This window comes from Triturus cristatus, chromosome 1_2 (assembly GCF_964204655.1).
Source record: "Triturus cristatus chromosome 1_2, aTriCri1.1, whole genome shotgun sequence".
Taxonomy (NCBI): Eukaryota; Metazoa; Chordata; class Amphibia; order Caudata; family Salamandridae; genus Triturus; species Triturus cristatus.
Genome location: NC_140580.1, coordinates 1,067,405,765 through 1,067,694,122, shown reverse-complemented (window position 1 = coordinate 1,067,694,122; position 288,358 = coordinate 1,067,405,765). Strand labels below are relative to the sequence as shown.

At 45.1% G+C, this 288,358-nt stretch overlaps 1 protein-coding gene across 2 annotated transcripts; it reads right to left on the bottom strand.

Annotated features, from left to right (window-relative positions):
• Positions 1–45,495: 45,495 nt before the first annotated feature.
• Positions 45,496–252,730, bottom strand: LOC146868666 (noelin). 2 transcript variants are annotated; one of them, XM_085612813.1, is made up of 6 exons: positions 252,249–252,730; positions 181,610–181,759; positions 154,108–154,263; positions 146,403–146,622; positions 86,389–86,495; positions 45,496–47,274 (listed from the first exon to the last, which is right to left on the bottom strand). In XM_085612813.1, the coding sequence occupies exons 1-6, from the start codon at positions 252,312–252,314 to the stop codon at positions 46,600–46,602; spliced, it is 1,374 nt and encodes a 457-aa protein (XP_085468939.1). In that variant the 5' UTR covers positions 252,315–252,730; the 3' UTR covers positions 45,496–46,599. The 2 variants fall into 2 exon arrangements, with proteins under 2 accessions (XP_085468939.1, XP_085468949.1); XM_085612823.1 differs by lacking the exon at positions 252,249–252,730 and adding an exon at positions 196,637–196,966.
• Positions 252,731–288,358: the final 35,628 nt, after the last annotated feature.

The window sequence follows — 288,358 nt, the reverse complement described above, 5'->3', positions numbered from 1 at the left end:
GGATGGATGAGTGTCTTCGTCGATGGAATCATCTTTGTATGTTAAGTTCTGAGCAACACCTGTTGGCACTGCAATTGTAGTTACGCTTGCTCACTTCACAGACTGTTTCCCACATGTGAAGTGCAGGCTCTGAAAAGCTCTAAAGTGTGAATGCCTAATTTCTGTACAGTTCACGTGTACAAATGCTATGCATGTGTCTTCAGATTAAGTAATTGTATGTAGCAAATGGATGTGTAGAAATGGGTGTTCCAGAGCAAGTGCAGTGCAGAACAGAGGAAGAAAGTAGTACCTGTTGGTGCCTGAAGTTTGTGGATGTGTACTGCTGGAAGGCTAGGACAAAGCACAGCTTCCACTGAGACCCTACTACTGTGCCAGACTGCCTTGCCTAATACTAGGCCTGGGTGAAATCTAAGTTACGCTGAAATAATTTGCATAATTTCAAGAATTTTATGTTATACCTGTTAGGCAAATCCCTGCATGTACACCATTATACCACTTCACATAATTAAAAGTATGAGCCATTCACAGTAAATATTGACAGCAAACATGCCATTGATGATATATATTCACCAGAAATGCACGGGAACAACAGAATATGAGTTGCTTGCAGTGCTTTTGTGAAACATATCATCGCTCATTCATTTAATGCTAAAACATAGCGGAAAAATGATGGATTTGCATTGAGCGATACTATGCAGAATTTCGCGTATGTTTACCGACATTTTTCATAGTTTCAGTACATTTTCCTGCATACAGACACCCACAGGCTTGCCAAACGGTTGAGAGGAAGGAACCCCAACCAGATTATCTAAACACTTCCAAGAGATGCTTAACAAATTAAAGGTGGAGAGTAAAGATGGAAATACCCCAAGGATAGGTAGGACACCTGTTCAAATTAGACTCTGAAATCCTGTGTCAGGGATAATGAAGGTATAATATGAAATGGCAGAACAGACATAGAAATCGGGTCGGTGTCTCCCATAAATCAACCTCAAAGGTCACATTGAACTTTCCACATTCTGAAGGAGGGCTGAGCTGGTAACATGAGACCAGTCCAATCTAGAGCACTAGCCCAAAAATGATAAATGAAGGGAAGGAGACCATAAAACAGGAACAGACAGAGTAGAAAAACATAAAGTGAAATTTATTTTGAAGTATAAGCACAATGTGCATTCTACAGGAGCAGTGACTGTCCCTGCTGCGCTCACTGCCCTGAACCAGCAACATCAGACTTGTGAATTTGTGCTGCCCACATGACTAAACATAAATGGAACAGACCAGTAGGGTTGACATTACTGCAAAAGAGAATGCTGCACACGTGAGTGAGTGTAGACCACAGGGGGCAACCAAGAATGTAAGGAAGAGGCAGAGGAGGACATTGGAAATTGTGGTGTAGCACAGAGTGAGATGGACAGTGAAGGGTGGACAAAGGCATGACACAGAAATACGCAGTATAGCAGGGGGTAGGTGTGCATACATAGTGGAAGTGCTGTATGGCTTATACTTTCTCAGTAAAAACTGTGCGTTTGTCACACAACATAAACGTCAAACCTGTGCAAGACAGATTCTATGCACACCATCAAGATATGTTGGCCTGAGTCCTGTTACCTTATAGTGCACCGTCGGTACCGCTAACCAGCAAAAGGTAACAAGTGGAATATGCAACCTCATAACATGACAAACCTGACTCATCAAGGAAATCATGGTAACAGATCTAGAATCTTTTTGTTTGGTTACTCATTGATACCCAAAGAGATACACAAGAAATAAACAACATAATGTTTCAATATTTATTGAAGCGTTATGATTCTTGCATAAAAAACAATGCAACAGTAATCAATAGAAGGAAACAGAATAGTGTGATCATCAATACAAGAATAGTGGAGAAAACAAATAATTCAACTACTGTGCTGTTTACAGAGAATACATTCTTGCATATAAGCATTGTAATATAGTACGCCTACAATGCGCTACCTATCCTAGTGTGCCTAGTGTGGATGAATCTGCCAAATGCCTGTAGGGTGATCTAACTCCCCCGTTACCTGGGGATAAGTGTCATCTGGAAGCCCGTCTTGATGGAGAGCTGGGCCTCATCCCTCGCATGAGGTAAACAGGAATCACCTGGGCTGAAATTCCAGCAAGTGGCAATCTTTTAGTGCCAGCAAAATGCTCTTCTCACTAAACAAGGGAGTGTTGCTATTTATATAATAAACATCACCCATGTTGCCATTGTTGATTCTATTCCCTGGCCCATCATCACCCCCCTGGCATCTGTCGCAACCGCAGCGGAGGCCGCTCCTTTTCCTACATCGCCGCCGAGACCTGGAATGACCTGCCCCTCCATCTGCGAACAGCACCCTCCCTGAAGGACTTCAGAAAGAGACACAAGACCTGGTTTTTCGATGGAGGCATCGCACCCACAGCACCCAGATACCCCTAGGGGTGACAGTGCTGCATTATACAAATGTTGTTTGATTGATTGATATTGTGATAGGTCAGTTGCTGAACAGAACATAACAAACAACAACATTGCGCAGTGAACTTAGCCCTTGTGCAGTATGTTCAAGGTATTTGATAATATGCCTATGCCTACAAAGTGGAAATGCAAGCAAAGCTGTGTCAGAGAATATTATCCTTCACAGGCATGCAAGTAAATGTGTGTCAGATGTCATCGTGTTCAAGAAAAGAAAACAACTTAAAGACGTGAGCATGTAAAGGGGTGGTGTTTCTACTTGGGTCTATTATGTCACCAAATGACAGAGCTACATTGCATAAAAAGAAGAGGCGGGGTAAGGGCAGCATGGCAGTTGGCAGTTGAGGTAATGGTTTGCAGGGCTAGTATAAATTGAAGAATGCATGGGATAGAAAGAAGGCCAGGAATCTGGGAAGAGGCAGAGGTAAGAGGGGTGCAAGGTGAACAAGTGAGGGATCAGAGTTGGAGCAGAAGATATAGAGCTGGATCCTGTGGTACTTTAACTCGCAGCCCAATGTCTAAGGGGCCATTGGTCTAAGGTTTTGGCCAGACTATCAAGCGAAGATTCTGTTGGAGGAAATCTGATGGTTTGCCTGACTCTAAATAGAGCAGGTAAACCAGCAAATTGGCAGTCATGCTACCATACTATGCTACTGACTGAGTATATCTTTGCCGAACGCTATTTGGGGATTGGAGAACCAGGGAAATAAAACATTTGCTCAAAATCACACAGTTTGTTTAAGTGTGAAAGCTAGGATTCGAACTCTGGGTTCATAGTTGCACAGTAGACGAGCTAGTGTAGTCAGGTTTCCATATTGCTAACAGATGACAGCTCCATACTAATCTACATTCTCTCCCAATCGCTGCTATTGATTCACGTATCCTCTCTGTTTGAATTTTTCTATTGGACAGCACATGTGGCTATGCACCTTCATCCTTCACACCCACAGCTGAAAACCTACTTCTTGAAGAAAGATTCCTCTAGCAATCCCTGGATGGACTCTCCCCAGGCATTGATTGATGAGATGTCTGCTCAAGTCACAACAGGGCTGAGCCTAGCTCTTTCTCCAAAGGATAATGGATGATGGGTAACTTTACTGTTGTCATAATAAATCATCATAATATCAGAGGCAAGCACGAGCAGGAAAAGGTTTTCTAGGTAATGTTTTGTTGTGGTTTTACCTCAATCCCTCTCACTAAAACTATTTATTTTCAGAAGCCTTTCACAAGTGCAAGCCCAATTGTTTCAATTTGCTTTATGGGAAATTAATTTGATATTATCTTATCAGGTTGGAGTTTCCAGATGTTATTGTATTATATTGTATTGTAGCCTTTATAGAGAGCTTACTACCCTCATCAGTAAGTACTATATTTGCATCAGGTTCCTGAACGCCCTTTCAAAGTGCATTTTTAAAAAGGGTGTTGGATGTATGTTGGCATGCATGAGAGGAGCTGGGTGATGTGCGTGAGGTTTGGAAATCCGCTCTAAACATTGTGCAGTGATGTTACTGCGGATACATGTGAAGTATTACAAAGATGGTGAGAACAGACTCAGTCGTACATCAGATACTCATCATCTTTGGGAGCGGCGTGATTACACAGGAGCAATGTAGTCCAATATTTGACAGAAGTGATCTGTAGACATTTCTTGATAAATAAATACAGCGGGAGCCAACATTAAGAACACGAGACTTAGATAAGTACATGGAAGCGTAATCATCTCTATGATAAAAGTATTGTGACAAATAGTGAATGAATACATGTTCACAAGCATTGTTAAGCAGCCTATGAACCCATCATATTGAGCCCACCCAGGAGCTACAGAAGTCCAGCCACTGGAAGCACGCTTCAACAACGAGTGAATAAAGTATGCGGGTCTCTGTCACTCCTTGGTGACTCCAGGTAGTACATTCTCTGGTGGTTACTAACCAAGCATATGAGTGCCAGTGAAAGGAAGCAATGTAGAGCCTCAATCTTAATCATTATCCAATTGACCTATCTGCCCTTTCTCAACAACACTCCATAGATGCTCCACAACAGACTAACACCCTTGTCTCCACTCAAAGACAGCCTAAACTAGAATGACATGGGGAGCAAAAAAATAATGGATTTAGGCTCAGAACTCTGTACTGGGGTGAGTGTTTGACATTTTTCAACATTCTGTCCATCACATGTTCTTTTTACAAAGACAGCCAGGCCTGTAGCCTCTCACAGCCTGATTGTACTCCACAACAAAAGTTCACAGTGCCTACTCCCGAAGGCACTACAACAGGACCACTCCATCAGACGTCCGCGGAGGCTCTACCTCCAGGGTCCATAACAAATCCACTCTCCTCTGGGAAATGTCCTTCTACCTAAACTACATTACAGAATTCATCCGGAGCAAAAACACACTCAATTTTGAATCTCATGTCCAACAAAATATATATAAAGCAGCAGCTCTGATCTTCTTAAAAACTCAGTACACATTAGACGCTTTCGACAAAAGGAATGGGACAGATTCTTTCAGTCTCCAATTAAATTAGACATGGTCCTATTTGCCAACATGCACAAATATGCCTTCTGAGTTAGATAACAATATTCCTCTCTCACCCTGCATGTGAGCGCACCCATGTATACAGAACCTTCTCAGAGTCCTTTACCTAAGCTTTGCACATCAATTGACATTTTTTCCAAAAGTTGGCACTGGAGGTTGCAGCTCAAATCCATTTTAACATAGCATTACCATGAGTGAGACTCTTATAGGAGTTCCATTGCCACAGCAAAGGTACAAAACATGGTAAAAAGCAAGAAAACAAGGGTTTCCATGGGTAGAACTTAGAAGAGTAAATGACATCACATATATATATTTTTTTTAAACTTTTTATTATATATTTTTCAGTGTTGAAGAACATCAACGACTGTGCAGGCAAAGTCATACAATTGTCATCAAGATAAATATAGGATGTGTTTCCAAGGAGATCAAACATGTCTTGGACATTAACAGCAAAACGGTTTAAGACATTTATAAGAGGAATGGAGAAGAAGAACCTCCCTCTCAACCTCACACCCATGCCCCTATGTTTAGTCCACGGGAAATAGTTTCTGCCATTGTTCCCATACCTTGGTAACAGTGTGCCTCGTAGATGGGTCAAAAAGGCATTAATTTATTAGTTTAACTCATCCATGAAGCGAGGGAGGATTGTCTGCCCTCCAAACTTCTTTGATGCCGATTTTGGCTACGATATACCCAGGTGATCCAAAGCCTAGGGGTATCTATTGGTGTCTACATTTTCAATGACATGGAGATGAGTCAACTTGGGGGAGGGTGTCAGTGGCCATCTCAACACCCTTGACAGTTAACCAATCACTTCCCTCCAGAAGGTCTTGATGGTAGGGCATTTGCATGTCATATAGAAGAATTTGTCACCCTCTCATCGGCATCTGAAGCAGGTAGGGGAAGAGTCCTGGCCCATACTCTATGATCTTTTCCCTTGTGTGATAGACTCTATGGAAATACTGGAACTGAATCAAGCAATATCAGGTCATGATGGCCGTAATAGACTCTATGGAAATACCGGAACTGAATCAAGCACGATCGGGTAGTGACTGCCACCTTACTGAGATCCATAAGAGCATCTCTCCAATGATCATTTCTGACCCACTAAATTTCTCCTCCTAGACTCATGTCAGGTTTGGGAAGGTTCCTAAGTAATTAAGGAAAAAGGATATATATAGATTGAGGATCATTTTGCCCCTAGAGTTTCCAATATGATCTGGCCTTCAAGAGGGTTAAAATCGGCTACATCTCTCACTTTCCTCAGATATTGCATAAGGGAATGACTCACTTGTAAGTAGCAAATACTTGGGACCTATGTGAATCAAAATTCTGCTGCAAGTCTGAAAAGGACTTCATGGGTAACTGTGAGATCATGTCCTTTAGTTGACTGATACCGATTAAATGACATCTCATGAAGTCTTTATGAGAAGACACCTGGGTCAAGTGGGTGCCGACCCACAGAGAGTTTTCACCTATGAGTTTATCTGCCCTTTGTATAGTGCATATGGCTTCCATTCATAGAAGTAATATCAGTCTCCTGTCAGGGTCATTCCTGATGGGAAGCGACCCCCATGAACATAAAGAAGGGGGGGAATTGTTCCTCATGACCCACATTTTGGTAAAGTTGGCTGGATCATTGCATGGAACACATATCCAGAACCAAAACATGTGAGGCATGGTAGTATAAATCCTTACAGCATTTGGAGAGTTCAACATAAGGGGAATCTACTGCCCAAAGTAGTTAATCTTCTTAAAGAAAGAAAGAAAGAACATATGAGCAACCAAGCAGTGACAAAGGATGGTTGGACCAATGGTCCAAATCCATTAGAAGATTTGCAATCATGGCAATAGTATTGTGAGAATTGCACAGCCAATGGAGGAACAAAAACACCTAGAATCCGTCCCACTCCATGGGAAGGTTGAGGAACCATAGCTCTGCATCTTGGAAGCCACCAACCGGGAACAAGATACATTTTAGTCCGGTTCAAACTGTGGGCTGAAATCTCACTAAAGTATTTGTGGACTTCCATCATGTTTTTTTTTTTAATGCAGATTTATATAGCGCGAACTCGACCCAAAGGTATTGGAGCGCTTTACATGAGCACCGGTTACATTACACAAGGACACATTCAGGCACGGGGAGATTAAGTGATTTGCCCAGAATCACAGGATGTGGATGCGACCCGAGGCTCAAACCTTGGTTCCCAGCACCAAAGTCGGCAGTCTAGCTGACGGACCACATATTTGGCTTGCTCAAGTAAAGCATCGTCATTAGCATATAGAGAAAACTGGTCCACCACACTATCAAATCACCAGCAGCCACTTTCGTTCTTGTTTACATGAAGCCTTTGTGCCAAGGGCTCGAACAAAAGAGGCGACAGCAAATGCCTTGCTGGGTGCCCCCTTTCCAATGGGAAGGTGGGTGTAAGGACTGCATTAGCTCAGACCCTAGCCTCTGGTAGCATGTATAAGAGGCGGATAGATATGGCTAGAACTGAATATGTCAAGGAGTGCAATCATGTATTTCAATCCCACTGAAGCAAAGACCTTCTCAAAATCTACTTATAGAGTAGACAACAAGGCCTTTAGATGGTAACAAGTGTTAAGGCACTGTGAATTCACCTGAGATTAAGCCTGGCAGATCTACTTGGATAGTGACACGTTTGTATGTATGTATGACTGCAAAGATTTAGTCCTACATGACAAGCATCATTTTTTCTCAGAGTTCCCCTGTTTTAGGAGGCCCGTCCTCACGGCCTCACTTAAAGCTGGGAGGAGACTCCCATCATCAGTCAAGTTTTAAAGCATGATAGCCATGTGCAAAGAAAGATTACTAAAGAGCTGCACTATGGCTACCTCAGTCTCCTTGAAATTTGAAGATCTAGCAGATTGAAAGGGTAATGTTCTCTAGTAGTTAGTTAATATCTTTATTCGGAGGTATAAAAACATCCATAAAAGCATCACACAGATCAAACATCGTTATACAGTACTTAGCCTAACACAGAGAGCATCAATTAGTCAAAATACACACAAGCATTATTAGATCTTAAAATGGTAATTTGTTCGCGTATATTATAATTATATGCACATCCTACTTGAGTGTAAAAGATGACCCGCTGTACAGGGACACCTTCAATGGCAAACATTCCTGGAGATAATGTATAAATTGCATACATATTAAATTCCAATTCATCATATACTGGGTGAAATAAAAAATCAAAAAGTGATCCCTCATACAGTACCTGTAATTTGAACATACGATTGGACATGACCCATATAAATGATGGAACAAAATATCAAAGGGCCTGTTCCACCCGACTCTCCGGCTAATATAATCCACACATACACTAATCTGATCGGGTTAAAATACAAGGATACAAAATATTGCACAAATCCAGTCAAATTAAAAATATGTAAATGTAGTATATTGCACAGTATTAATCAGGACCTAGTTTCCACCAGTCGCTTATTTCAAGGTTCCTAGATCTATAAAGGGGTTACAGTATGTGACCTAATCTAATCATAAGGTTAATGCCATGTTCTTTCTAATATAAAATGACGACCATAAAAATGACGACATTCTACAACAAATCTCTAAAGTAGACAATATGTTCTCTAGTAAGGAATTTAGTTCCCATTCTTCTGGTTTGTCACTTTGTTTACACAGGGTCTTGCAATAGGAGACAAACATTGTCACCACTTCCCTGCAGCTAACCAAAGAACATACATAATTTCTCCCACATATCTGGTGGGATCATCACATTTGGCCAAGCAGTAGACTAAAGTAGTCTAACTCCATAGCTTTCTCTCCTTAGTCATAGATTCTGTTGTACAATGCTAGCCATATATTCCTGGCATGATTTGTTAGGTGTTGCCTCAAGGATATAGTGAACTCTTTGATGGCCGTAAAGGTTTCCTAGTCTTAGGATCTCCTATATTTTATTTACAAGTCTAGAAGCTCGGCCAGAAAAGTACTACTGTGTGACTTTTGTCCTTTCTCATCCTTGTAATGCAGCCCGTGGCTCTCCCACAAAGTACATATTTAAACGCTTTCCGGAGAGTAACAGGGAGTCAACACACCCCTTGCTTACAAAGAAGTATTCATCTGTTGCCTCAATCTGGTGTGTGAGGATTTCCCTACTTGTTATCCCCAGGCACTGAGTCTCCACTGCCCACTACATTTTGTACTATTCTGATCTAATGTGAGGAGAATTGGTGAGTGGTCAGTGATGCCCTTCAATACAATAGCATTTCAGCCAGCAAAGTGATATCTGAAGTAGGATGAAAAAAGAAATCAAGTCTTGAAAAGGACTTTTGTGTCACAGAGAAACGAGCGAGTCTCCACTTATGTGGATATATGGTATGCATGCATCAATCAGACCGATAGAATGCACAAAGTCAGACATTACAGTAGGACTGGGGTTGCACAACAATCTGACAGTGTACCTATCATGGTCCCAATTCATGACTCCTTTGAAGCCTACATCTATCACAAAGATGCATGGAGGAGCCCCTAAAAGTACATTACTAAAAAAAAAAGAGGAAGGCTGCAGTGGCCGTCGGTGGCGCCATAGAAGTTAAGACCTGTGAAGTTCTTCTTCCTTATGGGTCAAGTCAATTTTTTTATGCTACAAAGGGAGATTTTTGGGGGAGACTTTATGGTGACCCTTAGCAACCTTTGGGAAAAGCCCGCATGTTAAACTGTACCAAAGCCATATCTGCATAAGAAGGAGCACTGAGATCTTGAAGAAGGACAACATTGGAAAAATGTTGCTTGAACGCTCTCCATACAACCCCCTCTTTACCTTCTCTTGAGGCCATTAGCCTTCCAAGATCATTTATGATCACCACTGATGAGAGCAGGTAGATTCTGCTGTCTCATTAGGGGGTCTTCACCATGTCCCCTAGATTAAAATGCCAATGTGCAGGGACTTTGCATATAGATTACATATGTAAACAAGAACAATATTAAAACGTCAAAATTCGACCGCACCCTCTATACTTTCAATGATCTGTCACTCAATCCTGAGATGAGAAGGAAGAGATGCAGAGCTGCAATTCACCGCCACCACATTATCAGCAATTATGTGAAACTAATCCCTAATAAAAACAATCCTACTAACTATACCTATAACTGGGTGAGCACCTTAATACTTGGGGTCACCCCTGGAACCAAACCATAGAGGCATCTTGAATGTAACTATCTGAACAGCACTGAATAGGTCAGTGTCCGGGGCAATGAGAGGATGTCTCCACAGAAGCAATAAAGTATATGTTGATGCATCAATGATTTGGTAGGACACCATATTCAAATAACATTGTACAGGTAGCCAGAGTAAGGACAATCCCCAATGGTGACCATGAAGTTGCACTAGGCCAGTTTTATCTATTAGTCCAGACTACACACTGTCTCTGGATCGAGCATGACCTCAGCCAGTGGGCATGGGCATCTCATCACAGGGCCTAACCTTGAGCATTGGACATGGTCATTTTACTACCGACCATCTGTATCCTCTGCTTGGGCACAGGGTCATCTGACAGGTCCTCCTACACCACGTTCGTCTTGCCCTGCTGCTTCTACAAGGCTGTTGGATATGTGAGCCACTAGCAGGTAGGTGATTGATTCTTTCCTTTCCTTAGCACAATCCCAAGCTAACTTGGGTGTCTTGAACAAGGATCTCCACTGAAACAGCACTTTCAGTTTGATAGGGTTTAGTAACAGCATATCAAATGTTCATTGACATTGCACTGTGCCGTGCTTGGATAATCCGGGAAGATCTTTATTCAATAAGATTCAAATTGAATGAACAGGGCCTCCTAGTCATCCTCAGGGTTTTGTCCCTGTCTTTGTAATTTTGCAGTATTGCAACCATTGATAGTGGCAAGGTGCTGAGCAGTGGCATAGCAAGGTCAAGTGGTACCCGGGGCAGAAATTTTCTTGTCACCCCCGGGTTGACAAAATGGCAAAAATATGTGTTTAAACACATATTTTTGCCATTTTGTCATCCCCCTCAGTGATGATACCCGGGGCGGCCCGCACCTACCGCACCCCCCTTCCTACGCCACTGGTGCTGAGTGGGTGGGGAGGCAGTGAGGGTAGGAGACCTTTGGGGTACAGCTGATTCTTCTCTATGATGAAGCTGGGGGAAAGGCACTCCTGTGATTGAGGCATAGAGGCAGTGTTCAAGGAAGGCCTCTGGGTGAGCTCTCTCTGCCCCTTCAGGGAATTCAGTGCCTCTGCCTCTTCCACCCTATCCTTGAGAATCTTTGATGTTGCTGTCTGAGGAGAGGTGTGGCGCAGCAGCCAGAGTGGCTGACTCTGAGCTCGGCCCGCAGTCTGATCCCTGGCGCTGGCGGCAGCTCAGCTCAGCATCATGTGACTCTGCGCAATAGCTCACTTAATCTCCACAACGGCCCCTAGTGCCTTGAAACCCTTGAGTGGTGATATGTTCGCACTTTACAAACATACAAATTAAATTACATCTGTCTGGGATGTGTTGTAGGATTGTAGTTGATTGACAGTATTCTCTAGTTCAGATATGCAGCATTTCCCTCGGTGAAAATATCGAAATGTTTCTGAGGTCCTGTCGAAGAAGTTTATCATCCGGGCTCCTTCTTGTTAATTTTAGTTTCAAGGGCTTTTAGTGAGGCCTGTATAACTTGCAGGATAATATTGGTTGAGTAGACTGGCTAACCAAAGGGTGAGCTTGCATCTACAATACTCACTCAACAGAACAGAGAGTAAAAGTCTATTGAACTTGTTCTCGTGGCAAATACAGATAATCATTCATTCTGTGAAGCTAAACATTCACAAGCTGTGTCGCAAGATGAAGGCTGCGAGGTGTAACTCATTCAATATGGCCTCGGTATTAGGTGCCTGAACCTGTGAAATATGTCATTTTAGAGAGAGCACTCTTGTTATTTAATAGCTGCATCGTATTTTATGTTCTTGTATTTCCATAGCAGCATTATATAAAGAAAATGGGTACCGAGAGGAACGGTTTTCTAATAGACTGATGGAAATCCTGTTACTGTTTTATAGAAACGCGGTTCGCTTTGTTTAAGGAACACAAATTGATTATGTGTTTGACTGATGTTTTTTCATGGTACCTGCTGAACAGTCTCCATGCTCATTAACAGCCCTGCTTGTAGATGCTCTGTTATGTTGGGTGCTGTTCAGGAGGAGGTTTTCGACATATTTTGGAATGAAAGGTAGAATTGAACTCCTAGGGTGGAGAGGCGCCTGCAACTCTGTTAGTGAAGTTGACTAGTTTAATCATGGGGAAGTGAGCATCGAGGTTGTATGACGTAACAACGCATTCCGTTGCAACGCATGCCTTTACAACGCATGCGTTACAACGCGAATGCCATTGCTACGCATAACCTTTACCATAAAAATGTCTTTACCGCGCATACCTTTACATTGTAAAACCATGCGTGGTAATGGCATTTTCTTGCTATAGGTGTTCTCTGATCCCCACCCTTATTCCTTTCACTGCTCCTCTGTGCCCTCCCCCCTCCCGCTCTCTTTTTTTTATATATATTACCCCTTCCCTGTACCCTTGTGCGACCTTCTGCCCCAACCCACAAACCCTTCTATTAAATATCCCCTGCGCTACATCACTCCCTCATTCCTTTATTACTTTTGAATTTAATTCCCCTTACCTCTCCACGTCCTCTTTTCTTCAGGCTCTTTTGGTGGTGCGTCGCACGTCGTAAAGAGGAAGCGGAAGTGTCTTTCCGTTTCCTCTTAACGACGCCGATTGCCAACAGAAACAGGTGCGTTTTTTTGGGGGGGATACCCCCTGAAACCCCCTTTTTTTAACACATGCTTTATTTTTTCATGGGGGGAGACCTCCCAAGCCCCCTTTTTTTATGTTTAGCCTTTATCACACATTCCTTGACTACGTATCTCGTAGTAAAGGAATGCGTGGTAAAGGCTATATGTGGTAACCATGCATGCGTTGTTATGCATGCGTTGTTATGCATGCGTTGTTATGCATGCGTTGTTATGCATGCGTGGTTAAGGTTAAGCGTTGAAACAACCGCGTTGTAGTGGCCGTTTCCCGAGCATGGAACGAGCCTAGTGGTGAGGGGGAGAACCTGTGCAAAATATAACAACTTGCACTTGTTGCATATCCCGTATGTAACAAACGCACTTAGAAGGCACGAGCATCAATCTTGTATGATAGTGAATACCTTCAGCCTTCATCTCTTAAATATAAAAATAAGGCTCAGAGTTGCTACACGTTTGCATGGGTGTTCACCTGCTGCAAAACGAACAAAAGCGGTACAAACACAAACGGTCAACTTAAACATGTAAAAGCAATTGTGTGGCAAAACGTGACCCTCCCGCCACAGACTGCGCGAATCCCCTTTTAAATGTATGCGAGGAGGACATGTCTGGGTGCGACAGATCAAAAACCATAGATTTGGGTACATAGCCAGGTCTCTTAAATGAGTGTGATGTGACTATGTGTGAAATCCTAATGCAATGGAAAACAGCTTCAATTAAAGTGTCAAAGTATATTTTCTTACACACTACGGGGCAACTTACGAGTCTGACAGTACGAGGACTGCCAGACCCGTGGTGGCACAGCTGTGGCAGTCCAGCCAGCGTTGCAATGACAGTCGATCCACCCAATTACGGCTTGGGCGGTCTGACCGTATCGGACCGCCCACTCCACCAGGGAACTGCTGATCCCTGGCAGTGGCACGGCGGCCAGGTGCAATGTAATATGCAGGTGGTGTTGCTGTGGCACCGCAATGCTTATTACAAGATTCAGGACAGCCAGCAGTTTCATGGTGGCCTTTCCTCAATGAAAAGGCTGGCGATGCTGAAACAAAGGGGGCCCTAGAGGGCTCAGACTGGCGATGCATGCAGGGGGGCACAACATGTGCCCCCCCCCCCTCGTGTGCATGCACCCAGTTTCCTGCACAGCATGGACTTTCGAGTCCATGCATGTGCAGAAACCCTGTGTAGCATTCCAATTGCGCTGCAGCAGGACCGCCACGCCGCTCGCCCGCCAGACCACAAAAGTGATCGTAATCTGGCAGGTGGGTGCCACCGCTCTGCCAAAAGTCATAATTAGGCTTTAAATGTAATGTGTGCTTCACACGAAAGCACAGGTTTTGCATGCCTGACCCTTGTGCGCTGATCTACACGTAAGTATTTAGTACAAATCCTGTGCCAAATGATGTTGGCTCACCTTTGTGCCATAGCGCAAGGATGAGCATCATGCAGAAGAGCCATTTTAGTGTCATCAATCTTGCTAAATCAAGTGCTCCACTATTTCTTGTCCTTCGCACTACTCCGAGCCGCAATTTTCCATGCAGAGCTCCCTTGCAAGAAGGACAATAAATCTGGGCCTAAGTCACTAAAGACCAGCAGACAGTCTCCTAAGTAGTCATTGTTAAATGGTATCAAAGGGTACTCACTATCCATATCAACTAGCCATACGTAGCTACTCAAATGTACCATATGATTGTATATATGTACATCTGTGTAGAGCATCTGTCTGAGAAGTGCTACTCAATAAATACATATAAGACAAGGTGGACCACGAGGACCAGCTCACACATCCTGCAGGATGACATGAATGTTTGTGATGGGAGTGTGGAAGGGAGGTAGGAATTGGCCAGCAGAAAGCCCATGTGTAAGTGGGTGTCTCACACCCAAGATAGGCCTGTGCCACGGCAGCCCTTAGAGTTGCAGGTTGTGGGGATAAGACATGTTTTTACTGTATGAGGGACATTTAAAATTAGAGCGACGTACTCGGTGAGTAAAGGGGTTTGCAGCCACGAGTATGTTAGGAATGCATGGGTACCACCCACTGCGGGCCGTGGGTCAGGGAATAAGGAACTGGAGTAGGATCAAGGACAGAAAGGGCTGATGAGAACTAGAAGATCCCGCAACAGGGTGTTAGGCCATTATTAGAGTACCCTGGGGCTATTGACGCTATTTATCGAACCCAACAAAATCCGACTGCCCAGGGTTCATAATATATTCGGTGTTATTAATTGCTTCTTTTCTGTTTTTTGGGGGAATAACATGGATTTTGGAGCTTACTACACCAAAATCCGCTTTTCATGGTATATGCCATACTCTTGTGCTCTGTTCAATTTGGTTATGTTTGACCTGCTGAAATGTAATGAAGGGTGCAGACTTAATTAGTACTTTCCAGGTTAAGTAAAATGTGCAAAACTCAGAATTCTGACCCCTGTGCAAGCAGTTGTGGGAAAACACAGGCCCACTCATAATCAGGGCCTTATTGATAGGAGGACCTTGGACAAATAAAGTTGCACAATTCACAAATTTCCTTTAATGGCTAGATCAAAAATCCGGTAAGTGTTCTAGACGTTGTCCTCCTCTGATTCCTACCTCTCAATTAGAGGGTTTCAAGCTTTTTAAGAGACAGGCATGGGCAGGCAGAATTCTATTAGAGTGAAAGGTTCATATACTAAAGGTCTTTAGTTCAAAGAACTACCTTGGTTTTTGAAGCCTCTGGAACTCCCTGCTGCATAAGCTCCAAGGATCAACAAGATGGAGAGAGTTTGCTTACCCGGTGCTTTGAGGCATTGGGGTGGGCAGAGTGAAAGTCAGGTAAGCATTTTGTTACACAGCAAGCTTTAATTGAGAGCCGGGCAATGTATTCAGACCTGGGATGCATAATCAAGGAGATGTTTGGAAGGGTGGGCGGAACCAGCCGCAATGCCCTAAGGATGCAAGCGATGGAGTACGGCGGCCGCTGGCTCCCTGCTTCCACGGGGGGGCACTCTGCTTTACTGGGCACCTAGGGGATCCATACCACTGCTCTGGGGGTGGCACAGCTGTGGGGCCACCAAAACCTCTCGTATGCAGCTCCAACTCCTTCCTCAAGCTCCGCTTTGTTCACTGAGACCGCACTGTTCTTGGCTGTGGCAGTGATTCCTTGTGGCTGGGGGGGCTCCCACACCATCTGTGGACACCCGTGAGGGGGGCGGCGGGCCTGGGAACCTCCCATTGCCCCCATCCTGCAATTTATGGCTACCTGCGCCCAAGCTTGGACCGGTGGCCCCTCCCGATTTTCCGAGGCTGTTCTCTGGGCTTCCCCTGGCCCCAGCAGAGTGTGTTTTTTTGTGGGGCTGGAGCCTCCTGCGCCATTCCTGCTGGGGGAGGACTGTGGACTAATTGCCCCCTCCATCCCCCCAGGAGCCCCAGAGATCCAGTATCTGCCTGCTGGCCCCCTCCCTCTTAGCCATTGGTAGAGTGCTGGACTGGGGACATCGAGGCCCTATGCTCTGGACATGAGGCCAGTGCATACTACAGCTTATACTGTAGAGGACTCTGCAAGCATCCGGATACATTCCCTACCTGCCGCTGTTACTCTGCTTGGAGGTGGATGATTGAAATGCCCTCTTGCAGGGAATCTACCTCAATTACTGAATCTGGGTTCTCCTGCTCTCCTTTTCGATGCCCTAGACTTTTGTTGATTTGTTCCCCTTTGTACTGCTGGGGGAATTGGTTAATATCCTTGCGTCTCTGCCCTTTGTGCTTTCTGGAGGTCTGTGCCATATCTTGCAGCCAACATGGGGCTCACCCACGCCCTTAGGACGGTGCGGCAGTGAACGCCCACTACAGGGGATCAAGCAGGGGATTGGTGGAAGAGACACAGATTATATGGGCAAGTTAGATAAACTTCTGGCCGCCATTGACGTTTCTGGGGAACGCATGGAGGGCAAACACGACTCCCTTTCTGTCAAACTGGGTCTGGTCCATGAGGATTCACAGAAGATTTCTGATCGGGTTACTGCTCTGGAGAACTCAGTGCAGACCCTAGCTCCTGTGGCTCAGTTGGCAGATCATTGTATCACTGCTCTTGATGCACAGACTTGGCGCCTGGCAGTCCACTTGGACGACCAGGAGGGCCCAGGTAGGCATGATAATATCCGTGTTGTGGGGCTGCCTGAGCATGCTGAGGGGGACTTCCTGCTGGCTTTCCTTGAGACTTAGCTCCAGAAGGTCATGCCCTCCCAAAGTTCTCGCCAACGTCTATGCCTTAGAATGCGTGCACCGGCTGCCAGCATGAGAACTTCGTCCTAGGGGCTGCCGCGTTCCATGGTGGCCTGACTCCTGAATTTTCAGATGATCTCCTGCAGCAGCCCCATGTGTGGTGGACAATGCCAAAGTGACTCTATTCCCTGACTTCACTCTTCAGGTTTGCATGCAGCGGGCATCCTTTATAGTGGTGAAGAAGAATCTACGCAAAATGGGCCTTGCTTTTCCCTGATCACCTGTCCGAGGATAAGGTGGATTTTCCCGCAGATCCGTCTGCACCATGGGGTTGGATCAAACTCTATGAAAATGGTGCAGTGGGGCCTGCTTCATCTGGACCTTACCAATCAATATGTCCAAGCGCCAACATTCTTTACGATGAGGGGTGGCACGCCCCTCTAAGATGCAGGTGGCACTGGAACAGTCGAGGGTGGTTGAGATTTCGCTACTTTGGTATCTAGTGGGGACCTTGTGTGGCCCCCGTCATCAGTGAGCCACTCCTCTGCATCAGACTCTGAGTATTCCACCTTTCCTGGTCTTGAGAACATTCTGTGCACAAATTGTTTTGATATACTCTATTGGATCTGCCCTAAGGGTTTTGCCATGTTTCTGCACAGTGTTTCTGGGGCAGGATGGTTTGTTGGCTGTGTACTATTGTTTCATTTCTACTTTTACCTCAGGGGTTTGGGGGGTGTGGGCAGGGGGGTGGCTTGTTGGCCACATTCTATTGCCTTACTGTCTTCCTTGAGTGTTGGTTTCCACCTTTTGCTGGTGGCTTCCTTCCCATGTTTACTCTTCCATTATGAATCTTGTTGGCCTTCTTGCCTTTAGTTGGTTCCTTTTGGGACCTGTGTGTGAGGTTGTTTATTTGTTTGTTTGCCGGCCGTGGTACATATGAGACTGTGGCGCTCTATGCTTTGTGAAGTGGAGCCCGCTGGTTTTGTGAGTTTCTTTTCCCAGTGGGTCCTCTGGCTGGTTCTTTTTCTTTTTGGTTTGTTATGCATGGCTACGCAAATTAAATTACTTACATGGAATCCCCCTCTAAATGTTATAATTTCTTGTCCTCTTTGAAATGCCAGGGGGTCTATGTTATGTTTTTTTCAGGAGACCCGCCTAACTGAAGCTGAGGGCCACACTCTTTGGGGACGCTGGCATGGCCAGCACCGTGCTACTTCTTATTCTGTCTTTTCTCAGGGTGCTCTTATTTGGATCAGATCTGGTGTCCCCTTTCACATGCATAGGGTGGTTATGGACCTGGAGGGTTGTTTTGTCCTGGTATTGGGGAGTCTGAATGGCAGGGATAATGCATTCTTAAATATTTATGCACTGAAAGTGATCAGTCAACATTCCTTACCAGCTTGACTCCATTTCTTTCTCTTATGGTCCCCAATTGTAGGGTGGTAGGACAGGATGTTAACTGTATTGAGGACCTAAGCCTGGATTGATCACATCTGCCCCTACGTGGTGTGCCTACTGAATGGCTGGCAGCGGCATCCTATTTGTGGTCTGGACAGTGGGATCTGGTGGATTTCTGGCGGGTCCATCACCTGGAAGATCGTGTGTAATTCTACAGCCATGGACCATATATCTTGTGGTTTGCCTTGACAGGCTCTAAACGTATAGGACACTTTGTGGCTGAGTGGTGGGCTGGAATATCAGGCAAAAACATATTCTGACCACTTCCCCATGCTGGGCACATTCAAATTGTTCTCCTCTAGGCCTAGTGTGCCTCCCTAGCACTTCCATGCAACTCTTTTAGATGATCAGGACTTCAGTATTTCACTGGGGTAGCACATTCCTCGGTACTGGACTCATAACGTTGGTTTAGCCTCATCAGCTGGAGTGGAGTGGAGTGGAAGGCTAAAAAGGTGGTGATTCAGGGATATTGTATTTCTAGCAAAGTGGGGTTTGGCACTCAATTCCTATCCAACATTCCATGGAAGGAGGCGTTTTTTGATGACTTTCCAGGTGGGCTGGCGAGGACCCTAGATGGTGCCTGCAGGTGGAGAGGGAGAAGCTATTTGAGCTTGTGGGATAGCTTCGCTGATTTGATTTTAAGGGGTATATGGCTAGGGCACATGTAGAGCAGAATACTGTACTTTCCTTTCTCTGTACACTGACATGTTGCTGTATTTTAGGGGAAGTGGCGTCGACCTACTGGCAGTGGTGGAGGTGCTGTAGAACTTTGGAGCTCACTCTGGACTTTGGGTTAATTGGGGCAAGTCATGTGTTTATGCCTGGGGGGGGGCTGCCCCTGACCATGGTCTCATTCCCACGCCACCATCGTTGAGATGGGAGCAGGACACGGTTTGGTATCGTGGAGTGTCTGTTTAACGCTCCCCGGATTTGCTGTATGAAGGGAATTTGGGGCATGTTTTGGCTGGGCTGCATCGCTCCATTGCCTTCTGGACTACATTGCCTCTATTGGTAGGTGGCTGCATGGCTGTTTACAAAATGATTATACTACGTTGACTTCTTTACTTGTTTGCAGCACTTTGTTGGAGTTGCCACAACGTTTCTTTCGGGCGCTTCTTGGCCTGCTTCTCTCTCTTTATTGGGGCACTTTGTGCCGCTGTGTAGCCCTCTTGAAGTTACAGTTGCCCATAACCGAGGGGGGAACTCGCTGCACTCAACTTGGAATTATATTCCCTAGTGGCAAAGCTCTAGTGGGTGGCGCGTCAAATGGCCTTTTAATGGGATGGTGTGGAAACTGCTGAGTGTAGCTCTCCTTCCAGGGATTGACTGTTGGGTTTCCTTCTGAAGCCCATTCCTGCTTCCAGAGTACGGCCCTCTAACATCCTGATTCGGACTACGCAGTATGTTTGGGCTCGTGCCTTACGGCGGACTGGTACATCAACCTTGTACTCCTGTGAGCTTCCTCTTGCAGAAATCCGGCATTGGGGTCATTCAGGGGGTGATCAGGTCTCCATGAGAGGTCAGTGGCAGAGATTGATGTTGTGGGTGGTCTTTTTGTGTGTGGGGGGAATTGTGTCCTTTTTCAGACCTCTGGGAATCTTATGATATATCAGTTGGCCATTTAATCCTCCATGGCGCTTTGGCGCATAAGATTCAGGAGTGGTGGTGTACCCGCATTGCAGAACCTCTGGAACATGACTACCTGCATCATCTCTTCCTTATTATGGGTCAAATGAAAGCAGTCACATTACTTTATAGGACTTTGTTGGAGGGGGCACATCCATCACTTGTGTCTCCCTGATCACTTTGGGACGCAGATCTGGGGTCTCCTCTCACTGATTCCTCCTGGAGGTGGATCCTGGGAGCCAGTTCTAAAATATCTAGAAATTTCCGCTTCAAACTCATTCAGTTCTTTTATCTACACCGAGCCTATTTAACTCCCTTAATGTACATACTATGTTTCCTACTGCAACCACGGAGTGTCCCCCTGTCAACATTGAGTACGCAGTCTCTTCATCATGGTCTGATCTTGCCTGATCTTGCCTGATCTTACTGTCCTATTCGATGATGGTCCTCCAAGCGGTTCGTGGGGCCGCGGACTGAAAAAAAATTCTGAGTCCTTCTCTGGGCTTGCTAGGCCTTCATGAATGTTTGGCAACTAGAAAGGCTGCTAATTTTTCGATCTGGCCTTGATCCTTGCCCGCAGGCAACTGACTATGTGTTGGAAGTCAGTCCAGGGTCCTGATGTTTATTGTTGGTGGTTAGAGTTGACAAAGTGGGCAGACTGTGAAAGGGAGGTGATCCTTAGGTAAGAGGCTCGAGGGGTTCGGAAAGTTTTCCTTTTGTCTTCATGGTATGCCATCTTGTTAGCTTGCCCAAGCATGGATTGTGGGGGCCAGGTGCTTGTTGATGGTTCCACTCCTGATGGCTCTGCGCTGGCCTTGGATGCTGGAGCAGAGAGACCGGCCCCAGCTGTCTCTTCTCAGTGGCCTATTCCTCTGTCTGTTTCACTTCTTTACTTCTTCCCACTTGTTATGAATGGGAGAACCAGGGGGCCGTGCATTTTTGATGCATGAGGAGGGCGGTTTTGCTTGGGTACTTTTTTATGTGTACATTCATATATGTGGGCCTCTTTGCCACTGTCTTTTAACTATAAAGCTGCTCTTCCTCTCTTAGGCAAGGCGCGGTTACCATCGCTGCTAGCTATACCTGTGTTATGTTATCTGCCTACTGCTACTTTGTCTCTGTGTTAAGCCTACCGGCTTTTATGTTTTTATTTTTTTATCTGTTGAGATGTGTTGAAAAACCTTAATAAAAACTTTTTTTTTTTTTAAAGAGATGTTTGGGAACTTGATTGCATTCAAAATTAAAAGTTATAAAAATACTGCGCAGCCCCTACTTTAGAGAGAGATTAACAATTGCATGGTTACCTAATGGTCATTTTAAGTAATAACAGGACAGGTGTTAGTGACGTGAGGGCAGAAACCGAGCCATTTTGGGGCATCATCACTAATTCTTAAAAGAACTCCAAAAACAACACTGTTTTGCGAGATGCTCAGGGGGCACTCCTGAGGTTTGCGAGCTTGCTACAGTAAGTGATGGCACGACTCCAGGATGCTTAAACTCTTGTCTACTCTTGCCCAGCCTTTTACATGCCTCCCTCTGGCCCATCAGGAAACCCTCACATAGGGCCAGATTTATCAAGGTTTTGCGCTGCCCTTGTGCCACGCAACTGGGCACAAGGGCGACGCAAAACCTAAGTGAGATTTATCAAGCCACACAAGGCCACCTTGAGTGACCCTGCATGGCTTGATATATCTGGAGTAACGCAAGGCAGCGTGAATCGCTTCACTGCGTTACTTTGCCCCAGGGAGGTGTTTCATGGGTGGAGCGTGGGTGTTCTCATGGATTTTGGCGCATTCCCGGATTTATCATTAGTGGTAGACCTGGGGAATGCATCAAAATGCTACAGCTCCCCAGGTGAGGCGTAATGAGGAGAAATGTATTTATTTCTCCCTGTTTTCTCCTCTTTCTACAAGTGTACTACATTCTGTAGCACACATAGAGGAAAATGCCTCTGAGGATTGATTTTCTGCAGGGAGGTGTTCCTTCCTGCACAATAACAATCCTGTCTGCACCAAGCTGCGAGGGTGCCTGCATTGGCGCTAGGCAGCCAAAGGTGCGCCAGTGCTAGGAAGGGACAGAAATGGGCAGTATAATGTTAAATATGGCACATACCTGCCCTTTCACGCAGCGCTTTTATTTTTGGTAGCTGAAGATGTGAACGGATCACTGAAACCTTACTCACTGAGAAAGAAAGTGAAGAACACCTCTGTTATACTTTTTGTAACCGATTTGTGAACATGCGCAGCCTAGCGTTGTCTCACAGGGTTGAGAGAGGGGTTAGAACATAGTCAAGGACAGGTTGACCCACTGACATTCTAGGCTTTGGACCAGGTTGCCCACTTGGTAAGCCGGTGTTGGGTGTGGTCAGAATCGGGCACAGCTACCCACTTCCTGTCAATTAATCTGCGTAGACAAAGGCTGTGATTGGGGACATGTAGAGATATGTTGAATTACTCCTATCTTCAAAATCAATGTACATGACTGTAAATACGCCATTTGCATATTTCGGTGCTCTCACAAGTCATGCGCATATCAAATATGGTGGCGTTTGTCGTTAGAACATCACAATGCCCCGAATCGGCCAGTGGCGTATCCAATGTGTCATGGGCCGTAGTGCAAGGAAGGAAATGGCCCCCTAGCCCCTATTTGAAACGCGACGTACAGCAATGAACAGGGTTCAAAGGGTCCCTCAGTCTTCTAGGCTCCGGTGCCACTGCACCTGCCGCACCTGGAATCGACGAGGCTTTGGCTCCCACGCCAATGTAAAGGTTCCGATCTGTTCCTGCGTCAGCGTCAGCGTCTGCGTCAGCGTCACTGTGTTTGTTAGCCAGCTCGGCCGGCTCTTCAACGCGTTTAACCTCCTGTCACCACCCGCGATCACACAGGCCGGTCTCTACAAGGGCCGGCATCGATCTGCGGGCCCTTGATGAAGCGGTGACCGCATCTCGAAGTCTCAAAGAAATGCAGAAGTCAATACTTTTGAAAGGCAACAGAGACAATTTCTTCACTCGTCGTCAGTGGCCCGCTCAAATCAGATTACAGGTTTTCTGTGCGTACTTTTTAAAGATTTGTGAACTTCAAACCAGTGCAGTAAATCAATATGTACGAAGGACTGAGCGACCTACAAGACAAGTTTGTTAAAACCAACCAATATCTTAACAACGTAGGCAAAATCTAGGAAAAAATAAAACTTGTTTTACCATGCCAACAGTTCAGAAACAACACACTCGTGACCTCTTTATGAATGGCCCGGTGTTGGGTGCGTTATGTATCGTACCGACAAAATCTGACTCGGAGGAGCTAGAAATTGTCCCTTGCCATTAATAGCACCTATTACACATTTTTAAGGAATGACATGCATTTACAGGCACGGAAATTTGCATATTCTAACAATTACCATCATGTTTCCGGTGGACATTTTCTCAGGTTTGACCTGCTGAAATGTAGCTGCGGAAAATTGCAGCTAAACTTAAATTTTCGGTATGTGGAGTTTCGTTTTATAATAGTTTGGAAATCTCCTCACTGACTAGAAATGTGTCTGAAAAAATCAAGGGGCATATTTACAAGCTGGCGATAAAAAATTACCGGCGCTTTTGCGGCCGTTTTCGGCCAAAAAGCGGCGATAATTTTATCGCCTAATTAGCAAGGCCACGCTAACGCCTGAAACCTTGCTTAAGTGGGCGTTCCTGACCTAACATGACAGGAGAAATGTCGCTAAGCGACATTTCTCCTATCATCAAGCCCCACGCTATGAAGCATAGCATCAGGAAAAGTAACCCCTGTTATCGCTACTTTCCTTACGCCTGCTTCAGGACTGACTTAGCCATGATATCCTATGGAAGGTGGATATCATGGCTAAGTTTGTGAGTCCCTATCAGCAAGCTAATGCCACACTACGTGAGATTATCGCTGGGTTTCCAGCGATAATCTCACGTTAGGCAGTTAGCGCTAGGATTTATATCGCTGAGCAGATAAGCGTTGCTAATAGCACGCTATCTCAGCGATAAAAATCCACACTAGCAGGCGATAATTATCCTAGCGCTAAGTGAGCTTAGCGATAATTAATGCCGGTTGTTGCTGATATGCCCCAAGATGAGTTTGAAAATAATTGTTTTTAGCGGAGTGTTGTATAATTTTGCGTGAAAGCCCTGCAATGTTTGAAAAACCAACAATGGACAGCTAATTGTGGAAGAGGGAAAAGTTGGACTTATTCCTATATGAAAAGAAGTGCATTGCATTACGTGCCTCTGATTTAAACATTTAAGGGAAATGCCTTAAAAAACTACTTCTCTCTGGACAGATTGCAGATTTGAAGCGATTGAAGTTATATTGTCCTCTCGGAATAAAACTGGGGCCAGCTTTCTTTGGCATTCTTCCCGTATGCTGATCCCTCCCCCTAAAGGCTCCGGAAGAACATGTGAGCCCAAAACTCTTCGTAAACACGATTGTCCTTTGTCTTTAGGCATGAAGAATGTGACGTATACGGACATCCTTTTTATGACTCTTTCACCAATAAAAGGCCTCGGTTTGGCTGTAGTGCCAGTTTTGAGTCTACAATCTCAATAAGCCCCTTTCTCATTGTTGTGACATTGTCATTGCGAATTTAGAATGACCAATGATGTAGGTAGCCCCCCTTTGTATGATTGATTTTCACATTTAAGAAACGTTGATTAATAATTGTCATGACATTCAATGGTAAATAAAATTTTTGGCATTAACAAGAAACAGCAAAACACACAAGATGATGGACGGAATGTTGCACATTGGCAAAACATTCACCCCCAGTCACAGATCTGGGTTTAATCCATCGTTATTTTGCTCACCACGCCACCCCAGTTCAGACATGGCCATATGCAAATCAGTCTTGACCCTGTGCCTCATGAGAACAGTCCAGCCCGAACTGCTAAGCCTTGTCTTCCCTGGACCGGAATCAAGCATCCTAGGACCGGTTTCGGGGTTTCACCCCTCTTCAGCCAGGATAGCTTGACTCCAGTGGCATAGTGAGCACGGGACCCTTGTCTGGGCATACCCTTCCCACATAGGGAGAACAGCAAAACACACAAGATGATGGACGGAATGTTGAATATTGGCAAAACATTCACCCCCAGTCACAGATCTGGGTTTAATCCATCGTTATTTTGCTCACCACGCCACCCCAGTTCAGACATGGCCATATGCAAATCTGTCTTGACCCTGTGCCTCATGGGAACAGTTCAGCCTGAACTGCTAAGCCATGTCTTCTTGTACTGGGGTGAATGTATGACAATGTTCTGCATTCTGTCCATCAATTGTTGTTTTTGCATTTGTCACCCCGAGTGGGGAGGGTATGCCCAGACGTGGGTCCCGTGCTCTCCATGCCACTGGAATCAAGCTATCCTGGCTGAAGAGGGGTGAAACACCAAAACCGGACCTAGGATGCTTGTTTCCAGTCCAGGGAGGACCTGGCGTGGCAGTTCGGGCTGGACTGTTCCCATGAGGCACAGGGTCAAGACTGATTTGCATATGGCTGGGTTCAAACTGGAACCGCATGGTGAGCAAAAAACACAATGGATTTAGGCCCAGATCTCTGTACTGGGGTGAAAGTATGACATTATTCTGCATTCTGTCCATCAATTGTTGTTTTTGCATTTATCAGCCCGAGTGGGAAGGGTATGCCCAGACGTGGGTCCCGTGCTCTCCATGTCACTGGAATCAAGCTATCCTGGCTGAAGAGGGGTGAAACCCCGAAACCGGTCCTAGGTTGCTTGTTTCCAGTCTAGGGAGGACCTGGCTTGGCAGTTTGGCCTGGACTGTTCCAATGAGGCACAGGGTCAAGACTGATTTGCATATGGCTGGGTTCAAACTGGAACGGCATGGTGAGCAAAAAAACGATGGATTTAGGCCCAGATCTCTGTACTGGGGTGAAAGTTTGACATTGTTCTGCATTCTGTCCATCAACTGTTGTTTTTGCATTAACAAGAAACACCTCACTGATGGTTCTGAAAGAAATATTCAAGGCTCATGACCCAATGAGTCAGGGTCTGATGTTATGGACACGGTCCCACCTTGGTCTTTGAAAAGGCATTTTTTGAATGGAGTGTTGTCCCAACTTGATCCCCATATTTTTTCCTGTTCGCCAGGACCCCCTCTAGTCTTACACTCTAGTCTTCCTTCAGGTGAAAAGCTGAGAACAGTGGTCCAGCCCCAGGTGAGAATGGTTGCCCAACTCTTCCAAAGGAAACCTGTGGTCAATTCTTCTAAGCCACCTGTCTACCAATGGGCTTCAGGTGAACATCCCTGTCTCACTTGCTCTCTTTTTGCCAATGACCCAGCCCAATCAAAGAACGTTAGACTCTAAAGCCCCTCTGTTCCTCAAAGATTCTCAAGAGCCCACTTATCCGATCAAATTCTACCCATCAGCGCACAACTGTGATCAGAGTTCACTGAAAGATCTCCCAATCTGAACACATTGCCGGGATGTCCCAAACCATGTGAAACAAACCATCCACTGCTGCACATTGTCCGTAAGCTGGTGAGTGACTTAGTAGATAGCCCTTTTCATATATTGTAATCACTATGAGAAGTCTAGAATATGGAGCCCTCCTTTGATTGTTCGGCCAAATCAAACTCAGTAGGAAGGAGACCAAGATTGCCCAACAGTGCATCTGAACAGCATGACCATGCCCTTTCTATAATGTTTTTCAGATCGTTTTTGTGTTTTAAGAAAAGGGTGGGACGTTTAGAATCCTTGGAATGACAATAACATTATATTCAACTGAAGAGTGGGTACATGCTTGTATTGCAGCCTTTTGTCAAGGGACACATATTCCTGCATCAGCTACATGGGACATGAGAGTATATTCTGAAGAGTCTGGGTTCTAGACCAGTGAGGAATCCGAAAAGGTTCTCCGTTTCCATCCAAAATTTGAAAACAGGGTGTTTTTGTTTGATACGATGAGACAACAATTTGATGACCTTCTAGATTTTTTCTTGCTGGATCCAAACTCATTGACATTATTATCAGCATGCATGTCTACTTCATTATCACGCGTACAGGATTCTCAAACCAATTACCTACCAACGTCATGTTGTATCTTTGAATTGTCCGTTCTGATACCTCTAGAAAGGAAGGTTTCTGTAATGGCTGAACCATTGCCATGCAATAGCAGAATACCATCAGTCATTCTTCCATTCGCTGAAGCCTCAGCACAACCATAACACAAAGGATTAACTATTTTTGAGTTTGCAAGTATGTTTGAATGGTGTTACCTATTACGGTACATCAGCTCTCCGACATGGGTAGTACGATTTTAGCAGGATGGTCTGAGGGAGAAAACTGCCTCCTTCCCCAACCAGCTGGAGGAGCCTAAGAATATATGACCTTCAATAGACTGACGGGGGGTCTCTAAATATGGTAGACAATCATCTGCCATGGACGCAGAAGCCAGGGATCTGTTTACTTGGTGGTCTAGAGCTGCCACGAAGGGTCTAAATGACCCGCAGACATAGAGGAGGCTTAACTTGGCTCCTCAGCTTTTCACAAACTCATATGGGGAGCTTTAGCCTGACACAGCATTTATCCTAACTCTTTCATAATCTTGGCCAAACATGCAACTTCATATATGTACATGCAGGTACGACTGAGTAAACAAAATCTATCAGTGTTACCATGTCCAATTGCCAAACCGTACTTACAAAATTCCTAATACTGTTCGCTGCCATGAAATCCCCGGCTCAGCATTTACTCATAATGACGTGTCAGGTGATGCATTTAATCATCCTAAAGAAGACAGGTAGCCTTTTGGTGACAGGTACATCCTCGTGGGTTCCAGACACAACTTTGTATTTGATGAAGGGTTGACTTCAGACCATTTTAATCGCCCATTCTGCCTCCTCCCAACACATGATGATATGATAATGTTACAAGACGACTTAAGCATATTTTCTTTCAGGAACTCAATGAAAAGATCGAGTTATAGAAAGATAATGGAAGACATTTACTAGACTTTCAACACAACTGGCTTTCAGATTGCTAGGGTGCAAGCTCAAAGGCAAGAATGGCCTGCTGCAGCCCACAGAGGTCTCTCTTGGTTTACCAAGCTGGACAGATTTGGCCGGTATGTAGCATTTACTCCTCAGCTGTCACTCTGCATGACCCTTAATCCGCTGTCTGTACAACGCACGTAAGTATATTAAATAGGTTGTACTTTTAAAACGCATCTTTTATCAGACAGTACTTTACTCCACAGGTAGTTATAGATATTTTTAAATTATGACATTATTTTAGTGTTTTCTAAAAAAAAGTGAAAAGGCCAAGCAGAGGCAAAAGGAAGTCAGCGGAGATTTTAGGGTACAGGGGGTGAGTAGAGGTAAAGGGGTTTGGGTGAATCTAGTTTTAAGTGGTGGGTAGAGATAAAAAGGAGCTAAAGGTGATTTTAGGGTTTAGGGATGTGTAGAGGCAAATGGTAAGGCTGATTTTATGATTTAGTGGTGGGTAGAGGTAGACGGGGTAAGGGTGTATTTAGGGTAACGAGATGTGTAGAGGTAAAGGGAGGTAAGGGTGCTTTCAGGCCTAATGGGTGGGTAGAGGTAAATGAAGGTAAGGGTGGATTTAGTGTTAAGGTATGGGAGGAGGTAAAGGAAGGTGAGGGTTATTTTTAGGATAAAGGTGGGTACTGGTAAAGTGAGGTAAGGAGAGTCAATTCAAAGAAGTTGTTTTGGGGGGACTACCCTCAAATAAAGAAAAAAAGGTGGTTGTGTGATCAACCTCCTAATAAATGTATAGACATACATAGATATTTACGTTTGCATTCATATATAAATATAGATAGATAGATAGATAGATAGATAGATAGATAGATAGATAGATAGATAGATAGATAGATAGATAGATAGATAGATAGATAGATAGATAGATAGATAGATAGATAGATAGACATATATATATATCCATAACTTATTGAGCTTGAATGATGTCAGAATTCTCAGTGTAATTGTCCTTCTCATGTATGAATCAGTCTGTCTTGTGTTATCTACTGTCACTCTTTTATTTGCTAGAATCCAGTGCCACATCAATTGTAATTCCCAGCATTCAAGTGTCTCTTACCTTCCCCCATATTTCGCAAGAAGTTCTTTTTTTGCAGGCTTATACCTAGTATTGCTGGGTAAAAATGCTGTACCTATGATGTGAGTCACTAGGAGATGCTGGGTATACTTGGAACCTGCCACCATCACGGAGAAAGGGTTGACCATTCTGATAAAATTGTATATTGGAATTCAGGTGTGACTCCGGTGGGATTATCATTTCTGAGCTCTTGCAATGTTATACCAGCACAGATGAAGGAGCATGAGATAGCTGATAATCCTAGCTGGTGCCAACGGTGCATATTGTGACACACTGTATATGTTGACATAAGTCCCTCTAAAGACAAAGTTTTATTGCAACAGCACATCCATGATAGATATAATGGTAAAAGCCTGAATGTCTATATTGTTCATCTAAAGACGCCTCCTACTCTTATGCCTATAAGCATGGTGGAAGATGAATTTAGTTGTCTAAGTCACCTGAATCACTGATGGTAAAACAATGATTAGCCGAATCACTGTTTACGCAGTTCATCTAAGTTGGGAATGGAGAATACAGAGCATACTAATATAGCAAAATTCATGCCAAGTCTTCCACATCACCATAACACACAATGAATAGCTGCAGCATCGGGGGCGTGGATTGACGCCCGCGGTGAATCGCGGCGTCTGGGTGAGGCACTCTGGCGGGACCGCGAGTTTCCGCGTTAAACAGTATTGTCGGGCGAAACCAGGATGCGCACAGAACTTCGGAAAGTGCGCTGAACATTGTGAGCTCTCCAGCGCTACCACAATCATTATGGAAATACCTTTATTCTACAAGTGAGTCTTAAGAGTGATAACGCGATATCGCGGCCGCCATTTTGCGATGTTTGCGACCGGCAGATCTCCTCAAACTCATCGCGCTGCTGCCTCATTTGCCGCTTAGAACTTCCTAACTGCTTTCCTTGGCATATTTCATGTAAAGGCATCTCTGGCAGATGTTATGGAGCATTTTGAATAAGTGGCTGTTTTTTCAACCTTTATGACGGAAAGATATTTTTGGCGGCCATTTTGCATGTTTCCATGATTCCCTATGGCGCAATTACTTCAGTTTATTGGAACTATTTGACATTCATAGGATATGACCCATGCGCTGCCCCAATTTTCAATGTATGAGGTACATTAATTATATCTTTCATGCTTATGTTTCACTGGACGCTTTAAATTTGATTTGGATGACATATATGCATTCTTGGTTGCTCCTCTCACAGTTCCCTTCCTTCCCTTAAACTTTACATTACAGCAACAAATTTTTGCACCTATTTTTGTTCGGTGCCTGTGCTGGTGTCTCTATGGGAAGAACGAAGGGTGCTCTATCTACAAAAACACGTTCTCATAAAAAAATTCTAGGATTTTTACTACATACTATAAGCTGGAAGATTCTCTGCAGTCTACACTAAATTCCCTGGAGGCCGACATGGATTCCGGACCTACACTAACTGGGAAGACACTCACCAAGCGCCTAAAGCATAATACCCCTTCTCCTCCTAAGGTAGCTTCTCCGGTCTCCATGGAGATGCTGTTGGACGAGATAAGACCCCTCCGGCCCTTTATGGAGGAAACCAACTCTAAGCTACAAATCCTTATGGATAATTGGTCTCAACTCAACACAAGAGTCACTGCAGTTGAACAAAGTATTTCCACCTTTAGTGATACATGTGCGAATGTCTCCCAGCTTCAGTCTCAAGTATTGACGCTCCAAAAGCAGATTGAAGACCTTGAAAATCGCAGTAGGAGAAATATTCTCTGTATTTATGGTCTGGCGGAGGGAGTTGAGGGGTCAGACCCCCTCACCTTCTTCACTTCTTTTCTTCCCAAGGTGCGGCACCTTGCAGAAGGCACATCACTCAATAGCCAAAGAGCACACAGACTAGGTCGTCTATCCTCCAACATGCCACCCTCACAAAGACCTAGAGGAGTAATTATATACTTTCTGGAGTATACGGATCTGTTGTTGGTGTTATCTGCGGTCAAATCTGCTCAAAGCATTACTTGGTCTGGTTCAACTTTGTTTTTCGCACAGGACTATGCCAAGGCTACTGCTTACAGGCAAAAAGCTTTTCTCAACTTGAGGCCAGCTCTCCGATCACTGGGTGCCCCCTATGGCCTCTTTCATCCTTGCCTCTTTAAGGTTACATATAACAATAGAACAATAACTTACAAAGACCCAGCAAGGCTACAAAGCTTTATTAATTCATGTAACCCAAATGCTATGGACACTCAGCGGCCTTCTTCATCGGATAATTCTTGACATTGTGAACTACTTGAAGCTACATAGTCCCTAACCCCTCATGGGCTAAGTGTTTAATCTCCCCTGTGTTCCAATATTCATTTATTGTTGGTTCCTTACACATTGTCCCCAAGTTATTCAGGTTTTAATCTTTCCTGTATGGAGTTGTACACATAAGTAGCTTCCTCAGTTTGCCTAGACTATGTTTCCTATTTTCTCTTTGACCTGAATTTTGATCGATTTATTGGTTTGTTATGTTCTCATTGGTCTCTTGTTCTCTTGTTCATTTTACACTCTATCATCTTCCCCTTTAATTGTTGCCCTTCATTTTCACAGTTTGCATGCTGATGATTCACTCAGCCTAGTTTATCTGTTTATTGTTGGCATTTCTGTTATTGACTGTTTCAACATATATCCTAGTTTTATGTTTCAATACTTATTCTAACCCTCATTATTCATCGTCCCCACAGATTTCTCATTCCTGTATCGTGGATTCTCCTGGATCCCCCCGTTTAGCTGACCCCAGACGTGCCGCCTACTCCATGTGGTTCCATCCCCCCTCACATATTTCCCTGAGTTTCCCTTTTTGTAGGTAAGTTATTTGTTGGTATGTTATCTGTTTTGTCTTTCGTTTTATGTTTTGCAACACATTCCTCTATCTCTTTTCTTAACCATCTAACTTATGCACTAACTCTTTCTCATGTGACTTTTATTTCTCTTCATCCTTGGCTTTGCCCTTACATTTTCTATAACTTGCATTGTTCTAAGCGCACTCTATTCCTCGTATTTTCTCATTTCCCTTTTAACACTCTACAATGTTTTTATACGGTTCTGGACTTCAGTATCAGAAGTTCGGACTCCTTTATTGTTGTTCATTCCACTTTATTGAATTGGACTGTGGTTTTAAATTGCTATTTGCATTTTGGTTTCATTTGTGATGTAACATAAGTTGGTCTCTTGGAACATTAGGGGATAAAATTCTCCTATTAAGAGACAGAGAGTTTTAACAAGCTAAGTTAAATGCTGAGATTGTCTTTTTACAAGAAACACACCTTACGGATACTGAGTCTATGAAATTAAAAAGGGGTTGGGTAGGTGAGGCTTACTTTTCTCCTGGAGATAGGAAACAAAACGGAGTGGTGTTATTATGCCGCAAATCTCTCCAGTCAAATTATTGTCGCAAAAAACAGATGTTGAAGGGAGATGGCTTATCGTTAAATTATCGCTAAAAGGTGTTCCAGTTACTCTTCTTAATATCTATGCACGTACAGGTGGAGATACCTCCTTTTGGCCTGCCTCAGCCACACGCATATCCACTTGCATTGAGGAGAATTTTATTATGGCTGGAGATTGTAATCAAGTGTTAGATCCCTTTGTAGATGTGAATTCTAAAGTGCCTTTCATCCCCAATAAGTTACACAAATCTTTTACTCACACTATATCTCAACATAAATTACTTGATGCCTGGCGCCTCTGTAATCCAACCTCTAGAGAATACTCCTTTTATTCCTCAATGCATCATACCCAATCAAGAATTGATTATGTCTTTGTTACCCATAACATCTCACAATCCCTCACATTTGCAGATATTGGTCCCATTCTATTATCAGATCATGCTCCCATCTCCATCGGCTTTGATATATTGTCCAGGAACAATGCTCCTAGAAAAAGGCGTTTTAACAACGCTCTCCTCTTAGACCCCACATTCTCAGCATCATTTACTTCCTTCTTTACTGATTACTTTGAGAGAAACCATACAGAATCGTTATCACTTGCAACTATTTGGGATGCCTTTAAGGCATCAGCAAGAGACTTCATTATAAACTTTGTGGCAAAGAAACGAAAATCTGCACGTAAGATTACAACAGACCTCCTCCAAGATATTAGGGCACTTGAACATTCATATTATACATCTCATTCGGAGGAATACTTAAAAGCCCTTATCAACGCTAAATTGGAATTTAATAAAAAGTTAACAGAAGAGGCTTCACTTTACTTTTTAAAATCCAGTGTAAAATTCTATGGGGGTAAAAATAAAGCAGGGAAAATACTAGCCAACTATTTAAAGATTCGTCAAAACAAATTAAATATTGATTCTTTCTTTGATGAACATTTATTATTAAAGTTTAAAGATGCCGAAATATTAAATGAATTCTCTCTTTTCTATAAATCCTTATATTCTTCAGAAACTCAACCAACGGATCACTCATTAGCACAATTGTTTTCTGATATCCAAAAGCCTCAGCAGGTACCTCTGGATTTATCTCAATTAGAATCTGATCTCTCCCAGCAGGAACTCCTTATTGCTCTCCAAAATCCTAAAAAAGACAAAGCCCCTGGTCCGGATGGCTTTACTGTTGAATTTTATACTCATTTTTCTAAGCTTTTGATCCCCAAGCTACAATCACTTATAAGTTTTTTTTTCTCTTCCAATAATTCCTCCGGTTCTTTTTCGGAAGCCCACATTTGTCTTATCCCTAAGGAAGGTAAGGAATCCAAGAACTGCAAAAACTATAGACCTATCTTACTTGTTAATAATGATTATAAATTTCTTTCTAAAGCCTTAGCCATACGTCTAGATTCCTATTTATAGAATTTACTAGGGAAAGAGCAATCTGGCTTTGTTAAGGATCGAGTCATTACTGATAATACACAACTCTTTTTCGATATTTTATCCAAATCGTCCAATCTTGATCATTCTTTGGCGGCAATAGCGCTAGATGCCGAAAAGGCTTTTGACAGAGTTGAATGGACATTTTTATTTTATACTCTAAAATGGTTTGGATTTGGCCCATATTGTATACATTTATTATCTCTTCTCTACTCTAATCCTCGCGCAGCAATATGTGCTAATGGCTTAATTTCCCCTTTTTTTAATTAAGGCAGAGGAGTGCATCAAGGATGTCCTCTTTCGCCTTTCCTCTTTAATTTAGCCCGTGAGCCATTTTTATCCAAATTACGCCCAAACCCCAATATTTGTGGGTTTCAAACATCGAATGTTCACATCAAACTCGCGGCATACGCCGATGACATTTTGCTCTTTATATCCAAACCAGAAGAATCAATTCCTGCTTTTTTAGCGGAGGTGGAAGCTTACTCTTCTGTTTCTGGATACAAGTTGACCAATGATAAGTGCAAAATATTGCCTTTAACAAAATATACTTTTAGTTCAGAATTTCAAACCTCTCACTTGAAATGGAGTCCGAACAATATTAAATATCTAGGTCTACACTTTACATCTTCAGTCTCAGAAACAGTAACCTTATGTATGAATAAATGTAGTCAAAAGATCTCAGAATTGACTGCTAAATGGCATCCTCTTTATTTGTCTTGGTGGGGTCGTTTAGACACCATAAAGATGATGTTATCGCCCACAGTATTATACACTATTTCGAACATCCTGGTCCCAATTACAACTAAACTATTTTAAAAAGTTTATTCCATTTTATCCTCTTTTTTGTGGTATAACAAAAAACCTAGAATGTCCTTGCTAAAATTAATTCGCCCCAAATCAGAAGGAGGAGTCAATTTCCCAGATTTTCATGCTTACCAGAAAGTTTTCCTATTACGTCAGGCTTCTCTTTGGTTGTTTGACTCTACAGATGATTGTGCTCTCTGGACTTCAACGGAGCGCCTCTTTCTAGCTCCTTACTCATTCTATGAATATCTTTCAGTTTCTCGCAAACCACAATCCATTTCAACTCCCATAATAAAGCACACCTCCAAATTACTCGAGCTACCTTCACACTCTACTCATGATTCTAAAGAATCCTTCCTAAACTCGACGATTTGGCATAATAAAAAGTTGTTGATCCAAAACAAACCCTTTTACTGGAAGACTTGGAGACAAAAAGGCTTAATATGGATTTATCAATTATTCTCAGAATCACAATGTATACCTTTTGATGAGCTCAAGCAGTTATTCAATTTACTGACCTCCTTTATCAATAAATATAACTTACTTAAAACAACTGTGCTGGAATCTCTTTCCCACCTTTCCACTAGACTAAACACTTCTAACAACTCAGAACCCCCTACCAGTCTTCAGTCCTTGCTAATGACCACACCCAAGGCTTCTATTATTTACAAATACCTACAAGGTAATGACACCAATAGACAGAAGACAAAAACTGAAGAAGCTTGGGAACGAGACATTACTACATGCTGGCCACTATCACTATGGAAAGGTATATGGACCAAATTACATAAGGCCTCTAGAGCAGCAAACATTACCCAAACATTATTCTTTGTCTATAATAGACTGTTATTCACACCAGCAACTCTATCTAAACACTTCTCTTCTATTCCAGATACATGTTGGACATGTTCTTCTCCCAATGCTGACTTATTCCACATGTTATTCAACTGCTCACAAGTACACAGCTTCTGGATACAAGTATGGTCTCAAATTGACTTAATTTACGATACTAAGATTTCTTTTTCTTTTGCTCACATCTTTTTAGGTAGTCTTTCACCCATTTGGGATGAAACTCTTCTTAATGTCAAGATTATTGATTTATTATTGGCGGTTGCTTTTCAACAAATTACTGTCAATTGGAAAGATTCATCGAAAATTTCTTATAGGGCTTAGTGGTACACTGTCTGCCATAATCGTAGGTTAGATACTGCCTTTGTATACCCTCCTCGCATGGCCACTAAACGTGCTGACTTATGGTCGCCTGTCACAATATTTATTGATACAAGTGCTAAACAACATTCATTACCACAACCCTCTCAACAGGACGTTCCTAAACAGCCCTAGATTCCCTAGTAATTCCATAAGTTTCTTTTATGTACCGAGATGACATATATATTTCATTTACTTTGCATTTTTCTGTTTCAATTTTACATTATTAGTCCGATTCCTTTATTCTGTACGTAATGAGCTTGGAATGTGAAGATGTACAATTTATACTGTATATTGTGTTCTGTCACTTCAAATTCTTTTCAATAAACATTATTTGAACTTAAAAAAGAGCTGCAGCATCCATATTGATTTAAAAAGCTTATAAATTCTGTTGTCATGGACATCTTCGGACCCATAAACTGATCTAAAGTGGCTACCGCATGGCTGACTGATTTGGTCTTGAGCTCTTGTGGTCATGCACCACAATAACTAGTCTCCAGACACATTATAGTGATGCCTTTAGAGAAGAGACCCATATGAGTTTCTGGATGTTGAAATTCAGAAACTGCTAGGATCTTAGTGTTTCCAAATATGACCGGACTCCTGATAAGACAGCCAAACTATATCGTCCATACAACGTTGTAAGTCATATTTAGTCCTGGGCAAAATTTGCTTAATTTCCTTTGTGGAAATTGAATGAAATTCCCATAAAAATGACATTTAATGAAGTATCATGTCGGGAAACATTTTGCACTATTTTTTGGGTGAAATACATCCTTGTGTCCATTTTTTGCGAGAGAACAGATTTTATGCTACAACAAGCTCAAAATCACGTGTGACACAACAACAGCTGTTTGCATTCAGTTTGTTTGTAATCACCCTGTGCTTCTGCGATATGATTTTTACCCAAAGGCTCACATAGGCAGCTTGGCGTAATAGCATAATCTCAGGCGCTTTGCGTAACAGTAGTAATGTGAAATGCCAAAAATTACACCCTAGCCCCGTCATGGTTTACCTTTCTGATTTTATATCTGTTAACTGTAACCAATGATGCAATGTAATCAATGTTTTTAGTATTTGGTGACCATGACAATTTGGGAGGGCCATATATAATACTGCCATTATGGGTCTTCATTAGTTATGACAGTAGATCATAAAGATCTAATTTGAATAATGGCTGTGCAGGTAAGACCCTTCTACTTCGAGAGATACTCACAAAGGATAAATGATTTATTCTAGTAGAAGATCGCAGAACTGGTACTTTCGTTGCTTTCCATTTAATAAATAGAAATATGAATTGGTCTCACTCAATGCATTATTTTTAATTATTCTGGTCGGCTTTCATTTTCCCAGCATCTAATATGTAAAGTACTTCAGCATTTCAATATGAAGGAGTGGAAATAAATTATGAAAGGTGTGTCTCGAAAACATATATTTGAAACTTTCAAAGTAAAGATTTCAAAATAATTAAATGTCTGCACTCGTAGGATAGCTGATCTTAATATGGACCAATGTACTACCAACTCTTTAAACATTTCTACAGCTTCACTTGGATTTACTTTATGGGAAGAGTGAATGATGCTTTCTCTTTCCTTTGAAGACCATGAGGGTGACTCGAGTAATGTGTCCATCTTATCCTTGCAAAAACATCTTACCTTTTGCAAATGAGAAACCTTCTTTATTGAACACTTTCAGAATAGCCCCTCAGCATTCTGAATGTGTTTTACCTAATATTGATACATGTGACACAATACAGAGGAGTTCTAATTCCAACATTTTAACCTGGAGTTACATTAATCCTTTGGAATGAATGAATCTGAAAACCCAATTGATTTCAGAGAAAATATTAAATTCTACGACTTCTCCCCTCTTCTGATTCTGATGTTGCGACATTGGCTTTCGCCAACGACGGCCTGGTTAAAATTCAATATCAGTTGTCTCATATTTAAAAGCAATGCACTTAGGGGAGTTTGAGCTGCCTAGCAGAATTAACGAGAATTTGAGGAAGTTTGAAAACATATAGAGGCAAAAACAAGATTTAACTGGAAACATAGAAATTTCAAACAATGCATGCCCTCAAGCAATCGTTCTACAGTGCCTCTGTTAACATCTGGAATCCTCTTCCAATACAACTGAGAACATCGATGGATATCGTGATATTACAAGAACGTCAGAAGACCCACCTTTTCAGGTTGTACCTTGAACTACGCTGTCTAACCTTTCTGGAGAAAAGAAGAAGGATTGGTTAAAATATGTTCTCTAGACCTGTTTATAAATCGCCATTATAGCTTCAGTCTTTCTGCTCTTCCACAAGCTTGTCTTAGAGCTGATCACTAAAGGTTGCAATAACAACATTATAGGTTAATATTCACTCTTTACTCTTCAATGTAGGAAGGGCTTTATGTTAGTTTAAATGCATTTGTGTGTTCTTTGTAAAGCTCACAGATATTAATGGGTACAGGGAGCCATTATAATGGCAGGATACCACTAATATATTGAGTTTTAGATATCATGGTGTGAAAATGTAAACGCTTAAATATCAAAAACCAACATTATGTGTGTAGGTACGTATAGGTAGGTATAGATTTACTATTCTTAATTCCACATCTATGTACATTGATGATATGTATATATCATGCACTTATTTTCACAATATTTTGGTGCTCGCAATTTAGACCATAACATACAGTACTCTTTGGTCTTTGAGTTTCGCCGTAGGTACGTGGATATTCTGAAAGTTATGCAACGCATTTGATCTTCCTAGTGACTTTTTACAAGATCTACAACCGACTGACACTTTCTTGTTTGTCAATGTGAACCGCTACTATGGAAAGCACAGAGTACTACATGAACTATAAACAAAATAGTTAAGTATTTTAAAACAGATTTGATTGCAATGCGCAATTCCAAATGACCAAATTGAACCACTGTCTACAAATATATCATTATCATGTGTTATCATGTATCGACAAACATACTCTTGAATGAATAATAATTATTTTTGAAAGAAATTAGTTTTTTAATCATCTTGAAACCTTCTTCATGCTATGATATTGAAATGAGAAATTTCACCTTGAAAACCAGCCCTAGAAAGTTCGGAGGCCAGGCCCCATTCGTATTGAGAATGTAGACAGGTCAAAGGCATTCCTCTCACTAGGACCCTCCTTACTATCAATATTTCAAATGCCCAGGCCCTAATCTAGTCTTTGTGATGCTATCCGTTGTTCATGTCTATTCTTTCTACAAAATTCCAAGGTAAACAGAATAGGTGGCCTGTAAAAGACTGCTCCATGCCAGCAGGTCAAGGCTATTTCTCTCTCCCAGAACAGGCATTTTATCAAAGTGTTAATTACTGTCACCGAAGAAAGAAGAACCTAGTGGGAACTGAATTAACTGCTGACAAAATATACACTCAAATAACCTTTTTTTAAAAATCATCTTTATAGCATAACTAACAAAAATCTAACATTATTTAATTAGATTCTTGCTATATAATGCAATGGTATACAGATGATTTCTTTAGCAATTTCCTGGCCTGATCTGCAGAACTCTTGACTTGTATTATGTAGTAATGTGTATACACATTTTAATGGTCTTATTATGTCACATTTAGAAGTCTGTAGTTGCTTAGTTACTTAGAATGTTTGCTTGCTCACTGTGTCATTGTAATGCTGGATGCTGAGCCTGGTGGAGCTCACCTTTGGTGCTCCACGACCGTGTAGTTCAATAAACTGCCATTTGTTCATGACCGCTTCCACTTCAATTACTACATATTAACAAGTAGGTTTTACTATAAGAAACGATGTCTCACTACTGTCACTGCAGATGCACAGCAATCTCAACATTACGCATGGTTAATTTTTGTGCAATATTGACCCAAACCTTGCAGATTTAAAAGCACTAGCTTATATAAAATATACGTATTTGAATATGTAAAAACAGTTACATTATTTCCATTGACATGTGCCCGCTGTATCTTGCTCACAATATTTCAGAATTGCACTGGCAGGATCGAAGTCATTGTACTAAATTCACTTCTGTGGATGTTCAAAATGAGCACTTGGTTCACATGCAGCATTTAACTTTTATTTTAATGACAAACGTCCTGCACCTTATTACTATGGGCTTACTTGAGTGCCACTTGGGGCTAGTCAATGTTTCCCCAGGTTTAGGCGTCAACTGTAATGCAGTGGTAACTGCTATCCTATTTCACAGTACCAAATGCTAGCAAATACCGTTCCATAAAAGCAAATTAATCTGGGGGAACTGCACAAAAAAGTGAATTCTCTACACTTCCTTTAATACAACATTTAAGAATTGACCTGCCAGGGTTTTATGAAATTTCAGAACTGCAGCAGGTCAGGGCTTTGCATGCACAGAATGGTAAATTCCATTCAAATGTTCTGGATATCCAGCGGGAATCTACATAAGACAAATATGTATATTATGCCTTTTGATTAACATTATTAGCATATTTTACCGGTCAATCAAAAATCCAGACAGAATTTAACTCTTTGGGTTGTCGATATACCCGGCCTTAACTAGTAGCATTAGTCATTACACATCAGTCTCTACACATCAGTCTAAACAGAGGAGGCGATAGTGCTGTTTATTGGATAAGGCTCCATATAGTTTCTAAATATTTAAGTTTCAGTCTACTGTTACTGTCATAGGAAGAACTAAAATGTTTTAGAGCTAGAGCTAATTTGAGCTCCCACTCATACTCAATTTATTTTTGATTTAATATTTTGTACTGTAAAGTAGGATGCAATGTGATTGGTGAGAACAAGTAAAAACCAACAGCCGAATAATAAGTGAATTTAAGTGATACACATTTTACACTCAAATGAAAAATGAGTGGCATCCATTGACTCTTTTGGTTTGAAAAATCGACTCAATGTTGTGAAATTAGCTTTGAAAAATATACACTATATCAGTCAAGACACACCAAGTCTACACTTCTGTACCTGATGCACAGTATCAATGAAATAGGTTTAAAGTTGAGATTGTTAAAGTGGACCATTGTTACAGCAATATGAAATCAGTCTTAACATCATTGTATTCAATATTCATATTAATTAATTGTTTTTTTTGTAACACAAAATGCCCACTTGTGAAACTACACTCCTATATACACTTCCATTGGGTCTAAAGTGGAAATATCTGTTACAAAAATATGATTTGCAAAAATGTAGATTCAGACATAAAGAGTAACCTAAATAATGAGTAAATAAAATGAAGGATGACTAACACTGAAGATTTTATGCCACATTTCAATACTTTGTTAGCAGGAGGAGAGGTGCTGGCAAGCAGATGTTTCAAATTTGTGATTTGAGATTTTAAAAATATTATTATGTTGACAGAGCACACCATAAATTCTTCTAGTTAAACTAGAACCAGTGGAGGGGAAAATAAATAAGACCTGAAAATATGATGCTCGCAAAAAGGAGATGGGCCATGGGAGTAGGTCATAGTTAAAAAATGATTATTAATAAAAAAGGACATTTTTAGAGTTTTGCAGAATATAATTAAGTTGGAAAGCACTCTGCTGTGGAAGAAAAGTGTGTTTCGCAACGTGACATGCCTTACTGCAAAGATGTATGCAACACTCATTTGAACTTTGACTTTGCCGCCCGCAGTAGACTTATGTTAATAGACACGATGTCAATCCCCAATAAACAGATTTGTATCTTCATTAGAGAGGGCAGTGTCAATAGGACAAACATTTCGATCTCTGTCTTCACTATAGCAGAACTAGGGATATTTTAATTCCCTAAAGGGCACCACAAGGAGAATAGTTGCATTCTGGGACTGAAAACCTGACACGAAGGTTATTGATCAATTAGGTTTGTCATGGTCCTATGGCTGCTTTGTGGTTTCCTTGTCAGTGGATAAAAGGGCACTTCTCGCTTGATGGAGATGGGAAACAATATACCTAGATAGAAATTACAAGATCAACATTTGAGTTTAGCTCATTGTTCTAGATTATATTCAAATTCAAGTATTTTCTATGAGAAGTTCTTGAGCGCAGTAGGAGTACCGCCGTATATCTGCATGTTGTCCATGGAGGAAGGTAGTAGTAGACATTTGACTGTCTGCAGTTTCATTGCTAGTTTGATGACAATGCTAAATACCAGTGGGGTTGGCCTTAACCCAGAGTGAATCCAACATTTAACTAATTGAAATGCTAACCAGTGGTTTTCCAGCTTCAACTATTGTTTTCTTTTTCTTTCTCTTGAACATGATCTTAACTACTAATAGCCCCGTTATGAGTTCTTTGGATTCTGATGCACGGACACCCGAAAAACCAAAGTCTCCAATTCTGGCTAGTATCCCTGCATCCAAATCTGGAGAATATGAGTTATTTCCTCCAGAATGGGAAATAACATGCAGACCTGAGGTTACCAATTCTGCATATTTCCCCCTTCTGGGAAATAACGGGCACAAATCTGCACCTGTTAACCGCTTGCTTTGGAAAGAAGGTCAATGGGTGGGGATTCTTTGGGCAGGTCAGTTGTGTGGATTGCAGGGTCCAGAGGGAGGATTGAGCAATGAAGCGGAGAGCTGGGTGAATCGTTTGCTGCTCCCTAATGCTGCAATATGAAGGTGGTAGGGGACTAACCACAGCAGCTTCCTGCAACCACCGCAGTTCTAGTCAAGGCTGAGTTCCATGTCTCCATGGCAGTAGACAATCGGAAATTTGGCATGGACTGAGAATACCACTCAAAGCCATTCCAAATTGTCTGGTATCTCCAGACCACTCAGAATGAGAGCTCTAGTTGCTGACACAGATGACAGAGCTTCAGTGCTAAATAGATGGTGACTAAAGTCTACAGTTTCGAAGCCTGCAGATCCAAACAGAAAACGAGAGATGGTACCTCCTCATCGTCCACTGCTACTTTGTAGTACATGATGGGGAAAAGTAGAGTTCAAGTTGCATGCTTTGTGATGGCAAATCATCTATCCTAATCAATTAAAATAGACCCTGAAATTCTTCTAACATGACGTTATTCAATATCTTTAAAAGCCATTGATGACAAGCAATTTTAATACTTGCTCAATATGCTGGGGATTGGAATGGCTTTATTAGATCTGAGGTTTTGAATGGCTGTCATACTAACACTGATTATAAGTACAAGGCAACCATATTAGTAACATCTGCTGTTGTATACTTAAGTATTTTTGCAAGCAACCATAGCTGGCAATGAATTATGATTAATATAAATATGTAGTTCCTTTTGGAAATCACTGATATATTGTGTCCCTTCTTCAGAGAATAAAACAGAGGTGTACGTGCACATTTTACCCAGAACCTTTGTGAAGGTGTAATCTTGAGCTTTCCTTTCTTTGATAAAATTGTGGATCCCTTGTATTCATTTATGTAAAATACCTTAAGATATTCACAAATCTTTGCCCAAGACAGATGGCACAATCCAAGAAATCTGGAATTTAATAAAATTTGCGAAATATGAAATAGGTCTCTTGGTTGTTTGATGGTCTCTATGATCTTTAAATTCAGTAGATCATATCTTGTCTCCATTCTGTGATTTCTATGAGTACCCTTTAGGATCAGAATGCGTTTGGCAGTGTTGGACTGTTGTGACATATGATTTGTAGTTTACAAGAACTACTTTTTAAACCAATCAATGAAGCGTTACACTAGGCAGAGGTCTAGGACCTAGCACTAATAGTCTTTGGAGAGGCCGATTCAGTGTCTTCCAGCGGTTGCATATAGAATTGCTTGATTAAAGAATTCATAAGCTCTTTATATAGTGAGGCATTCCTTTACCTCAGCACTTTCCCCATAGGTAGATATGAGTTTCTGTTTCTTTTCCAGGAGACTTAAAGAATGACTTGAACTTAGGAGCTTTTAAGGGGTGACAAGGAGTTGCCACCATTATAACATTCAGCAGATTGAACAGAAAGACCCTTATTTATTAAAGCTTTGCACGAGCGCATGTGCAACACAACATCATACAAAAGATAGCATCAATTCAGTAGCCATTTCAAAGGCACATAGGTTCATGCTTTCATTAAATAAGGGTCAATGTGTTTATTTGCACAAATGGGTGCAACGTTTTCTGGGGTAAAATACATTTTGGACCAAAGTAGATTTATGTTAAATGGAATATAGGAGGATGATATGAAACGATATATAGATATACAAAATAAATATACAATTTATGGTGTAGGACATATTTTGTGCCAAAAAGGCCATTCTGAGGAAAAAAAATCCTTTTTGAAAATATGAAAGGGCTGAGATAGTGATGAGATGCAGTTTAGAAGGAAGAAGTAAACTATATATCAATATCTCTGAAAATTCGGAGGGAAGAAACTATTGCTTGGACAACACTTTTAAAATAGTCTGGATGAAAGGGGTGTGAAAATGCACACGGCTAGGATAAAATACAGTACATATTGCTGACAAATGTGTAAGAAATCAACCCCAGACTCAGGGTTGTCCAGTGGTGAGCCTTACTGGAAAGCATCAAGATAAAACTCAACGTTTAGGCAGAATACCCTTACCTATCATGTAAAACAAGTTACTTTAAGGCCCTTTGCGACAGGGGCTAAGAAGCCGTGGGCCTGCGGGGTCAGGAGCTCTAAGAGCAGGTTCAATTTCTGGGACATAACAGGCAGTTTGCTGGCAGCATTCTGTTTGCCTTTCTCCATCCCCTCTGTGTTCTTAAATTTCCGAATTACTTACCAAGACAAGTTTCTTCAACTATTTGAACCACCATTGCTGTGACTCCAAAAAAAAAGTAAGACTTCCACAGACCGGCTTACCACCCTTTCAGTTCTACTGATGTATCCTAGTTACTGCTCTTCCTCTACCTTACCTTAGTGAGCATCACTCTGGGACAGTGCCACAAAGATTAGATTACAAATGCACCCCTAATGCGTTAAGATGTATTATACAGGTTACTAATGCACCCCTAATGTGTCAAGATGTCTTATACAAAAACCGGAAGAACTTCTTTCCTAGAGAAGATTCTCAAAGTGTCAGAGTCACTTTGATGCCGGGACATCATCCGCCTTTCTCTTCCCTTACCCGCTTTTCCCTAAGTGAATCTTCAGAATTTTCTCTATCCAGACAGGGTGTTTGTTGTCTTAAGAAGCTGGTGGATTAAATTTGCTCCTGAGAAACCACAACATCTAAGAAACCACAACAACTCTTTAGTCCTGATAAAATTCAATTTTTAACTTACAAAAAGATTTAGTAGTTATATTTTAGGGAATTTGTTTTCATGCATAATATTTTCAACTTCTCAAAGATAAAATGCTTAGTTTTTGTATTGCATGTTTTCAGATCAATAGATTTGCACTGTAATTGTTTCCAGTCTATTTTTTTTATCAGAGCTCTCTTTCATGAAACATATTTATATACCCTTAAACAATCTCAAAGAAAACAAGACACCTACACATAAACAGTGCAAAATGGGTGTCGCGTAATATGTTTTTTATTGTTCCTTAGATAACCGTGGATAGTACAAATTCTTTTTTCTTACAAAAAAAATCTAATGTACTTTAAACTTTTTGCCCTAAACAAAATGTTCTAGAGGAAACATATTTGCTGCACAAGCTCCACAAAAGCCGGTTTCGCCACCTGTTAATGCTAAGATACTTCCACAGCAAAGAGAGACATTTTCCTGATAAGTATTAGTATTATATTTATCCACATGAAATCGACTACCTTGGTGGAAGGGTGAACACTGATATAACATTTTAGGTTAGATTTCTTCTTTGAAACCAAAATCCTCCTTCACATACCCACGTAATTCAATCGTATTGAAAACCAGACACTCATCGCTTCGAACCAACAAAATGCCACCAACAATTTTGATAAATGACAGACAGACATTTCACGATATAGTTTGCTGGATACATAAGTTCAAAAAACAATATGAGTACAACACCTGTTCATATTCATAATACATACTCAAGCCATCGTGTTTAATAGTTCACTAAGACACCGATTTTCAGGGCAGGGTCCACCATACGGACCTCAGCAGCGTTCGTATATGAGACCAAAAGACAGTTGAGACAATAGCTGCAATGGATTGCGCGTGAAAGTAGCCCAACTTGGCCACATATGCTACCAAATTGGGCTCTTTGACTAATATCCGGCCCGCTCCCCCCCACCCAACTCCCCAGTAAGAACAATCACATCCAGAAAAGCTGGTTGTGGGATCCATGCAGTCCGTACAGAGGGCAGTCCTAACCAGGAGTTTTGCAACAGTCATTGCCTTATATATTAGGTCGGTTAGATTGCTACTTGAAAAGAAAAAGACAAGTCTTTAGGTGCAGTTCTTTCTGCAATCTCTTAGGTACACAGGAAATTGATTTTGCTCTTTTTTGTCTCTAGTACAGACCTACTGAAATCTAGGAATGCTGAGGTGATGCTTCAAGCAACTTTCCTTCTGCAACATTACACTTTATTTTGGCAGCTTTAATATATATATATTTATGTATATATATGTATGTGTGTGTCCCCTTCTTTAAATATATTTAATATTTTTTGCTTCTGTCCATCGCTAGGTAGCCAGGACTACAACTCGTCAGATCTGATGACGTGGAACAGCGTGACGTTATAAAGAACTTGATGCCCATTGTTCCAGGCGTACAGGGCTCTGTCCTTCGGGTTGTAATCCAACATGGAAATGTGGGAGTATTTGTTCTGGAACGGAATGTCAATGTACTCATAGGTGGAGGTGTTGGTTTGGTAGGCATAGTGGACTTTGGTGCCTCCTGAGTAGCCATTGGTGACATAGAGAGTCCCACAGATGATGAAGGCCTCACCTGCACTGCGCTTTGGGTAACCAGTGCTCCAGCTCTGAATTATCGCCAATGTATTGGGGTCCAGTTTACTGATGACAATGTTGCCAGCATTTTGGTTGGTAGCATAGACCACCCACAGACCATTTTCGTCCACCATGAGGTCAATGTCAGAGTGCCCACCCCAGGCATAGTGATACATGTTATTGTAGCCAGCATAATCCAGGCTACGGGTTTTGAGGATGGTCTCTGTTTTCAAATCAAAGCGGATGATGATGTGGCTTTGGAATTTATTGAAGTAGATAGAGCCATTATATACCACTTGGCCAGTGCCGGACCATGGGTGTGGGAGGCGATGAGAGCTATAGTTACCCATGTTCATGAAGTCACTCATGGAAGGATACTCTCGGACGAACCTGTTGTTGTGGTAACCATCCATGTACCAAACCTAAGAGAAAAGAAATGTTATTGTTATAATCATGAATAAAGAACCTATTGGTGACCACCATGATTACTTTTCAATAAAAAGAACATCTGAGGAACAGTAGGCATGTCTCACGCATGAAAGAATTAATTAATGACGAGGGACAGCTAATAAAAAGGCAAAGGAAATCTATTCATAGGATGGGCGCCCAAGGAAAGAAGTACAGAATTAAATTAATACATCAAGAGGAGGAAGACTGAAGAGAAGGAATGGGGTTCGTCCTAAGTAATGGCTAACAGATCATGGCAACAGTGGATGAAGGAACGACTTTGAAAACAATTTCATAACTCTGTGGGATAATGATTTAATTTCAACATACACCAACCATAAACCGCTCGAAAATAAGAAAACTTTAATTGCAACCAGAAGGAATGAAAACATAAATTTTGATACAGCGTTTTCTCTCAAGTAGTATTCCTCCAAAGAGACAAATATTAGCACAGATAAGGGCTGCATGAGGACTGAAGATCGTAAATTATCGAGAGTGAATCATATCACAGTATTTACAGAATGGTCCAAAAAAGGTTGACAATTCCTACACCCGCTTGTGCTCAATGATGTATATGCCCTTACATAGAGGGAAGCGTATTGAATCTTCTGGCCCATTGCTAACTTAAAGATCACAGTTTAACATCAAAATAATAATTTATTCTGCAACGCTAACATTTTAAGTCGGAAGACTAGCTTAAAAAAAAATGAATCCGCAGCACGTGCCAGTGCCTAATTTTTTACTCCATCTTTCCACAGCTAGAAGCTGATCTAATTTTGAAATCAGAAGCCTTTGCGCATATTGTAATTGAAAACTACCAACTACAGCTACACAGTTAAGTGCAGCATGCATAATATATGGAATGTACACCTTTTGGTATGTTGTAAGGGTACACAAGGAGTCGCAGAGGAGTTTGTGACAATATATTTGATTCCTCATGCAAATCTGTAGACACATGTAATAACCTTTTTATCTGTGGTAGTAGATAGGATACTTTATTTCGTATAATATCTGGGCAAGCCACGGTCTTCTTTCCTCTCCTAATATTTGGGCGGCCATTAAGATCAATATTGTTAAAGAAAAGAAGTGACTATCCGACAAGCACACCTTTTCCATTTGCACTCACGTAAAACAACTTTGTAATTTGATAGTACTATGTCAGTGAAAAAAGCATACATATCACAGCTTGGAATACATGTTTCATTGACAATAGAAAAATGCACTGCTAAAGTGAAGCTGCAAAAAATGCACATCTGGTTATTGGTTCGAAACAATGATGAAAGCTGTTCAATGTAGTCAATTTTTAGCCTACTTTGTGATTTAAATTGAATGACAAATAAGAGAGATTCCTTCTAATTTGTGTTGAACAAAAGCAGCGCAAAAAATACATGTTCAATTGAAAATATCTTATTATCAGCTTTATGATTGCGAATTTTCAGGGAATCAAATTTCCGTAGAAAGATAACAGAATCATGTTTCATTCATCTCCAAAACTAGCACATAGTGTCCTGCTTAGTTTATCACTGAGTCACAGATTTTCTACAGGTTTGTGCTGACGCAACACGCAGTGATGTATCGCCCAGTAGCACACACTGTACCAATTGATCAACGTTCACACACAAAAGCTATTTTGTGCTGAAAATTGATCCTCATTTTTTTTTTTTTTTTTTTTTTTTTTTGGAAAACCTTTATTAACCACAGTTGCATCAATTGGCAATGTACAGTTCTACGTCAAAGCATCAGGTCGGCAATGCTTGAATACACACAGTCAGAGGATTAGACACAGCGATGTAGCTGACAACCCGGAGGTCCGGCGGCGGAGTTCAGTTGAACATATGTAGAGGAATTGGGTGTGTACACTGCGTATAAGCGAGTCAATGGTGCTTTTCTGCTTTTTGTCGCGTCGCTTCTCATCTAAAGTGTATTGTCTGCGAGTGAGGGGGGCGCTGTGTACCAGCCCGCAGCGCAGCGCTGTCAACTAGCCCCTAGGCTCATAGGAGGAAGTGCGCTGGGCGCCGGGTTGTCCGTCAAGTGCCCTGATTTGCGGGCATCGGAGTCCCGGTGGCCCGTGCGTGGCGTGGGCTGGAGCGCAACAAGGAGGTTGCAGCATAGCTCGCAAGGATGCGCGTGGCGACCGTCGCTGTGTTGGAACACGGGTTCTGCCAGGGAGCTTAGCCAGTCGCCGAATTGTTTCCCGGGTGTGTAACATAAACGTAGGGATCAGGGCCAGGGTCGAAAACTCGGGTTGGGGCTAGAATAAGAGGGGTGGGGGGGGGGGAAAGTGGAGATCTGCCTGCAGTAGTGTGAGAGGAGATAGGAGCTGCCCAGCGGGGCGAAACCGGGCCGTGTGGGAACACAGTGCAGGGGATATCTAACAGTAGCAACCTACCGCACAGTATGTGAGATGCGCCAGGGGAATAAACAGGCAGAGGGGGCCGGGAGCTGTCCCCGCCATGGTCTCAAAGATGTCGCCATCTAGCTAGTAGTGTATCGATGCCCACCCAGTGTTCAGGTTATCCCTCGGGTTCGGCAGGCCGTCTGAAAGGTGGCAAGGAGGCCATCCCAAAGGTGGGCGATGGGGAATTGCCTGAGTCCCGCAGTTTCCTCACGTAGTAGCACTGCACTTTCCGCTTGCGCCCAGTTTACGAAGGAGGCCCTCCAGTGTCTGATGTGTGGGGGGGTCGTCGCCTTCCAATGCTTGGTGAGCAAGCGTTTGGCCGTTACAAGCCCCATGTCCCAGAAGCGCGCCTGCACCTTATTCGCTTTTGTGCGCTTGTATAGGCCCAAGATACATGCCTCCCACGTGCGCGGCAGCCGTCCATCCGCACCACGCTCTATCAGTGACAGCACGCCGCCCCAGTATGCCTGTATGCCAGCGCAATGCCAGAGCATATGCAAAAGGTCCGCTCCTGGTGACGAGCACCGCGGGCAGGTGGCATCCGTCCGCAAGAAATATCTATTGATCTTCTCAGGAGTGAGATACGCTCGCTGTAGTATGTAATATTGTATGAGTTTGAAGCGGGGGTTGCGTGGGACATTGGTCGGGCTAGCCAGTATCATCGCCCATTCTTTGTCTGTCCAGTCTCTGCCCCTGTCCGTCGCCCAGCGCTCCCTCAGCGTCAAGGTGGACAGTCGCGAATGCGCGAGGAGCGCCTGCACCAGCCAGTGGATGACATGCGCGCCATGTCCCATGATATGCAGGTATTGGATGAAGGTATGTGCCGGCGGCTCCGTCGCCATGTCACCCCAAGAAGCCGAGAGCGTCTGCATGAGAGAGGCATGCAGGAGGAATTGTCCTGCCGGGAGCGTCGTGCCTTCAGCCAGGGCGGCGAACGTCAGCAAGTCGCCATCCTCATACAGGTCACCTAGCGTATCTACTCCTGCCTGTACCCATCCTGCCAAGTGGGCCTCCGTGAGGGGTCCCATCGGGCCAGGCATGCCCAATAGTGGTAACTCTGGAGCGTACGGTGTGGTCGCGCGTGTGAGGCGGAGGCACCTCTGGAAGCACCTGCGCGCCACTGCCAGGTAAACCTGGGAGGGGCAGGGCGCACGAGTCAGCGGGTGGAACAGTGTGTGGACTTGCGTCCGCGTCCAGGCAGCCGCATGCGAGGCAGTGTCCTCTAGTTGCTTGCCGCTCAGCCACCCCGCCACCCATTGCATCTGCGCCGCTAGATAATATAGCTCCATATTGGGGACCGCTAGGCCTCCAGAGTCTGTGGGCATGTACAATTTAGCCAGCGCTACACGCGGCCTCCCCTTGTTCCAGATGAGGTTGCGCAGCAAGACCTCCAGGTCGCGGAATAGTTTGGCGGGTACATACAAGGGCAGGTTTGCGAAATAGTACAATAGGCGGGGCAGCACTATCATTTTAGTCAGTGCCACCCTACTAGGCACGCTGAGGGGCAGGGTGTTCCAGTAGCTCACCTGCGTACGCACAGAGGTGATCGCCCTGAGGAGATTCCCGTCTAGGACGTCCGCCGGGGCTCTGTAGATCCGAATCCCTAGGTAGCGGAAAGTGGTGGGGTACCACCGCAGCCTGTCCCCTCCCAGTCGGACGTCGCATTCAGGTGTCTCCGGGCCAAAGGGGTAGGCTCCCGACTTGGCCCAGTTAACCCTCAGGCCCGATGTTGCCTCGAAGGTGCGGAATACGTCAGCGAGGGAGGCAGGGATGGCGGTCATGTCTCTGACGTATAGCAGCAGGTCATCCGCATATAGGGACACCGTGTGCAAGCCATCCGTCAATGGGATTCCCCATTCCAGTCCGTGTGTCCTAAGTGTCGCAGCCAGAGGCTCCATTGCCAGTGCAAACAGCAACGGCGACAACGGGCAGCCCTGGCGGGTGCCCCTGCGGACCCGGATGGCGTCCGAGAGGATGCGGCCCGTGCGGACCCGGACGGTCGGCTCACTGTAGAGCAGGGCGATCATGGCGTTATAGCCCCCCCCCAGCCGGTATTTCTCTGTTACTGCTCTCAGGTACGGCCACTCGACGGAGTCGAAGGCTTTCTCCAAGTCCAGTATCAGGCATCCCGCCCTTGGCCACTGCTGCGTGGCGTATTCCTGTACTCGGAAGAGCCTGCGGATGTTGTAGGAGGTATGGCGTGTGGGGACGAATCCATTTTGGTCCCGATGCACAAGAGCGGGTACATGAGGGGCCAGCCTCCTAGCCAACGCAGAAGCAAGGATTTTATAGTCTGTGTTTAGCAGAGCCAATGGGCGGTAAGAGCCCACTCGCGTGCCGTCCCTGCCTGGCTTAAGTATAGAGACCAGTGTAGCTTCATTCAGCGTCGGGGGCAGGGCAGCTCCCTCCGCCGCCGCCGCATACATTCGCAGGAGCTCCGGGATTAGGATGTCCGAGCCAGCCTTGTAGAATTCAGCCGGTAGCCCGTCCGGGCCCGGGGTTTTCCCGTTGGAGAGCTGAAAGATGGCCTCTCTAAGCTCGTCCGCCTCCAGCGGAGCGCCGAGTTCATCTTGTTGAGCAATAGGCAATTGCGGCATCGGTAGAGGGGAGAGATAGTCCGTGATAGCAGTGTAGGGGACCGCGAGGCGGGAGCGGTACAGTGCGATATAGTGGACAGTAAAAGTGTCATGGATACCAGCTTGCGTGTACACCAGTTCCCCCCCCTCGCCCAGTATAGCCGTCACTGGTGCAGAGCGGGCGTCCCGCAAAATCAGCCACGCTAAGAGCTTGCCTGGTCTATCACCAAGGCGGTGAGTCCTCGCCGAGTGCGCAGCATAGTTGACATTGCGAAGTCGCTCCAGGAGGCGCGCATGTTCCGTGTGGGCATCATGCAGTGGGCCCCCGTCTCCCTCCGCAGCCTCCCCCTCCCGCGCAAGCAAGTTCGCTTCCAGTCTGGTAAGGTCTCTCTCTAGCTGATGTCTTATCTGCCCCTGAGTGCGCAGGCAGTGGCCTCGTATCACGGCCTTGAAGGCGTCCCACTCCACCCTCGAGTCAGTTGCTGTGCCGGTGTTGTCCTCGAAGTATTGCGCGGTGCGCTCGAGTAGGGCAGCGCGAAAAGCCGCATCTAGCAGCAGCGCCGGCTGCAGGCGCCATGTGGGGACAGGGGGGTGTGGGTGGGCCCAGGCTATGGACATGAAGTGTGGATTGTGGTCTGAGTGTGTGCGGCCCATGTATTGCGCGTCCGTCACATGAGGTAGGAGGTCTGTGGATGCCATGAAGCGGTCGAGGCGGACATGTAAGTCGTGAGCGCCAGAGTAATAGGAGTACGTCCGCGTCCCTGGGTTGCGCTGTCGCCAGACGTCGTGTAAGCCCCATTGCGCGGCCCACTCCAGCAGCGCCTTCGTGGCTCCCCTGGTAGGGGCGTTAGCTGGGGGCGGGAAGGAGCGATCCAGCGTGGTGTCTAAGGTGCAGTTATAGTCGCCCCCTATGATCCACGAGGTGTCGTGCCAAGTTGCCATAGTCGATGATAGCCGCGCCAGGAAGCTAGCCTGTTCAACGTTTGGGGAGTAGAGGGACATCAGTGTGATATATTGGCCATCTAGCCTGCCTCGCGCGGCCGTGTATCTGCCCTCGCTGTCTATCGCAGTGTCTATGGCCTCCCACGGGGTCCCTGGGCGAATCCATATCAGTGTTCCGCGAGCAAATGAGGAGTATTCCGTAGCGTACAGCTGCCCTCGCCATCTACGATGGAGTGCCCTCACCTCGGTCCCATTCAGATGGGTCTCCTGGAGCAGCGCTACGTTAACCTTGTGCCGCTTTAGGTACGAATAGATATGGTAGCGCCTAGCCGGTGTGTGCATCCCTCTGACATTCCAGGTGCATATTTGTGTGCTAGCCATGGTAGTCCTGTGTGCGGGGATCTCCCTCAGCCCCCAAGAGCGCATCTCCCATCTCGAGGGTCCCCCAGGGCTAGCGGCCCGCTCCCACCGCGCAGCTAAAACGGGTGATGTGCGTGCAGTGTCGTGATCTCCAGCAGGGTGAGGGGAAAGGGAAAAAAGGGTGCATAGAAAGCCGGAACATGGCAACTAAAAGAGAGTTTGTAGAATACCAAAAGGTCGGCTGTACAACAGGTCGCCGTCCAAACACTCAAGCGACCTTACGAACTATATAGTCTCAGGGGGTGGGTAATGTAGCTTCTGAGCAACAATGGAAACAATGCAGGTTTGGAAGCGCCTCGTATGCCTCCCGGGTGTTGCGTATATGCTGCTGTCGGCCGGCAGGCGTCTGAGGGCCATAGTTCAAGGCCGTAGCAGCTGTGTGCCCGGCCATCAGGCCAGCGGGGGCTGGAGCGCCCGCGGAGGGGGGGGGGCACGGGCATGTCCCCTCTCAAGTCACGCCAGTAGTAACAAGTCGACCATGCGGTACCAAAAGGCGTCTCTGCATGCCTGTAAATCGGGTGTGCAGGCCGTGTGGTCATAAGTAGAAAATGTACTCACAGTGTCTGGCTCCGTGGGTGGACCCCTCATAGTGTCTTCGGCAGAGGCGCCAGGGCCCTTCAGCTAGTTCAGTCTCGCAAGGGGGGCACCCAGCAGGGATTCCGGCAGGTCAGCAGCTCGCGTCAGGCGGGAGCCCATCACCGGGGCACCTCAGCCGAAGAGGTCCGCCGTTTGCGGTGTAACGTCCGGGGGCCCCCCAGAGTCTTGTGTGTCCAGGATGCCGTAGATCGCCTCGTCGTCTGTTGAGTGTACCGCCGGGCTGGCGTCCGGCCGAGTCGACGACGCCGGGGAGTTGCTGATCTCTGCCACCCTGCGCAGAGCGTCCCGCTGCTCCTGTTGAACGAGGTCCACTGGCGAGGAGCGGCTCGGTGTCCCTCCGGTTGGCGGCGGCGTGGGCGACCCGCGGCGGCGTCGTCGCCTTGATCCCCTCGCTCTCTCCATCACGCCTGCTCCCGTCGTCCGTCGTGGCGCGTCTGGCATTCCGCCATCAAGCCAGGCCTCCGCTTCCTCGGGGCTCGTGAAGAAGTGGGTTTTGTCGTGCGCCACCACCCGCAGTTTGGCCGGGAAGAGTAGCGAATACTGGAGGGCCGCTTCGCGCAGTCTTCGTTTGATCGTTAGAAAAGAGTGTCTCTGCCTCTGCACTCGCGCCGTGTAGTCTGGGAAGAACATTACTGTCGCGTTGTCAATGGTGATTTCCCCTAAGGTTCTGGCTCCTCGCAGGATGGCATCGCGGTCTCTGTAGTTGAGGACTCGGAGGAGAAATGGCCTAGGGTTAGAGCCCGGAGGAGGTGGTTTCGCGGGCACGCGGTGGGCCCTTTCCACCACGAAGTGCAGGGAGAGTGTGTCATCTGGTAGTAGGCCTCGTATCCAGTCCTCAACCTTGCGGACAGGATTCGCCCCTTCCCATCTCTCCGGGATGCCTACCAGGCGGATATTGTTCCTTCGTGCCCGGCCTTCCGCATCCTCAGCCCTTCCTTCTAACAGTTCCACCCGATGCAGAAGGTCTTGCACCCCGGCTTCTGTCCGTTTCGTCGCCGGCTCGACCTCTGCCATGGCGCCTTCCAGCGCGGTGGTGTGCGTTTGCAACTTTTTATGATCGGCTCTGAGGTGCGTTAGGTCGATTGCCACACTGTCTATGCGGGTCTCCAGGGAGGTGCGCGTCTGCTGCAGCGATTCCTCCATCCTCTCCATGGCCGCCAAGACGCTGTCCAATTTCGCCGTTACGTGGTCAGTATCCATTGCGGGCGTCGTTGTCTCGTGCCGCCTCCTCTCCACTGCCGCTCCCGGTCCGGAGCGGGTTCGCGCCCCTCTAGGCATGGAGCCGGCGGCGTGTGCAAGACGTCCTCCCCGTCGTCGAGGGGTAGGGGGGTTCTGCTCCGTCGATACCCCACTCCAATGTAGGGAGAGCGGCTCGCCTCGCCCTGTCTCACCGCCGCAGCCAGCCAGGTCGCGCCGCCATCGCCACGTGTTCAGGGGTCCCAACTAGTGAGGGGTCCGGTCGTAGCTGGTATATAGTTTGCAAAGTACTCCATGTTTGTAGTGGAAAAAAACAGATATTTTCTTTACTAGTAAACAAATGATTGGTTAGTTGGTGATTTTGACTTTCTAAATGCAATATATATTTTAACTAGAACTGGGTGAAATTGAAATTATTCCAGAAAAATCCAGAAACTTCTCATAATTGCAGTTATGTGAAACTCACACAATTTCACAATAAGCAAGTTTGCATAATTGTTTTGAAGTGAACATTCGCAGCTAATACACCTAACTCTTGTGAGATTCCAATCAAGTGACTTTTTCTAATAAAGCCAGATTCCTGTGGGAATCTTGGGAAACTTTTTTACACAAGTTGCACACTCACGTGAAAACACAAGATATACCCTTAACTCACAAATTTGCAATGAGCATATCATTTTGCATAATTTCACAAAATGTAAGCGAAATATACAATATTTCATGAGGAAAATTATGAGATTGCACATACCCTTAATTTTAACTCACAACAACCATAAACAATGAAAATAAAAATAAAATTCAAATTGAAGCCCATAACTGGCAAGTGATGGAGTTCTGCTATTTTACAACCTTAGAATATGATAAGTGATTGTTGATTACAGAAACTTTAAAGGCGTCTGCTGCTTTTGGCTGGAAATGTAGCAGCATTTGTTTACACATGTAAAGTAAAAAAATGAACTTAACACAATAACATACACAAAGCAACATACCAACACAAGTAAAGCTTAACAGGGCACAACAAAACAGTGAAAAAAAGGAAACAAAGCACTCACAACACAACAAAATGACATTGCAATAATGAGGGACTGAAACACTGCAGGACCAAAACAAAAGAACACACCACATGCACAGAGCAATGCAACAAAAATGTTTATCCAAGCACCCTTGTCAGAGATTATCCCCTCCAGAAACCTGCGTTCATAATATGGTGGTAAAGGGAAGCTGCAGGAAGCACGTCTTAAGTTACCACCAAGGACATGAATTAGTACTACTCAAAAATGTTTTGTGATCTTTTGAAAAAACAGATCCTTGGCAATAGGGAAGTAAGGTTTCCCTGGTATTAGTATTACCATCAGCCAGTTCTACAGTATTTGGAGCCTGTCCTGAGACATGTCCTGGAGGCCTGATCTGCAGCAGCCATTATTAAAGGTCGCCTCTGGCAGCAGGCCTTTCAAAGACTTTCCTGATCATCACTAGGAGGAGTGGTGTTGCCAGGAACCATCTGCCTGTTAATGCCGCAATGCCTAGGAATTACAAGAAATGTCTGCAAGGCTTCAGAATGGAAACAGTGTCTTGTGAAACTGATTACTGGACATGTTTTCCTCTCCAGAGGATTACAGAGGCAAAGAAAGTGCTGATGCAGTAACCCAGAGGCATAACAAGCAATGCTGTTTCCTTGTACCCCACGAGATATCGAATATGCTTCCAAGTTAAATGGGAGCATTCACTCATTTTCATTTTTCATGCATTCATGAAAATGTTGTGCCTTTTTTCTGCTCTATTAAATCTTTCTCCCTCGGCCGTCTAATCTGAGCAACCAGAGCAAAACAATTCCGGGCCATATTCAGAGTGCCCAGGTATCATGGGACACTCTCAATGCCCCCGGTAAATACCATTATCACAGGGTGCAGTATTTACCAGGTAAGGTATTTCCAAGTCCAGTTCGAGTGCCCCGGCTCAGAATAAAGCATGCCATGCAGCGTGGAGTTTGCTGCATTTTTTCCCTGTTTAGAAAAAGGTTTTCATGTTCACATTTTGCTTAGTTTTTTGCCAAAGATTTCCGCTGTGAAGCAATTTTTACAGAAATCAGAATTCCAATTTGGCACAATTTCCCCTTCGCGCTGAAAGAGGAATGATCACTGAACTCATCTCCTGAATTGTTTTAAAATGTATTTCTTTGAACTGCTAGCTGCAGCTTTTACAAACTAACTATCTGATATTTCTTCCTCTATTTCTGTTTAGGATACAACTTCTCTACACAATAATCTGTATTTGCTAAAAAGCGTCTTCGCGAAACCGAGTCACCTTAAAGTGCCTCTCGCTTTTTTCACTTCAGATAAATTTGCATTTTGTTTTTCAAAAATGTACGAATCTGAAATAGTTCCTATTGCAATGTGATTTTTCACAAGCCTTAGGGGTCCATTCTGCACTAGATTACATTTAAAAAATCAATGAATCAAAGATGAGTGTTCAGTGTTTCTCCCCTGGAATTATTTTCATCTGGCTGATTAAAATTGTGCCACCCAGTGAGTGGCTCAAATTGACTAATTTGAATACCATACCTTAATCAGACAGTCAGACTGCTGATTCAAATGGCGTTGCTTGCTCTTTTATGAAATGGTTTACTTTTATGTTTGGAATTCTGTCCCTTGAGTACCTCTTGTGTACTGCCAACCCTTAAGAATTTGAACTGTGTTCCCGAAAACATCTGAATCACGCCTAATTTGTTCTCCATCAGGAAAGATCTGAAGGCCCATATCTTTAGAGGCCACCTCAAAGACTATCTGAAGACCCATATCCTGGAGACCATCTCAGAGACTATCTGAAGAACCCTATCTTCAAAGGCCACCTTAAAGAACATCTGAAGACCCCTATCTTCAATGAGCACCTTAAAGAACATCTGAAGACCCTTTAGCTTTAAAGGACACCTCAAGGAATATCTGAAGACCCCTATCTAAAGGCCAATATCTCCAGAGACCACCAATAAAGACTATCTGAAGACGCATATCTCCAAGAGGTCACCTCAAATACTAACTGAAGACCCATATCTTTAAAGGCCACCTTAAAGAACATCTGAAGACCCTTATTTTCAAAGAACACCTCAAAGAATATCTGAAGACCCCCTATCTAAATGCCAATATCTCCAGAGGCCACCACAAAGACTATCCTAAGACCTCTATCTTCTGAGGTAATTTCGAAAACTCATATGCTCACCACCTTCCCATTTCCTGCCTCTCCTCCCAAACATCCAATTTAGCAGATCCCGTCTTACAGTGCCTATTTTGGGAACCATGCTGAGAAGTGCCTCTTCCGATGCATTTCCATATTACACAAGTGGTCTCAGAACATCTTGGCTAAAACTGAAATTGAACGTGCTAAGGACGTGCTGAGTGACTCCTAGTAGGACATTTCCTCATTGGCAGAGAATATGCAAATGAGCGAATTCCCATTGACCCCATGTGCTTTACTTAACCTCTTCCATGCTCATGACGTCTCCCGGCCGTCATGAGTCACGATGGGCGTGTGCGGACGACGGCCGGGAGACGTCATGACCACGCCCGCAATTGGAATGTCAGCACGGCGGTAGCGCTGCGGCGGAATTTGCGCCGCAGCGAAGAGGTTAAAAACATGGACTGCATGGACTCATATCCAGTGCCAGAATTCACATGTTTCATACTACCAGCATGAGAAGGCCATTCATTCAGTGTTTTTCCTTTGTGTGCTCCTGTAAAGCCCACTTGAACTAGAATTCAACGAGAAACACCGGGACTGGATAAGCCACTTATCCATGGAATCTGGAAAATTGAAAGGTCTTGGAAGCCCCTGAGACATGGTGCTGATCCTGAGTCTTCAATTAAAGCTCTCACTGACGTTACATTGGCACTTTATTTAGGTGCTGTACAAAATTAAACTTTGGATGCGAAGTCTCAACTTTTACTTCTATTGAGATAAAAAAAAGTGTGAGGACTTTCTGCAATTTGACCTGAAGGTGACATGTCCACAAAAAACGGTTTCTGGAAGATTTGAATATGTGAAACTCACATCTCTTCTGGCATCAAGGACCACTTTAACGCTCCTGAATCCCTGCTTCAGTAGCTCATAAAGTCATGATTTGTCTGTGCAGCCTTGTACTAGCAGTCCTAGTCCTGAATTTATAAGAGGATGAAAAGCACTGCAACCACTAGAATTCAAGAAAAAGCTGCACTGGATGAGTTACTCACACATGGTATCAGGAACTCAGAGCTCTGCACTTCAATTCACGTGTGCACGCTTTCTTGTATGTTTACACATGATCAGGCACTGTCAGTACTGGTAAGAGCAGTGGGGTAGAGGTGGAGGGGATTGGGGGAGTAGACAAACGACAGGATAGGGAAAATAAATAAATAAAACCACTTGCCTTGCTTTTGCCGCATTGCCGATCCGCAATGCTATGAGTGCAAGGTAAGTGGTTTTATTTATTGTATTTTCATTATCCCATCGTCAGTCGACTTCCTGCCCCCCCCCCCCGCCTCACTGCTCTTACCTGGTCTGGCCGGACCTGCACATGATTAGAGTCAGTGCTTGAAATAGAAAAATAGATGTGCAGGTACTCTTTACCAGAGTACCTTCTTGTTTCTGAGAAGTGCCGGTACTCTCCAATTAAAAGTATTAGGTTTTTTTTGACAATTGCAGGTACTCTCCCTCTCAAAAGAAACAAACATTGGCATAGCCAATAGGTCTCGTCTTTAGGACCTTATAAGTGTTTAGCCATGCAACAGTTCCATAACTAAATACTTATAAGGTCCCAAAAGCGAGACCTATTGGCTATGCAAAGCGGCCGTGCGGCCGCGAAAGTGTAAGTAATCACGGTCAAGCGCGGCACGCGCGCCTGCACACATGCACTGTAGCTCTAGGCTGGCCTGGTAGCACTTTTTGGAGCCCTCTCAATAAGTCTTGCCAGACCAGCGCATGTGCTGGGTCAGGCGAGACCTAAAAAGTGCTGGTACTCAATACCGGACAGTACCGGCCCATTTGAAGCACTGATTAGAGTGAAATGAAAAGCCCGTGAGGGTCCGCTGCCCAGTCCCGTGCCATTAGCATATTTGACAGATGAGAATCTTGTAATCATCCAACATTCTGAGGCAGACGGCATTTCCAACTGTTGGAATGCACCATCAACAGCATAGGACAGGGGACATAATATATAACTAGGAAGGTGCTAAGTTAATAATAGGGGATAATTAATCACTGGTTATAAAAATATCATTACAACAGCTATGTTACGGTTACCATATGACTCCATGTCAGGAGACTACGTCAATTCATGTCCCCGTCTTTCACGAACCACCGCAGTGAATTCTGGAACTTGTAGTCTTAGATTAATCGGACCCACTGGGTTATCACACCTGAAAATAATGAATTGTGAAAAGAAAAGTCCAAGCCTTTTGGAGAAGCGTGATCGTCGAATGGGGGTCGCCTGGTATCGCTAACCTGCCTGTAAGATCCCAGAGTCTAACAGACGCCCACAGCCAATAAAACACCTGAACAGCAGCAGCATCACGAGACCACTGGGGCTGAACGCTGTGAAGATGCTGTGACTGGGCAGATGAGTCGAGCAGGATGGCATGAAGCCCGTGGGCTCTGCTGCCTCGTTTGGTGAACTCTGCGCTGTTCGTGCCTCAGGCTCTGCTTTTCAGGAACTCTTCAGCCATTCAAGCCGCACAAAGGGAACTGTTCAGTCTTTCAGCTGTGATTAAAAAAGGTCTTTACTAGCCCCTGGCGCAATTGCCTTCTGTGAGACCGCAGAGCCACGAACCAATGCTGCAGGGGTTGCCTCTGATAGGCCGGATCTCAAGGGGATGAGAGGCGGCGCAGAAAGTGGACTTTTCAGATCAGAGTAAACTCGCCAAAGACTAGGAAACCAGCAGTGAAAACCTGTTCATGTTCAGCAGATGCGTAAACTGAGCAGCACCAGGGCAACCAAACAATCCCTAAGCAGGCTGGATGAAATACTACAGCAGCAAACAGATGGTCCCAAATGAACGGCTTCATTAACCCCAATTCTACAAATGATTGAGTTATTCACCCTAGTGGCTCTCTGCCAGAGCCATGCGCACCGAGTGCATGAATAACCTTGCGTCCCAGTATCTGTCCAGCCGCATAGCTCTACATCGGCTCGACCAGTCCGCCTCTGCCCGAGCTCCAGCACTCTGGAATTCTGCCATCCAGCTAGCTTGCTTTCACGAAAGCACCTAAGTCCGACCTATTCTAGGCACTTGACATTAAGACCAGCGCCAAAAGACCCACTGGAAGGAGTGTGCATTTTATCAATGCAATGGAGATGTTAAGTACACCTTATGGTCACTGTCTTTGCCTTTGCATAGTGATTGAGAAAGTGTATGGCTCTTTCTCGCTGAAAAGACAGTTTATAAGGAAAACTTTATGCACACATCTCATTTTAAACCAGTGCATATATGTAGCAGTCATGTAAACCCTCCATTCACATGCCACTGAGTGTGTACACATTGATCATAGAAACAAAACGTTTGCTTTCTTGTTCTTCGAATGTAGTCAAGAAAACCCATAAGTAACTTACAAGGTGTTGCAAGCATCTTTATACGGCTTTATTCAGTAATACGGCCGGTGGTCCTGGTTAGGTGCCTCTTTCCAGCCACCCTTCTGTCGCTGTCTGTTTCTGAGTGGAATAGAGTCCGGATGAAAAGCGCAAGGCGAAGGCAGCATTCAGCTGTGCTCGCGCTCACATATCACACCGACTAAGAAAGGTTATTGAAAGTGCTGTCAAGTGCACTGGTCACAGACAAGGGTTGGCAAGTGGAATCCTTGGTTTTTTAGGTCTCGCCTGACCCAGCGCATGCGCTAGTCTGGCGAGACATTTTGTGAGGGCTCCAAAAAGTGCTACCAGGCCAGCCTAGAGCTACAGTGCATGTGCACGGGCGCGCACGTCGCGCTTTACCGCAATTACTTTCACTTTCGCGGCCGCTTTGATGTTTGATCGCGATCACTTTCGCGGCCGCAGGGCCGCTTTGATGTTCTCCGTGAGGCTTCAATAAATTGCAGCAGTTAAAACAAGCATTGGCATAGCCAATAGGTCTCGCTTTTGGGACCTTATAAGTGTTTAGTTATGCAACTGTTGCATAGCTAAACACTTATAAGGTCCCAAAGGCGAGACCTATTGGCTATGCCAATGCTTGTTGTACCTCCTTTTCGCTTTTTCTTTTCTTTTACATTTCACGTTCCCTTTTCATACTTTGGGAGGAAAGTCAAAAAACTACCTGTTGTCAACAACAAAGTCAGACTTCCTGCTGCACACACAAAATCTTGCAAGCCTGTGGGACTTGGCTCTAGAGGCGTCAACTGCTTGCTGCCCTTAAGATTGTAAGCATTGGATGAGAGATATAGCAGGAAGGGGGGTGGGCTAAAACACAAGGGAAAAGCACAATAAGCCATTCACTAAAATAGACACTGATGAGCTGAGTAATTATTCTGGTTATTTGCAAAATGAGCAAGATCCCTTTCTGTGTTATGTTTTCTAGTATTTGTGTGGCCTGTAACTGCCAGTGGTGTGCTATCTGAATCCTGCTGTGAGCGTTTTCAGACCAAAGCCTGCATAACTGATGAGAGGGGTCTCTGGAGGAGTTAGGTCCATAGAAAATACACAGGGCATACTTACAAGCAAGTGGCGGAGTGCGGGTTAGCTCTAAAGTTAAAAACTCAATGCTCTGTCACTTTAGAAACGCAGGGGTGCACCGTATTTACAATAATATGGCGCACACTGGGTGTCTCACTGCGCTGACGTTAAATTAAGCTGCCTAGTGCCGACACAGGCATCCTTGAACCTTAGTGCAAGGATGCCTGCATTGAGGGAATTATTATTTATGTGCAGGAAGGTGACCCTTCTTGCACATAATCCAGAATGGCGATTTGTAACTTCTATGTGTGCTGCATTGTGCAGCACATATAGAAGTTGCAAATAGTCATTTTTTTAATGATTGTTTATGTTGAGGAAGGGACACCTTTATGCACATAAACAATCCTTCATGGCTGTTTACTCTTTCTATGTGTGCTGGACACAAAGAGGCAGCAAAAACAAGGAGAAATAAAGCATTGCTCCTCATTTCACCATGTTAAGACCAAGTTTTTACTAGTCTTAATTTTGGTACTGCCTCCTATTTACGCCACCCTTATAAATAGGGGGCAGCATCAACATCAATGGGTGGTGCAGCAGAACGTCCACCACAATACCCATTGCCCACCCCTTTCATGCTAAGTATACTATAGAGTGAAAGGGTGCCTTATTTACAAGGATGCGTTAAGCCATGTTAAGTGGATAAACAGCGCCTTGTAAATACGGCAAAGCCCCTATTGCCACAGGAACGTAGTTAAAAGTGATGTTCCTGTGGCGTTAGGGGCTTGCAAATATGTCCCATACTCTTGTGAGAAGCAGAAGAGGTCTTCAGAGAGATGTATGGGTGGAGGTAGCCTATGTTTGGATTTTGGACCTGCTTTATGATGCAGATGAACCACTTCTCATTGAGAAGCCTCCTATGATAGATTGTGCTTCACAAAGAGGCCAACACTCACCTGCAGAGAAGGCTTGGCGGAGCACTGAGGAATGTGTGAATTTTGCATATTTGCTTTTGCATCTTCACAAAAAAATACTGTAGTAACACAAAATTGCATGAAAAGTAAAACTGCCATTTAGTGCTGTATGTAAGCAGAAAACGTGTACTTGCATCTATTTTGAATCCACGGATGCATTTCACAAATCAAAACAATGTAAAAACACAAGGGTTGTGAAAAACAGCTGCTCATATTCTGGTCATTCACGTTGCTCCTATGCTTCTGTCCTAAAATTGTACACACGGCATCAATTTGGATATTTCATGTAACAAGAGTAACACAAAATTCCCACAAGTATGTGAGTTTGTACAGGCATCAAGATCCTTTTGTCCAGGCCAGATGCAGCCCTTGCAATGAGCTTGGGTGCTCTACGGTTTTGGCTCCTCTTCTCTGGTTCGGGTGGTCACTCTGGATTACCTTGTATCCAGTCGACTTTGCTTCATACATTATTGGAGCGGTCATGTTTCCAAGCTAGGAACCGGAGAAAAAAAGCTGATCTGACCTTATGTCAGAGATAAATCCATGCGTGGTCTACTGGGTGTTTGATAATGATCTGGTGTTTGAACAAGGGTGAGTTCAGGGTTGTGAGTTGCACTTGGGCACAGATCATGATGAAAAAGGGATAAACTGTTTTTTGCCGGAGAGATAGGTGGAAAGGATGAGGGAGAAAATGGTGAGGAGTAAGAGGAGTTCTGGGGCAGGATAGTAGGTAGCAGCAAAGGCTCTCATGGTGAATAGGGGTCTAAGGAACAAGAGAAATTGTGCTGAACAAGGAGTAGCACTGAGGACTCAATGAAGGACTTTGATGAGTGCCTCTGACAGTGCGAGGGAAGGGGAAAGAATGGGTGAAGATGGAGGAAGGCAAGTAGCAGCAGTAGAGATTGTTAAAGAGGGGGAGGGAAAGAAAGAGGGAAGGCAAGTAACAGCAGGGTAGATTGTTGAAGAGGGGGAGGGGAAAGAATGGGTGAAGATGGGGGAAGGCAAGTCACAGCAGGGAAGATTGTTGAAGAGGGGCAGGAGAAGAAAGGGTGAAGATGGGGAAGGCAAGTAACTGCAGGGAAGTAGTTGAAGAGGGGGAGAGGAAAGAAAGGGTGAAGCTGGGGGAAGGCAAGTCACAGCAGGGGAGATTGTTGAACAGGGGGACCAGAAGAAAGTGGAGATTATGAAAAGGGAAAGGAGCAAGGGATTTAGTAATAGATAAGAGATGTGACTGGATTGTGAGGATTGAAATGTGTTAGACGGGGTTGACACGCAGGTTTTTTTCAGGGTGTTGGATAGTTGTGAGAGGCGGGGGAGGGGTATTGAGAGTCCTTCAGGATGTGTGAAAGTGTAAAGGTGCCACAGATAGTAATAGGTAAAATTGTGAAAATATTTTGCAAAATGTTACAAAAATTGCACAAAATATGTAAACTTTCATCAAGTGTCCTTGTTAGTATTCTGTGTGAAAAAATGACTCGCAGGCGCACCTCGCCTTTATACTTTATGAGAGATACTGGGAAGCGACTTGTTTGAGGAAAAAAGTCTCTTGGCTGTGTCTATATTGTTCCCACAAACATTGTGCTCAAATGATTCTCCTGCAAAATCCTGCTCCTGTGAAGCCATGTAATGTAAAATTCTAGGATTTCATGCAATTTCACCCATGTAAAAATAAATTAGCCTGATCAAGCCGGTAATTGAGTGTAGATAGCTGAAGAAGCAATCCAGGGATTCAGGATGAAAATGAATGTGTTGGCATGTGAAAAGAGGCTGAGTAGGTGCCGCAGGGAAATAGAGCTGTTTTTTAAACCCCGTCATTAAAATGAGAGCCAGCTCCGGCAGCACCCCCCATTTTTGGTGCGGAGGAGGCTGGTGGTGCTAGCAGACTTCCTGCCCTACCTGCAGAGCAATAATGGCTGCAAATTACCCCACTTCGCCCTTTTAATTGCTGTCACCTGCGGCCTGGCTTCTGTGAGGGCAATTGACGTCTGGTATTGCACTTGTGGGCAATAAAGCTTATTTTTAGGTCTCGCCTGACCCAGCGCATGCGCTGGTCTGGCGAGACTTATTGAGAGGGCTCCAAAAAGTGCTACCAGGCCAGTCTAGAGCTACAGTGCATGATCGCGGGCGCGGGCGCCCTGCTTTACTGCGATTACTTTCACTTTCGCGACCGCAGGGCCGCTTGGCATAGCCAATAGGTCTCGCTTTTGGGACCTTATAAGTATTTAGTTATGCAACTGTTGCATTGCTAAACACTTATAAGGTCCCAAAGGCGAGACCTATTTGCTATGCCAATGCTTGTTATTTAATTCTTCATACAACAGTTTTGAAATTTCTATGTGCTATAAATAAAAGCTATTACTATTACACAATGTAATAATACTCAATTTACGAACTTTGGAAGGATTAAAGTACGTGTGACCCCACCCCCCACCCCCTCCCTCCCCCCAGTACAGACGTTCTCTTCACAAGTCTACTGCAAACAATTAACTGCAGCTATCCTGCTGGCCTCTGCGCAACAATGTAACCGACACCTTTTCCAATAACATGGAAGTCAAACGTGATGTTTTCTGAGCAGCCTGTCTGTCCCCAGCTCCATAGGGACGAAGCTGGCCCACTTAATAAGCATTGCAACACTCGCCATCACAACGCGGTGCTCTGAAAATAGCTGCTCTACTTTCTGTTCTGTATTCTGCTTCCTTATTCAACATTTGGGAAATGTGAGCTACATGTTGCCGGGGTTATGAACCACACACGCAGTCTTTGAATGTGCAGTGTAGGAGTTCTTTCGAGCTATCTGTCCCTCTGCTACAAAAAGCCTCATAGATGTCTGTATATATTTACAGACACCAGTGTGGGACTTGTCAGCTCGCTCCATAGAAACATCCAGTCAGGTATTCCTGATTGTCAATAGATAAAATAAATTACTTTTCATGCCGATTTATTACATATCTGTTGGTCATTATAGAAACCCTTCTGGACAAATTAAATAACACTAGGGCTACGAAATCGTAAACTCAAGCATTAGCTGGGTGTCACGTGACCTATACTCCTTGATAGCCGCCTCCTAGTTCACCACCCAATCAGGAGGCGTTTCAACTCTAAAGAGCAGCAGGGGAGAATTACAATGAATGAGGTTATTCTATAGTAAACACCATACATTTTGGAATATTCTACATCTCTGCACCAAGTATCTGACCTCTTCGACAATGTCTCCTGCACACACACACACACACAGACGCAGGACCGGCTCCGGCGCTGGTGGTGCCCTACAATCACTTTTGGCGCCCCCACGTCCCATGACCGCCTCCTCGGATTCTCTCACTACCACCTGCAAAAGTGCCCCTCACCTCTCCTACCATAAGATATTGCTAAGCACAGCGCCCCCCTGAGATCAGAGCGCCCCCGCCACAGGTGAGTGCCCAGTGCGGCCGCACCAGTTGCACTGCCAGAATGCCGGCTCTGTAAGGCTGCCCGGGGGGGGTTGTGCAGCAGCCCCCACCCCTAAAAGGGCGGCCGCCTTAGTGCCACAGGAAGGCACAGGGGTGAGAGGTCTAGTCCCTGGGTCCGCCAGGGGAGACCCCAGCAGATGGCTACTTCCGGCGGGGGCGGGAAGGGGACAGGGGTATTTATACTGTCTCCGCCCCTTCCTCGCCCTCTTGTCCCTCTCGTTCGCCTTGGAGCAGGTTGCTGCTCAATCGTCTCGTCGTTTCAGGTTATCGTCGTGCGCCCTCCTCCAGTGCCTCTACTTGGTGAGTTTGCCGGTGACCCGCCTCTCGCCCCGGCCCTGTCCCTGGGAAGTTCCAAGTGACGGGGCCCTGTGGTCGGAGCACCACGGGCGGGGGGGGGGGCCGGTGCCGAGCGGGTTTGTAGGCCGGTTGTCGGGGCGAGTTTGGTAAGGGGGGCAAGAGCATACCCTGCTATCGGGGTCTCAATAGTCTGGCCGCGGTGGGTCGCTAGGGCGCTGGGGGCAGTTAGTCTTGCGCACGGCCCACGTTATCCGGCTTCAGAGTCAATGTAGACTCTCAACTCTCCGTGCTAGCTTGGGAGTCTGGCATTGTGACGTGGAAACCGGAGTTTGAGCCTCGAGGTCGCGTCCACATCCTGTGATTCTGGGCAAATCACTTAAGCTCCCCGTCCTTATATGTGTAATGTAATTGCGGTGTTGGCTTAGTTCCGTGGGCTCATGTTGCTTTCTCCCCATGTGTCATTACTACTGGAGCGCGAGCAGGAATTCAATTTGGTTGTGGCCTGACTGCGGGGACGTTCGGGCAGAGGCTATACGCCGCCTGCGGGGTGTGGGCCGGGTCGATTGTCAGTGCGTGGACTGTAATTTTGTTTGTTATTCGTACTTGATAAGAGGTGCCCCCTTTTTGTCGTCATGGGCTATCCAGCGCTGGCCTAAATATTGCCTTGAGGTACAGCGGGTGAACAACCTTTACAACGCAACTATTACAACGCACTACACTTACAACGAAATTTTTACAACGCAACATCCACCACAACGCATTCCATTACATCGCATGACACTACAACGCATGTTTAAAAACTACCTTTACAACGCATTCCATTACATCGCATACTACCTTTACAACGCATACCATTACGACGCAATCCAACACTTACCCTACTGTTGCACCCCCTGGAGTTAGAATAGTAATTTTTACCCCTATACTATCCAATACTTACCTTAAATGCAATTTAATATTATGCGTTGTAATGGTATGCGTTGTAAATGTAGTCTGCGATGTAATGGAATGCGTTGTAAAGGTAGTTTTTAAAAATGCGTTGTAGTGTCATGCTATGTAATGGAATGTGTTGTAGTGGATGTTGCGTTGTAAAAAATGCGTTGTTAAGTGCATGCGTTGTAAAAGTGTGCGTTGTAACGACATACATCCGGTACAGCGTTCTGGTCGCGAGGGGTCAGGGACTCCGTGTCACGCCTACTTTGCCTTACCCTGGCGGGCCCTTATCAGGATACGTTGGGGGGGAAGGCGCTTTGCCGTTGGTCCTAGAGGACCCACGGGTTCGCGTCTGCACCCCGCCTCATCTAGACCGGCCAGGTGTGCTTCGATATTTGACGAGGTGACCCTCTTTCTTTTCTTGTTTTCCTCGCGCAGGAAGGTGTATGTAATGCGGTGCCATGGGGGGCGCTCCTTTACCGTGGGGCCGAGTGTGAATGCGGTGTCATATATGGCCCTCCGGTGCCTTCGGATCGAGTACGCGCTATGTAGGCTTGCGGCAGCAAGGGCAGAGTGCCTGCCATGGGGAGTGTGGACATTGTGCCTGAATGTGTGGGGTGGATACGGTGCTATGCAAAGCGCTCCATACCCTCGGGTCGAGCTCGCGATATAGATCTAGCAGGGTGCTGATAGTACAGTGGTTAGACCGGCGGATTTGGAGGCGGCGAGGAGGTGTTCGAGTCTCGCCAGGCTTGGTGGGAGAAGCGCACTGTGTGTAGATTGGAACTATGTTTTGATCGCCTCGTTGACCTTCCGGTGATGCTGGGCACCCACAATCCTCCCGTGCCCAACAACTTAATTGGGTGTGTCCCCTTGTGGCGGAGCTGGTGCTATGTGTAGCGCTCTGAGGCATAATTGGATTTGAGCGGGCTAGCGCGATGTTATAATAACCTTAAGGGAGAACAGGAAAAAGAGTGTGGGCGCTCTGATGCCTGGGTTGGATCCGGCTCAGGTCGCGTTGTATAGGCCCTGGAATGAGAAATTGCAGTGTTGGGCTGTTTCTGGGATCGCTGTTTGGACCCCGGCCGAGCCTCCATGTTGGTTTTGGGCCTCTCAGGTGGGACGTATGAATGTGTATGTAATTACGGTGCCCGTGTTCAGCGCTCCAGTGCCTTCGGGTCGAGCCGGGATATTTATAAGATGCAAAAAAAAACAAAAAAAAAAACTTCTGCCTGGCCTGAGGAATGCCTCCCCCCAAGGGTTTCTAAAATGCACATGTAGAGCGGTAAGCCCCATGGCAGCGGGGCTCCTTTCCACGCTGGTTGCCCAGCTCCGCTACATTGCGCCAGCCGCCGGGCACTATGCTCCTCGTTCGGCTTCTCTTTCGTGCGGTCTGGTACGCTGCCCCGGCGGACGCGGCCCCACTCAGCTTGCTTCACCTGGTCTTGTTCGGAGTGCAGGATCTCCGGTGCAGGTCTGCTGTGTCGTGCTTTGGTCAGAGAAAAGGGGAAATGGTTCTGAAGATTGTCTCAGCAGACAGGATCAGCTGAAAGCTGGATGTGTCTGGTAATGGCGAAGATAAGGCTTTGGGCAAACGCAGGGAGATGATGGACGGAGTGCTGAAACCGGCAGACTCTCACCCCCAGTCAATATCTGGGTTGAATCCATGGTAGGATTGCGCCCCTTATCGAGCGAGGCTGACTCGAGACAGGCTACAGCAAGGGGGGTGGAGAGGCCCTCTGCACATGCGCAGGAGTCCGAAACCCATAGGCTGAAGTATTTTACTAGTCTAGTTGTAATAGGCTTGAGTGACAGAGGGAAAATTAATGTTCCAGCATTTTACAATTCCATTATTCTTATAGGAAATGCAACGCAGTACTGTATGAAGCATTATCTGTTTCTTCTACAAAGTGGACTTTAGTGTGGTAATAGGACCGGGTCCGGTGGCGCAGTGAACTAATACCCCCCCCCTACAGGGACTGGTGTCCGACCTCTGGGTCACTGTTTTGATTGCTCAGTCTTTCATCCAGCTGAGGTTGATTACTTGCGTACCACTGAGTTGGGTTACTAGAACCATCTGCTATTAAGTGCCAAGTCACCTACTTGCTCAGCCTTTCATCCATATGAGATCGATAAAATGAGTACCTTGGAGTTGGGTAACAAGTGGCATCTGTTACTTAGTACCAGGTTACCTAACGGCTCAGCCTTGCATCCATTTGAGGTCGTTAAATGAGTACCATTGAGTTGGGCACCAGGAACAATCTGTTATTCAGTGCAAAGTTACCTTATTGCTCAGCCTTTCATCCTCCTGAGGCGACTTATGAGTTCCATCGAGTTGGGTAACAAGAACCATCTATTATTTGTGCCAATTTACCTAAACTTTGTTTATTGAATTTTATACCAAAACATTACAGTCATGCAATAACCATAAGCGATGTTCAGTGGCATTTCAAGTCATAACTCAACACAGCAGAACATCCATTGCGTTTCCAGGTTGCATGTGAACAGCAATACATAAGAATGGCATGAGTCTTAGCCCAGGGACATGGGGCAGTAACAGCTAGCAGTAGGGTAATACACAAGTTAAGTGTTCAATGAAAGCGTGGGGTCCCGCAGATGGAAGTCCCCTATGCAGTATACCTCACCCAAGGCGTGACCACTACCCATCCACCACGAGGAACAGGTATGCAAACCAGGCAACATGGCGTGGGGATCGCGAAAGAGGGATCAGAGTGGCTGCCCCGGGAAAAGGGGAAGCCAGGGGACATGAGAACACAACCCCCATCCCCGCAGTTCTGCAACAGTTCATCCGTCACCCAGCACAGGATGTGCGTCAAGAGCACCAGAAGCAGAGGCATCATTGGCCAGAGGGGGAGCATCCTCCGTCAGGGCTCCCGGGTATTGCAGTAGGTAACACTGTAATGGCCCCCAAACATCAGCAGGGCGGGATCGTACAGGGAGCAGGTCAGAGTATGTCAGTATCTGCTCTTGGCAGTAGACAAGGTCTTTAAGCCATTCCTTAAATTTCGGGGCCCTCCCCCGACCCCACCGGCAAGCTATACGCCGTTTCGCCAACAGCAACGCCGTCGTGACAAATTTGCGACTCGCTCGCGGAATATGTTTGGTATATCCCAATAGCGCCTGTACCGGCTCGGGCACAAGGGGCAGGTCTACCATCCGCGAAACGGCGGAGTACACTTGGGTCCAATAGGTCTGAATAGCAGGGCAGTCCCAGGACAGGTGTAGAAAGTCTGCATGAGGAGCATGACACCTCTCGCAGGTATCCGAATTCTGCAGCTGAAATTTGTACTTGGTGACCGGTGTGCAGTACAGGCGATTCAGGAATTTAAAGTGAATGACACGGTGTCTACTGCTCGCAGAAATCTGTTCTGTCTGTATGCAACAATATGACCACCTGTCATCCCCCAGCTCCAGCCCCAACTCCCGCTCCCATTCCCCACGGGCCCGTGAAGTGTCGAGTGCAGTGTCAGAGCGAACTGTATGATACAGTATGGAGACCAAGTGGGAGGGCGAGGATGCTTGTAGGACTCTATGCAGTGGACCAGTGATTTCGGGCTCAGCCGGAAAAGTCTGCAATATAGACCGCATTCCATGCCTCAGTCTAATGTAAATGAAAAGCTCCAGAGGGGTAGGCGTGTATCCGTCGAAAAAATGTTCCCGGTCGCGGAAGCGCCCAGCAGAGAATAGATCTCCCCACCTCTGAATCCCCAATTTGCGAATCAAATCCTGGAACAGTCTCTCTTGTAGAAGGGGCAGCTGCGGATGGTAGGCAATGGGGAGAAGGGGCGAGTACAGGAATGAGCTCGCCACTCGCTTAGATATCTCCAGCCACGCCCTCACTGTACCCTGCAAGGCGTTATAATTCGTGGTATTATGAGGAAGTGTACTATGCAGTAGGCCACGCAGGGGCAGAGGAGCCGCCAGCCAGTCCTCCGCGGCGAGTTGGGGCATAAATGCAACGGGGTGAAACCAATAAAACGCATAGTGCGCTTGAGCGCAATAATAATATAACTCCAGGTCCGGTATATCCAAACCACCCCGCGAGTATGGAGAAGTCATCACGGCCCACTTCAGCCTAGGTCTCTTCCCACCCCACACCAGCCGAGTCAATTCCGAACGCAAACGAGTGAAAAAGTGCCGGCCCGGGGGGAAGGGGATGTTCATAAACAAATATAAAATTCGGGGGAGCACTACCATCTTAATCAAGGCGGCACGTCCTGCCATCGAGAGGGGGAGAGTAATCCAACGGTCCACACAGGAGGAGACGTGCGTCAACGCCGTACCGTAATTGGATCGCATTAGTTCCTCCCTGTCACGAGAAATCTTAATGCCGAGATATTTTACGTCAGACTCACACCATTCTATGGGATAGTCAAGTGAGAACGTCCGACATCCATCCGTCAGATGGAGGATCTGAGACTTTGACCAATTGATTCGTACGCCCGACATCTCACCGTACGTTATGAATTCCCGGAGTATCGGGTTCAGGTTATTTTGGGGGTCGCGCACATACAAAGTAATGTCATCTGCATAAAGCGACAGCAGTAGCTGTCACTGCTCGCAGAACAGTGCCCTGTGTTGATGACGTTGTCGCAACCGCGAGGCGAGAGGCTCCAGCGCCAGTGCAAATAAGAGAGGAGATAAAGGGCACCCCTGCCTGGTCCCACGGGCGATTCCGAAGGGCTCCGATGTCCTACCATTGATTAAGACCCTGGCACAAGGGCCGCCATAAAGGATAGCTATCCAGCCCAGGAAAACCAGGGGAAAGCCCATACTAGTCAGCACCGCTACCAGGTAATCCCACTCTAGGGAGTCGAACGCTTTCGTCGCGTCCAAAAAAACTGCCACCATCTGGAGGCTGGGGGCCACATTCTGTAAAGTTGCAAATAGCGTGCGCAAATTGTGCGACGTTGCCCTACCTGGTATAAAGCCCGACTGATCCGGGAGTACCAGTCCCTCCATGAGGAGCGTCAACCGGTTAGCCAGAGTTTTAGAAAGGATCTTTGCATCACAGTTAAGGAGGGACAGAGGCCGATAGGAGTCAGGGGAGGTCGCCGGTTTGCCCGGCTTCAAGAGGGAGGTAATTAAGGCCTCTCTCATGGTAGGGGGAAGTTTCCCCAGCGTGTGGGCTTCCTCAAACACCACCTTCAAAATCGGGGCAAGGATATCTATGTATGATTTATAAAACTCGATCGGGAGCCCATCGAGCCCCGGGGCCTTCCCCGAGGCCATTTGCATGATGGCCTCGCGAATTTCGTCAATCCCAAGCGGTGCCATGAGGAACTTCCTTTGTGTGTCAGAGAGCCATCCCAGTGTGATCTCCCCCAAATATTGACCTAGCTCCGGCCGTTCAGTGTGAACGGAGGAGTATAGTTCAGTATAATGAGCAACGAATGCTTGCATGATAGACCGGGTGTCCCTGTGGAGCTCCCCCGAGCTACCCTGGATCTCGAGGACTTGGTTGTTAAAACGAGGCGGCCGGATTGCCCAAGCCAGGAATTTACCCGGCCGCTCTCCCTCCCCGTACCTGCGAGCATGAAAGTATTTCCCCCTGAACCGAACCTCTCTGTCCGCAGTTTCTTTATAGTCGGACAATAGTTCGCGGAACCGGGCCTGCGCCCCAGCATCAGTGTGAAACGTGGGGGCGGTCTCCAAGTCCTTAAGGTCAGTCTCAAGCTTACGGAGGTCGCTACGCAGAACCCTGAGGACTCCCACCCCTTTCGAGATGCACAGTCCTCTAATTGTGACTTTAAAAGCCTCCCACACCACCGCAACACTATCCACCGTGCCGCCGTTGCGCTGGAAGAAGCTCTCAATTTCCTGTGCAATTTCGGACCGGAAGACGTCGTCTAGCAGGGCAGTGGGCTGCAGTCTCCATGACATCGGAGAGCCAGCAAGGTCAGTCAATTCGACGCTCAGCAGGACAGGGGAATGATCGGAGTATGTGCGAGCAAGATGTTTTACCCAGCCTATCATGGGAGCAAGTCCCGGGGAAACTAGGATGTAGTCCAGCCTCGCCCACGTGGAATGCGCGGCAGTCCAGTGCGTGCCCTCCCGTGTTGCCGGGTTCCTAGAGCGCCACGTGTCCAGCAAATGACGCTCAGTAAGGAGGTCATGCACATATGCCTGCGAGCGGGAGTAGTGGTGTGGGCCGGGGTTCGCCCTATCCCTCTCGGGGTCAACAGCAATGTTAAAGTCACCTCCCCACACTAGGTAAGTGGAACCGATGCGTAAAATCTCCCCCCAGAGCGCCTGGAGGCAAGACGGATCATCTGTGTTGGGACCATAATAGCACGCTAGAGTGAGCGTGTCCACGCCCATGCGTCCCCAAACAACACAATACCTGCCCTCTCGATCCGTCCGTTCGCCCATGTGCACAAAAGGGGTATGCTTCCTAATGAGGATGGCCACCCCACGCGAATAGGTAGAGTAAGAGGAGAAAGTACGGTGCACAGCCCAACGTGACGCAAACAACACAGGCCGGGAGGGGTCCAGGTGCGTCTCCTGAAGGAAGGCTACCCCTATGTGATGCCTATCCAGGTATGCCAGGACGTGTCTACGCTTTCTATGGTCTCCCAAGCCCCTCACATTCCAGGTCAAAAAATTAAGCTGCCCAGTAAAGTCCCTACGTATCTGCGGATCGCTCATGGAAAAAGAGAAGACTCAAATATAGCAACACAATGCAACCACCGCCCCCCGAACAATGTGAAGAAGACAATGCCAACAGCGCCACATACCATCCAAGACTAGCATACTTATCAAATCCCCAACTCCCCCCCCCACCCCCCACCCACAGCAGCATCCCAAACATGCTATCTGGACAGTCCCCCACCCCTCCACCCCGAAGCAACCCTCCCCTATAGCAAGTGCCATATGGGAGCAACATGTAAACTTAAAGTCAAGTGGGTAATACCCTTGGGAGGACAGTCTAGGTGAAAACACAGTAACCCCTTGATCTAGAAGAGTGCGCCCAGCCAGGGGCCGAGCCCTCTCCATGGACAAAGGGCGCCCAGCGAAACGAAAGAGTCCTGAGAGTCTGGTACAAGCTAAAGAAGTGCTGAACTCCGATAACATCCCCTCACAGTTAACACAACTAGGTCCATGGGTCCCCATACCAAGTCTCACCATGGCAGACACGTGCAACACCTTACCAGCCGACAAGCAACAGTCACAGTGGCTACAGGACCACGATCCAGCACCATCATCCTGATGCCGGCGAAGAGGGGCAGTCCAGGTCACGTTTCTTGATTCGCTTCAAGAACTCCTCCGCCTGTTGGGGTTTAGTGCAAAAGATTTGTTTCCCTTGATGAGTGATGCGCAGGCGGGCCGGGTAAAGAAGCGCATAGTCAATTTGTGCAGCTCGCAGTTTGTGCTTGACCTGGACGAATTTCTTCCGCTCCTCCTGAACTACCGGGGTGAAGTCTGGGAATATGGTGAAGGCTGTGCCGCCGTAGGATAGGGTCTTCTTCTCCCTCGCCGTCCGAAGCGCGACATCTCGGTCACAGAAGTTCAGCAAGCGTGCGATAATAGGGCGGGGGGAGCCCCCGGCGGCGGTTTCAGGGCCAGAGATCTATGCGCCCTTTCGACGATGAACTGGGGTGATAGGGAGTCCGTGCCCACCACCTCTCGCAGGAGCCCCTCCACATAGTCCTCCATCTTGCCCGTGTGGGTTGATTCTGGAATGCCAATTAAACGAATATTGTTCCTCCGACTGCGCGCTTCCAAGTCCTCATTTTTGGCTGCTATTACGTGTAGGACTTTGTCCATGCGTGCCACAGTGGCAGACAGTTCCGATGTGCGATCTTCGGTGTCCGAGATACGCCTCTCCGTCTCTGTGAGGCGTTCGCCATGGCTGTCAACCTTATGCACAATCGAGTCCATGCGGGACTGCATGGAGTCCATTTTGTCCACTATGGTCGCTAGACTTTGCCGCATATCCAGCAGTATGGACTTGACATCCTCCCCCGGTGAGGGCTCCACCGACGTCCACCCCCCCGCAGCGGGCTCCGGCTGCGACCTGGTCGGCTTCTTGGACTCGAAAGTGAGGCGAGGCTGACGACTGTCCGGCTTCCCCATGGCGGCGCTGCCAAGCTGCCCACAGCAGGATCGAGGGCGCGTCCGGGCGAGCCGGGCCGCAGGCAGGCCACGAGGGCAAGAAGCAAAAGGGGGGAATGTGGCAGTGCAGGGGAGGGGGGAAACCTTCAGACCGTGCAGCGGGTCACAGGATCATCCACAATCCCACAATTCGACCCCCTCCACCTGCCATGGGGGACCCCGCTGGGGACCAACCTCCGCCTCGGAGACCGATCGCGATCACCCAAGCAGACCCCTCATCTCTTCTGCAGTCAGCTCCTCACCTGTGCGTCCGGGGTGACCGCTGCGCCAGTAAATGAGAGCCAGGCGGGCGGGGGGTGGAAGGATCCGGGGCGAGCCCCACAGGTAGGCACCGCAACCGCAACTCGCCAGTCAGGGGGAGAAGGCATGCACCTCTGTCCGGCGCCTCCAGTCCAATGGCCCCCCTCGCAGACCCGCCACTCCCCAGCGCGGGCTCCACAAAACAGGCACCAGCGCAGGAGGGCCAGCGAGTAGTACACCAGGCAGGCAGTCCCTCCGGGCCCCGTACCTCCGTCGGTCCGCCGATCCGCCGGTCGGTCAATCACACCCAGTGGGCAGGCAGCCAGGCATCAGCGGGGGGGCGAGAGATCCCCACACGTCGAGGCGAGCGGGGCAGCACCGCACCGCAGCAAGGATCAATGGAGGGCAGGACAGGCGGCCGCTGCGGCCGCGCCATCAGCCGGGCGCACCCGTCACCAGTGCTAGCGCCCGTCGGGCCCTCCGCCACCACCTAGACCGTCCTCTCGTCTCCGGTCGGGGGTGTCCAGTTTGGCGCACTTCGATCCCCGCAGTCGCGCCGTAGGGCCGCCGCCCGCCGCTCCGGATCCGGAGGTGGGGCCTAACGTCCACGTGGGAGGCACCGGCCTCTCGTTGCGGCAGCTCCCCGGTCTCGGCTCCAGTGGGACGTCCGCCACAGCCGGCGTGGTCCGCAGCGGCTCCCCAGGCCGATATCACCGGGCCACGAAGGATGAAAGAGTGCTCAGGCTGCAGCAGGGATGTCGGGCCGTCCACGCAGGTCCGTGCAGGCAGCAAAAGACGACTTTCAGGCAGGAATATGGAGGATTTCGTCGCCGGGCTGCGGGAGCTTCACCCAAAGGCAGCCATTCCGCTGTGCGCCCCCTAGCGCCCCCCAACGTGCTCTCTTGTTGTTATGATTACTTGCGATTGGAGAGGTAGGGAGATTTGGTCAAAGAAGTTTTAAACAGGTAGAATACGTCTGGCTAGAAATAAGGGATCAGGATTTCCTTTTGAATTCTGCTGGCTCTGGTTTGAACTGCATCCGTATTTGGCTTCAACAATCTCATTGTAAGAGCGTTTTTTGGCCAGACACGATGCTCAGCAGCCAGACATGTAGGCGCATATCGGGTCTCCCGGGTTATTGTGGCCGGGGTCACGCATGTCAGGGCCAGCGGACTAGTTGAAATCAGGTGGTGTTCCAGATGCCAGGGCCGCCCAACCAGGTGATGTGGGTCCCACTTACTCCTACGCATTCATGGGTTGCCTAGTTTCCTGTCGGAGGGGTGAGTTAGGCATGCATGAGCAATTTTGAGTTGGTTTATTGGCTGCCACTTAGCACCTACTTTCTGCATTGAACCGTCATGACTTTCGCACGGGGCGTGCTCATGTGTGGCATGGCGTGCATTCACACATAAGGTGTCTCGGCCTGCAAAGCAAGGCACGTTTCCCGGTATGAGGAGCGGCTTTGTCCAGGAGAGGCCTGAGTGCTTTTGGCACAGTTACCCACTGGGGGAACACTGGTCACCATTCTGGTGTTCCCGATTCCCCTGGAACGATATGCTCCTACCATGCACCCCGGGGATGTTTTCTTTGCGGTTGAAATGACCTAGGGTGCCTGGTTTCTCGGGAAGCCGCATGCGTGCCTCTTCTCAGTCTGCGGTTAATTCGATTATTTTAGGGTGTTGAGGTTATGCCTGTCTTCTGGTTGCCAATACCACATTAATGCGAAGGGGTGTGTGTTCCGTATTGGGCAGGGTGCCAGTGCTGAGATCGTCAACCGTGTCCTCTGGGCAGCACAGCGGTGTTAGACTGGCTGTGCAGTTACCTACCCGGTTGGAACATGGTACTTATTGTTGTGTTCCCTCCACAGGTATTGTGCATGAGCAGCGGGAGCATACCGTTCCTGCCCTGCACCCGGTTATGCTTCGCGGTTTTGGAATTACTTTAGGCGTGCTTTGTCCACTGACAAACCGTGTGCGTTTTTCGTCAGTCGGCGGGGAATCCGACTTGAATATTGGTGTTGTCGTTCTGTCATTTACGGCCAATCCCAGATTAATGTGATGGGGCGTGCGTACATAAATGGTCAGGGTGCCTTGCTCAGATTGTCATCCGCGTACTCTGGTCAGTACAGCGGGAGTAGATTGGCTGTGCGGTCCTCACAGGTGAGGCGGGAGGTTTAATCTGCTGGGGTCAGCACCTGTCTTAGGGGCTTGGTTTCAACGCTTTGTTTCATTGGCAAATGAGACAGAGTGGACTGTAACACCTAGTAAATGCGCGGTGTGTTGGTGGCCGGTCTGTATGCGATAGCCAGTGCCTGAGCATGCTGGGTAGCCCTGCAGACCAGTTGTCTCTGGCAAACACTTGTAGCTGCGCAGGGCTCCCTCGGTCTGTCGGGGTCTGTTATATTAGCCGGGCACTCCTGGGACGCTTCACCACTATGGTCGGGAGCAGGGGGAGGTGCCACCTTGCATCCAGCACCCAGGCTAAGCAAAGAGTTACGCCTGTGTTGAGTGAGTGTTAATCTTACCTGGTCGTTCATTGGGACTCCTTAGGGTAGGATGACCTAGCGGCAAGGTACAGCTAGGGTGGTTTACGTGTGCTTCGGCGATCGTGAAATAAGTAGGCATCGCGGGCCCTGGCTCACACGGAAGTGGGCTAAGATCACACACACCACAGATGCCGAGGCCTGCTCTGATGCCTGGCATTGGGGTCCCAGGTTACTTCTGAAATGGCTAGCCCTTCAGATGCTGAAAGGATGTCCGTTGTTAGTTACGCGATTGTTAACCGACTGGTTACTTCCTGGGTCATCCGCAGGTGTAGAGCGTTAGGCTCTTGTTGTCTTTCCAGCGGGTCGGTTTTATGCGGGATGGGTTTGTTGGGCACAGCCACGTGGTGGGTCTTTCTGTGTCTGACTGGGGTTAGCCTTCCTTAATCTCCCTGCTTGTCACACGGTTGTAAGACGGGGGGGGGGGGCAACCGCCCTGTGCTGATTGAGTTGTTACTACGGTTATTAGTATTAAACACATCAGGTTCTCGTGGTACTGATATTTGCACCCAAACAATCTCCAGACAGGACTGCCCCTCCCCCCCTCCAATTCTTGGAGCAAGAGGGGTCCAAATTCTTTTGGGGTTGGCAGGCTGGGACAGAGGTTGGTGGCGAGCTCCCACATCATTTGGTAGGAAGATTTCATAGAGTCTTGGGGCAGGTCATTGGCCGCTTCCTCTCGCGGTGTTTGTTCTTCTAGGTGTAGTCGGGTCAAGTGACGGAGGAGAGCAATCATCGCGTGGTATACCTGGGCATGAAGGAACGCCAGGCAAGATTGTAGCGTAGGCAGATAGTGGTACTTATCGGGGACTGGATGTTGGTCTCAATGGCATGCCGCCATGCTAGGGGACCATGTACCTAGGTCAAGTACATCCGGCAGTGACAGGTGAACTGGGACCATGTGTACTAGAATATACAGGAGTGGTTCCCACCACGGTTGGTCAGATGGGAAGCTGTCATCTTGATTCTCACTGGATACCCTTACTCCATCACGCCTATTGTAAGGTGAGGATGCCTGTTGACGCTGTTAGACCTGCTATTAGTTAGTAGGCTTACTTTTGTGCCTGGGCACGGTTTGTCTCGCATCAGGGCCAGTTTGGGGTTACTGGCGAATTGTTTGCTCTAAGGCTGAAGCGGGCGCTTCTAGAACAGGGCAAGATTGATTAGGACAGGCAGTATGACAAAGGTCTTTTCGGCACTGGCAGGATGGTGCAGGCTGCGAAGTAGTGCCATTGCAGAACATAGATTTGTCAACTTCTGCTAGGAAATGATTAGCAGCAGGTAGGTATTGAACCATGGTGAGCAACTGGTTTTGGGTTCGTGCTCAACAGGAGCAAGGGAATTACATTCTGTTCCATCAGGGTACGGGTACCGCCTATAGCACCAGAAACTGTAAAGCTGCCATTTTCGCCCTGGGCTGGGGTGTCAATGTCATCCAACTTTGCAGCCAGATTTTGAGCAGGCAAAGGCATTCTTGCGATGGTGCAACGGGCACTCAGCAGTACAGTTAGATGTGTGTCATCATACCCCGATATAACGTCAGTGATGAAATGTGGGTTGTGGCTACACACGACCTGGCACTCTAGGGCAGCTGGGGCGGGAGTGTGCCAGTGCCAAGAGGGTGCGGGTAGCCTGGGTAGGGCTGCTGGCTTGGAGGGAGCACTACTCGGATCGCCACAAGAGCACATTTTTGCATTCATAGAAGGCTGAATTGATACTTTTATGGCATGGTGCCAGTTGCTTTAGTTATGCGCATGTTTCTTGGCAGTGTCAGAAACTTTCAGAACGCAATGCTGGTGGTTAGCCTGTTGTCATGCTGTTCAGAGGTATTTTAGCTCCGGCATGGCCAAGCATGGGTTATAGGCCTGTGGTTTGCCCTGGGATTCGTGTTAACAGGCAGGTGAAGCAGCAGAACTTGGAGGGGCTTGGGTTTGACCTCTGGATACTAGGGCGGAGCCTGGTTGCTCAATTAGTAGCCCATCCTTGAGTTTGACGAAACAGGTACCTTTGATGCGAGTATCGGTACCGGGTAACTTCTCCCGCCCTCCAGCACTGCTGGCAGCCATGCAGGTTGTGGAAGTGGCCTTCCAACGGGGGATTATGGTCCATATGATTAAAGGAAACACCGGGGTAATACTTTTGGGCTACAAATTAGCAGGAGAACAATTGGCTTTCCCAGTAGTCAAATTAGAGAAGAATTTTACACGTTGTTCTCCTCTGTGGTCACTCTGTCCTGTCTCTTCCTGGTATACTAGCAGAATTTTGGGAGGGCAAGGTTTCACATTTGGTGGTGACTGATGGAATACGATGGGCGTACTCCAACGGAGTGAAAGAGGAAGTAAGGCGGGCTTGTCAACTCTTACCTCCTCCCGCATTGGCACTGCCAGGCAGGAGTGTCTTGTCAAAGGGATTGTTCTTTAGCCATGCAAAGGCTACATTGGACCAACGCTTAGTTATAGGTTTACGGTCATTTCAGTCAAAAATCCACGGGGGAGTTTAGAAAGGATGGGGGCACCTGTCCTGATGGTGCATGCCGCCCGCCGGTCCGGTTGGGCGTAGACTTGTTTTGGCTGGACCTGGGAGAAGCCCGGTATCAGCATGCTGTAGGTAAAAAGGCCTACCTGGAGCCATGCGCAGTTGCGCAGAGCAAAGAGGTTTTGGCTTCATCAGGCATGGTCTTATACACGCCAAGTCCACAGGGTGCCTGGAGGGAGAGGGGGTGCACCTCTCGAGTTTAGGCATGGTTTCTTTTCCTACTGGACCTAGGGGAAGCTTTGGCTGCAGCAGGTTGTAAGTAAATAGGTCTACCTTGGTGGGGGGCCCTGGTAGTGACGGTGGCCACTCCCAAGGCTGTGGAGGAGTTACAGGGCGATCCAGGGTCTGCACATACCAAGGGGTACATCATGCAGCAGCACCGCGGGGTGCTAAGCCAGGATACCCAGGGATGTTTTAGCGGTGTCCCCTGGAAGAACGACGGCGCCCCGTTAGCCGACAGGCGGTTGTGGGTCTGAGCAACCGGGGGCTGCCATGTATGCTCCGCCCACCCCTCACGGGGGGGGCGTGTGAAGCAAGTGGACTGGGGGTCCACGGATGGGAGGGGTGGCCCCTCCCAATATTTGGTATACACCATTCGGCGTTGCCATGGTGACTTTAGGCTTATCAGACGGGCAGGCGGCATAGGGGCTGGCCTGCCCTGGGATCGCCCGTAAGATAACCCACCATGTTTGCATATTGGTTATGCTAATAATGAAAATGAATGGAGAGAGGCTTACTCTGGTGATGTGGACATCAAGGAGGTAATGGACACAATTCACACAGGATGGAATAATGGATCATCTCTTGGTGATTCTATTGGTAAATTCAAACATATCTTTGATGAGTTATCAATAATTAATGTTTTTTTATTCCGTTCTACTTCTCTTGTAGTTCCAACAGCTATGAGGAATTAAGTTCTTACCCTCGCTCATGAAGGACATATAGGGATACGTGCTATGAAGAGAAGGATTAGGGAGCAATTCTGGTGGCCGGGTCTTGACAAACATGTTGAACATTTTGTCAGGGATTGTATGCAGTTTGCTGTCAGCGACAAAACTCAGATTACCGTCCCCAGCTCTGTTCAAGCTGTAGAAATCCCTTCAAAACCGTGGTCCAAGTTAGCTATTGATCTCATAGGTCCCTTAAAGTTGTCGGATCATGGTGTGTCGGAGTATGGTATCATTGTCATGGATTATTACAGCCGTTGGCCAGAATTAAAGTTTGTGAAGGTTCCCACAACTTCTTGTATCATGGAATTCTTAGAATTTCTTTTTGCAAGAGACGGTATTCCTGACGAAATTGTTTCTGATAATGGTTGCCAATTCACCTCTTCGGAATTTGGGGAGTTTTTAAAATTCATAGACATAAAACATACCAAAACTTCTCTTTATCACCCTAGGAGTAATGGCCTGGTGGAAAGGTTTAATAGGGTGATTAAGGACAACATACAACTCTCTAAGGCTAGCGATCTTGATTGTAAAAAAGAACTTAAGAATTTGTTATGGGCTGTACGCACCACTCCTAACTCGGACACAGGAGTTTCTCCTTTTGTTTTACTCAGAGGTCGGATTCCTTCTTCTAAAATGTTGAGAGGATGAATGGGGGTGTTTAGTGTACCAATAACAAAATTACAAGAGGTTGACAAGAAAAGAGTTGAAGCTCAAAAGAAGTACGTTCAATCTAGTAAAAGACAGCTCAATGTGAGAGTGGGAGAGTGGGTGCGTGGTAAATGTTCCAGAATTCTGCCTAAAGGATCATCTAAGTTTTCTCATCCTCAACTTGTAGTGAGGACCAATAAAAGCGCGGTACAATTAGAAGATGGAAGGTGGTGGAATAAGGGCAAGATTTCTGTTTCTAACCACCACAAAGTGTCTTGTGACAGGAGAGTGCGGGAACAGGGAGAACAACCAGAACGCGAGCGGTTGTTGTTTGCAGCCGTTGTGTGTTTTTGTGCTATTTTTTAGCACAATAGAGGCCTTATATCAAAAATAGATTTTTGTGTAACTACACAAAAGCATATTACACAAATGTTGCATACCTCTAATCTAAACAACAGCAGCTTATGTGCTAAAAGAGCAGAATGTTGCATTCTCCTGAGCAGAGAAAGTATGAGAGCAATCAACGGTCCCAGCAGAATCATGGCAATAACCTTGATTCTTTGTGGGCAACTGCCCAAAAACAACCTTTGTAATCACCATGCCTCACCATCAATCACTGTCAACCAGATCATTTATTTGGAGCCCAATAGCCCTACTAGGCCCGACTGCTGAACTTCTCCATATGTGTTTTCATTCACACTTCCCTTCCTTCCTTCCTGCCTTGCAGATTACTTAGGCCCTCATGTGAAAGGTCTTTTATTTCCTTATAGTTACCAGCCCCATCAGAATTACTAGATCCCTTACATAGAAGCTCTATTATCTTTCACCCAGAAACTAAAACCTTTTGAGAAGTGAGGAATAACCAGGGGAAACGGATGAGGATTTACCAACTACCCTGGCCTTCTGATCTGTTCCGTTTTCTACTGGCACTCTCAGCGTTTCAGTCACGATACCTGGTAACTCCGCCCCCTCATCTTGGGTTTAATGCATAAGTAACACTAGGGTTGAAGTTACTGGGCCAGGATCTTAGACACTCGGAATTTTGCCCAGAGATTATAGTCGATTATAGTCGTTGTGTAGGATTTGCAAAAAGAGAGATGCATCTAATAATCATGCCTCCCAGTGTGTAGCCTCCATTTGTGCCCAGTGAACCATGTTATTGCTGTGTTTAATAGTTCAAACAGTGGATCCCTGGTGTCTGTAACCAAAAGAAAGAGTATTGGGAGGCTGGAAAGTGTGGGTCGCTTGCAGAAGGATCACTCATGGATTTACCACCCTACCATGGCATCAAGTGAGGTACCAAAGCCCCTCTTCTCTAAGTCTACACCACTTCCTCTGACTCAACTACTCCCCGAATAGGCCTCTTGGCTAGTAGATAAAACAAAAGCATGGAGTTTGGATTCAGTGGTGGAATCAGGAGGGGGATACCGTGAAGTGTTCATGACCCCTCTGCAGGTACCTTGTATCACTAAGAATGGTCACTGTAATAAAAGATAGGTCAAAAATCCCAAACTTCTTCAGTTACATTTCAGGTGTAGTATTACAACTCTTGCCGCTGTATCTTGACAGTGTTATTTTATTGTAGTGGTAGCACTGAGGCCCATTATGTGTCTATACTGAGGTTTTCTAAAACAATATGCTTTTGGGGTACAGCAGCTGACCTTGCCAGCCCCCCTCTCAACTCACCTCTCCTGCAGTGATGTTTTTAAATGGCTGTATTGAAGCTATCCGGTTCTGTTCAAGACATACCTCAGTTTAGAATTTAGACTTAGATGTTACCACCAGAGCTGCAGCATGGCAACCAGGCCTAATCCTGGAATGTACTAGGCCCCAATTTAGAGTTTGTTGGACAGGGCACTGCATTAAAACCTCTGCCTGCCAAGCCTTCTGGTCTGCCAGTCTCATTTAGAGACCCCTGGACCTTAAGTATTCTGTCAACAGAACCTCCATTGGCTCCACTGATGGAATACTTCCTCCGACAAGCTGACAGAATAGGAGTCGTTCAAGTAAGAACATTACATGACCTGCCCTGTTTAGGGTAGAAGATGTAATGCCTGTTATTTCTTGCCCGTCATTTCCAGAAAAAATATGGCAGTGAGCGACAGGGAAAAATTAATGACTGTCACACTGTGGGAGAAACTCCCAGGGTGTGAAGGGCATTGTTTCTTTTTGTTTTTCAGAAGCAAACTCCCACTTTGCGTGTGTTTCTAATGAACAACAACTTTTTGTACGTTGTAAGGAACGACCATGACGGAAGTTCCTTTCAATGTCAGAGCTGACTGCTGGGCCGGCTGTCATCTGTAAACCTGGCGGGAGGTAGTCCACCGGAATGACAGAGGTGATGTCTTCTGCCACCCTGATGAACTGTACTTTATCTGTCAATCTATAAACCGGGCCTTAAATCTATTATTCCATGAATTGCTGTGCAACAAGCATCGTTAGACCCTCAGATCTATGAGGCCCCCCAAAGCTTATTAGACCCAAAAGGGTCAACTTCAATATGCAAATCCTTTGATACCAGCTCACTAAGAATAGACCGCAGCATCAGTCATTAGAGAAGGGACAAAAATAGAAAGAGAAAGGAAACATGAGGGTGCAGAGAATTAAAATAAATGAGGTTAATGTACTTACCCTGGTGTCACCCTCAGGCGCCATAGGGTCCGTCATCCAGGAGCCGAACCTTGATCCGGAGACTTTGACTGTAACTGGCTCACTTATTCCAGTCAACTTGCCACAAGCTGAAAAACAGGGTAATGTCTATAAATAGGATGTCCACCGTTTTACATCATATATATCAAACGTGCTCTTATGGAAATCATGCGGGTACAAACAGTTTCACATTTCGAATCACTCTTACCCGGTAGATCACTGGAGTTTGTAGGAAGGAGCAGTAGGTACCAGTGATGTAAGTGACAGGGAGAACACTGGGTGTGCCCACATCCAAAGTGGTATCATCATATTACCAACTATGAACTTAAGATCAGGGGCCAGGTAGAGATGGGTTCCTTTAAAAGTGGGTTAGACATTCCAAAGGGGCCATTAATGGGACTCACCAGCCCAAAAATAATAAGAAACACAGTGGGTCCAAAGTTTCTAATCCTGATACTTACCTTTGTGAAAGCAGATGAAATGTCTAGGGGTGAAAATGCAGAAAGAACATGCTGCAACCAATGTGGAAACCCAATTCTCATATGCTTTAACTAGTTAACTATTAATCAAAGTGAACTCCACCCCAAAATTACCCATGCCTGTGGTAAGAGTTGTTCTGGGTGGGGAGTAACTACTGATATCTCAGCCACCGGTAATCACCCCCTCTGTAGTCTGCAGTATCACAGTTAACCCTGGGCAAAGCACTACGCTACGCTCGCGTAGTTTGCGAAGTTTGCGCTACTTCACACTACGTGAATTGCACGTAGCACAGTGCAAACACGCATAGCGTAGCGTAGCGTAGTGCAGCAGTCATTTTTTGCTTGCTCGCGGTCCTCACCGTCAAGTTGGCGACCGCGAGCGAGCAAAATGACATCCCGGCGAGACTTTTTCCTCGTTCGCGATCTGCAACATCAAGTTGCCGATCGCGAGCGTGGAAAATAAACCTCCCAGCGAGATTCTCAACGCGGGGAGGTCAGGTTTCTCATTGCGAGTGGTCGCGTTTGCTCGCGACCGCTCGCGATGAGAAACTACCAGTCCACGTTGAGAAAGCTGCAGCTCGAGTAAAAATCTACTCGAGCGGCAGAAAACTACAGCTCGCACTGTGCAAGATGCCGTTTTCAATGATTGCATAGTGCCGGATGCTTGTCCGCACTGTGCAATCATTGAAAACTGCATCTTGCATAGTGCGAACAGGGTACTACGCAGTTCGTGAAGTGCTACGCGTAGCTCGCGTAGTGCGAAGTGCACTTTGCGTAGCTAGGCGTAGCGCTACTTTGTGAACTACGCCCAGTGGTACGTGTAACACAAGCTTCATCTCTAAGGATGAATCACTCACTGGGAGCAGTATAGGTGGTGTTTGCTGTCCAGGGCACGAGCACAGGGCTGAAGTGATGCACACAGGTTTACTTTTGATGGTGAATTTCAAAACCGGAAATGCTAGTCATAAGTGCTGTGAATCCTGAGACTCTCATCCATTTAGATGAATGTGCTCTTATATCATTGTTGTCCACACTAACTCGTCAGAGTGTGATGCAAAGAACAGAGCTCAAGAACGTGATCTGTTTCTAGTACTGCTTAGGGTCAGTTTACCTGACAATCACATCATGGAGTGATTCTGTCCATAGATGTGCACTCTATAAATATTGTCATTCATGTATTTCTTAATTCGTTCATACATTTGTTCATTCAGTCATTTGTGTAGTTCTTAAAGTGAAGGTATGTTTTGTGTGTCCACTACGTCATCTGTGCATCCCACAGCCAACTTCTGGAATAAATCCACCTTCAAAAACAGCAGGAAAGATCACAGCTGTAATTATCTCAGGAACAGTTGTAATCAATAACAAATTGAAATTCTACATTTGGAGCATCACATTCCTAGTTATAGCATTTTATTTCTGAAATAAATTTAATGAATTGGCATATGAAGCAAGACACTTGGCATGTGTCTCTCTAATTATTCATACAATCCTAGCACATTATAGTTCCATAGGTATTTGTCTTTAATGCCCTTTAATAATTATTTTTAATGCACTTCTGAGTCTAATTTTCAGGCTCACTCAAACTGGCAACAGATGCAGCTCATGGGGTGAATCATTTAACAGGCTAGAAAGAAAACATGGAAATATGTTATCGGAGAATATTTAACACATACATTCATTTTTCAAGAATCTCTGCCAACCTTCAATTAGAGTACTTGAAAAGTGAATGAATCATACAAAGTGCACATTTTCCCATCAATAATACTCTCCAGATAAATGCCTGACATTTTCTTTATAAATCAACTGAATGCTAGATGTATGAAGTCTTCGCAAAAGGCATGATTTGCAGAATCGGGCTATTTGTGATCACAAAAAGACTTTTATGTACGTGTAAGACATATATTGCCATTCGGTACCGAATCACAATTTGCTTTTGCAAACAAATACTGATTTTGTATTTGGAAGGGGCGCGTTGAGGATGTCCCTAACAAATGCCAATTCGGCATATGTGTTAATATTTTGCAACCAAAATCCGGTCTGAAAACATTAATATTTAATGACCTCCTCAAAGGAGGTGCAAATTTATTCACTAATGTGACCTTTCCCTTATTTGAATTTTGGCAAAAACATTGTTTTATGAGTAGGCAGTTATCCTGAGGATCACTGCCTAAGCTTAAAACAATGTTACTTAAATTTTTAAATTTTTTTCAATGCATCCCATTTTCTTTTAAATAAAACGGGTTGTATTTTTTTTTCAAAAATTGACTAATTTAAAAGCAATCACAGATATGGTGGTCTGAGGTCCTCAGCAAACCACCTTCCATGTAATGGCTGCTATTCATATGGGGGTCACAATTTGCAACCCACTTCATTAAAATTCATGAGTTAAGTTGAATTGCGCCACACTACGAATCAGGTTTTTGTTTACTGTCCTATTAGGAGAAAGGTTGCTTCACAAAAACAGAATGGATTCAGTAAGTCTGTGCTGAATTCGCAACCACTTTTATCAAACCCTTTCTTTGTACATCAGGCCCTTGATGACTTAGAAATTCTCACTGACAGTATTGCAGCGCCTTCCTTGAAAGTGAACTTGTGATATGTAGTGGCAATTCTGTACATAGAGTTACGCATACCGTGGGGTGCAGCAACCATCTATGAATAGGGATCAGTGGTCTGCACATGTCCCTATCTGAGCTCTCGATGAGTAATCTGTTGAAGGGCAAATAGCGGCCATGAATGGATCAAGCATGTCCAGAGACCACCCAAGATGGTCCTGCGGCACTCCTGTCAACGATATTACACGCAAACATGTTCATGAGAAATGTTTGCTTAACTCAATACTGCAAGGATGCAATTGGACCAGAAAGTACGCCTTCCATCAAGACAGTCCAACAACCGCTGCTTTTTAGCCTCCCAATAATATGGGAAAAAATTCAGAAAATGCAAACTCAGAGCCTTCTTTCACCACAAGATCAGGACACTCTACGACAACTTCGACGACCAAGACTAAGACACCGACCTAACACCATCCACCAGCAAAGCCACCCAGCCGACTCTCCTCACCTGAACCCCTATCACCACAGAAGACACCGCAAAGACTATGAGAAGCATCCACTCTGGAGCACCCACTGACCCCTGCCTGCCACACATCTTCCACAGAGCTGCCTCTGCTATCGCTCCAGAACTACGACGGAAAATCAACTGCACCCTCGAAACAGGCACATTCCCCGATGGAATTGCGCCAAAGTCAAATTCCTCCTCACGAAGCCCTCCGCAGACCCAATGGACCTCAAGAACTACAGGCCCATCTCTCTCCTCCCCTTCACTGCCAAAGTCAGTGAGAAAATCGTCAACACCCAGCTAAATCACTTCATAGAATCCAACAACATCTTCGACTCATCACAATCTGGATTCCGCAGCAACCACAGCACTGAGACCACCCTCCTAGCCGCCACGGACAACATCTGCCCACTCCTCGATCAAGGCCACGCTGCAGGCCTCATCCTACTAGACCTCTCAGCAGCTTTTGACACCGTCTCCCACTGCACACTAGCCACCAGACTCCATGACCCCGGCATACAGGGAACTGCCTTAAACTGGTTCCGCCACTTCCTCTCTGGCAGAACACAAAAAATAAGACTCCCACCCTTCCTCTCAGAACTCACAGAGATCAGATGCAAAGTGCCCCATGGATCCTCCACCAGCCTCACACTCTTCAATATCTACATGGCCCCCCTTGCTACAATAGTCAGAAAACATGTACTCAGCATAGTATCCTACGCCGACAACACCCAGCTCATCCTCTCCCTCACCAAGGAACCCGATATCACCAGGCACAGTTTCCAGGAAGGAATGACGGACGTTGCATCCTGGATGAGCAACAGCTGCCTGAAGCTCAACTTGGAAAAAACGGAAGTCCTCATCTGCGGATCCACCCCCACCACATGGGACGACGTGGTGGCCCTCCACCCTTGGAAACCCTCCCACCCCCATGGACCACGCCTGCGACCTCGGAATCATTCTCGACTCCTCTCTAACTATGAACCAATAGATCAACGCTGTATCCTCCACATGCTTCAACACCCTCTGCATACTCCGCAAGACCTTCAAATGGATCCCCCCCTCCCCGAATCCAGGAAGACCATTAACCACGCACTCATCACCAGCAGGCTGGACTACGGGAATGCTCTCTAAATTGGAATCAACAAATCTCTCCTTCACAAAAATTCCAGAACATCCGGAACGCTGCAGCCAGACTCATTCTGAGTAGGGGTGGGCGGAATTTGCGAAATTAACTTTCGCAAATTATCGCGAAAATGTTTAAAATTATCGCAAAGAAGCGGAAATATTGCGAAGATGCGGAAGTTTTTTTCCGGCATGTTCGCGAGATTTTCTGCATGGTTGCGGGTCGCCAACTTACCCATGTGGTTGCTTGCGGGCGCGGCCATCTTGTTTTGAGTTGTCTCGCGGTGCATGATCGCGAGAAGAAAGACGTGAACGCGCGACGCATGACGTCACTGCGGGCGCGAACTGTCGCGAGATAGCGCAAATGGCTAAAAACAATACAACATCTCATGGAGAACGCGACCGGATCAAGAAAACTTGTCGGCGAACGCAGGGATTCAGGTAAGGCGATCGCGCGCACGCGCGAGAATGTAATATTTTACAGCGCGAGCAAGCAACAAATTATCGCCAAGCTGCGGAAACCGGAATTTTTTACATTTTCGCGCTCTCCGCGGAACGCGAAAATGTCAAATTATCGCAATTTCCGCGAACGGAACGAAATTTTCGCCCAGGCCTAATTCTGAGTATTCCATGACACAGCCACATCACCCAGCACCTCTGAGACCTCCACTGTTGGGAAAAGAGTGACCTTCAAGCTGCTCACTCTACCTACAAAGCCCTCCACAACACCCGAACCCAATACCTCAACGAAAGAATCTCCTTCAATGCTGCCAAGAGAAACCTCTGCTCTGCCGACCTAGCCTTGGCCCAAATCCCCCGCATCCGCAGAGCGTGAACAGGAGGCAGAGCCTTCTCCTACTTCGCGGCCCAGTCCTGGAACAAACTCCTTCTCAGCATCAGATGAAGTCGGACACTGCAAGCCATCAGAAATGTCCTCAAGACCTGGCTCTTCGGATGACCTCAGAGCTGCCCGAACCCCCTCCCCCAGCACCTTGAGACCCTCACGGGTGAGTAGTGAGCTATAAAAATTCCATGATTGATTGATCGATTGATTGAAGGATGCACGTATCCTCCATAAAGTGCAGTCTGAAGGGACAAAGTCAGATCTTTGTTCACCCCAGTCAAACACACTGCACCTAGAATTTGTACTATGATGCTTGCAGTCTCTGTGCATCTTCAACAAGGAGAAATTAAAAATCTAAATTTCCTGCCCTGCCATCTTGGGCTACAGTTACCCAAACAGTCACAGGGCCTCTCATCCCTTACAATAATAAAGGCATTCCCAATATGGAGGACACCGTGAATCCATGGTCTAACCTACAAGTTCGAGCTGAGTTCGCAATGACTCTGCTGGCTGAAAGGTCAGGGCACTCAAGAACCTATTGCAATTATGGTAATGCTTCACTTCAGAATATGATATGTCCTCTGTCCCAAATACAGTGAACTGGGCTCTATCATGAAGTATAGGCTCACACAAGACACAGCTTTGAACCTGTTTTCATGCTAGTGTACTGTCTACAGAGCATATATTTCAGCAGCAGCGGCTGCCGGCACAGGTAAACGCGGTGAGGCGGGGTGGAGCGGGGAAGGATGGGAGGGGGGAAGTTGACAGATGATGGAATTGGTCTAATTAAATAAATAAATAATACCTATTCCGTTGCCTGTCGGCTTCTCCCCCTGCCGCAGTCAGCCCGCCCCACTGCCCTACCGCATTTACCTGTGCCGGCCGCTGCTGTATTTCAGTCAGAAATTCTTTAAATTAGTACACAAGCTGCACACCTTGGAAACAGAGAGGGGCAACCACTGCTCACTATTTCCAAGCTGTCCAGTCTGCACCTCATGCACTAATTCAAAGATAGAATTAGTACGGGTGAGCGAAATGTGCATAATTTGCATTTGTTAATAACACAAAACTTCTTTAAAATTACATGAAATTATGTTCAATTATGCGAAAATTCAATACATAATTTTATGACGCAAGGATGCATTTCGCTGTAACAAACAGCACAAAATGGACCTGTGCTGTGACCAACAGCTGCTGGCCTTCCAACCATCAATGTTGTTCTTGTGCACTCACGGTAAAACTTTGCCACAAAAAGTGCATAATTTCTTAAAGTGGCATTATCATATAATTTGGGACATTTCATGCAACACGCGTAGCAGAAAATGTACAAAATTACATGAATTATGCCGGTGTAATCAAAACTCCACCCAGGCTTAATTATTATTAAATGTATTTTCTTTAGGGGTGGGTGGCATGCTCCACTCCGCTGTCAGACTTTGCAGAGTTTTGGGTACTCTGCACTCTGCTAGATAGAGAAGCCAGGCAAGCACTTTCCTCCCTCACATGTGACACTTACTGCAGGAGCTCAGAGTTGGAGACACTTCTCCCTGGCACAGACTCCGGGAAGGCAGGAAAAAGGTGCTCAACGTCTTGATGCAGTAATGCCTCTTTTTTGAGGATATGCAAGCCAGGGTGCGAACAAGGTGGAATTCCTCCACCCACACCCGGAAACAAATACCAATACTTCTGTTTCTGGGTGCGGCAAGCACTGCCCACAGAGCAGTAGCAAACCACTGCAGCCTGCCGAAGCCGGGGAAGTTGAAACCACCGGGGAGCGCACTGAACCAGGCGAAGCAGGGGAAGACAGGCTCCGTCTCCCAGAGCGGTTTGCAGAGACTAGAGCTGTCCATGCTGAATCTCCTCTTGCAGGCAGGGAGCCTGAAAAAGAGCACAGAGTCCACAGGAAGGGGCACTTGCCCTCCACAGCTGGTGTGAAGGCTCTGCTGCACTTCATTGGGCCATGGCTCCCTTCCTGGTGGACTCGGAGGCGTCTGTGTGCGGACTGCGGAGGTGAGATAAGGCGCTTTCTGTTTATGCTATCACAAAAGGAGAGACTAGTGAGTGAGCTTTCTCTGACTCCCCTAACAAAACTACTGTAGCCCACAAAAATAGAAGGACTAACAAGAAGCCTACCAGAGAGACTATACTTTATATCTCTGGCCCAAGAAAGAAGATAAAAACAGCAACACACAGAGAGAAAAGAAAAGGATAGAAAGGAAAATCCTTAGCTTTTTAAATACTGCCTTCACCCACTAGTTAGTGGCATGCTCCATCACAGGGCCGCTTCTATCCCCCAGGTACAGACCAACACACTGGATGGAGCACTGTTTTTTTGGATTTGTGAGGTAAAGAAAAGAAGAAGAAGAAGGAAAAGTATCCCTTCTTGAGGGATCACTTGTGCACAAAAAGTGTGTTAAATCCTGCCTCAGGAGGTTCCGCCTACATTCCCTTATTGTTGGACCACCTTGGCAGGATTCAAAAAGTTAAATGAGGGGTACCAAGGAGGAGCTAATATTCCATAAACCCCTCCAAATCTATCAACATGTTTGGGCCAACTATTAATGGCCTTTAGGTCACTGGCCTTCTTCAGGGTAAAGATCCCTCTCAGAGTTTGGTCTATGTTGCCAAATCACGCCAATCCGTGTCTTCCGGCTTTCTGTTTCTGGCCTGGGAAGTTGGGTGATGGGTGGGTGAGACTGCCCCGAGGGACACAGTACAGACAGACACATACATTGTCCCCAGGCAGAGCCAGTGCCCTAGTCACCACTTGTTGAGCTATGCCTACTGGCCGTGGTGAGCCTCAGGTGGCATTACCTCGTAGCAGCCCCACACCCCTCATCGAGTCTGGCTGGCTCGATAAAAAAAGAAAGCAGCGCAAACACAACGTCTGGTCCTTAGCAGAACCTTCTCCGTGGTCAGGTTGGGTCACCCAGTTACCCTGCCAGCATAGTTTGAGTAATTCCATCTCCATGCGGAACTCCAGGGAATTCCACGGAGATTTGTGGTAACTCCACAGAATTCCATGAGCTCTGCCTACCCCTAATTTTCTTTCAATAGTGCAGTCATCTTGAAACTGTGGCACATCGGCTGTACACATTCAGGGTAGGGCCCAAGATGACAGCAGCCATATGGCATAGACGTTTGCCGTTGCTAACAGTTTCAAGTTCAGAATTCCCACCTGACAATTCAGGTCTACCACTCACACATGGAACACTGTCTCGTTGAATACACATTTAGAGGTTCAATGTTCCTCTAATGACGAACCTCACATTTTTAATCGGACCTTGGTGTCAAAGCTGACTTTGCCTCATTAAATTTTAGCATAAGGATAAAGTGGAAAAAAAAAGCAATCACTACAAACACTGCCTGTTTTCTCGGGTGTAAAACAATACTAGAAAAAGTGAACAACATAAGGCGATGCAGCGCGCTCAATGAAATTTGTTTTATTTATTTATATGTTTACTTACCTCTAATCGGCCATAATCCGTAGTTTACTACCCCCCACTCTGCCCCTCCCCCGCCTCATGTCAGCGCCCGGCAGCACTCCCACCACGGGCCGCTACTGGAATCAGGGTAAGGACACAGATCCTCCAATCTATTCTGTCCTCAGGATCCACACCTCCCCACTCTGAGGTCCTTTTTCCTCTGTCTGGGAGCCATACACATCTCATCACAGGAGAGATATTAACAGTTAGGCGACCCTGGAGACTGGCAGACAGGCACATTTGTGTAAGGGAGAAAATTTCTATCTTTCTAAAATGCCATTTTCAAAATAGGAATTTGAAACCTGCTGTTACCATTAGGTTGAATTTTCAAGTACTATTAGTTTGAGTCCTTGAATCACGGTTCTAGCTATTCTGAAACTGAGGTTATGCATTGTAGAAGTTATAATGTAACCCAGTGCTTTTCTAAAGAAGAACCAGCCTTTCTACAGGGAAAAATGACTTAGGAGGGTTTTCACTGCCAGAACACGTGAAACGTTATCTCTACATCTCCTACTTTTTAAATGCCATGCACCCTGACCTACGTGCATTTAGGATCAAATTTAGGGGTGACCTAGGTATTAAAAAGGAAGGCTAAGGTCTGGCAACAGGTTTATTTTGCCAAGTTGAAAAGGCAGTTTAAAACTGCACACACAGGCTACAGGGCAGGCCCGTAGACATATAGTGCTACTTTAGGGAGTAGCACAGTGGGTACTGCAACCCACTTGCAGCATTTACTTAACAGGCCCTGGGTACCTTCAGTACCAAATACTAGGAATTTTAATGTGAATTAAAGGTGACAATCATGTGCATGCCAATCTTACCATGTTTAACAGGGAGAGCTGAAGCACTTTACTTCTGGTTAGCAGGAGTAAAGTGCAGTGTCCTATGCCCAACAAAAATGGGTTCGGGCAGAGAAAGCAAAAATCTAGGGGGGTTCCACACAAAAGATTTCCAACAACAAGCACCAAAGGAGAAAACACCAAGAAGAGATCTGACATTGGTAACACTGCACTGAGGTGAAAGTCGGCCGTTGTGAGCCCACCTTAGTGATGCTACATTAAGGAGAAAGTTATGCACACCCAATAGGATATGACTAATTGAAAATACAAGCCACAAATATAGCCCAGATGCGGGGGGGGGGGCACCGCTTCCAATGGAACTATGTTTATGGATCACATGTGTGCTCTGGTTTTCAACCTTTATTAATTGAGATGCAGGAAATCGAAAGCTGGCTTCCTGTGGGCGGAGACTTGAACTCGTCCTGGCAGCCATATACATTTCAATCAATAAGTGTTGGGATAGAAACCCTAAACGCCTTAATGCAATGTGAAGCCTGTGGAATGAAGGCACTTTAGCTAACGTGAGGCTTGATTTCTATGGCTGGACCCCAGGACATTGATTCCCTTCACACTAACATCCCAGTTACTCCAGGACTTTTTTTCCAGAATCTCCAATTTCTGCCGCCATAGTGCTGAAAAATGCACGTGGCTTCTCAAAGTCTCTCGGATTGCGCTCTGATCCCAATTTAATAAGGAATGGCTGTACAGTGTGACTGTTGTGAATAGAACCTGAACTGTTGAAGACAATTGGTATTTTCTTTATTTTGTTTCCGCCAGCGTGTGTACACGTTGTCATATAATCCTACGGAATTAATGTATGTATCACTAATTTAGGGGCATTTGTTTTGCTGACAAACCGAACTTGCGAAGCCAGACTTCGTGGAAGTTGTGCATCGTCTCTCTTATTTTCAGAGTACAATTTAATGCGAGCCCTTAGCCACCCATCATTGTGCAGCACAAAGGAAAATGACAGCCGTGCAGCTATGAATTAAATCAGCCATCGGTGAATGATGTCACAATACATCTCATAACCCCAGCTGACATCTTCAAACAAAGGAACGCTCTAGAATGCCAATTGTTGGTGACTGTGAAAGATGCAGGAATGGCCAAAGAGAACAGTATTTTCCTTTCCAGGGGACGGTCCCTTTAAGTCTGAAGACGTAAGCAGGTACTGTTTAATGGAATGCAGAATTTCCATGTGCTCATTGGACCGCATCCGTTTTGGAATTCAAGGCCGAGGAGGAGCATTCATGGGGATTATCACATCTCTGCTAGTGTGAGGCACTTAACCCCTGCAGCGATGCATCACCACCGTGAAATGCTTTTAATGCCTGCGCAACCAAAACTCCCCCATGCCTTTTCCCCTGAATGAAAGGGCTGTGAAATTGACAAGCAATTAACGGGTAAACTACAAGGCGGAGAGCATGCATCAAATAAGTAAGATCAAAACTCCTTTCGCTTTCCAATGTACTCTGTTGACCAGTTCTAGCTTCCTGTGTTCATCTTAATTAAACTGAGACGTGCCAGCAGCATGTCTGGTTCATTCACCCACAACTGGCAGCTCTTACTTCGCCCTGTTTCAACGTTATAAGGGCATCGTCAGAGTAGAGAGGCTCACTGCAGGGAAAAGCTTTTTTGCGGGTCATTAAATTGCGTTATCGCTTTGTTTGGTAAAAGATTGAATGCACAACTTGTCTTTTTTTGCAAGCACATATTGATCACTGTGTTGTTCATGAAAATACAGTCGAGCTAGTTTTGTTATTTATATCTCTTGGAGAAGCACATCCCCCTACTCACCTTCAAAAAATGGTATGTAGCCTGTCATTACTACCCTAAAAAAGATTTAATCCAGCACCTACCAGGAGTACTTTTACAGACGTTTTTAGGTTCAAAACTACTTGCAAACGATTTATGAATAATACCCACAAGCTAGCGATTTCCGTACAAGGAAACTGAATGTAGTTTTCTGTGTTAGAAAATCAGATTTCCACGGGCAAAATTTCACAATTTTTGATTCTCTGAGTCAGTAATGTGATTTTCCTTGGTGAACCCTTGTACATGTGCAGCTACGTTCCACTTAGGTGTGTAAATACCTTTTGAGAATCTAGACCATGAGAACTCAGAGCTGCAGTCTAGGGGAGTCATTATACACTCCCCCGATTTAGGTGCTGGTATACCGGATGGCTGGAATGACTGATTCTGGCTTGCATTTCTTCACCTAAACCCAGGGGGGCATATTTACAAACCCCTTGTGCCGCCTGTGTGTCACGTTTTATGATGCACATGTGTTGCAGTGTGGTGCTCCATATTTACAAGGACACATAAAGCCACCCTGCATGGCTTTTAGTGTCCTTGTAAATACGGCCCCTTTTCATGCTGCCCTTTGCGTGAAAGGGGCATTCCATGGGTTTTGCTGTGGGTGTTCACACACAACACCCATGGATTCTTCAGAATTCCCAGATTTATAACATTTCGTAAACCTGGGAATACATCAGAATCCGACGCCTCCCCAATGGAGGCCTAAAGAGGCACAATAAGGAGAAATACATGTATTTCTCATTTTTTCCTCTTTCAATGCCTGCTGCATTCTGCAGCACACATAGAAAGAGGAAGACACCTCTTGTGATTGTTTTTGTGCAGGAAGGTGTATCATTGTGCAAGGGTGCCTGCGTTGCCGCATGGCATCCAATTGTGCACCAGTGCAGGAGAGAGCACAGGGATACGTCATATTGTTGTAAATATGATGGATCCCTTTGCTTCGGAAGTAATGCAGCGCCGCACAGCCAAATGACTTGCGGCACCGGGCTGCATTACATCCTCGTAGATCTGGCACAGGGAGTATAAATCAATCCCCTTAGAGGGGAATAACACACCAATGTAGGAATACCAGGTCTTAATGCCTTCCAGGGAAAGTATGTTTAACATGCCCAAATCTGCACTTATTTGCCATCTCCTCTAGGAGGTGGTAAATATCCGTAGGAAAATGTTGACGATACATGGAGCCAGGTGGTTGAGAGGGGCAGCATAAGGGCATAGGTGCTAATGTTGCAGCTGGGTGGAGCGTTTGCTGCTTGCACCAAGCTGAAATAGGTGTGCGGGTGGAGGCTAGGTGAAGCAACTGCATGCAACTCCCACACCTCAGCACAAGGTTTGGGTTTACACACTTCTGGTCTGGAATTATTGGAGATAAAGTTTGTGGACCCCATAATTCCACCCCCAGAAACACAGGGAGACGTAGAATAGGTCCATTGAGGTGTCTCTCAATGGGATACCTCTGTGGTCCACTCGTAATGAGGCCCTAAGTAGAGCCCATTGCGTTGCTTTGCACTCTGTTCAGTCCCCCATCACGAGTGCTCCAGAGCAGTATCCCGTAGATGGATACTGCTCTAGACCACGCTTAATGAGGCCCTAAGTAGAGCCTATTGCGTTGCCTTGCACTCGGTTCAGGCCCTCATCACGAGTGGTCCAGACCAGTGTCCCATAGATGGATACTGCTCTAGACCACGATAATGAGGCCCTAAGTAGAGCCTATTGCGTTGCCTTGCACTCGGTTCAGGCCCCCATCACGAGTGGTCCAGACCAGTGTCCCATAGATGGATACTGCTCTGAACCACGCTTAATGAGGCCCTAAGTAGAGCCTATTGCGTTGCCTTGCACTCGGTTCAGGCCCCCATCACGCGTGCTCCAGAGCAGGATCCCATAGATGGATACTGCTCTAGACCACGCTTAATGAGGCCCTAAGTAGAGGCTATTGCGTTGCCCTGCACTCGGTTCAGGCCCCCATCACGAGTGGTCCAGACCAGTATCCCATAGATGGATACTGCTCTAGACCACGATAATGAGGCCCTAAGTAGAGCCTATTGCGTTGCCTTGCACTCGGTTCAGGCCCCCATCATGAGTGCTCCAGAGCAGTGTCCCATAGATGGATACTGCTCTGGACCACGCTTAATGAGGCCCTAAGTAGAGCCTATTGCGTTGCCTTGCACTCGATTCAGGCCTTCATCACGAGTGCTCCAGAGCAGTATCCCATAGATGGATACTGCTCTGGACCACTCGTAACGAGGGCCTAAGAAGAGTCTATTGCCTTGCAGAAGGTGGTCAGTAATGGGAAGATTCCCTGGTTGTGACATAAACATTTCCATAGCTACGTTTGATGACGTGCACATCTGACTCTGCAGACTTTCCTATAAGCGAGCTTCTAGCAGTTCTTTCAGAGTTTTTCAATTACAAAGGCTTCGCGACTATCACTATTCATGCTTCTGCCCGTTCTCATTTTTATTTATAATCTTTAAAAGTCACATATTGTCCACAACATGTTCTATTATTACAGCCGCGTTCTACGCACTTCTGCTTACAGCATTCCCTTCTCTTTCAAAGTCAGTTGCTTTTTGCAATCATTTTATTTAGTAAGTTATCTTAAGCAGCCTTCCTGCTAAAATATGCACTTTGTTCTCAGTTGCGGCTTCTCGTGGGAGTGGTGTGGGGTGTTGAGGCGGGGCAGGGTGGGGGGTAGTAAACTCCGGCTTACGGCCGAACGGAGTTAAGTAAATAAATAAAGAAATAAAGCGAATTACATTGCGCGCTGCAATGCCAAATCGGCGATGCAGCGCGCGCAATGTAATTAGTTTTATATATTTATTTCCTTACTTAACGCCGTTCGGCCGTAAGCCGGATTTTACTACCCCCACCCTGACCCTCCCCCGCCCCGCCCCGCCCCACCGCACCGCCCCGCAGCACTGCCACGAGGGTGTGACCTAACAGATGAAGAGCTAGGTACTGATGACATAAAGTTACAGTCCTTGCCTTATGGCACTCTTCTTGTCAGCAAAAGGTCCATTCATCATGCTAGAGGTTAATTCAGCAAGACTCAAAAATCAACTTCTCCCTTTCTGTGATGCAGCAATGTTGTTGAATGGTGGCCTATCTATCCCTTGCCGACTATATTTGTCTGAGGAACCAAACTTTATAATTTCGCATTCATATTGTTCACCATTCATGAGGAATTTAATATTTTACTTCACAGGCTTTTTCATTTCTTGTATCTTGTCCTTCCCAAACTTGATTTATTCCTCTATTGGAATAGCCTTCAAACTTTTTAATGCTACCCCCTCGTGTAAAGATTTTACAAGCATATTCTTACAATTATTTAATAAAACTGGCAGCCCTAAACACATTTACCAATTCACACATTGCATTTGTGTTCAGTTATCCCTTTTAAAATCAATGCGGTATTGCCAGCGTACTATTGGCAGCCTCGTCTCCCCGAAAGAGTAGTCGTACCCACAATTTGATAGTTTATCAGAAAGGAGCGCGGGGAGGGCTTTGGGGGTTATTCGCAGCGCTCAAGCCGCCCACATTTTGACATGTACTCTGGCCCAGGACGAGTGACAATATAGGGTGCTGATGGCCCATCACAACATGGCCACTGCCACCCTGTTTTCTTATAATAAAAAAACAGCACTATTTTCAGCAGACTCTTTGACTCCTTTCCGCAGGGGCATTATAAATGAACCTCTTGGCTAGAGCTGGGCATCCTCCGCCCGCAGAGATCAATTTAGGCCCCCAAAGTGGGGCTCGGCCCCCAGTTTGAAGGCCTCTGCTCTGTAGGTTCATGCCTCCTTCCCGCCTGTAGAGTTATGTGATGCAGGGTCAGTGCAGTGAGGGAATCCTCTGGGTTTCAGTGGTACATGGTCAATCGATGAGACAAAAAAAGGCTGGACAATGTGAAACAGAGGCAGAAAACAAATACATGAGGTTTTCTAAACAACCTAGCACACGTGCACACGTAACCTGAATAATTGATTATACTGATGCATAGGAATGCCGAAATCAAACACGCTCTACGGAAATTAAGCCCCTTAACCAAAAAACAATAAATGGGTCCATATGAAAGCAGAGGCTTCTTAGAATGTGTTCATTTTCATAGAAATATATATCATTATATAAGATCAATATTAATAAAATCGAACATACAATTGATCTGCATGATTTAATTTGTTGTATCTTTCTGATGTTTAGCAAGAGCTGTTTGGAAAAACAACACCAGCAAGCTAAGTTGTCGGCGGATGGACATGTCAATAAACCCCAGCAAAGCACAAAACCCCTTTGCAGTACACTGTGTTTGAGCGGAAGAGGAGGGTGGTCACTGAGTAAAGGCCTTTTTAAGTCAGAAATCCATGGAAAGCTTTATGGTTGTGGGACCTGAGATGGAGAACCTCGTTGGACTGGTAGAGCCTAAGGGGCAGATTTACAAGCCCCTTGCGCCTCATTTACGCCGCCATTGCGTCACTTTTGTGATGCAGCGGCGGCGCAAATCCTGCGCCATGGTGTGGGGTACTTACAACGTGATGCATCTGGGAGATGCGTCACGTTGTAAAGCCCTGCGCCACATGTAGGCGTTCCTGCGCAGGGGTGGGGGCGTTCCGGTGCAGGAACTCCTCCTAAAAGTGGCTGAGTGAAATCTACAAGATTTCACTCAGTCACTTTTAGGCCCATGCTGCGTCAAAACCCTGCGCCTACCTGAAGGAGGCGTAAGGATTGACGCAGCATTAAGAAGATAGGGCCCCCCAGAGCATTGCTGGAGCTGCGTCGCACTTGCGACGCAACTCCAGCAATGTGCCACTTTTACGGCACAGTTGCGTCACGCATCTGTGCCGTTTTTGCCCCATGGTGCGCCGCATTGTAAATGCGGCGCATCCATAGTGGCGGAGCTGTGGCGCACAATAACTGGCGCATTCCTGCGGATATGCAGGGATGCGCCAGTTATTGAAAATATGCCCCTAAGTTGACTGGCTGGACAATACTGTTGATACACATTTTAAGTGGTGGATGGCCCTTACGATTTTTGCTTACATAAAATTGAAAAAAGTGTCTATGCGACTAAATCTGAATTTTGGCACCGCAGAACCGGGCATAGAGACGGGCAACGGACAGGGCCTATAACAAAAACGGCCCCCAGGGGCCCAAAACAGGCCCCCACCCATGCGACGCACCGGGGGATTGCCTGGTACACGCTACGGCCAGTCCGGCCCTGGCAACGGACAACTTCTAGTTGTGCTGAAATGGAGTGTTTTAGTGAGTAATAATTGGGGGCTTGAATGGCGACCACAAACCATTCTTTCTTTCCTGGGAAGGGTGTGATATGGGCAGGGACATTTTAGGGTATTGTGGGCCCTAGGCAAACGTATTTTGGGGGCCCCGTTCAGAACAGCTGTGAAGTTATGATCGAATTTCAGCTCTTTCATGCCCTCTATGGACAGGTCACCTGACAGTGCACATGCACAGGGTAATATTTGGTCATAGTGACTTGAGTTTTCAATATTGTAACACAGCAGCAGCTCAAAAAGATTACTGCAAATAATGTCTGTGAAGCTCTCCCATTTCTCATATTTTAGGTCCTGTTTTGATCTAAAAAAACTTTTTAATGGATTTTTTAAAACATAAACATAAAATTTGTCTATAAAATGTATGCAATAGACTCACACATCAGCCACATTCAAAATAAATTAAAGGAAAATTTCATTAAAAAACAATTGGTTTTAGAATTATTCAAGGTCATCAGGACAAGACTCTGCAGTCTCCTGAAAGCAGGGGGCCCTGGTCCAGAGCCCACTTTGCCCATGCCTTAAAACGTCTCTGGATATGGGTCATAGCACGCGTGGTGAACTGCTGCCATGCCGGAGACACGTGAAAAGAAGAAGCCGGACAAAAAATGATGGACACAGAGGGCAGATGCTAACCAGTGCCACAGAGAGTGAGAGTTAACTCTGAGTGAGGGATGGTAAGACAACAGCACGCCTGTTAAAACAGCAAGAAATAGAAAAATGACCAATGTGAAGACATATCATTAAATACTACGGGAAGAATAAAACTACAAAACTTGCTTTCACGACTTTTGTTTCTGGCCATACCACCTACTAAGGGTTGCCCCTAGACCAGAAGAATATGAATAGAGGCAAAGAGAGGAATTGCCCTGCCTTTGAGGGAGATGTCAAAGAGATGACGTGTCAGGTGTATGTTGCTGGAGGGCAATTTCCCCTTCGAAGTATGCTGTCATGGAGATCCGTCAAAAGATTGAAGACCAAAGTTCAAGCTAACAGAACAAGCAGACTTTGTAATAGATCCAGAGAAAGGTATGACGAGCAGGAAGACAATTGCAGATAACTGCAAATCAAGTCCATCAAATAAGGCAATTAGATGCAATAGGTAAAAAAAGAAAACAACCTGGAATGTGCTTTGAAGCTGACCAGCCAAAACCGTGGCACTCCCCGGGAGTCAAACCAGGGTGTCTGGGCTGGCGGTGATAGGATTCCCAAGGAGATCCCATGGGGACGCCGCTATGACATATATGTAGTGGTGGCTGGAGCACCATGCGGTTGCATAATCAAGACTCACAGGAGGCCTTCCCATCAGGTAGAGAAAGGAAGTAACTGGCAGGAAAAGGCAGAAGGGTCAGCCACTACGCTGAAACTGGGTGGTGGCAAAGAATTTGAGATGAGCTTGGGAGAAGGGAGCACTTCGGATCCTGTTGTTCTCAGATATCAGTCTGGTAACGAGAAGAAATTAATGAAGTGAAGAAATTAACTGGAGCCCCTAAGGAATAGATATCAAGATGTTGAAGCTCATAGGGAGCGTTTGTTCCTTACTAAACACAGTGTTCACCACTTTTTTGCTCAGGCAGACCCTGCAATCTTTCTGCTCCATGATCCGTTGGTGGGATCCTTGTGAGAGAGCGTCCATTGAAGAGAAATGACGCAGCGCTGTACCAAAGATGCCAGTGCCAAAGTATGCTCCTTACTAACTTCCATATCATCGACTTAACACTATAGGCATACTGGCATGGCATGTCGGGGGCATGGCAATGGCTCACGCATGTCATGTTCAGGAAGCTCATTACCATGATTTTACGTCAGGCAGGCTGAAACACCAGCCCTCCAGCAGAGAGGGAAGGCACTGGGATGAGGCCAGCATTGGCTGGTGCTACAGAGATTAAAGACTTTTTAGAGGGATCCTTTGCAGGGGCGGCAGCCAATGGTGACCGCTCCTTTCTTTATATTGTTTGGGAATCTCTCAATATGCTCACTTATAAGGGAAGAGCAATTGCATTAAAATTATTACATCCTGGTTTCAATCTTGAAATGTTCCCTCTTGAGTTCTGAAAGGATCAGAACTCATTCCTTCAGTGCCCAAACACTGACCCTATCTCTTTACAGCTAAAAAAGGCTTGGTACGAAAATGTATTTGTACATGGAAATATACTCGCTCGTGGGTCCGTCATTAACAGAATGTTGTCTGACACAACCAGTGTGTCCTAAACATTGTATCGAAAACTATCTTCCAATTGGAGTTAACAATAGAAAATCTAGACCCAATTCTGACTATATTGTCCGAGTAATCTTTGTTGAGAATGAAAGACCTGGATGGCAAAAGCAAAGGAGAAGCCCAGAAATGTCCCAAGCATGCTGGGTGGGAACTCCCCCAGCATAAGGCATTAGTTATGTCTTTTCCAAAGATAGCCCGCACTTGATTGGTCACAGGTCTACCATGCCTCCATGACGTGGCGGCTATCGTCACTTTTAAAAAACATCTTCTGATGCCATGGCGAGCTTTAAATTAGCACTCCATGACATAAGCTATCTGTCAACTGATGACGATGGAGCTATGTAGAGCATCAAGCCGAACCACAAAACTTAAAATAAAAGGAGACATGCAGACATTGTTCACCTGGGCTTCCTTTGTACATCTCCATAAGATTGCTAGCTTCTCATTGGAACAGAAGGCAGCAGAGAGGAAGGAAGCTTCTCTTTCGTGTGCGTTTTGGGATGTCTTCTCTGCCTTTCTGTAGGCTAGTCATGATTTATGATGTATACAGTTGTAAGACTGGGACCAGATGGGGCCATACAAACTCTTGGTATGGAGGATTTCCTATGATGCCAGCATTCATGGTCCTGCTACACACCTGTCCCAAGACTCTGGACAGGCAGTGGCGTCAAGCAGGGCTGCATGCTGGCTCACTGAAGCTTAACTTGTGGGTCACGGAACCAGTGACCGGGCTGCTTTCTGTTACTCCCTCAGTGGTTTGATTCCCTCTTCCAATTTGCTGTCTTGGGGATGTAAACACAACGGTGTATGTATGACACGCCCATCGGTCTTCCGTGGGCTTTGGTTACATTGAAGACATATTCTAGCAGATTGAGAGGTGAGTTATGTAAAATTGTTATTATGTGTTTGGGATGTTGCAGATTTTTGCCTTCACGTAGTTTATGGAGTATGTTGGTTTTCCTTTGAGAAAGCATGGGTATTCTTTTTCAAGGACATGTTGCGTGTGAATGTCTGGCTTGCACAGTTTTCCTCCGCGCTCTTGAGGGAAAGGCAAAGTAATTCCCGCTTCAGTGCAAAATGTTTAAAATTAGGAGTATGCAATATTAGGCATCACAAAAGTCCGGACTCTCACGCGGAGTCTAAGTGCAGAGCACTCCTCAACTCTCGTATTTTTCATAGTTTTGAGAAGGGCATGAAAGAAGCAAGGAAAATGCTTTTCAATTTCACACGAACATTTAGATGTGCAACGACTTTGACAGCAAAGGAACTCAATGGAAAATGACTTATGAACCACAGCCATGAGGCCAAAAATCTTTCCCTCAGCCTTCTCTCACTGGGGGAAGGGAGGACCTAGTTTCCCGGTCCGTTGTACACACATGGCTGCAGAGCAACATGCTTATACATGCATGAAGACAAATGCATTCTCATTGTTACACCGGGCAGTGGTGTATTGAAACTTGAGGGGGCCCCCCTGCAAGGTACATGGTTGGGTCCCCTTCCGGCGTTAATCAGGAGCTCTCAGGTCAGGGTACTGTGCTGAGGGGGCCCCTGGAGTTTTCCCTGCCCCCCCCCCCCCCCCGCACAGCATGTGCTGCGGGGGTCTATGTTACGAAAATGCAAAATTGTGAACCTCTAAGCTTTGCACAGACCTAACATGAGGTCAGTAGCACCCTCTTTGCTGGCAGACTGGTTTTTATATGAGACAACAAAAACCTAGATAATATTATGCACGCTCAATTGCAAACACACCAGGTTATATGAAATGACGGTCTGGCAAAACTCTACATGCAACACACCTTCATGGGCAACACGCAAATGTTCTTCTCTACAAGAAAACAAACCAATTGACTTTGCTAATGCTTGATTAAAACTGTCTTAGTTATCTGGCATTGTAAACCAGAGAATGTTCAATTCTTTGATCATCATCTGAACCCGAGGAGAGCAGTCAAAGCCTCCAGGATCCTTCTGCTTTTACAAATCCACTGATCGCAGATTGTGCCATTTTCTCTTAAGAGAAGGCCTTTGACATTATTCAGCTTGAGTGACAGACCACACTGGTCCTCAATCTTATTGCACTACATCACCTAGTATTGCTGGCCACAAACTGCAGACTTTGTGCCACAGCCTATTTACTAACTAGGAGACACAGGAACATCCAACTCCCTATTGGTGCAAAGCACACATTTCCGTTTGTGTTAATTCTATATAATAAAAATATTAATAATTTGTAAAGTGGGAACATATCACCCCTCAAGGGTTTCAAGGTGCTGGGGCCGTCGGGAAGATTAAGGGGCATATTAACAAGCCAGGTGATAAAATTATCGCCGCTTTAGCGGCAGAAAACTGCCACTAAAACGGTGATAATGGGCTTGATAATATGCTCTATGGAATTCCAATTGAAGCCCATGTTATATGTGAAGGACTTCTAACGTGGGCTTCAATTGGAATTCCATAGAGCATATTATCAAGCCCATTATCGCCGTTTTAGCAGCAGTTTTCTGCCGCTAAAGCGGCGATAATTTTATCGCCTGGCTTGATAATATGCCCCTAAGTGAGCTATTGCACAGAGTCACATGACGCTGAGCTGAGCTGCCGCTGGCGATCGAACCGTGAGCCCTACGCTCTGGAGTCAGAAGCTTTCGCCGCTGCACCACACTCTATATGAACATTTTGTCTAAATATTCCCATTTTATTCCTATTTTAGATGTTTTGCTGCCAATCCACAAAGGCGTGTAAGAGTACATGAAAGAGTACTGCAGAAGTCCCACTTTACATATGCAATGCTTTACATCCTCACCCTTTTCCAGTGTGTACTTTCCTAAGCAGGCCACTTTCCCCTGATGAAGGGTGCGCTGTCCCTTTGCTCTCAGCTCACCCTTGCCTATAAATAGCCTGGGGTCAGCCTGAGCCTTCACCGCACCGCGTCACAAAGGGTTAAACGCTAGGACGGGATGGGAGAGGGAAGAAACAGGATCTTCTCAGGAGAGACGCTATTTTAAGCCCGACCTCTGGTACAGGGATCTGTTTCAAGTGACGCGCTGCTCTTCCCGCAGCTGGGCGTGATTAATGGTCCCCGCCTGAACTCCCCGTCCTCCGAGGTGGAGGTCTGGGGAAAGGTGACCAGGGGAGCAGACGGAATCCGCCTCCAGCCGTTTCTCCTTCCACTCTGCCAAGGTAATGACTTTGCAGCGGTAGGCCACTTGGAAAGGTTATGTTAATTATAAGAAAGAGGATTGTGGGTACATCGCAGAAACACACTTCAGTAAACTGAGCTTGAGGGCCAGTGAGACCAATTTAAAACCACTGGCGAACCACACAGGGACGAATGGTGCTTAATTGTTGATAGTTGGCGGATTCGCGACCCTTTGCAATCCAGGCCTTTGTTAACAGCTGCATTGTACAGTACACACATAAAGGCCCGGCATTCAGGGCACTGCGGGTTATGCTGTGTTCCCGAATCCTGCATGTGTGAAGCCTGTACATTGTATAGCAGCTAATGCACACACAGAAGCAATACATTAGGGGCCTAATTAAGAGTTTGGTGCACGGCTACCTCGTCACCACCCACCTTATTTCTATGCCTTAGGATAAAATGCACTTGTAATAAGGCGGACATGATATCCATCACGTTTGTGAGGGAGTAACCATTTTGCCAAATCTAAATCAGACCCTAGGTCCTTATGTTTCAGCATATTTGCCCATGGAATCAGAATGGGTGCAACGTTTTTTGATTTATCAGGCCTTTAGTAAGGTATTTTTGTAGTTATATTAATTGCCTTTTATACTTTTAAGAAAAATATTTCTCCATCTGTTGTCACTTCCTACAAGCACCCTGCAAAATGGAGGATTATTGGTGTTTTTTTCTCACACTGTTTGTACCATTATGATCTGTTTCATCCGGATGGAAATTAGAGGTGCAGGCAGTGTAGGAAATGCTTTGGAAGATGTTTGTGAATGCCAACAGGACTAAGGGCTTGATTACAAGTTGTGTATCCCCTGGGTGTGATACTGCTCCTTCCAGTAAGAGATAGCCCCGATATCTCAGATGTGGGAGCATCGGACACGGTAATACTGGCCAGAACATCTGACTAGTAAAATCACATATGGCTTGGACTACAAGTGCAGTCCATCATTGACCCCCCAGCCTCAATCAGTCAGTATTCGTGAAGCACGTTTATCACCAAACGGGTATCCAGGCACTGCACGGGAGGGAGAGCTACTCAAACATCCATTTCTTGAGGCGCTCCTGAATTTTGCGAGGGAGCCGGAGGTTCGGAGGTGGATGGGGAGCTCTTTCCAGGCTTTGGCGTTGAGGTGGGAGAAGGCGCGTCCTCCGGCTCTAGTGCGCTGGATTCGGAGTCTGAATCCCGCCCCCCTCTCAGTGACAAGGGCAGGTATGGAGCGTGCACACTTGCCATCTCACTGATCTGCGGTCGCCTGGAGCACTTCGTACCCCACCTCCTGCCAGAGACATGCTCCGGCTCCCAACTTCCATTGACCAACTGCTCCACCAGGTGGTAAACGCAAGCGGAGTTATAACCACAATTGGGACACTGCATGCATGCAGATTTGGAGTGTTTGCATTATTTGTGGTAACTGTCAGTCTGCATGGTATTTTCCATTCAGGTGGCAAATGTTCTTAAAATCAGGATGTATGAGTGGGGATACCAGCTGCAAACATTTCATATGTCCACACTATCCTCTCACATAAGTCCAGCAGCAGTGCACTCGGGGCCTAGGTGAGCATGTACCTCGTTAACACTGCATTTCCTTCATTGGTGCTCAGACACTTCACCAGGAATTCCAATTGCCACACATGCAAGCAGAACTATAAGTGCATCATGTATCCTTGCTCTGCGTACAATTGTGCATACATAGTTCGAATACTGACATGCACACCTTGTACATTTCTGGCTTTGTAGAATACCAGTAACTTGTGCATGCAGAATGTGTAGCTTTTTCATGATTCAGTCACACCTCCACTTGGGAAATGTTTTCCTGAATCTGTCACAGTGATTGCTTATTGCTGCTTTTATTTAATGTAAATGCACAACCTATGCCCGCAGGTTGACGCGTGCTGAAAGGTAATCAAAGAAATGACTATGGAGTTTCGAAGTCAAACTCCTAAAGTAATTATATGCAACGCTGATATAAATGTCTGTTTACAAAAATACAGAAGTAAAAACAATAAATGCAAGGTTGGGCTTATGAACCCCAAAAAAGGTAAAATCCAATCAGTTTTTCACAATATGGAAATGAATCTGGAGGAGACTAAATTACACAGTGATGAATTCTGCATACTTGGTTAGTAATTCTGAAATAGCAATTTGATTTTGATATTATTTGCCAAAATATTATTAAACATAACATGTATAAGATAAAAGATAAAGAAAAGGCAATAGTGAATTACATGGTAATTTATGATGCCTCTCACACACGATATAATATGTTAGCTCATGAGCAATGCATAAAACGTATTAGGGTTATATAGACGGTCATAGCTAAGGAATTTTAGTGATCTTTCCAGATGAAGTTTTTTAGTTAGTTCTTTTTATTATTTACAGTGTTGGCTAACCATCTTAATAGGAAGTTATAACTTCTGTTACCAAAAGTTGTTTTGCTTGATTCTTAGATGCAACAACATATTTCCCCTTAGACAGAGAATGAGTAAAACCCTTTGATACACAAAGCCCATAGTTGTGTGTTGTGTGTGTTGGTGTAAGATGGTTGGTGGTTATTGTTCCTATACACATATCCCCCAACAGCTACACGTGCATTTTAATCAAAGGGGGCAGGATTAAACTGTGTTGTATACTGAAATGCCAGGACAACGTTTTTGTCTGGTCCTGTCCATCTGGGCAAACTGAGTCAGAAGACAAGTCCTCGAGGATGTAGCCATTTAAACCGAACACGTTTACAGAGCCAACAGGAAGGTGTTGTTGCATGCAACATCAACGCCGGTGAAGAGATGTTACAGTAAAGTAAGGCACCCACATTGTATAATCCACCATCTGACTGAAGGCTGGACGTATAGAGAAAGGAGATTGATATATTTAATGGGACTGGGAGTTGCCATGATGCTGTTAGCTCATAGCATCTACATGAACTCTCCAAGGAACGAAAGGCCATTGAGATGATGGAAATTTGCAAGATCCCCAATGTCCAGGGTTAACCTTTCCAGCAAAGGGCACACCCGTTTGACAGCAGCGGAAATTACACCCTGTGATAGTGAAGCATTATACAAGGTTGAATCAAGGCTGTGTGATTGCTAGGGGAATAACATTAACTAAGCCAGTTTGTAGGGGACCATCTGAAAAATGTTTATAGTGGCAAACGTGCAAGACTGTAACACATGTTAATCCAGTACAGATGGGCAGGGATGAAGAAGGGACAACATATCAGAAATGGATAGATCAAAGGATTTACCAGGAATATTCATAGGGATAGATTTTTTTTTAGATGTGATTCATTTTGTACACTTCCTCCTGAGAATGAAGGATAGAACTGACTGGACAGAGATTTGAACAATGCCCAACAATTCTAAATAGTTCTTTAAGGCTATTTAGTGCTGAAGGTTCTTTGATTGGGACATTAGAGATTTTAACTGCAGGAAGATGTATACGTATAAAGAAGTTGAGGTGATATGGAGGGATAAGATCTAGGTCAGTTGCTAAATTCTCAAAGATTTCTCTGTGACTAGGTGTGACCTACTATTTAACTTACTTCAGACTTCTTAAAGTAATTCCATAAGTTAAAGACACCTATTCATGAATGAAATCTTTGCAGACTAGGATCAATGTAATCTAATGTGAATTGTGAAGGTCATGTTAGGCCAATAAAATGGAACATTTTTTACCTTGTATGTAATTTGCTGGATTACTAGGGTACACAGGCATTGCTCTTTGTCCTGGGAAATGTGCGTGGTCTAATGATAGTCTTCCTGTCACAAATAGTGCATGCACACACACGCACACACACACACACACATGATGCACATACACACACACTCAGTCATTAGTTTGTGTTGAAGAAACTGCTACAACTCCAGGGTTCTGCGTGAGTATGGACTGAAACTGAATCGATCCAAACAGCGATTTGCATTCCTGTTCACAGTACATAGATTATTGCCAAGCTCTCATTCATAGTCTCTTTGCCTTGTTCTATGGCACAGAGCCAGTGGAAGAGGCAGAGTTTTCTGTTTTCTGTCCAATCTTAAATTTACCTTCTGATTCATGAAATCAAAAATGTCAGCGTCACCAATTTCTACACCAGATTTCTTTGGATATTCTTCCCTGTATCCTTAGGTCATATAAAGTTGTGGAGGACTGTTCCCTAATGACATGCTGGTTATTTTCTACTGTGGTAACTAATCACCTTTCTATTAAAAATATAGAATAGTTGAATAATTCTTGTATATGGTATTTGATTTAAAAGAAGCTCCAGACTCCAATGGTCACTTGCAATGACTTTCCATATGCCAGTACACTATCAAGCCAAATTGAACATGCTTTTCCTAACTTATAGGTGTTCCAATAATAATTGAGAGCAATGCTCACCGTTTCCAAGCAGAAGTTTGAGCTTGAGAAATTCCCCTATGGTCACCTTTTCTATATCAAAATACATTTGCAACGATGGATGCAAATATCCTTCTTTAGCCCCAGTATGGTACAAGTTACTGATCTCTCTGCGTTCCACTGCCATCACCAATATTTCATTCATGCTATTGCAAATGCACCTTTCTTTATACTTCTCTGTTGCGGTATTGCTTAAAGGATAGCACCATAGGTCCAGGGCCCTCAACTAAGAATATCCATACCTTAATTATTAATTTCAGAATATTCAAAACTGAGATAAGAAATGGATAGAGAATAGACAATAACGGATTTGGTCAACATAATACTTTTGATTAATGCATACTAGTCACACTATAGAAAAATTATATTCTGTTCCACTGACCACTACAATCTGTAGAAAGGAATACTTTCACACAATGAAATTTTGCAAGCCTATTTGCAGTCTTATGTACCTTCTCCTTTGAAGGGTTGCCGTTCTGTCACTCTTTGTGATGCCTGCCAAACATTGCATAAAGTATTACTTGATCCTGAGACTGTAGTTAGTGTTACTCATAGTGCATAGCTTCTGTTGTTCGCAACACGTATATATTTCTCAGTGGAATATAGAGCTAAATGACAGATATGGATTCCACATAAATATTAGATTGGTTTAGTAGGAGAATCAGGAGACACAAAATGGCTGGAGAGGCACTTGAGACCCAAGAGATTGTGCGATAATTTATTAGAAACATTTTGGGGCAGAGTCACAAGCCCCTTGCGCCACTTTTGTGTCACTTTTCCCATGTCAAAAGTGACACAAAAGTGGCGCAAGGGGCTTGTAAATCTGCCCCTTTATTCTTTATCACTATGCTCTTGGTCCATCAGTAAGCTCACGTCTCCATAGACTCAGTGGAGTAATGCCGGAGTTATTTATCCCATTTTGTCATCCCCGCTGTCTGGAAGTGACTCCATGACAGGTAGTTGTTTTTCATGTGGCAGCTGCATTTCTTACAATAAAACATTTCAGACAGTGGGTTTTCAACACCAACTATTGTAGCCCACTGTGAGTGTTGATCGGCCAGGCTGTGAGTATAAGTTTCATTTTTTTCTAACAGATTTTAATACTCCACGCTGCTCTGTCACTTCATTTAACCTACTGTAGAGTTTGTTGTTAAACCAACAATTCCCCACTCACTTCCTACCATTTGGCCTTTCAGAAGCTATGGGACCACTCTACCAATGGACCATTTCACTCTTTTGGCTCGGTATAATTTGACAGCCCTACAGCTTCCTCTTTCAAACACTATACGAAAGAGGTTATTGATCAAACGGCTAATTCTGGTAAGGAGTACCTCAAAAGCACACAATGAATGTTCACTTTTGAGCATAATTTCCAGCTGCAGGCTACATTTACTGGTGGAAGCAGGGGTGACTGGGGGGCATATTATCAACAAACAGCGTTAAAATTATTGCCACTTTTAACGGCAGAAAACTGCAGCTAAAGCGGCGATAATGGGCTTGATAATATATCCTTGAGAATTCCCATAGAAGCCCATGTTCTGGTGTCAACATGGGCTTCTATGGGAATTCTCTGAGGCATATTATCGAGCCCATTATTGCCGCTTTAGCGGCAGTTTTCTGACGCTAAAGTGGCGATAATTTTAACGCAGTGCTTGATAATATGCCCCTATATTTCTAGAATCGATGATAAGTTACAGGGTTCCTGCTTGTTATTATATCTAAAAGTAGATTCCCAGCCTTTAACTCAAATCCAGCCCTTTAACTCAAATCCGGCCCCTACTGACTCTGAATGTGCAGATTCACTTTAGAATTGTGTCACACAGTTGCTCTTCAATATTCTTGTTACTAGCAGTGAATAACGATTTACAAATTGTCCTGAGAGACATTAATCCCTGAGTTGAATCACCATTTAAGACTGTAGGCTTTTCCACTTCTCTATACCTGCACTTCACAAACATGTTCTTCCATCTTATTCACTCATGCTGGCTCAATAATTTGTTCCAAAGGGCATTTTCCGTTTTATTTAATCCAATCAAATAGCAGATTTGTATCTGCTCTAATCCCTACCATTCAGTATACTGACTGAATCTCTATAAAAGCACGTTATTTCAATGCATTGATCAATTGACTTGTCTTCCTGCATTGTATCAACCCCTAACCCTCTTGGATAGCTCCATGACCAACATGACACTAAACAAGGAATCTTTACATGATCCCAAATAGCAAACTAAAAAAAAGACTGTGTACATTCCTGTAAACATTTTGAAGTATAGTGACCTAATATAAACAGATGTTAGTGATACTAATGTTTTTTCGTCTTCTGACATTGCTATCCTGCTACACTCAAAGCCATGAAACATGGCAGCTTCATACTTGATTACAGATGAAGAAACCACTCAAGGCAGAAGATAAATACGTCAGTCTCCTCTAAATTCAAAACTGGTATACGATTGCAGAAAAGCTGCCATTGGCCAAACACATTCCTGATGCCAAAATCAGACGTCAATTTGGCTTCCAAATGTTTAAATTCCCCAAAGACTTGCATGTTGAAAACTCAAAGTATCACTAGTTTCTGACAGGTAGATTTTGAAGAGGTGGGAAGCTAAGACGTGCCCATCAGACCTCACAGTGCTTTCCTATTTTGCTGGATAGTTTGAGCACCATATGGGGAAGATCCTGTTGCCATTGTCAGTTTGGAGTACCATAATTGGATTACTTCTGATTCTAGACTGGACGGCAATGTTTGCTCCATGTGTTGGGTCTGTCCACAAGGTTGACATTTCTATGAAACAAGCAAACCTTTGCTGTTGGAAATGTCATTGGATATATGATGGACAAAACGTTTTTTATCACTCACTGGAAGTCTGTATGTCATTGTGAATTCTATAAGAAATTTGAGAGTCCAAACAGGTTTGCTGTGTTTGGTACACAGAATGAAGCTACGTACAGACAGAACATCATTTTTAATCAATGTTTTGTATAACATGTATGCTTTGTTTAATCACTAAGGGCTTGATTACGAGTTAGGCAATTTACAGAGCGCCAGATTCACGGGGGCATGGCGGTGGTGCTCTCCCGACCGCCCTATTACAATTAGGGCAGTCGGACTGCCATTGCCCTGCCACAGCCGCCAGGGAACCACCGTTCCCTGGTGGTGGTGCGGCAGTGTAGAGGCAGTAATATGCTTGGTGGGACAGCCGCGGTTCCACCAAGTATATTACAAGTTTCCTCTACGCCACGGTTTTCATGGTGGTTCCTCCTCCATGAAAACTATGGCGGTGAGGAAACAAAGAGGCCCCTGCAGGGCCCCCTGGTGATTCATGCCATGTGGATGCACACAGGGGGGCACATGTTGTGCCCCCCTGTGTGCATGAACATCAGTTCCTGCACGGCATGAAACTGTTTTTTAGTGTTGCCATTGCGCTACCCATTTTTAGAGGAACAGGAAGCCCGCCAGACAGGATTAAATTCCTAATCTGGTGGATGCCCCGACCACAGCTTTAGAGGTGCAGTGGCAGGGCATACCCAGCCTCACACCACCAAACTCATAATCAGGCCCATAGAGTTTTGTTTTAATCCCACACCAGGGAAACTACTTCTATGCTTGCCTGTTCTATCATAAGTCCTAGGGCCAGCAAAAATGAAATCAGCTAAACAGGAGGATGTAATGCAAATCGTTAGGGGAGGACCATGCCAGGGATGCCAGTTCTAATAAATACCTTCTTAAAATCTTTGTGGTAGTTTTAGTTGTGTATTTCCATTTGTTTATGCTTTTATTTCCTATATGAAAGTGTTAATTAAGAAAATGCTGGTATTTTGACATCCAACTGATATTTTGAGGTGCCCATATGATGCCCGGGTGGGCTCTGATGAGCTGTAGTCAAATAAGAGTTGAAAGACACACCAACTCAAATTCCTTTTGAATTCTCTTATTATAGAACTGTTTTTAAATTGCACATTTTTGATTCTACTGATTGGATTTTTGTTGCTTTGTTCTTGATTTATTTACTAAATTTTACACTATTTTTATAAATAGGTGCAGGATTTTTTTATGTTGTGTTTTCACTTTCTTACTGTTTGAAGTGCTGAATAAATATTTTACACATTGCCTCTAGGTCAAGCGTGACTGATTTGTGCCAGGCTACCAGAGGACTGAGCACAGGTTAATTTGCATTTGCTTGTACCTCACCCCGACAAGAATTGTGGTTGCTGCTTGACTTTGATCACCCCCCAACCAGTAACCCAATTTCTCACAGTATTCTATGCACAACCCCTAAGGAGCTAAACAGAAATGTCCAAACACCATATTTTCTACATTTTACTTGGACTATCTTAAGACACATGCACACGTAGAGGAATGTCCATGCTTTGGAATATATTCTTCTTTAGGAGGGTTTCAAAATTTAGCCTAATGCTGGCATTGATAGAATATTATCTTTTAACAAAAAGGCTTGCATTGAACATCCTAATACTGTATCTATTGAGTAAGATGCTCTTTCCGAAGACCATGATCTGAATTGATGGCCCCAGAATGGCTGGTTGGAAGTCTGATACCATGAAGGTGAATATCAGTCATTCAATGTTGTAGGTTGAGAGTGGACGTAAAAACAAAGGAGGCAGGGAAATTAAGTCATGGAATAGGAGAAAGGTTACTCCATCCCAGTCCATATCAGGACTAACCCCTCCTTCATAAACTTCAAAAGCCAGCTCAAAGACCTCTTCCTCAACCAAACTCATCCGAATGGATAGCTGCCGCCTAACGAGGACTCTTGCCCAATGCTATATATAATCACTTTGATAAGAAAGCTTTTACTTCACCTGCCTTTTGACTCGCTTCTTTGTGCCCTCTCCCTGAACAGGATTTGTCACGAGTCAATATTGTTAATTGTTATACTTTGTGTTCGATTGCATCACGATAAATGTTGTAAAGCGCATTGATACCTTCGGGTCTGGCCAGCGGCGAGCGCCGAATATTAATAATAATAATAATAATAATAAATTATGGAATCCTGAAGCGGAAAGCGTGATTCAATACCCCAATATCCATTCTCTTTCAACCAATGGTCTGTGAAGGCATCGATTTGGACTCATTGCTCATCATAGATTTGCTGTGGCCACTTTGTGCACACATGGAATCTATATCCTGGCTTTAGAAGAGTTTCTACCCTCATGAACCGTCCAATCCCTGTCGTAAGGTATGTTCACTGCTTTATACCAATACCGCAACACTAGGGCAACACCAAGAAGCACTTTGCCTGAAAAGGTGTGTTTCGGGAGACAATGAAACAAGTAGCAACTGTGAACCAGAACCATTAGGATGAACTCTTCGGGGTTTATTTACAAGCCCCCGACGCCGGTACTCCACCTTTTCCCATTTTAAAAGTGATGCACTGGCGTCACAAGGGTTTTGAAAATAGCCTTTTTAGTAGGAGTGCAGCTACAGAGAGACTTTGGATTTATTGAATGCCTTCCTTTGTACCATAAACAGGAAGACAGAAGAAATTACAGTGAGTTTCTATGGCATCTACGAATCAGTATAGAGGTCTTTGGTTTATCCACTTGTGCCTTCCCAGGATTGAGCTGTAGTAACTTCAAGACAGCCAAAAATGCCCATTCTGCCTCCAAGAAGCTGCTGGCCCCTGCTGTACAAACGTTTCACTAGGGGAAAACATAGTTAGAGCTCTTGAGACAAATGGAGTCCATGGAACCCTCTCCCTAGACTTGTTTGTGTTGAAGTTAAAAAACTAAAATTATGAAAGAGCTAATCATCAGAGGCTATCTTTCTTGGTGGATTCTGGCAGATGCCTTTTGTTCTGCTGTGGAAATGTGGATTTTCCTGATCAGTTATGTCCCCTATCTTGGACCCCAACGGTTCTATATGCATGTTACAAGTACATGTATGTTCCCTCCAGTTCCAGTTTCTAAGACGCAAACATATGTGTGTCTACTGTCGACATGTTCTCTGTCAGATCCGCCATCGATGGGCTGGATATTCGATTCCTAAGTATGAAAGGCCACCGACTTTATATGGCTAAGTTACTACATTTTTACAGTTTAGGCAAGTAGGCCCGATTCTGTCCTTAAAGCCTTTCCCTGCTCTCTGTCTCTGACAGCTTCAGCTTGAGCTCGCATCTGTATCCATGAACTTTGTCCTACTCCCTGTGCAGCTAACGGTGCCTGCCTCGGCCAGTTTTCGCCTGCCTGCCAAGAAGCTGTATTTCACCTTCGAATTATCTATTTTGTTCTTCAGCCGATGCATTCCTGTCTAGTGATTTAGGTAAACATTTCCTTTAGCTCACAAGCAAAGGACTCAGCCTTTCCGTCCTCCTGCAAGTGATTCATAGCCCTGCTGCCATGGAAAGTTTTCTGCCCCTCGCATCTCATATAGACACTTAGACGTTTGTGCACGCACACAGTCAGTATAGACTAGATTCTGTCCGAGAGTCCTTCCTTGTGGATAACATAGTTCTTTAAACATAGGATGTTAGATATGATTTGGGATTAGGTTGACTTGACCCCCCAGACTTCTCGTCTCCACATGTAGAGCTAAATGTCAAGTCCCCTTCACCCCCTAGTTGCATGTCACTCACACGTCATGCTGCTGCGCGCGCATCTATGCCAAGTATTATCTTATAAATCCACCTATGTCTGATAATCCTAACCAATCATGTTTCTTTTATTCCTTATTACGCCTAGTTTCGATTACGTACCTGTTTTGTCACTTTTCTTATCAAATGTTACGCCTTCTACATTCGTTTCATTGTAATGTACTTATTATAAAAATGCATGTCTGTCAATAAAGTATTGTACTTCACTTCCTGAACCCTCGTGGTGACGGAACCTGAAGGCCGCGACTCGAGTCGGCCATTTTGATGGAATAAAGCCCATTTAGAAAAACTCTTATACCACGGATTCTGCCTCTTGTTATTTTGAGCTATTTTACTTTATTTTAAGATCCCGTATGAAATTCAGTCCGGTAAAGAAGATTTTATTTACCACATAATGGCGCCCGAACAGGGACACTTTCTCATCTCACGCGCCGGCGGTGCGTTGCAGGCCCGGTCTCCTGCCACAGCTGGACGGACCATAAACGCGTACCAGCAGGATTTCCTGTAAGCTCCCTCCGGTCAAGCGGGGGCGACTGAGGCTGCGATCAACCCAGACGAGGCGGTGAGAAGTGCGAAGTATCCCGACCAGAGCCTAGCTGAGAGAGCAAGATCCGAGGTATACAGAGGCCCACCAGGTTTTCAAAGTCCCGATGTCCAGAGGGTCCGCTGTCCGCAGTCATCGAGTCCTGTCCATTCTCTGAGGCCTTCCGTTTCAAGGAGCTACTCGGTGAGTACCATCGCCGGGGAGGCGTGTTGACGCGCACATAGGTTGTGCCGGTCAAGACGGATTTGGGTACACAAATCCGGTCTGCACTGTTTAGCAGTGTATATGTACTGTTTAGCAGTATATCAAGTATTCCGAAGTATTCAGTTATTGTCAAGAATTCAGCGTGGTGATTAGTTAGGCAGACTGTCATCATTGTCGGTCGTTGTTAAAATGTTTAATGTTTAATGTTTAAAGTGTTCAAATATTGTGGTATGAATGATTGTTCATTGTTCACTGTTCATTATTGTGTTTTTCGTATTAAGTAAGTTCAAGAGTAAGTATCAGATCAGTTGTGAATATGCCGCTCTTCTCGAAGTTAAGACAGATTACTACCAGAAAAGGGGTGCTTGAAGAAGCAGTTCCTATTCCTCCTAGGGACACTCCAGGGCATTTTATGTACCATAAGCATGGCTTAGATGCCATATTGTTTCTTGATCTATGGGTAGACTATACCAAGGGATTGCCGGAAAGTCAAAGGTGGCCCGCAGCGGGAACCTGGGATGCAGAGTGCATCATGAAAGTGGAGGAAGAGTTATGGAAAAGAAAGGTCAGACAGTCACAGAAAGACGCTGTTGAGTTATGGCGTAAAGAATCTCATAGACGAACAGAAAAAGCACGTAGACAAGAAGAGAGGAGTAAAGAAAGTTCAAATAAAGCTCAAGAAAATCTATTAATTAAGGAAGGTATCCGAGTGAAATCAGAACAAGTAAATAGACAAAGAAATGCTCTTATGAATGGTATGTATCCCCTTCTAGCCGAAGGACTACCTAAGGCTGCTCCAGAGATGCCAAAAGACTTGCCACCCCCATTATTTCCAATTAAGGTACATCCAAAAGGGCATCCCAGAACCGCAGAAGATGTTTTTCTTTCCTCATATCTAGACGACGCAGCTCCCGAATATGCTAACGCCGCACCACATAGACCGTCTGGTGTAGGGGTTCAACGTCAGGATCAGGTATCTGTCCCCGTGCAACAGCAAGTCCCGACACAAGCTTCGGCAAGCACATCTGTTTCCGCATCTGTCTCCGCAGTCGACTCTACAGGGGTATCGACACCCATAGTTGCTGTGTCACGTTCAACGAACCCATTCACACCCGACGCCCCAGATGGGGCCATGGGAGGTGCTAGCAGTACCTTTACACCACCCAGAATAAATAAACTTGTCTTTCAAGAGTCAGCACATTCACGTACACCTAAATTCGTAAGTGAACGTACGCTTAAGGAACTCCTCGTAAATTGTAGATATGACCCGGTGGTTGGTAAAGAGGACGAAATGGTCCTGGCATCATTACGTATCAGGCGAGCCGCAGAGTATTTAGCAAGGTTACCAGGAATGACTACGCATCTAGATAACATATATCATTTTGTTCAAACGGGACGAGATCCAGGATGTATTAACAGAGCTATGGAATTCCAGAAAGTAGAAATACAGGGGGAACTGTTACGTTTCCTCATAAACTGTGTGATCAGAAATCAAGACCGCCCGGGGGTAGACCCGAATGCAATGCTTATTCTTACAAGATGGAGTCAGAATATATCAGAAGGGAGACACGATAAGCAAAATTGTATAATAGCCATGTGCCGAAAAATCCGTAAAGAAATAGAGCGTATTCATGAAGAAAGATTGGGAACAGACGAGTTTGAGCAAGACGAAGTGTCCGAATCAGGGAATTCCGCAAGACAGTCAGAGACCATAGCCTATGTAGGCAGAGGAAGATCCTGTGAAAATACTAGATGTTTTTCTGATCCCATACACTCAGTATGCCCAAATAATAGCAGAACGTATCCGACGCCTATAATAAATCTGAAGTCTCCTGAACATTCGTTTCAAGCCGCAGATAAAATACTACGAGAACGAAGGGGTTACCACTTCCTCGATTCCATGGATGAGCAAGAATTAGCCAGATCAGCTGTTCACTGGATTGACAGTCCTGAAAAATACGGCGATGAGACCGTAGCACACACGTTTTTTAATCTCAGTGCAGATGAACAACGTCTAGCTGGAATATATATGATTCAGCAACTCCTCATATTATATAAGAGCCAACATGCTGACCCTGGTCCTTTACCTGATATATTAACGGAACTACTCACAAACAGATGGGGAGGTTCTAGTAACAAGCTAATTAAAGAGATATTAGTGTCACGTAAGCAGTATGTCCTTTTTGTAAGTCCGGATTCTCTCTCGCTGCCCCGCAGGGAAAGAGCGCCGTACTATATGGATAGACAAAATCCCTTACGAGAAGTGCACCCAATAAAAGGCGAAGACAATGAGTTTCACCGTGTATTTGTTTACACACCCATATCAAAAATGGAATTATTGGAAATGAAGAAAGTAGTACCTAGTCATGACAAAGACCCAGCGGGTTTCCACCGAGAAATTAAAGACATGTTACTGATGGGAGAGTACACCTTTCCTGATATTATGACGATATTAAAGGTGCTTTTGCCTGCTGGCATTTATGAAAAACTGAAAGAAAAAGAGTGGGAAGTGGGTGACCAAAAGATAGACTGGACAGCATTAGCAGAGGAAGAAAGGGGCCGAACTGCAGGTTCAGGGCTCGGGGATAAAGTTAAACTGTTACCAGGTTTACTAGTACAGGTACTGCCACGTTTATTAACTACAAAAAAGGAAGATTGGGGTGCAATCACAGCCTGCAAACAAAAGCAAGATGAAGACACAAGCGATTATTATGCTCGATTTGAAAAATGTTTTGGTATAAATAGTGGTATAAAAGCAAGTAGTGACTCATATCCACATTTATTTGTGACAAAATTAGTGGAAAATGCATTGCCTCCAGTAAAGAATAGAATATTGAAATTCGAGAGTACCTGGCAAAGTAACACTCCGTCGCAAATGCTACAAATGTTACAGTATCATCACAATAGAATTAGGGATGAACAAGAACACGAGCATAGACGCATGAAGGATACAAAAATGAAAATGCTAGTTTCTCAGACAGTACCAGCAGATGGTCACAAAAAGGGTGTGACACATTCTGGTGATTCTGCAGTTCCTGTAAAAGGAACCTGCAATTACTGTAAACAACTGGGCCATTATGTACACGATTGTCCAGTCCTGAAACGTAATATAGCTATAGGTATTGCAAAGGAGAGACCACGATTAGTTAGACAAGATCAGAATGAACAAGGAGCTATGCAGCATGGACAGTCCATGCCAGTTCAGCAACAGTCCATGCCAGCCTCACAGCAACCCATACAGTTTGTGCCAGCTGCACCACCGTTGCCTGCTACTGCCACACAAACCACAACACGACAAATGTATCAGACTGCACAGTATGAATACCCTGAGTATCAGCGTTACGCATGAACCAGCCTAGAGAGGGAAGTTGACTTACCGCTTATCGAGATTCCTGTAGATCAAGAAGGACCTTATGTACATAGTGAATTATTAGGTCAAGATAGAAAATTCTTACTCGATACAGGGGCAAGTCGAACAACCATAAAACGTAGTGAAGTTCCAGGGGCACCCCTCTCAGGCTCTCAAAATGTTTCCCTTGGTTTTTCAGGAAAACCTATTGTTAATGAAGTATCACAGCCTCTACCACTTACGATAGGACCTTTGACACGAACTACAGATTTATTGCTTACTAAATCATGCCCAGAAAATCTGTTAGGAATTAAAACTCTGAAAGCACTAGGAGCCATAATATGTTGTTCTCCGGAAGGAGTAAGGTTGTTTCTACGTGATTTTAAAGGTCACTATGTGTCTAGAGACATGGATCCCCGACTACAGACTTTACCAGTACATCTATGGGCACAAGGCCCCACGGATGTTGGCTGCATGAACATTACACCCTATCGAGTCACACTGAAAGCAGGAGTGGTACTACCACGAATGCGACAATACAAGTTACCGCATGATGCTGTAGTGGCTTTGCTGAAAATCATTGATGAGCTGATTGTCCAGGGAGTAGTTGTAGAAACAGACTCCAATGTATGTAATTCACCGATAATTCCGATTCTTAAACGAACTGATCCTACTGCCCCACCAGTGTACCGATTGGTTATTGATTTGCGTGAACTAAACAAGTGCATTGTACCACAATTCCCTGTGGTCCCTGATATATCATCATTGTTGACAGCAATTGATTCCGAAGCAACATTCTTTACTGTAATCGATCTCAAGAATGCCTTTTTCAGCGTCCCAATAGATCCGGAAAGCCAATATTTGTTCGGATTCAGTTTAAATGGGCGCAGTTTTAAATTCTCACGCGCTCCCCAAGGATTCACAGAAAGCCCCAGCATCTACAGCCAAGCACTGAAACGAGAACTTGACAGTATCCACATGCCAGTCAATACTGCACTGCTTCAATATGTTGATGATCTGCTGATCACCGCAAGAAGCGAGCCAGAATGTGAAAAAGCTTCTCTGACAGTTTTACATTTTCTAGCCGACAAGGGGCACAAGGTGTCTCCTTCTAAGCTGCAATTCTGTGTCCAGCGAGTTATTTATCTTGGTCACTCGCTGTCCAAGGAGGGAAGGCAGCTTACACCAGATCGCATCCAGTTAATTGCTAACATGTCAATACCCCAGACACAAAAGGAGGTGCGGGCTTTCATAGGCCTCACTTCATATTGTAGGCAGTGGATCCCTCAGTACGCATTTCTAGCAAAACCACTCATTCAGTTAACCACACAGGAGGCAGCCACATCGACTGTCCTCCCTTGGACTCAGGAACATACACAAGCTTTTGAAAGCTTAAAGAAAGCTTTATGTCAAGCACCTGTTTTAGCAACACCATGTTATAGCAAACATTTTACACTCTTTGTTACAGAACGCGAAGGTACTGCCTTGTCAGTACTCACTCAGGATCAAGCAGGATCACGCAAGCCATGTGCTTATTTTTCCAGTACATTAGATCCCGTAGCTCAGGCTTTGCCTGCATGCCTGAAATCAGTGGCAGCGACAGCTTTAGCAATCAGACAAAGCGATGCCATAGTGTTAGGACACCCATTGACAGTACAAGTACCACATGCAGTAGAGGTTCTTGTGAACCGAACACAAACACAACACTTGACCATAGCAAGACTTACCGGTTATGAACTGACATTGTTTCAACCACACATAGAGATCCGACGGTGTAATACATTGAATCCTGCTACACTATTACCTGTAATTGGAACAGACCCACTAGCTCATGATTGTGTTGAAATCATTGAAATAAAGACGAAACCTAGACAAGACTTGACAGACGTTCCATTGTTAGATCCAGACCTGACGTTGTATGTAGACGGATCGTGCATGAGAACAAGTACAGGAGATTTAGTGGCCGCGTATGCAGTCACAACAGACACTGAAGTTATTGAGACAAATTGTATAGATACTTTGTCAGCCCAAGCAGCAGAACTTATTGCTCTAACACAAGCCTGTATTCAAGCCACAAATAAGAAAGTTAATGTATACACTGACTCACGTTATGCATTCGGAGTTGTACACGACTTCGGCGTGCTGTGGCGAGAGAGAGGTTATTTAACTTCCCATGGTGCCCACATTCAGCACGGACCCCTCATTCATGCCCTGTTAGACGCAATACATCTACCCACTGCTATATCGATTATGAAATGTAAAGCACACACGAAGGTTACTGATACCATTTCTCAAGGCAATGATTTAGCTGACAGAACAGCTAAACAGACTGCTCAGAATCGCACATTAGACATGACAAAGCCAATAGTTCAGACACCAACACAGTGTATGACAATTAAGGATCCCGCACTTGACGTAATTGACATACAGACACATGCCACAGCAGAAGAAATAAAAAAGTGGACTGAACTAGGAGGGATCCAGACAGATCAAGGATGGATGACGAAGGAGAAATCTGTATGGTTTCTCCCTGATTCCATGGTTCAAGCCATTATAGCTACAGTTCACAGTCCAGCACATTTAGGAGAGAAGGCTATGCTAGACAGCATTCAGCACATTTGGTTCAACAAACATTAACGAGCAGCAGCTAAACAAAAAGTTCGTACCTGTATGATATGTTGTCAGTTCAATCCAGGAAAGAGTGTTCCCGTAGAGCAGGGTGGATTTCAGCCTCCTGACCATCCTTTTGAAGTCCTCCAGATGGATTATATTCAGATGGAACGTTGTCGAGGATTCAAATATGTTCTCGTAGTTGTCTGCGCTCTCTCCCGTTGGACAGAGGCGTATCCCGTATCAGATTACACTGCCCCGACTACTGCCAAGCAGCTAGTTCGAGAATTCTTCCCACGGTACGGTTTACCACGTGTTGTATATTCAGATAACGGCCAGCCTTTCTCATCCGAATTAATGAAACATGTCTCGCTTTTGTTGGGATATCAGTGGAAATTCCACTGTGTCCGACACCCCGAGGCAGCAGGTCTCGTGGAACGACATAATCAACTTTTAAAAATCAGACTGTCTAAAATATGTCAGGAGAAAGGTGTGGACTGAATAGTAGCTTTACCAGTTGCGCTATTTTACATGAGGATGGTAGCACACTCTCGAACAGGGCTATCCCCTTATGAGGTGATCTTTGGTAGACCACCGAATATGTGGGGGACGCCTATACCCCGTAAAATAACTGATGTTGATTGTAATATGCTGACAGATTACCTGGCTTCCTTGATGTCTGCACTACAATCTTGTCGTTCACAGGTAGTCGCAGCTTTTCCCGACAACACCGAGGTGAAACCTCATGACGTAATTCCCGGCGATTATGTTCTCGTCAGGAATTTTGATCGGAAAACCCAACTGGAGCCAAGGTGGAGGCGTCCTAAGTTGGTCCTGCTGACGACCAGAACAGCTGTGAAGATCGAAGGGAGAAAAGGCTGGGTGCATTCCAGCCATATCAAGAAATTTCATGGACTTCCTCCTGACACAAACAGTACTCCACGTGTGTCTTCCCCCATTGACTCAAAGCTACCTTTGGCTGAAGCCAGTAGCACCGAACTCTATAAGCAGAAACTCAGGTCCAGATCCAAACTGTCGGACGATTTGATTGTTTAAGTCCTCTCCAAGGTGAAGCGGTTGAATCTGTCCCGACATGTATCCCTTAGGTCTGAATCACGTAGAGTCCAGAATCATAATGAAACGACATGTTTATTGTAAATTACTGCGTAGCCACTGTATTGTGACTTTATTAATTTTGTTTTTCTTGAGTTTTTTAATAGTTACTGCAAGTATATTGTTGCATATGTATTATCCTGTTTCTAAACGTGCTTTCAATATAACTGATGAACATTCTTTTAGTGAATTACCCCCACATGAGTTGTCCTATAGACTTGCGCTGCGCAACAACACATTCATTAGTATGTTACATCATTCCCATCAGACTAGTAATGCCACCAATTGTTGGGTGTGTGGCCGACTCCCTCCCTATCAGAATAACAAAGGAGTCCTGCCTTTCTTTCCACATCCATTCACACACAATGGCTCCTGTGGAGCATGGTTTAGTTTATTAAATTCCATAGACCCAGACACAGCAGTTTATCAACAACATTGGATATGGGGAAATCTGAATCTAGTTTTATTCAAAGTCTGTCACCCTAATAAGGAGGGTCACCCCAGTAGAACAGGAACTGATTTAGAAAATGAAGTGTATAAATTAGGTAATTTTACGCCTAATCTTATGATTTTGAATGTCAAATCCGAAGTTGAACTAATTCTGCCCACTATGTCAGTATTTCCAGTTAAGGGTGAATTATGTGTAAGAAAAGTTGGTTCCATACATATGGGCCATAGCCAATGCGTTACTACAGTAGAATATAGTGATCAAGGTAAATCTTCATTTAGAGCTTCTCGCCATTCTTACTTTATATGTGGTCAGACTGCATATATGCGTCTGCCTCTAGATTGGGATGGTACCTGTTACATAGCATTCCTTCTGCCACCTGTTTTTCTAGCTCCCCCTGATTATTATCGAAATGTTCATTTAGTACACAATAGAGAGCGAAGAGATCTCCCAGTTGTCGATTATACTGAGACGGCATGGGACAAGTATGTAGATTTCAATAAAGGTATCTTTCCCTATATAGGTACAATATCAAATAGTAAGCTGATACGCAGACTCACCAAGACTCTTGAAGCTGTAGTGAACGAGACTATAGCCGCCCTAGGCAATCTGACAGAGGAACAATCAGTGATGAGAATTGTTGTTCTCCAGAATCGTCTTGTCCTTGACGTCATCCTGGCCGATAGGGGCGGAGCTTGCAGGGTCATCGGATCCAGCTGCTGCATATTTATACCAGAAAATTCGCCATCTGTATATAAAGCTATAACACGCCTTCATAAGATTGTGAGCCAGATACACGAAAATCCAGGCACTTGGACGTGGTCCGGGTGGTTTTGGAGTGTGATATCAGCCTGGGGATGGAGAGTTCTATCCTTCCTAGGTATTGGCCTTCTTATGCTCTTCAGTTGTTGTTTATGCCTGCAATGTGGACCAGCGATTTGTGGTCTATGTGCCACATCATGCATTCCATATCACAGTTCTCGTTCAAAATGCTGGAAGAAGAAGGAAGAAGAAATGATGCTCCATGAGCAAATCGATGGAATGATGAAGATTGATATCTCTTGAAGGGCAAGTAGGGGACAAGGAGGGAATGTGGAAATGTGGATTTTCCTGATCAGTTATGTCCCCTATCTTGGACCCCAACGGTTCTATATGCATGTTACAAGTACATGTATGTTCCCTCCAGTTCCAGTTTCTAAGACGCAAACATATGTGTGTCTACTGTCGACATGTTCTCTGTCAGATCCGCCATCGATGGGCTGGATATTCGATTCCTAAGTATGAAAGGCCACCGACTTTATATGGCTAAGTTACTACATTTTTACAGTTTAGGCAAGTAGGCCCGATTCTGTCCTTAAAGCCTTTCCCTGCTCTCTGTCTCTGACAGCTTCAGCTTGAGCTCGCATCTGTATCCATGAACTTTGTCCTACTCCCTGTGCAGCTAACGGTGCCTGCCTCGGCCAGTTTTCGCCTGCCTGCCAAGAAGCTGTATTTCACCTTCGAATTATCTATTTTGTTCTTCAGCCGATGCATTCCTGTCTAGTGATTTAGGTAAACATTTCCTTTAGCTCACAAGCAAAGGACTCAGCCTTTCCGTCCTCCTGCAAGTGATTCATAGCCCTGCTGCCATGGAAAGTTTTCTGCCCCTCGCATCTCATATAGACACTTAGACGTTTGTGCACGCACACAGTCAGTATAGACTAGATTCTGTCCGAGAGTCCTTCCTTGTGGATAACATAGTTCTTTAAACATAGGATGTTAGATATGATTTGGGATTAGGTTGACTTGACCCCCCAGACTTCTCGTCTCCACATGTAGAGCTAAATGTCAAGTCCCCTTCACCCCCTAGTTGCATGTCACTCACACGTCATGCTGCTGCGCGCGCATCTATGCCAAGTATTATCTTATAAATCCACCTATGTCTGATAATCCTAACCAATCATGTTTCTTTTATTCCTTATTACGCCTAGTTTCGATTACGTACCTGTTTTGTCACTTTTCTTATCAAATGTTACGCCTTCTACATTCGTTTCATTGTAATGTACTTATTATAAAAATGCATGTCTGTCAATAAAGTATTGTACTTCACTTCCTGAACCCTCGTGGTGACGGAACCTGAAGGCCGCGACTCGAGTCGGCCATTTTGATGGAATAAAGCCCATTTAGAAAAACTCTTATACCACGGATTCTGCCTCTTGTTATTTTGAGCTATTTTACTTTATTTTAAGATCCCGTATGAAATTCAGTCCGGTAAAGAAGATTTTATTTACCACACTGCAAATAATTGTTGTAAGGAAATTGACTGTTCAACGGTTCTAATCATTTTGTAGAAAAAGAAACCTGACATTAAAATGAGGACCCCTGGAACTTTGATATAGAGGAGGATCAAATTATGTGTCAGGATTGACTAAATTATGTGGCAATAAAAGGAAAAAATCGTGGGGTAATGTGGCACATTTTGTGATTGTATTACTTACTTGTTTTGTCATATTTCTATTCCATCTTGTATTTTACTAGCTTTTAAGACCAATGCTATGTTATTGGTTGGTGTCCTTCTGAGAAGCTAGGGTAAACAATTAAGTATGTCTGATGCTAATTTATTTTTGCTTTGTAGCACAATCTTGAAATGTACATCAGAGGGGCTGAAAACAATTCAATAGAGACCTAGAGACTCACATAGAATGTGCCGGATTGGGAGTACTGCCTTTAACGCCTTATCAGGGGTAGTCAGCGATATATAAATACAATACAATGCAAATTAAAGGTATTACCGTCCCAATAAGCTTGTGGTTCCTACACCTCATTTAGAGAAGGGAGAACCACTGGGTTTCCAATGATGAAGTCTCAACTGGCTCGGCCACAGGAAAACCTTGTCCTGGTGACCTTTCTACCGTAGGATCACCAGGGCACAGTCGTAGTAACTATGCCCTACTTAGAGTGGGGCTACTGCCATTTATTTATTCTGCCCTGGCCCCATACAAAGCAAAACAAACCCGGACACTGAAAACAAACATTGACAATGGTGTGGCGACATCAGTGCTTAATTTGTAAAAAAGAAGTGCCAGTGCTGAAAATGTTGCCAAGGAGGCCACAGCCCACATTTGCCTCCGGAGTGCCCAACTTTCAACTCCCGCACTGTCTAAGTCTCTATCCTGTAACCATGCTCTGCTGTCTGTTCCCTAAGTCATGCGTTTTACTTCTTTACCTACACCGACAGATGAGTGCAAAAACAAAATGCAATTAATATTGAGACCACCATCTGCAGGATCATAAATTGTAGCTTCAACCCTGTGAAAGAAGTGCCGGTGCTGAGCACCTGAAAGCACCGGCTCAAATTAAGCACTGGACGACATCTGTTTACTCCTCAGGGTAATTTTTTGTTCATTTTCTGTAGTAGACTCCAGTCTTGGGACTTTATTTTAGAGGAAAAAATTAATTCTGAGTGCAGCAAACAAACATGGACTCTGATGCGCCTTTAGCGCATCACCAGGTAGGTGAGCAAGGATCTGTAAATATGTGAGGCAGTCCTCCACCAAAAGGTGTGAGGCAGGGGGTCTGCTCAGTGCAGTGGCATCACTAGGGGGGTGCGGACCGCACCGGCTGACTCCATCACATGGGGTGACACCGTGACACCAAATTGGAAAATAATGGGACCCCCGCCCCACCCGCGGACCAGCCTGCATGGGGGTGCCCCGCGCCTGGAGCCCAGGCAGGGACAGCATGGCATCCATAGGGGACTTCGACCCGGGGAGTTCGACACGCTCACAGGTGCCGTCCTCAGATCGCCCTGGCGTGGCCGACGTCCTCTGGCTGCTGCTGCTGCAGTGGTATCCACCAGCCCTTAAATACATTCTGAAGTAATCGCGCCTGCTGCAGGCGGGCTGCCGCGGATGGAGCGCGAGCGGGGAGCACAGCGTTAATGACTCCGCCAGCGGCACCGGGGCTCAGACTGGGTTAGCCCGACGATGCCTCCCGCACACCTGGGACCGCACAGGGACAGGCAGAGGGAGGGAACGGGACCCTCCAAGAGACAACGGTTTTCCGCCTTTCCGCTTTTCTTTGTTTTCACGAGCTCTCCCGGGAATTGCAACGTCCCTGTTACCGTTATAGAAAGGCGCGGTTCTTCACCTGCTTCAGCGTACATTCAGCTATCGCCCTGAAAAAGGTCGCAGCTGCATGCTATTGGGACTTCATCATTTTCGTGCTTTTTGGAAGTGCACTTATTCATCCTTGTTTAATCAATGCTGGCAGTTCCCCAAACGGTGCTCTTTATTTCGTGGAGAGCAAACATTTGGAGGAGTGCGTAGGCAGTGGCGTCACTAGGGGGATGCGGACCGCACATCACCATGAGTTACCGCACTGGGTGACACCAACCCTAGTGACACCGCTGGCTCAGTGGGGTGGCAGGCTGACAAAAAGGAGCCTTTCGGTTAAATTAACCAGTCTTTGAAACATAAACTGCATTTTACAAAGTCACTTGACCCCAGTTTATGATGGTAGGCTGAGTATAGTGCTTAAAAGGTTTTAGGATTTTTAAACCAGAATCAGTGTGTAGCGACGTGGGGCCTTTTTTTCTGGGGAGAGGAGTTAGGGCTAGGGCTAGCGCGGTCAACCTCGAATCTGAGGAACCCTGTTTGAGTCTCGGCAATGACGCTGAACATCCTGTTATTCTGGGCAAATCACTTAATCTCCCCGTGCCTAACAAAAATGAATATGTCCTCATGTAATGCAACTGGTGCTATGTAAAAAAGCTCTGATACCCGATACCTTCGGGTCAAGTTTGCGCTAAATAAAACTGTGTAAAAACGGAAAAAAAGGGCTTGTGTTTCCCTTGCGAGACGCAAGTCATCACAAGACAATTCAAGTCCTTAATAGATATTTACTAAGTCCGCCTTGCATGGCTTTGCGTGGTTTAGTAAATAAAAGTATCGCAAGGCAGCTCATATCTCTGCTTTGTGTTACGTTGCGGCAGGGAGGCCTTCCATGGGTGTCAGTAAACCTGGGATTGCTCCAAAATGCTGTGCCTCCCTGACCGGGGCATAACGAGGAGAAATATCTTTCTCCTTGGTATTTCCTCTTTCTATGCCTGTTGCATTCTGCAGCAAGCACAGAAAGGGGAAACAGCCACAAAGGAATATTTTTGTGTAGGAAAGTGTGCCTTCCTGCACAAAAACAATCATGCTTGTTGCGCAGGCACCCTTGCAGCAAGGCTTGCATCAATTGCGCCATTTTAGAAAACAGAAGAAATGTGCCCTATTTTAATAGATATGGTGCATCTCTGCTGTATCCCTTTCACGCAATGCAATAAGTTGCCTTGCTGCGTTTTGTTAAATATTGGTAAATATACCCTTGATTTGTAAAAATATAAGTATTTAATGCAGGGGTTTTAAGATATTGACTACTTAACATGGCCTCGCGAAAGGGTTTTGTGCTCAACAGGTGACCAAGTAAATAAATCCATGATAAAAAAAAAAACATAAATGAATATGTATTTTTGCAAAATGTATATTCTGTTTTGTTTTTTAAGCCCCTATCACTGCCATTGCTGGAGAAAGTACATTTCTGATAATGTGCCATTAGCGTGGTTAACATGGCTTTCGCCTTCGGTGAGCAATGCAGAGGCAACAGTCCATTCTAGTTTTGGCAAGGAGGCAGAGAGACCTAAGGGTGTGTGTGTCATTGCAGGCCCAGGCCCTATAGTGTTGAGGTGCAGCAAGGAAATCCACTAAGACAAATATGCCTCTAATCATTTTTTTATTTTTTTTATGGGGCCTGATGTTGGAACTACTCTGTAACTAGTCCTGTCACATTTTTCAGGACGATGTATTTCTTTGAATTCTGGGGAGTGTAGTCTTGTTTATTCCATTATAAAACAATGACTACAAGTCCCAGAAATCAAAGAAATAAACTGGACTGGAGCAGTGCATCACTCATGTACATTTAGAAGTTAGCCGATATGATCACTGGCCCCTCTTTGTCTCTTACTTCATATTTAATTTGTATTAATGATTAATAGTTGTGCTTGTTTCTGTCTGGTATCCCATGCAGTTGCTGCATTTTGTCTGTACTGGTCCCGTGCTTTATGTAGCTAATCACCTTCCGAATTCCGCTTCCAGAGATTGAGAAGGGACTTGCCACGGTCGAGAATGCACGTTATTGGTGGATGCAGTTCTGTGCTTCCGGTTCCAAGATCCTTTGCTTCCTTTTATTTCTTTGTTTTTGCGGCGTTACTCTGTCTCTGCTCACGTGTCCTTGCTTGCCTCTCTCCTTCGAGTTTTTCATTCATTTTGACATTTTGATTTACTTATATTTGTATGTTTGTATCATTTTTTCGTTGTCATGAACTTCTCCGTTCTGTATTTGAAGAATGACGTATGCTGGCACAGCGAAGCAGTCTCACATCTTCTGACTCACACCAGCACTGGTGTGGCCCTGTGTATGCGACGAGTCCAAGTTACTGGTTGGTTCATTCATTGGACAAATCATACTTTCCACCGTGACCCCAATGAGTCAAGAAAACGTAGACACGGTTACATGCCTCCTGGTATTATTTTTTTTAAGTCCTATTCTAGATTGCTAACCATTCTTAAATATGCCGTGTTTAGTGGTCAATTTAATATTTTACATTTTCACAAAGTAAAAACAGGCAATCTTAATTCAGTATTATGACGTCATAAAGATGTTGACACAGGCCATTATTGCTAACAACAGATACTTCAAGAGGTAGAGTGGAATAACAGAGAAGAGATTGTTTCGCCAAAGTAGTTACTCTTACAACATGATGTTGCCTTGGGTGTTCCTTTCTCTCCAGGTGTGAGCAGCGTGAGGTCCAATCTCTGATAGTTGTACGATCACCTTTGGCAATGGGCATCAGCCTGTCTATATCGCTTGGGGACCCTTGGCGCTGGTAGTTATGTTTATCCCACCCAGAGGTGCCAAGTACTTAGTTCCTGGAGAATGCGTTATAAATTGGTAGTGTGTGAAGATTCATCACATCAAAACCATTCTTCACATAGGACCGTGGTAAAAATAGCTTTTGAAACTCCTGGAAGCTGCTTAAGATCTGGCTCGTTTAGCTGTTTTCCTCTTCTTCTGTTCATGCTCCAATAGAGCTGAACCCCTGTTGGGGCAGCCAAGCGCTTTACAAATCCGAATTGAATTGAATTGTACAATTCTTGGTGAGGAGGTGCCCCTCCCACATGATGCTGAATCACTAGTAAACGTCCTTTCAAAGGTGACCCCAGTAGCATAATAAAGGGATTGCACTGGGCTGCCTGTGTGTGACATGCTTAAAGCAGGATTCTTTAAAATAATTAAGGTCTGTTCTAGTCACAAGCTCCGCTCACCAGAAGGGGGCGCTCGTCCAATGTACTCTGTCATTGGTGTGCTGCATGTTGCAGAACACAAGACTTCCTGTTATTCTATAAACACCACTGGAGGCTTTAAACACAGGAAGACATTTCCTAGGGTCGTGCTGTTGTGTCAGCCAGGCTGGTGTCATGGATGGGAGCTATGAAACAAGAGGTCTAAGGTCAAATTAAGGGAGGGATCTGCATAGTTTCAAGGAACTACACCAACCAGAAACTGCTCCTTATGTTTGTGGAAATGATTTGGAGGTGGTTTACTCTAAGCCAATTCAAGGATCATCTGTATGATCGTAGGAGCTGCCTCTTCTCTTCCTGCTCATATCTTACACAGGCTCAAATGCATTAATACTTAGAAAGTCCTAGCGCTGCACAATACATAAAACTTGTAGGCGCTTCACCAAGTCTTTTAGGGAAATGGAGGCATGAGGGTCAAACGGGGCAAGGCCATGGAGTCATGGAAGAGGAGAAGGCGGCTAAGAGAGCCAGGTCGTGCCTTTGGGTGTCACCAGCTGGATATATGTGATCCAAAGGACTGACAACATGATCCTCTCTCTGCCCCATTTGTTTTCTTGAAAAAACATTTGATCGCAACATGGTCTGTCTTTCAGCAGGCCTTTTTTCAATGTGCTGTTATGGCAGACACTTTTTACACTTGTGATCGCTTGCATCTTATCAGATTCCACCTCCTGCTGTTAGGGGGCAGTCTAATAGACGCACACAGGAGTGACAGACCCAAACATTTGTAATAACAATACATGAGAACACTCCTCACATGTTTTGTTTTGTTTGTACTGTCCTATTCGCTGTCGCTTTGAATGTCCAAGATGGATCAAAAGATGGATGAGGTTAGAATAGGATAGGATAAACACTTGTATAGCGCACGAATGCCGAAGCGTCTTGGCGCTGGTAAGCACAGAGGGAGGACGCAATCCTCAGAGGCGGTTCTCATCAAAGAGCCGTGTTTTTAGCAGTTTTCTAAAAGCTTGATGATTATCTATTCGTTTTAGAAAACCGGGAAGCTTGTTCCAGAGTCCGGCAGCACGGAAGAAGGCTCTACAGCCCCATCTGACTTTCCTGACCCGATTTATCTTGATAAGACTCCGAGTACTGGACCTTAGCACCCGACCCGGAGTATAAGGGATGAATAACTTCTGAACATCCTTGGCTCCTCCCCCAAACACAGCCTTATGTACTAGGCATATAGACTTAAAGTCTATACGTTGCTAAACCGGGAGCCAGTGTAGTGTTTTGATTCCCACTGAGATAGATTGATCTCTTGGGACATCTAGCAGAAGTCTTGCTGCAGCATTCTGAAGAGTCTGCAACCTCTTCATCTGAGTCTTATTTATCCCTAACAGCAAGGCGTTGCAATAGTCCAATCTGGACAGCACAAGGGCAACTACAACGGTCTTGCGAAGGTCAGGTTCAATAAAAGGAAAGATCTTCCGCAAGGTCCTTATTAAAAAGGAACAAGATGACACAAGGTTATTGACGTGCGCTGAAAAATTGAGCTGGTTATCAAACAACACGCCCAGATTTCTAACTTTGGGCACGGGACAAGGGCACTCCCCAGCATCCACCGGCCACCATGATCCGTTCCACAGGGGACTTCCCTGGCCAAACTCAATAATCTCCGTCTTCTTGGTATTGATTTTCAAGAAGCTATCCCGCATCCAGCTCATAATTTCAGACAGGCAACTATGGAATTTAAAAGCAATGTCATTAGATTGTTTAACCGCAGAAACTATGAGCTGGGAATCGTCTGCATAGGAGACTATCGTGAAACCATGCTTCCTAATGAGCTTGGCCAGAGGAGTCACATAGATATTAAATAGCGTTGGTGATAAGGCTGAACCCTGCGGAACGCCACATGGCAGATGAAAGCTGTTCGACTGCAAGCCGTCCCATAGCAAACTCTGCTCCCTGCCTTCCAGAAAAGAAGAGAGGAGGGACAATGCAGCTCCCTGAACACAAATTTCCTGGAGCCTCCGGATCAAAAACGTATGGTTTACGGTGTCGAAGGCAGCCGACAGATCTAACATCACAAGCACTGCCCTGCCTCCCCCATCCACTATGCTATGAATTTCCTCTGCTGCCACAAGAAGTGCTGACTCCGTAGAGTGTTGAGCACGGAAACCGTGCTGAGAGGAGTCAAGCAGATCGTGGGAGCTTAGATATTCCATCAGAGATCAATTTAACTCCCTCTTCAAAAGTTTGGCAGCAATAGGCAATGCGGCAAGTGGGCGGTAGTTCATTAATATGTGGGGATCCAGTGTGGTTTTTTTTAGCAACGGTCTGATTATTGCCCTTTTCCAACTTAAAGGGTAACTGCCAGACTCAATTACTTGATTAATTAACGGGAACAGCTCTTCTGCAATCAGCTCTGCCGCAAGATGCAAAATTAAAGGGGGGCAGAGATCCATGGGCGAGCCTGATTTTGTTAAAGTGATCAGCCTACACGTTTCCTCTTTTGTAATAGGGGCAAAACTCCTAAGGCCAATATGGCCCTTGGGGCTGGTTGACTGCCTCTGGCCACGACTCTCCGAGCTGGAGTCCGAGCTCATAAAATCCTTGTAGATTACCTGTACCTTATCCTGGAAGTACACGGCAAGCTTTTGGCATGTTTCTTGGTCAGGCCGATAAGTGTTGTCCTGAGGGGGCTTGGAGAGAGCAGATATTGTCTTAAAAAGCTCCTTGGCCAAATTACCGGCTTCCCTGATCTTAGTCGCGAAAAAAGCACTTTTAGCTGCAATTATTGCCTCTCTATAGGCTATTAGGGCGCTGTTGTAGTGTTCTTTACCCTCAATGCTGTAGTCCCCTCTCCAAAAACGCTCTGCCCTCCTACATGTACACTTCAGGGCCTTGAGTTCCTTATTATACCATGGCGCGGATGGTTTAGAATTCCTAGTGCCAAGCAGCTTCTCCGGTGCTACTTTGTCAACAGCGTCCGCCAGCCATTTATTGAAGAGCAATGCCGCCTCAGAATTATCTCTGCTATGGGAAGGACGTGAACCTCCCAGTACAGAGATGAGATTGTCCGCAGTCACCTGTGACCATGGTCTAATCTATTGCTTCTCCGATATGGGGCAAGGGGGGGATGCTAGTACTCCAGTCATGATATTAAAATGAATCGCCCTATGGTCAGACCAAGGAAGATTCATGATATTAACAATCTCCAGGTCCATATTGTTCATAAAAATACCGTCTAAAGTGTGGCCCAATCTATGAGTAGGCCCCTTGACTACTTGATTGAAGCCTAATGCTGCTAGATTTTCAATCAGCAAGGCCACTTCCGGCTGATCCGTGAGTTCAAGATGGTAATTAAAATCGCCCAGAAGCATAAAAGGATGGGGATCCATCCGAGATTCTAAAAAATTCATAAGCATTGAAGGGAAGGTGGACTTAGGCCCGGGTGGACGGTAAACTAATAATCCTTGGAATTTAAAAGAGTTACCTACATAGATGGTGAAGAAAAGTACTTCCGCGGAGAGATCTAGGTATATTTCCACTCAAATTTTTAAATGGGCAACCGCTATCCCACCCCCCCTCTTACCTATTCTGTCCTGAGAGGTGACCACATACCCACTTGGTAAGGCAGTGTTCCAATCTGGACCGGATGTATTATCCGTCCAGGTCTCAGTTAGAAAAATTATGTCAGGCGCGCCACTCTCAATCAGGTCCCCAATTTGATACCTGTGTTTATGTAGGGATCGGACAATTAAAAGGATACAGCTTAACATTTGGGGCTGATTAATTCTAGTCACGGTGTGCGCATTAAGTCCACCATTATTCGCTACACCCGCTATGCGCTTCATGTCCAACAAATTATTTAGACCCACCCCCTCTCGATGCCACCTGTTCTGATAAGAGCATCTGGTACAGGTGCAGAGCTCTGAGACTCCGCAGGATAAATCCCTGTCCTGGGGCCTACATAGGGTATTATCCAGAGCCAACAACTCACCTCTACTGTAGACATATGTGTGTGGAGAGGCAGGGGTCCTGGCACTGGGCGCGCTCCGGGCGCTGACGGGCACAGACGGGCTTGCCTTTGGCACGCCGCCGGCGCTCGCCCGCTGCGCGGACGTCCCAGCGCCCCTTTTGTGTGCATTCGGCCACGCCCCCCCACTGACGCGTCAGCCCAGGTGCAATGCGGACCCGCCTACAACTGGGTCCGCTTGGGTCGAGCGTCCGAGATCACCAGCAAAAAACAGGACAACAGGTACGTAATCTCCCCCAATATGGCAGCCAATTTAAAAGTAAGGCAATATTTAGCCCTCGATCTAAAATGTGCAAATAACGCAATGTGCAAATGTTTGAGCAGCAGTTTTATCAGTGACTAAAGATACCAGTTTAAAACAGCAAGTTAACGATATTTAAAAATGATAATGCAATTTCCGTTTTTCAATTTTAACATGTGCAGGTTATGAATGGAGAGAAGGGCACAGGTGCAGATGAATGGTTGGAATAATGACTCCCTGTGGGATGGATAGATGAATGACTGGTTAGATGGATGAGTGAAGTCAGGAATGGAAAGACGGATAGAAATGCAGATGGATGAGTGGAAATATGACTCGCTGTGGGATGGATAGATGAATGACTGGTTAGATGGATGAGTGAAGTCAGGAATGGAAAGACGGATAGAAATGCAGATGGATGAGTGGAAATATGACTCGCTGTGGGATGGATAGATGGATGACTGGATAGATGGATGAGTGAAGTCAGGAATGGAGAGAAGGATAGAAGTGCAGATGGATGAGTGGAAAGGCAACTGACAGAGGGATGGATGGATGGACAGATGGTTCAATAGCTCAATAAATACATAGGGATGAAGCCGAAGGATGGATGGCCAGGTTTATTAGAGATTGACGGATGGGAAGATGCACAGAAAAACTGACATCATTGTACTAGAATAATGTGGCCGTAATATTTTCTGCCAAAAATACTGTGCCCAAAATAAGGTTTTTAAACCAATCACAAAATTGGACTTAATAATAGAAAATCTACATCCACTGCAAATAAAACTCGGGTCCTAATATTTATGTGACATTATGTTTGATTGCTAACACTGACAGAATGATGGATAGGTGAAGTGATGGATGGATCAATGAATGGATCAATGGTTTGGTAAACAACATTCATGATACTGAGCTCAGGGAACTGTCATGATACTTATGAACAGTTGCTTTCGTGAAAGTAGACATCCATGGTACATCCTAGAATCAAGTGGTGTTCACGATTTGAGATGTCAGAAGATGGAATTGTAAGAACTGTGTTCTAACATTAAAAAAGTCTACCCTTTGGGCAGAAACCCTACTGGCAGAGCATACGACCCTCATAAGAGTACAGTAGGTACACTTTGTTGATCAAAACAGAGGTCCAAAAATAAATATATGGTGGGAAATGCAATGAAGCTTAATTTGAAAGATGTATTTGGGTGTCGCAATAAAGACTAGTCCTATGGACACTGGTGTGAGATTGCTTTTTGAAACTCAGAGTCTGAGTCCTGCAACAGTGCTTGGGTGGAAACAACTTGTCCCACTGCTTCTTGCATCTAATTAGCTGATCCATAAGTAATTACCCTGGGTGAGGCACTGACAGAGCTGTGACTTTTCTCTTTTGTTGAGGATAACACTATACCCTAAGAGTAGATGTTGACTATTAAATATTTAAAGGCATACTACAACAGTATAGTCTATGCAATATTATTTATTGGCTGGGATATCAGCTTGGACGACAGTGTTTTGTGGATATGTGGAGTAAATTCACACTCCCACTCCCTTATGTATTCTTACCTTCATGATACTGTGCAAGTCAATATTTTGAGCTCTATATTGTAGCAATTTGACATCTTTGAATTTGATGTTGTTACATACAACACCAAGAATGTTCAAATTTGCTACAATTTTTCTCTGCAGACACCACAAAAAATGTGGCTAGCTTCATAAACTTCATACAGGCTGTCAATTTTAGAAATTATACAGGAGGAAACAAATCCAACAAAAGTACATTTTGCTAAGAAAAACCTCTAAGCAAATTCACTTTTAGCAAGAATTGCCGTCACAGAAATGGTTTTACAGAAAAATTATTCTGAAAATGCTTTTTGGGGAATTTTGTGTCAGCGCAAAATTTACATTGAGCTATTTAGCGCACTCATAGTTTATGCAAGTATATTTGGTATGAAATCAACTTGAGCATTTTTTTCCCAAATAAAACTATTGGGCGTCAAGGTAATCATTACTTATTCTGATTAACCCCCGGCGGAGACCTCCGCTCCGCCCGTGGAGTGTGCGGAGATTTGCCATCTCCACGTTCCGTTGAGAAAACGAATCTCAGCTCACTCCGCAGCGGAGCGGAGTTGGCCAGCCCCTGCCTCCACCCCCACTATTACAAGTAAGTAAAGAATAATTAAAAATACATTTAAAACCACTCACCTCAGTACTGCGGCGTCCCCAGACTGAAGTCCTCCTCTTCCTCGCCGTATTGGTAATCCTGGTGAAAACTGCGCATGTGTGCGTGCCTACTCATTTCTCGCAAGAAATGCGTATGCGCAGGCGTGCGCGCATGTGCATTTTTCACCAGGATTACTGATACGGCGAGGAAGAGGAGACCTGCAGCCCGGGGACGCCGCAGTACAGACATAAGTGGTTTTAAATGTATTTTTAATTAATGTTTACTTACTTGTTAATAGGGAGGGTGGAGGCGGGTGGCGTAGCAAAGCTCCACGGAGTTCCACGGAGTGAGACTCCGTGGACCTCCGTGTAGCGCCGCTATGCTCACCATGTCCAGGGTTAATTCTGATTCCCAATGTCTAGCAATCCATACCAACTTTCCTGACCTGCAATTTTCTGTCTTATCTGCATCTGCACCACGACCCATGGCAGAAAAGGTGAAGCAGGGCAGATAGATAAATAATTTCTGGGTGATTGCAGGTTCATTGTATAGAGAGATCAACGCACTATATGGACACTAGCGTCCTTCTATCTATACCAAAGTCTTGTGCTGTGCTAGTGGCTTTTAGTGTCCCATCTCAGATCCTCCTTCGAGCATTTAGACATTCGCAATCACATACAGAATTTTTAATTGTTTTAGGTTAGCATTTTTCAAAGAGAGAAACAATGCGCAAATGGATGTTACGCCTTTGTGGTGTTGATCTGTGATGATAAGCAGAATACGGTCCTCATATAGCGTTATTTACAGTTAATGGTCCATCCACCCTTGTAGCGAAGGTGCCTCCCTGGTGGAGGGGGATCTTTGTTAGAAGAAGAAAGATGTCAGGGAGGTGCAGATGTCACTTTTGGGAAACAAAACTCTGTTGCAAGAAATGATTATGCCCAAGTGATGTGGCATGTTGCTATCACAAGGTCTGGGTCCTGGAATGTGAATCGAATATGGTGATCCATTGTCAGTATTCACATGCAACGATACCTGACACACTTGATACAAGATCTCCACAATGTGGTACCGGTCTTGCATGGATTAGATGCTGCGGAAAATGGTGACTGACCTCTCAGCTTAACTGGGTGGATGGACCAGCACTGTTTTTCTCAGCAACTACACTACCCGATGGCATTCCCAAATGACGGATCTCGTGGAGGCTTTGACGTCAGGAGGGCTGCCTTCTATTGACCTCAGTATAGGGCAGTGGAATTACAGGATCAAGGCGTCTGGATATTTTTGTGGGAGGCCCTGACAGAGTACTCCAGGTAGTGATGGGCAACTAAGATCAATTTACCACAGGGTCCACCAAAAGTGACTTATGGTACCCATATCAGTAACAGCATTTGGTGATGGACGCGCCTGCCAATTGTGGGCTGGAGCAACTGTACCACAATTTTCACTGAACCACAGGTTTCCTGCCACCTAAGGTTCAATACCATTAACACTGACCAATATGTGAACACGGGTAGCATAGAAACATACATCGTTTTTTAACATGTGGCTTTAACGATACACCCTTTCAGTTATTGACATGTGTGTTTCACTTACTAGGAAAACTGCGTGCGCAGTTGACTGGATGTTGTGTAATGGAAATGTCGACCATTCTAATTGATTATTTCGAGTTTGGCAGATCCAGGACATTCACTAAAAACTGCCTCCCCCCTCATCCGCCCTAGTTAGGGTGTACTCATGAGTATACACTCTGAGTAATGTGAACAGTCTTTGGTGTAGGTCGTGCATCCACCAAATTTTTAATAACTCTTCTTCCATGACTTGAAAAACACCCTGTTATGTGAAATTGTCTAAGTTATAACGTGAAGGGTACACATGGTTGCATTTCCATGGGAAACGTGCTGAGAATGATGTCCTTGTTTCTCTAATCACTCTTTACAAGGTGATACTGTGGCTGTCGGAATGCGCTCCACTGCTAACAAGGACAGGAAGCTGCCCACTGAGGGCTAACAAAGGTACCTAAACCATCCACTACCAGCTACATCGATTTAATAGAGTTCAATTGTAGCCTGCACTCCTGTATAGAGCAGGAAGCTGTCCATTCAGCACAAATAAATGGCACCTGGGACACAACTTACCCGCATCTGTTATATAGTGAACAATACTGTTTACTGCAGTGAACCCATTCAGACAAACAGGTCCCAAGCGTCAGAATCTTTTACATTGTGTAGAATACCCTTTACTGCAGTGTGGAGCTGGGAGCTACCCATTCAAACATCCACGTCACAAGCGGCAGGATCATTTACATAGTGTACAGTACCCTTCACTGCTATTTAGAGCAGCGAGCTATCCATTCAGACATCCACATCACAAAAGCCAGAATCTTTTACATAGTTACATTACTGCTGTGTAGAGGGGCAAGCTAACCATTCAGACATCCAGGTGACAAATCACCAGGATCTGTTACCTTGTGTATGAAGAGCAGCGAGCTACCCATTCAACACTCAGGCACCCAGGTCACAAATCACCAGAATCTCCCACATAGTTACAGCACCCTTTACAACAGTCTAGAGCTGGGAGCTACATGCAGGTCGCAAATCACTAGCATCTGTTACATTGGGTACAGTACCCTTTATTGCTGTGTAGAACAGTGAGCTACCCATTCAGACATGCCGGTCACAAATCACCAGGACTCGTTGCATAGTTTCAGTGCCCTTTACTGCAGTGTAGAGCTGGGAGTTACCCATTCAGCAGTCAGACGCCCGGGTCACAAATCACCATAATCAGTTCTATGGCGGACAGTAGACTGTCCTGCTTTGTAGTGCACTCACATGGTTATTCAGTACTAACAAATCACCAGAATCTGTTACATAGTTTCAGTACACTTTACCACAGTGTAGAGCTGGGAGCTACCCATTCAGACATCCCGGTCACACATCACCAGCATCTGTAACTTACAGTACACTTTACCGCAGTGTAGAGCTGGGAGCTACCCATTCAGACATCCCGGTCACAAATCACCAGCATCTGTTACATAGTTACAGTACACTTTACTGCAGTGTAGAGCTGGGAGCTACCCATTCAGACATCCCGGTCACACATCACCAGCATCTGTAACTTACAGTACACTTTACCGCAGTGTAGAGCTGGGAGCTACCCATTCAGACATCCCGGTCACAAATCACCAGCATCTGTTACATAGTTACAGTACACTTTACCGCAGTGTAGAGCTGGGAGCTACCCATTCGGATATCCTGGTCACAAACGCCCAGAATCTGTTACATTGTGTACAGTACCCTTTACTTCAGTGTAGAGCAGAGAGCTTTCCATTCAGACATTCAGGTCACAAATCACCAGAATCAGTTACATTGTGTACAGTGCCCTTCACTGCAGTGTAGAGCAGCAAGCTAACCACTCAGACATCCAGGTCACAAATCACCAGCATCTGTTACATAGTTACAGTACACCTTACCGCAGTGTAGAGCTGGGAGCTACCCATTCAGACATCCTGGTCACAAATACCCAGAATCTGTTTTACAGCAAAGAGCCAGTCCTGGTGTGTGGTGCACTGACGTGTTTGTTCAGCTCCAGCAAATGATATCCGTGGCACAAACCACCAGGTTGTGTTCTATATTGTAAAATATCCTGCATTGTTGTGTAGGGTTGTAAGCTCTGCATTCAGCTCCATCAAATTCCATGGCACCCAAACAGTACAAATGTTTGTCGCTTGTGTAAAATAACCTGCAATGCTGTCTACAAAACACCTAACTTCAGCACTAGTAAATGGTCTACAAACCACACATCATGAGATGCTGTTCCTTATTGAATAGTAGCCTGTCCTGCTATGTCGTAAAGCGATATCTCTTGTAAGCACTAACTAGTTAAGAGATCATATCCCAGTCACACATTACCATAATCTGTTCTACATGTACAGTAGTCACCATTGCCATGTGAAACAAGACACAACCAACAGCAGCATGAACACAACTTCAGTAGTAACAAATAATCCACACACTACATATCACCAGCTTGTGTTCTAAAGTGTACAATAACCAGTGATCTTGTATAGTGCAGGGAGCTATCCCTTCCCCACTAAGCTGATGTCTTAAAGATGGCATGCCATATTTAGGGTGTAATAATACACACACTATATGAGTGCGCCAGAGACTGCTGAGATATCATCCAAGACCACCATCATGTTTGCAAGAGACACCCCAGCAGCCATGATTTTCAGCTAAGCAATGCACTTCTGACGCTGGTGGACTTTCACACCACCCACTCTAGGGATGTCCTAGACATCTTGACTAGCCCAGGGCTAACAACATGTATTAACCTCTGACATGTGTGCCCATTTCTAAGTTTACTCCAGCACATTTGTTTCACTTTGGATTTGTAGATCCTTTAATCCCGGGCACAACCCATTCCAATGACATGGTCCATGGGTGTGTGACCTCATTGTGTGTTCTTGGTCGTTCCTTACTAGAACTAAGAGAGACATACGTATATATTGTGCAGACCTAAAAACTGCAAATGTTAAGATAGTAAAAAGGTGACATTGCACCGCTTTCTGGAAGTGTTGTGTGTGCTTTACATTGTAGGTGGATGGCCAGGGCCACAATCAATTTTCTGAGCCTACCTAATTTTTGCATGCATGCACGGAGCCTTTCTTCAAGATTTGAGACTCTGCTCTGCAGTTCCTCGTAGTCATAGGCGCCAATCTCCTCCTGGAGTTCGTTTAGAACAGACGTCAGATTCTGGACCTCCTCCTTAAACTGCAATACCAATTTTGCATCGGCTTTGTACTCTTCCAACACTGGGATCAAAGGCCTAAGTTCCTCCATTTTCGCTTTTATTGCCTGCAAGGTTAAAATAAGCTTGGTTCAGTGGCATGCGTGCAAAAATTTGCAAAACCCTGCCTCGCCCTGGCCTCTCCCTACATGAGTGCAAATGTGTGGGATTTGTTCACCCCACCCGCCCCCTCAAAAAAAAATCTTTGTCCAAATGATGCGTCAGAAAGCACATATTAAACAGTCTACAATACACCAAAATATTTGGGAAAAGGCCTTTATTTGTCATTTGTAGAGTGCAACATCTTAAGGTTACATGCTTCGGATCACAGACACAAAGATTTCTTTTCTTTACAAAAAAAATATATATGCATCGACAAAAAAGTTTTTTTTAAAGAGACTCATGGAATGCTTCTACAGTCGCATGCAAAGGAAGGTCCCAGATGTGTTCAAGGTTCCTTAGTGATATGGTGCCAAATTGTTTGGGAAATTAAAAATAAGTAACAAAAATATATTATGCATGGTGCAAAAAAAATGTTCTGTGGCCCTCTGTCATGGTTACATGGGAGTGAACTGCATCTTCAGTCATTGCAGCATTGAAAAAACTTTCTTTTATTTTAGCCCTGTAAGCAAAAAGATGAAATAGTGTTGAGGATCTAGCTCTCTAACCCTGAGCTGACACAAAATATCAATTACACAAAAATACACTGTATTGATATTAAGACAAACCCTCGCCTTCCTGCGGGCATTGAAGGAAGGCGAAATGCTGTTGCGAGTTTTTTTTAAATCACTGCATCAGCATTTTTTTTAAATTAATTTTTTTAATACCCCATAAGCATGCATAAACTTTATTAGCAATGTTTTAGCAAACCACGGTCACCGAAAAAGGGTGCTCACTACAATGACAGCGATTTGCATTAATTAACTGTACGAAATATTGCATGAGATACTCAAAACATGCATTCATTTGTTAGAGTCTGTTTTTCGAAGATGATATGCAATGTTTTTTTGATTCTTGCGTGCAAATGTTATGTGTATCGGCCACCCCTGTAGCGTATTCTTTGCATGTGGAGTGTTCTTTGTATTTGCCTTTGTGGGTAGTTCAGTAAGTTTAAGGTTGACTTGGAGGGTCGATGGTAATACAAAATCATGGGGCCCCCCATGCAGAATGTGATGAGGGGCCCCTGAGGCTATAAAACTTTGGGCTTAAAGCGGAGCCTGAAGGATTGAGGGTTTGAAGTGTTGCTCCCCACTCCCCCTTCAGACCATAGGGGCTGCAGGGGCTTACGTTACACCCCTTGTTTGAGCTCTGTATTGAGCAGGGGAGAAACTTTAATTAATGCATCAACTGCAGGGTCCCAATGCTACAGCAGCTTGAGGCATAGCACAACCTGGCTCCTAAAATGGTTGCCTTTAGTCCATCAAGGGGGAAGAAAGTACTCATTCTCCTTACTCTCTTGAAATGCCACTATTACTGTGACTGGCAGAGCGATAGTACACTGCCATTTTCTCACATCCTTCCCCCCAATCTGGCTAATTTTCCAGGAATATCAGTGCAGGTGTATGTGTGCCTGGAAATACCATGTGTGCCTGGAAATACCAGGGCACTTCCAGTCCTCTTTCAGCCCAAAACAGGATTACTGGGCACCACGTTGCGCGCAAATGATTTCACAAAAGTTAAATGACATTTCAACAAAAATATATATAACTTTGGAAACCCTGGGCTAAGAAGACCTTTATCCCAATGGACATTTGAGATGCGCAAAAAAAGATGTCCTCAAAATGCATGAAAACTGACGGAATGAGTTGAAATTGCCTACAGTAATAGGGGGTCCAACATCACGTTGAAGGGGGGGTTGTGACTGTTGATGGTAGTGAAGTCGCCTAAGTGTACATTGTCGGGCTCTAGAGCTGTGTTATGAGTTGCAGCCTTCTCTTTTGGGGGAAAACCATTTTGAACATTGCATATCATATCCAAAGGCAGCTTGGTTTCATCATCTCCACCACTACCCAAATACCCATTGCTTGGACCCGTGCATACGTCTTAGATGGACTGAAGCCTTCATCGACTCAACTGCCCACCATAGTATTGTGATCAGGAGATGGGACATCCTGGATGAATCCATCAGTTTGGAATTAGGCAGTGAACATTAAAGGGCCACTCCATTAACAAGGCTTTGTAAGCCACAGCCTGTTTTTTTTGCCAGCAGCACTTTGCATGCAGAAATGTGCATTTCCATATTTCCCACTGCACGTATGGGCGTCCAAGTTCGTTCACAGAAAGAGCGATTGGTTGAAAGGCTGGGCTAGCTGAGCGTTAAACACTTGCCATGGAGAGCCTTGGTAGCCGTATGCCAATTTCCACTGTTATCATCTTGGGCACATTATCTTCCCATATTGGCCTCAGTTTCTGAATGAAATCTGTGGCACCTGAAGTTAGTTTTAAGGTGGGATTCAGCTGAAGACCATCAGCCGGTAGTTTACTGCAGGGTCAAGCAGAAGGGCTTTGAGTGGCGGTGTGAGCATGCTACACAGAAATCAGCAGGTGCAACATCATCAACAAAGACTGCAGGCTGGACACGGATGCTCTCAATGCTGCGGATAAGTCTGACAACATTATCTCTTATCCAAGCTCGCTTTCTTAGTACTTTCACCTAGGAGAGTGAGTCTACTTTACTGCAGTGGCGGCTCGCCGAGGGAGTGCTGCAGGGTGGTGAGTCGGGGCAGGGGAGGGGCAGGGTGGGTGGGGGTAGTGGACTGCGACATAGGTAATTAATTAAATACATAAAACTATTTATCTTGCGCACACTGCTTTGCCAACTCGGTGATGCAGCGCACGCAAGGTAAATAGTTTTATATATTTCATTACTTACCTTACTCCTGTCCGTCGTATGTCGGACTCCACTACCCCCCACCTTGCCCCTCTCCTGCCCTGTCCCGCCTCACCGCCCCGCAGCACTCCCTCGGCGAGCCACCACCGCTTTACTGTTCATGCTTCCTGAGGCTCACTCCATAGAGGGCCAACTCACTGCATGAGGAGGGAAATACACTGCCAAGGAAACTAATGTTAGCCACATTTCTTCCAAAGTGAATGTGATGAATGTGTTTTGGATTGTGAATATGGAATGCGCTTTTAGGGCGGTTTATCGGTAAGCTCATGACATTCGTTTTTGGTTGTTATGTTTTGGGAAGTGGACAGACTACAGTTGAACGCCAGTGGTATTTTCAGTTTTTGGTTTGTGTGTCGGTGTGTGCATGTCCGTCTGTATGTGCTCCTGTGTCTGCAAAGGGGGTTTTAGTAATGCTAAACACGAAGATATTTGTGGATAATTTATAAAATCCCCTTAAATTTAAGAAAGGCTGCTTAAGCCGCTGCAACATTCAATGTAGAGGCCATCAATCTTTCATCTGTGGATGAGGGGAGGGTTTTACATGCTGCTGTTATCAGGATTAGCCAGGTTTTCTTTTCCATTAAGTCTAAAAATGTATTTTATTATGTTCTGCAGTGCTGCACTTTTCGGGGAGGCATCTGTTTGTTAATAAATACGTGTACATCCTCAATACTTTGCCCTCTTGGGAAGTACATTGGAAGAGGATGTGTTGAGTTTCAAAATATGGGGATGTATATTTCGACTGTCATAAGTTGTACATTTTATTGCGTTGAAATGTTAAACTATAATTATATACTATTTTTGAGGTGTGTTTAATTAATAAAGTGTTGCAGTGAAGATGAAGGCATGCTTTGGAAGTGAGCTGAGCAGTTCGAATAGGACACTTTACCCTGCATTTTCACTCCGCATGCCATTACCCCGCGTTTTTTAGTTCACAAAAACTTTTACAACGCAGGGCTTTATAACGCAATCCGTTACAACACATTTCCCATTCCAACGCAATTATTATTCTAACTCCATGGGGCCGTTACTTTGGGGAATGCGTAGTAACAGTTTTGCGGTGTAAAGCCCTGCATTGTAAAAGTTTTTGCGGAGTAATAACCGCGGGGTAATGACATGCGGAGTAAAGCATGTGGGGTAAAGGATCTGCCCCGTTCAGCTCCCCAACAACTCCCCTTCCATCATTGCAAAGTGTGTTGGGTGGGAGAGGACTTTGTGAAGTTAGAAAGATGCCAGGGCACTCTAAACTCCATTAGCTTCAGCAGAAGATGGAAAGAATTAAAGAAAATGGGGAGAAGGAAAGAAAAGGTTAGAAGGATCGAATACATTACAATGAGAAAGACCTTGGGTGCAGGATCTATAGACGTGTATAAAGGAAGAATAAGATAAAGTGGAAAGGGTGAGACAGTAGGAAAAAAGAGACTGAGAATCTAGGAGGGAAAGAGAATAAATCTGTAGGAGAAAGATAGAACTAGACAGTAGTAAGAATACAGAAATTCAGCTAAAGTGGGCGAATGGAAAATAAAGGTAAAGAAACAGAAAAAGGAACTGAAACAATTGTGGAGGAGAAAAAAAGCCATCTAGGAGAAGGGGAAAAGGCAATAAAAGATGGCAAACTTGAGAAAGAGAAAAGAGAGAGCAGAAATAGGGATTTAAAAGAAAGGGTCGAAGTGAAGAGAAGCTGAGGAATGCAGGCAGGTAAATACCAGAAGAAAATGAAACGGCTGAAATTAGAAAAGAAAAGATGGGATAGAAAATGCAGAAATGATTTGAATATTTTGAGGGAAATGGTAAAAAGGGCAATATTGTAGAAGTGAAGAATTGGTAGAAAATGGTGCTAGATTTTGATTATGGCTGGAAGTAAATCTCAACTGAGATAAGGAGGTGAAGAAGGAATGAGAAAAGTGAACTGCTTGTAGAATATGTTGGAGAAACAATGAAGGGAAGAAAAAAGAAAGCAAAAAAAAAGAAACGGTAATCTTGTACAAGGCAGAAAGAAGAGAATAAGTGACTTAGCAAGAAGCAGTGTACGCAATGGAAGAAGTGACAAGAATGGTAGGCCAGGGGATAGCAGAAAAACATAGAAAGAGGCAGACATGGGTGGAAACCAGTAGGAAAATATAAAATAATTGAAATGAAAAACGGAGGTAAAGAAAGAACATGAGCAACTTAGAGAACGGGTCAAAGAAGAAGGAAAGGTAAGAAGAAATAGAAAGGAAAAGAGAAATGGGGACTGGCTAAAGAGGAGAAAGGAAAGAGTACACTAATTAAAATAAGGAATATATTCCTACAATTAAGAGTTGTAGGGTTGGGGCGAAATTTGGCAGATGCTTGTGCTTTCGCAGACCCCCCTAATTTTCCTCTTTTTTCTGATTCATAGCTGCAGACATCCTCTTTTCCCAGGTGTAGAGATTTCACGTTTTGCATTTGTCTTATTTTAAATCCAAAGTAAAGGCTTCGAAACTCGAGTCGACTCCTATGAACTGTGTCAAACATATTCTCTGGTGGTTCTCTTTTCACCACTATGGTTGTTCGTAGTCTTTTGTCTTTTTCACCAATATCAATTATTATTTTTAATCAATTAATTGTTAAGAATTTCATTTATTAATTGTGTCTGTTTATGTATCCAGTTCTATGCTGATCTATGTTGCATACCATTTTGTATCATTCGTTAGTGCTTATGCACAAGTGTGCCCCCTTAAATGGTACTTGTGCGGAGCAGCTATGAATTTGAGGATCCTGCAGACAACAAAAACACATGGATGACTGTTTGACTCCAATAATAGAGGAGTCTAAGAGGTTTGGGGACAATAGCTGTGGTTCAGTGTCACACACATGACCCCATTAATAAATGTGGAAAACGGCACATGGATGGGTAATGATTGGCAGTGGAATAGATTGGTTAGAGTTCGAGTTTATTTTCATAGTTATTGATCACCCTAAATATAAGCTTCTCTTAAGTGATTGTGCAGGTTGTTGATTTTTTAGTCTTCTTTTTCCCGCCCAGGATGCTTTTACTCAATCAGGTTCTAAAAATTTGTCAAAAATAAAAAAAATCCACCAACTTGTTTGGAAAAACTATTGCCAATTGTCGGGGAACGGAAATACGTAGCAGCAAAAACCTCTGAACAAATACAAAACAGAAAAAAATGATTTGATTGTTCTTTAAAGAGGACAAAAAACATGTTCCTCTCCAGATAGGTTTCAGAAATTAAATAAAACTTATTTGGAAACTTGGATCCTTGAAAACATACGTTTTTACTTTTACATCTCTCTGTCTCTTTTCAATAAAATCTTTCCTACTTTTCTTGTTTTCTACATCAGAAACAAAAGTTGTAAATAGTTTGACCTGCATGTTTTGAAGTAGGATGTAAAATATAGAATATTACTTTTTCGGCTAAACTTTGACAAAATTATGCAATTGTACTAACGTTATTTACGAGGCAAAACAGTGAACTATGGAATGTAAGAAAGTGCAGGAGTCGGAGTGTGGAACTTCTAGTTCCATCAGTGATCTAAAAAAACTTTGCAGCTTGCACCTGCAAGTAAAATTTCAGACAAATGTGTTTGTGAGCAATTTTGCCAGAAGGAGAATCTGAAAAGCCAACTTTGCAAAGAGGTTGTCAGAAACCATAGATGCAATCGAGGTCTGTGGATCAGGTGCACCGCAGAGACCTGCTGCCACAGGTGGGGCGGCGCGGACCTATGCTAAGCTCCTGGTGCAGCATCCGCCACTAATGAGCCAAGGCAGGTAATTAGAGTGTATCTGAAGGAAGCAGGACTGTAATCCTGGACCCTGGGGGCAGGAAAGTTTGAGTTTCAAGTCATGTTGCTCATTAGTGCAGGGCTGCGGCATATTTTTATAATTAAGATGGGTTTAAGCATTTCTCTAAGCATCCTGTAATTTTTTTTATTTTTATTTTAATCAGGAAGGGCTAACTGTATGACCATTGACCATAGTGTGCAGCCACCCGTGCTTGACACTGATCGATTGATCCCAAGTATCGTCATTTATTTTTAATTGATTGTCGCTTGCGACATGGATTGACAGTTTTATACATGGGAACAACATTTCTCAGCAAATTGAATGCTGCACCAGCAAAACATTCAACTTGGAGACTGGAGTGGGTTTTTTAGTTTGTATTGTGTAAGTGAAGGGCTATTGTAGTTTAGTGGCCCACCCTGCCAGTTGGACGTTCCTGCATCTCTCCTATGCCGCTTGCATAAGTAAAGAGCTATTGCAGTCTATTGGCCCACCTGTCACTTGCATGTTCCTGCATCACGTCTATGCTGCTTACATAAGTGAAGAGCTATAGTGGTCTATTGGGCCCACCCTGTCATTTGGATGTTCCTGCATCTCGCCTATGCCACTTGCATATGTAAATATCTATTGTAGTCTAGTCGCCTACCCTGTCATTTGGACATTCCTGCATCGCGCCTATGCTGCTTGCATAAGTGAAGAGCTATTGTATTCTAGTGACCCACCCTGTCATTTGGACGTTCCTGCATCTCACCATGCCACTTGCATAACTAAAGACCTCTTGTAGTCTAATGGCCCACCCTGTCATTTCCTGCATCTTGCTTATGCCGCTGTCATACGCAATAACATGGCTACAGTGCTTTGGAACAGATTTGGAGGAACAAGCTGAAAATGTAGACATACCTTGAATTGTCTTGCCTGGTGTTGTCTGTGGTTCTCTTCCACCTGCTTAAACTTGGTCTCCAGCCCTTTCATTTGGTTTTCCATCTTCTCTACGTACTGCAGGTCTCTCTGTGTCCGCCTGTCCAATACTTCTATTGACTGAGACATATTCTGCACCTTTTCAAGACAAAAAGATATGAGTTCACCATGACTCTGCACATCAGATCATTATTGCTGCATAATAATGAGACTATCTACCTTCTGCATTCAGCCAGCGAGGAGAAGGGCCAATCATTGTTTGCATTATTAAACCCTATATGGATTCTTGCTTTCCTTCCAGACAATTAGCTTGCCCAGTTCCTCATCATCACTGCAATCTTTTATGTAGGCCTGGGCGGTGAACTCCGCTCTATTCATGGACTTTGCAAGGTTTTCCGCCCTCCGCCCTCCGCATAGCAGCAGAGTTCCAAAAAACTTCTCTCCGCTTTTTCCTCGCTCGCACTCACCAATGTTAAGTTGGCAAGGAGGAGCAAGGAAAATCTTATTCTAGACCACCTACCAGCGAGATTTCTCAACGCGGGCAGTTGCAGATGGTTGCGACCGCTCACACCGAGAAACCATCCATTCACGTTGAGGAAGCTGTTGTTTGGTTAGAAAATCTACTCAAGCGGCAGAGATAAGCTGCGCCCACTTCCGCTGCCCGTGGCACTAAAAATCAAAATCAGCGTGAGTGGCGCATCCTAACACACTCCACCACTTGTGGAACTCCATCAGCAGTGTTTTTGGTTCAGATCATGGAGTTCCACATAGCAGAACTCTCCGAACTCCGCCCAGGCCAACTTTTATACAATGAGACTTTGCCTACCTGAACTTTATTATATAAGCATCATCGATGAACTACTTTGATCATTCAGAAAAAAAACTGATCCTATACACCACCCCCCTGTCCTCTGTAGGTACAAAAAGGGATAAAGAGTTGCAATGTGTGCAATAGAATATTTATTTTCTATGTTGACCGGAATACTGATTCTTAAATTCTCAGTTTCAGAGCACAACGGAAAGTGAGGCACAGAGAGATAAAGTGATTTAAGCAGGATCACGTAAAGTGTAGACTTACAGCGGCTAGGAACAGAACACGATTCCTTCTTTCATGTTTGACAAGATCTACAATCTATCACAGTCCTGTGTATTGTTACTATAGTGGCTAGTTGTGACAGCGCTGTATTACAGAAATATGCAAATTCAAAACTTATATGTAGGATCTCAACAAAAGGATAGTGGTGTCTTCAAAAAGTTCTGAAAGTCAGGAGCTGGTGAGTTCTACATGTATTGAGGTGAAACAAAAAATCACCAGGTAACACCTGCCTGTAAATGAGAATATGTATATATTCTCTCTCTCTCTCTCTCTCTCTCTCTCTCTCTCTCTCTCTCTCTCTCTCTCTCACTCTCTCTCTCTCTCTCTCTCTCTCTCTCACTCTCTCTCTCATCCTTGGCCTCCCAGTTACAGACATCTTTTCTGGGAAACAATGGCAAGTATGAGAATATTTTCAGTTGCCACAAGCAGTCTTGCACACTGTGAAGTACTAGCTTCTACATATTGGTATTTACTGTTATGCCAGTAGCACACTTTGGGGCTGATTTAGAGTTTGTTGGAGAGGGTACTCCGTCGCACATGCAACAGAGCATCCTTTCATCTAAACTGATGGTCCGTCCTATTTAGGGTTGGCAAGACCACCAGACTTCTGTCTACAGCCACCATTGGCTCTGTCGATGGAAAGCTCCCTTCAACAGCACACTAGAGTATGGACTGTCAGAGGAAGGGAAATATGTGCACCACCCCCTATTTAGGGTGAATGGTGTGATCTTTTTACTGCCTGTCACCACCAGGTAGAACCTGGCAGTGAGGGAGAGAAAAATTTAATCATGACCACTATATCAAGACAACAAACTACCTAAGTACGGGGGTCATTAGTGTTTTGTTTTTCAGTAACAAACTTCACATTGGGAAAATCTAAAAGTGTCTTCATATTTGTAGGACCGCAGTCAAGCTGATGACAGCTGTACACTAAACATTTTGTACCTTGACAAGAATTGCCATGATGGCACAGAAATCAGAACTGGGCCAGTGGTGAACTCTAAATTTGCAAAATTGTACTCCTTTATACTGACAGACGTAATGTTCTCTGCCACCCTCTTGGATGAAGTACATTCAGCCAAACCCTAGATCTGGCCCCATGGTGAGTTTCCATTGATGTGATGTCTCTACAACAGAAAACAATTTTGCCCATTTTGTTTTGTAAGGGCTCTATAATGGGACAAGGCAGTCCACAAGTCCCCTAATAATCAAGAGGGCTGTACCTCAATCAGCATGTGATTTATCCGTCCCACGAAGGTCACAGGACTCAGAAGGCCCATGCTGTTATGTTATGTTATTTTATTTTCTGTAATGTGTTTTTGCAGAGATGTGCCTCACTTGTGTCGCTGCAAAAATTGGAATATTTTTCAAAGAGATTAACCACCAGAATCATCTGATAAAATCTGAGAATGTTACATTATTTTATAAAAAAGCTTCATCATTTCCCCCTCTCTTACTAGCCACCCAAGCTTCTTTTATTTCATTGTGAAACGACTTATGAGATGTATTGCATTTGTGCTTGCCAACCAGGTCTCAGTAGCATGGAACTGCTAGTCTTCAGAAACAAGCATTGTTTTTTTTTAAACAGAATAATAAAATCTAATTTCCTTTCTTGCGTGACTGCATTATAGCAACAAAGTGCCCTCTTTCTCCCCCGCTCCTTGCAATGCTGCTGCAACAAAGTGCCCTCTCTCTCTGTCACTAATTGCAATGCTGCCACAACAAAGTGCCCTCTCTGTCACTAATTGAAATGCTGCTGCAACAAAGTGCCCTCTTTCTCCCGCACTCATTGCAATGCTGCAACAACAAAGTGTCCTCGTTCTCCCATTGCAATGCTGCAGCAACAAAGTGCCCTCTTTCTCCCACACTCATTGCAATGCTGCCGCAACAAAGTGCCCTCTCTCTCTGTCACTAGTTGCAATGCTGCCACAACAAAGTGCCCTCTCTCTCTTTCACTAATTGCAATGCTGCCGCAACAAAGTGCCCTCTTTCTCCCTCACTCATTGCAATGCTGCCGCAACAGTGCCCTCTCTCTCTGTCACTAATTGAAATGCTGCCCCAACAAGGTGCCCTCTCTATCTGTCACTAATTGCAATGCTGCTGCAACAAAGTGCCCTCTTTCTCCCTCACAAATTGCAATGCTGCCGCAACAAAGTGCCCTCTCTCTCTGTCACTAATTGCAATGCTGCCGCAACAAAGTGCCCTCTCTCTCTGTCACTAATTGCAATGCTGCCGCAACAAAGTGCCCTCTTTCTCCCTCACTCATTGCAATGCTGCAGCAACAAAGTGTCCCTGTTCTCCCATTGCAATGCTGCAGCAACAAAGTGCCCTCTCTCTCTCTGTCACTCATAAGAATCTGGCAGCAACTAAGTGCCCTCTCTCTCTCTGTCACTCATAACAATCCAGCGGCAAAAAAGTGCCCTCTCTGTGTGTAGCTCTCTGTCACTCATTGCAATGCTGTAGCAACAAAGTGCCTTCTCTCTTCATCACTCATTGCAATGTTGCAGCAACAAACTGCCCTCTCTCTTTGTAACTCATTGCAGTGCTTAAGCAACAAAGTGTCCGCTCCCGTCCTCACTCATTCTAATACTGCAGCAAGGAAGCGCCCTCTCTCTTACTCACTCATTGCAATGTTGCGTTGCTAATTAGGACATCAGAAACACTGAAATAGATGCTGTTCTTACATTGTTGACATTTTACTCTGCATTTAAAAGATACTTCATGTTATTTTATTACTATTTTTAAATGCAATCCATTCTAGTAGAAGCAGCCAACGAGACGCTGTCATTAAGTCAGTAGAACTTGATGGGTATTCTAAATCGCAATTCTTTCATGATGGGCAGGTCAGTTTAAGCTGTATATTTCCATACCTAATACCATTTGAAATTTGAAACTGCAGTTACATGCCGGCAGGTAAAGAAATTTAGCAGGCGGTAAAACATGTCTTGTTGGATGTAATTGGCGCAGTGTATTAAATTGCTGTGACAATATCACGTATTTGCTGTGGCTACATAATTACATTTAATTGCTGGATGGTATATGCTATAATGGTAATAAATGTTGTCTCTTCTAGCCAGATGATTATTTACATGTCACCTGTCCTCTTTAACTCTACCTGTAGTCTTGGGGTCAATTTCGATACCCAGCTTCCTTCGTTGCTCAAATGGCCAACTTAACCTTCACTTGCTTCTCTTTTATAGGGACCATTCTCAAATTCTTGGCCATTTCACCCATACATTCCATAAGTCTATTGTTTAGACACTTATTCTATCTCAAAATAGAACATTGGAATGTTGGAAGCTCCATTGAAAACAATGGAGTAGCTCCAGGCTTATAATGGCTGGTATAAGCCCGGAGCTCCAACATTCCAATGCTTCTTTGTTCACAGCTGTGGCTGTGAACAAAGGTTTCAGGGAGCCTGAGGGGATTTCAATCCCCTCGCGCTCCCTGAAACCTTTGTTTAATTTGTTAGAACATTCTGCTCTCTACTGGCAGAATGTTCTAATAGCCTTATAACCCTTCGTAGCTGGGCTATACCGGCTATTAAAGTCCCGCTCCCTTGTTAAAGTCCCTCGCCTTTGGCTCGGGCCTTTAACGCTGGAGCGGGCCTTTAATAGCTGGTATAGCCCGCTACGGCGGGCTATAAGGCTATATTAAATATGATGTCTTATATCGGAGTCTTCCTGTCTAATGTCCTGCTTACACCACATTTACCTGTTGAGCTAAACAGGCACTCTAGATTTCCAGTCACCGAAGATCCCTACATTGGCTAGCAGTTTATATGAGATGCATCTTCAAAGCTCTATGTCTGTGTCAAAAGGCATTTTCATCTCTTCCTCCAGTTATCTGACTTTTCAATTGACACTCTACCCTCGGAATCCATGATCAAGTTCAGGCTACCTTCTGTCAGTCACCATATTTTTAAGAGCTTATATCGGTTGTTGGGTCTATTTTGTCCTCACCGCTTTAGCTTGCAATGTTCTTCCATACTGTCTCTGCATCATCAGCTGCCAGTAAGCTTTTCATAAACTTCTCAAACCCCATCTCCTTACTAGAAAATTTCTGGTCTGCTATTGCCTCTTGAGTTTAGCTGCAGGACACCCTTTTATTCTGAATTTGCACACCTTGCAAATTCCTAAATCAAATTAAATCAGTGAATCTTATGCAACCTTGCAGTATTTCACAATAAATTGAAACATCTAAAGCTCTTCTTCCTGGATTCTACGCACATACCTCCTCTTTCTGGACAGCCTAAATACCTCTAACAATAAAACTACCCCCTTGCCCAAAACCTCTAAACCTCATGTTATATATCTGAAGGTTGTAAATTGAGCTCCTTAAATGGAAGAGGGTTAGATTTCGCGTGTAAATGTCTCTTTGATCATCAACAAAGTTCCATTAAACTCTGAGGATGTTCTTCAAGCCCAAGGGAATATTCTCTCCACTTGTTTCAGGTTCTCTTGTACACCTGTGCAATTTGCCATTTGATTCCTTCCTGTCAACCCCTTGAGACTGCTATTTCACCTCCTGGAAAATATTCTTCCTCATTAGGGAAATCTCTGGTATTTACCATCTTGCAACTTTTAAAAAGGAGCCTAAACATGCCCTGTTTCATAGACATTTCTACTGTGACTGGGAGTTCTATGTGACTAAACACTATGCTTCTTGTTGTCACGCTTTTAGGCCTCTGTGCATTGGTTGTGGTTGTTGTTTTTCCCCTGCAATTGTCTCCTTTTATCACTTTTGCTCATCAAACTTACATTTGTTCTGTTTGCTCTTACACTGGACCTGACCTGTTTGTTGAATTGATTTTCTACAACGTTATTAGTTATGCCCTTTGGCTTTATTGTAAAGCATTCTAACACACTTGGGCCATGTTCTATAGAAAACTGCATTAATAAGTAAATACATGAGTTCCCTATTCCATGCTTCTCTGTAAACTTAAAATCACCCCCTGCCCTTCAGAGTGTTTTCACATCATTTAATGGTCTTCCCACTGCTGTTGACTTCCCTTGTCTTGTGCTCAGAATGCCAATCTTCCTACTTGAGAGAGCTCTTGAGGTTGCATTGAAAATTTTCTGAAATCTTCCTAATCATGTTCCTGTGGTCCCTTTTTTTAATACTCTTCGATCCTACTTAAAATGCACCACTCTCTTCAACCACTTTGCAACAAATCTCTCTGCAAATGTTTTGAAGCTTTAAGATTACTCTAAATCTTATCAAATGTATCCTTCAATGGGAAAAATTATTTATAAATTGGGGCCAATTCACAAAGGCATTTATAAGTATATCAAGTAGTACTTGTGAATCTGTCCAGACTCTATTAGTAAAAGTTCAAAGAGGGCACAGTCCTTTTTCTTTGTACTCCATGTAGATGAATGTTACCTGACTGTTCTCATTTTATTCTCGTTTTCGATGTTTTGTGGGTAATTCACAAAGGAAGTTAAGACTATATAAAGTAGTAGTTATGGAGTATTACTCCGCGCATCCATGAATGCATTGCGAAGTGACTTCGATATGTTTTTCAGAAGGTCTGGCTAATGGAATCTCTACAAAAAACACATCTCTTCACATGCTGTTTGTTCTAAATCATGGAAAATTACTCCAGCTACAAAGACCTTAAACTCTCTTGGCTTATAAAGCAGGAGGTGTTCACATATATTGCCCTTAATTTTCTGACTTCAAACACTTACCCATTAGTGAACAGTTTCTGAGCCGTAGGCATGGAATGTAGGTGAAATGGCATGTACAGTGTGATATTCAAAAATGATATCAAAATGTATTAGAAAACAATAATGGATCAACAAAAAAATCAAAAGAAGCAGGTAAAGGTAATACCTCAATTCTTAATTTCTAGCTCAGCTATCCTCAAAAATAATAAAATTGGAGATCAATTGTACTCTTTAAAAGAGAACGACATAGAAGAACTGTAACTAAAGCAACTAAAGGGTAACACTATTATGTAGTAAATTGATTCTAGAATACCATAAAACAGTTCATTCTCTTCGCAGGTTAATACACTGACATTTTCAGTCATAGGCTACTTGCATGGTAACGCATTGTTGGTTGTGGCTGTTTATTTTACAAATAAACTATTTCTCTGCTACTTTATACCAGTGACTGGAAAAGACCTTGGGGTTTGTTTGTGTTTCATTTTGGTGTGGGTGTCTGTCCCTGAATGCACGGCTAATCATCAGATGGCAGAGCCTTCCATTTCAGCTAGTTTCATGATTTTAATAGGTGGAGTGTGCATTGTTTGCGTTACAGCAGATGCATTACATGCTATGTTTTATCTGTATATTGTTCTAATGATAGCTGCCTTGGCTGTGAATAGTGTACAATAACAAAAATATGATTGGGGTGATTTAAAGGACAATCATTAAATCTAAGAGGGAGAAGAGGCTAGGTGCAAGAAATCATTTCACTTGGGCATTTTGCCTTGCAACAAGCACATCTCAAAATGTCAAAACAGAATGCCGCAGCATTTTCAGAGCCCAATTTGGAAGGTTCTCCGAGCTGTTCAGAATTGAAAACAAATGTAATTGCAGGCCTATCCATGACTGCAAGGTACAGACGACTTTACCAGCCATACAATTATAGTAATAGGAGTCCCTTGGGACGTCACAGAGGTGGCAGTGCACACTTTTCAGAACTGCGGTGCCCTGCTGAGGCACTTGCATATTGACACTGAAGAAGCAGTCACACATATGGCGTAAAGCAACATGTTGGTTTACACCACACAATTTTCGCATGCAGCAATTGTTGGCGTGTTGCTATTGCCATGCAAAGTGTTCTGCCGACATCTATTAAAGTCAGCCTGGTTTTGCAGTCACAGTCAGAAGTTGCTTCTCAATTTATGGACACAAACCATCGAATGAATTCTTTGCTGATGCCGTAATGGGAAAATGACCTGGCCAGCAGGAAGATCCCGATAAACATCAGCTATACCTTTTAATATAGCTTCCTCAAGCAGGGAGCACATCTAGGTGATTGGTTTATGGCTCAATGTAATACACACATATTTTTCATGTAATGATTCACCCCTGGATTATTTGAAATGCCTATCAAATGTATGTTTCCTGATGTGGTATGTGTACAATTGTTGTAGTGAGCCTAGTGATGAACGTGCTCCACATCCTCGCTCTCCTGCCCACACAACACAAACACACAGCCGTGCATTATTCCCTTTCAAATTAACACATTATATTAGGCAATTTCCATTGGTCCTCATTTGGCCTCTTTGTTCATGGTCAGGACCAGTGATGTGGACACATATTAACCAGCACTCACAGAACTCTTTCCAGCCATGCAACAGAACATTACACATATTATATTTAGAATGCAATCATACGCACCTGGGTTTCACCCTGTCTATCCATTTGATTAACACTCTCTAATATTGGGGTTTGTCGCCAGACAAGGACCGAGTTGTGAATTTGTTCTTTTATTGCCTATTGAATGAATTCAATTTTTTTCACCCAGGCTCCGAAGGAATTTAAGTCAGCACTCACCATGTAGAATGCACATGGAGGAGAGCTTGGTGCCCAGACTACCTTTCCTGGACAGAAATTTTCAAATTTAAAGGTCCTCCAGTGAGTTGAAAATAAAACGTTCTGTTTACATGCTCCAGCATCTCTAACAATTATCAACCATAAGCGTTCCAGCATGTTCCTTTGTTTGATTACATCAGTTTGGGTTTTGAGGCCTCTTGTGATGTCATTGGCTGGATGGCCCCTTTAAATTGCACAGACAGCACTCTATTTTTCAAGGATGTGGACCCCATGACATTGCAAAGGATTTGATATTGAGCCCCAGAACAGACTGTAGTATTGCAAAGTCTCTTAGTAGTCTGTCTTTCCTACAATCCTTCCTAAGACACCAAAATGTGTAACAGATCAAAGCACAATGCATATCAGTGGGATCTCTCCAAAAGATTGTGAACACCTGGGGAAAACTGGCAGACGAAGAGGTAGTGTAATAGAGTGGTTGTTTGTTTAACAGATGTTGATCAATTTTTTTAAAGGGAGCCTGCATGAAGGACCTAATGCACCTTTTGTAACACCATATGGAAGAAAAACTGAGGTTAGAAGTACCCAATGCCACTGCTCAGTTTTTCTTGGTTGTGCTATTGTTAGATCTGGGGGTCTCTAGTTGGCAGAGGTAAGTACCGTTGTCCAAATAGGGACCCTTGCTTCTAGTCAGGGTAAGGGGGATACACACTGTTGATAACCCCTGCTCACCCCCTTGGTAGCTTGGCATTAGCAGACAGGCTTATCCCCAAGGCAATGTGTAAAGTATTTGTACCAACACTCACAGTAATATAATGAAACACAACAAAAGGACACTACACAAGTTATTTATAAAAATATAAATCACTTTATGTAGATTAGGCAGATCAAAACGACATTAAAATCACATACACTATCAATTTCTTCTTAAAACTGTTCTCTTGTGGGTAAAGTTCATTTTGGCAATTTTCTCTTTGTTAAACTGTATTGGTGTGCACAAACACACTTTGTGGGCTCAATATGGTTGTGAGCCTTTCTTTCTAGAGTGTGGAAGTTACTTAAATAATGCAACTAGGGTGCTCCTCAACAATGCCCCCGCTGTACTTCCAATCAACAAGAGGACGCTGTCCTTAAACACTGCCTTTCCAATCAATAAGAGGTCGTTGTCCTTAAATATTGCCTTTTCCAATCAATACGAGGTCGCTGTCCTTAAATATTGCCCCCGATGTAGCACGGTATGTGCTACCCTCTTTTGTTCGCTTTCCCTTAAAAGTATGGCGCGTGCTGGTCATAACAAAGGACGCGGTTTTTGAATATGGCCTTCAATCACCAAACTGCCCCTCTCTTTCCCTGGAAAGCGGGAGGCCGAGAGCGCTCTCCCAGAGTCCCGCACTCCCCGTCCCCAATGGTAACACTACTCCGCTCCGTCACTTGATCGGAGCAGTTGCCTGGGTGCGCAGTCTCCTTCCGTCCTGCAACAGCTGATCACCAGGGCACTCCGCTTCCTGGATCCCGGCACAGCGCGGCGCTCGTAACGGACTAGCCCCTCACTGCTAGGTAACCCGCGATGCTGGGACCAATCCCAGTGCGGCTTGCCGTGATGTAGGCGGATGAAGGGGGATCAATGCCAATGAAGCTCCCGGGCCGGCGGCGGTGATTTTTCTGTGCACAGTTATTCGCTTCTGCTCTGTAACGGACCGGTGGCGGTGATCTCGGCCCCCCTCTGTTCACGGTTTCGGGTAGCGCATGAAGCGCACTCACTCCCCGGGCCGGTGGCAGTGAAATCGACACACACACAGCAATCTGAGGCAAAGCAGATGCCCTGCAGGTCCTCAGCGGCATGCTAGTCTGCACAGAACGCTTAGGGCGCGATCCTGGAGCAGATCACGCTTGAGGCGAAGCAGACCTCACGACAGGCCCCAGCTGTGTGCCGATGAGCACACCGAGTCCAGGACACACAGGCAGCTTCACGAAGGCACAGGCTCAGGAGGCCGCAGTCAGGGTGCAGAGACACGCACTCAGTGTTGATAAAAATGGTTTCTTCTTGTAAACTTCTGTGTCCCTGAGTTTACAACATGAGGCCAGCTCTTCCCAGGCCCTTGGAGATAGGGGGACTTTAGAGGAGGCAAGGCACACAGCACAGCTCCCCTTCAGGTAAGGGGACACAGCACACTGCAGACAGTCCCTTGGTCCTCTTCCTCAGCAATCACAGCAACTACAGGTCAGCTCCCAGACACTCAGCAATGGCAGCACTGTTCCTCAGTCTTCCTGGCTGTTCTTCTTTGGCAGGGATTCCATCTTGATCATGAACTTTCCTAATCTAATTTTAAAGGGGTCTCAGCTCTACCTTTATACCCCAAAAGTCTTTGTTCTTCCTGTGTGAGGGGCCCTGGACCTAGTCCAACCAGTTCTGGGTGCACTCTACCAGGACACATCATCTTTCTTTGTGAGTGTGGGCCAGGGCCATCAGACGCACCACAGGAGGTGGAGCCAGCATTGTGGAAGGCAGGCACAGCCCTATTCAGACCCAGGTGCTACTCCTCCTCACCACTCCACAGGCAGATGGGTCTATTCAGCCTAGTGCTGACTCACCCAGTCTCCTGGAGCTACCCCCAGCCCCTGTCACTCACAAACCAGACAGTCAATCCACAAGCAGGCAGAGGCACACAAAAAGTGCTATTTCCAAACTTAGAATTTAGAAACCATCTTCACTAAAAGATGGGTTATTAAATTCTGAGTTCAGGGATACCAGATTCCATATGTCTATCTTGTCGTTATGGGAAGATATGCAGGTAAACAGGTTACACAGCATTCCCCATGTTATCCTATGGGCAAGCTAGCCTTTCAATACTGAAAAACGAAATTGACAGTAGTTCACTATCAGGACATGTTACCCACACTAGTACATGTCCTACCTTTCACATACACTGCACCCTGCCCAGGGGGGTACCTTGGGCCTACCATAGGGGTATCCAATGTGTAAGAAAAGGGAAGGGTCAGGCCTGGCACGTGTGTACACTGGCCAGGACAACATGGCAGTTCACAGACTGCACACAGGCACTGCAGTGGCAGGCCTGAAACACCATTTTAGGGCTACTCATGTGGGTGGTACAATCAGTGCTGCAGGCTGACTAGTAGCATTTGAATCACCAGCCCTGGCACACTCAGTGCACTTTATTAGGGACATACTGGTAAAACAAATATGCCAATCATGGATAACCAATCACAGTAATAATTTAACCAGGGAGCACTTGCACTTTGCACTGATCAGCAGTGGCAAAGTGCCCAAAGCATCTAAACTAGCAAAATGAAATCCATCACAGTGTCCAAAATGTAGGCGGTAGAGGCAAAAAGTCAGGGGAAACCACGCCAAGGATGCCAGGTCTAACAGCTACGATATCAAAGAAATGTAAGTGGAGGTGTGAGAAGTATAAACTTTTCCCAAAAATTACGCAAAGATAGAATATTTGTCACTTTGCAAGGGTTGCATGGATCATCCTTGCACCAAACTTCACCACACTTTACCGTGCAAGAAAATACTTGCACAAAAACTGGAATTTTGCAGAGTTTTCTGGCACAAGCCTATTACGTGCATACGATTTCTCTTAAATTGCAAGGCTTTCGCAACAAAAAATCTAAATTGAGAGATAAACATTTTTGCAACTTTGTAGAACCCTAGATTTGAAGATATAGTCATAATTGGTATTGTTCCTCCAAAGACATGTTAAGAATTGTGGGAATATTGTATACCACAATGCAAGCGATTACATAAAAAGAGCATGGACGCTATTTAGATAGGTGTAGTCGTTTAACTTCCTCCAATTGCCAACTTTTGTGCCTTCCATTAGAATATCTTTTTTTATGTATGGTCTTAAACTTCTTGATATAGAAAAAAAAGTGTCACTTTCAGTGCCAAAATATCGTTATTCAAGCAAATCTGTTATCATTGCATCCTACTGCTTCTAATACATGTGTGTTGTGCACCATATTATACCGCTTTGTGAAGTTATCCAACTTGTAAGTCGAGGCTGGAGAAGGTCCTATCTTTCACTTCAGAAGAAGCACATGCTAGACTCTTTTGGGCAGGTGGACTCTCATGCTACTACAGTGCGTTGTATCCTGGTGTCATGGACGTTGCCACAAATAAACTGCAACCAATACAACATTTTGCAGCGAGGAAAGCAACAGGGCTCAAACAGACGATGACGTATCAGAGGCCAGCAGACATCTATGCTGACTTCTGATCTAGAAGGTTCAGCTCAAAACACTCTGCTTGATCCACAGTGTCTACTTGGGCTTGAAAATGATGTCTCAGAGTAAAAGTTCCCAAATATGAAACTGATCGCCCCTGATATTCAAGCCTATCACTTCCCATGCTGAGGCTGACATGTGCGCACACATGTGGATTGCTGGTACTGACGTCATCTGGCTCTCATACTTTGGAACACCCTTCCACTGGTTATCCACAGCCTGTACAGTCACTATGATTTTATAGGAGGTCTCAGAAATTTGCTGTTCTGTTAAGTTTCATATATTGTTCCTCTTTCCGTGTGGGTCTTCCAGTACCAAGTTGCTCTCCTGTCAACAGCTGCTTTAAAAACATTACATAATACATTATATTGTTCCTACAAACAGTCAATCCTGTCCTGCGAACTGAAAATGTCATGACCCATATGAGTACCCATGTAGGATTATCAAACCCATTTCAGGTTTATCAGAGGTTTGGGTATTAACTTCTGCTTAATTTAAATAAATGGTGCAAAATTTGACATTGATGTGTGTTTTCTTCTGTGGATGAGGTAGAGGAAAGCAGAGAACACACGAGCAATAAAGAATTTGCCAGGGAAGTGACGTCAAGAAAGAAAACGACATACCGGAAATAAAGTACACCGGGCAAAGACTGCACATGGGGCATTAAAGTGACTCAAGTAATAATGTGCCTGTGTGATAATGTGCTCAGATGAGAGGTCCCTATCGGCACGCTGTACCCTCGCAGGTGAGAAACAGAAGGGCTGAGCAAACGGGGTCAGGAAAGGTTATTGAACAGCTAGAAAGGTAGAAGGACATACCTCAAGAATCACATACCCTGTTCCCGTTATTTATGTTGTGTTGTTTGTTGGATTGTCACAGCAGGCCTCCTTGCAGCCTCTTCTGAGCACTTTCTTATACCGACACTCATGCATAAGCATGGATGCACTGGCTGCATGGCATTCTGACATTGCCCTAGGAGTTGCAGGCTAGAAAGCTGTCTTCATAGCTGGATTGGAGTCCTTCCAGTGCAGCAGATGCCTAGTTCAAAGGCAGACCTGGCAGTGAAGCCACAGCATAGTCGCTGGCAGCAGCGGACCATTACTAGGCAGAGAGGCCCGTCCTTCCTCCTGTTTCCAACGCATGAGCAAAGGTCAGCCTGACAGACACTCTTCCTGTTTGGATCAGGCAGTGAGACGCTAAACGCGCAGGCACGTGGCTGACTCAACCGAAATATGGCGGGCTGAAGATTTCACCGGCTTTGATTTATTGAAAGTCTGTTCATGAGTAGGGTAAAACATAAGCATATTATTGTATTCTATTTATCTTTTTTTTTTTTATAAATTTTTTTATTATTCGCCATTCACATCTCTACATCTTCTTCATCACATTAGTTGCCTTCCACACACAGATACAATATGCTCTCTCCTTCCCCCGCACATAGGTGTCATATTGTGCAATCATAAGATTTACATTATTCCCTTTCTTTCGTAACCTGACCTTCCGCAAGCTCCAGCCCTTCAGCACCCCCTCATATCCCCATCCCCTAAATTTCCCAACCCCAAAACTACTATCCCTTCCCTCCCCCAACTGTACCCTCCCCACCAATGTGCTCACCCAGCAGTCGTCAATCTCAATGTATCTTGATCTGTAGGTGTACGTCCACTTTGCGCCTTCGCTGTTGCTCGGCCTCTCCCCTCTTGCTACCCCGTGGTCTCTCCTTCAGCTGTATTTGCAGTCCCTGCGTTTTCCCCTGTGCCTTCTATTACCCGTGATCTAGTGGTGGGACGGCTCATTTTCTTGGTCTTCGCCAGACCCGCGCATTGCCTCGACTAGCGCCTCCCAGGCTCGCGCCCCTTCCCTTTGTATTCTATCTATCTTATACCCTCAAAAATATATCTATGCTTGAAAAAATTGAGACTGAATAATATACCTCCAAGAAGGACACTGAAACGGAATATATGCAACGCACTTAAGCAACAGAAGGCTGGATGGAGACCTGATAGCGTTAATGGAAAAGTTCTATACAAAAGTCTGCCACTTTCAGGGGTAACGGCCATAAAAAAGACAAAATCAAATTCAAGCTGAAGAAAATGTGCAGCCGTCAGAATGTAAATGTTGAAATAACCTCATATGAGGCAGTATTGAAGACTTATTATTCACTACAAAGCTTTGAATAAAACCTTGATGAAATAATGAGGACATTGGTCTAGCAAAGGTTCCCGCCCCGCAGCGGGGGAGACGAACAGTGTTTGATGGGGTGTCTTTGAACAAGCATCTCTATGATTAGATGCTATCAGCAAAGGCAATACATTGGGTCAGGCGAAAATTGACAGGCTAACCGGCACAGACCAGGGAAACCAAAGCGGCTCATTAGATCATCACTACTCATCAAACACATGGAGACCGGGAAACCGGAGCACCATGTAAAATCAAGGAACGCACTCATCTTCTGGATCCCAATTATTAGAAGCTTGACTAACATGGTGTCTTCATGTTGGTATTAATGACATTACAGTACATTATTTGAATGGAGTTCTTGGGGAATCCAGGCCTTTAAGGGATGGTGCAAGGATTTTAGTGCTCCAGGTAAAACAGGATGAAGCATTCGGAAGCCCTTCCCATACAATGCAAAACTGGTCTTTTGTAGTAATTTGGAACCACCACTAGGTGGTGCACAATAGCTGCAGAGGGACAAATGAAGTAGGAGGGAAGGGTGGAATGAAGGCTGGATGGAAGGAGAGAAGGAGAGGAGGTGGAGCTGCACTGTGTCAAAGGATCCAAGTGCATAGCCCTCCTGTTGACACAAACATTGACCAGAGGCATGGTCACCCCAGAATATATTCAGCAGGAAGCCTGGTGTCAGTATCACGGTCACCACAGATGGGAAAACAACAATAAAAGCAGAGTCTTTATTCGCAAAGATTTCAGAAGAATTATCAGTGTGCACTGTCTACAAGGCATTATAAAGACCCAAATGAATGCCATATGCTAGCATCCAGAGGGAGGGAACAATCTCACACCCTTCTGACAAGCTAGCATGTGTCAAGCGGTCGGTAACACACGTCTCATGGCTGACGCACCACCGCGTGCCAGCGACATGGACATATGCATGTAAGCGTGACAATGTGCTCATTCTCTGATTCTAGCATCTGCCACGCTGTTTGGAAGTAAATATTGTGAGCAAAAATTCTAAGCATGAACGCTTTTTTTTACTTGAGCCACTGGAAAAGAAGGAGTGCTTAAGATAAATGTTTGCTTTGAACGATCATCCAACTCTATCTGTGAAGATGTCCACATAGTCTCAGTTCCCGACACCCACTGATAAAATACAAATCTGTTTATTGTACTGTTTGCCATGGGAGGGATTGAGCTATCGGCAGGGATGCTAAAATCCTCTGGTGTCAGTTTGATTTTTCTAGAGGGAGTTTCTTTGATCTTGGCAGACAATAGATCTCCCTGTGCTTAGAACTGGTCTCTAATATTGACAGTAATTGAATAGAGAACTTATTAGAGTGACATACTAAAAGGCCTTTCACAAGAGCTTTGAGATTTTAGGGGGCTTCAAAGCTAAGACTGTACGTGTTTCCTACTGAACAAGATGCCGAGAACTGCATCTACCATGGATATGTGCCCCCACATCCTACCTGATACTCCTGGATAGCTTGGTCAAGCAGCTGAAAGACTGTTGTTGCTCTCGACTGACTCTGCGGAAGCATGTCCGGGGGACTTAATGTCTCTCTCAGGTGGACAGTCAGGGAACCAAGGATGACTTAGAGGACTCCAATCAAGGAGATCTCCAGGCAAACAGAGCAGCAGGGACAGGTGCATAAATCTAGGCTTAGTCCCTATCTATAGGAAGTAGGCAGCACCCATCGCTAAATATCTAGATGGACCACTAGGGCAGTCCACACAGGCCACGCTGAGGTTGCTAAGTTTGATGGAGTGGAGCTTGAGCTCTTGCGATCCATCAGTGGTAGTTGGTCCGTGGCTGGCTGCCAATAAAATTCAAAGCCATGTTCATAATGTGTGCATCTGCGAATCATGCTGTCTCTTTTTCTCTCTCACTGCCCCCTTCTCATAAAATCTGCAACTACTGCCACTAGCCAGTACCAGAGCTCGAAGAGACTGGAAGGGGTCACCACCTTGAAGGCAAATTGTCAAGTGACACGTTTGAGGTGTGCATGTCCCAGGAGAAGCAAAATATGTCAATAGGTAAGACTGACATGTCTGTTCATATGTCTCGTCTGGAACACAGCTAAAAATAAAAAATAAATCCATGGAACTTCCATGGGACAAAAGTGGAAATGTGGGAGTCGAGACATCTGAAAATAGAGTCCGCCCGACTTAAACAGCACTTGAATAAAAAATACTTACAAAGGTCATGGAGTTTAATAGGAAGAAACCTTCGTGCCACACTATCGATAATGTATGTTGTTTTGAGGGAACTTCATGTACTTTGGGATGTAAAGACTATGGGCCTGATTTAGAACTCGGCGGACGGTTACGCCATCACAACGGTAATGGATATCCCGTCCCCGAAATATAAATCTCATTCTTTCTTATGGGATTTATATTTTGGTGGATGGGATATTCATCACCATTGTGATGGAGTAACCCGTCCACCGAGTTGTAAATCAGGCCCTATGTGACTTAACACAACACTAAAATCCATCTCCAACCAGGTTGAAATAGCTGCTTGTTGAAAACGAAAACAGCTGCCCAAAAGAGCTATGATTGAGCCTCCCTGTTATAGACACAGTGCACTGTCTCCCTTTGTGCCTTAGACAGCAGTCTTAGGAAGGGGTGCTGACCCCGCAGGCAGTGAGTAACTCGATGCAAGTGCTTGCAATGCCAGGGGTCCCTGGACTTCTTGGCACACAGTGAGTTCGACTACCAACAGCTCTTTTGCCTTGGTGCCTGTGTCTGTACCACATGGCGTAGATGCACATGCAAAGTGTTTTCTTATTTGCAGTCTTAAGCGAGTGCACCCGGTGTAGACAGGGGAAGTGTGCGATACACATCAAGAGTGATCTTCTAGTGCAGCAGCAAACCCCCACCCGCACAGCGTATTAGTGAGAGATGACCCAGATGTTTGAAGCCGCCGGTCCATCTTTCACTGTGTTGGCCTGCATCTCAAAAGGCAGCGGAGATCACCCCGGAGCCATTGAGTAAATACATCCAAGTGCGTGCGGTGCCTGGCTGTCCCTGGGTGTAGCATGGCGTAGATGCAGATGCAACATGTTTTCTTATTTGCATGAGGCTGCTCGCCCAGGCAATAATGAAACAGCCCCTTGTGATGGTGTGAGTGCACAATATGTGCAGACACAATCCAATGAATGTACGGGCCGCACAAGCATCTGCAGCACCCAGTATACCAATGTACCCTTGGGTGCAGGAGGCAGGCATAATCGCCCTTTGCACCACCGGGGCACTTACTTTAATAGAACCCCTGAACTCTTCTGAGTGAATGGCTGCTGTGGCCAAGGATGAGTTGATCATATTTCTCAGACAGAGCCTGAGGAAACTGGGCGAAAACAAAAAATCGAATCAAACTGCCTGAAAACTCAGAAGATTTCCGAATTCCAACTACTCCGAATTTAGAAATGTAGCCTGAAAAACTGGCAAGAGGAAAATGCAAGGCAGGCAGAAACTCATAAATAAGTCACCTGGCACGATTCTGTCAAAATTTCCCTACTGGAAGATTTACAATATGTGCATGTTTTAGTTTGAGTTTCCTTTTACTCTAATTAAAAGTGAATGTCAAATAGACCCAAAACATATTCTGAAGATTCTTTTTTTAGAAGAATTTACATATTTTGTAATGGGTTTTCCCTCTGCCACCATCATCATTTTTGCTTCCTGGCATATCGTGCACACGCTTCGTGTTAGGTGGATATATGTTTTTCATTGAATCACTGAGTCTGTCAATTGCTTAGGAAAGGGACTACAAGCATCTCCGTGGAGACATCTTGAGGACAGAAGCTTTAATATGTCTTTTCGGGGATTAATACTTAGGGCCTTATGTAGAAATTGGTGGCCAGGATACTTGTTAAAAATGTACTGGATATCCCGTCTGCCATATTACAAGTGCATTATAGCCTATAGCAAACAACGGATGGGATATCCTCCACGTTTTGATGGAGTATGTCTTCTGGCAATATCTAACTAAGGGAATGTGGCCTAATGGCTAGGGTGGTCGACCTCGGAGCTGGGGGACCGAGTTCGAGTCTCTGCAGGGATGCTCAACATTCTGTGATTCTGGGCAAATCACTTAATCTCCCTGTGCTTAACAAAAATGAATTTGTCGGTCTGTAATGTAACTGGTGCTCATGTAGAGCGCTCTGATGCCTTTGGGTCTAGTTCGCGCTATGTAAAACTCCACACAAATAAAGGCCTTAATTTCCAATTAAGATCAAAAGGCGTGATAACACCTATTGTGGAACCTTCAATTGACAAGGTGGATCCTGCGGTGAATCGTGAACCTTGACTGTACAGTTCTAAATGTGCTTGTTTTTCTGACCGTGAGGCTGCTACAGACGGAGATTAGGAGTACGTTTTTTAAGGGTTATGATAACAGATTGCATGGACCTTGCTGCAGTCTTGAGGATTTGAAAGCAGAGATGACACGCCATGATTGAAACCCAACCCTCTAGAAGGGTGCACCCAGATTCGCAGTAGAAGCTCTATACAACTCAGATAACATAGTAGCATAAGACTGGGCATATTGCTTGCAATATCAGGTGGGATTTCATACATTCAGCAGGAGAATCAAATAATGGATGAGATCCCAATGCAGCCAATCAGCAATTTAAATCTTATACCTATTTGAAGTACTCTGCTGAGAAAATCAAAATATTTTAGATACATGTCAATGAGGTTGGGTGAAATACTTTAGGGGAGTCGCGTGGACAGTATGTTTCCAAAATGTCACAGGCGAAATATTGGGTGACAAAAATATTGCATTGTAAATATCATTTAAAAAATAAATATATATTTCCACTAGAATTAATAGTAGAAAACCCAGACCCAATAGGACACAATATTTATGTCACATGACGTTTATGTCAAGGATATTCTGACTATAAATGTGAGGGCATCGAGGAATTCACCTCTCTGCGGAATACAATGAGAGATGTTTGTAGTGGAATGTTCATGAAGGTTGTTCCTTTGACAACCCCATGGTTTCCCCTTGAAGACCAGAGATTTCTAAAAAATGGTAATGCTTTGTTTTCACAATTATTCACTTAGAAATGTCAGTGTGGGAAATGATCCCATTTTTGACATCATTCCCAGTTTTTGCCTGTCAAATTTTACTTGCTTTATGGCTCTGTGTGCCTTACCACTGCTAAACAGTAGTAATGCGTCTGTACTTCCCCTTGAAACAAGTGCTATACTTTGGAACTCTCTATTTGCCCTATTCTAACTTCCATTATACATTGTGCCCAAAACACACCTATGGCATGGAAGGTTAAATGTCATATGTAGGTTAAACTGTGTATTCACACTACCCATATGACAATATGACAACAATATATGTCTACCAGGAATGCCACTATGATCTTACTGGGCTGCAATAAAAATGCCTTTGCCATGTAGAAAAAGCCTGTTTATATACATTCCTAGGTAACCCCTAGACTGTGCTCTATAGGCCTATAGGGCAGGCTGCTAATATATATACATTAGGGCACAGTAAATATTGGGTTTATAGGAAACCAAGTTACTGGTTCACGGCATGAAACCATACTCAAGTAGAAACCACAATTCTTGTCAGGGTGAAACACTAGCAAATCCCAAGGCTTAACTTTAGAGGCAATGCCTAAAGTTTTGATGCAGCACTTCAAACAGTACAAAAGTGAACACACAATACAAGAAAAATCGCCCACCAATTTAGAAAAATTAGAGCAAAACATATTAAATTATTTGAGGCCAAAGCAACAAGAATTCAATCAGAAGAACCAGAGATATGCAATTTGAAAGAGGTCAGTGAAAAAAAAGTGCTTAGATGCATAAAGCACCTACTGTGGTTATTTGATCACACCGGACCAGAACAAAGTCACAAGTTCACGCTGACCGCAATGGAGTTAATCCGAATGAGCAAAGTACCTTAAATCCTAGCATTGCGAGAACCCGCGCTAAGGATTCGTCTCACAGCGGTGGTTCGGAAAAGGGTACGGGTTGCGGAGAGAGGTCCTGCATCAGAGTTGCATCAAACGGCTGTGGTTCTGATGGGGAACTGTAAAGAGATGCATTCTGATGCATCAGTTCTGCTCAAGAGACCACAGCTGGAATGGAAGAGCAAGTTCAGGACCACTTCTAAGGGTCTAGGACTGCCCTTAGGGGCAAGACTCACCGTAGACAGAGTCCATGTGCAGGGATCAATGTGGTTGGAGCCTTTTCTGTCCCTGATGCTCTGATCAGGAGGCCAGCCAAATAGCCCTTGAAGTCACTCTTGGACCAGGGTTCAAAATGAAAGTTGAGGACTTGTTCACTCAGTCTTTCTTGTAGGAGAGCAGCACAGCTGTCCTTCTCAGTCTCCCGCAGGTCCAGAGGTGCACTGAAGAGCTGTGTCTAAGAGTCCAATATTTATAATTGGTGCCAGCTTTGAAGTAGCAGAAGATTCTGGAGGTTTCCACACCTCAGAGGTGTTTTGAATTTCCTGGCCCCAGTTTATCTGATGGCAAAATAGGCTGGTGTTACACCCTTTGTGAGTGTGTTGAAGCATAGCCTTTGTGATTTGCAAATGTGGTAGGTGACAGCTCCGCCCCCGAATCAAGTCAGAGATGGCCCATCCTGCCAACACCTATCCCCTATTTGTCTCACTGTCTGGGAGAAATAAACAAAGACCAACTGCCAGCTACATCTAGTCATGTGACCAAGGACAGAGATTGCAAGCACCACAATGGTTAGGAGAGGAAAATTGCAACCTTCAAAAAGTGGCTTTTCCAGAATTATGATTTAAAATCCGACTTTATCATTAAACAGGTTTTTAAATTACAATTCTTTAGACACCAAACTCCACTTTCCTACTTGCTACCAATTAAAATGTATCACTTATTAAATGTAAAAAAGTAACCTAACGGTATTCTATGGGAAAGGAAGACCTTGTAGTTGAGAAAAATTAATTTAAGAGTTTGTTTTTTAAGTACCAGGACATGTAAACATTAAAAGTACATGCCCAACATTTTAAATATACTACACTCTGCACAATGAACTGTTCAGGGTCTATCCTAGGGGTGACTTATATATTTAAAAAGGAAAGTTTAGGTCTGGTAGAAGGTTTATTTTGAGCACACACTCTATAACACTGATTAGCAGTGCACAAAGTCCTAAGGCTAACAGATCAGCAAAAAATGAAGGAGAAAAGCAAAATGTGTGGGGGAAGACCACCTAAGGTTGATGTGTCTAACAGGATTACTGTGCTTTAATAGTGATATAAAACCCAAAACCTATTTTACCTTGTAAACTCCGCTTAATTGTCCCTTGACCAGGCCTGAATGGGATTAAAATCTTTGCTTCTTATCTCCACCAAAGAAAATGCTAGAAAAGTTCTTTAAAGTTATTTTATACATAATTTTCTAAATCTTTTTGAATGGTTAATTGGATTTCTGATAACTTAACTGGCAAAGTATATTTGTAAAAATGTATTTTGTGCCGTCTGAGCTAAAACTGGCCTGAAACTAGGCCGAGGCGAAATTTAAATTTTGAGAACTAAACATAATGTTTTTTATGTGAAATTCCAAATCCTATGCCATTACACCACTTGCATAATTGCACATCATTCACTGTAAAATTACAGAAATTGCACAGGAACAGTAGAATGAGAAGGACTGTTGTTCACGGTGCTTTTGTTTAAATGTGAGCTTGCAGCACAAATTGACATGAGGACGCATTTTGAGTTGAAATATAAAGTGTAGTGTAAGATGTTAATTTTGCATAATTATGCGTAATTTGTGTAATTTTGCCAAATTATGCCAAAACAAATTTAGCAATTTTTGCGCATCCCTACCTGAAGCTAATTTTCCCATGCACACTTTCAAGGGCTGTATTACGCATGCAGGACTGGGAGAGTTAACAAATCTGTCTGAGAGGAAAGTAACCTCCCTCTGAGTCTAGGAAGAGATGTGGAATGTTAACTGCTTAACAGGGAATTGCTTTCTGAGAGTGGACAGGAATAGTTGGCAAAACAAAGGGCAGCTTTATCTCTTTGAATTTGGAAATGCCAGGGAGGGCTTTTACTATTCATTCCAACGACCCTCCCTGGTAGCTAGGCTCTGGTCGCAGTAGGAAAAGGACCCGTTGTGCCCCATTACTGTGTTAGGAGAGCTCATCTAAATAGGGAGGGGTTAAGGAGCAGAAGACGGGACTGACTACTGGCAGCTGGGTTCTGCTCCCTTGAATTTTACATACCTGTGTGATTTTACAGTAAGACAAAGAAGAAATGCTGTAAAAGGATGTGAAAGTACTGTGAGAAATTAGTTAGCATTGGGCAGCGGAATGTCTCCAATCATTGTCTAGTGCACAGAACAAATATGGCACCTCAACCTCCTCATATATTCATGGACCTAGGAAAATTCCACCTGAGGAAGAAGCCATGCTTGAAGAAGACTCCTAACTCATGACTACTGCTAGTAGAAGATGATTCACTCAAGAACTACTGAATTCAGCTGCTCCCTGGGACTGGAAATGCTCTTCAAGGGATAAGGGGTTGACTTCCTAGTTGCTTCTTTTAGGAACACAAAAACAGAAGGACTCCAGACTTCAAAAGGGCCCAGCTGGCCACAGAGGACTGGACCTTGCTGGAAAGAGAATCAGTGCCTAACAGCCTACCCTGAGAAGCTTGGAGCTGCAGGACAGACTAGTCAGAGATTTTTCATCAGCTGGAAAAAAGCGGGCCTTCTTCATTTTTTTCCATATTTGGACGACCAGAACAAAGTGCTGAGGCTTGCCCAGGAATGTCACACCCCAGACAGGCTAGAAAGCCAGGCTTGTCCCTGTGGATCTTTTTGAGTGTTGAAAACAGGTCCAGATGGACCTCATTGTGATGGTTTCTGGCCTGTGGTGCACTGCCCAGCAACAGTGTCCTCTCTTGCCCTGCAACAGGATTATGACTTTGAAAAAAGTGAGTACGTCCGAGATAAAACCTTGGACCAGGGCGAGGCAGCATATCAATCTGACTCATGATGCGACCACGGTACTACAAAATCCAGGTTTGCCACGTTCTGAGCTGTTGATGCCGAAACCAATAGGTTCGGTGGAAGCTCAGTGACAATGTATATGACACTTGCAGGCTACCATCTTGAACCTTGTAATGCTGGAATATTTTAATTACTATTTCAGAGACTAAAGGGAATATTTATCAAAACTTTGCACCACCGCAAAGTCACACAAAGTGATGCAAAATTTTGAAAGCATTTCCTTTAAAACTTTTTTGCACTAGAGCATTGCTTTCTTCATAGTGCAAATAGCGTTGTGCTGTACTTTGCATCAGGGAAGTTTTCCATGGATGCACTTGAGCATTCCAAAATTACCAACCATGTGTTGTTAGGAAAATCCAAATCAACAAACACAGGCAGACCTGCAATTGCATAAAAAATAATGCCTCCATAAGATTGGTGCAAAGTCAGAGAATTGTTTTGATGTTTACTAACTTTTTCAACACTGCTTGTGTGCTGCCCTGTACAGCATACATCCAGTGTGGGAAATACATTTTTTAAATGTTGTCTGAGCTTGTGGTTTTGTTCTGGTAAGGAATCCTTTGGCATGAAATAGCACCTGGGTCCAGGTCAACTGTGAATAGTGATTTGTGCTTTTTGTTGGCGCCCATTGCCCTAAACTTTTTGCAATTCATATCTCCTGTTCCCCTTAATTTACTATTATGATCATGGTGTATTTTCGCTCAATAAAATGATCTTTGCCTCAGTTGGTTTGGAAATGGTATGCTGTTGTTTTCTTGACTTTGAAATTGTTGCTACTGCATGAACTTAAACCATACTTCTCTGGGGATTACTTGCTGCTTCTGTCGTAGCTACCAGAGTAATGTAAGTGCATGTAATAAGTCAGTAGAGGCACCCCTCTTAAATTAATAACCTGATTCTTGCCAGTCGGCCTGTATCTGCATCATGACTCTGCAGCATGGCTTTCTTGCTCTAGCCCAAACTTGTGATGCAGGAGCTTCCGGGGAACGAGTGTACACTAATATTCCAAATGGGGGTACTTCTTAACGAAGGAGGCTCTCTCATAAACACGTGTTCCCATTTTCATTCTGAAAAACTGCTTCAAATTGTAAGAGCTAAGTACAGTACATGCGCCTATTTTTTCAAGGCAATGCTCTCTCCTCATTCTTCCTCTGACCTCCTACCAACTACAAGCCAAATTACTTACTTTTTTTTGTATGTGCTAGGTGGACCTGTCTCTCTCCCCATCACCAAAAATACCACAGATATGACCCAGCTGTTCATAAAGAGACATCCTGAAACCCATCACTCAAATGGTGAAGCTGCCAATATAGTTCTTTGAGGTTGACCTCTAGCTGCAGAGAGACATACATGTTACCTGACAATCCTAATCTCCTATTGACTCAAACATTGTGCCGCTTAGGGCCCGATTCTGATGCGGTTAGGAAATCTTCCCGATCAAATCGGTTTGGAAATGATTTCCGACCAACTCGGATCGGGAGAGTCCAACTGACCGAGTATAATGCATCCAGATGCTTCCAGATACGATTTGGTTGGACTCCCATTGACTTTTATGGGAACCAATGTTCCTAACCGCATCGTAATCTGGCCCACGGTCGGGAAAACACGTTCCTGATCTGAATCGGAAGGAGCAAATTCCGTTAGGAGGCCTTCCTAACCGCATCATAATCGGGCCCTAGGTGGGAATGCTTTCCTAATCGCATCGGAATCGGGCCCTAAGTTGGGAAATAATTAAGAATGTGTACAGGTTTTTTCTTTCCACCAATGAAGTTCCATATGTTTTTACTCTTCGCTAAGTTTCCCGGTTTAATGTCGCCTTCACCGGTGCAAAGATTTTCTGTGCGTTGGAGGATATGTTTTTCCGAATTTAACAAACATTTTCACTCCAATTGAACCCAGTCAAATGGAAAATGAAGGCAGGGTTGTTCTCTTCAATTTTACTTTTGGTAGCATAAATTGCTACAAAAATTCTGTTCTCCGAGGAAACACAGCAAAGCATGAAGCTGTGCGAAGCTGCAAAGCTTTCCAGACAACCTTGTACAGGGGCAAAAAATACAGAGCTTCGCCTCTCGCATAAAAATAATAACACTCATTATTTCACGCCCAACAGAAAATGCAGTGTGTGGGCTACATACAAGGAAATATAGTGATCTACTTTCAGAGAAACAGCCAGTATCTGTACAATTTAGGTACCCAGCCGAATGCGAGGTTTATTGATAATAAAAATGTGAAGCTGGGAGGCCAGGGTTGTTTTGCAGTCCAGTGTGTTATGCTGATTCTCTCCCCATCATTTTCCATGACCTCAGACAATTTGTGCCTGGTCATTAGCCTCGAGCCTCTCTCGTTAGAGCGCGGTCTCCTGGGGCCTGGTACATGTACTGTCTTGGAGTTACCCACAGTCCTCTGCAATTTAGAATGCTCAGGAGGCTTCGCTCTGAATTGATGAGTGAAGCATCAGTGTGACAAGATCAACACATTAATGTGGCAGGTTGTTTATTCTGTGACTGGTTGCTGCTCTTGCCTGTACAGTCGCTGTGGCCGGAGAGAGCTGGATAACAGCAGCTGCCAGGGTTATCACACGAATATCCTCGCGTGGCACCACAATTTATTTTATTCATTGTGACTGGCTTGATGGCTATCAGCCTTTCCTGCTCTAGGAGAAACTCAGACAGACATTGCTCAGAAATAAGTGGATAATAAAAACCTTATTAACTCCTACTGCATGGTCAACGGCCTGATATCTTAATCTTTTGGGGCATTTCCAGGTGCGTTTCAAAGTTATTGATAGACACAATCTACAGTTATCTTTGTCAGCAGCTGCACCCCATGTGTGGGGTTACTGGAGTAAGTGCACTACATTCCAGTTTATGGTAAAGCGTGACAAATCCAATGTGGTCATGGCGAATTCGTTTGAGTGGAAAGAGGAGATTAGGGTGTGAATCTGCAAATGTGACATCTGACAACATGCAGTGATCTTGGCCTGATCTCCATATTGAGTTGTCGGTCAATTACCCAATCTGACAATATTAAAAGCATTTCAAAATGTTTTACACGTCGTTATTTACTAAATATTAAAAGCGATGTGTGTACCTCCTAATGAGTATATACATCAATGCTAGAGAATAAATACATATGTTTTTAAATTCAAATACTAAGGCACAGATTCACCAATTTCCCCTTTCCCTTAATCTCACACTCTTTATTGTAAAGTGTGAAAATAACAAAATGATATAGTTAATACATAAAATACTAAATTAAAGAATTACCAATGAACTTTGGCATGTTAAAAATCTAAGTATGTTCTTTGGAAGTGGCGTGGGGCAGTGAAATGCACAGGTCTAATAACACAGTATAAAATCAAATTAATTTAGAGCTGACTTGTCCACAAGTGCGCCTCGCCCCCTCTCTGGCATATATACACTGGCATGGCTTACCTTTTCTAGTAGCTGTCTCAGCTGCTTTGTCCTGGCATCTCGTGAGCACATAGTCTGCTGTGGTGCCACCACTGTGCATATACATCGCCCCTCGCTGTCTTGAGCAGAGCTGTACACCTGCCAGCTTTCCTCTGGATTCGCTGGCAACACCTGGAGGCACAGGGAGCAGGGGGTGGATAGAGAGAGGTGTCATTACAATTGGAGCACACATAAAGAAAGCAAAGCAAGGGTGGCACATGGGCAGGCAGTCTGCCCAGTGTCCTACGTACCACACATGGTAGGACATGCCATGTGCTGTCTCCAACCTTCCCCATGCTTCAACACTTATAAGTATCTCCTAAGGCAGTCTATACATTCCTTCTTGTTCAGCGGGATCTGGTACTTCTCACGTCACATGCATGCCTGCCTCGTGCATTTGGGAGTATTCCCTTTGTGTTATGGGAAGAATGGGCAATGGTGTGATCGTTTGCCAGTTTGGGCAAATCAAATGGGTTGAGGAATGCAGCACAGGAGACAGACTTCTTTTAGAATATTGATATAATCGTATAGATCGCTTGATTGCTCAAAGGAGTCTTGGCACTAGTGTCTACTTGTTGATACCAATAAGAAAAAAAGAGGCCATAGAATTGGAAGGTATGATGAAGGAGGTAAAGAGAGAAGAAGGACAAAAAGAGGTAAGAGCAGGAAAAGGGAAAAGCAGAAGGGACATGAGAAAAGAAATAAAAGGCTACAAACTCAAAGAGAAGAAGGAAGAGACAATGAAGAAGCATAAAATGATGATGGAAGTGGAGGAAAATCCGGAGAAGAATATGAAAAGGCGAGGACAGAATTGAGTCAGTCCCTAGAAATTAAGGAGAAGATGAGGGACGAGAAAATGATGCAAAAGAAGGTGATAAAGAAAAAGGATTATCACGTAATTGAATACAAGAAAAATTCAATAAAAAGAGGAAGTAGATCAAGAAGAAAGAAAAGCAAAATGGGTAGAAGGGTTAGATGGAGTCAAAGTAGGAAAATATTATTAGGGACCAGAAAATGTAATAGAGAAAAAATGGAGAATGGGGGAGAAGTAGGGTAAGAAGGGAGAAAAAAAGAAAAAGAAGAAGAAGAAGAAGAGGAAGAAATGTTTGCGATTCGAGTGCCACCTTCCGCCTTTTATCCTGCCGAGGTTGATCAAATGTGTGTATTAAAGTTGAGTGAAAACAAGATCCATTACATATATGGCTAGAGACAGAATTCTGCGTGGCATGTACATAGAGATGGTTTATATTGTTATTAAACATATTTTTCATAAACATCTGCAACGAAAATGGAGGAGCAGTTATTGCAGAAATGAAGATGTATTCATAATAAAGAGTTGGCTGATGGCACGTGACGTGATCCTAATAATATAGGTGGTGTGGCGATGTAAAGCAACACATAGGAGTTTAGAATTAACCCAATGCATTTGAAAATGACGAAATAGTGCTTTCAGACACATGCAAAAAAGTTTCAAAACGTGCTTAGAATGCAAAATAAGTCAAACAGGGCAGATATAGTTATAGATAAGCGTGGGCAAAGCACTACGCTATGCTCGCGTAGTTTGCGAAGTTTGCGCTACTTCGCACTACGCGAATTGCACGTAGCACAGTGCAAACACGCGTTGCAAGCAAAATGACATCCCAGCGAGACTTTTTCCTCGTTCGCGATCAGCAACATCAAGTTGGCGATCGCGAACGTGGAAAATAAACCTCCCGGCGGGATTCTCAACGCGGGGAGGTCAGGTTTCTCATTGCGAGTGTTCGCGTATGCTCGCGACCGCTCGCGATGAGAAACTACCAGTCCGCATTGAGAAAGCTGTCGCTCGAGTAAAAGTCTACTCGAGCGGCAGAAAACTACAGCTCGCACTGTGCAAGATGCCGTTTTCAATGATTGCACAGTGCCGGATGCTTGTCCGCACTGGGCAATCATTGAAAACAGCATCTTGCACAGTGCAAACAGGGTACTACGCAGTTCGCGAAGTGTTACGCGCAGCTCGCGTAGTGCGAAGTGCACTTTGCGTAGCTACGCGTAGCACTACTTCGCGACCTACGCCCAGTGTTAGTTATAGATGCAAGTAGTGTTATATCCTTGACATAAGGGAAGGTTTGGGCTTGACACGTACTCACTACTGGGACACTTGTAAACAAGGAAATAAATGTGGCCAAGCGGTCTGCTGTGGAACAGGGACACCAGAGTTTGAGTCACGGATTCCCCAGCTGCTCAAAGTGTGTAATGTAGGGCAAATTGTGACTTTCCTGGGCCTTATTTCGATTTTAAGGGCACTACTTTCATGTGCCTCATTGCCCAATAAGAGTGTTATATCCTTGTATCTTATCACCTAAGAGAAGACTACCTTCATATGCTTCATTTCCCATTTAAAGTGGTAGCTCCTTATATCTCGTTTGCTGATTTGAGCGCTACCACCACGTGCCTCATTTACCTTTCGGTAGTGCTTCACCAATGCATATCAGCCACTCCATACCATTATATGCATTTTAAAGCCCCAACCATCATATGTATCTTAAAACCCTAAAGAACGGCTAACTCCCTATGTCTCATTATCCTATGGAAGTGGAAGCCACTGTATCTTTCCCTCATGGGAGTACTACCCTGTATTACATTTCTCTTTTGGGGTGCCACCCGTGTATCTCAGTTCCTATGAGAGTGCTACATCTGTGTTACATTTTTCTTTTGGAGTTGCACCCATATATTTAATTCCTTATCTCAAAACTACCTGTGTATTGCATTTCTCTATTGAAGTGCCACCCCTGAATCTCATTCCCTATGGAAGTGCTACCCGTGTGATCATTTCCCTATGGGAGTGCAATCCCAATGAGTGCCACCTCCCTGTATCTTAAACCCATGAGGAAGTGTTGTCTCCCTATATCTCATTAGTTTATTGGAGTGAAAGCCACTGTATCTTTTCCCCATGGAAGTTCTACCCTGTATCACATTTCTCTATTGGAGTGTCACCCCTGTATCTCATTCCCTATGGGAGTGCTACCCTGTATCACATTTCTCTATTGGAGTCTCACCCATGTATTTCAGTCCTTATAGGAGTGCTACTGCGTACAGGGACGTAGCTTGGTCAGTTAGAAAGGGGAGGTGTAAGCTTTAGATTTCCCAACAATCATGCTGGCATATCCCGTTAAAATACATTATGAGAAGCAGGGCATGAGGGGGACTTAAGAGTAAGCCTGGGTGGAGTTCGCAAATTTCCGCTATGTGGGACTCAGCGAAGTACAAAAAAAACTCTGCCTCGCTACGCGGAGCTCCGCAAGTGGTGGAGTGTGTTAGATAAATGCTGTTTGCAGTGATTTTCACTGCCAGGTGCTTCTCCCCACTGTGCAATCATTGCGAACAGCACCATGCACAGCGCAAGCGGGCACTGCTTCCTTTCTGTGGCTCGAGTAGATTTTTACTCGAGCAGCAGCTTTCTCAGCGCGAACAGATGGTTTCTCAACGCAAGCGTTCGCGAGCCTACGGGACTACTCACAATGAGAAATCTGACCGTCCACGTTGAGAAATCTCACCGGGTGGTTGATTTTCCCCGCTCGCCAACTTGATATTGACGATCGCGAACGAGGAACAATCCTGCCGGGAGGTGGATTTTCCTCACTAGCGCTCGCCAACTTGACTTTGCGGAACGAAATCAAGGAAAAAAACTATGCAGAGTATTTCAGAACTCTGCAAGCTCCGCGTAATGCGGAGTGCGGAAAACTCTGCAAACTCCGCAAGCGGAACGGAGTTCACCACCCAGACTTAATTAAGAGGCAGTGGAAAGAAAAAGGAGTGCAGATTGTTAGTGGTGCTTAAAACACAATCATTTTTAAACTAACCAAGCTTTAAAGGCAGAATGGAGAGAGAGAGTGTGTATGTGTGTGTTGTTGTCTCTGTGTGCATGTAAACATCCAGGGTGAAATATGACAGACACCTCTCCATTCCCAACTGAAAGCACCCTACCCAACTATTTACTAAAGAATACATCTTTTAGGCGGGTGTAACACCCCACACACCCCCATGAAGCTATGCTCCTGACCCCGTATCACATTTCTCTATTAGAGTGCCCCGCTTATGTCTCGTTTTCTATGAGAGTGCTACCACCGTATCTCATTCCTCTATTGGAGTGCCACCCCTGTATCACATTTCACTATTGGAGTGTCACACATGTATCTCAGTTCCTATGGGAGTGCTACCCTTGTATCACATTTCTCTGTTAGAGTGCCACACTTGTATCTCGTTTTCTATGGGAGTGCTACCTCTGTATCACAGTTCTCTATTAGAGTGCTATCCCTGTATCTTCTTCCCTATGGTAGTGCTACCTCTCTATCACATTTCTCTATTGGAGTGTCACCCACATATCTCAGTCCCTATGAGAGTGCTACCACCGTATCTCATTCCTCTATTGGAGTGCCACCCCTGTATCACATTTCACTATTTGAGTGTCGCACATGTATCCCAGTTCCTATGAGAGTGCTACCCCTGTATCACTTTCTCTATTGGCGTGCCCCCCCGTGCCTCATTCCCTATGAGAGTGCTACCCCTGTATCACATTTCTCTATTGGAGTGTCACCCCTTTATCTCAGTCCCTATGGGTGTGCTACCCCTGTATTGCATTTCCCTGTTGGAGTGCTACCCATGTATCTCATTCCCTATAGGAGTGCTACCCCTGTATCACATTTCTCTATTGGAGTGCCACACATGTATTTTGCTTTCTATGGGCGCGCTAACTCTATATCACAGTTCTCTATTAGAGTGCCATCCCTGTATCTCAGTCCCTATGGTAGTGCCACCTCTGTATCACATTTCTCTATTGGAGTGTCACCCGTGTATCTTAGTCCCTATGGGAGAGCTACCACAGTATCCCATTCCTCTATTGGAGTGCCACCCCTGTGTCACGTGTCTCTATTGGAGTGTCACCCATGTATCTCAGTTCTTATGGGAGTGCTATCCCTGTTCCACATTTCGCTAAGGGAATGCCACGCTGGTTTCTCATTTCCAATGGGATTGCTACTCCTATATCACATTTCTCCATTGGCGTGCCCCCGTGTCTCATTCCCTATGAGAGTGCTACCCCTGTATCACATTTCTCTATTGGAGTGCCACCCCTGTATCTCAGTCCCTATGGGTTTGCTACCCCTGCATCACATTTCCCTATTGGGGTGCCACCCATGTGTCTCTTTTCCTATGGGAGTGCTACCCCTGTGTCGCATTTCTCTATTGAAGTGCCACCCCTTGTATCTCTTTCCTTTTCGGAGTGCTACCCTGAATCACATTTCCCCGCCCCTGTATCACGGGCCCTATGGGAGTGTACCCATGTACTCACTACCCTACGGAAGTGCCACCCCTGTAGGCATTCTCTTTGGGAGTGTTACTCCTGTAGAGCGTTTCCCTATTAGAGTGCCAGCCCTGTATCTCATTTACTATGGGAGTGCTACCCGTGTCCTCATTTTCCTTTGAGAGTGCAACCCCAATATCTCTTTTCCTTTTGAGAGTACCACCTCCCTAGTCTAATAGATTCATAAAGCTTCTACCTTCTGTATTTCTTTTCCTTGTGAGAACGGTACTTCCCTGTTTCTCTTGCCCCGAGGGAGTGCTCCCTCCTTGTATTTCGTTGTCCTGTGTGAATTCCACTCCCCTGTATCTTACTTTCCTGTGAAGGTGCTCCTTCTCTCGGTCACAGTTTGCATTCTCCTATGGGTTTTCTACCTCCTTTGCTCAGTTCCCCGTGGGAGCGATGTCTCCCTGCATCTCATTTATCTGTTGGAGTATTAACTCTTTGATTCTCATTTCCTTTTGTTGGGTCCTACTTCCTTGTATATCATTCCCCTTCCCAGTCTTTTTATTTAAGGACTATTGCCAGTCCTGCATTCTTGCTACCTTAACTCACTTGATCCGATCCCTGGGAGTGCTACCCCCTGTATCTCATTTCTCTATAGGAGTGATACTGTATGCATCTCACACTCCTGTGAGAGTGTGAGCTCGCTGTACCTCAGTTCCCTGTATACTACAACCTTCCTGTGTCTAATGTCCCTATGGGAGCCCTAACACATTGCTTCTAGTTGAACCTGAATCTCATTCCCTGTGGAAGAGCCCCATCCCTGTATCTTATCTTCCTACGTATTCTTACACACCCTTGTATCTCATCTTCCTACGCATTGCTACACGTCGGCATCTCAGTTCATAGGGTAAGTGCCCTCCTTTGTATCTGGTTTCCCTGTGAAGTGCTACAACCATGGGTCGAATTTCCCTATATGAATGTGAATACCCACATTCTCATTTGCCTCTAGGATTGATTCCTCCTTTACATCGTGCTCCTGTAGGAGCGTTACCTGCCTGTACCTCGTTTCCCTGTATACGCACTGTTTCCCCGTATTTTCATGTACCCACCCCTTTGTTTCTCGAGACCCTATGGGCGTGTTATCTCATGACTGTAGGAAGGAGCTTAAAAGTAGCCCAAACACATTAATTGAGCCTTCTGTCGTGCCTGCCAGTCGTCACTGTTCTTCATTAGCTGCTAATGGCAGGATACGTTTTTCCAGATCACAGACAGAACGGAAACCTGATTCGAGGCTATTATTAAAGTGCACTCAATTTCCCTTTGACATATCTTCAGAAAGGAGCGTTTAAAGAAGTAAGAGGATACCGAGCCCTGCCTTCAATCACCAGCGAGGAGATCGATGCAGAGCGAAGCGCTGCCAAGGCCGTAAAATAAAACAAGGGAGCAGGGAGGAGCGCTGCCCGTGGTCCTGAAATAATGAGCCAGGCCTGAGCACGGTCTGTCGGCCTGAAATAGACACCCAGGGATGAGCGCTGTCCACGGTCTTGAAACAGAGATCCAGGGATGAGCCGATCTCTCTGTCCCTGGTCCTGAAATAGAGGCACAGAGCTGAGCGCTGTCTTTGGTCCCATAATAAGCAGTCCTGATGAAGGGCTGTCCGTGGTCCTGAATCAGATGATCAGAGACAAGCGCTGTCCATGGTGCTAAAATAATGAACACGGGGGAAGCTATTCCGTGACCCCGAATCAGGAATGGAAGGCTATTCGCCATCCTGAAACAGGGTAGTAGCTGTGTCACTATTACTGAAACAGGGGGCCTGCGATGAGCGGTGTCCCTGGCCCAGGAAAAGAGGGCCAGGGACCAGAGCCGATGTAGCCAAGGAGGAGGGGTGTCCCTGGTCCTCAAACAGTGAGCTAGGAAGGGGTGGTGCCCCTGGTACCGAAACTGGGGGCCAGGGATTAGCGGTGTCTCTGGTCACGAAACAGGGGGATAGGGAGAAGCAGTGTTTCAAGTCCTGAAAAAGAGGGCCGCGGAGGAGCAGTGTCCCTGTTCCCGAAACTGGGGGGAAGTGAGCAGGGATGTCCCTGGTCCCGAAACAGGGGGCTAGGGAGAAGCAGTGTCTCTGGTACCGTAACTGGGGGCCAGGGAGCAGCTTTGTCCCTGGTCCCGAAACAAAAGGCCAGGTAGGGGCAATGTCCCTGGTCCCGGAACTGGGGGCCAGGGAGGAGCGGTGTCCCTGATCCCGGAACTGGGGGCTAGTGAGGAGCGGTGTCCCTGGTCTTAAGAGAGGGAGCCAGTGAAGAGCGGTGTCCCTGATCCTGAGAGAGGAGGCCAGTGAGCAGCGGTGTCTCTGATCCTGAGAGAGGAGGCCAGGGAGGAGTGGTGTCCCTGGTCCCGAGAGAGGGGGCCAATGAGAAGCGGTGTCCCTGGTCCTGAAACAGGGATGAGTGGGGTAGGGCTTTTTTATACTTCTGTGCCAGTGGAGGATAGCTAACCACTTTGCTAAGAGAGGGACCTAGAAAATTGAAGCTGTTCACGGTTCTGGACCAGGGTTTGCCTGGAAATGTTCTCCGCATGGGAGTGAGGAGGGTTAGCGAGGAGCGCTCTCCACTGTCTTCAAACTGGGACTCAGGCCGGGTGGGTGTGCACGGCCCTGAAGCAGAGGCCAGCGAGGAAGGCTGCCTTTAGTACTGGGACAGGGGCCGGGATGGCGGACTATCCGTGGTCCTGAACGTAGAGGGGAGCACTGGAGAAGGCAGGGGAGATATCCACAGCCCTGAACCGGGGAGCAGGGAGAGAGGACCAGGGACCCAGGGAGACGTGATGAGATGTGGAGTGCTTGAAGAAGGTGACTTGTTCAAAGCCTTGAATCAAGGGCACTGTGTGTGTGTGTGGGGGGGGGGAGGGTGGTATTGCCTGTAGAACCAGTAGTGAGCCAGAAGGGCATCATATGAGGGTGCCCGTGTGTGAATGTTTATGAGTGAAGAACTCCCTAAATGAGAGATGGGAAGTTGTGGGGCTGCTTTTGGAGCCTGGAGAAAAGTGTGAAAGTTGGAGGTCTGGGACCACCGAAGATCCGGGTAAAAGATCAGAGGGGTGGAGATGCCGAGCTGCCCATTTGAGTCAGGAAGGGGAGGTGTAGGGCCATCCATGGTCCGGATATAAAGGAGACAGAACGAAAGCAGGGGGTCTAGGACTAACTAAGGTCCCAGACCCCATGGAGGATGGTCCTGGTGTAAAGGAGACAGAGTGAAAGCTGGGTGTGTGCGACCACCTAAGGCCGAGTAAAGGAAGCCTAGCTGGGGTGGGGGGAGGGGGAGCAGGGTTCTAATTGGAGCGTGGATGAAGAAAGCCAGGGTCATCAATGGCACGGATATAAAGCAGGCAGGGTGAACGCTGGGGTTCAGATACCCCACAAGTTCCGGATAAAATGAGGTTATTAAGGGAAGGGGTGCGGGCTGCATTTATTCTGATATTAGGGTGCCTTGGAAGTGGGTAGGCCAGGGCTGCCCACATCTCTCATTGAAGGAGCCCAGATGGAGGAGGACATGCTAGGCTATCCCTGAAAATGAAAGTGGGGATCCTGGCCGGGGAGGAGCAGGGCACCCCATTGTCATGTTGTAAGGGGAGCGTGGGAGTGGAGGGAGCAACGATGTGAGGTGGAGATGAAAGCCTTTACCAATAGTACGGGGTTTTATGGGTCGCAAAATAATGCAGACAGTCTCTGAGTGATCGCACAGCCGCGAGAGTCAAATCCCATCACATGTTTTACCAAAGAAAAATAAAGCAATATATTTCTGCAAGTTTATTGGAGCGCACGGAAGAAGGAACGATGTTGAAGAAAAAAACACTCTGCTTGTGTGTAGCAGTGCTGCCAGCGACTTTTCTGCTAGGTAGCTGGTAGGCAGCTCTATGAAAGGTGGTAATTAGCATTACCCAAATCACTGGTACTCCTTTTATCGACCAAGTGTAACAACGATGAAAGCCTGGTTTGGCCCCTGCGCCAGGCTGCGCGGGGCTGGTTGCTGTGTGTGCGGTCATTACAGCCTGCAGGCAGGAGAGCCGACCTCTGCCTACTGTTACAGACCACCTCAAGCCACCCAAAGCTCGGCCCCTTCCGCTGGTGAACAGCGCCCGCGAGATCTGCAGACCTGAGGAGCAGAACAGGCCTTCCCGCTTCGATCCTAGACCCAAACGTGCTATACGAATTGTCGGTGCTCTTGCGGCGCACACTGGCGCTTCGCAGCGCAAAGCTGTGCAAATGGCGGCGCTGATCAAATTGTGCCTGTATATAGTACTTTGTAAGGCAAATAGTCACGAGTGCAGTACGAAAATCGCATCGCAAGCCCCCCGCCCCCCCCCACACACACACACACTCCATTGTCTATGCCTAGAGGCAGAATGGGTGAGAATAGTGCAAGCACCCTAGGATTTCACGCAAAGCCAGGTCTACTAAAACACGTGGGGGCATATTTACAAGCCCCTTGCGCCACTTTTGCGCCACTTTATACATGGGGAAAGTGACGTAAAAGTGGCGCAAGGGGCTTGTAAATCTGCCCCGTGGAATCCTCCCCTCGCAGTAAATGAAACCAGGTACAAACAAGTCTCGTGATAATCCTAAACGTAAGATGTGTCCTTTTCCTTATGAGTTGTTGCAGTGGAGGACGAACCTCTAGTGTAAATCTCGCCTTTGCACCGCAGCACAATGCTTAGCATCGTTCCAAGAAAAGCATTTTTAACAGGAGTGTTGCCAATGACGTCACCGGCATGCTACTTGTTACTAATGTGGTGCTGCACAAGTATTATTCGGGTCACAATTTGCACAAAGCGCAGACTATGCCCGCTCAGCACTGCTTCAGTGTTACACAATCTGGGTCATTGTGTGATCTTCCCCAATTAACCGATTTGGTCTAATTTTTTTTTATCTCCTGCAATTGGGAAGGCATGAAAGTGGGCTCAATACAGTTACTGTTAAATCAAAAAGAAAATATAGCATTTACATTTGTATTATTAATTGCAAACTGTAAATTTCCAAGGATTCGTTAGAACATTCCAAATGCATACGTACAAGCAAAGTCATTAGCGCAAGCCACTTTTTATGTTCTTATAATGAAAATATGAAACGATCAGATGTCAATTTATGAGACGTTTGCTTCGCTTCAGCAGTGACCAGTTGCTCGTTTTCTAAGCTCCCTGCAAAGGTTAAAGGCTAAAGAGCGCCTTGAGGCATGTCCTTCTGCAGAACTCGACTGAACAATCTATTCAGTAGCCCAATTATTATGCTTCAAAGGTTTATGTATCAGAGACGGGAGCATTAGCCTTGATCCGGCCAGGAGAAGGTCCTGGGGGACGCACGTGACCTTGAACTCGAATTCAGAGGTCAGCGAGCTGCCTCTGAACCCTACCTTCGCGCTACAATTGAACCCTACTGAGGAAGTGGCCGTGCAGTGAATGAACATCCAGGCCAACGGTAAGAAGAGGTGAGACGAGGGGGAGAGGGCTGGGCAAGGGGGAGTACAGTCAGAGGGACATTGGGGGCAGCATGGGGGGCAGTCATACAAAGTGGGGATCAGATTTGTACAGTCAGATGGACCAGGGGAGTGCGGCATAGGGGCACTGTCAGAGGTACCTGGGGTAGAGCACAGTGCAGTACAGTAAGTGAGACTTGGGGTGAGGCCTGGGGTGTGGGGAATAGTGGACGAAAACTAGAGGGACGAGGGGGCGGGGCATAGGAGGACACTCAGGCGGAACTTGTACAGTCACATGGACCTGAGGTGTGCGCTGCCAGCGAGATCTGGGGCGGGGCATAAGTGTGAAGCGCAGGGCTTTAAGTGGGATGAAAAAACTGAAGGGAGTCTCTCAAAGGAGAGTGGCCAATGTAATTAGGGCGTGGCTTAAAACGTCTTAGGATAGTTTGCCACCAGACTTGTATTTTGCTGTTTCTGTCATTGCATTCAGATATATGGTACAAGTAACATCATACCTAAAACAAGTCAGGCAGGGCTGGACTGGCCATAGCGGGCACCGGGCTTTTCCCCGGTGGGCTGCCATGGTGGGGGCCAGTTTTGGGCCCCTGGGGGGCCGCTTTTGTTACTGGGGCCCACAATATTGGCCCCGGTAACAAAATCGTCTGAAAGCGACCCTAGAAAACAGCTCGGCCGCACTCCCTTTTTTCCCTACGGGGAGCATGACGATCAGTTTTCCAGGGCCAATTTTGGTTCCCAGTCCGGCCCTGAAGTCAGGACTATTGGCTTTGTCAATGGTTGTTAGTTGCATAAGATAAATAAGTAGCAACCATGGCTTATATATAATATTGAAAAGGCTTCCACATAAAGCCCTGCTGACACCACAACAATGTTGCTGCCCTGAGTTTCAAAAAGAGACGGGAAATCCAGAGAGAAAATGGCTCTCTTAAAAGGATTTCCCTCCCCCTACAACACTCAACTGGCATGAAGTCATCCCCGTAACTTCTCCACTATTGAGAAGTGAGTAGTGTGAGCATGCACACATCGATGTGTCTGTTGTCACTGCAGTCTAGAAAAACGGACTGCCTGTGCCAGGGCACAAAACAGAGCCCAGTAGAGACCCATTTCGAGGCCTCCTTTGAAAAACTGCCGGTGCTCAGCACCTGTGAGACCCAGCCCACTTAAAGCCCTGGTGAACCGTCAGGTAGATCGAGGGGGCGAGGCATAAGTGTGAACCGTCAGGAAGATCCAGGGGACGGGGCATAGGGATGAACCCTCAGGGAGATCCGGGTGCGGGACATACAGGTGACCCATCAGGGAGATCCGAGGAGGGGCATATGTGTGAACCATAAGGGTGGGGCATAGGCGTAGAGAGTCCCAGACAGGGAAAGGCATGCATGTGAACAGGTGTGTACTGTCACCGAGGTCTGGAGAGGCCAGGGCATATGTGTGAACAGTCAGAGAGTTCTGGTGCACTTCATAGGTGGGAACAGCCAGGTAGATCAGGGGCGGAATATTGGTGTGTAGTGTCAGGAAAATGTGGGCGGTGCATAGATGTGTAATGACAGGGAGCTGTGAGGCAGGGCATAGGTGGGAACAGTCAAGGGAATCTTGGGGTGGGGCATAGGTGTGCACATCCACAGAGTCCTGTAGATGGCGGGTCATCCATGTATACAGTCCTGGAGACCTGAGGGTGGGGCAAAGGTGTGAACAGTCAAGGAGATCTGGGACAGGGCATAAGTGGAAAGAGAAAGGGAGATCAAGGGCGCAGCATAGGTGTGCACTAGTGCTTAATTTGTTTAAAAGAACAAGTGCCACGGCTCTTGTCAGAGGCCACTGCAGCTTGCACCACACATTGCCCCTGTCATGCTGCAAATGGTAGTCGCAACACAACTACTGACCATCACACTCCTACAAGTCTTACAATTCGGACTATTCCAGGCCCCCAAAGCTATAAGAATGACTTGTGCGGCGGGTAATAGCCATTGTAATGTATACTGAATTATTAATTGACAGTGGTGTTCATCTCAGACAGCACCACCTTGTGGCAGAACCACAAGTGCCGGTGTTGACAATTAGGTGCGGGTTCCAAGCACTAGAAACCACTGGCTCAAATTAAGCACTGGTGTGCACATCCACAGAGTCCTGTAGAGGGTGGGGCATATAGGTATACATTCATGGAAATCTAGGAGCAGGGCATAGGTGTATAATGTCAGAGGGGCCTTGGGAGGGCGGGGCATAGGTGTGGTACAGTTAGTGAGTAAGTGAGGGTGGGTGTGAACAGTTGGGGAGATCAGGGGCGGAGCATAGGTGTGCAGTGTCAGGGAGATCTGGGCGGCGCATAGATGTGTATTAAAAGGGAGCAGTGGGGTGGGGCGGGGCATAGGTGGGAACAGTCAAGGGAATCTGGGGGTGTGGCTTCATGTAGATCCGAGTTCGGGGCATAGATGCGTGCAGTCAGGGAAATCTGGGACCAGCGCACAGGTGTGTACAGTGAGAGGGGCAGGGGAGGGTGGGGCACAGGTGTGAACAGTGAGAGGGGCAGGTGAGGGCGGGGCATAGGTGTGCGGTAAGTGAGATGAAGGCGAGGCGTATAGGGTAGTCAGAGGGACGAGGTGGGAGTACGGGGCCGAGGGGTTCGAGAGTCCGAGTTCTGTCAGAGCTCCGCGGACCTGGGAGGCGATGGGTGCCCAAGGACACCTGAAAGGTTTACAAAGTAAACACAGCCAAGATATCTCGGGCTGGCAGATCCCAACCCAACAGACTCCGGCGCCTGTCCTCGTTACACACCAGGGCTCTGAGTTCCACAGCAGCCTCCTTCTTTCACACGGGGAAGAACAGCACCACACAAACCAGCTCTCTGACAGGCGCGGGCACACTAACGCACAGGTAGAACCACGCATACAAAGAGGCACATTCATTAAAACGCATCAAACGCGTAAAGACACGCACACAGTGACACATACACGCCCACACAAAAATAAACACACAAAAGCATACACAAAACACACACCTAAGCACACACACAAACACCCTGACCCACTACTTGTCCATTCGGAAAGGCAGCGTGACAAAATTGTCATCCCAAAACATTAAGCAAAGTGCTGCTGGAATGCATGCGTGCAGTCTTTCCGCACATCAAAGCTCGGAGATGCCTAAATATAGCCTCCCGCTCTCTGCATTGCTCCGCTATAGGATAGGTGTGTGCAGTGCAGAGGTGCCATGCCACAACCTACAAAGACCTTCGAGTCGCAGTGTCCGTAGCAAAGGCTACAGTCGTTATTCCAAGCACTCTGCTCCTAAGAAAGAGGCGCTAGAAATATTGATCTCCCATCCCATGGCAGCGCCTTCGCGAATAACCCGGGCGCTGATCTGCCCAAGGAGAGCCCACTGAGTGTGCGGAGGCCATACAAATACCCTCCTGTGCTCTGGTCTGGGTTCACCCAGTACAATATAGAAAAACAAGCATAGGGGCGAGGGGACATCCCGGTTTAATACAACCCCCAACTTCTGTTTCCTGGACGGAGAGGGCATCCAAAGTCCAGAGAAGTGCCCCTGGGACCCGCAGCACACACCGTTCCCTCCTTTAGGACGGAAACAAGCGATTCCCATCAACTTCCCACTTGATGGTCCTAGACTGGAAGACGCAGAACAGCTGTAACCCATGAAAGGGCATGTCCAAGGCTTAGGTAGCGCTGCGTTCTGCCTCGAGATGACTGCCCCTATGCACCGAAGCAGGCATGCACGCGCGCCGAATGCATGCCTTTCACTGTACATTCATCTAGATTCCCCTCACTGTGCATAGACCGAACTGTGAATAATAAGGGCGTCCCGTCGAAGTACACGTCCAGGGCGTGAGAATAGTTGGAGACTGCTTTCTAAAGCCTGCCTCTCGGCAGCGCACGCAGGCGTGCACCGAGGACCATGCGGCTGCCTTTCAATACTAATTCTCTTCCACGACCCCTCACTGTGCCTAGACTGAACACCTCATGGTTAGAATGGCATGGCGCTGCCTTCAGAATCCTGCCTCTATGCACTGCAAGCAGGTATGCACCGAGGACCCTGAGGCTGCCTTTCATTGGATGTTAATCCGAACACTGCTTTGACTGAACTGAGAATAACTAGGTATCCCGTTGAAGCACACGTCCAGGGCGTGTGCACAGCTGCGGTCTGCCCCGTGCACTGTAAGCAGGCGTGCACCGAGCACCGTGTGGCTGCCTGGCACACGGCAGCGCCGGACCCCCACCCGGGCGGCTCACTTACTCCCGTGCTCCTGTCCAGTGTCCCGGCGTTGGCTGCAGTGAGCTTGGTGGTGTTGAGTCCCACCAGGGAGGGCAGGGTCTGCGACATCCAGTTGGTGATCATGGCCATGGTGCTCAGGACGACCCCAATCTTTAGTAAGGGCACCGACATCTCGCCTGGGAGCTCCTCCTCCGACCCCTGCGCCGGACGGGCTTCATTCTGAGCAGACTCCGGGCTCCATGGTGCTCGCGACTCCCTGTGTTGCTCTCCAGCCCTCCTCGGATCCCGGCCGTTTCTTGGACATCCTGAACCTCCTGTAGACCTGGAGTGGAGGGCGCCGGCTCGCCCGGGTGATCAGATCTATTCCTGGGACGGCTCCACCGGGCAGCAGTCACTGCAGAGGCCAGGTGCAGGGAAAGCAGGGCACGCCCCCGGGTGCTTAGCAAGAGGGGTGTGTTTGCAGGCGGCGGGGCACCTTACACCTTTGCAGCCCCACACACTACACCGACAGTCTGGGGTGGCGTGGCGCCCTGCTGAAAACGCCAGTTCCCGGGTCAACACCACAGAACTGAAAGGCAGAGATGCGAGTAAAGCTCTTCTCTGAAGGCAGAAGGTAGAGAGAAGGGAGGGAGGCAGGGGGTGGGGCTGACAGGAGCCGGCCAAGGAAACGCAATCTGATGTCAGGATGCTTTGCGGTGAGAGACCGCCCCCTCCAGTGCTTTGGGACTGGGAGGTAGAACGCTTGAGCAGGGGATGGGAGACTAGACACCCTGAGAAGAGATAGGATCCGGGGGCAAGTGGCGCACCTTCCAGAAACCTACATTGAGAGATCCGAGGTTAATTGTCCGCGCGCCCAGTCCTCTCCCCATCTTCTCCCATGCCAAATACATCACCAGCTCACAGACAGTGGCGCTGACTGTGTTCCGCGCCGCGAACCTTGAAACACACACCAAACTCAAAGCTCACCCTGAACTTTCACAGGCCAGCCACGGACAGCTTCTTCTACGCAGTGCGCACAGAGACTCACCCCTTCTGTCCCAGCCCCCACTCATCAGAGGTTCCAAAAACCATGCTTTTAATTCAACTAACGTAAATGATGGGTTTCACCGCTCAGCCCTCGTTATAGGAGTGAAACGCATCCAGAGCACGGCAGGGACGCTTGCACACTCGGCATTTTGAGATCACGCGCATTCTAGGTTAGCTAACCCTTTAATCTAAGACGCCCAGCAGGTGCTCGCCGCTGCAGCCACGCGACAGACGACTCACTCAGGCGGCATCCTGCAGGGCGCTTAATGGAAGCATCTGTGTCAGAAATCCCTGCATCTTGCGTTTCCTAATCTGGGATAGGGTTTATATGTCCCCGCTTAATGTCAGTGATACATTAATCCTCCCCGGCGGTGCTGCCTGCCAGGAAAGCACCTTCTTTCTTCTCTGAATTGAGCTCAAGAGGGCAATGGAAAACGCCCCTCCTGCTCTGGGACTTCAAGATCAGCACCCTCTTATCTCGCAGCCACGGTGAGGAGACAATCTCTTTACTCTCCCCCTTAACACCCCTCTTTGTAAAACGTCTTGTAATCCATTCGTTGTGAAAATGCACCCTTTGCTGTGAAGTGTAAATGTGTGCGCAGTATTACAACTCTGTAGCCGAGATTCCGTACGAGAAGCGAATGCTTAAAAATGCGCCCAGTTTCGAGAGCCCTCCGACTGCCAAATTTCAGAACAATGGTTGGTATGTCCGCTGGGTGTTATGCAATTCCTCTGCAGCCTGAAATGAGTGACTCTGTAATTGTTATCTTCTGGCGCCATCCAGTGGAAAAAAACTGGTAGTGCTACCCGTTTCTTCAAACGTGTTTGGAATATGTTATTCCTACAAACGAGAGTGATGCGTTCATTCATGGTTCTGATAGAGAGAGATGCGCATGTTTGGTCATGTTTTATCAGGTGGATGGCTCTCGTGGGAGCATCCCAACTGCATAATCTATACACTCTCACTTGTCAAAGTCTTAGTTGTCAAATCTTTACACTGAAATGCCTATATTGTTCATAAGAAGTATTTATATTAACTCGTTTCTGTGCTAGTTTTGCAGTCCTTCTGCAATGCATTTCGGACTGGTCGGTCAGCTCAGCTGTCACAGCAAATGTCAATTCCAATTTCCATTGGTCCCAGTGTAGTCTGAATAGTCAGAACATGTCGATGCAAAAGAGAACCGGCAGTTGCAATGTATGTGATTTGCACCTCGAGTCATGGTATTCAAGGCATCGACTTTAAAAGGAAACAAGCATTGGCAAAAACCACCAGGTTTCGCCCTTATGATACCCATTGGGATGGCTGTCAGTGGGATGAAAAAGTGGGGAAGTCTGTAAAAGAGGTGTAGTCTATTTAATTAAGGACGTGGCTTGAACATATAAACTAAAACCCCACAGAGTGCCACGCTACCCGCACATATGTATACGATTGCACTGCCTTCAAATACAACTCAATCATGGCCGTTATAAACACCTGCATGTGACTTATTTTAAAGTATGCATTACAGAAGAGCAATACACTACACACACAAAATACATAAACACTACATCCTAGAAGAACCGTCATGCAGGCCCTCGTTTCAAGCAGACTGGACTATGGAAACAGACTCAATCATGGCGTGCCTCATGAAGAAACTTCAGACAATCCAAACCTCTGGGGCAGGACTCATCCAAGACCTCCCCAGATGGACTCACATCACACCCCACCTCACGAAACTATACTAGCTCCCAATTCAGAAGAGATGTCAGTTTAGGGTGCTGACCCACACCTACAAGGCCTTGCGCAACAAAGGTCCTGCATACAGCAACAAATGCCTGACTTTCCACCAACCGACCAGACACCTCCGATCCACCTCCCTCTCCCTCACTACACCCCTTGGATCCACTGAGCGAACAGCGGAGGATGTTTATTGTTGCCCCTGGTGGCCAAGGCATGGAACCACCTCCCCCTGCACCTCAGGACCTCACCATCACTCCAGCTATTCAGGATGTAACCCAAGACCTGTTTGCCCTAATGATCACAAAACCACACAGCACATTTTTTCTGCAATGCCTGGATTCCTCGTGGGTGACTTGCCGTGCTCTATAAATGACTGATTGATTGATTGACACACTTAGGAGATGCACAATTAAGTAAAGCACATGAAATATAGACATGAACAACAATACCGTGAAATTTCTTTACCAATCCAAATTTTCTTTATTTCGGCCGATTAGGCCATAAAAGATAGAATCACACAATACATTTAAAACAATCAGTAAAAATACGAGCATAATAAAACCAATAAAATCAATATACAAATATTACGGACATCTATACAGTGGAATTCATTAGACAGCACAGTTCTTGTTTATATTAGACCTTATATGCCACATAGCCGTTAAAAATTTTGCAACTGCAAAGACTATGTGCGGATCAGTGTTCGTTTTCAGTATTCTGTACACCTGCAGATGACTCCTAATGCCCAGATTTCTGCATAGCGGGACTAGCCAGTATCTTCTTGGTCTATTGTAAGCTGGGCAAAAGAACACAATGTGGGTTTCTTCCTCATCATGATTGCAGCAGCCTGGGCAAATTTTATCATTCTTTTTTGTCCAGTTGTGGGTAAAAATTTTAATAGGGAGAGTCCCTAGCCTCCATTGTATGAACAATTTTCTGGATAGGATGGGAAAAATAATATCCATAAATCCCTCAAACTGGTAGTGGTCCTTGAAAGTCAAAAATCGATCAGTCAAGGACCCTTTGTTAGAAGCAGAGACCAGGGAGGCATAACGTTGCTCCCTATATATACCCACAAGGCGTTTGCGGGAGACCCCAAGGCAGCCTTGCTCGGGCGATTCCCATAATTCGGGGAGTCCCAGCCGATAGAGTTCTTTCTTTATCAAGGCTAGCCAGGTAATTTTATCGCAGGAGTTCAGATTCATAACATGTACAAGCTCTTGCCTATAGTGTACAAGCTCAGCAGTAGACCAGAGCCTATGCCAGAACCTTAATGGCATAAGTTCCAGGTCCTCTTTTATAGAGGGTAGACCCATATCCATTCTTAGGGGAAGAAGGGGTGTGCCTCGGGGGAGGGCCAGGAGACGCCTTAAAAAATTGTTTTCTACATTAATGATTCCTGTGCCCGCCGTGTATCCCCAGAGTTCTCCACCGTAGGATGCGGCTGCTTTGGCTTGCGACTTGTACATTACAACTGCCGGGCTAGTTGGTTTGTAGGTGGAGGAATTTGCTACCTTCAGAATTCCCCCGGACAGTTGTGCAAGTTTCATGCGACTGATTGCTACATGAGGTTCCCATGATAGGTTCTCATGCAGCGTTACCCCTAGGTACTGAAAGGTTTTTACTCTCTCAAGTGTAACTGAACTCAGGGATGGGTTTGGTCTAGTTTTGGCTGAGGGGTTGAATATCATAAATTTGGTCTTCCCTGTGTTTATTTCCAGGCCATGTTGGCTACAGAAAAGGCCAAAACCATCTAAAATCCGTTGAATCCCCATCGGGGATTTGGACAGCAGGAGGGTATCATCCGCGAACATAATGGCCGGTACCCTCCTGCCGGCCAGAGACGGAGCGTCATTATCATGAACATTGTCAAGATATGCAATTACAGTGTTAACATAGAGGCAGAACAGGGTCGGGGCAAGGACACAACCCTGTCTGACCCCTCTATGAACTGGGAATTTGGATGTCAGCGCACCCGTCCTTCCATACCAGACCTGTGCAAAATTGTTTTCATGGAGCCTAATGATGGCATTTAATAGATGGGGTGGAACTCCCAGCCCCGTTAGTGTCTCCCATAGTTTCTTCCTGGGGACCAGGTCGAAAGCTGACCTCAAGTCCACGAACACCATGTACAGCCTTCCCCTCTCAATGATCACAGTTTTCCAATATAGGAGTACGAGGCGGAAGATCTGGTCCATGGTGGACGTGTTTTTCCGGAAGCCAGCTTGTAAGGGGCTGAGAATTTTATTTTCCTCCATCCACTCCATAAGATGGTTTAGGAGTAGGCGCGAGTAATGATCACAAAACCACACAGCACATTTTTTCTGCAATGCCTGGATTCCTCGTGGGTGACTTGCCGTGCTCTATAAATGACTGATTGATTGATTGACACACTTAGGAGATGCACAATTAAGTAAAGCACATGAAATATAGACATGAACAACATTACCGTGAAATTTCTTTACACTTATTATTGCAAAATCAATAAGTGTTTTTGCCTGTAAAGTTAAGGATATGAATACAGGGCCTGTAAGGAGCCCCTTTCAATGCCCGTTTTGAAATACTGCCGGGCCTGAGACCAGGAGGGACCCGGCCCAGTTAAAGCCCTGCTTATTGGCATTGTCAATGTTTTTTAAACCTGTTGAACATACCGAAAATGGTCACCCTGTGAAGAGAAATGTCGATCAAAGGCAGAATTTTACTGTAGGCTAGCAGAGTTGCAGAAGATATTGACAGCTTTACTGTACTGCGTGATGCTGCAGCTGTGAGGGCACATAGGAACTACATGTGTGTGTGGGGTAAAGGGGTGCAATTCCACATACACATGTGAAATGGAAATGAGGTGCAGCTTGGCAAGAAAAAAGAGCTAGGATGCAGCCCCAGTTGATCGCATCACATTGCTTTTTTCAAACTTTAAGTGATATTGAACAGCAGCCTGGGCTGCTGTGTAATATAGCTTAAAAGCATTGACACAGCTCATAGATATCACATAGGTTAAACCTATTGGCTTTACCAGTGCTTTTTTCCTTTACTAGAGAAACCAAACTAATAAAACTGTACCAAATTGCACATAAAATGACCAAGTATGACATACTGGCTCATGGAAGTAAGTTGACTCAAGGGCTAGTCCGTCAGAATGAGTTCAGAGAACAGTGCAAAAGGAAACAGAGAGCCAGTATTCTTGTGTTACGGGTGTAGTTTCCAGTACCCTCTACATGCATGCACATGTGGTTTTGCCTCACATACCATATTCAAAATGAAAAACCAATAACGTGCCAGTCAACGCAAAGGCACACACACTGCTATAGAAGAGCTGTTCTTTCATGTGATACAATTTAACATGTCGGATACTAATCTGAAACAAAGAGGCATATTTCACTCAACTGTTCCCAAAGTAAGGCATCAAAACATTGGCTAACGTGCTGTGCATCAATATTAGTTAAACAAGCAGATTTAAAGACCGGCAACACAGTCTAAACAACACCCATTGGGCAATCTCACGGAAAAGCATTCCAAGAGGCCTGACCTCCAGCACAGGTGGCCTTGCACATGGAGCGTGAATGGGTCGGATCAGACCTAATTCAACTCCGCTTGTATGTTCATGCAGTCAAATTACAGATGCACTGGGCTAGGGGCAAAAAATAAACCCCATCATCACCCAACAAATAGAACTGCTATCCTCAATATCACGCAAGATGCAAACCAATAATGTTTAAACCAGGTAAAAAAAAAAACTGTGATAACCAGCCATCAATATTTGTCCTGAAACCACACAATAAAGCAGAATTGTACCAATTATGCTGTAACAAATCACAAGTGGATGGGTAATGAGTTCCTTGTAATATTTCGACCCATTTGTAAACTGCTGTTTACGCATGCGTTGGAATTACAGGGTAGAAGGTATTTAACGCATACGATAATTATCGGATGTGTTAAATAAATCAACATTTGCTAAATTTTGGCAGGTTAAATCTGCCAAAATGTAGCAGGGGGAAATATACAGTATTTACCATATCATGTGGATTTTAGCGTTTAAACACCAAAACCCTCATGGTATTTATTCCTTATGAACTTGTGAAAGGTGTTATTTATCGCACCCGATACATAACGTACCCTGTGGTATCATTATTTATCAGAGGCAATAAAAAGCTCCTTAACTCGTAATCAGTCCCCAAGACATGGAACCCAGCACTACTGTAAAAGCAAGAAGCATTGTAGTTACGTGTTAGGCCTGGCAACTTTTGACGTGGTTTCCCCTGTCTTTTTGTTACTGACCCCTCTTTTTGACTGTGTGCTGAACTTTATTTTTGCTGTCTTAGGACCTTGGGAACTTTACCACTGCTGATCAGGGCTAAAGTTCAAGTGCCCTGTGTCTAAACTATGATGATAATTGGTTTTCGATGACTGGCATAGTTGATTTAGTAGTAAGTCCCTAGTACAGTGCACCACAAGTGCCAAGGGCCTGTAAATCAAATGCTACTAGTGGGCCTGCAGCATTGATTGTGCCACCAACATGAATAGCCCTGAAAACATGTCTCAGGCCTGCCACTGAAGAGCCTGTGTGTGTAGCTTTCAACTGTAATGTCAACCTGACAAGTTCACCTACCTCTCTTTTATTACATGTATGGCACCTGTAAGGTAGTACCTAGGTAGCCCCATAGGCAGGGTGTGGTATATATGCGTGCAATTGATGTTGCTCTGGGTATTCCACCGCAACACCCGTTGCTTTTTGATGCCGGCCCAGATTTACAAGAATCTGTAAATCTGAGGCAGCACCAACAATCAACACCATTGAAAGCAGGCATTAGAGTGGCGCAACAACAAGAAATACTTTTATTTCTCCCTGTTTTTTGTTGTTTCTATGTGTGCTGCATTCTGCAGCACACCTAAAAGGAGCAAATCACCTTTAATGATTGTTTATGTGCAAGAAAGTGTCCCTTCCTGCACATAAATAATAATTCCTGCAACACAGGCAACCTTGCACTGTGGCGCAAGGGTGTCTGCATTGGTGCTGCGCAGCTATTTAGTGGCGGTGCAAGGGAAAACACAGGGGTGTGCCGTATTCTTGTGAATAATGAGCATCCCTGCATTTTTAAAATGACGAGGCCCTGATAAATTGCTTGCAGCACCGCGCTGCATCATTTCTTTGTAAATATGCCCCTACAAGTGCAGAAGGTGCACCAGGTCAGTGGTATTTGAAGTGGTAATACCACACGAAGGGGCATATCAACAACAACCGGTGATAATTATCGCTAAGCGCACTTAGAGCTAGGATAATTATCGCCGGCTAGCGTGGATTTTTATCGCTGAGATAGCGTGCTATTAGCAACGCTTATCTCAAAAGCGATAAAAATCCTCACGCTAACTACCTAACGTGAGATTATCTCTGGAAACCCAGCGATAATCTCACGTTAGCTTGCTGATAGGGACTCACACACTTTGCCATGATATCCACCTTCCATAGGATAGCATGGCTAAGTCAGTCCTGAAGCAGACGTAAGGAAAGTAGCGATAACAGGGGTTATCGCTACTTTTCCAGCCGTTATGCTTCATAGCATGGGGCTTGATGATAGGAGAAATGTCTTGTTTTACTTCTCAAAGTTTTCCTAATTCTTCTAAACTGATGTGGAGTCTTTTGTGGTGTTTTCACTGTGTTACTGTAGTTAAAGTGCTGAGCAAATACTTTACACATTACCTCTTACGTTAAGCCTGACTGCTCTATTCCAAGCTACCAGATAAGCACAGGTTAATTTAGATTGTGTATCTGACTTATCCTGACTAGTATTTTGCTCCCTACTTGGACAGAGTGCAAACCTCTGCTAAACAGAGACCCAATTTCTAGCAGATTTTGATCAAAGAAAAGCCATTTTGAGGTCCAAACCATTCTTCAATATCTCTTGGTCTCGATTATATAATTGCTCCACTAGTTAGGGAGCTCCCCTGGTCCGGCATGAAGATCAAGAACTGTGAGTCCATTGATAGGTCCAGCGGTTACTGATGTCTTAATAGGGATCTAGGGCTCTTCTCCAGGGTATGATCAAGACAACACTAATCTCCCGACAGTGAAATCCTCTTCTGCATCCATCCCATGTTCCTCTTTTTATCTCCTATCCCAGCCTCCATACTTTTACCACTGTGCCAACATTCATGTGAAATCTTTTCCTTGCGTTGGTAAGATGGGGCCATCTATGCTGTCCTGTGGGTGTGCAGTAACCCAATACGAAGCTGTGGTTGGCATCTATGCCCCATCTCAATGATACAGCTATCGTCCCCTATGTCCTTTGTATAGTGGTTTTTAATGGGGACTCCTCCCTTATTGCCGCTCTATCCTCCTGAGCTTCTTATGCTTTACATTTTAACATCACAGGTGTCAGATATGTAAAGCTGACAGTGTTTATAGTAAGGGTGGGCGTAGTTCGCGAAGTAGCACTTCGCGAAGCTACACAAAGTGAAGTTCGCACTACGCGAGCTACGCGTAGCACTTCGCGAACTGCGAAGTAACATGTTCGCACTGTGCAAGATGTTGTTTTCAATGATTGCACAGTGCGGACAAGCAACCGGCACTGTGCAATCATTGAAAATGGCATCTTGCACAGTGCGAGCTGTAGTTTTCTGCTGCTCGAGTAGATTTTTACTCGAGCTGCAGCTTTCTCAACGCGAACTGGTAGTTTCTCATCGCGAGCGGTCGCGAGCATACGCGACCCCTCGCAATGAGAAACCTGACCTTCTCGCGTTGGGAATCTCGCCGGGAGGTTTATTTTCCATGCTCGCGATCGCGAACAAGGAAAAAGTCTCGCTAGGATGTCATTTTGCTTGCTCGCGGTCGCGAGCAAGCAAAAAATGACCGCAGCACTACGCAACACTACGCTACGCGTGTTCGTTGTTCGCACTGTGCTACGTGCAGTTCGCGTAGTGCGAAGTAGCGCGAACTTCGCAAACTACGCGAGCGTAGCGTAGTGCTTCGCCCAGGCCTAGTTTATAGTGGTGGCAGAATGATGGTGTTATAAAACCTCCAACCTGCTCAATAGATATATCTTTTTTAACTTTTGGGTGATGCTACCCTTACCCAGGGCTAATCCAGGCTTTCTGTGTGCCACAGACAGACAATTGATGGACGGAATGGAGAACAAATCAAAACATTCACCCCCAGTCAAGAGATCTGGGTTAAATCCATCATTCTTTTGCTCACCATGCCACCCCAGTTTAGACCTGGCGGTATGCACATCAGTCTTGACCCTGTGCGTCATGGGAACAGCCCAGCCTGGACTGCCAAGCCAGGTCCTCCCTGGACCGGAAACAAGCATCCTAGGACCGGTTTCGGGGTTTCATCCCTCATCAGCCAGGATAGCTTGATTCCAGTGGCACAGTGAGCCCAGGACCCACATCTGGGCCTACCTGGCGCACTTAGCCACGTGGATTCCTTGAGAGTAGTTCACAAGATGTTGGTCTCAGTGAGTCATATTGATGCAGACCTCGGCCCCAGACCAAAACCATGGGTTTCCCAGGTAACTTTAGTATCCTGAAGAGCACAACATTTTTTGACTGTGTCTACAGGGGATTTATATACAACAAGTTTCAGTTTTGATTTTACATTTAAGACTAGGCTTTCTACAAAAAAGGAATAAGTATAAACCTCACATAGAGCGAGGGAGCACACAGGGCTGAAGGGTCTGTCTCTCGGTGGCAGTGTCTTATCTCACTCAAAGAGTTCTCCTCATGAACTATCATGTTAAACACTGCCAGCACCAAGAACAGATCAGCATCTATCCTTGTTGATGGACTCTCAGAGGAGGTATAAAACCATTATGTTTGAGGCATTACATCGCTTGACAAACATAGTGTGTTCATTTCAACAGCCTAGCAAGTGCAGGTAAATCTATGTGAGTAGATCTGTAGATAAGAACAGTAATTAAATATGTGCCTTGACAAAGAGATGGTTGCAACATTCTTTTAAGTCAATACTATCAACTTAAATATGGTGCCATATAACCCCATTAAGATATTTGTCCACCATATTCTACGGAGCTGTTTCAACTAGTACTTAATTTGAGCCGGTAATTTCTGGTGCTCGGCCCTGGCACTTATTTGTCAACACTGGGATTTATGACAGTCTGCCACATGGTGGCACTGTATATCTAATTTAGATATGAGGACAACAACAGTTGTTTACTTGTTCAATAGACCAAAAATGACTATCTGCCTCCCAAGCCATTATAATAGCTGTGGGGCATGGGATAGTCTGACTTGTTACACTTGTAGAAGTGTGATGGTTAGCAGTTGTTTTGGTACTGTCATTGGCAGTGCTGGCAGGGAAAATAGGTGTTGTAAGCTGCAGCTGCCTCCTGAGAAGGGCCTTGCACTTATATATTTTGCAAATTAGGCTCTGGTTTCCACAGACCAAAGCACGAAGCACACCATGGACTGATTTAGGAGCTTCAGAACAGTGGTCTAACCCCAAAACTATTTCAATCAGCATCAAGGGACCTTGCACTTTCAATCTTTTATTAAAGTGAAATCAATATCAACCTAAAAAACCCGAATGGACATTGATCTTTATTATGTGTGTGGTAATTAGTTGAGTTGCACCGATTCTGCCTCATCCTTCTCACCACATCTCATGCACTAGTACCTGTGTACTCATTTAACCCATCTAAATTATCCTGCAAGAAGCAGTTGCACTATCTTGAGGCTGTCCTAGCTTTACCCTAGATGGGGCCACAGAGTTATTATACGTGCAGCTTATCCTCGTGACCTGGGACAGGTTAACATTTACCCTTCAGTGCAGGGCCAACTTTGCCTTGAAATCAGACCCAGATTTTTACTGCATCTTGGTTTATTGTTGAATTAAAGCCAATGTATGCTCTTTGGTGAAAAGGGCATGATTTAGAAGCAAACAACAAACGGAGCAGAGAACCCTGTCCGCCAAATTTACAGTCCACCGCCTTATTTAGAGTCGGCCTGGCCGTCTACTTTCCTGTGGCGGTAACCCCAATGTCTCTGCTGTCAGAAATCTTTTTATTATGGAGGAGGGGCCAAACTTACAGTATCTTCATAATCCAGCAGATGCTTTGAAGGAGCAGAGACTGCAGCTGGGCCGGTGGTGATCTTTAAGTATGGTGGTGTAGTCTGGCCAGGGTGGCAGACATAGGGGCAGATTTACAAGCCCCGTGCACCACATTTGCGCCGCCGTTGCGTCACTTCTGTGACACAGTGGCGGCGTAAACCATGCGCCACGTTGCACCCTATTTACAACGTGATGCATCTAGGGAGATGCGTCACATTGTAAAGCCCTGTGCCACATGAACCCTGCGTCAGGGGTCATGTGGTCGTTCCGGCGCAGGGGGGTACGTTCCGTCACAGGAACGCCTCGGAAAAGAGCCTGAGTAAAATCTACAAGACTTCACTCAGTCACTTTTCCGACGCCGCTGCGTCAAAACCTTGCGCCTGCTTGAAGCAGGCGTAAGGTGTGACGCACCATGTTGAGGATAGGCCAGGTTTGAACAGTGCTGGAGTTGCGTTGCGCCTGCGACACAACTCCAGCAATGAGCCAACCTTACGCCGGCAGATGTGACACACATCTGTTTATCCTTGCGCCATGATGGTCTGCATTGCAAATGCGGCGCATCTGTGGTGGCGCATGGGTAAACTTGCGTCACGCATCTTTCCTGGTGCATCCCTGCTGATTTGCAGGGATGCGCCAGGAAACTTAAATCTGACCCATAATGTCCTCCGCCATCCTGATAGATGGTGGACCTCCCTCTAAAGTTAAAATGAGGTCCCAAGTCTTGCTAAAGGAAGACACCACTTTACCTGGTCTATGTGCTTGCCAAGTTTAAAGAGCTTTTTCACCTTTAAACTTTGATACAGGCTTAGCTCTGCTTAGGAGGCAGGGCCATCTTTAATAGGAATATTAAGGGCCATGTCATGCTTTGCGTTTAGGGACATGAACAGCCAGTGCTTTATTTGTAAAAGAATGAGTGCTGGTGCCCAATGTTCTGCTAAGAAGCTCGTAGCTGGTGCTGTTAAAGGTCGGCACACGACTACCAGGACTGAGTAGTTCTGAATCCACCCAAGACCTCTATAATCCACTACCAGACACTCCCTGCCCCTCAACTGACATTTGCAGGTTCCTGTTTTCTCTCCTTCTTTAAGTTGTGTGTGTTTTTACCATTCCAGCTCTTGGTAAATGTCTGAAGAGGACAAATAAGCGCTGGTCCTCAAAAATAAGGGTCTGTGGCCCCCACCAGCAGCCACTGGTTACTGAGGGACAAGCCTTGTTTCACTTGAAGTAGTTTATAAGGAGTCAGGGTTAGGGCCATAGTTACTCTTGGGTAAGGGCTAATTTACTATGGTTATCCAGCTTTAGTCCACAAGTTTTCCTTTAGCACCATTCACAGTCTCTTCTAGAGTGCAGGCAGCCCCTTTTTCAACTATGGTTGACACTGGGGCATATTTACAACGGCATTGTGCCACTGAATCGCCACTTTTTGCAATGCTCCAATGGCACTGTGCACTGCTCCATATTTACAAGGAGTTGCTAAGCCACGTTGCATGGCTTAACACCACCTTGTACATATGCTCTTCCTTGACGCAGTTTTCTGTGGCAAAGGGGCATGCAATGGGTGTTTTCTGTGGGCTTTCTCATGCAACACCCATTGCTTTTTGATGCTGCTCCAGATTTACAAGGATCTGTAAATCTGAAGCAGCGCCAAAAACCCAGTACTCCCCAGTACTCCCCAATACTTTTATTTCTCCTCATTTTTTGCTCTTTTCATGTGCACATAGAAGGAGCATAATGCCATTGATGATTATTTTTCTGCAGGAAGGTGTCCCTTCCTGCACAACAACAGTCATCCCTGCAACACAAGTGCCTGCACTGGTGTTAGGCTGCTTTTTTTGCACCAGTGCAGGGGTGAGTTCAGAAATGCGCCATATTATTGTAAATACAGTGCATTCCTGTACTTAGAAAATGACTCAGCTAGATGCAGCAAAATTGCTTGCAGAACCACACTGTGCGTTTCTCTTGTAAATATGCCCTTCTGTTTTAAATGCTACATGGTGAAAATTATGTACATAATCTGCTTTTTATTCTGAATTTTGGTTCCCTTCAGAAACATGCTGAAACCAGCATATTATTCACAAACGTGCACAATTCTTGAAACCAGAATCCTTATGTTAAAGTGTACATAATACTCCTGCTTTTTTGCACACAAGAGGCACCCTGTCAAAATCCCAATGAGTTATAATCTTGCCCATACATAATTGCCAAGGTTTTCTCAGAATACTATTAAAAGATGCTGAGGGTTTAAATTTGCTTCCTTTAAGTGCACGTGATTATTTATTTAAAGAACATACAGATTTCCCACAGGAGAGTGCTTCAGTGGAGTGAGGAAGTGCGAAAGGCAGACAGACTGAATCATACAAGGCACTCGATAGTTGAATTTTTAAATAAGCAGCCTCCAACATGGCTGCCTCAGTTCAGAGTTCTGTATGGTAGTCATTACCCCTTATTCAACAGATTAGAGGCGCTCAGGCCATAGGCGCGTGGGCATGCAAGGGGAAGGAAGCGTACAGCACCAGAAGCAGAAATTGATTCATTCACTCGTGTAATTAAGTGCCAAATGTGACCCATGTTAGATAATAGTGTAATTGTTTTGATTCCCATATTTCCTCACAAGAACTAAATGACATAAATTCTAATGAATTTGTTCAATATCATGATTTGTCATGTTGAAATGATTTCATAAATATTTGGTGGGAGTATTGGTAGTAGGAATATTTTGAGAAAAACAGAGAATATGTTTTCGTATTTAACATTTGCATGGTTTCAACACTTTAAAAACCCTATGTGAAATAGGAAAAAAGGTTCCATGTGACTCTGATCATAAAATAACCTAATAACGGTGGTCATTATTATTATAATGCATGGGATTCTGTTATCCCTGTATAAATGCACATCTCAAATTTCTTTATAATCGGAGCCAAGTGACACACTAAGTTACTGATTATAAAGAAAAGATGTCAAAATTCCATTGTGATACAGAAAACACAAGGAGATGATGGACAGAGCACCGAAACTTTTCAGACACTCACCCCCAGTCACAGATCTGGGTTGAATACATCATTGTTCTTTAGCTCATTTTGCCACCCCAGTTCAGACCTGGCCATATGCAAATCAGTCTTGACCCTGTTCCTCATTGTAACAGTTCAGCCCAAACTTCCAAGCCAGGTCTTCCCTGGACTGGAAACAAGTATCCTGGGACCGGTTTCGGGGTAACACCCCTCATCAGCTAGACTAGATTGAATCCAGTGGCAAAGTGAACAAGAAACCCACATCTGGGCATAACCTGCCAACTTAGGGTGAACAAAGCAAACAGAAGGAGATGATGGACGGAGCGCTAAAACTTTTCAGACAATCACCCCAGATCTGGGTTGAATCCATCATCGTTCTTTAGATCACTGTGTCAGCCAACTCAGACCCAGTCATATACCCCTCAAAGTTTAAGTGCTTTGTAATAAGTTATTGCAGTGGAGTTTTGGCATCACAGTGCCTGCTGCCAGAGCCAGCAGTCAAGGTGAAAGGCAAGTCAGGTCACAGAGCAGCTGTTTAAAGCAACAAAAAGGAAACATTGCTTTTCTTTCTTCAGCTCATTTTTTCTATCTTACATTGATGGAGTTACATAAATAAATAAATAAAACGAATTACATTGCGCACGCTGCAATGCCAAATCGGCGTTGCAGCGCGCGAATTGTAATTAATTTTATTTATTTATTTATTTACTTAACTCCGTTCGGCCGTAAGCCGGAGTTTACTACCCCCCCCCCACCCTGCCCCGCCTCAACGCCCCGCAGCACAACCACGAGGAGCCGCCACTGTGTGTAGCTCTTTCATAATGAGAGAGCATGCTTGCAAACATGAAGAATTAAAATAGAATTGCCTCTTAAAAATCTAAATCTTTTAGATATCTGTTTAAAAAAGATATTAGAAACAGTTCAATACAAGGCAGTTTTAAAAAAAAAGACTTCAGTAGAAACATGCAGGAAGATTCTAACTTTTCCACAATTATCTAAGGAATACAAATACGAATCATGCTTTTCTGCTGGTTAATGTAAGATAGAAAAATTGAGCTGAAGAAAGAAAAGCAATGTTTCCTTTTTGTTGCTTTAAACAGCTGCTCTGTGACCTGACTTGCCTTTCACCCCTCCCCGCACTGCCCACCGCCCCGCAGCACTCCCTCGAGGAGCCACCACTGGCTACACACCAAGGTTTTAAGTGGTTTATGGGAAAGGTGAGATTTGACTATGTATTATATCGGATAAAGTTCCCCCTGCTGTACATGATAAGGATATTGAAAGTCACCTCGGAAATCCATAACATTACAAAGGAACTCGACCTTCAAGAGTGTTCCTCTATATGGTTATGGAACTCCTCAGCGACTTGCAATGTTCTTATAATGTAAAACAGTGGGTGTTTTATCCCTTATATAACACATGGGGCTCTGCAATCCCTGTAAATACACCTGTCTCCAATTTATTCTATGTCCCTTATCTGTACCATAGTCTTTTATGAGTTAACTTCAAGTTATTGTCCCCATCCAGTTGGCCGCATCTGAAAAGCAAGTGTGGAAACTGGTCTGAGACAGGCCCGAGGTTTCTTCAGTGCTGATGAGAATTTGGCTGTCATGGATAAGGTAAACAAGACGGCTAACATTCATGTTGAACAGTATGGGGATTACTGGGTGTCTTTTTGGGGTTTCATACATCAGGAACATAAAAGAATAATGGAAAGGGGGACGGCGAAGAGCCTGAGAGTTCTGGGAGGGGACTGAGTAAAGTATTTCGAGGGTAGTGCCATGGAAGTCTGATTCAGAAAGTTGAGAAGTGAGAATAAAATGAGAGACCATATCAAATGCAACAGAAAGATCCAATGGGACCAAGAACGCCATTCTATCTTGATCCAAATAATATGGAGCTCTTTTGATAAGCCAAGATGAACGGACACGTGACTGTGCAGTGGTCTGAACCCAGACTGAGCAGGGTCAACAAAGTCCTTCGATTTTAGGAAAGAAGAAACTGGAGAGCTGATGATTTTAAAGAACAGGTGGCGTCCGGAGATGAGGCAAAAGTTACTGAGTACAATGAGTCTCTCTCTGTCTTTCCTGTGAGCTGTGATAGATCTTACACTGGGATGGCCAAAAGTTCCATTCATTTGTAAAGTTTTGAAAAGTTTACAAACTTCGCCCTTTGTCATGGTTGCATCAGCTGACTGTGGGTAAAAATTCCTTCAAAAAAGATTTTGTCGTAGTAACTTATTCTGTAGGGATCTTTTACTGAAAACCCTTTTTTGACGCTTTTTCCTACAAATTAAAAATGTACAACTTTTGCAGAGGCAGGTAAGCTTTCAAAGATTCGCTGAAAACTTTACAGACTTTACAAAAGAATACCTTTCAACCACGCTGAACCCTACCTTCCAAACTGTCCAAACAGGTGGTTCCTCTGTGGCAAATTAGTTTCATTGAGTGTGGCTCTGGGTCACGTTCAAAAGAAAAGCCTTGACAGAGACAAAGCAACCCTTAAAGAAAGTGAATGCAGGTATTGTGCCTAATAAACAAAACAGTGCAATTAAAAAGGAAGAAATAAATTACTGACAAAATCAACACTGAGTAGAAGCAAGAAGTAATAAGAGAAATAAGAACCGATGGAGAAAATTCGAATTAGGGTGATGTCTTTTTAGCTACAAACGAGTAAACAAAAACATCTAAAATGCACAATAAAAATATATTTTGGGTTATATTTTGCTAATCTTAAACATAAACGGTGAAGCTAATGAATGAAAAAATCGCATAAAAAGTCTTCTTATAACAAAATCCCACTAGAGGGCAGCAGTACCACAAGAATGTTCACTAAGAAACACCAGCCCTATTAGGGTATCCAGCCCCATTAGGGTAACCAAGGATGGTTGAGCTGGGGAGTGCCAGTTAGTTCAGTATTCACTGCATTAATGTACGCTTATTGCATCCATTCAAATATATGTTTTGCTTCGGGAATATCAAGGATATCCCAGATATGGGATACAATTTTAAGTGTAGTCTTTTCGCCATGCAGGCAAAGTTTGCTGACTTCCTCTAACTTCATCAACACAGTGGATACACTCTTGTCAGAGTTAAATATGAAGCAGGTGCCATGTTTGTTAGCCAGCTCAGCATTCATTTTTTGATTTTTCCACAGATAAACTTCTAAAGCAGAAGTTTGTTTGTTAAAAAAAAAAAGCAATCCTTGGGCTGCAATTCATCAATCCACGCAAGGTCATTTTTTCTGCAGCACACATAGTAAGAGGAAAATGCCTCAGGGGATGTTTTTGTGCAGGAAGGTGCAAGAGTGACTGCTTTGGTGCTAGGCAGCAGAATAAAATGATAAATATGACCCTTGCTGAATAATTGTTTTACAAGAGCCTGGAGATTTCATGGATTTGAGATTGCTGCAGGTAATGTTTGTGGTAATATCAGAGGAATCAACAGAACAAACTAGCCCAACAGACCATACAACAGGCCAACAAACATCCGAAAAACAGCACGCTGACTCATCCATGAAACAAGCCATGTGGGTACTTCTAGGTTGCCCTGTAGGCTAGTCCAAACCTGTTCCCCATTTGGGGAATCGTGATTTCGGAGAGATGGGAGAAACTGCCAATTTATGGTTTTCCCCTACAGCGGCTTTCTCATCCCCAAGTTATATCTGCTTCCTCAGACTTCTTCGACACGTCGACGTACGGGGTGATAGACTGAGTCATCACCCTCTCCTGATTAGTTGAGGATTAACCATTCCCCTGCAGATGGATCAGACTTCACAGATTGCCACTAGGCAGAACCCAATCACGCTCCAAGCATCTTAGCAGTTCTGAAGTGGACGTCCAGGCCACATTGTAGTGCATGACAAATAAATAAGCTGGTCAAGGAAAATGCTTTGGGTGCTATGCCAAACTGTAACCTAGAAATCCCTGTTTTTGTGGAATCTAGAATGTGGACAGCTAGGGGTTCCTGGGATGGCACTTACTGCTATGGATCAGATAATCTATCTGTTAGAGATGTCAACCTTAGGGTGATCTTCCCCCATTCTTTTTGCTTTTTGCCTCCACGTTTTGCTGAATCTTTTTGTTGGTCCTAGGACTCTAAGCACTTTACCACTGACAATCAGTGCTAAAGTGCAAGTGCGTCTTCCCTAAATGTGTGTAATTGATGTATACCTGACTGACATATTTAATTTACTTGTAAGTCACTTGTAAGGTGGTATAACATCTAGCCAAGGCCGGTGAGTTAAATGCTACTAGTGGGCTTCAGCACTGCTTGTGTCACCCACAGAAGTAGCCTTTCAAACTTGTCCCAGGCCTGCCACTGCAGTTCATGTACCTGTAACAGCACTTCATTTTGGCATTTAAAACTACTTGCCAAGCCTTAAAGTCCCCTTTTCTTGAATATGTCACCCATTATTTAGGCCCTAGATGACCCTAAGGGAAGGGTACTATGTAAGTAAAAGGTACGATATGTACTTTTATGTTTTGCATGTCCTGGTAGTAACAAACAGCCTATTTCATTTTTCACTACAGTGAGGCATAATTCTCTCATAGGTTAGCATTGGGAATTCCTTAATACACTTTTATTCTGTAATTCCTGATCAGAGAGAATGAGCTTTTTCATGTTTCATATGTTTGGAATGGTATTGATAAATCCTACTTACTGGTGAATTTGGATATAACATTACTATTTTAGAAATGCCACAAAGTGGACATTTCTCTGCACTTACTGCTCTGTGTGCCTCAAAGACTGTCTCCAAGACACGTCTAGGGTGGGTGATAGCTACACTTTGTGAATACCTTTTGGACAGTCACAACACAGGAAGGATAGGTGTGTCAGAGTACTCATCTACGTACATCTGCATTCTGATGGCCTTGTCTGGGCAGAATGGAAGGGAGGGGCTAACAATTCACTTAAATAGGCAGTATCCTGTCCCGACACAAAAGACTGATTACCTCCACAGTTAGCATGGCAGATAGGACTGGGCTGAAATGGGGACAGAGAGCTGCTTTGAAGTCACCCTCCACATCAAAGGCACTTTGGCTAGAGGTAATGGGTCTCTGACCCCTAAAATCAGACATTTCTGTATCATGTCAGAAGAACTGCTGTGCTACCTAAAGGGCTCATCTGTGGGACTGCAGACTTTGAAGGCCTGCTGCCTGCTGTCCTCTGACTCTGCTGAAGAGTCCACCTTCACTGCAATTGATCTCCAAGAGCTTGTTGGCTTGCCTCCTGTTGCTTGAGACTCAGGCAAATCAAAGTCTCTATTCCTACTCCTGTGCCTAGCTCACTGGAAGTGGGCCAACTACTTGCAACATGGATTTCAAAGCATCTCTTGTCTGTGTGTAACAGAATTGGCTCAATGACCCAGTTGCGGGAATAAAATGGGTGCATCAGAACCAGCGCTTTGCCTCCAGAGATCGACACATTGGACAGCGTATCGCCACTGCTACAGCTAGGTGAGATTAATGCATAACCTCAATTGCGTATCAGATTTCGGCGAATCGATTGATGCCTCTTGACTCCAGCACCCGTCTTCGGACTGAAGCATTGCCTTCACTTTGTGGAGAAATTTGACGCTTCTCTTTGCTTGCGACCAGGGCCTTCGTGGGTCCTGTAGCCGGCCTACGCTTCCACAAGGTTGCCCCGAACTTTGATTCTGCCCCGGTCCAGCATGACATAAAGTAACCTTTTTAGCACTACTTGCTTCTAAGAGCTTTACTGCATTTATTCTTTTAAAATCCAATATCGCAACTTCTTTGCATCAGCTTTTTCTGTTTTGTCCTTGTTTTGTTTATAATATAATAATCTATTTTATAAAACTGTGTGGAGTCTTTTTGTGTTTTTTTCATTGTCTTACTGTGTCTGTGTATTGCACGAATTATTTACACATTGCCTCTTTAGATTAGCCTGATTGTGGTCTTTTAGTGTGTATCTAGCTTACCCTGACTAGAATTGTGGTTTCTGCTTGGACAGGGTGCATGCCTTTGTCAGCCAGAAACCCAAATTCTATCACTATCGTTCATGAGCATTAAAACCAGAACATCTTATCTGGCTACCTGTCCCAACTAAAATTTTACATATACAAGAACAATTGCTCTTTGCCATTTAGAAAGTTGAAGCATGATGATGATACTGAGTAATGTCATCATTTTAGTTTGTCTTTGGTTTCACTGCTTCAATTTCTCTCTGAGCAACCCTGACCTTCACTGCACCCCCATGAGAAGCAAATATTAAGCTCTCAAGTCAAATATATTACATCAAACAAATATCTGCCTATATATTTGTCTAGATGATTTGGTAACTTTCCATGTACTTTAATAAGGCCATTGTGATTTAAGCATACTTATTCAATTACAATTTTGGAAGGTGTTTGCTTGGGACTGATTGCCACTCTGTCGTGCGTGCAGTTAACAGTGAATGCAGCAGTTTTTGGTGAATATCTTGTTCCAGTTCCATCTGGAAGTGCCAAGAAAGTTGTGGGATGGTATTGAAGGCAGTCATTTCAGCTTTGATCCTTGCTTGGGGAGGAATACTCCACCACATGTTCCCTCCCAACTTCTGCACCTCCACCTCCACATAAGAGGTATGTCCTCTTATGTACAGCATGCCCCCCCCATGTGTCTCCTCTCAACTGCTGCATGTTTTACTTGTGTACTTCTGGAACACTGCTGCTTGCCTCTAGGAGGTATAAACAAGTGATGGATGGAAACCTTGCATTAATCTCAGCACTGGTAATTTCTCGGGCTACATCCCAGTCCATCATTATTTTGCACACAACACCACCTTAATGTGGACCCAGCCATATCAAATCAGTCTTGACCCTGCTCCAATGGAAACAGTCAAGTCTGACCTCCCAAGCCAGGTCCTCTATGAACCAGAACGCAGATCAGCATAATTGTTCCTCTTGTCACTTACCCTTTTAAGGAAATAGAATTACAGTGGACTGAAGCTTTCTCCCTTGTAATCATGGACATTGACATGAGGGCCAGGCTGCGGCAGTAATGAGTTATTCAGAGAAGTGGTATGGCCTGGGCTCTAGGGGCCCTAACTCAAGCAGTACAAAGTATGATAATTATGGCAAGGCTAAACTTACTCCAACCTGACACACGAACCAGCCTGTGCTAACAAAATATATCTTCATGCCTCAAAGTAGGATGGTGACCAGACATCTCAATTAAACACCAGAAGTGATAAAATCATAACTGTGCCACATTAAATTCGACTTGATCATCAAGTCAGGTTTAATGTAATAATTCTTATGATAGCCTCATTATCTTAAAAAGCCAAGATTTGTAGCTGCTTCCACCACATTAGAGAGATCCTCTTTCTTTCAGAGGAATCATTTTCCCACTATCACTAGTGATAACTATTAGCTGTGTACACAGAGGGGTACATCTGCAAGGGGGTAGTACAACCAGAACATCAATTTTATCAATGTTCTGATGGTGCTATGCCCTTTTCCATATTTACAAACCGGCGTTAAGCCACTTTTTATGGCTTAACACCATCTTGTAAATATACAGCCCCTTTACAAGCATCATTTAGCTTGAAAGATGCATGCAATGGGTGTTGCTGTGGGCTTTCCTTCGCAAAAACCATTGCTTATTTACGCTGTCCTAAATTTTCAAGGATGTGAAATTCTGAGGCTGTACCAAAACTAACACCATTCAAAATCTGGCGTTATAATGGCAAAACAAGGAGAAATAGTTTTATTTCCCCTCATTTTTGCTTTGCAGCACACATAGAAATAGAAAAACACCGTTAATGATTGTTTATGTGCAGTAAGGTGTCCCTTCATGCACATAAACAATCATTAAATAATTATGATTTACTACTTCTGTTTGCTGCATGCTGCAGCCTTTTAGCTGTAATTATCTTGCAATAGTATTTTGTGAATGTATCCCCAGCACCAGATAGTTGCAAAAACTCCTTTCTGAAAGAGGAAGTGGTGGACGTGGTGGACGAGCAAAGGTCATAAGGAACAAATGTACATGTGAGGGCTTTTTTCAGAATAAATGAGCAATCAAGGAGTTACTGGGCTCAAGTTGCAATACGCCAAGTTTTTATGACTAGTGTTGGGGGTTCTGAACCCAAAACTAATCAACAAGTACACCCCCTTAGCACGTGACCCTCAAAGTAGCAAGGTTGAGCAGTCGAAGCCTTAACCAAGGAAGTGTTATGAAGTAGAATCTCAGAGCTCAATTAAGCAAATTACATCAGTTAGCAAATCACTACCTAGCCTGAGATTTTACTGGAGAAGGGAAAAGTACTTTCACAGATTCATAGTACACATCTAAATTCTGCAGTCTATGTGGTTATTGCCAGATACAGGCATTATCGCAGTAGAAGGGTGAGAACCCCATCAAGAACTCCACATAAGTCTTGGATTACTAAAATCTCCTTTTGCTTCCTTCTAAGGCAGTAGCTAGCCAGGGAAAACTGGGATGGCAAGCTTTGGTGGATTCTTAACACCTGTCATATCTGTCCCGGTGTCACTCAAGGGTAACTCTGTTGTCCCCCTAAACCCTGATTGGGCCTGCACCTTTAAGTTCTTTTGATGCTAGGGCACCACCTGAGTTGCATTGTCATCCGTGGTCAGCATGCTGCGGTCATTGCTCTTGTGGGGGAGTGGCAGCACCTCACGCAGTCTTGGCACCGCTGTCTCTTGAGACATCCTTCTGTCAGCATGGTGCTGCTGCTGCATTGGTATGTGCCTCTGAAATGGAGGGGTTGAGATGCAATATGGGTACAGGCAACAGAGATGCCTTTGTCCGTCCCTGCCTGGGAGGGAAATGGTCTTGACTGAGTTTCCCTCAACCAAAAAACTCAAACCTGCCAACCAAACAGATGAAGAGCCCACCATGGCCACAGCACTAATAATGTAGCCCGTTTAACTGATTAGAGTTTTCTGCTAGACCCTTTGCATCCTTGCTCCTTCTTTTATGGTGGGTGAAGAACTTAACGCAGTCACATGTTTTCTTGGTCCCAAGTTGTCATGACATGTCTTAGATGATTATGGAACTGATTACGACTTTGGCAGTGTCGCAGCAGCCAGCTGCGGAAGTGCCCTGCTGCCACACTGCCCAAGTCGTCCACCAACCGCCCGCCAGGTTAGGAGCTTTCTCCTGGTCTGGTGGGCGGTGCTTTGATGGTCTCAGGTGGTGATCCTTAGAAAGGCACTTCAATGGGAAGGTCAATGCACATTCCTGCACGGACCGAAATGCACAATATTGTGCATTTTATTCCGTGCAGGAAAATGGGGGTGCATAAAGAAAGGGGGGCTCACCATGTGCCCCCTGCATGCACCCCCATGGACAGAGGCACCAGGGAGCCCTGTAGGACTCCCTTAGATTCCTCACCACCACCCTTTTCATTCTGGCTCACTGCTATGGAAAGGAGGGCAGTGAGGAAACTCATAATATGCTTGGCCGTGCAGCAGCTGAACCACCAGTATATTATGGCCTCTGACTGTTGCACCACTGCCATGGGATCAAGGATTCCGGTGGTAACAGTGGTCCTGTGGCAGTCTCACCGTCAAAGTCATAATATGGCAGGTGGACCGCCACCACAGGTTCAGAACTCGTAATGAGGCCTTATGTCTTTTGTAGTCACTTTAAGCAATCACCACTAGAAAAGTTTTGGGGGTGAGTCGCTTTATTCTAGGGGCACATTGAAGGTGGAATAGGTGTCACAAGACCTTACCACACTACATGGTGATGCAAGTTGAAGTGGACCAACATTCAGTTCTGCGTGCACTGTTTTTTTAGGCCTTTCTTCTAGGCAGACTTTCCTTCATGCAAGGATATCACCAGTACCCCTTTCTGGGAACTCACAGTGTACCCATGGCATTGGTCGATGAGATGTCCTGCCACAGTGACTGCTGTTTTCTGCCCCATAATTATATATACTAAGTTTGCAGAAAGACAATTTGTATTCTACTTGTCCAGCTCCAGGACCTCAGCTAGGGAGAGATTGTTGATCTGATTCGATTTCATAGCAATACATTTGAGTATTCCTCTCAGAAAGGTGTTATCGTCCGCATGAATGAAGGGTGGAGCTGGAGCACCTCAAAAGAGAATCTGAATCAAAGGCACAAAAGAAGGAGAGCCTTAGGAGGAGATACCGCACATCCTAAAGTGAGAAACACCTTTGGGGAAGAATGGAGCCAGAGGGAGATAGTAGCTGTCCCTATACTACAAAGGGACCCTGTGTTTCCAGTACTCCACCTCCTAGAGTCTGGTCCATTACAGAGGACCTCAGGAATGCTTTGATGAAGTCATGCAATTCACTTTACTCTCTGGTGAGCTCTTTCCAAACTCTGGGATATATTTACAAGGGGATAGCACCACCTGAACATCACTTTTAGCGACGTTCTGGTGGAGCTATGCCCATCTCAATAATTACAACACAGCGGTAAGCCACTTTTTATGCATTACGCCGCCTTGTAAACACTGTTCCTTTACACACATCACTTTGCGTGAAAGGGGCGATCAATTGGTGTTGCTGTGGGCATTCCAGTGCAACACCCATTGCTTTTTGATTCTACCCCAGATTTACAAGGATGTGTACATCTCAGGCAGCACCAAAAACGAATGCCATGCAAGAGCAGGCGTTAGAAGAAAGAAACAAGGACAAATACTTTTATTTCTCCTTGTTTTTATTTTTTCTATGTGTGCTGCATTGCACAAGCCAGTAGTTTTCAGCCCTTCAATATGATTGTGTTACCACCAAGGGCTTGGTATATGTTAACAGAAATACTTTTGAGAGTAGCCATACTGCCCGACATCATCTATAGAGGCACATATTTCCTGTAAAAGACCCTTTGAGATGACATTTATTAAATAGTGTTCGAATTGTGCATAGTTTGTGTGTTTTTTTTTAATTCCCCAAATGTGCAAAATAATTCCTTGTTTAGAAATATGTAAGGCATATTAATCGTTAATTCCCACGACAAAATAAAAATCCCAAAGCACTCCATTCTATAATCCCCTGGCCCTCCTGCTTTGAAGTATTTTAGGCAGGTGATAGTCCAAGATTACACCCAAGCCACTGTCAGCCATGTTCTTCCATCTACCTGGAATAATCTTTCAAGCAATGTTAGTAAAGAAGAGCAAAGAGAAGAGAATGTCATCCTAAAGTGTGGTGAGTCTCCCATAAATTTAAGGCCGCTCCCAAGTGCCATGTCCGCCATACTAGGAAGGTGATTCTCACACGTCCAGTGCAGATAGCAGGGAGAGAGGCAGAGATTGGGTGGGTTTAGTTGTAGATAACCCTATGTTCCCTTCCCACTAACAACGCATCTAAAATCTAAATTTAACACACGTCTTCGAAATCTTTTAGAAAATACTCTTCTTCACCAGTTGGCGAGGAAGCATCTTGGAAGTGAAGTTTCACTACAGCACCACTTAAAGGTGAGCTATAACGTGTGCGCTTTTTGTGATTGGAATATGATGCATTTCATAAGGTCTTTTCAGACAGGAGACTGCCAGCTGAACCTCTATCTGCTGTTACCTATATGTCAAGTGAAGTGAACACCTCGCACCTCTGGAGAATCTAATATCCATACATTGAGATGAGTAAGATAAGTCACGGTTTCCCCTCCAACCCTCAAGTGTGTTGTGATGGAAGTTGCTTGGAAACTCATGTTTCGCTCATTTACCACACCCAGTGGTTAGGAGCTATTTGTCCATATGTTGCCTGGGCATACCAAGGCACTGAGCCAGACCCCCTTACCACTTGAATGGGACACAAGTGAAATCCACCCCTGTCACTGCTGCTGGATTCTGACCACCTACAAGTGCTGTAATGTGTGGTATCTCTTCTGTAGTGCCTCATACCTCTGATGTAACCTCAAGGTGCTCATGAGCGATTGAGGCGGAGGCGCCTCCATTTGTTGTGTATAGCCGGTAGGGTGTGGGTTAAGGGATTGAACTCTGTTGGAAGAGATTGGCGGTCAAGTATGAGGTTTAGAGATGTGCTTCACAGGTGCTGTGGTACATTTATAGCTTAAGCATGCCATGATGATGCAGAGATTTGAGAATTGTGTGTCTGCTGATCCACAAGCAGTGCCCAATGATGAAATTGCTATAAACTCGAATCAAATATCTCTCCCTAGCTGATGCTCCGTCAAGCCCTTCTAGGCAAGCTTATCATGAGGTGGTTGTAATTTCACCAGCAACCGCATTGACATTATTGCCATAATTTCCCCTCTAGTAATTTTTTTGTAATGCTTCTGTGAACCCCCATCATTGAATATCTTGCACTGCTGCTGTTGGAAAATGGCCCTCTATGAAGGGTCACCTCAAACGTTTTGCCTTACTCCTCATTTTCTGCCCTTGTTTTTGTTGGCTTTAGGCCTCTGAGCACTTTACCACTGCTACCCAAAGGTAAAGTGAATGAGCCCTCTCCTCTAAACATGATATAATTGGTTTACACCTGTTTAACATATTTGATTCCCTAGTAGAGTGCATTACATATGCACATGGCCTGTATATTAAATGTTACTAGTGGACCTACAGAACTGATTGTGCTACCCACCCAAGTAGCACTTTAAACATGTCTCAGACCTAACATGTCATCAGAGCCTGTGTGTGCAGTTTAAACTTCCATATCAACTTGGCATTTAAACCCCTTTCCAAGCCTTAAACTCCCATATTTTTACATATACGTCACCCCTACAGTAGGACCTAGGTAGCCTATAGGGAAGGGTGCTGTGTAACTAAAAGTTAGGAAATGTACTTCTAAGTTTTGCATGTCCTAGTTGTGGAAAACACCTAAATTCGTGTTTCACTACTGTGATGCCTACCCTTCTCATAGGTTAACATTGGGAATTCCTTCTTACACATTTAAGCTGTAACTCTTGATCAAAAAGAAGTAGCTCAGTCACGTTTTATATCATTTGAATGGTAACAATAAACCCTCTTTGCAGGCAACGTTGGATTTAACATCACTATCTTAGAAATGCCACTTTTAGAAAGATGGCATTTCTCTGCTATAAAAGCGTTGTGTGCCTGCAGCCTGTCTCCCAACGGTGGCCGCTCAATTAGGGCGGAGGAGCGCCAGCCTCTCACCACCAGCCGCAACAAATAAAATGATAATAAAATGGGTTTCTAACACATTATATTGTTGTTTTTTTAAATCCCCCTGGACCCGTTCCCAGGACTCTGACGAGTCTTGGTGGTGGGTCCAGGGGAGATAACACTGTGGTGGGGGAGTGCACTGCACATGAGATGTTTGGCCAGCCGCTTCAGGCCGGCCAAACACCTCATGCGCAGTGCAGCTTTCTCCAGCCCCAGCTGCGTTGCTGGGGCTGAGAAAGAAGGCACAGGCTCCCAGTCTGCCTGGGAGCGCAAAGGTGAACCGCTCAGACCAATCATGAGGCTGCTTTCCTGCAGTGTCATGATTGGCCCAGTGCAGTCAGGGCGCCTGTCCCAGAATCAGGAAGACTGGGACAGCATGGACTCCGGAGGCTGCAATTAGGTAAGTTTATTTCTTTAATGTTATTTTTTTTGTTCCCCAATTTACCCCATGCCCCACCCCCCCAGGTCACTTCTTCGGGTCGCCCCGCCTCTTTTGCAGGGGACGGGCCACGACTGCTGTCTCCAATACATGTCTAGGGTGGGTGACAGCTGGACTTTGTGCATTCCTTTTTGACAGCCACACACAAAGGAAGGGTAGGTATGGCTGAGTGCCTATCTGCATCCTGATGTCTCATCCTGGACAGGATGTGAGGAAGGAGCAGCCACACCTGAATGGGCAGTGCCCTGTCCCCAAACAAAGGGTTGATTACCCCCCTGTAGTAAGTCTGAAGTCAGGGCTGGGAAGGGAGGATCTCTGTGCACTTCAAATCCCCTCTTTGACGTCAATTCCACTTCAAAGGCACAACTGGGTATAAGTACTGGGTCTGCGACCCCACCAAATCAGGCACTAGTGGACCTGTGAAGAACTCTGCCAGTAGGAAGGACTGCTGTGCTGCTACAAGGACTGCCACTCTCCTGGACTGCTGCTCTAGAAGAACTGCTTATCTGCTGTGCTGCCCTGCTGCTTGCTACCTTCTGCCCAGCTGAGGAAGGATTGGACCCATATCACATGAACCAAGAGTAACTCTAAGGGCATGGTGGCTTGACCCCTGTTCTGAGTCTCAGGCACATCAGAGACCTTCCCATCAACAGCACATGGACTTTGCTTGCTGCAAGTTTTGCCCTGCCAAGTGGTGTCAATCCAGTCCTGGGCCCTTGAAAGTGGGTGTAAAGTACTACATTTGCCAAAATCCATGCATCAATAATGTTGCGCTGATCGGAACTGGTGCATCTCCCTCTACACAAACGCATTGCCACTGCAGCATGGACCGGGAACATCACACTGCCAACCGCGCAGAGCATCGTCTCCAGTTTTCGATGCATATCCGACTTTGCACGTCTTGGCGCCGGCACATTGCTACAATTCTAAGGTACTGAGCAGTGGATGAAGGCTGATCCCTGTATCCAGCCCTCGCTCCATCACGGTCGGCCTGAACATTTGGATTTACCCCGGTCTAGGGCAACCAGATATCCCCGGTTTGCGCTTTAAGCTTTTAAGCACTACATTTTCATTTATTCTTTAAAACATACTTTGATTATTCTTATTGGATTTTTGTCATTTTTGTCTTGTTTTATTTATAAAAATCATTCTCTATTTTTCAAAACTGGTGTGGAGTCTTTTGTGGTGTTTTCACTGTGTTACTGTTTGAAGTGTTGCACAAATACTTTACACATTGCCTCTTAAGTTTAGCCTGCATGCCCTGTCTCAAGCTACCAGAGGGTGAGCACAGGTTAATTTATGGTGTGTCTCTGACTAACCGTGACTAGGATTGTGGTTCCTGCTTGGACAGTGTGCATACCTCTGCCAACCAGAAACCCAATTTCCAACAGCTGGGAACATCTCACCTTTTTAAATGGTGTAGAAACATATATTTTAAGCCATGCCCCCAAATATTTGTGACACCTGCAGCTTCGTGACTCCTGTTTTCTTCTTCCTGGTTGCAAACTGCCAGCCAGTTAGGCTTCTTTATTTGTTGGCTTCCCCATTTCTGCTGCCACTATGTTGTACTAGAGGCCACTGCCATGTTCTACTCGAGGCCACAGCGGATGTAGCTCCTGCAGTCTACCTATTTAGCCGCCAACATGCTGTGCAGGAATATGTGGCACACATGACCCTGAACCACTGCACTTGCATGGAGCAAGCCTCGGTGATATGACCACATACTTACTCCTCAGAGCAGTACACAGTTGAACTTGGACTTGGCCCTGGCACCAAACTAAAAGTGCCTTCATTAACGAGAAATTAACAGCAAAAACTGGCCCTCAAACTGCCACAAAACTGACCTACACACTGATCTGTCAGACCAGCCCTCTTGGCAGTGCCCTGTTGCCAGGGCTACAGAAATTATGTGGCGGGGAGGGCAAGATTATGCCGCATGATTGAATAAATTGGCAGTTTATGATGTGTAATGCGACTAATTTTGTGATGGCATTACTTCATTATTTTGTCATTTTTACACTTGTTAACACTGTTTGGACATTGGTTGCACCTCGTTTTGACACCCACATTTAGTAATAAGCAACCAGCGAACCTTTTCAAATCTCTTTCTGCTGTGCAGCAACACATGTTGCTGCGTTTTTTGTAATCTTGGAACTGTTTGAGCTAGAAACAAGGGGCCTCATTTATGAAAAGTGACACATCGCTGTGAGAAAACAGCGATGCGTTCCTTTTCATTGCGCCCTCCATGCGACACCAATGATGCGTCATATTTACAGTATGACGCATCATGTCACAAGGAGTTACAGATACGTCAGTATTTCTGACGTATCTGTAGGCGCAAAAATTACGCATTGCTGGAGTGTGTCACAAAAGTGACGTAACTCCAGCAATGGGTCATTACACATCGGCAAGTCCCATGTGAAATGTTCCTGCGTCAGTCTTACGCCTGCCATGAGGCAGGAGTAAGATATTGATGCATTTACGTCCTAGAAGTGGCGCAGTGAAATCTTATAGATTTCACTGTGTCACTTCTACTACCCTTTCTTGCGTCAGAATGCCCCCCCCTGCATACATTATACCTGGCGCAGGTATAATGTGGCGCAGGGGTTTACAAAGTGACGCATCTATCTAGATGCGTCCCTTTGTAAATATGGTGCAACAAGGCACATTTTTTACGCCGCTGGTGCGTCACAAAAAGTGACGCACCGGCAGTGTAAAAGTGACAAAGGGCTCATAAATAAGCCCCAATATTTTTTGGGATTCAAATTTGCAGATTGTGCTCCAGATGATGGATTATGTGACAAAGGCAGCTAATTCATAACTATGCGAAAATTGTGCACAATCCCTGCCTAGTGCCTTATAGGTCAGTCGGACCGTGGAGCGGTGTCAACATGCATTAGTGGAGGGGCAGAGGAAGAGATCAAGAAGGAGCCATTCCACTGTGCTCAGCCTCACATCCTAGTACAAATACCATCAGATTGAATAACAAACTCTGGACTGTTATATAGAAAGGACTGTTTAATATAATTTTGATCAAATATTGCAGCTAATAACATAAAAGGATATTTGATATATTGCCAAAAAACATTTGCAAATGGCTCCTGAGTTCTTTCCTCATTTAGATGCAGACCGAGGCTGGGATCCAGGGCCCCTCTGACCCTCCAGCTCACAGTTTCATACTTGCCGTGCTCCAGGCTTATTATCCAGGGCAGAGAATTAGCCGGCGCTGTCCAGCAAGCTTCCCTGCCTCATTCGTCTAATCCCACTGGATGGCAATTAGCTGCGCATTGCATTACACATGATGTTATTACTGATTACAAGGAGCGATAACTTCAGTAATGGAACCTGCTCAGGGCTGAGAAGCACCTGCCCTTCTCTAGTGCGGAGAGCTGGAGGCAGTGGGACGAGACACGCGTTGCTTTATGAGATCAAAGAGCTGCCTTGTGCCCTGCACTGCGGCTTTCACTCCTGATGCGGACAGAAGGAGACAGCGCCTTGAAGGAGCACCCACTGTCCGTCTCCCTCGGGTAGTCATAAGCCATAGCGGATGCTGCGGCCGAGTGGAAGGTCCATGTCTCGCAAACAAACCTCCTGAAGTCAAATGGTCTGGGGTAACTTATCAGGATCCCGCCGCAAATGTACACAGAATCATATCACCATCCCGACAGCTGGTCACCTGCGGCTCAAGGGTGCCACCATGAGCTGAGTGCGCTGCCTATTACATCCTGGGGATCCCATCGCAAGAGTACTAGGTTTCAACCAGGCTGCATCAAAATAGTCTCCTACAAGAGGTGCAAGCATCCTTTGTACTGCTATCAACATCTAGCAATCTCCCAACATGGCTACTAGTTATCCAGTAAACAGTTCCCATCATCTATCAAGCCCTGCACAAGGGCAGCAGAGGTCAAATGGACCAGCAATGATACACGGCAAGCCAGCAACGGGGTGCGCGCTGCGGTCAAAGGACCTGTGACAGTAGCTAGGGATCCGGCCACAAATGAACCCATGGTCCTATGACGACCCTCAATTCATAGTGAATCCACCAAAAGGCTTTTATTTCTCGATTGGGCTGCCCATAACATCTAGTGAGCCCATCGCAAGAGTACTATGTCTTGACTGGACTGCCATCAACATGAGCAAGATAGCACCAGCACTCCAAAGGACTGTCTACCACGTCTAGCAAGCCTTCCCTCAGTATACCTGATTTCGAATGAACTACATTATCATCTAGCAAGCCCGCACACAAGCACAGATGTACCACGGACTGCCCACAACATCTAGCAAATCAACCACAAGGACAACAGGGTTCAAATGAGCGACCCTCAACAACATACAGGCCAGCCACAAGGTCACCAGGGTTCAAATGGACTACTCTCAATACCGTACAGGCCAATACAAGGTCACCAGGGTTCAAATGGACTACTCTCAATACCTTACAGGCCACCCATAAGGTCACCAGGGTTCAAATGGACTACCCTCAATAACTTACAGGCCAGCCACAAGGTCACCAGGGTTCAAACTGACTACCCTCAATAACTTACAGGCCAGCCACAAGGTCACCAGGGTTCAAACTGACTACCCTCAACAACTTACAGGCCAGCCACAAGGTCACCAGGGTTCAAATAGATTACCCTCAACAACATACAGGCCAGCCACAAGTTCACCAGGGTTCAAATGGACTAACCACAATAACTTACAGGCCAGCCACAAGTTCACCAGGGTTCAAATGGACTACCCTCAATAACTTACAGGCCAGCCACAAGGTCACCAGTGTTCAAACTGACTACCCTCAATAACTTACAGGCCAGCCACAGGGTCACCAGGGTTCAAACAGACTACTCTCAATAACTTACAGGCCAGCCACAGGGTCACCAGGGTTCAAATGGACTATCCTCAATAACTTACAGGCCAGCCACAAGTTCACCAGGGTTCAAATGGACTAACCACAATAACTTACAGGCCAGCCACAGGGTCACCAGGGTTCAAACAGACTACTCTCAATAACTTACAGGTCAGCTACAAGGTAACTAGGGTTCAAACTGACTACCCTCAACAGCGTACAGGCCAGCCACAAGGTCACCAGGGTTCAAATGGACTACCCTCAACAACGTACAGGACAGCCACAAAGTCACCAAGGTTCAAACGCTGGCCCGCATCATTTATTGACCCTGTTACCAGGATGCCAGAGGTCATAGGGCTTCCATCAATATCCATCAAGCTCGCCACAAGGGTGCCAGAGGTTGCATGGCCTGCCTGCAATATTGAGCGAGCCCGCCACAAGAGAACAAGGGGTGGAATGAATGGCCTGTGGTATCAAACGCACTCAGGTCTTTCTTCAGAGGAAGTTGGATGTGCTTTGAAAGATATTGACCTTCCCGGCAGAGTCCGCTAAGCAATCAGCGTTTCTTTCTGCTCCCATTAGCAGTTCTGCTCCAGTGCACAGCACAGAGGAGGCTGCGCTTGGGCTAACCTTCCGAGGTGGAGGATGAGTTTCTAGCAGAGCACTCAGCATGGCAGATGCTATAACAACCCAGAAAAATGCTGCAATGGTGCCTAGAATGTCCTCTGTCAGGGATACCTTGCTACTTAGGAGTTTAGCCTTTTCCAAGTATAATCCAAGTAACAGAAAAAGACAACAAGCGCAGGCAGGGCCATTAGCTCTGGCTCTAATGTGGATAAAACACAGGCATTCTCAAATGATGCTTTCATGCTTTGCGTGAACAAATGCTGTATATTACATTAAGGCCGGTCCTAATGGTGTTGAACATTCTGATAAAAAAGTAGCAGAAAGGGATTGCTTTCTGTACAAAATGCCTTTTATGCAGATTCATAATTGAAAGCAACAAAATGCATGATGAATGTACTTTCAGATGCAAAATAGTCCCTCATGCATTCTAATTGAAGCCTCTCCTGCAAGGCAGAAAGATACACTAAGTAGCCAATGGCAAGAGGTGAGAAAGTGAGACTTCTCTGAATGGTGCCAAACGCCACGTGTGTGTGCGCTATGAAAAATTAGCAACCAACCAGCTTGCAGGCAGCCCCTCAATCAAGCCAGACCTGAAATCAGGACTGGAGGAGTTAGTCACTTCTTACAACGGCAACATCAGGGGTTCCACACACTCTGGAACAAATAAGCATAGCTTCATGAACTTTCAAAACTACTCTGCACTATATGTAATTCTCATCCTCCGGGTACCAAGGATAAATCTGTGGTTTCACACCAGCAGCTCTGAGGTGGAGCACTGAGAAATGTCAACACACAGTCTCATACAGTGAGACATTCCAGCTATGTAGGAGCTATGTAGGAGTCACTAAGGGGCATATTATTAAGGAGATGAGATAATTATCGCAAATCGCGCTTAGCGTGATTTACTCTATCGCTGGATTACGTCGCCGTGTTAGCCACGTATTATCAATGTTTTGCTAACAGGCGATGTAACTCCAGCGATAGAGGCTGGTTCCCAGGAATAGCGCGTGAAATCCGGCGATGATTTCACAGCGCTAAGGTAAGGCTTGCTGATAGAGGAGTGTGGACCTAACCTGGCAATCCACCTCCCATTATCAGTATGCCTAAGTCACTTTTAAGTAGTAATTCAAAAGGGGGGACAGGGGGGCTATATTTAGGGAGGTCCAATGTACGAGCCCCAACAGACTATATCCAAAAAGCGTACAGAGTTCCTCAATTGTTAGAAGAAAGAGATGCGAACAGTAGATGGCAAGCTCATTTACCAAAATAGTTGATAGAAGGTAGAGAATCAGGGCAATTCCTTAAGGTGGAACTAATGCTCTCACACACCCAGCAAGCTAGGTGTCATGCTTCATCATATGAGCATTGCCCCTCGTCAAGGCGGCGCTGCAATCCTTGACGGGCACCCGAAACCGGGGCTCTTTGTCGGGGATCTTTTGTTCCTGCCGATGTTTGCATGGGTGTGAGGGGCCTAATAAGGAAAATGTAGCAGAGGTGTGTAATAAAAAGGGTTGGTCAGTCCTAATAGTACTTTATTCATAAGGTAGACTACCCTATTAAAATGTGTAGAGAGGCTAGATGCTAGAAATAAGGTGTCTAGGCGTGAAGCTCTACTCTAAATTGATCGACATGTTTCTCGCCATGTTAGTCAGGAGGATCTACGGCAATTCTTCAGGATCAATAGCTGTCTACATTTAAAAATGGTGATGTGTACTCTACATACCATGTCCGATGCTGCGACCTGTAAATATGAAGTGACAACATCAATGGTATAAACAATTGCATCTCTATCTTAAACACATAATGTCAGCACTGGTGTGCACAACGCACCGTGTAGAACGTGGTGATAGCAATCTGCTTCAAGGTGCACTATAAGGAAGAACAGTGCACTGTGAGTGAGAAGGGTGTTTGTTGTGCTCGATTTATTCACACGCTAAAACTGTGACAAGTAAAAATAATAGTCAAGGGGTCACTCACCTAATTTTTTAACTAAATGCGCTCGCAACGGAGCTGGCGGCTTTGAAGGACACCAATAGGGTCACTGACAAGTTTAGAGATGTCTGCGAAATTCAGAAATTATTCCGCAAAATAAGATTACATGCGTTTTTCCTAGACAAACCCACAATTCAGGAAGACGACTCGGGATTGAGCATCCCCTCAACCTTTACACCTCACAGTGCCATGGTACCGGTTGAGATCCTAACCTTTGAGAAAGCGGTATTAAAGGATTTGGCCCTCGCTCCCATAGCAACCCCTTTCCATGACCTATCTAAGGAAGAAATGCAAGCAGCAAACAACCTGTCTAATGACTACTCGATCATCATCAAACAGGCGGACAAGGCGGACAAGGGTGGGGCCACTGTGATCCAGACTAGATCCAGACTAGAGAAGACTACGACAGGGAATGCAAACGTCAATTGAATAATGATAGGTATTATGCCCCTATCTCTGTTGATCCTACACCACGACTTGCCAATACCATCTCGATGTTAGTCAACGAGGCCATTGCCAATGGGTGGATAAGCAAGAAAGAGGCTACATTCCTGAACACAACAGAACCTAGGACCCCCTACTTCTACACCTTACCCAAGATACATAAGGGTATTAGTCCTGTCCCAGGGAGACCCATAGTGTCAGGGATTGGTTCTATACTTGAACCCTTATCCAAATTTGTGGATCATTTTCTCCAACCTTTGGTGAAAGAAATACCGTCTTTTGTTAGAGACACAACGGACATCCTCCGTATAATTGACTCAATAGAAGACTCTTCATGCATTGACTTACTAATAACCCTTGACGTAGAGGCCCTCTACACTAATATTCCTCAGGGTGACACCCTCACAGTAGTAGAGAGGGCCCTAAACTCATTGGAATGGTCTTCTCCCACTCCGACCACATTCATAATGGACCTGGCTTCCATAGCTTTGACCGAGAACTTCTTTGAATATCAAGGGCAACTATTCCATCAATGTCAAGGAACTTCGATGGGGAGCACTTTTGCTCCCAGTCTAGCCTGCCTCTATATGGCAGCTTTTGAGGCAGAAATCATCAACACTGACCAAAATCCGTTTCGGGAACATCTTGTCCTGTGGAAACGGTTCATTGATGACATTTTAATCTTTTGGAAAGGTTCCACTGCCATCTGTAAAGCCTTTATACAATGGATTAACCAACAGAATCCGTTTCTCAAGTTTTCCCACACGATCTCGGATACAACAGTAGCTTTTCTGGATTTGAACATTAGACTAACAGAGGGACAACTTTCAACCAACCTTTTTAAGAAACCCACTGATCGCAATAGTCTTCTCCTATATCAAAGCTACCATCCTAAAGCCCTCCGAGACAACCTCCCTATTGGTCAATTTTTACGAATTAGACGCAATTGTACCACAACTAGGGACTACAAAGTTGAAGCAACCTCTCTAGCTATTAACCTTAAGACTAGAGGCTATCCTCACAAAGTAGTAAGAGACTCTATGAAGAGGGCCCTCAATAATCCTAGAGAATCCTTACTTGAGGTACACCACAAACCACCTGAGGACATTATGACATGTGTCACGTCATTTACACCTAATTCTAAGTGGACCAAGAAGGTCATTCTGAAACACTGGGGAATTCTCAATACAGGAGGGCTTCAGATACCGAGACCCAGATTTGCCTATAAAAGAACAAGTAGCCTTCGAGACATGCTAATCCACACCAGACCTAAGAAAAAGATTACCCCAACACAGACTACCCTGTGGGGTCTACCACCAGTCCAGGGCCATTATCCATGCGGCACATGTACAGTATGTGATCTAACCACAACCACAAAGGAGGTCATGTTACTCCCAAGTTTTAAATGGCACATCAAAAATCACACCAACTGCAACACCAAACAATGCATCTATTTGATTACATGTCCCTGTGGTTTGAAATACGTAGGCATGACAATGCGAACAGTCAAAACACGTATAATAGAACATAGGAGTAACATACGCTGCCAACGTACAACAACCAAACTCTATAGACATTTTGTGGAGGCAAACCATTCCCCTGACACAATACATTGGATTGTTCTAGAATCCCACACCAACATTTCCAAAAATGCCTTATTTAGAGTAGAACAGAGATGGGTGCACAGACTGTCGTGTGACTCCTCCGGACTCAATGATGATATCCCTTGGAGTGCTCTTTAATAAACTAGCCACTCGGGGTCATGGCCCATGACCAGTGAAGATTTTCCTGTAAGCGAATTACTGAGAATGATGTTGACACTAACGATGGAACACTGACCACCCCGTATCCATGGGTACCCACTCCATAACGTCCCGTTTTCCGTGAGGCATGTAATCCTCTAGATAAAGATCTAATTACTATCTGGACGCCCACTTATGGGGTTGGAACAAGAAAAAAGAAAGAAAGACTTATATATCATCCCAGATTGTCACCAAGCAACCCCTCTACACCACTGTCGCTATGACAACCACGGGACAGTAACTATTAGACACTGTAGCAACACACTTCAGTGTCGATATTGGGCTTCTGTTAACCAGTGAGACATTTATATAGGTTAATAAACCCCTTGAAACAACGACCTATATTATGTCTGGACTCTCACCAATGGGGTCTAATTATACCTTCCTGATGTGACACCCCGCCCTCCCCCTACTACTGTCGTTACTACAGACACGGGACATTAGTGAGCACTGGCCCTACAACCAATAAGAATCGACTAGCAGACGCTGTGGCAACACGCATCAGCGTCGATACTGGGCTCCTAGCAACCAATGGAGTCACCACGCGACGTTCACCGTGATGACGTCATGTCCACGCCCACTTGTTGCCGGATATCTTTCCGATGGCGGCTTCAGTCCATTACCACCCCGGACTCTGGCGGCTTGGGTAGGTCTGTATGCGAAGCGCTCGTAAGCGCTGGTAAGTACAGCTCATGCTTTAATCAGTTACTAAAATACTGTTTTTATGTGGTCGCGCTACTTTTGGTGTGCGAAAAGAGTTGATTGGCTACGGACTCGTTCAGAATTGATCTGGCCAGCCATTAGACTAGACTACTCCGGTCAACTGACAACTATGATATATTTTGACCCCCCCCCCTTTTTTATCATTTTAACGGTACTATCATTACTACTACATAGAGGTGACGACCACGTTTTCCTTGACCTGTTTACCTTGATTGTCAGTAGTTGTCCTTTCTTTCCCTTCCCCCCTCCTCCTTTACCACAGGACCCTATTGGTGTCCTTCAAAGCCGCCAGCTCCGTTGCAAGCGCATTTAGTTAAAAAATTAGGTGAGTGACCCCTTGACTATTATTTTTACTTGTCACAGTTTTAGCGTGTGAATAAATCGAGCACAACAAACACCCTTCTCACTCACAGTGCACTGTTCTTCCTTATAGTGCACCTTGAAGCAGATTGCTATCACCACGTTCTACACGGTGCGTTGTGCACACCAGTGCTGACATTATGTGTTTAAGATAGAGATGCAATTGTTTATACCATTGATGTTGTCACTTCATATTTACAGGTCGCAGCATCGGACATGGTATGTAGAGTACACATCACCATTTTTAAATGTAGACAGCTATTGATCCTGAAGAATTGCCGTAGATCCTCCTGACTAACATGGCGAGAAACATGTCGATCAATTTAGAGTAGAGCTTCACGCCTAGACACCCTATTTCTAGCATCTAGCCTCTCTACACATTTTAATAGGGTAGTCTACCTTATGAATAAAGTACTATTAGGACTGACCAACCCTTTTTATTACACACCTCTGCTACATTTTCCTTATTAGGCCCCTCACACCCATGAAAACATCGGCAGGAACAAAAGATCCCCGACAAAGAGCCCCGGTTTCGGGTGCCCGTCAAGGATTGCAGCGCCGCCTTGACGAGGGGCAATGCTCATATGATGAAGCATGACACCTAGCTTGCTGGGTGTGTGAGAGCATTAGTTCCACCTTAAGGAATTGCCCTGATTCTCTACCTTCTATCAACTATTTTGGTAAATGAGCTTGCCATCTACTGTTCGCATCTCTTTCTTCTAACAATTGAGGAACTCTGTACGCTTTTTGGATATAAGTCACTTTTAAAGCAGGCGTTACATTTCTGCGATAACCGCGGTTAGCGCGGTTATTTTTATCGCTTCGCGGGTCTGCTGCATGGCTTGCTAATATCGCGAAGCCATATTAGCGAGGATTACCATGTTGTTGTACATGGGAACGCCTACTTTGCATGTGATTAGCGATATTGATCGCTGATATACAAAGTCGCTAGGAAACATGCGCTAACTCTTGTTAGCGTGTCCTTGATGATATTGAGATAAAACAATCGCTGCTTTTTCGGCGCTATGTGCCGAAAAAGTGGCAATATATCTCATGATAATATGCCCCTTGGCTTTTTCTGTAATGTTGTGCTCAAATGTCATTTTGCACTTGATGCTTCATGCTTGCGTATGTGGGTGTTAGGGGCGGCTCCTTCTAAAGAGCGGAGGAGCTTCAGCCCCACCAGTTGTGAGCACAGCAGGCAAACATATATAAATAAAATGTCATTTCAATGTCATTTGATTTTGCAGCTGCTCTCACTGTGTGCTGCGCAAGGGTGTGGTAGAGGCTGAATCCTGCAAATGGTGAGTGACTGCACTGGTCTACAGTGCGCATGTCGGATTGACCGGCTGCCTACAACAGCCGTACTATAAGACATGTGCACTGAAGACCCAGCAATCCTAGGGCTGTGAAAGAGCTTGGGAATTGGTGGCACAAGCCACCAGCCTCAAAATGAGTGCTGGGTTAGCATGCCCCAACCAATCCTTGGGCTGATCTCATGCTGAAAACATCATGAGAGCAGCTCCATGAGTGGCTGGATTTGTGTTCCATGAGCAGAAAGGAAGTCCTTTCCTTTCCTGCTCGTGGACACCAGTATACCGCCGAGGAGAGACACATCGGACGGGACGGAGGCCAGCAAGTGCAACATATATGGTTAGTTTTTTTGGCATTGCACCCCACCATATTTTAATGCTGCCAGCCATGACTGGTGGGTATGTAGGTTTGCACCATGTTCTGCGTTTTGTAATACAACACAGATTTCTAGTTGTAGAATTTCACTAAGCCACTAAAGCAGTCTGGGGATTGTAGTCTTTTTATCAATGTAAAGTATAGGAAAGGAAGCATGATGTTACAGTGATTTGGAATCGTGATCACTGTTTTCTTATACTAAAGAAGCATTGCAGGAGGTATCCTAACAGGGAAAAAGGATAAGTGATGTGTTGGGGAGTTTTGGTGATCTAACTTTCAATTTCTTGAAGATGGGTATTGCTTAATCAAGGGCTAATCTGGCAAAAATGCAGATACCCATTTTATGAGAATATATTGTTAAACACTGTTGTATACCATCAATATATTTATGTTGCTGTATTTGAAAAGTGCTGATGGTCACAGAAATTATTTTTAACAAGCTTTTCACATAAAACCACACATTCCCCAGACAAACAAACAGACAGCTGTAATTGCACTGGACAGTATGAGTGCTGCAACATCAAAAGAGTGGTGGCTGTGTGCAGTACACATGTCAGACAACATAACATATCACTAATGACATATGTAGGACACTGTATGCATAATCGACACACGCCCTTAGGGTCAGTGCTTCGCATTTTACAAAGTCAGTGGCCATACAGTTAGCAATAGTATCAAACCTCCCAGAATTCAAGGCACCTTAAATTACACAAACAGAAACCCATATACTCCAACACCCAATATTCCTAGATATTTATGTCCTATGCAAATTTAGAGCCCAAGGTGGCACTGGAAGCAGGTAAATTATGCCTGTACGAAGAGTAGTCTTAAAATGGCTATAGGTTATGCTGAACAAAACTATATGATGTAATGCTGTGCACTAACACATTTTCCCATAGACACAGAATGGGCAAAACCATTTGATGCATCTGGCCCTAAGAGTTGTAAGTACACAACAAAACGATAAGGAAGAAAGAGACACTGCTAGAAATGGGAATGATCTATGCTTCAGAATGGACTGATGTTTCCACTCAGGAATTTATGTTTGACTTCATGGTTACAGGTTTGATTCTTGGCAGGCCCACCAGCCTTTCCTCTTGCTGAGGTCAATAAAACGAGTACAATTGAGTTGTGTAACAATATACTTCTCTTATTCAGAGCCAAGAAGGCCCAAGAGGTGAAGGTATATTTTACAAATGTGCATGGTCTGTTAGTGTCAGTGCTTAATTTGTAAAAAAAAAAAAAAAAAGAAGTGCCAGGGCCCTCCTTGGAAGACCACTGCAACTTGCACGACACATTGCCCCTGCCAGCTCCGCCAATGACAGCACCAATACAACTACTAACCATCACACTGCAACAAGAGTGACAATTCAGACTATTCTGGGCCTCCAAAGGTATGAGAATGGCTTGGGCAGCAGGGATTAGTCCTTCTAAATGTTTATTTTATTACTAAACAACTGTTGTGTGCTCATCTTTGACTTAAACAAACAGTGCCACCAAGCGGCAGACTGTCATACATATTGGTGTTGGCAATTAAGTGCCCGTGGCGAGCACCGGAAACCACCTGCTCAAATTAAGCACTGGTTAGGGTATGTCTGAGTGAGCTCACATATAGTAGCACAGGCACAGGTAAGTGGGGCAGATGTACTGCTTGAGAATAGACCTGCACAGTTACACCTTACTACACAATCAAAGAATAGGACAGTGCTATGCACAATAGCTTTTATCTATGACACCATCTCGTGGTGCACTGTTGCAACAAAATATGTTACACAAAAACTATTATCACTGAGAAAAGAGGTGCAGTTTGGGATTACTGAGCGAGAGAGAGATGTTGACATGTCTACTTATTAAACTTAATTTACACGGCTGGGAAGTTCAATATACCTGTTGAATACAGTGAATGCCAGTAATGGAGAGAGTCAAATTTTCACAGTACCACTTTGCTTCAAAGTTCATCACTCTACCGAGCACATTTCGGGGCATATCAGCAACAGCTGGCGATAATTATCGCTAAGCGCGCTTAGCGCGAGGATAATTATCGCTGGCTATCACTGGATTTTATCGCAGAGATAGCGCGCTATCAGCAATGCTTATCTCCAAAGCAATAAAAATCCAAGCGATAGCTGCAAAATGTGCGATTATCGCTGGAAATACCATCAAATGTTTGGGTGCACTGTTAGTCGTACTTGCCATTTATAAACACCCTTTAAAGGTAACTCTAATTTTTGATGAGCGCACATTGATCTTAAAGGCCTCCACTAAACCTCAAGTTTGTTTACATGTTGTTTCTTCTGCTCCACATTTCCAGAGGAAGCAGTCGTGAGTCAAGGAGACTCTATTGTACCAGGAACAGACCCTTGGCAGGGCGGTCAGCAAATACTCCCTGCCCTAGGCCGAAATCACCTGAATGTCACCAGTAGCTAGGCCGCTTGGGGGAGGAGAGGAAAGAGGTGTAGAGGGATAGAGGGCAGAGTAAAGGGTCATCTTGTGCAGAAGACACGGGTCACTCATACCAAGCAACAATTTTATGAATGTACGATCTAAAAATGCCACACAAACCATAAAATAGCTCACAATAATATAAAATGAAACAACCCAACAGAGCATAACATGACATGACAAGCTATAATATAAAAACTGCTGACTTCTCAGCCTAAAGACTATAAAATCTGTTATTTGCTGATGCGAAATATTTATCACTCAATTAATGAAAACGAAGCCATGGTAATGTGGTCTGTCTATTCTTAGGGGTTCTCTAGGGTATATGTTTCGTAATTACACAAAGCTCTTCTGCACATTTCCAGTCTATTTTCATATGGCTCGTGCCATATTTATTAAAACATATTTCTTAGTTCATTATCATTGCAGAGTCCTCTGGAGCTCCCTGAAAGCTCCGACTAGTGAATCTATGTCAGCATATTGTATTCAGAAATATTAAATGCATAAATATTTTGCCCTACATGTTGTGTACAAAAGCGATTCCCCATTGTTCTGATAACAATAATCTGCTATCACATCCTCTTTGGAAGCCTACAGAGGCATGGCTGAGTAATGCAGTGCCCCCATACATGATATCATAAGGGCATGACAACCAGAGCTTAATTTGTGCCAGTGATAGCAGGTGGTGAGCATCAACAATCTTTTGTTTGACCAAGAGAGAGAGAGAGGCAGCAAATGAAGAGACATGAGGAAGAGAAATATAGGAAAGGGGGGACAAAAAGAGAAAGCAGACATGAAAAAGAACCTGAAAGAGGGAGATAAAGAAACAGGAAGTGTGGAGTAGCAGATGAAAGGGGCCTCAGGTGGAATCGAGTCCAGGCAGCTTTGGTATTTGGCAACCTGCTCATCCAACAGTGTCCTCCTAAGAACAACTTTGGGCTATTCCACCTGTTTTTTTGTTGCTTTTTTTACAAATGGAACTATGACTGACACCCACAATTTTAAGGAGAAAGGTGTGTGATTTGCCTAAAGCAAAATGAAGTTTTGTAATAAAAAGATTCAAAGGAAGGGGTGCAAGGATGCAGCCTTGCTTTACGCCCACATGCATTACTGGTCCTCCAAGCTCAAAGTCAGCCCAGCCCAGCGTGACTCTTGCTCAGATCACTGTGTCAAAATTCACTACTAATCAAAGTAAATCCAGTGAAATGCATAAGTCTCTCAGGTTTGTCCATAAAATGTTTGCATCGACCTTATCAAGTACTCTGGTGAAATTCAGAAATGCACAATACAACAGTGCAGATGTTTTATCCATGGCCTTGGTCCATGACCTTGTTTGCCCTTCCTGTTAAAATGCAGGCATTCTATAGGAAACGCATCCCTGTCTTAACCACTCTGGGATGTAATGTAGGGGCACTTTTTCTCTTCATCCAATCTAGCAAGTAAATGCATTTATAAAATTGTAGATACTAGTGCCTGCAGAAGCAGGTAAGGGTTAGTTCACAGACAAACATGTATCACCCTTTTATGAATGGGGCAAAAAGTGCGGCTGCCACGACTCGTGGGGTTTGTTTCTATTCACAGCAACTCTTATAACTGGAAATTAAACTTTTGTCCACCAATAATAGAAGTGTGTAACAATGAGCCTTATGGCCCAGATGGTTAATATTTCTACCAAGCCAGCAGAGTTCCCACTAGGAGAATATTCATGCACACCTCCCGCATAACTTGGAAGCCAGACATAAGATGTAATATTTAGATGCAAATTGAACCTAGTTCTCATCGCATATGTGGCATAATTGTCACCCATCTTTTTTGCCGCCCCTCCTATTTAATCCATCTGCAACCGCCTCTGAAAATAAGTGGGTGTGGTTTCCATCCATAACTTAAACCATTCTCTCCCAGTTGTTAATGTCTCTTTGTCAAATCATAAAACAGTCTTTCCATTAGCACAGCTTAATGTTCACATGTTTTCAATCCTTTTCTAACAATATCTTCTTTATTTGCTGCTACCTGCAACTTCCCATTCTCTAGCCCACCTTGCACCAACTTCAGTCAAATGTTTCTAACTGGGTTAGACCTTATCGCATTACCCAGTTTCTATACACTCTTCTCTTACATTTCCAGTCAAAACAAAGGCTACCAATATGTGTCTTAATGTCTGTGGTAAACCCTCCTACCACACTTTGGGGCATATTTACAACAGAATGGTGAAGCGTAGAACTAATAAAACATTGCTAGCGCCACGCTTCGCCATTTTGAAAACATAGGGATGCGTCGTATTCACAGGAAAGCATTACAAGCCTGCTTTTCCTGTAGTGCAGGTGCTAAATCTAGCTGCCTAGCACAAACGCAGGCCCCCATGCACCATAGTGCAAGGGTGTCTGTGTTGCCATGAATGACTGTGTATGTGCAGGAAGGTGTTCCTTCCTGCACATAAACAATCCATAATGCCAATTTCAAACTCCTATGTGTGCTGCATTGTGCAGCACATACAGAAGTTGTAAATCATCATTTTCTAAATGATTGTTTATGTGCAGGAAGGGACACCTTTCTGTACATACACAATCATTCATTCATGGCAATTTGCTGTTTCTATGTGTGCTGTACAATGCTGCACACATAGAAACAGCAAAAACAAGAAGAAATTAATAATTTCTCCTCACTTCGCCATGTTAATACCAGCGTTTCTCTGGTTTTAATTTTGGCGCTGACTCCTATTTACACCACCCATGTAAATAGGGGGCAGCATCAAAATCAATGGGTGTTGCGGCGGACCCACCGCAATACCCATTGCTCAGCCCTTTCATGTTAAGTGTAGCATGAAAGGGGGCCTTATTTACAAGGTGGTGTTAAGCCCCTTTAAGTGGCTTATTGCCACCTTGTAAATAAGGCAAAGGGATTATCGCCACAGGAACCTCATAAAAAGTAATGTTCCTGTGGCGAAAGGGGGTTTGTAAATATGTCCCTTTATGTTTGTGGTAATGCCCTCCTACCAAACTAGCAGTAAACATTGGGGAAGTTCATTGATCTTCATCATTTCAACCTGAGTGAAATATTCACCTCTCCCTGAGTAGTTGAAATTAATGGAGGCTTGGGTATTGATGAATGGACTAGGCCACACTGCCTTTATTTTTAAAAATTAGTAATATCTCTTTACCCTTAAATTATATGGGCATATGTGAAAGATTGCTGGTGGTATCTCACATAGCTCGTCCTATTCCTCTGACACATAATTAGCACTTATTGTACTAAATATTTGGCATTAATATATTAGCTAACTATATTCATGTCAAAAGTATATTTCTGCTCTGGACCATTCAGCAAATTTCACGTTCCTCAGGTAATTTCATCTTTCTTCTGTCGCCTGGTCCCAGATGAACATCACCCAGTATAATGGAGGGATTATCACGGTGTCCTCATGGGCACAGGTGGTCTACCTCTTCCCCCTGAAAATGCACACATACTCAATTGCAATTGGTGACCAGGGGGGTCGATTCACCGAACTAATCTGAGATAAGATCCTAAATGTACTACTTTTGGTATTCACAGAAGGCATTTAGTAGAAGTAAAGTTAGGACTCCTAATTTTACTACTACTAAACTGAGATAAAATCTCAAACTTACTACTTGTGGTATTCACAGAAAGCATTGAGTAGTAGTAAAGCTAGGACTCCTAACTTTACTACTACTAAATGCCTTTTGTGAATAGCGAATGTCGTAATTTAGGATTTTGTCTCAGTTTAGTAGTAGTAAAGTTAGGAGTCCTAACTTTACTACTACTAAATGCCTTCTGTGAATGCCAAAAGTAGTAAGTTTAGGATTTTATCTCAGATTAGTTCTGTGAATCGGCCCCCAGAGTTGTATATTCTGCAGTTGCAAGGTCCCATCTTCTGTTTTTGTAGCCTCTCTGTTAAACACCAGAAACTATCCAATTGAGGAATCTCAAATTCTCAACTCTTGCACCAGCATGGTTTGAAATAGGCCTGGGAAGAGCTTGCGGAGTTTCACTCCGTGGAATTCTGTGGAGTTACAGAAAAACTCCGCGAGATTCCTTGGAGTTCTGCGAGCGGGCGAAGTATGGTTTAGCCTAAACATCTGTGTCTTCATCTTTACCTATGTATTGGCAATGTGTGCTCGATGAATTTGGATACAAATTAAAATCATGGGGGCATATTATCAAGAAACGGCGTTAAAATTATCACCGCTTTAGCGGCAGAAAACTGCAGCTAAAGCGGCGATAATGGGCTTGATAATATGCCCGTGAGATTCCCATAGAAGCCCATGTTCTGGTGTCAACATGGGCTTCTATTGGAATTCTCTGCGGCATAGTATCAAGCCCATTATCGCCGCTTTGGCTGCAGTTTTCTGCCGCTAAAGCGGCAATAACTTTAATGCTGTGCTTGATAATATGCCCCCAAGTGACTAGCATAGAAGAACTGTGATGGGAAAGTTTTGCGATCCCCACCAGAATTGCTGCTAGACTCATCATCGTGACAGTTAATGTCCGATTTGATTTCAAAGTAGGACTAGTTTGCATAACCTGGGCGAGCATTGCACTCTGCCTGTCATTTGGACCTCGGCATCGGATTTGTCCCAACCCTCTCCTGGCACCACCTGTGAGGTAGAGAAACAAAAATCGAGTAATTCAAAGAAAACCTGCCCTTGGGGAAGCTGATAGGATACAGTGAGAATCCGCTGCAATTGCTCGTCTAGAAAAAAAAAAAAAATTCTAGAGAACCCTCACCTACCAGGGTTGCCCCTAAGTGGCATGCTTCATCATAGGGGTTCCACTCATTCCTCTATGGATTGAGGCATGCTACGACTTGCGAGGTAGAAACCTGGAACTCACCCCACTGTGCCTATTCCATGCTGGGTGCTGACACGTCCCAGTGCATATTAATGTGACATGCTTGGTGAGGGAGCCACCTTTTGCTGCAAATGTCTCTTAAATCTGCACAATCCAGACAACGGAGGTCCAAAAGTAGGCTGCTATGACCCTCGACATTCAGTGACATCCCGGGCTCTACCACAGCCCGTGCTTGCGGACCTTGCTACAGAGGAACCCACCGATCTTGGCCCCAGTTAGGTGGCGGAACCGCTTAAGCAGCCGGTGTCCTCTGTATTGCTGCTCAGGGGTCATGGTACTTCTACTGACAACAAGCTAGTCCATAAAAGCACCTTGGGCTCAGTGTGCTGTTGGTTCAGTCTGTTTATTTCTAAAGCGGCAAGATTTATAAGGACGTTCCTGAGCCGGCTGTGAGGAAGTGGTATATTGACACTTTCCTCCATCTCTCTCTATCTTGCCTGACTGTTGATGCCAGTGATGAATGGTAGCAGTATGTCATGAAGCTCTATATCAACAACAAATTATTATTATTTGTGTTATTATTATTATTATTATTATTATTATTATTATTATTATTATTTGCGTTCACATGAAACAGATGGTGTAATGCACCTCAATACTTGAAGAGGAACTGATGAAGGAGTGCATCTGTTTTTGATGGTTTAATTTTTCTTCATCATGTTCTTTTAGAAGTAGCACAAATTAGTTTTCAAAGCCTAATTAGCATCTTTTATTAGGCAATGAACTCCATTTAGATGCACCGCACACCTCTACAATGTAATAATTCCAAGATGGCTGCCTCGTATCTAGCAATTGCACAGGGCACACCGGCCACTTGATTTGGTTTATTTGGCGACAGTGCACTTCACGCCTCCCTTTGAATTCAAAGCATCATTCGTTTCGGACCCCCTTTTACCTTTAGGTGTTTTCCACTCTGTGTAAGTAGACTGCACTATCTCTCCCCTTCACTACTGCATATCGAGTGCAGCTTGTCTACACCTTTGCCATCGTTTTCGTACAACCTCCCACTGGTGGTGAACACCACTGATCGTGGAGCCACATCCATTCCTGATCCTCTGACTGTTTTTCACCTTGATCCCAAGCCCCACGGATGATGTCCCTGAGGCCTGTACTTCCTGTATTCTCAAACACTGGAACAATAAATAATTGTATTGCTGGCTGAAGGTTGCACCATTTTGGACAAGATTCCATCAGTATGCTCTACTGTGAGACCTTTCATGGAGGCGTACAGAAACTGACCCTTAGTCTGTTCTACCTTCCTGTCAACCTTTAATGTAATTAATGATGCCTGTTGAGATCCTTAGGAGTTAATACTCTTCATTGGGGTGGTATGAAATGTCTGCAATACGCTACATCTGTTCAGAATGGTATAACTGGAACACAGGGATAAAACATGGAAAAATACAGTGCTTTTGAATTCATGTGCCCCTCCCCTAGGATCCCAGTGGGCTCGGGTTCTTCATTCTCTTTCACACTCAATTTATTAGCCTTAGGAAGATGAAAGGATGAGTTGGCTTTGGTGGTCTTCAAATGGGTGGTCTTCAGGTCACATCAGATGTCAACAGGAAGCTCTCAACTTGCTGAGGCACTGAGCTAGGTGCTGGGTTGACTTCAGATCCCTTTGAGGTGGAAGGGAATTCAGACACGCCTGTACAAAGGCACCTAAAATATGTCTGCTTATTATTGTTAGTCTATTGGGTGTACTTATATTACAGTAGATGGCTGTCCTTCTGCAGTCTGTAATAATATTGATAATAATATCATCAGCATAATCAATCATCATCATCATCCTAATGAGTATTTGTATTACTGTTGATGGTATTAGGATTATTTTAGTAGTAGTAGCAGTAGTAGTAGTAGTAGCAGTAGTAGCTCTGGTATTGAACATAGGTGCTGCTATGTTACTTCAACTATTGTTATTATAATTGTTATAGTTGTTTTTGTTCTTGTTGTTCTTGTTGTCATTGCTGCTGTTGTGAATATTATTATTATTATTTTGTTGTTGTTTTGGGTTGTTTTTTTTGCGGTGGTTTTGATGATTATTATTATGATTATTGTTGTTGTTGCTTGCAACAATCATAATGGGGCATGGAAAGGGATCACATTGTCAGAAACCAGAATGAAAGGCTATGGTCCTTTGTTCAACCCCCTTACCCTATGCTGTGCCAGTGCCCAAAGCGGATTCCACGCTAACCACCTACAACCACCTGTCCCAGTGTCCAAGGCTGATCACCCACAACCACATGTCCTAGTGCCCCAGGCTGACCACCCACAGCCACCTGTCCCAGTGCCCTCACCAGATCCTATGCTTACCACCTGCAGCCACCTGTCCCTGTGCCCCATGTTGACCACCCAAAGCCACATGTACCAGTGTCCCACACTGACCACCAGCAGCCACATGTACCAGTGCCCCCAGCAGGTCCCAGAATGACCACCCGCAGCCACCTGCCCCAGTGCCCCACACTGACCACCTGCAGCCACCTGTCCCTGTACCCCATGCTGACCACCTGCAGCCACCTGCTCCAGTGCCCTCAGCAGATCCAACGCTGGCCACCCGCAGCCACCTGTCCCTGTGCCCTCAGCAGGTCCCATGCTGACCACCTGCAACCCCCGGTCACAGTGTCCCATGCTGACCACCCAAAGCCACCTGTCCCAGAGCATTCAGCAAGTGCCATGCTGACTACCTGCAGCCACCTGCTCCAGTGCCCCGGCTGACCACCCACAGCCACCTGCCCCAGTGCCCCACGCTCGCCACCAGCGGCCACATGTACCAGTGCCCTCAGCAGGTTCCATGCTGACCACCTGCAGCCACCTGTCCCAGTGCCCCACACTGACCACCAGCAGCAACATGGGCCAGTGCCCTCAGCAGGTCCCATGCTGACCACCCGCAGCCACCTGCCCCAGTGCCCCACTCTGACCACCAGCAGCCACATGTAACAGTGCCTTCAGCAGGTCCCAGAATGACCACCTGCAGCCACCTGCCCCAGTTCCCCACGCTGACCACAACCAGCCACATGTACCAGTGCCCCATGCTGACCACCCGCAGCCACCTGCCCCAATGCCCCACACTGACCACCAGCAGCCACATGTACCAGTGCCCTCAGCAGATCCCATGCTGACCACCCGCAGCCACCTGCCCCAGTGCCCTACACTGACCACCAGCAGCCACATGTACCAGTGCACTCAGCAGGTCCCAGAATGACCACCCGCAGCCACCTGCCCCAGTGCCCCACACTGGACACCCACTGCCACCTGTCCCAGTGCCCTCAGCAGGTCCCACAATAGCCACCACAACCACCTGTCCTAGTGCCCCATGCTGACTGCCACTCATAGCCACCCGCCCCACTCAACTCTTTGGAAATTCACTACGGTGGCAAACAAGAATGTTTTTCTGAGGTGCCCATGGCAGGTACTTGCCTCTCTCCAAAGATTCCTTGAACCCCCAGATTAGGCAATATAGCAAGGGCGCATTGGGCCGCCTTTTGGGCTAATGGTTTCAAACCATGCACTTACCTGCGGCTGGTGTGGAAATGCACTAATCTTCATTATAGCGGGTAGTGTGTGGGGGAGGGGACATGGGGTGGGGACTTTGTAACTCTGGAAACACCTTCACTATTACAATAAATGTGACCGGTCGAGATTATGCTAGCGTTGTAAAAGCCATATATGATACACTAGCATGACTTAACATAGAGCGTGTGTGTGTCTGAGTGCAAGTGTGTATCCATGTGTGTGTATATGCATGTGTATGTTGACAGTGGAAGGGGTATACTGAACCTCTGGGAAGGTATCTTGCCTTTATCTGCACAGGTTCCTATTTACATACACTAAAGATGTCAATATTATATAGAAAGAGCGGGAAATGTATAGGCTATATGAGAGGATAAAAATTATCCCAGGACTCTCTGATAGGGGTGACTATAGATGCATGTATACAGGTGTGTGTGTATGAATGTCTACCTGTGTTTATGTGAGTACATTTGTACGGAGACTATGACAAAGAGAGAGAGAGTAAAAACCATAGAGTGAGAAGAGAAGAGAGGAGGGGAGAAGGAGAGTCTGTGTGTGAGAGGGAGAACTGAGAAAAAGAGACAGTGGAGACCTTCAAAGAGATAGAGTGCGAGTCAGATCGAGGGTGATGAGAGGTTCAAACAAACAGAGAGTGTGAGTGAGAGAGACAGAAATGAAGACAGTGTGTAAGAGAGGGACTCAGAGAAAGAGAGAGAGCGAGAGGGAAAGAGGAAGAACGAGAGAGGAAAAATGTGTGTGTGTGAGGAAGAACAAGATGGAGAGAAAGGGACTGTGAAATGGAAAGGCAATGTTTTGGATAGAATGGTAGTCGGAAATATAGAAGGTGGGGGATAGATAAAGTGAGAGGGAGAGAGAGAGCGAAAGCACGGGACAGACTGAAAGAGAGACACAGTGAGTGACACAGAAAAACGAGGGCGTGAAGCGAACATTTCAGGCATTTTGGTCCTATCATTGCATATGGGATATTAGAGACAAGGTCAATCACGAGGCCAGAACTATGATGGCTCTTTATTGTCACTAGGACTATGAGATTGCATTATGGGACCACATTAAAAAAAAATTAAGGTAACTTTTATAAGAAATTAACGATAACACGTTCTTTTTGGGGGGTCTCCATAGGTTGAAATACCGCTATTTGCAGGGATGACGCCATGCATATGAAATACAGGCCTTACAACTTCTGGCATTTGCAGAATAATATTAAAGAATAAGTCAATAATTGACACAGTTAAGGACAAGGTCGTCCATGGACAGAGGCTGTGTGATCCGAGTTGTGCTTGCCCGCCCTCACTGGGCAGTGATCAGCAGTGTGATGTGATGGTAGAACGCCTTCTAGTAGTGTTTGTGCTAGATGACTTTTCCAGATAGTAATACACGAATTGGTTCATCTATTGCAACTCTTGTTGACAATACAATGCATAAGGACGTATAGCGGTTTATTTGGTCCGCAGAACATCTAATTCTGTTTTATAGAAAATAACAATATATTTTGTAGGGCGTCACTACAATGGAAGCTTTTTATTTCCCCTCTGCAACACATAAAAGTAACATTTCGTGTATTCGAGTGTGTGCGTCCGTTCCTCTGATGTATGCATGCATGTTATGCAAATAAATGCATGTACAAAAGATATAAAAGAAAAACAGGAACATATAATACGACCTCATAATGTCCAAAGTTATCTTTCATGTAATGTCTTATTATAATGTAGAGCCTAATACAGAATGTAATGCCAGCAAAATCTCAAACCTGCATTTACCGTAGGGAGTGCTAACCACAATTACTGTCTTTTTTTAGCCCGCCCCCCATCATCACTGGTTTCATGTTGCCCAGACCCAGTCTTATTTCAGGGAGAGCTGACCCTGAGCAGTGCCACCAGAAAGGAGAACATTGTCTGAAAATGCCACACAAAAATGTTGAAGATTGGTGCTAGGCTTCTAGGAGCTGATATCAAGTAATAAAGCACCCAAGGGGAAACGGTCGCAGCTTCCCCACTTGGCCTAATTGTGTCATCCTGGGCACTTAATTGGTGTATGCCTCAGTAGATTCATTTAAATATACGGGAGCGCCTAGAAAGAGGCTGAAACGCAAGGGCGGGGCGTTGTGCGCAAACGGCACAGTTGCGTTTGGCATTGGAATTGTTGCTTAATTGGGGCAGGCAGGAGAATTGGAGGTCACGCATGCCCTGGACGCCTTGCAAATGGTACCTGTGTCTGAATAAACAAGATAGCTGATGTCCCTTGGGGACCCCTTCAGGCATCCTTCAAGGAAGTGCACCTAAGCTGCTCTGCCATCAAACACCACCAGGTGAAACCTGGGGCTCGTGTTTTTTATATAGGTGGGGTTTAGCGCCAACATGCTTCGATTCACATCTTTCGGATGGCTTCAAGGCGCTGTGAATATTCAGAAATACTAAAATAATACGGAATATAGAAAACATAGACAGCCGCAGCAACTAAAGGTGGCATCACGCATCGAGGTTATGAGCACGATGGTGAACTAAATGGGGGAGGGGCATTTGCCTCGCCCCGTTTTGTTACAGACGATGAAGTTGGCAAGAGCACAGCAGTCGTGTATCACGCCTTAAATCCCACTAAACCACGGGGGAGGAGTGCGAATCTGTATTGAAAATTGAGCACCGGGAACACGTCAGAAAAAAAGTCACCGATGGTTCAAATGGTGACAGAAACCCGCCGTCCGCCACCCTGCGTCCCACACCCTCAAGCGGCCGACGCATCCTCGTACACACATTGTGCACTTGGGCATGTGAGAAGCACCCCGCCTGCTTCTCTAGAAGCTGCCTAGAGGGAGATAGAGGGGTCAGGGCCCCAGGGAGTAGTGTGGGAGGGGGGCGACAGCACTACCCCACCAGCTCGCGGGAGAACCCCGAGAGCCTGCACTCGAGGAAGCCACCGAGGTTGGCTGCGAGGCGCTAGGTCGTCACGGGTCTCTCGGAAGAAGATGCGGGTGACAGACGCCCTCTCTGAGCCATAAAGACCCTTCAGATGTCAATCAAATATCCGGCTCCGCCCCCAAATCTCAATGAAATCGATGAAAGTGTTAAGAATCACAGCGCATATGGGGCTGAACCCATGATCACTTTATAGAACCATTTGCTCCTTGTATTTTTCCCAGACTGGCCCATTCCGGATCCCTACAGCTGTACACGTAGAGAGTACTGCTAAAGGTGCAGCCAGAGTGTGTTAAATATGTATTTTAAATGCTGCTTAATAGAAACACCTTTGTGTCTGAGAAGCTACGAGATTAACAACTCGCAGCTACAACAACTAAATCCACAGAGTGCCCTTTGGCTCCCGACCTACAGAGGCACCTGCAACTTTGAATGACATATCATTTGGAGAGGGTGTATGAAGGCAAGGGGACTGGGGCATTAGCTGTGGGTACCACGTCCTGTTCCCACATACCCTCCTTGCCTTTGTACGGTCTGTGTATTGATGGTGTTTCTAGCGCTCGGAGCCGGAACCGGGCCAGAGAGCTCTGCACACCAGTTTAGAAGAGGCACACAGAAAAGGGATGGGAAAGCGAAAGGCACGTATTATTGCCAGACGGAGCGAGTTAGGTGGGTCAGTCTCCTCTCCTGTCTTTTACAGCGCCTGGTGGTGGCATTGCAGCGCTAACCAAACCTCCCGCTCTACCCCGTAGACTCGTTCACTGCTTTTTCTTGCAGCACACAGAGGCAACACTGCAGCGCTACATAACCCTCCAGAGTGATGGCTTCATAGGGCTACCCACATCCACCCTGTCCACTCATTGTGATTTTCTTTCATCCAGCGCCGACATGAAGAGTCGCAGCACTAAATCAAGCCCCACTCCTTTATGTCATTCATTCATTTGATCTCTGTTGCAGCGCCTAGCAGCGACCAAACAGCGCTATATAACCGGCCGCAGCATCCGCTCGAACCATCACTCCGGCCGCATAACACACACAGGCGCCCCTAGAGATGCTGCCGGCAGACCTACTTGAGTAAGTTCAGTGCCCATCAGGATGAGGAGGAAGAGGCTGACGATCTTGCTTGCAGATGGCATTGCTCACTGCCAGACCCAGCCCTGGTCCCCTCCAAGGCTTCTCCCTTCTCTTCTTCTTCGTCCTCTTCTCTCCTCCTCCAGCCGGCGCCCTCTTCTCTGTCTTGCCTCCCTTGACGCCTTTTCAGCAGCCCGAGGAGGCAAGGTGAGAAACTGGCTTCGCGATTCCTCCCGTTAGCATATTTATTGTGTCCCAGTTTCTCTCTCCGCCCGGGCTTTTTGTCTCTTCTTCTTCCGTGTATTGTTTCTTTCTTCAATGGCTTCCCTGGTGATGGAAATGCATTTGCACGCGGCGTCGATGGATCAAGGCAGAGAGAATGAGCTTGCCACTGCCAAAAGTTTGCCTTTAAAAAAATGAGGGGCTTGGAAGAGGGAGTTAAAAAAAGAGAGGAGTGCGGTGGCTACCAGGGATGCAGCTTGCAAAAAAGGTACCACCGCTGTATCCTTAGAGGACTGATTTCCTGCCAGCCAATCTGGAGATGTAAGACAGAGCCTCATTGGCCATTGTACCCTTTCAGCAGATTGGCCACTGTGTGTTGTTGTTCTCCCCCCGTCACCCCCACCCCCGCACAGTGTGGCTTCTGCACTTGCCGGGTATTGATGATAAAGCTGCTTCCTGATTGGTCCGCGGTGAGGTTTGGATTTCCACCCCAGTGCTGCTCTGTGAGCATCTCCCGAGGATGTGTTGGTGCAGAGGATGCTGAATAGAGGAAGGATGAGGAGAGGGTACCAGGGAGGCCGCGCGAGCAAGACTTTGAGCCGGGCTGTGACATGCTTCCCATCCCTAGCCACTGCTCTGCTGCTAGTGGGCTGCCTGGGTGGAAATAAAAGGCTAGCTTTTGCTTTTTATCTCTAACAATAGTATATTAAAACGATATTAAATAATAATCAGATAAGGCTAGTTAAGCTTGCACACGAGGAACATGATTAGTATTGTATCAATTAACGATAGTGGTTGTACACGTATTGTGCTATACAGAGTGTCGAAATGTTAGACTTATACTACCACTGCTAATACTAATGATCATAAAAATATTAATAATAATAACAATAGTGGCAAATTTAGTAATAACGATAACTCGAGGGAATTTAATTTGTATAGTATAGTACAGAAGATGACAATTCAATCAATCAGCAGATCATAATGTTATTACACACATATTAGTAACAGCAATGCTATCACTATTGCTACTGCAATTACAATTATCCTACTACTACAACTAATATTAGTACTAATAACTTTACTAGCAGCCGTGGAGCTCAGCTAGGGAGCTATGGAGTAGCATGAGCCTCCCTGGAGCCTGCATTGGGATGCCACACTTTCCATATTTTGTGATCAAGGGGGCATCTGACCCACAAAACGTGTCACATAAGTACAGAAAGTAACAATGCACTAAGTAATTATCAGGAGAAAGGATAAAAACAGCAGTCACAGAGGCAGCAACCAGGAAACACGGCCCTTTGGAGATTTCAAAATGGCTGCTGCAAGTCCTCAGTAAAACAAAGGTTTCCGGGGTTCAAGGGTGGTGGAGCTGAGGCCCTTCGTAGATCTCCACACCGGGAAACAGGGCTTGATCTAGGACGGTGCGACTGGTGCAACTGCACTTGGCACCACCAGTGGGCAGGTCTGTGCTTAGAAATAACCTATGGATTTAACAGCACCTGCTGCAGAGTTCCTTTTGTGTCTATCAGTTTTCAGGCAATAATAAAAATGTCAAGATAACTCTGGTGATACATATTTCTGCTGGAGAGATTGAGTTTTGTCTAGGGCAGTTTTGACTCATCATAAAGTAGCACAGAGGGTTAATATGCCTGATGCAAAGAACATGTACCATGCAGATCACATAACTGTATTTCATGTGGATAGCTCAGTATACTACTACTTTTGTCACAGAAATGCTTTTGTTACTTGTAGTTCGTAAGTTATAACCCAAATATAGCACAAAAAGCTGCATGTAAACTGCGTAGTAAAGGTTAGAAACTTTTGTTTTTTTACCTGTCTTTCATTAGCCCAAGGATGCTAAAAAGGGTTTGTCTGGGTAGAAACATATTCTTCTTAGTAAAGCCAACTCACAACCACTGTAGTACATTTCAAATCCTGAGTTTGTGCTTCTCCAGAGCAATCACTCTTAAAATATACTGCCCACTAGTATGGAAGACACGTGACTCCTACACCTAATAGTCCTCATTGTTTTATGTAACATTTTCGATAGAATGATTTACACATGTATGAGTCATTGTTTGTGTATAATGTGTGTGTGTGTGATGTAAAGTGCTCTGACACCCTACATTGATATGAGTAGCGCTATAAAACAAATGAAATGCATGTGAGAGGGTGGGCTTTGGATAGATGTTGACCACTATTAGAGGGTGGCAGTAAGGGAATTTGCAGAGAAGGAGGTCATGGGGAAGCGCCAAAAAAGATTGTTGCACTGGGTTCCACCAACCCCAAAGCTGTCCCTGCTGGAAAAGCATGGTGAGTGGTAGTGCTTACAGTTGTGCAAAAATAGAACAGAGCCAGAGTGCCCCCAGCCATTATGGCATGAAGCACTGTGACAGGAGTAGCACTCATTACAACACATGTGTTTTCTATGCATGCCATTACAACGCAAGTTGTTACAACAACGCGTTGTTACATCGCATGCTATTACAAGGCAAGTTGTTACAACGACTTGCTGTAGAGGAGGCACTGGAATTTGGAATAGTATAATTTAGTATTCCAACTCCATTGTGTGCAACAATAGGGAAGGTGTTGGATTGAAAATCCACCAAATCCAACACCTTCTGCCCCCTGCAGCAAGTCGTTGTAACGACTTGCGTTGTAATGGCATGCGATGTATCGCATGAGTGGTAAAGAATGTTTCCCCAGTGACAGAGAAACAGGAAAGGAACTTTCAGTCACTACCATGCTGAAGTGAGACTACCATGGATTCGTGGCTGACTAGGGCATAGAGAGGGGTGTAGTTATTGAAAGAGAATAAAAGTTGGTTCTAATGAGCAATGCAGAGTCCTCTATCGAGTTGCATCATGCTACGTAGGCTCCAATGAAGAGCTGCAAGGCTTTGATGCGAGGTCCATGTCGAGTTGCGTCATGCTGCGTCGGTTCCAATGAGAAGCTGCATCAGTTCCACTAGGGTGACATAGTGGGTGAAAAATGATTGATTGGGGTGAGGCCCGAGTGATTGCCAGTGTCTGAGATTGATACAAGCATTCCATCCATCTCCTAGTTGTTGTTGCAGTTGATGCCCTAAGTGCGACAGGTATGCTCAGATGTGTGTCCTATGCTCACTGTGCCATTGGAATTAAGCTATACCTGGTTGATGAACACTTATCAGGGAGAAACTGGTTCTAGTTTGCTTGTATTGAGGTTCAGGGAGCATCTGGCTTGGCAGTTGGTGCTGGACTGTCCCCATCGGAGTGCGATCAACACTGATTTGCATATGGTGGGGTCCAAACTGAGGTGGCATAGTGGGCAAGAAACAAAGGATTAGTATGCGCCTGAGTGATTGTCAGTGGCTGAGATTGATTCAAGCACTCCATGCAGAACCTTGTTGTTAGCTACTATTTACATCGAAGGCATCCCGCACCATTGGTCAACTGAGAGGTAGCCACTATGAGCAAGGTGAGGAGGCAGGCCGTCTTTTAGCAGCATGATTTAAACAGGGGGATCCCTTTGATCTTTTTTGCCTACTAGCACTCCTAAGTTGTGCAGATCCTTGTCTCCTAAAGTCTAAGAACACAGACATTCGCCATTAGAGGTTCATCTGTGTTGGTAATGAACAGCTATGAATGATATCAAAAGAAGGTTTTCTCTGAGGTTCATCAACTTCCCATCTATAAACCAATGGTGTAGCAAAAATACATCTGACCATAGCCCTGGGACCTGTTTACCACCCCAAAATATGTTTCAACTACGCTCTGATTGGGGCCTTTAGGATGTAGAGCTTCAGACTCTTCCATGGCTAGATACTTTGTTTCATTGCCCAATGGACAATAATCGAGCATTACAAGCAACAAAATATATATTATATTCCTCCACAAGGAAGTGTTGCTACATTGTGGCACCAACACACATTATTGCATATTCTACAATGTCTTGCCATTTAAGCTGAAGAAAATACCATAATTATTCTTTTGACTTCTGACCTGAATGAAATTACACAGAAAGCACCTGCATTCCCAAATCTTTATGCGTGGTGCAGAACACTTAGGGCTCGATGTACAATGCTTTTTTCAGTCTGCAAATGGTACGATTCTTAGAATAGGGCCATTTGTGACCGAAAAAAAGCATTTTCCCATGTACTAAACCCTATTTTGTGATTCGGTATTAGGAAGAGGCGTGGTTAGGACGTCCCTTCCTAATAGCGATTCGTAGTAGTATTTGTAAATTTTTTGTGACCCACATGCTTCAAGTAGGTCATAACCCATTCACAAATGGGAAGTGGCTCCTAAAACCCTTTCCCCTCTGGAAATGTATGTGAAAAGTTATTTAAGAGCAGGTAGTGGTCACACTTTTCATTTTCAAGCACAAATATGGGGGTTTGCTGGCCCCAGCAGGCCACCATCCTTGTGTTTTGAGTGATTCTCAATGGTCTGCAAATTGTGACCTACCTCGTGAATATTAATGAGGTAGGTCAATTTGAAACCCACTGCGAATCACAAAGGTGTAAAACACACTGTTGTACATAGCTGTTTATCATTACCCAATATAGAATCGCTGAATATCGCTATTAGGCAATCGCAAACCTAAATCTATGTACATCTGTCAGTGGCGGCCCGTGTAGGGCGTTTTACCGGGGCGGTGGCGTGGTGCAGAGGAGGGGCAGGATGGGGGGTTGCAAAATGCGGCAAACGGACGATTTCAGGTAAGTTACGTAAAAAATTAATAAAACGAATTTCGCAATGAAATTCGTTTTATAATTTTTTTTCGTAACTTACCTGAACTCGGCCGTATGCCGCATTTGGCAACCCCCCACCCTGCCCCTCCTCTGCGCCACATCACCGCCCCGGTAAAACATCCTACACGGGCCGTCACTGACATCTGTCACTGATAACTCTGAAAGGTTGACTGTGCTTGAAGGCCTATTTGAAAGGTACTGTCCGATATGTGCTCTGAGGTCCAGTGACAAGTTGTTATTAGTGGTCTCTTGTTTTCAGAGTGCGTATCAGCTGCTGTTCCTTGGAAAGAGGAATAGGAAAGAGGAAAGAAGCCACCCTTCCTAGGTTTAAGGAAGGTTTGGAGACCTGGCTCTTTACCAAAATCTGATAAGCATGTCCTGATTACAGTGGCATAGCTAGACCTACAGCCGCCCGGTACAGACCCTAAGATTGCCACCCGGTGCAGGTTGGAGCGGGGGGAGGGGCGGCTGACGGATAACTTGTTCTGGGTTCAGGAGCGGTCTGGCGGCAAATGGACGTCTTGTTCTCGGGGGGCATGGGGATGGTGTTAGTCACCAGACATGACTTGCTCACCTCCACTGACTCCAAAAACAGTGCCTCCTGGGGTGGACCGCCCTCTCCACCACCCCCTTACTATACCACTGTCTGTTTAATGTCAACATTTGCATATTTGATTTGTTTTAGGTTTTAAAATGTTATGCTCGGTTTATGATGTGAAGGGTTTGGTGACAGTATAAGCCTGCATGGGTAACATGTTGAGCTTTATAAAGCCCTATAAACATGAACATAAACATATTGAAACTTTGACATTAATCTGGCCAATGAGAACAATTATATATATATGTCTGTGGCATTAGCTTTTCACTATCTGAGCTGATCACAGTTTAGAAGATGGCTGATGCTTGCAAGAAAGTTGGCAATGGTGATTGCAGCTTGTATCAAGAATACACTTTGTTTCCTGCTGCATTGTTATCAAGAGCAGGTCTAGGAAATGCATCATTTTGGGAGAGTTTTATATAGCGCAAACTCGACCCAAAGGTAACGGGTATCAGATCGCTTTACATGAGCACCAGTTTTGTAACAGATGAACACATTCATTTTTGTTAGGTGCGGAGAGATTAAATGATTTGCCCAGAATCACAGGATGTTGAGCGTTGTTTCAGAGACTCAAACCCGGTTCCCCAGCTTCAAGTCAAGCGCTCTAGCTGTTAGGCCACATCCTCTCCATACTTAAAATCTGCCGGTTGATAGCACCGGCACTGACAATTCCCAACAGTTGGCCGGAGCCACATTTGTTCAAAATTTCTACACCGATGGAGAAGGGAACTTTAAGATTACTCCCATTAACTAAATTTCCCTTTCTTCCTCTTATATCTCAGTTTGTCCCGCTGTTTGTCTTTTGTTTAGAAGTATTATGTTACTGATCATAACTTTTACCCTCAACACATATAATTTCTCATTAGGTTTATGTCCCATAAAGAGTAGAGGAACATATTAGTCTAATAGGTATGATCACCATCTTTGTTTTGAGACTTGGCTATGGAGTTATACTTGAGTTTGTTTATCTCTTTAACGACTATCATTATGAGTGGCCCAATACATTGTCCTCACCCTCGCAGTTATAGTTGGCGGGGATACTGGTGACTCCAAGACTGGGGAAAATCGGGCTTCTTATGAGTCGGGTCCTGAGGGTCCACCTAGAAATGAAGAATTACCCCAGCAGAATCTGTAAATCTGGGTTTGATTCTACCAGTAATTCCTCATTTTGGGCCAGACCTTCATCTGTCTGAAATTTGTGGGTGAAAGTTGAGCAATCTGCAGGATTCCGACAGATTTCAAAATTCCAATTGGGGTAGTAACTGCTGCTACTGGACCCATTGGAATTAGGAGATCACTCGTAATAAGGGCTGTAGTGCAACTACACCCCTATGCTTATCCACATCAGTGGCTTGCAACACTGATTTTCACACTTTTATTGAAAGGGAACTATTTTAGTTATGCTTTGAGTATTTACTTTCTAGAGTGCAGATCTCTACATGCTCCAGCATCTGTCTTTGTATGGTTCAGCTTGAAGGTACAGGGTACAATGGTCTCAGAGTCGTGTCTAGAGTGTAGTAGAAGGCGATCTTTTGTAGATATTCATGACCTGGTCAGCTCTGTGGCTGGTGCACAGTTTACTTTAGCACGGGTTTCCCTGGGAGGTTGCAGAGGGATAGCCAACACATGACATATTTGAATGTTATATAATGGACCATTAGATAACGCTTTGCGATAACTGACGTAATGACACGAACACTCTCAAAATTGATGGGGTTGTAGGGCAAGACTTTTCTTCCCTTGGAAAAAATGCAGTTGCAGCATTTTAAGCATGCTCCAGAAAAAGTTTGTTTATTCCCCCCCCCCCACCCCCACCAAACGAGTTTACTCTAAACAGTAATGAACCTACCAGAATACATTTCTGATTGCTTTATTAATCAGGCCCATGGTGTTGCCAACTCTGACCTCAAGTGTTTAGAGCCAGTAAAGAAAAGTGATTGTTAATGCCTGTTAGGCCTAGCCCTTTTTGCAGGTTTAGCCCCAAACCTTTTGTTTTTGCCTACTATTTTTCTGACCCTGTTTTCGTTGGCTATATGATTCTGGGCACTTTACCACTGCTGATCAGTGCTAAATAGGCCTGGGCTAAATTTCCGTTCCGCTCGCAGAAATTGCGATAATTTGACACTTTCGCGTTCCGCGGAGAGCGCGAAAATGTAAAATTTACCGCATTCTGCAGCTTAGCGATAATTTGTTTCTTGCTCGCACTGTAAAATAATACATTCTTGCGCACGCGTGATCGCTTTACCTGAATCCCCGCGTTCGCCGACAAGTTTTCCCGATCCGGTCGCGTTCTCTACGAGATGTTGGATTGTTGGTAGCCATTTGCGCTGTCTCGCGACAGTTCACGCCCGCAGTAATGTCATTGGTCGCGCGATCACGTCTTTCTTCTCGCGATCATGCACCGCGAGAAGAGTGAAAACAAGATGGCCGCGCCTGCGAGCAACCGCATGGGTAAGTTGGCGAGCCGCGACCACGCAGAAAATACCGCGAACGGGCGGGAAAAAAACTGCCGCATCTTCGCGATATTTCCGCGTGTTTGCGGAGATTTTTAAAATGTTCACGATAATTTGCGAAAGTCACTTTCGCAAATTCCACCCACCCCTAGTGCTAAACTGCATATGCTATCTGTGTAAATTGTGATTATGATTGGCAATTCATGATTGGCATATTTGATTCGCTGGTAAGTCTATCGTAAAGTGAATGGTGTGCGTCAGGGCCTGTAAATCAAATGCTACTAGTGGTCTTTTACTAGTGGGCCTGCAGCACTGATTGTGCCACCCACATAAGTAGCTCTGTAAATGTGTCTCAGACCTGCCACTGTAGTGTCTGCACACGCAGTTTAAAACTAGTACACCCACTTGCCCAAAGACTTCAGAGAAAGATCCCACCTTTTCTTACATGTGAGGCACCCACCAGGTAGGCCCAAGGTACCCCCATGGGGAGGGTGCAGTGTATGTGAAAGGTAGGACATGTACTTGTATTTGTGACATGTCCTGATAGTGAAATACTGTGTATTTCGTTTTTCACTGTTGAATGGCTTTCTGTCCCCTAGGCTATCATTGGAGCTACATTGTACATTTTTCACATTGTAATTTTCATTTGGGACAAGATTGAGAAATGGAGTTTAGTCTCTCTGAACTCAGAATTTAATTACACATTTTTTTGATAAAGGTGGTTTTTAAATTGTGTGTTTGAAAATGCCACTTTTAGAAAGTCAGCATTTTCTGACTTAACAATCCTATGTATCTCTGACTGTTTGGGTATTCAACGTCTGGTTTTGTAGTGACAGGAGCTGGGGATGTGCATTCACTTTAGACAGTAACAAGGGGGTTAAGGTGTGTCCTACCTTGCCTGGGTGACTCATCGCTAGGCTGAATATACCTGGTCTTCACAGAGTGGTAGGAGGAATTTTGCTAGCACCTGATTAGGCTGTGTCTCCTTTACATAATGCTGTCTCCACCCCCTGTGTTCATGCTGGGCCAGGGAGGACACAACTGGTTTGGACTTAGTTCAGAGACAAATAGAACAATGGCAAAATGGGATATTAGTATTGTACATGAAACCCCAGGACTTTAGATTACTTCAAGAAACAAGAGGACCCTGCCAAGAAGTGGGAAGACTGTGTGAGGAACGTTACCTTTTCTGTGTGAGGGGTCGGCTGGCCTGCAGTTGCTGCTTCCGGCTGTGGTGGAGGAAAAGGGCTACTCATTTTGCCCTGCTGTGGTATCCTGCTTGTTAAGAATCTCTAAAGGCTTGTGTGTGCTTGCCTCCTGTTTGAAGTCTCAGGAAGATAAAAAGACTTCAGAGAAAGATCCTCACTGGATCTCAATAGGACCTGCCTGGGAGGAGAACTGGAGAAGCTGTGTGAGGAGCGCTTCCCCTGATGTGTGTAGGGTAGGACGGCCTGAAGTGGCTGCTGCTGACTGGGGCAGGAAAAGGACTGGTTTGTCTTTGTGCCTTTCTATTTGCAAAAGAAAGTGAAAGCACATGAGAAGCACTTTGTTGACAGCCCATCATATGGAGCGCTCTGCTTAAGGGTTCTTTTTTCCAGCATGTGTGAGTGCTGCACTGTCCCTGGTGAATTGAGCAGAAGGGAGGGTGGAACTGGTTGTAGAGAAAGCACTCTCCCTGGCAGCCGCAGTGCAAAGGATCCCAGCTTGAGACTGCCGGCTGGTACAAAGTAAAGAGTGCCTCTCTGTTGCGGCCGTCTCCCTGCACCGAAGTCTCCATCCAGCAAGGTTTCCCCCCTCATTGCCGTGACAACCAGGACTCTAGTGGTAGGTGCTGGCTAACGTGCCTGGTGTGCCCGCATCAGCCGCTACAGGGCCTTCCCTGCCTCTCCTACGAGGGAGAGCCAACAGACCGCAGCCCCAAGATGCCCAACTTCAGCGGCTCAAGGTATCCCTTGGAGGGTATCGCAGAACTTGCAGCTGCACTGCGTGGAAGTAGGAAGCTGCTCTGGGTCTGGTTCCTCTGGGGGACGAACAAGTGAGATCTTACTGCAAAACCATGGCGGTACGAGTGTGCCTGTGCTGGCCAGTCATCAGACATAGTGGGGTCTTGTTTACTTCTGCACTGCACAAATGCTGGCATTTGCCTCAATTTCTGGATTGCGAAAGGAGGGCCGGGTGAGGTCTCCTCCACAGTTGCTATATGCTTGGTGTTCTCCCCATCACCCCTAGGAGGGATCTGAGGAGGAGCCCCTCGTGTTTTGAGGGCACCTGTTCACTGTGATCGTTGCAGGATGAGGTGAACCCTCTATGCAGGTCCCGATCCTGCTGATCCTACAAAATTACCATAACTCTGATAAAAAGTACACAGGACTTATGATGCCCAAGGGGTTCACATGGTGTTACCATATAAAGTATAAAGGAGTGCAGGGAAACTGCACCCCACATGTTCATGGTGATTTTAGTGAAACCTAACCTGAACTGCATTTTATTTCCTGATGCGTTAGGCATATCGTTTTGCTTCCACTGTCAGGATAACAAGTACTGTTATCTCCAGAAAATGAATAATATGGATATGATGGTGTAAAGTGTTGTTAGGCCGAATGTTTTCATGTTGCTTTCTAACGTGATCAACTTATGGGTATTTACTTTAGTGCACTACATATGATGTTATGATAATTGCCTAGTTGGCAAAGTAATTTATGATCTATGTGTTATTATGACAATTGCTTTGTTGGCAAAGGGATTTATGTGATTGTGGTCTATGCATTTTATATGTAATACAGGTGATATTTTTAAATAACCTTGTGTGGAGTTTCTTTTGTGGTGTGCCTAGTGTATCACTGGGGTGGGTGTGTGTGTGTTGCACCAGCGCTTTACACATTGCCTCTGGGATAAGCCTGACTGCTCTGCCAAGCTACCAAGGGGGTGTCCAGGGGTTATCTTGGGTGTGTAGCTCCCTTATCCTGACTGAAGTGGTGGGTTCTGCCTGGCTTAGATGCACACCATAGCCACCCAGAAACTCAATTTCTAACAACGCCCTTTTGCTCAGGCTGACAAATGCAAAAAGTATAAATGATGGATGGAATGCTGAACAATGTCAAACATTCACCCCCAGTGTTCTAAATTCATCATTTCTTTGCTCACCACACATTTCCAGTTTGTACCCAGCCATATGCAAATCTGTCTTGACCCTGCTCCCCTTGGGAACAGTCAAGCCCGAACTGCCAGGCTGGGGCCTCCCTGTACAGGAAACAAGCATACTAGGACCATTTTCGTGGTATCACACTTTATCAGCCAGGATAGCTTGACTGCAGTGGCATGGCGAGCACAGGACCCCCGTCTGGGCATACCCATCCCACTTAGAAGGACAAATGCAAAAAGAACAAATGATGGACAGAATGCTGAACAATGTCAAACTCTCACCCCTAGTACAGAGATCTAGGCCAAAAATCATCATTTTTTTTTCTCGCCATGCTATTCCAGTTTGGACCCAGCCATATGCAAATCAGTCTTGACCCTGCTCCCCATGAGAACAGTCCAGCCTGAACTACCGGGCTGGGTCCTCATGGACTGGGAACAAGCATCCTAGGACCAGGATCAGGGTATCACCCCATATCAGCCAGGATAGTTTGACTTCAGTAGCACGGTGCGCATGGGACCCACGTTTGGGTATACCTGTCCCACTTAAGGCAACAAATGCAAAAAGAACAAATGGTGGACTGATTGCTGAACAATGTCAAACTCTCACCATCAGTGCAGAGACCTGGGCCTAAATCTGTCATTTGTTTGCTCACCACATCATTTCAGTTTGGGCCTAGTGATGTGCAAATTAGTGTTGACCCTGCTACCCATATGTCACCATAAAATGGGACGGGTATACCCAGATGTGGGTCCTCTGAACACTGTGCCACTGGAACCGAGCTGTATATGGCTGATGAGCCCATAACAAGGGCAATACCGGCCCTGGATTGCTTGAGTTCTGGTTCAGGGAGGATCTGGCGTGGCAGTTGGGGCTGGGCTGTTCCTATTGGAGCAGGGTCAAGACTGATTTGCACATAGCTGGGTCCAAACTGAGGTGGTATAGTGTGCAAAATAATGGTGGACGTGGATGCTGCCCTGAGTATTTAGCAATGGTTGAGATTAATTCAAGCATTTCATCCATCACTGTTTTGTATACTTCTTTTGCTCAGGCTGCCACTTAATAAATACTTCAGTGATGAGGAGGTGGTGAAATCATTCAGGTATCAGTCTCCAAAGGAACATACATAGACTAAAACACATTTGATATTTTTTATAATTAGGCAATATCGGGTTGCCACAATGTCTAATTAAAGCATGTGCAGCTCTGAATACTAGGAAACATATTTTTAGAAGCAGATGTCTGAATTAATCACAGATTGTAAATATTTGAGAGAAACTAGTTTTGAATGTGCACATTAAAAAATAATTATTTTATAAGTAGTGTTCCTCTTTGCCAAAACAATATTGAAAATATTCCTAGAACTCATCATATTATCTTCAACATTTTAATGCATAAGTAAAAACATGAATGATAGTTTAATTGTGAAAGATATACCACACATATGGCATACATAAAATAATGAAATTACATTTTCTGTTAGGATAATTGTGCACTTGGGAAAAAGACTGACAATCTCTGAGATTACACTTTTTATTAAAACAAAAAAATCCAATCATTTCATAGGGAAATAAATTATCTGCAGATAAATCCCCCCACCCCCAAGAAACCAAGAGAAACTCTATTCTCCTTTCCACACTGTAAATGTACCTAGTCCAGTCCTTAGTTGGAGTCTGTCTCCGGCCATTTCTAGATCGAGAAATGGTCAGACAAGAGTTTGTAAATGCCCACAAACTGATGTATTCTTGGGTGTTCACAAACTCACAAGGATAACTGTAATTCAACGTCGTGATAACAATGAGTCCTGAGATGGCACATGCCATTATCAGAGACTGAGAAGAATAGTGTAGTGATAAAAAGTCCACAGCCAGGATGTAGTTTTACGTAGATTTTTTTAGTTCAGTTACAGGTAGTTGAGTCTGCCTGCTGCTCAGCCCATACTCCGACTGACATACTCAAGCATCCAGGCACCCAAACATTCCGTGCAAGACTCTCACACCAACATTCCATGCATCACATTCACACTGGCTGAGCAGCTAGGGAATAAGACACCAGATTAATGCAGCACAGGTTACTACAAATAAGCAGCAGCTGTTCCTCCATGGGAGCAGAGGAGTGCCACCCCCCCCCACACTGCTGTAGAAAAAGTGGAAAATAAATTGTAATAAGTAATTGTATTACCATTTTATGTTCTATTCTCTAACAGAGTGTGGGGGTGGGGCCAGTGCGTCATTGCTGCTGATTGGCAGCAATGAGGAGTGGCCCCTTTGTTTGAAGTGCACATGTAGGTTTGGCAGGCTATCTTACTACTGCCAACCTGACATGCACAGTTCAAACCTAGACAGCTGGGTTGGAGAGTAGACAAAGGCCTCCAGTGCCTTTTGGAGCACAGAGGCAGTCTGCTCCATCAAAGCCAGATGGTTTTCACTCATGCTGCTTCACAGCATGAGGGCAGCATCTGGATTGGATACAGTAGTTGGCTGTGTGACATCACATCACATTTGGAGGTTTCGGGCATCAGGGACTGAGAACACCGAGGACGTGCTGCAGGATAAGATAAGTGAAAGTTTTATTTTTTTTCTTTCTAGTTATTTTTAATGTAACGTGCTTTCATGAAGTATGTGTTTGTTTTTATGTATGTACCGCCTCACCGTTTTATATGTCACTGACCGCCAGTGAGAGTAGGCCACCAAATACTGATTGCAATGAGAGAAAACTGCATTTTCACATCCTCAGGAAAGCCTCAATCAATACACACTACTCACAGAAGAGTGTAGACTGTGAACCTGAGCCAGGAGATCTGGATCCATAGGGAATTCTGTGTGGTCACAAAGTGACAACAGTAACACTGTGCGATTATTAGGAGCTCCATCAGCATATGTATGTTAAGGAGAGTTTAGCAAAGACATTGAATTGGAGATACTCTTTTCCTGATTCTCAGGGGAGAAGCATACCCAGTCTATCCCAGAGGTGCTGAAAGTAGGGGTGCCAGGTGTTCAGCATCCTCAGAAATACCCATGCTGGAGTTCAGAAGGTGATTAAGCAATAAAGATGCCTTTAACTTTTGTTTTGATCTTGTCACTGAGATCAACTTTTAGGATTTGTCTTCTTACAAATTAATGGTTATTCTTTTAGCATGGAGATTGGTGTTTAATTTCTTTTCTGACCACAAAGTGAGAGGATTTTCTAATGAGAACTATGTGACAATCTTGCTGAGTGCGGAAGGAAAGACTGTGAAATTATACTTTATCTCCAACACACTACTAAGCCTAGGCAAAGCACTACGCTACGCTCGCGTAGTTTGAGAAGTTCGCGCTACTCTGCACTACGCAAATTGCAAGTAGCACAGTGCAAACACGCGTAGCGTAGTGTTGCGTAGTGCTGCGGTCATTTTTTGCTTGCTCGCGGTCCTCAACGTCAAGTTGGCGACCGCGAGCAAGCAAAATGACATCCCGGAGAGACTTTTACCTTGTTCGCGATCAGCAACATCAAGTTTGCGATCGCGAGCATGGAAAATAAACCTCCCGGCGAGATTCCCAATGCGAGGAGGTCAGGTTTCTCATTGCGAGTGGTCGCGTATGCTCGCGACCGCTCGCGATGAGAAACTACCAGTTCGCGTTGAGAAAGCTGCCGCTCGAGGAAAAATCTACTCGAGCAGCAGAACACTACAGCTCGCACCGTGCAAGATGCCGTTTTCAATGATTGCACAGTGCCGGTTGCTTGTCCGCACTGTGCAATCATTGAAAACGACATCTTGCACAGTGCGAACAAGGTACTATGCAGTTCACGAAGTCCTACGCGTAGCTCGCGTAGTGCGAAGTGCACTTTGCGTAGCTACGCGAAGCGCTACTTCGCGAACTACGCCCAGGGTTACACACTACAAAATGTGAACTTTACAAATATTTCAAAATATAGTAGCAGCTGGGAAATCACAAATTAAGCATTTTCAATTGTAATTCCAAAGTATTAGGAAAACAAATATTTAAATAGGATCAAAACAATTAAAGACACTTTACTTGGTGATGTGCAAACGATAAATATTCACTGAAATCAGAAAATCGCAAAACATGTAATAATTTGTGCACTGCATTGGTGCAATATATCAGTAAAGACATATATGAGTAAATTTAGGGACCATTTCAATGGGAAATGCTATGTTTGTAAATGTCAGTTCGCCATCACACCATAATGCACCACTGGCGTAACGAAACTCGAGGGGGCCTCCCTACAAGGGACGTGGAGGGGCCCCCTCCGGGCTCAATCAGGAGCTCTGCAGCCGGAGTGCTGTGCTGAGGGGGCCCCCTGGAGCTTGGGGCCCCCCGCACCGCAGGTGCTGCGGGGGCCTGTGTTACACCCCTGTAATGCACCACGGGGCATGTTGCCAAGGGCCGGCGATACAATTATCGCCGCTTTAGCGTCCATTTTTCAGGCACAAAGCGGCGATAATTATATCGCATTATTTACAAGGACACGCTAGTGCGTGTTTCCTTGACTTAGCTCCCGTTTTTCACACGCCTCGCCTCGCATTGATAATGAGATGCAAAGTAGGCGTGGCTGTGAAAACAATATGGGAAAATATCGCGAAGGCAGCTTTGCAATATTAACAACAAGGCGTAGCGATAATTTAAATCGCGCTAACTCTGCCTTAACTCAGGAATTTAACGTCTGTTAAATTCCTGACTAAGGCTTACCTAACATGGGAGGTGGATTGTGGGGCTAAGGCCACAGGGCCTATCATCAACCTTATCGCCATTTTCCATGGAACATCGCTGGAAACCCAGCGATGTTCCATGGAAAACCCCGCTATCGCTGGAATATTTATCGGCTTAGCGCTAAGCGTTGATAATACAGCGCTAGCCTGGCAATATATTCCAGTGATAGCCGGCGATAATTAAAAGTGCGCTAAGCACGCTCAGCGATAATTATCGCTGGCGCTTGATAATATGTCCCCACAGGCTTCATACCACACCCATACTACTCTCCTGATGAATTTGTGTTGCTCGTGTGCTTGAAATTTTCAATATCGCCATGATTTCAGTGACATAACACTGATGGCAGCACCCCCACTCTGAAAATTGTTTGCCAGTGGAGAGTTGTCACTTCATCATGCTTGATCGCCCACCGGGAGCTAAATGACCCTCTTAGTGCCCTATCAGCAGTCAGAAATGGAGTGGTCAGCACAGTGAAAAACAAAGCATACTGTATGTAGTCAGCTGGGATTTTGAGAAGCTGGATAGGATTATTTTGCTTTAAGAGGTTCAGCTTTTGTGTTACCTAGGCATGATGCTAGCCGGGCCGAGAGTACAGGTTCAAAGAAGGACATAGACAAGCAAATGAGAAAAACATTGGCTAAGCAAATACGTCTGACTTTAATGTGCTAATGCATGCAGGCTACATTTGAGCATGCCTGTGTTTCCATGAGTTACCACATTAAAGGCAGAGGGCCCGATTCACAGAACCAACTTAAGACAAAATCCTAAACTTACTACCATTTTGGTATTCACAGAAGGCACTTACTCATTTTGTTATTCACAGAAGGCACTTACTCATTTCGGTATTCACATAAGTTAGGCGTCCCAACTTTAGGACTCCTAAATACCTTCTGTGAATACCGAAAGCCTTAAAGTTAGGATTTTTCTCAGTTTAGAAGTAGTAAAGTTAGGACTCCTAACTTTAGGACTCCTAAATGCCTTCTGTGAATACTGAAAGTCTTAAAGTTAGGATTTAATTCTCAGTTTAGGAGTAGTAAAGTTAGGACTCCTAACTTTACTACTCCTAAACTGAGAAAATCCTTTCGGATCTGTTATGTTGGTACTGTCATTGTCAGCACTGACTGGGGCATTGCATTGCGCAGGCTGCAGTGGCCTTCCGAAAAGGGCCTGGCACTTCATTTAATACAAATTAAGCACTGTGTAACTCAACTAGATGAAGCCAAAGCTCACTGTATGTATTTAAAAAATTGGTGACAAAAGGTAAGCTAAGCAGTTAGTTAAAGTGTCAAGCCAGATCTAAAAAGCAAAGCGTGGTAACACATGAGAAGGAGATCCCTATCAGTGATGCTTGAAATATAAGTGAGGTAGGTCCAGCAGGACCCCAAGATAACTCTCAAAACATTATCTTTGAAAATTAATAATAGAATTCTTTCAATATTGGCCGTCCAACATGTAATGTTTTTAAAACCACAAATGGTACAATGTCAATCAATCAGGTGGCTGATAAAGTGTGACTACTCACCCGTAAGGGTCTAAAGGTTCTGGGGGGAGTGGAAGAAGGTGGGGGACTGCTGGTCCGTCCAAGGCGCTGAGGTTCAGTTGGAGAGCCAGGACTTGAGGTTCTTCCTGAATTGAGGCAGTGACGGTGATTGCCTGAGGTGGAGAGGTAGGGTTTCTTCTAGGTCTTAGCTGTGAGGTAGGTGAGGGATTATTCTCCAGCCGTGGTCTTGTGGACACGTGGGATGATAGACAGAACCTGTTTGTTGGAGAGGATGTCTCTGGTGAGGGTTTGGAATGCGAAGCAGTGGTTAAGTTACGCAGGTCCTGTGTCGTGTTGGGCTTTGTAGCGTGTATGAGGAGCTTGAAGGTGATTGTTTTGTTGACTGGCACCTGTGGAGGTCTCTCAGGTGGCTGGTGATGTGGCTGTGATGGGGATGTTGAGGATGAGTCTGGCAGAGGAGTTCTGAATGATCTGTAGTTTCTTGAGGTCTTTCTGGGTGATGCCAGCATTGAGTGTATTGCCATAGTCGATTCTGCTGCTGATGAGTGTGTGGGGGATCGTCTTTCTGGACTCAATGGGGATCAACATGAAGATCCTTAGGAGCAGGCATAGTACGTGGAAGCAAGACAATGAGACGGTGTTGATCTGGCGGCTCATGGTGAGCTAAGATGCCAGGATGTTTCTGAGGTTCCGTGCGTGGTCTGTGGATTGGGGGAGGTTCCAAGTGCTGTGGGCCACCAGGAGTCATCCCGAGGTGGAGGGGGTGGAGCACATGATGAGAACTTCGGTCTTCTCTGAATTGAGCTTGAGGCAGCTGTAATTCATCCAGGTGGCGACAGCCTTCATTCCATCGTGAAAGTTGTTCTTGGCAACTGTGGGTTCGTTGGTGAGGGAGAGAATCAGCTGGGTGTCATCGGCCTAGGCGACAATGTTCAGTCTGTGGTTCCTGACAATGGCTGCGAGCGGGGCCATGTAGATGTTGAAGAGAGTGGGGCTCAGGGAGGAGCCCTGAGGCACTTGACAGCTGATCTCTGCGGGTTCAGAGTGGAATGGTGGCAGTCTAACTCTCTGTGTTCGGCCGGTGAGGAAAGAGCGGATCCATTCCAGGGCTTTGTCACAGATGCTTAGGGTGCCGTGAGAAATGGTATTGACTGCGGCCAAGCGGTCCAGGAGAATGATTGTCTGTGGAGGCAAGGAGGGTGGTCTTGGGGCTGTGGTTGCTTCGGAAGATTGATTGTGAGAGGTCCAGGAGGTGGTATGCTTAAATGAACTCGGAAAGTTGAGTGTTGATGGCCTTCTCAGTGACCTTGGATGGGAAGGGTAGAAGACAGATGGGTCTGAAGTTATTGAGGTATGTGGGGTCAGCGGAGGGTTTCTTCAGCAAAGGGTTGATCTCTGCGTGTTTCCAGTCTTCCTGGAAAGTGCGGATGTGATGGAACAGTTGTGTGCGACATAGTTTGGGGTCTGTTGAATATGTGGTGCAGGCAGGGGTCAGAGGGTGCTCCGCTGTGGATGCTCTTCATGATCTTGAGGGTGTCGTCAGTGGTGAGGGGAGTCCAGCTGAGTAGGGTCAGCTGTGGTCCACTGTCATTGGGTGCGGTGGTAGCGGGTGAGGTGGGAGGGTCTTAGGTATCGAGGCTGTCAAAGCTGTCGTATATCTCCTTAATATTGCAGTGGAAGAAGGTGATGAGGTTGTTGCAGATGTCTTGGGAGGGTGGAATGTCTGCTGTCTCTGTACTGGGTCTGGTGAATTCTTTGACCATGGCGAAAATGTCTTTGCTATTGAGTGCGATGGTGTTGATCCTTTCTTGAAGGACCACTTTCATTGTTGTTTTAATGAGGTGGTGGTGATGGTGACAGCGGTCTTGAAGGCTGAGTGGTATTCAAAAGTCTTGCTGCTCCTCCATCTCTTCTAGAGCCATCTACAGGTGTGTCTGGACTCTAGACTCATGAAGGGTGGAAGAGAACCAGCTGGTTTTCTTGGAGCATCGCTAACTTGAGGTATTAGCGTCCGTGGATGTTAGAGAAGGGGAGTTTGCTGAGGGAAGTGGTGAGCTGTTCTTCGGTGACCTTGTTACAACGTCTGCAAGGGTAGTGGTGTATGGTGGGTTTGGTGAAGGCGAAGTGGATGCAATGGTGGTCGGTCCACAGGAGCTCGGTGGTGTGGCTGAAGGTGATGTTGTTACTGGTGGAGAAGATGGGGTCAAGCGTGTGTCCTACTGAGTGGGTTGGAGTTATGTCTAGTTGTTTGAGTCCGACGGTGGCGAGATAAGAGTGCCTGGAGTTCCGTGTTGCAGAACAACGCAAACTGCAAAAAAAACTCTGCAGTGCTACGTGAAGTTATGCAAGTAGCAGATTGCTTTAGATAAATGCCGTTCGCGATGATTTTCAGTGCCAGGTGCTTGTCCACACTGCAATCATCGCGAAAGGCACATGAACAGTGCAAGCAGTCGCTGCTTCATTTCTGCCTCTTGAGTAGATTTTTACTCGAGCTGCAGCTTTCTCAACGCGAACAGACAGTTTCTCAATGAGAGCGGTCACAAGCATATGCGACCACTGGCAATGAGAAATCTGACCGCCCGCGTTGAGAAATCTCACTGGGAGGTTGTTTTTTTACACTCGTTCTCGCCAACTTGATGTTGACGATCGCGAACAAGGAAAAATCTCGCCGGGAGGTGGATTTTCCTCGCTCGCCATTTTGCTGCTGCCGAACGTGTGCGAGGAAAAAAATTCCACTGCGCTATGTGGAGCGGAGTTTTTGGGAGCTCCGCGAGCCCTGTGTAACGTGGAGTGTGGAAACTCCGCAAACTCCGCAAGTGGAGCAGAGTTCACTGCCCAGACTTAGCTGAGGTTCTCCAGCAGGGACTAGGTGTTTTTGTCATTAAAGTTATCCAGGTGAAAGTTGAGGTCACCTAGAAGCATGTAGTCTGTGGAGGCGAGAGCATGTGGTGTGATGAAGTCAATGATGGAATCGCTCAAGGGTGGGTGGGGCCCAGAGGGCCTGTAGATGAGGGTGCTGCAGAGGATGGTGTTCGGGTTGATCTACACCTGGAAGTGGAGGTGTTCCATGTTGGTCCAGTGGTTGTCCACATGCGTGGTGAGGCAGAGGGTGCTTTTGTGTATGATGGCAATACCTCCCCCTTGTTTCTAGATGCAAACATTGTGAATGATCTTGTAGCCATAGGGAATGGCGGTGGCGATGTCTGGGGCGGAGGTGGGGTTCATCCAGGTTTCCGTGAGGAAGGCGATGTCAGGGTCAACAGAGTCAAGCGGGTCCCAGATCTCTATGGCGTGTTTGTGGAGGGAACATGTGTTGTGTAGGATGCAGTTGAGGTGGTCAGGTCCATTAAATGTCAGTCATACAGTGGATGGGGCTGGTGGGTGGGGCAGGCGAAGGTGCAGCTGCAGTTCCAGCAGGAAAAAGGGCCCTGTGTGTGCTTCAGTGATGCCTGATGGCAAGTGGTATGGCGTCCAGTGTTGAGGGTGCTGACGTCGTAGTGGAGGATGGTCTGAGAACCAGGGTCTGTGGTGCTGGGCACGGTCCAGGCGCAGATGGGCCTGCGTTTGGTGTGCCAGCAGTGCGGCCACACAGCAGCAGCCATAAGTAGTGTGAGGGGGAGGGCTGTACAGCTGGGAGGCCGGAAAGTGTGAAGCAGCGCTTGAGGGGGTCGGGCCGCTGGGGATGAGCAGCAACAGGGACATGGAGGGAAAAGGCACAAAAAGAGGGAAGAGAGGAGAAAAGTGAAAAAAGAGAAAAAAAGCAAAGAAAAATGAAAGGAGGGAAAAAGAGATCAGAAGGCAGAGAGACAGAAGGTAGAGAAGTGGCAGAACAGAGAAGCTCCCCACTGGACCACAGGGATGAGGCACAGGTGGGGTCCTGCGGGTGGACGAGGGCCTCTTACTCGGACCCCAAGGACCTAGGCTGACCTGTGCTGGAAGGGGGCAGTTCACTGTCAGAGGGGTACTTCTGACTACCTGCTCTTAATTCCTTTTACATAGATTTTACGTTTGTTTCTCTGCCTCAAAGGTATGGCTTTCATAACTTTACCCCGGTGACACTCGATCTGGGGTGCTAGAAATCAGGACAGGAGAAGACTGCAGTATGTAAACGTTTACAGCTTGCATATAAATACACAATTGCGTGACTTGCAAATTACACTTTTCAAGTATTAAAAAAACATACAAGCTACATTGAAACAGAGTGAGGAGGTAATACCGCACCCAGTGAATTCAGCTGTGTGAGGAATTTACCATGTTTGGTATTATTGACACGTTGCCAACTCTACATCACGCAATTAGGGATAACATTATAATATCATGTTTCCACCATCTGTTTGAGCTGCAATAGTCAGAATATTGTGATATTTCTTCCTACAAATTCTGCCAGCGCTGGGTAAATATGTGGCTTTATTGCACAAGATGTAATCTTGTTCCAAGCTCAAATGTTATGGCAATACCCTACATTGCGTTACACAATTTAGCCACGCATTTGTATATATGTTCTCCAAAACGCATTGCTGGAAATCACACTACTCGCCTCTACACTAAAAGAGGATCCCTGATAAAGTACACTTGCTCTTTAAGAAGCATTTGGATTTTACAACCCTATGGGCACTATTTATGAGAAACTAACGCAGCGCGGTGCCACAAGTCATTTTGCTGCGCCGTGCTGCGTTAGTTCAAAGCATTGGGATGCGACATCTTTACAACAATATGTTGCATCTCTGTGCTTTTCCCTGCACTGGTGCACAAACTGCTGCACTGCGCCGGCACCCTTGCGCCATGGTGCCTGCATCATGGGGAAATTGTTTTTGTGCGCACAAAAACAATCAATTGAGGTGATTTCCTCTTTCAATGCATGCTGTAGAATGCAGCACGCATTATAAGAGGAAAAAACAAGGAGAAATGAAAACAATTCTCTCGTTGCGCCCCACTATGCCACCTCTGGGGTGGTGTAGCATTCTGACGCATTTTCAGGTTTACGATTGCTCGTAAATCTGGAAATGCATCAGCAGACATGGGTGCTTCGTGGTAACACCCACAGCAACAACCATGTCACGCCCCAGACACACAAAGTGTTGCGTAAAAAGGGGCGATATTCACAAGCCCACGTAAAGCCACGCAAGGTGGCTTTACAGGTGCTCGTAAATATCCCACAGCAGGTTGCGCCGCCGGTGTATCACACAACATGACGCATGGTCGGCGCAAGGGGCTTGTAAATAAGCCCCTGTGTCTTTAGTGAGCTGATGTTTCTGTCTAGCACCCTCACTCTCAACCCTGCTCTATCACCACAGCCAAAGGAAGACTTTCCAACAGAGCAGTAACTAGCCATGAAAGGACAGGCATATTTATTTTTTATTTTTGCCATACACACCTGTGATAAAGAGAACAAAGCAGACAAGTGCATTCATTAAAAATCACAGTCATGGAAAGGCCTGGTGCGTGAATGGCAGTGATTGCATTGTTCCAGCTTCTACAGTTTACTGTGGCCATCTGTGCTCATCACATATTCAAATTTTTGAATTGTAGAATCAAATTCAGAGGTCTTTCTTAAATGGTAATGCATGGAAATTGGCTTCTGGCTATCCTACAGATGATTTGTTGTTGTTTCCTCCGTGGACTTGTTTTTTCGGCTGTTGTCCAGACCACTTCTTGTTCATCACTTACACTTTAAATGATTTATTTGTGGCTTCTCTCCATACCACTGATGATTAGCTCATTTATTGTCCATACCCCTTTTCTCCTCTTCCACATGCCCTTCTATATTCTGTCCCTTTTCGCACTGTCTTGTGCTTATGTTTCCCTTTCTCCAATTTTACCTTTTCTCTTTACCCTTCTTTTTGTCCTTGTGTTTCCATCACTTTTTTTCATGTCATACCTCACCATCGCTCTCTTCCTTTCTCCTTATTAAATCTCTGAGGCATCCCCTACCCTCATTCCCTGTTGAATCTAAGAGTGTGTGTCCTTCTTCCATCTCCTGAGGGCACCTTCCGTGTAACCAAAATTAAATAAAATAACAGTTTCGTCTCTTACCTCACAAATAGTTTGGAGCCAGCCTTTCTGATACCACAACCTTCATTCAAAGTTGTGCCTGCTGCTCCTGCATCCCCTCTTAGGCGTGGGAGGGGAAGGACTTGGGTGGGAAAGGGAGTATGGCCACACATTTGCTGGTGTTCCCCACCAGCAAACTCTTGTATGCTTTTGGCGTGGTTAATCCAGTGTCTCGCTCTGGGCTTGCATGGTCTTACCTAGGGGTGGGTGGAATGTTTCATTCTGCCTGTGCAATTGACGGAATTTGGTGACTTCGCATTACTCTTGTAACATGGATTTCCATCCAAATTCCACCAATCGCCACATGGTGGAATTTTTCGCCATGAGGCTCCAGATTTGCGAGTCAGATTTAGTGTCCCCTAGTATCCTTTTCTGGCACGGCCGGTCATGGGCAGATGTGAGTGGTCGCAGTCAGAGGACTGCTTCTTGAGTAGATTTGCTGTCACTCGAGTAGATTATTTACTCAAGAGGCATCAACATCCACTCAAATGGCCATGTGCTCTTGCTCACCATATGATGATGCAATTTGCACTGATTTTTTAGCGCTGCTCACGCTACTGGTGCTAAATAGCAGTGTGAGCAGCAGGACATGCATTGTTTCCATCCGTTGACGGAACTCCGAGGAATCTCACAGAATTTGTATGTAACTCCATGGAATTCCGCGGACTGAAACACTGTGAGCTCCCTCCACCACTAGACTTACCCATCTCCCTTTCAAAAATGTTTCCATTAAATTAGGGCTCTTAGGAGGCGAAATGATGATGACTGGTGCATAAAATGGGGATAGCAGACAATACTTCGAAAATGCGCCTTTTAGTGGTGATGATAGGTAAATGTCCACTGTACTCTGCAATTTCTACAAAACATTCTGGCATATTGCCTAATATTTATTATTTTTATTCGATATACATTTTATAGTTTTACTTCTTGCCAAGCTACTTCAAAAGCTGTAACATTGTGAATGTCCCACTTTCCACTCAGCAGATTTTGCACCTCCAATAGCACATGGCATCTCACAGCCCACTTTCCCTCGAGCCACAAAGGATCACCCTCAGGACAGGGGTAACAAAGCAAGGACAGATATAGAAAATGTGAGAATGAAAGTCCTACCTGACTGCAAAAGCTGTATAATCCCTCACATTATATTTCTTTGATCACGAAGCTCCTTCATATTTTAGGTCTGGCCTAGAAACAGCTTTAGCTTTATCTGTCTCTCCAGCCACATGTAGTAAAAAAACATCATAAAGGAAAATGCATACATATATTGAAAGGTTTTGAGTTAGTATTCTCCAGCCATTGGTCTGCTAAACTGTCATTGACATTTTCCTTCCATCCACCACTATGTAAATCATTGAGCAATAGGTCAGCCCACTTCAGGTTTAGCTCTTGCTAAGCCAAATCTAGTGCCTTTGCCAATGCTTGTTCCATTTTTGCTCAGTTTGAAGGACCTGTAGTTCGAAGGGATCCACCCCAAAAAATCAAATCGAGAGCTCCCTTCAGACTTCCTTGGTATTCCCCATGACATGGGGAGACCCTAGATTGCCTCCCACTCCTTGTTAAAGTGGGGTAACACCACTGACCTTGTCAACATTGGCCTGAGCTGGTAGCAACAATTCTATATGTTTGGAGCAATGCCTACTGCGACCTCATGTACACTTGGTACAATGAACTCATGAACAGGGATCCCGTCATGATTCTTTTCACAAATTGAAATGTTTGCTAAAATTGTGATCGTACTCACATTAATAATTGCAATCTTGGGAAAATGTGTCTCCGTAGAGGTCAGAACCATCTTCCCCGGAATAAACTTGTGATTATGTTACCAGTACCCAATAGTGAGCATCTTTTGTTCAAACTGTATTTGCAAGATGGGGGATGAATTGTTACCAAGGACACAGCAAGTACAGAACATCTACACTCGTTCTTCCTTATTTCCTGTCTGGCTGTAATCAACAAAAGTTCAGCAAGTTCTATTTCAAAATTACAATTATGACACCATCTTGAAGATCAAGGAATGACTTGTCCAAGCTATGGTTCGATCACTCAAGTATTCAATACTGGTCCCTTTATGAGGATATAGGCCATATGGTATTCATGTAGGGATCCTTCAACTAACCAATAATTGTGCTTTTTAAGCATGGTCCAATGAGAGATACACTGGTGGGTATGAGGCACTCTCAAAAGTTAATCTTAAGGATTGACTGGTGAGTTAGAAAGATTGGAATAGTGGGGCTCATTTATGACCCTTGCATCACTTTTGCGCTGCTGGTGCGTCACTTTTTGTGACACAGCACCTCATATTTACAAGGTGACGCCTCTAGTTAGATGGGTCACTTTGTAAACCCCTGCGCCACATCATACCTGCGCTAGGTACAATGTATGCAGGGTGGGTGTTCTGATGCAAGTAAGCCTTGTAGAAGTGCCGAAGTGAAATCAATGAGATTTCTTTTCGTCACTTCTAGGACACAAATGCGTCAATATCTTACGCTTGCATAACAGCAGGCATAAGACTGATGCAGGCACATTTAAAATGGGACTTGCCTAAGTGAAATGATCTATTGATGGAGTTGCGTCACTTTCGTGACACACTCCAGCAATGCATCATTTTTGCACCTACAGATACGTCAGAAAAACTGACTATTTGTAACTCCTTGCGACATGATGCGTCATACTGTAAATATGACGCATCCAGCATGACACAAGGAGGGCACAATGAAAAGTGACGCATCGCTGTTTTCACGCAGCGATACGTCACTTTTCATAAATGAGGCCCAGTATATTTTGTTTGGAGGCTTACAATCCTCAAATGACTTAAATGAAGTGTGAAGTGTTCTTGAAAAACAAGTAATAATTCGTATTGTTCACACAACTGCAGAGGTAGCAATTAGGGGTGGACGATTTATTCCGCTCCGCAGGCAAAATTGGCAGAATTTTGGCCACTCCGCATTACGCTTGTAACACAGAGTTTCAGCTAAATTCAGCCAACCGCCTTGTAGCTGTGTTTTCCCTCACGTGCGGTTCAAAAACAGCTGTCCCAGGTGGCTACCAGTGTTTGCGATCAGACAGCTGCCTTTCGAGTAGAAAATCTACTCGAGTGCCAGCGAAATCGACTTGAGAAACTGCGCACTCTGGTGCGTCACTTGGTGCCATTTGCAACAGCTCTCTGCGCTAAATTGCAGTACGACATGCCTATTTCCTCCTGTTTGCAGAATATCATAAAATCTCACAGAATTTTTTTGTAACACCGCAGGGTTCTGCAGAGTAAAACTCTGGGAGTTCCGCCCAGGCCTTGGAGTAATACCGGATGCATTCTCATATGCACATTCCGAACAAACTTATTTAGGGTGGACTTTGCAAAGTCTTTTTTTTCTGTCTATCACCACCAGGATGTCAGGGGCAGAAAAAGAATAATGACGCCCAACACTCAGGGAAAAAATTCTCACTTTGAGTTTGTTTCTGAAAAACAAGAAATTTAAAACGTTTAGTGGATGGCTATCAAAACTGGCAGTGTCCATCCATCACACTTTTTGTACATTTAAGGAACCCCTGTGACAGCAGCTAATTTTAATACGCAGAGATAACATCTGGGCCAAAGTAATTTCTAAATTTGATGGACATTAGACCATCAAGATAGTGGTGTTAATATCCTCTGCCATGCTAATAGACAGTACGGTCCGTCAAACTCATAATCTGGCCCTTTTTCTCTTTTTTGGAGTTGAAAACTTCCAGTTGGACAGGCCTAAAAGCCGTAGCAGTGCATGTCAGACCAAAGACGGATATATTAGCTGCAACTGTCCACTGAAGCCTTATTTCAGGCAGCAGAAAGCTCTGAGAGGAACTAACCTGATTGTCATTGCCAAAGCTTTGCCTTTGGTGGATAGCCTTGAGTGCGTAGTCCCGTTCCTCATGTAGTTGAAAAATTTGAAGCCGCCAAATTTGTTAAACTTTTTGGAATAGTTCCCCTTGGTAACTTCTAAGCTTCCAGGACGTCAGGAAACATCTGAGTTTCAGAATATTGAAACTGAGATGCTATTACAGAAAAGTTTATTCTAATGTCTAACTGGACGGAAGGCAGTGGAATCAGACTACAGCATAGGACAATTGCCTTCCATTGTTACCATCCCCACTTGCAGTCTGGTGTATCCTTCATGATGGTGGCAGCCACAATGAAACTTATTCATTTAAAATTATTGGATGGAAAGAAAAAGCAGATATCCATTAAAAAGTCTCAAGTTTCTTGACAATGCCATTTGATATTGACCATCTCCTTTACTCATGTGTCCGCGACTCCGGTGACATAGCTCTAGAGCAGTCAAAATATAAGCAAGACAGACAACAAAACAGGGCTGATCAGTCCACATAGGTATTGCTCAAAACTCTCCCCCCATCACTGTCCTTTGCCATTCATTTGTAGGAACTAAATGGAGAAACTCACGCATAAGTAAAGCCCCCAAAGAGTGCAATAGACCAATTTGTTAGGTTTGAACAAAGGCACGCATAGCTCACTGACAATGAAGTTTTGCAATCTTGCACAAGTCGTACAAGAATTTTAAACCTTGCATGCATGGGTGACTTTGCTTTGTAATGTGGTTACTGATCTTAAGAAGATCTCTGTACCTGCAGCGGTCCCAATCTCTCCCATAGAAAAACACACAGGCCCAAACCCAATCAGCTCAAATGATAGAACCTGGGTATACTGTAATTATTGAACACGTGGAAGTCTGACTCTTATTGGTCCTACGAGCGAGTGTGTGATGGTCTTGTAATCTGGGTAATAAGTTTAGCTGGTACGGCGAGGCATCCCCCCCCACACGAAGAGGTGAAAAAAGCAGTACGCCTCCTACGCGATGCCCCATGTGGGTTGTTTATACGAGCAGGCACACGGTGGTCTTGTTACCTGGACTTATAAGTTTAGTGGTTACGGCGAGGCACGAAACCCCCATCTGAGAGTAGGGTACACTGTTGGACCTGACTGAGACCTCTAAAAGTGCAGGCCAAATACAGTTGAGAAGTGCTTTGTCAGATGGCATTCTGTCCTGAAGAGACCCATTGGCATTAGCTTTTGGGTCGAAATGTCAACGCTAGCATGAGGATTATCCAAAAATCAAATCAATTTTTATTTCTGTATCAGTATTGATAATAGACGGAATCGTTGAAAGCATGGACACCCACGTTACATATATGTATCATATTTTAATTGTTTTGCTATTCACTTATGAGCACTGCGCCATCTGCACTTTAATGAATTGTTTTCTAACAGGAATAATACATTTGGTTTATGATTAAGACCACATGTACTTTAGCCTCATGGGTCACTTTGATTGAGACCCACTGAACCACATTTTCTATAATTTCAGTCTCTCATATGGCATCTCTGAGCTTAGGCAGCCAATACTTTTCGACCTGGTCAGCCATGCAAACCGAAAAAAGAGAATAAACACATTAGTGCCTAGGCAGTGCTATCTGTGTTGTGTGCTACAATGCAGCGCCCTTTCACTGAAGCATCTTTGAGTAACAGCGGGGCACGCATGACTACGGAACTATTGCTCTTTGTTGAAAGACAGAAAGATTAGTACAACATGTTTGTGAGAAAACAAATGAGCAAAGAACTAATGAACCAGGGCGTGAGCATTAAGCAAATAAACTAATGAAAAGGAAAGTGGTCGGGGGCATCGCGCTTCCCGACATTCGCAGGTATTATTGGGCCGCGCAGCTTTCGGCCATCAACCATGCCACGTATGCGCCTGGCCTGAACCCGGCGTATGAGATGGACAAGTTCCTGCTTCCCGGCGGGGACTATAACAGGGCGCTGTACTCCCGCTCGGCTGGCCGGACCCTTACGGGTCCTACTAAGATCGCTGTGCGGACCTGGAGGGCCGCCACTGCGGCCACGGGCTGGGGTGAGCGACTGACATGTGCTACTCCTTTGTTTGCCTCCGATCGCCTGGGGAGCCTCTGGACTACGAAGGGGTTTGACCAGTGGGACACGATTGGTATCAGCAAAGTGGGAGACCTGTGGCATAAGGGCGCGGTTAAGACTTTCTCGGCTCTTCAGGCCGAATATGAGCTTACGGACAGGGAGTTCTTCCGCTATGCCCAGGTTCGACACGCCCTGCTCTCGGTCTTTGGAGAGGGGACCACGATCCCGGTTTCCTCGCCCCTCGAGGACCGCATACTTGACGGACATGTCCCGGACAGCACTATTTCTTTAATTTATAAGAAACTGATTAATCATCGGGCTGACCTCTTGGTGCGCCTTCGGGAGGCTTGGACGGGGGATGGGGTGGAATTGGACGACGAGGACTGGCAGTCTGCACTGTCGTCCCCCAAAGAGGTCGCCATTCCAGCCCGTCTCCGGTTGGTACAGCTTAAGATTCTTCACCGGGTGTATGTGACGGGTCCTCGCTTGGTCTCGATGGGATATTCCGACGATGGGCTCTGTAAGCGGGGTTGTGGGCTCAGTGCCACCTTTCTCCATATCCTGTGGGAGTGCCGCGAGGTGGCGGACTACTGGCGCCGGGTACATACGGTTATGGGACAGGTCACTGGGGTTGTGCTGCTGCCGGAGGTGCGTCGCTGTGTCCTGAATGTGTGGGAGCCCAATGATTATAGCGCGGCTCAGACTCGGTGGGCGGCCCTGGGGAACATGATTGCCAAGAGAGATATAGCGCAGCTTTGGGGTGCCCAGCGGCCGCCCACCGTGTCAGTATGGAAGGAGAATATGGACTGGTGTATGTTCAGGGAGAAGACTGTGTATGTTGCCCGTGGTAAGCCGGGGGCATGGGGCAGAATCTGGGGGCAATGGAATGCTTATCGCGGGGGTATCTGTACGCCCCCCCTGGTGGACACCGATATCGCCATGTCCCCCTGACCCTTGACGGTTCCGGGCACCTTTTGGAATGACTACATATGGACGTTCAGTTCCCTTGGCCCCCCCCCCCGTCCCCAGCCTCCCGGTACTCCTTCCTTTCGTGTGCTGCTTAATGGTCTGACCTGGAGTTCCCCGGAGGAAGCCTGACCTGCGCCGTTTGTCTTTATGCCTCGCCTTTTGTTTTTCTTTTAGTTTTCTGTGTTTGTTTGATCTAAGTCTCCTGTGCCTCTAGAACTATCCGGACTCACTACGGGGCCGACCCCGGGGAACCGACTGCAGCTTTGATAAATGTATATTTCATTCTGTACTTAGCGGCCGGCCCTGGTGGTTGTAGGCCCGTGCTTGTAATCGAATTATTGTTCAATAAAACTTTAAAAAAAAAAAAAAAAAAGGAAAGTGGTGAATAAGGATATTAGGCAAAAACAGCACCGTAGTAAAGGAGTGCAAATTCAGGAGGTAAACACAAAAAGAATAGGAACACACTTACGAGTAATAGACACTTTGCTTGCCCGAACGTATTGTAGAGAATCGTTGAGTCTAGTGGCAGTGAAACTATTTAAACTTCTGCCCTAATTACTATTCTCAGTTTTAATTTAAAGAGGACACAGTGCTGACATTAAGAACTCTATCCTATCTATCGCAGCCATAGCTCTTTGTAGGTGTGGGAAGGTAGGTCAAACTCCTTACTTACAAAGTATTTGTTTCCCGTGAAAAGGGCACCAGCGCTGCAGAATCTGGAGTGGAAGCCTCTTCCTCCTCTGGCCAACGTGCACAAAGCAGTGTGCCTGGTGTACCCTCTTCTGGAGAACAAGTTGAAAACACATCTGGATCTGCTGTGCCACCACCAAAATCATGGTGAGACACAGAATATTTCCAGTTATCTAAAGAAGTAGGTCAGTCCAACCCACCCAAGGTAGGGGCAGTGGAGAAGTTTGTGGTCAAAATCATAATTTCAGCATCTCCCACCCAAGAAAAACAAGGCAAGTCCCTAAGCTGCCCTAAGTCCTCCACTAGAAGGTGAGAAGGAGTGTACCCGCATACACTTCCACAGCAGACACAGCAAAAGGAAGCCTCCACAAAGAGCAGTTAGCAGTCATTGCAGTGAACAAGATAAACCTGTCATTGTACCGGTTGAGAGTGGCACTGAGAAGTGCTGATCACCTCTACAAGAACTTCGGCAGTACCTACACTAGCGTCCATGTTCAAATCAAAGCAAAGAGCAACAAAACCCACACAATAGTCCCAGAGAATATAAACCCACCAATTCTGGTGTCACAAGCAGTTCTGAACTTGGTGCTCTACTGTAGGTGCTAATCCAGCTTCAGAAACTGAAGCACCGAAGGAGATGATGGTGATGATGAAACTGGCGGGGCACGAGACTGACGAACTCTAGAACTTAAAACACCAACCTCTGAAACAACAGTAGACCCTAGTTGGTATTTAGACAGAATATCGGAAACAAAAATGTCATGGGACAAAATATTGAGTCCATTATATTAAGGACAAAAATATTGTGAAGGTAAGTTTCTATAGGTAAGCAACGTTTTACTATATATAACTTCACATATATGTACCTTGAGGATATGTATATCTTTATGGTATATAGATGTGGAGTTAAGAATAGTAAATCTACACTTACCTATTTGTATTTACCTTCTAGACATTTAGGTCCTCGACATTTGTGACACGATATTCTGTCCACACAATACTTTTGTTTTCAATATTCTGTCAGAGATCTCCTAGCTGGCACATGGAAAAGGATATTTCAGACATCTCAAGCGCCCACGCACTAGACTTTCGGGGAAGTCATTTCAGGTAGGGATATCATTAAAAAATGCAAAGCAATATCATAGCTTTCTTCAGAAATTAACACAGTATCATCAAAAAGATAGATTTATACAATGGAAATCTGGCAAAACTGTTGGGGCTTGACATCACTCCCCTTTCTTTGGGGGAACGAGAGGAGTTCCTGGAAATTGCCGACATCATTTATCCAAAATGGAAGATTGTAAACTGGACATTTTTTTTCAACTCTCAGGGTGCCATAGCTGCACGGCTAAAAGCTAGGGTTGGTTGCTGAAGCAATGCAGAGTGCTTCTTATTCTACACAGTTCACAACAAGATATGGGGTTCAGTGGAGAAGTTACAGATTATATGTGCATCACTATATGCTGGGTCACTTAACAAGTGGGTGCCCAGCACCAGTACTGCTTTGAAGGCATGCATCACCAGGCACCATGTTTGCAATGTCCTCCATAGAGAGAGTACATGCAGCTAATCACATCTTTACAGAATTCAATGCAAAATCTATGAATGGCTTAATGTAGGGATCTCAGAATGGATGGCATTAGCAATGCCCATAAATGTGAAACACCAATTGGATTGTGGAACGTCGCACTCCTTGTGAATATAGTAGGTGATGTTGGATTTATTTAGGGTTCCTGGTAAATAACCTCCTGAGCCAGGAGGTGAAGACAATGAGAATGAATGCGTTGTCTCCCGTGGGAGTAACGTCCTTTACTCAGCACTCCGTTGTTATCAAAATTCAAATAATGATGATCCAATTGATAATAAGTTGTTTCGCAAAATGTTCTTTAATTCAAGTTGTAATCAATTTCTTTAACATTCATACTATTTCTTGCATAGTATAACCCATGTTGATTTTCAACAAGTTCAAAGCCAAATTCAAAGTATTTCAGCCCTATGCATTTCGGGCGAACCCTTCTTCAGGGGACTTACATTTCTGAAAGCATAAAACGTTATATTCAAATAACAAGATGCAACACAAATTTCATGAAAAAAGTCAAAAATGTTATACTACCAACCATATTTGATATTTGAGAGAGTACAATGGGTTGTGAGCGGAAGAGTGCCGGACTATGAAGATGTAAAATTCATGCATTAGATGGTAGCGAACTAATTATGTGGATGTCTATATTGTGTGTGTTTGTGCGGGAACTATTTCAAACAAAGAACGTGAGTTAAGGCTGTAACAGCGTGAAGGAAAGGATGGGACAAAACTCCTGTTTAAACGTTATTCGTGCGGGATAAAAGTAAAAAAACACACTTAGGTGTTGTGAATGGTAACAGAACTACCGGGTGAATCGAATCGGAGTTCAAACTAACCTGTCAGAAGGTGAGCGTCAAATTCTATCAAACTGTCGTGGCGAACCACAAGCATGGAAAATGATAGATGAGATTGTCTGAAAAGAAGATTACAGGTACTATTCAGTAAACGAAGAGTGCGATAAAAATTCTGAAAGCTGTATTAACCGTGAAGACGGTTGTTTAAAGTCTTACCGCGACGGGATTTCAGTCAGGTGGCGTTGTGAAGCTGTTCGTTAGTGATCGGGAAGTGTTTACTTCCTTGTATGTTCGCGGTACTATGAGTCACTCATCACGTGGTAATGAGAAGTGAGAAAAGACTATGCCGTCGTGGATGTAAAAATGCCATCTAAACTGTTGTTTAGATAGCGAAAACGTGTGTTGGCTAAAACTGTAATTATCTATGCATTGGCCTTTAGAATGCATTAAAATTGACGGTAATGAATAAAAGTTCCAATTTATGCTCGGAGAATAAAAATTTCTGTTTGTGTGTTCAATAAAGTTTTGGGATGATGAAAGGGGAAAAAAAAGGAATGGTAATTGTGTCTCCTGCGTGTAGATGTGGGAGACATCTACAACACAATGATAAGTATACTAAATATTTGAGAAATCGCCATTCTGGTGTGCCACTTAAAAAGGTACTGAAGGACACTGATAACGTTCCCTTATCCATAAGTGACATAAAAAATGAGATGTGAGGAGCAGTAGGGGTGGGCACGTTGGTGTTTGATGTGCGCACAAATGTCAAATTCCATGATGTCAGAACAACGCTCATAGAAAGAAATCAAAGTGTTATTGATGGAGGGTAAAAAAGCAATAAAGCAAAAAATACTTGTATCTAGAGACATTTAACGTCAATGTCAATCTAACAACTGGTCGTGATGGATATTTCCGTTATATAAACGGTATGCATTATGTCATAGTTGGTTTACAAAAAACAGTGTAATTCAAAACGTTCATTTAAACCTTTCCGTTGAAGCGTATTCAGATGAGTCATCCAAAATATTTCTCTTCTCAGAAGGTGTAAGTGTGTTTTTTTACTTTTATCCCGCACGAATAACGTTTAAACAGGAGTTTTGTCCCATCCTTTCTTTCACGCTGTTACAGCCTTAACTCACGTTCTTTGTTTGAAATAGTTCCCGCACAAACACACACAATATAGACATCCACATAATTAGTTTGCTACCATCTAATGCATGAATTTTACATCTTCATAGTCCGGCACTCTTCCTCTCACAACCCATTGTACTCTCTCAAATATCAAATATGGTTGCTAGTATAACATTTTTGACATTTTTCATGAAATTTGTGTTGCATCTAGTTATTTGAATATAACGTTTTATGCTTTCAGAAATGTAAGTCCCCTGAAGAAGGGTTCGCCCGAAATGCATAGGGCTGAAATACTTTGAATTTGGCTTTGAACTTGTTGAAAATCAACATGGGTTATACTATGCAAGAAATAGTATGAATGTTAAAGAAATTGATTACAACTTGAATTAAAGAACATTTTGCGAAACAACTTATTATCAATTGGATCATCATTATTTGAATTTTGATAACAACGGAGTGCTGAGTAAAGGACGTTACTCCCACGGGAGACAACGCATTCATTCTCATTGTCTTCACCTCCTGGCTCAGGAGGTTATTTACCAGGCACCCTAAATAAATCCAACATCACCTACTATATTCACAAGGAGTGCGACGTTCCACAATCCAATTGGAGTTTCACATTTACCGGCTGAGCCACCCGTGGACACGCACCCAAAAATACAAAATGCAATTTGAGGACATTGCACATACCTCGGATCAACGTGCCGACACGTTCGTATTTACTGAAGAGGATACACAACGAATCTACTCACTAATCGATGACCCTGAAAGCATCACAACATCATCAGGATCAACACAATCAAACATCAAACAACTGATGTATATGTCTAAACGAATCATGAATCAACGATTGCACGCTAGCACATTGATAAAATACCATAAAGCTCAAAGAATTCCATGTGGTCTACGGATATCCCTTAAGTCAACATTATGCAAAAACAACGCACGTTTCACAGAAAAATGGTTTGCTATTTTAAACAAATGTTCCTTAGACTTTATATTACTCATAATTGAAGAACTAGCAAAACTGATTGACGATCTGAATAAGGAAGCTACCATTCTAAAAGAAGAATTAAGTATGTCTTTAAACGCGGAGGAATGGGATAACGTTCTCAAAGACATCAACAATCAACTAGAAACTTATTCCAAAGAAATCAATGATCGCAAGATCAGGAAATTCAAACGAGACACCACAGATTATCGACTTGGAGAGGTTTATACATGGGCGGACATATATGCACGACGCAGGCAACAACGATCTAACACAGGAAGATCTTCGGAAGAAACTTCGTCTTCTGACGAACCTCAACACAGAAAGCAGCCTCCACCCACGAACAATCAGAGACCAGACAGAACGTCTGCCCCTGCACCCCAAGATCAGGATTTTCCTACAACCAGAGACACATCTTTTTTAGAAAGGGGAACCGCTCCACAAGAAGAACCCGGAGGAGCAAGTCTAAAAAGAAAGCTCATGACGGATACTATAGCCAAGAACACAAGGAGTCAGAAACCCTAGTAATGAACATATTGAAACAACCAATCTCGCGTTTCCAACTGCAGACATTACAGAAGGGAACCTCGTACGTACCAACTTACCACTCCAACCTAC

Bases quoted from the DNA above. Each gene is read 5' to 3' on its own strand.
- LOC146868666 (XM_085612823.1), bottom strand. From the start codon at position 196,786: ATGTCGGTGCCCTTACTAAAGATTGGGGTCGTCCTGAGCACCATGGCC. The intron at 181,760-196,636 runs GTAAGTGAGCCG...CTGTGCCTCCAG, and splicing joins CACTGGACAGGAGCACGGGA to GTGTTGCCAGCGAATCCAGA. The intron at 86,496-146,402 runs GTAGGCTCAGAA...CCTGTTTTTCAG, and splicing joins TGCATGCATGCAAAAATTAG to CTTGTGGCAAGTTGACTGGA.